Source organism: Numenius arquata, chromosome 6, assembly GCF_964106895.1.
Source record: "Numenius arquata chromosome 6, bNumArq3.hap1.1, whole genome shotgun sequence".
Lineage (NCBI taxonomy): Eukaryota > Metazoa > Chordata > Aves > Charadriiformes > Scolopacidae > Numenius > Numenius arquata.
In genome coordinates, this window is record NC_133581.1 from 59,069,458 (window position 1) to 59,357,815 (window position 288,358).

The window sequence follows — 288,358 nt, forward strand, 5'->3', positions numbered from 1 at the left end:
ACCCGAGAGACATAGCATTCAACGTAGTGTCATCCCTCTCGACCAAAACAAACAGCAATAAATGCTCCAGTCCCAACTGAATGACATCAGCAACACATACATATATAAAGTGCTTTATTGCAGCATCAGAATAAAGAATTCTTCTCTATGAAATTTTGTAGGAATAAAAGACATTTTATATATATTATATATAAAAAACATAATAAACTTAAGGAGTGGAAGCTTAGAGATTCATCACTTAAATAGCAGTGGGCTGGACAGAATCTTTGATGGGATATAAAAATAAACGCTTGCTTAATGTCTACTTTTCTCATGGTGCCCCGCAAAGCCTCCTGGTGTGTAAGGTGCTTGTGTGAGGAACAACGCTGCTTCTTGTTTCTCACGCTCCAGTTCATGCCTGTATCATCTAAACCTCAGAGGCAGCGAGGCAGAACAGCCACTCGGTTTTTAACCAGCTTTTAGAGGGAGGGGGCTTGGTGCAAGAAATTTTTCTATTTCCCCTTGGACGGGAACTCCATTTATTACAGAAATTATAGTTTCTTTTTGGGGGGTTAGACTGGTTGACATACCCAGTTTAAAGAGGAGGAGGGTGCAAATCCTGGGTAACTGTCACTATTATCAGAGCACTTCCTCAGAGAGCAGCCAGTTTAACAAATTGGCAGAGCTATTGAAAATCTCCCCCAAAAAAGGCTGTTTGCAGAGGTCCTGCTTCCATGTGTGGGTCCAATACTGGACACTAGGCACATTTAATGGGAGATTGTTTTAAAGAAGTCTGTGCTCTGATGGTAAATAAGCTCCTCTGAGAGTCTGCTGATGTTAATGATGACATATGATATGGGAGAGGAAATATGAAAAGATGTTCTGCCAAATAGAAGAGAATAAACTCATCCTTCCATGACCTTGGCTGCTCAATCTGTCTGCTTCCAGTACAAATGCTTCCATGTCTGTTGCTGAGTTTCCCCACACATGTTCTGGGCCACCCCCTCTTGACCACCTCTTTATGATCTACCTCTTTACCAGATACTAGTGAGCAAATGACCATTTGGGCTAGGGAACATGTAATCGTCATGAAATTTTACCAGGGTCTGGGTCCCTGGTACCATCCATGCTTATCTGCTTGTGTCTTCCTTCTCACCCTGTACATAACAGTGGTCATCTCAGACTGCATGCCTGTTGGGAAATGGACAGTGTCTGCCTGGGTTTTGATAGCACCCATAACTGGAATCTGGGGATACGAGTGTGGAATAATAGTTAAATAAGAATAATTCAGGGATAACTTCATTAATATTTTTGTTTTACCAGCAATGAAGTCTTAGGTACTGATGACCAAGGATGCAATATTCCATCAGTAACCAAGGCAAAAGGATCAACATACGCTCTACATATATAAGACACTCCCAGAAAGACTTCCCAAAGAGTTATCAGACTGTGGATATTAACTGGACCTGGAGAAAGCTTCCGCAAGAAGGGCAGACCTAGCAAAGGACTATCAACCAAGGATTTCTGCACCCAGACAGATGTTTTTTTGTCCAATGGTGTCCTGCAGAAAAACATGGAGTAGCCAACAGCCTTGGGTGAAACCTCTAGTCTAGAAATGACTCCATTCTTCTTCATGTGTGCTTGACTTGCTCTTTTATTTCCTCTGATGCATAAAATTGGCTAAATAAAAGCTATGAACAGTTTCTGCCAGGTTAAGCAACTGAATGTCCAGGGTTAAAGGTGCTCAGCCTAGTTTCTGTGTGGAAAGCTTGGGAGCTCCCAAAACATGCCGGGAGAAACTGCCACGGACCTGTGAAAAGCTGAATAAAACCCAGGCAAGACCAAAGGGCCAACAGAGAGCATCATGATCCATGAGCTGCAGACACTAGGTATTGACATTATTAGCACGTGTGTGTCTTCCTCCTTTGGAGCCACACTTGCTCACCTGGCCAGGCAGCGAGCCTGAGGAGTGCAGGATGCTCCCACAACTAACTTTCTCTGGGCTGCCTCTCGCTGGGGACCTGGGCAGATGCAGCATGGAGCAGAGCCCAAGGCCAGCAGCAGACCAGACTGGGGCAATGCTGGGTGCTCCCAGCAGCACCTTAACGTCTTCCCATCCCCAGGGGGAACTTGGCTCAGTGTTTTTTGCTCCTCTCCAGCAATGGCATGAGTGGTGGCCTCCTGCCCCCAGCAGGGCTGTGGGTGGGAAACGTAGGACCTTCTGCTGGGCCATGCCACTGGTGCTCCTGAGCACTGAAACCTGCTGGGGAGCTGTTGGGGAGCCGAGGTGTGGAGTTGGGCTGGTGGTGGGACTTGCATGGGTGTTGCCACCGTGCTCCCTCAAGCACTGAGGCAGAGCGGCTGAAATGCACACAGGTGGTGTCCCCCTCTGATGCTGACCTCCTCTGAGGTCCACCCCTGTTTGGCTTTGGCACCCAGTGTTCCCTTTCGCAGCCAAAAAGCATGGTGGCAAGGCAATCTTGCCAGGGGAGCCCAGGGGGCCAGCTTCTTCCTGCCCCATTCTCCCCCTGGACCCCTGCTAAGCCTCTCCTTGCTCCTTCCCAACCACGCATGGAGGAGCGGGAAGGCCCCGATCTGTAGGCATGGCTGGGACAGCCCTGCCCCTCCCTAGGAGGATCACCCCCACTTTCAGAAGAAGACCAGTGTGTGCCAGGGCAGGTGTACAGGCAAGTGCAGGCAGCTCTGCCTGCAGCAAGCCAGCTCCTCAGATGTAGCATGAAGCCAGCAGGAGCTGAGGCCATTTCCACCCTGCAGATGCTCAGCTTTCAAGGTTGCAATAAGCAGATGGGAGCAGCCCCCCATTCCCTTTACACCTCCCATCCCTGGTGGCTCCCTGCACGCCAGCCCAGGCACCCCAGGGTGCGGGACCACCCTGAGTGGCACGGCAGGGATCGCACCGGGATAACCTCCGGCACCCCTGGAACTCTGAGGGGGGCCAACGTACCCCTCTGAGGGGACAAGATGGACGGCGCATCCTCCCAGCTCTGCCCAGCGCCAGCAAAGAGCCCATTAGCAGGGCCGGGGCTTTGCCAGGATGGCCAGGGTGGGAGCCAGCGGTGGCCGTGGCTCCTCTGAGCGTGGCTGCGGCTAGTACTCCTTGGCCTCCTGCAGCTGGGAGAGGTACTCCTCCTCGGTGGGGTTGTCAGCACACCGTCGCCCATTGTTAGGGGGCCTGACAGCGTGGTAGCGGCTCCAGTCACCCTTGCAGAGGATCCAGGGCAGCATGTCCACCTTGTAGTGCAGCTCCGGGGAGAACTCGGTGCTGATAAGGTTGGGGACACCGGCCCCCTTGCCGCGGGTGATGAGGCGGGTGTGCTCGTCGTAGCAGCAGTGCTGGGCGGCCAGGGTGGTGCTGTCGAGGGAGAGCATGGAGCGCAGGCAGAAGCGCGCCGTCGGCTTGTAGATGTCCAGGCGCTCCTTGGGGCCGCTGGCATCCCGCCATCGGAAGCTCTTGCCCTGCCCCTCATCCCGCAGGTTGACAGCGCTGTAGACGGCCTCCAGCGGGTAGGAGCAGGGGCAGCTGGGCAGGTCCGTCAGCACCTTGCTCAGGTACTTGGTGAGGAAGTCGCTCTTGCAGTTCAGCCACTTCTCACAGCTGTCCACCTCTGGTGAGGAGAGCACCAAAAGGGTGAGGGCACACGCACCCCACACCCCACTTTACCCAGCTGCCATTTGCCCATGGCCTCACCAGCACCACCAGCAGAGCCTGCAGGCGCCGGGCAGGAGCAGCCAGGCTCCTGAGATGAGCTAGAGCCAGGCTCCATCCCTGAGGCAGTGACAGAAGGAAGTGGTTTTGTGCTGGGGCAGAGCCCCTGCGAGGGCACCATGGCTACAGGGACTGGGCTGGCAGGAGGAGCGCCCTGCCATGGCAGAGGGCACATGGCAGGCTGGCCTCAGCCACTGCACCATAAAGCAGGACCGTACTGTACCAGGGCTGTGGGAGGAACTGGGATTCCCAGCATGACTGTTGAAGCCTACACGTGGGCAGTGGTTTGAGTCACTTAGGTCTGGACACTAGATGTGGGAGCCTTTGCTAGAGCCCTCCCCACCAGCCAGCTACATCCCCCATGGCGTCTGGCACTGAAGCCCCCAGAGGAAGGCAGAGGCAGAGGCTGACCTGAGTTGAACAGCTCTGTGGTGTTGTCGCTTTTGAAAGGCGTCTCCTCTGTGGGGAAGACCATTTCCCCCTCTGCTCCTTGAGAGGAAAGAAAAAATCCAAAGAGACAGGTTGAACACCACGAGGAATGGTGGGGCTTTTTCCTCCATAAGGGCAACAGACACCATCCATCTTCCACCCCCTCTCCCGCCACTGCTTTGGTGACACAGCCCTGCGCCAGGAAGGGACAGCAGCAAGACAAGCAGGACAGACCTGCCCAAGGCTGTGGGTTATGCAAATTCCAGTGGATGGAGCCAGCTCTCAATACGCCTCAGGAGAGGATTTTGAGCTGCCCAGTGTTAGAGAGGTGCAGGGAGTCACACACCAAGCTGGACACAACCTCTACCACCCTCTTGGACATCACATAACTGCCTGAGAAGCCACGAAGCCCCAGCAGAGCTTCTTCGTGGAAACAAACCCCCACAGTCATTAGCCCAGAACAGATCACATTAAACATAACTACTTCTTGAAGCACAAGCAATGCCCAGCCCGCAGTGGTGGGGGACCAGCCCATGTTGGGGTTGGACAGTGTCCAAGCACTGGTATGTCCAAGGGCTCACCAGGGCAGCGCGGCAGGTCGCAGGTCCTCGACTCCGTTGCTGTGCAGGCATAGCCACAGGACCGGGTCCTCTTCTGGTTGCCACTGCCACAGGTGATGCTGCAAGGGGACCAGAGGCTCCACTCCTCCTCATCTTCATAGTCTGCATGGCAGGGGAGAAGCAGAGAGTGGTGTACCTCAGCAAACCCTCAGCAGGAGGGGAGCCAGCAGCCACCTGGGACCTCCCATCAGCTCTGCCCTGTCCCTGGGATATCCTTTACAGGGATGCAGGGCCAGCACTGACCAGGACATATGGAGGTGCCCAGCCACGTGATGCCATGGGCCAACCCTGTCCTCACTGGCAACCCCAGGGAAGCAACCCCAGCCTGAGCAAAGGCTCTCATTCTCACAGCTTTTCTCACGGCCATACTGACCCGGACAGGCATTGCTGCCCATCCTCATCCTCACCGAACCTGCCTGATGCACTGGCCACGACACTGAAGCATCACGTGTTAGCAGAGGTTGACTGGTTTAGGGCTTGTGGCTGTGAAGCTGCAGGAGGGAGCTGCTGTGGTGCCCTGGCCTGTCTGCCCACCGGCACCTCCCATCTAGCCCCCTGCAGCTCCTCTCCTGGGGGGGGTGCCCAGGTCCGTGGCAAAGGCTTCTGGCACTGGTGTCACCACAAGGACCTGAGTCAATAGCAGCAGCACTTGCCATTAAACAATTACACTGTGATTATTTCAAACATTTTAATAAATATTTTAAAATATTTAGTAAATATTTTAAAATATTTTAAACATTTACAGTGTATTACTCTGCCCTGGTAAGGCCATGTCTGGAGTACTATGTCCAGTTCTGGGCTCCCCGGTTCAAAAAGGTCAGGGAACTACTGGAAAGAGTCCAGCAGAGGGCTACAAAGATGGTCGAGGGAATGAAGCACCTCTCTTATGAGGAGAGGCTGAGAGACCTGGGGCTGTTTAGCCTGGAGAAGAAAAGACTGAGAGGGGACCTCATCAATGCTTATAAATATCTAAAGGGCGAGTGCCAAGAGGATGGGGCCAGAGTCTTTTCAGTGGTGCCCAGTGACAGGACAAGGGACAACAGGCACAAGCTGGAACACAGGAAATCCCATCTCAACATGAGGAAAAACTTCTTTACTTTAAGGGTAACAGCACTGGAACAGGCTGCCCAGAGAGGTTGGGATTCTCCTTCTCTGGAGATATTCAAAACCTGCCTGGATGTGTTCCTGTCCAACCTGCTCTAGCTGAACCTGCTAGATCTAGAGGGTGGACTAGATGACCTCTGAAGGTCCCTTCCAATGCCTACCACTCTGTGATTCTGTGATTTCTCATCTGAGCATGCCTTCCAGCTCCAGCATCCATGCTCCAGTCTGATTACATGCAAGGGCAATTCTTGCTGGGACACTGGCATGTCTGACCACTGGCAGCCCCAGCGAGGTGCTGGCCTTGCTCCTCGGCATGCTTACTTATTTTCTAAGTAGGAGCTGAGCACCACCATGCTGTGATCCCCAGTACAGGGCTGTTCTCCCTGCAGTGAGACAGGGCTGCGGGTGAAGCAGGACAGGGGAAGGCAGTGCTGGTCTGCAGGGCAGCTGCGTGCACCCAAGGACTCACCGTAATTATATTTTTCCTTAAAGATCCAGTTCTTCTGCGCAGGCCACTGCTGATCCCAGTCACCTCCCACTCCACTGAGCGTGGACTCCTCTTCCTCATACTCTGCTGTGTAATCTTCCTCCTCTTCCTCCTCCTCCTCCTCCTCCCTGTCCCCTACATCCAGGTTGTCATCCTCTTCCTCCTCCTCTTCCTCCTCAGCGGGGTCGGTGTACTCCCAGAAAAGGGGCCAGAAGAGGTCCTTGTGGGACAACCATTCAGAGGATGTCAGGGACCAGTCATTGCTTGTTTCCTTCAACAAGTCCATCTCCATCTCAGCCTGAGGATCATCCACCACTTCGATGGTCACCTGAAAGCAAGATATGAGGCAGGGCAGTGAGACGGGGCACAGCCCTGGGACAGACCTACCAGCCCATGCACTGGTTCCCAGCCCGAGAGGCCAGAGATGCTTTGAGCTACAGGACCACGCAAGGAAAGCAAGAGGTCTTGCCTCATCTGGAAGGACTGAGCAGGGGCAGAGCAGGAGGTGCAGAGGGGTTGGTGGTCACCCATGGGGACTAACATCACCTTCAGAAATTGAGAGGTCACCCCCGTAGGACTGTTTGCTCCTGCTCTACGGAGAGGGGTTGGGGCTGGGAAAAGGCCATGAGCAAAATTCCTCTGGCAAGGAATAGCTGTGCGTGCCAGCTATTTGCATCTGGTAGTTACCAAGAAGACAGAATGCAGCGGCCACACAGATCCTGCTCACGAGATCTTTCCTCTTAGGGAACCAAGTAAGACTGGGGAGCACATGAGGCGCTTGCCCATATTCCCCTGCAGCCCGCCCAGACTGGCTCCCCACCTGGATGTTGGGGTTCTGGGCGCTCAGGTCCACGTTGGCCAGCCCTGGCAAGCTCTGCAGGTCCAGCACAAAGGGCAGGCTCTCCTCCCGGCCAGCGCTGCCGGGCTGGGGCACCGCTGGGCTCCTGGCAGCCTGCTGAGCCACCCCACGGCGGCGGTGCCGCCGCGGGCCAGCCTGCCCGCTCCGTCTCAGCCCCCGTGCCTTGCCCGATGGTGGCAGCTCCTCGTCCCTTGCTGAACGGGGGTCAGACGAGGCAGAGACCTGGAGAGGGAAGAGGTGGTTAGGACATCTCTCCAGGGTGGCTGTGCAGGGAGCAAACTGCTGCCCAGCAAAGGGAGGTCTGATCTCCTGCACCAAATGGTTCCTCCACCCCATCTTATTGCAGCAACAGGGCAGCAATTAACATGTTAATTAATTAGGTTAATACCCAGTGGTCTGTACTGTACCAGCGCTCAGTCCCACTGCACCTGAATAACCTACAGGTCTACTCAGGCTGGTGCTTCCCATCTCTGCAACCACGCTCTGTCTCTCCCATTCTGCTTCTCACTCTCACTTTTTGTCCATCGCTTGGTCCCTAAAGATGGGTAATGGCAAGGGCTGCTTCTGATCACAGACTTACCAGAGCTAACATTTAATAATTTTATATATTTATGCAAAAAGTTTATAACAAGGGTTTTATGACAAGTGGAAAAACTTCACCTACATAAATGGTTCTGTGGTGCCGGTATTAGGGTAGACAACTTCAAGCAACACAGGTTTGAGATTTCAGGTGCTGCCCAAAGGCTACCACAAGGACGGAAAGAAAGTGCTGGTAGATATAACCCAGCTACCTCTACCATCTCCTTGGGAAAAGGGAAGATGCCCGGCAGAACAGGACAACAAAACTTACTTGCCAGCGCTGCCGATGGCTCTAACCACTGCTGCCGCTGCGGTGGCACGTGGCGCTTTGTGGCCAGCCCTGCCCAGGAGGTGCAGGGGGAGCAGGCAGGGAGCGGGCAGGGAGCCTCGCTGGGGTGGCAGCGCGGGCCGGCCGGGGGCACGGGGATGCACCCAACGAACCCTGCCAAACGGCCGGGCTCATGCCGAGTTCCCACGTTCCTCGTCCCCGCGCTCGGCGCGCGCCGGCATAAAAGAGCACGAGTCAAAGGGCCAGCAGGCTCCAGTGCGCCCGAGAAACCGGAGATGGGAACAACTGGCAAAGCCCCCCCCCCCCCCCCCGGCGGCACAGGCCGTCCCCGGGAAGGTCCGCAGGGCCCCGCAGCCCTAGGCTGGGAGCGGAGGTGCCCGAACCCCCAGCATCTCCGCCAGCGGCTGCCTATTTCTGGCTGCCCAGCTGAAACCCCCTTTTGTTCCCAAGCTCTCGCCCTTCGCGCCAGCCCAGCCGAGAGCCGCGGGATTAATGAAGAGAGCGGCGTGCCCCCTCCCCACGGCGGGGACGAAGAGAGGCATTTCTACCTGCAATTAGAGCCAGATGGTTTGGGGAAGGACTCCCCTCCCTTTCATCCTGATCACTGGAGCACTTCAAAGGCAGCTGGAGCCTGGCCAGGCTCTCATGAGCACACACAGCCTGTCCCCAGCCCTGTGCCCGCACATCAAAGCCCGCGACCCCCCCATCCCCGGGGGAGGGAAAAGAGCAGCAGGGACACTGCTGGTCCCTTGGCTGCTGCCCAGAACGGGCTGGACGCGGGGAAGGGCCAGTGACAGACTTCACCAGATGGGCCCGGAGGAGAGAGGGCTGCGGGGAGGAGGGAGCCTGTGCTGCCTGGTGAGAGCGTTTGGGGCTCACCCCTCTCCCTGACCAGGAGGGCTCCTGTGGCACAGCTAGTAGCAAACGTGGGTACAGACAGACCCCTCTCTGCCTGCACCTTCCCCTCCCAGCTCCCTTTGCCCCTGTTCGAAACCACAACAGTTTTGGGAAGGACCTGTGGGAAAGACAGACTCTGCCCCGGTCTGTCTCCCGGTGGCTCAGCCTCTCACTTGTGCCCAGGACTCCCTGGCAGGGAGCAAGAAGGAACCCAGGCGGAGCAGAAACAGCGAGGGGGGCCAAGCAAACTTGGCCGTGTCCCGGTGCTGGCCGCACGACACTGCCAGCCGGTGCTGGGTTTGCTGCCAGCTGCTCGTGCCCAACACAACCCCTGCACAAGGGGCTGCCAACAGCCCTGCAAGGCTGGCGCTCCTGCCTAATTTGCAATGAGCTTATCAGGGCTGGGTAAGCTCGTTACACAGACAACCCAAATTTAATACACGTGGAAAGCAAGGTCTCCTCTGGCAACAAGATCCGAGCTCACCCAAGGACATCAGAGCAAGTGAGCCAGGAACAGACTCCAAGTCTCCGAACTTACACTCAGTGCCTAATTCAGATTTTACGCCCAAACAAGCTCAAGAAATTCAGAGTACTGTTCCCACAGGGAAAATGTAAAACTTCCCCAGGGGAACTGTCTGCGAGAATGCCACGGGGTGAACAGAGCTCCCTTGGCTCCCAAATCCTCCGGAGGCACAAAGGCCCTGGGGGTGCCCACCCTGGATGGCCCAGAGTCCTTCAGTGACGGTCTCTGCACCGTACCACCCAATCCTTCCCTCCTGCTAACATCTGCCTCGCTCCAAGGTTTTGCTGGCTTAAAATTTGTCCCTGCATCAGAAGATGGCCCTCCTGAGCAAGGTCCTGCTCAGTGCCCTGCCCCAGCTGATCAAGCCACGAATTTTAGTGAGGTCCTATGAGGTCCAGTATTCCCTCCAGGTCAAAGCATCCATGGCACCACGATCCTGATGGTCAGATGTCTTCTCCGTGTCACCAAGGGGCTCCTGCCAGGCACGCAGCCAGCTGTCCTTGAAGGTTGCATCTTGTGGCATGACACCCACCCTCTCCTCTGCCCTGCCTAGGGAACAGCTGGATAAAGCCGTCCAGCCTGGAGCTAAGCCACGGCAGTGCATCAGCTGAGGGAAGAGAAGAGCTGGCCTGTCCAGAGCAAAAACTCTGCTTTCCACAGAGCATTGGAGAAAGGCTTCAAACTGTCACAGAGCTGTTCATCAGCAGCTCCCTTCTCCTTCTGCTGCTGGGGAAGGACACTTGCCACCACACCACAGAAGCAGCTAGTGCAGTGCCAGGAAGCCATCAATATCTCGCAGCCAAGCCCCAGCCTTCTCCTGCTACCAGTCAGCACCAAGCAAAGGAAAAAGATGAAGGGGGAATTGCTGCAGCTCCTCCTGCATACTCTTTGGATATCCTGCCTGGCTGGGAATAAGGGTTTCCAGGGCAGGAACCTGAGAGAAACTCTGGAGCACTCAGGAGTGAGCATGCACTTTCCATTTGTGAAGACTATGTTTAGACTGAAGGCTCTAAGCAGGATCACACTCACCTTCCTACCAGCACAGGAGCCCTTCCCACATAGTCCAGGCTCTCCTGCGTGTAGGACTGACCACCGAAACACCTCGGGACACAAGCTCAGCAAAGATGTTAGGAAAGGGAAGGAACTCGTCAGCAATTCACCCCAGTGTTGTGCCTGCTTTGTACATAACACGGGCGACAGTACGTATGGAAAAGTTGTGGGGAAAGGCCACACATCATTTGTCTATAGACTAAAGGCTGACCTTTTTCCATTTCTAGTCCATACACCTCTATTCTAACTTGCTCAGAAGTCTGAAGATGGCAAAGAGAGCAGCCACAAAACCATTTCAAGCAATGGAAAGACTTTTCCAGTGGAAGACTTGTACAATTCAATTTGTTTGTCATGTTACACAGAGAAGGCAATGACTTGATTTCCCAGTTCTTTAACGCAATAATCCATCAGAGACCAGAGACTCTCTAATCCAGAACAGAAACACATAATAGGAACCAACGTGCTTGAGTCAGAGCCAGAAAAATTCAACTGAGGAATATGGATCATGCTTTTAACACTGTAGGTGATTAACCACAGAAACAAGCTAACAAGGAAAGTGGCAGTATCTCTTGTGGAGACAGTCAAACCCATGTCACTGGGCTCAATGCATATGTACCGCATCTGTGCTAGGGAAGAAATTCAAGGATCTAATGATTTCTTCCGGTCTTAAAATCTGCGATTTTGCTATAAACTTCTCTAAGACTGAACTAAATCTGGGTTATGAAAGCAAAGGACCGACGTTCATGTGCTGCCGCTCTTTATAAAAACCTGAAAACATCAACAGACTAGTCCCTGTGCTGTAGTGCTCTTTGGCAACCAGGGACACCACTACGCTGCCACCACAACCACAGGTACTTGTCTCTCCAGCGTGTTCCTCAGCACCTCGTAGGCACTGCAAGCCACCAGTGAACCCACTGGCAGTGCTCTTTGTAACTGTATACATTGCTGAGCAGAGCTGCTCTTTGTCACGGGGTTAAACCCAAGCCAATACACTAGAGACGGCTCCCCAGGGCGTGAAGCGCTGCTGGAGCCTCTGCATCAGCCTGCGGATCAGCATCAGCAGCGTGGAGCGAGTCCCGGCACAGGACAAGCTCAGGGGATGCAGCTTCCACCCACACATCTCCCGAGCCAATTAGCAAGAGCATAAATTCAGACTTGTTTAGCTTGAACCAAAGAAACCTGTGCACACGGGAGTGAGATCAGAGGCAACGCTCAGGCTGTGCTTTGGGCTTCTTAACACTGCAGTGAAGAAAATGACATATTTGCTAAAGGCTGGTATTGCACTGGGCTGTAATTATAAGGAATGGGGGGTTTTGTTGCTTAATCATTACTGCTTGTGTTAGATTTCCTTTGAAGAGTTTTACCACACTGTACTGAAACAAGAACCCACCAGAAGAATGCTTGATCTTTTCCTCAATAGAGCTGAGTCTACACAAGCATCTTCTTCTTCCTTCCCCCAAGCTCTCTTCAACATTATTTTAACATCTGCCGTGCAGTTTGTTGCAAACTTGCCCACTTACGAATTAGCTGAGTACAAAACAGAAATCAGAACATTTATTTTCTTTTTACCATAAAACCTTTCCTTCCATATTCACCTAAATGAGCTGCAAAGATCTGGAGAAAGCAACTCCCCAGTGACACAAGGAGGACAAGCAGGAGCCAGGTGGCTTTTCACCTATTGCCATGCCTGGCTGTTGCCCTCCTCAGTGTCACATGCAGGCGTTTCTCTACCATAAATACCTTCTCCCTCTTTAACATTGAGACAAATGCTGTAAACCCCCCATTTTGCAGACAAAGAAAACAACCTGCCCCAGGTCTCTCAGGCAGCCTGCAGCAAGGTCCGGAATAGATGCAGGTCTCCCATGTCATACTTGGAGAAGGCTCTCAGGAAGGTCTACCACAGTTCAGTTTCTCCTCCCCACCTGCCCCCCAGGAGCGACTGCCCTGCCTCCCACATGGATGAACCACACAGGCCTTGCAGTGGAGAAGCTGAGGCATCTGGTTAGCAACACCCAGCAGAGCAGCCGGGGCTGTGCTCGTGCTGTAGGCTCTGCCCAGGCACACAGGTCCAAGGGCTGACCCTTCACAGGTGGTGCCTGATGCGAGGAGCCCAGCCAGTGGCAAGGAGAAAGGTACCCCTGAGACCTCTGCTGCAGCCAGGCCAGCTGGGAGCTGCTCAGAAGGAGCATAGCAGTGGGTATGGGAGCAGGGCCCCCGCAGGGACTGCACGAGAGGTCCCCTGGAGAGGTGAACAGACACAGGTCCATACCCTCTGGTGCTCTCTGGCAAACGCTCCTGCTAGGGCACGTGTTTTCTGTTAGCATAGTTGAGCTGTAATACGCATAAGCTCTTAATGCATCGCCCTGAGTTGCTGTTAACTTGTTCCAGCTCTAAACCCCATGTGCTTCAGTAACCATTAACTTGTTCCAGCTAATGATGCACATTTGTTAGCCTGCACACTGTAACCCTCCGTCTGCTCCAGCTGCTGATTCCTTCCCCGCCGCAGCCCAGGCAAAACTGCAAAAGGAAAAAAAAAAAAAAACAAATACAGCAAAGTAAGTGCAGAAACCAGAGGGACCAGCACAATGCCAGCCTCCCCCTGCCCCCCCAGCCTGCTACAAGAGGTTGCACTGGGGGGGGGACACAGGGCTGGCAGGGAGCACAGGGGGCACCTGCTCCCCTTGTCCCATGCAGGGTGCACAGGCTACCTCCCCCCCCATGCAGGCAATGGGGCAGGGAAGGCAGCCGACCAAACAGATGCAAATTCACCAGGGATCCCTTCAACAACAGACGAAATGGGCACCTGAGCTGGACTTGGAGCATCTCCATGCCCTGCATGGGACGGGATCCAGGCAGGGACGTTGCAACCCAGCTTCCTGAAGGGGCAAAGCCAGGGTGACTCCCAGCCAGCAGCCTCTCTCCCAGGTGCTTGGTGGCAGGTCCCCAGCGCAGGGCTGGCTCAGCCTCCCTCCCCAGCCTGGGGACAGGATTTAATGACTTCCACATGTCAGCACCGGGTGGAGAAAGGGTCTGGGGTAGGGAAACCTTTCGCTCCAGCTCCAGTCCGCATCGTTAGTTACTCACTTGTTCATAAGCTTTTTCAGGACAGCCCCTGCTACTTCTAAGTGCCTCACCAAATGATAATTACTTTTTTTTCCTCCCACCAGATGGGAGCCTGAGGCTTGCAGGGCTGCAGAGGCAAGCCCAAAGTCAGAGGAAATCCAGGGCACATCCAAACTGGGAGCTCCATTTCCCCAGCATCTTAGCCCCAGTTGACCCCTCCTATTCCATTTGGCCAGTCACTTCCCAGCAGGACCTCAGCTGTAACCTCAGAAGCGGTCAGGGCGGGCACGGACTCGCAATAGCCAAGCTGTAATCCTGACTGCAAGGGAAGCCAAGCTGACCCTGAGATGCCCATAGGACCTGTGGGCAGCCCCACATCTCCTCCACTGGATGCGTGAGGGGGGCCACCCTGTGGATGCTCCCCAGGAGAGAACTAGATGCTCCCCTAAGGAGGGATCTTCAATTTCTAAGGAACAGCCAGCTTAACCATGTAATGCAACCGCAGAACCGAAGAGTTCAGGGGGAACAGTGGACCTAAAGACAACTGTACAACACCTTGTCTCGCTGGAGGTGCTGCACGGCATGGCACAGCTGGCCTCCCCTGGGACTTTGGCTGCTGTGGAAGCAATCTATTCCCCGCTTCTTGGTTACAAGCTCTGGTATTTTATACAAAAACTGAGCCTCTGGCTGACAACGCTTGCTTTGGAAGAGCTGGATGGCATGGGCCTTGCTGTTGTGACTGTAGCTCAGACTGTCCTCACGCTTCCCTGTGGGAAGTGTCCGGGCATCTTGTTTTGGGGATTATTCTGAGTGGAAGAATATTTATCAATACTATGAAAAAACAGAAGATCCCTGGTTTACACTCCCTACCCCCTAAGACACTGACAAGAGGAAAGCAGGAATTAATCTTCAGCACACTCCCTCCGTCACTTCCCTGAGCTTGGAGGGACCACGGTTGGAGGCAGGATGAGTTCCTCAGCCTAACTGTCTTTAAGGAGAAGGTCTGTAAGAGCTGGACAGTTTTGGGAACCTGGAGAGAGGGCTGGGCAATGCCCTGTGGAGCGATTTCTGCCTCATCTCTTCCCCTTACATGTGCCTTTTACAGGAACCCCTTTGATTGTGACAATGGGAAGGCAGCAGACCTATTTGTGCAGTGAAAAGGGAAGAAGCCCCCTTGTTGGGCAGCTTCCCTACACCCGGCTCCCCTTTGTTTCTGCTCCTGCCTCAGTCCCAGGGCAGGAGGGTTTTCAACTGTGTTGACTAAGATAATTTGGCACTTCTCAAAAGGAAATTTGCTACAAAGGGCGAAGTACCTCCCTGCACACAAAGAGCCCCTTTCAGAGCGGAAGGATGCTTCAGTGCACGTTTTGTACCCACAAATCCGACCTCCGCCAAGGACAAAGCCAGGGACAAGAACGCTTAATTGCTGAAGAAATGAAAAGGTAAAAAGCACATCCGCAGGCAAAATGACTCTGCTACTGACACAGCCTGCAGTGGCTGCGGGGATCTGGCTGTGCAGGCAGCCAGCACCGACCCGGCTGCCCACTCGTACCCCAGCTGAGCCCTCCCAATGGGGCAGCAGTGTGGTGGGGTGCCCCTACGCAGGGCGGACACGGGTGACAACACAAGCTGGAGGTGCGCAGCAGGGCGAGATGGCTCTGGGGAAAGTGAGATCGTCTTCTCGGCCAGAGAGCCCTAGGGGAGTCAAGAGGGAGTAAGTGCTGGGGGGCCACATGGGAGAGCTGGCTCTGCCAGCCCATCACCCCTGCGGTCCCCCCAGGGAGTGTGTCTGGGCTGCCTTAGGGCTCCCAATTGACAGGGCTACCCCAACTTACAGTCTCCTGACAAACTCCACTCCAGCCCAGCTGACATTTCCCTTTAACGCTTTTTACCTAGTACAGCCCCACCACATCTCCTTGGAGCTCCTTTACCCTCTGCTCGCTGATATCTCCAGCCAGGCATCACAGTGCTATACGCTTAATTCTTAAGCGCTCCTCTGCGCTCAGACTCCTTATGCACAGGGCAGGCTGATTTAAATCAAGACTGCTACCGATGATTTTTAATCAGCAAGCAAAACATCTTGCTGTAGATCTTCAGTTTTAAGTATTGTTTCCCGTTGCTGTTCTCGCCGCCTGGTGTAACCAGTAAATAATATGTACTCTTGTTATTCATTTCCTTATTTCTCAGGGGCCAGCAGCCAGTCATACCAGGTGCTGTACAAACCCACTGATTTGAAGCCAGCTACAGCCCTTATGCTACGCTTGGTATTTCTTTTATTGCCCTCTGTTATCTCTTATCACAGATGTCAGGTTTGCTTTGTTTGCAGCCTCAGACCAGGGAAACTCCAACAGCAAGCTCCAGCCTGGATTCTCACCCTGCCCCTGTCCCAGCCCCGCAGTAACACCCCCGGGTGCCTCGGGGACCTCGCTGCCATGGCCCTCGGCCCCCTCTCAGAGCAGTTCCCTCCTGCGAAAGAGCACCCACCAAGCCCACTGGAGCTGCGTTGTGTGGCTCGGACACTCCATAAAACACCACTGGCTTGCTCTGCTGCACCCTGTCACCGCCGGGACCCTCACCACCAACACCCCCATCACTGTTACCGCCAGTAGTATTATTTCCATGCACAGTTATTGAAGCGGTTGTGTCAGTTCGCACAGATCTAATCACTTCTAGCATTTACATTTCTAGCATGCTAGAACATTAGCTATTTTCTGTTTACTGGGAGAGCACTGGAACCAATTGGTATCGGTCGGAAAGAATCCAGACATCTATTAACAATGCTCAAAGCCAGTATTTTGAAATCCAGTGAGTTTATCAAAACATATTTTGCATTTAAACCCCCTGACTTCATAAATAAACAAAACATTAAGCAATATGATGAGCTGTCCCTTGTCTCCACAAGGGACTCAAGCTTTTCCAAGTATTCAGTTACCCAAATTTGAAGAGCCGCTGGTGCGGGTCGGCGCTTGGACTTGCCCCATTTCTGCCCATGTCAGTGTGATGCATCCAACCTGCAAAAGTGCTTCTAGAAACCCTGCTGTACACCCGCCTGCTGCTTCGGAGCCCATCTGCCTTCCCAAACATCACCAAAAAGCCTCCAAATGAGCAAGTATCTTCTCTCATTAGATTTAAGTCACAGTTTGGAAAGACAGTATTCTGCCTTTTCAACTCACGGCCAAATAGACTGAGGAAACAGAAAATATTCTCGCTATATCTGTTGCTTATGCTGGGCTCACTGTAACTCGGGCAAAGCTTTTCTGCACAGTATCACAGTTCAGAAAATGTAAATGCAAGTACTTGTTCCTTTGGTAATGGCTGGAAGCAACAGATACTGACTGAGGTACAGGACTTTGGGATATATAGGTTGGGCTATTGCCCAAAGATAAATCATGTGTTCCTGCCATCTTTCCTGCAATTAGAAGACTTTCTAACTCAAAAATTTACTGACAACCTTAATGGTTTTAATTTTTCTAAATTATTCTAGTATAGAAGTGCAACTCTGAAGCTCAGCACAGATTATAAAAATTCCCATTCAATTCTAAACAGAGGACAAATGTTGGTTTTAAATAAAGATATTAAATTAAAATAAGTCCAAGTCACGTAATTGCCTAATGGTTTTGATTGCCTATCTGCTCTGCTCCGTCATTTCTATTTTTCTCCTGCTGGCCCCCTTCATTCTACCCACATCTGTAGGGCATTACCCATAGTGTAACCAATACTCCAGCTGTGGCTGCCCTGCTGCCATAGAGACAGGACCTATCAGCGCTGCAACAGGAACCATCTGTCCGTATGACCCAAAATCACTCTGCATTTTCTCTTCTTTTTTTTTTTTTTAACCACCATACTGCTGTGCTCGGGCTCTCCACTTTAGTTCAAACAGCCGGGCACGACTACTCCGAACTCCACGCTGTATGCACCAGAAACAGAGGATTTCCTCCCCAAAATGCAGCTAGAAGACACATGCCAATACCTCCCGCTTTCTCCTTGTCATGCAAACCGTGCAGGCAGTGCCCCGAGGGAGGCAGGCTGTGCACGGGAGCACCCACAGACCCCCAAAGGGACCCAGTCTTCATCTTCCTCCTTGCTCCTAACCTCCACCCTCAAACCTTTGCCTACAAACGTCTTGTATGTTTGTATTTCTGCGAGAAGCAAAGGTCCGGGGGACAGAGGCTGCGCTGTGTAAGTGCCGTATGTGATCTTTGGCTGGCCGCACAATGCTCCCCATTCACAGCCATTCACAAACTGGGACTGACAGCAGCTCGCCCCGCTTCCCGATGTATTTTAGATGTCAGATAAAAAGGAGCCTGAGATTGCGCTGCAGGGTCCTGCGGTGGGGACCTGCACAGCTTCCTAACACGCCCTATCTTATGCCCCCTGCCACAGCGCTGCAATACTTTAATGGATTTCAAGGGTAAATCCCTACTCCCTCTGCCAGCTGGAGCCCAAGCACGCTCCACTTGGCATTTGTTTGGTGAGTGAACCGGCATCTACGTCTATGCTTGAAGTTTCACTGGCAAAGTACAGCACCAACATGGTACTACCAGCGTGACAGCACGTTACATCCCCAGCAGCCCTGTTCGCATCTGCTCCAGTTAAAAGCATTACCAGGCTCAACTGGTGGTACTCGGGTGGACGCAGCCCATGCCCCCTCCTGCCCGTTGGTCAGGCTTTCCATATGGCGTATTCCTCCTTCACGCTTGTTCTCTGGATTCCATGCTGGAATGGGGTTTAGTGCATCCGACAGGAGCTGCCAGCCTGACTCCTCCACAGAGCAGTACTGTGTTTTGGCAATAACCAGCAGTAAGGTATAGTCCCATCACTCGGCACCTCCTCTGCCAGTCTGGCTGACTCTGCGGATCGAACCTGCTGCTGTGTATCACCAGCAAAGGCTGAGCTGCTCTTACCCCCGTCCCGCTCAACCTCCTCCTACCACTTTTCCCATTGATTCTTTTCACTCACTTTTAGCAGTAGGATTCTTCAAAAGAGTATTTTTTAAACACAGTTCTGCTGCCTGAACCACTCTTTCTCCAGAGAAGAGTTTCAAGATGGAAACAGCTTGTTTTAACCGTTCAGTTGTCTGTCTGTCTTAATCAAACCCTGCCCTCCCAGTAGTTTGGAATTTTTACCCGTTCCCTTCCTGTCATCCCCATCAGGTCCCAACAGTTGGTTCCCAGTTTGACCAGTCCCCTCGCTGCCTGCTTCAGTTTCCCTTTCCACGATCCACACTCTGAAGCCAGCGCTGGCTGGAGCCAGGATCCTGCTCGCAGAGGAGGGAGAGGAGCAGCCCCGGGACCTCCCCTCCCGAGCCTGCGGGGGGTCCCAAGGCCGCCTGCCCGGGGGATGCTGCTGGGGCGCAGGGAGCCTGCCCGGGGGACACCGGATGGGGTGAGAACGGAGCATGACCACTCTGGAATCTGCCCCAGGGTCGTCCCAACGGGAAGGAGAGCTGGTGGCTGAAATCCGTCACGTCTTATTTTTGTAGCGGCGGAGTTTTGGAGTTCCTGGCAAGCCATCAACCTTGCTAATTTTACTGCAGGTCGGGTTGTGGCCGGAGTCCTCGCTCCTACGAGGGATGTTGCCCCCTGGAGGCAACGGATCTTCCCGGGCACTGGGTCACGGCACTCGGCCCCAATCTCAAAGCACCTAAACCAGCCCCTTTCCTGCAGCCTCTGCGCGACGCAAAGACCTGAGGCTACCCGAAAATCCCGGAAAAGAGCCGAGAAAGGGCTCTGCCCCTCAGCGAGTGCGGAAACAGCCCAGAAGAAGGGAGGCACGAAACCCTGCTTCTCCCCGCTGCTGCTTTTCCACCCGGGGCTCCAGGCGGCCGGGCCCGGGAACACGTGTTGGATGCTGCTCCCTCGGGACGTTCACAACCGCCTCCGAGGGAGCCCCGCTGACCGCCCAGGTGGCCGCCTGCCCCCCTCAGCCTTCCCGGGCACCGGAGAGGGTGCGGAGGCTGAGGAGGGCTCGCCCCGGCACCCTCCCGCCTCTCCATCCTTCCCCAAAGGCTGCCTCACCTCCGCCAGCTTGGAGCTCCTCTCCTTGGGGCTGTTGCTGCGCTCTTTCCTCACGGGCAGCCCTCGCACCGCAGCCAGGAAAGTTGTCAGAACGACGAAGCCGAGGATGAGCACGACTTGCCCTCTCATCAGAGGCATCTCTCCCTCCCCCTCGCCCCACCTCGCCCGCCCGGGGCAGGCGGCCCGGCAGCACGCCCGCCCGCAAGGCTACAAAACCCGTCCTTCCTCGGGAAAGCGAGAGGAGCAGGGAAAATTAAAAAAAAAAAAAAAAAAAAAAAATTAAAAAATATATATAAAAGATATCGCAGAGGGGAAGCGCAGCCCCCCGCGGGTGCGGGCAGGGGCCGGGGCCGGCAGCTCCGCTCCCTCTGATCTCTCTTGCAGTTTGCCGAGCACGTTTCGGTGTCGCTGCTCCCCCGGGCTCGCCGGCCGGTGCCACTGATGCTGAAGGATAACCCTGAAAAGCTTCACAAGTGTGTGCGGGGGGGGGGGGGGGGGGGAGAGGGCTTCGCCTCCCCACCCCCCTTCCTAATCCTTTCGGCAATCTGATTTCTTTTCCTCCTCTTCTCCTCCTCCCCCCCCCCCCCCCCCCCCCGGCTTCGCCGAGTCACTCCCCGGTGCTGCCGCGGCTCTTCAGGCAACGCCGGGCACCGGAGGGGGGGCGGGCGCTCCCCGCCGCTCGCCGGGGAGAGGCTCCTTCTCGCATGAAGCGCGGTCAAGCCCCTCCCGGGCGAGCGGCGCGGCAGCCGGCCCCGGGCACGGCCCCTGCCCCGCTCGGGGGCTGCCGGCGCTGCCAGACCTCCCCCCCGCTCCCTCCGGGGCGCCGCCGGCCGCTCCTCCCCTCCCGGCAGCTGCATGGCCCGGGCGGCCGCGACACCCCCCCCTCCGCCCCACTCCTCTACCCGGCGCTGCCCCTCCGGCGGGGCCGGCCCGGCCCGGCCCGGGGCTCTTTGTTCCGCTCCCGGGCTTGCGGCTCGCCTCGGCGGCGCCGGCCTTCCACAAGCCCCGCGGCACCGGGCGCTTCCCTCCGGGGGAGCCCCCGCCGCAGCGCCGGGGCAGCGCCCTCCCGGCAAGGCGAGGCGGGGCGGGGCGGCGGCGGGCTCCGGTGGCTCCGGGCCGGCCCGGCCGCATGAGGCGGGGAGGATGGAGCGGCCCTGGATGGAGGGGCGGGAGCCGGGCCGCGGCCGGCGGAGGTGGTGGGGCTCAAAGCCTCCCGCCTCGCCCCCGGGGAGAAAAGCTTTCGGTCGCGGAGCCGGATTCCGCTGGCAAAGGCCGCCCCCTTCCCCTTTTCCGAGCGGGGGCCGCGGGCTGCGGCCACCCCCCTCCGACAGGCAGAAACGGGGCTCTGTGCTCCCCAGTGAAAGCTCCGGCTGTTCCCGAGCCGCGGGAGGAAGTTTCCATCACTCAAAATAAGTCTTTATTCTTTGATCTGCTCCCTCCTGCGCCGGCAGCATCTTTTCTGGCCCCCAAAGGCACGCTGTGGCGGTTGCTCGGGGTCTAGAGAGCATCTTTTACGGGTCCCCGCAGGCATTCATCAGCCTGTGAAGGAAATTATTAGGGAAACGACTGTGAAGGAATTATTATGGAAAGAAAACGGAAAGGTTTTGCAGCCCACTGAGGAAAAGCATCGGCGCTGGCACAGACCTCAGAAGGGGACACCTAAGCAGGGAAAAAAAAAAACAAAGTCCAACGTTTCTACAGCAGCCTTAGCACAACCCCGCAGAGCACCTGGGCCCAGTTGTGCACCCACAGCTGAACACAGGACCCGCACCGCCTTTTCAAACACCGACATCTGGTTTATGCAACCTTAGGGCTGAGATGAATGGAAGGAAATGTTTAAAACAAGGCACAGACCGCAAGACAAGATGTGAAGCCAAGAATCCCACGCGAGAGGGATCAAGAAGCCCTTTCAAACATCTCATGAGCGGCGTGACAGCCGACAGCAGCCTGACACTCCAACAGCACCCAAGGGTAACAGCCCGACTCCCGAGCGGGGCCAGCTTCATGTGGGTCCCACAGAGCTACAGCGGCCACTCACAGGAGTAGCCTCTACAGAGCCACCTCTCCACAACAGAAGCAGCTTCTCTAGTCCGTGCATCAGGGCTGTTGCTGCACGATGGACCCGAGAGCGGAAAGGAACAGCTAGGCATCCATCTGACACACAAGGCTTCCTGGTTCTGGAGTCCCAGGCGAGAGGGGGACACTGATCCATCCAAGCTCTCAAGCAGGCTCTGCTTTTACCCAGCCACGCCAGGATGAAACTCATGTGTTGGGGTTGGTTTTGGGGGGCGTGGTAGAGGGATTTAGGAAGGAAAGGGAAGAGGGTTTGGTCTCCCAAACAGTGGAAAAGCCTCATTAAGAAAAAAAAAAATCACAATATAGCAGGTTTTTTTAAAGTCTTTATTATGCAGAACATAGAATATATTTTAATGGATTTTTCCCAAGCAGTTTTTTTCTCCAGTGTTTTTTTTTTTTTAAACATGCATTGTTACCTTTTTAAAGCCAATGTACCATCCAATTATCTTTTCCCTGCCCACAGAGCATCCAACTTCATGTTAATCCTGAGTGTAAAAAAAATTAGACATCTGGCATAAAATATTTTTGGAGGAGCCCATTTAAAAATTTTATCTAAAATGTCTTATCTACAAAAAAATCCAATATATATGTACATTATAGCAACACAGAGGCATAAGAATACAGTGCAATTTAAGACAAAGTGCTGTGACTTGGTAATTCTGCCCAGGGCTTGTGGAAATGTGGGCCACCATTGGCTTTGGGGCTGCTAGCCTAAAGCCTCAGGCTCCAATGTTCCTCTGATCTCTCTCAAACTGGTCTAAGTTAATCATATTGGAAGGCTGGAGATGCATTGAGCTTAATATACCATTAGGGGGTAGCAGAAACACTGGCTGAACAGGACTGAGATTTGGCAAAAAGTGAATGCTTTACAGTAGCGAGATGGTTTGGTGCATGGGTTGTTTTTTTTTTTACCATGGGTATGTCCGGAACGGCACCAACCCCTGGCATGTTCAAGTGAGACCTGTTCACCTACTGTTGAGGAAATTAATTTGCCAGCTGCCACTGCTGCCAGAGTCTCTGACCCTCTCAATAATCCTCCCGCGTTCAGCAGCCCAGGAACACGTTACTGACGCTTGCTACATAGGAACAGCGGTGCAGAGAACTGAACTATTTTTGGCCCTCACATATAGACACCTCTTCTGCTCCTTAAATTGCTGCTAGACAGGGTCAAACACAAATTGCGTTGAACCTCTCCCTTCCTCCCAAGAAAACAGCAGTGCATATTGCTTAATTAAAGAGCACAAAGCATTCTTCATGGGTTAAAATCCACTGCATTCTTCAAGGTCAGTTTTAATTTCAATTCTTCATACCGAGAGTCACAGTTTAAGGCCTTCAACACACACCACAGTCAACACCTCCTTCACCCAGCCCCTTTTGGGGATGTAAACACAACAGCTCCAACGTCTGCACCAAAGGCTTCTCTTTTTAGTGAAAGATAAAGCACAATACTTCACACAAACACATCATGGTTGTGCTCTAGCTTCACATCCAAATTCTTGAACAGGTGAACAACTGCAAGGCTGGGGATGTTTACAGGAACACAAGCCACCACAATGGCATCCGACTTGAGTGTTGGTTTTTTTTTTTTTTTTTTCTTTCTTTCTTTTAAAACTATGTTCAAGTTACACCGGTCGAATGACTGGTGCTTTTCCCAAAGAGTAGTCCCATGCCACTTGGGTGCCAGGTCCAGCGCCAAAGCCAGTGACAGACCTGTGGAGGGGTCACATTGGGCATTCCCAGAGAGCTGAGACCTTCACCAGTGTCAGAACAGAACAGACGGCAGCTGCCTCCGATCTCTGGGCAGAAGGTGCCACCTACACAGACCCCAGCATGCCTGACACTTTCACAGGCTGAGTATAAATTGTAAAAATAGTACGTATAAACTGTATAAATTTTGAGTGAGCATTGTATCTCGGGATAAATCTCCACAAGTTTCCTTCTCTGCGATGCAGCAAGGGAGCTCACGCACAGCACTCCAGATCCAGTGCCACAAGGTGTTCTCTTAGATGAGCTCACGCTCACGGCATTCCTCCCACCTTTCCTACGATCTGCCTGAATGGATAACATGGCTTCTGGATGAGCCAACAGCTGTAAGCCAAATACTTTCCAGAGGTAAAGAAATTAAAATTTGCACAGAAAGAGAGGAAGTATTTACTCGATGTGGAAAAGTTTTAGAGGAGTGTCCCTTTGGACACTGGAAGTTGCATTCCTGTCCTAGGGATGCTTGTTCAAGTATACATGAAAGATCCCTGTATAGCTGAGAATAAGTGATGATTGACTACCCCTTCTCCATCTCTGCCGTATCGGTCCCTCATCCACACAGCACAGGGCTGGGTCACTGATTTCACGGGCACATTCCCTCTCCTGCTCTGTGAGAAGGTGCAGCTCTGCACTCTTGGAGGAAACGGCAAGAGGAGGATGGATGATGCAATTCCTTCACTGAACGACTTCATCACAGTAAGATGTTCAGTCAATTCACTCCCGAGTCTTTGCCTAAAGCAGAAGCCTGCTACACCAGTAACCCAAGAACCAGAACAGCTCTTTAAGAATGCCACTTAGAAACAAAAAAAATATAGGAACTAAACAAAGAGTTAAATATACCATATAAACAGATAATATACAAAAGTTTGTGTCTTGTGTAAAAAACAAAAACAAAAACACAACAAAGAAAGCCCTGAATATTCTGATGCAAAAAACCCCTTGGTTTCTTCTCTGCCAAAGACTAAAGAAAAATTATGAATCAGGCTCCTTACGACAAAGGTCTACTTGGGAAGGCCAGTTTCTAGCAAGAAGCAGATCTCTCACTCTTCACTGATGCTCGGTAACAGGAGTGTCTCATTTTTCTTAAGAGTAAAGGAATACGACCATCAGCCTTGAAAACTGTAATGGTTCTAATCTCTGCACTCTGCTTAGCAGAGGCAAAATCTTGCTTGCTAAGTTCTTCAGAGAGGTACCGGGAAGGTAACTATTGTATATTTATGAGTAAGTTTAGCCAATGTACAGTACAGGGCAAAATCCTTTGTTCAAAAGCAGCCTTCATTTTCTTTTGAATTTTGCATCTCTTAAGAAATACCAGGAGTCATTTTCAATTAGAATGTCTCAGAAAAGTTGGCAGGGACTGGAGACTATTTCTTAAGCAGCTTTTCTTCCTTTGTGATCTCTCAAGATTGGTTCTTTCATTCACTTCTACTGCCAGGATAAAGAAGAGACAGATTTCTGGTCAGTACATAAATATCAAAGCAGCAATCCATCCCGTAACAGCATACGCGCTGTAGGTTTGCCCAGCACAAACCAGTAGTGGTCTGCTCCTTCGCTTGTGGGAGCCGAGTTTTTTTAGTAGATGTGAAAAGATTTTCCTGGCTTTCACGCTCGGTGAATTACTGACTGAAAAGTGTGAAATCTTGGACTTGTAACTTCTTACTTTTTCAGAAGCGGTTTCAATAGGTACCAGACTTTGGCAAAACAGGTTCCCTTGATTAAAAGGCCTCCCGAGGGATGTGGGGGAGAAAGTTGCTTCCCAAAGAGGATATGGCAGGGCTGAAATGTAATCAAGCAGTTTGCAAATGCTACTAACTGCCTGAATGATTTCTGAAATGTCTTTGCAACCCAGAATTCGAAGTCAGATGCAGGCAGCGTGACGCAGCAGAAAGATACCAAATGGCAGAAGTTTAGCATGGACACAATTTCCTCAACAAGCACAACTGGAATCCCAATAGGGACCAGTAAGTTTAAAACACTGACAACTTCAGAAGTGTTATTCAGGAGTTACCTGAATTATTGAGATTTATCCAGATGTTTTTCTCCCTTCTAAAGAGAAGCTGCCCTAAAACTGAATCCCAGAGACAAGATTGAGACTAGAGACTTGTGGGATCTACAATAACCCACTCCTAACTTAATACATCACAGTTTTCAAACTGACTTAACTACGTGGCAGACACAAGCACACTGTACATCTGGGAATGCTCAAAACAGCTCCCTACTGACCCAGGCAGGCCTGTGCCTTCAAGTTGGTCAGTTTTGTCCAATCTTACATTGTTCCATGATCAAATCAACATAACCAGAGTCAGAGCTTCCTGCACCAACCTCCTCTTGTTCCCTACTACAATCCAGAAAGAAAAAACCCCAATAATTCTTTGAGGTAAAGCTTCTTGAAGTCAGAAAGTAAGTCATCTGCTGGAATGTTAGAACTAGTCCTGGGCAGAACGCAGGAGAGAAAGTAAGCTCATTAAGTGCAGTTTACCCACTCTGTGGCTGAACAAACGAGATTACTCCATAACTATCAGAGTTGCACACATGGGTTACAGACTTCTCTGACTGTGCACACACATTGCTCCAGAAAGTGAGCAAATCAACGTTAGTGGACTAAGACAGAAACAATTACCTGGACCTATTTTGAAACAGTCAATTTTAGTTCTTCTCATCTAATTAAATTTGTGAAATGCAATGGTAAAAAACTGAATCAACATTTTTAAGTTCTCTTACATTAAGATGGAACAAGATCTATAAATGCACAAAGAAAAATTTTCTATAAAATAGAAGCCAAGTCTGCTTTAAATCCCCAGATATATTTGCAGAACTGCTTGGTTCTAGTGACCAAAGCGCTCCTTCCCTGTTAGTTGCAGAATGAACATAAAAGAATTTTAAAAAAAAATTAATATTTTTTTTTGCAGCACCAGGTGAAGAGCTTTGTTTGAGCTGCACTCTGCTTCAGCATTACGATGAAGAATCTGTTTAAAAAACTCCAGTCACCTGCAAAAAGCATCATGCTAACCCAAACTGAAGAGCTGGCCCTATCCAACTGACACTGTTAAAGCTTTACTATCTTTGTAGAAACCCTACATGTCCAAGGTAAAAAATACAGAAACAAACTATTCCGCAACTGACACCTGTTACAAAATTTTGGTACCTCTTCAATGGTTCATTCTGTTCACTGAAAGAATTCAAGACGCAATGCCTAAGTAGCAGACTATCTCTGAGGTGGGCTAGAGCAAAGGTGTCTATTTTAAACCTCGATCAGAGCAAGACAGTATGGAACTTGCAAATAAGGATTCCAAACAGCAACTGGCTCAGTGAACAGTAATTTATCTCACAGTAACAAGAATGCAAAGAATAAAGATCTCAAACTAAATGCAATTGTGAGGACATTCTCTCTTCAGCTGCCAGCTGAGACTGTTGGCTGGCTGAAACGTGATGTATGATACAAGATCCAAGCAGTCTAAACTCTTTGCATAAAAGCCTTGCACAACAAGGCTAATGAAGAACACCTCGTATATGACAAGAAGTGGTGAATTAGTGCTGCAAACAATAGCAATCAGTCTTTCACAGATCTGCACAAAATGAGCGGTTCTCCTAATAGTCATCCATTGTACAGGCCTCCTTTTTGAGGGGTTCTGGTCTTAACAAGAAGCACGAGGCTTGCTATGGTTTACTTAATCCCAAGAGCACCCTTCTAGAACTTAGCAGTGACTTGTGCATCATTTTATGAGCATTCTAAAGAGAGAGAAATTAACCTGAAGATGAGAAAGCAACACATACTAATCCCACCTTTTTCTTTTTTTTAAACAGAAGTATGCCAGAAGGAAGACAAAACACAGCCCATTTAAAAAAAAAAAAAAACAAACAACAAAAAACCCAACAAACCAATAACAAAACCCCTTCCTCTCCACCACTTACCCTATATCAAGAAGACAATTAGTGTCAAAACCAGGAGACAATCTGGTATCCATACTGGGAAGAAAGGAAGCTACAGTCCCAAAAGTCCTCCTGCCTGTGGCTTACAAAACTAAATAATGTTTGGGAACAATGGTCCTGTCAGTGACATGTCAACAACACATTTATTTTAAAAAGGCTAAATTCAAGTTTTAAACACAAGTAACTGTAAAAGAAAAAAAAAAAAAGCAACCACCAACTTTGGTTGATTATCCATCTTGTTAAGTATGTCAAAGTTAGCAATCAACAGTTTCTCTAGGAAGTCTCCAGGAACAGACAGGTCAGCTCACTCCTTACTGGGAAGGTCAGACACCTAGCAGTGACACTGGAAATGCTGCCATGCCAGCATCACACATGCTCACAACATCTCAGCCAGCATTTGGGAAGCTAATGGTGCATACAAAGTCTAAGCTGATCAGCCACAGCCAACTCGGGTTGCTGTGAACTCATTGAGACAAATAAATAAAAAAAGCAACAAGAAAAAATAAAGCCAAGCACCTCTAGGGCCAGACCCCGAAGGCATAGGAATCAAAGCTTTTTTTTTTCCTCCTCTCCCTATTTACAAAATGCCATTTAGAGCTGATGTGGCCACTTCAGTATTGTGAGGAAACGTCTTTTATTCTAAGCAGTCATAAGTGTGTTGTTCGTGGACGCTGTGGCCTGCGTGGCACGGAGTGTCCCATGGGGTGTGTTCCTCCCACCAAGGCACACGGAGGGAGTTCAGTCTTCAGTTTCTTCATATGTTGTCTCGTCAAACGGACGGTCCAAGAGAGGTACCAAACGGTGACGGGAATATTTCAGTTGCAAAAGGTCCCCAACTTCATTGATTTCTTTTAAAGCCTGAGAAAGAGAGCACAGTAGATCAGCAGAGGAGACAGAGGCAAGCAACTTATCAGCACATCTTGCTTTCTGCGTGCCTGCAGACTACTCCGACAGCCATTTTACTGCAGTAAGATTTTCCTGTGTAGAAATCTGTAGCTTCAGAGGTGCAGAGGTGCATAGATGCAAAGATTTGGTTTTGATTCTAGCATTCAGAAGTCTTGAGACCAAGTGAGCAGCACTGGTCACTTAACCAAAAGTGACTCTGCACCCACCTGACTACCCTACTTCCAAGGCAGGATCAAAATATCCAGCAATACTAACTCAAATTTGACAGTCATCCCCCCAAAAAAACATGACTATTCATAGACAGAAAAACCGAGAACAACATTCCTGCCTTCCTGGAGGTAACACAACTGAAGCAGAAAAAAAATGTAGGCAGAGATTTGACCCCTCTTTATCTATCATTCAGTATGAAAACAACATGTGTGTTAATGTACCATCTCTGACCTACTGTATTTTTTTGAATTGCAAGATAGCAAAAGGCAAACTGCAATATTGTGCTAACAAGTTCTATTGATGCATTTGTTGTATCTACATTTGATTAATTTGCATTGTCCACATACAACTAGAGACACAAGCTCTGTATCATAAACAACACTGCATGGGAGATTTTTGCCAGCCAATCCAAGGAATGAAAAGAAGTTATTCTGGTTTGGATCCCAAGCATTTTCTCCCTAGAAAGTACGTCCCACTGACTGAGGTTGCCACAAAGGCAACACTCAGGCAACTGATAGCCCGGAACACTGCTAATGAGCTAACGAAACCTTTCACCATTTTGACCTGAATGCAAATGTTATGAAGTTTACCAGAGATCAAACATCTGCTAGCGTTAGAAATGAGGAAAGTCCCGGCTCAGTTAATCATACTTTCTTTGTGTTGCAATCTCTTTGATAAGACACTGGTTCATAATAGGGTTTGGTAAAAGCCAAACCCGAAACTTCAATACATTTCTCTACAGAACAGGAGCAAGGTACAAAATAAAACAGTTGGTGCAGACAAATCTGCCAGAGTACGTGATGCTAATTATCTTATATAGGCAAGCGACAAAGAAATGAGTTCAGAAGATGAATTCCAAGTCTAATGTGAGTTTTGAACTCAAAGGCTGACATTCTGCACTCCCTTGAATTGTAAATTTATTCAGATAGACACATTCAGCATTTCTTCAGAATGCCATTAATTCAATATTAATGCTCCAATTTTAACATGTTCTGGGTCAAATGCCTGTCTCTTGAGACTAGTTGGCAGACGGGGGTTAATATCCCCTACATGCTTTTCCTTCCTGGATGGATAGTTCAAGTTTTTGTTTCTTTAAACAATGGCCCCTCATGCTTGTTATATCTGGCAGCGAGAACCTCTCCACTGTAAAATCTGGGGGAACGACAAACCCAGAAGTTGGACCTCGGTAAAAACAAAACAAAACAAAAGCGTGGGCACAGTTTGCCAGAGCTTTAAGTAAAGATCCCATATGGAAACAATTTAAGGTTGAATTTCTGTTGAAAGAGTCTGTTAACTGTTATTCTTGAATGCAGATTTAGGATTTTATTAATTTAAAACAAAAAGGACCACGTGACCAGCAAAGACTACAAAGGAAATGGCATTGGTGAACTCTGACTTCAGGAGAGTGTAATATATTTTTCATCACCGAAAAGAAAGCACCAGCCCACAGGGATGCAGGTTATGAGGGACTTCACTCTGATCCTGAGCCAAATATTTTCAGGCAAGGAAGTTTTATTTACATAAAACGGTTAAAATTGTAACTGAGAACTGTTCCCCATCATGTGGGTTTATTTAATAAGAACAAGGAAGCATTACAAATATCAGCATTTACAAGACAAGCTTCTCTTCCCTGTGCCCCAAACCTGGATAAATTTTGTTTAGAAAAATTGCTGTAACAGCCCTAGTTAGCATCCATGTACACATGGATGGGCTACCAAGCTCTCCTCTCTGTCACTGACTTGAAGAAGCTTTCTGCCAGCTCTCTCCAAGTCTATTCATTTCAGTTCTTTTTTTCTCCCGGATATTGTTGCCACAGTTCAGCAGAGGGATCAGATCCGACGGCTGCCTTAATTATTAGCTACCTGAAATCAATCCCCTTTTACTGCATCACAAGAAAACACAACACAAAGTCACTGACACAAAGAGTTGCTCCTTATTAATTCCTCTTGCCAATGTTCTGGGTTCAGAGCATGCAGCGGTTTTGAACCTAAAAGTGGATTACACTAACTTGGAACAAAGCCTCCACATACTGAGCTAAATCAGGATTTCTTCATTCACATCAAAATTCACACCTCATTTTGCCTTGGATTAATTTTCTTAGGCAGACAAGCCCTAATACATTAAACAAGCATCTCCTCCATTTAGAGCATTTAGCGCCTTCAGAGGTACTCTAGAAACGAGTATTTACAGTTAAATGCACAAAACTGGAAACATTTTCTGGAAAGCAGAAAGACTTGTAAGTGAATTGACAGGAAAAGAGCTTTTTTAAGCAGAGTAATAAAAGTTACAGATTGGTTTTGGAAGAGTGCAAGTATAGTACTTATATAGACCCTGCAAAACCAGCTTGTTACGGTAAAGACTCCAGCTAGTCACTAAGAGAGAAGACCACGGATCTAACTGACAGCAAGACTGCATGGTTGCTCAGGTAGTGCAGCACATCACGTTTGCATGATCTCAGTTATAGCTCAGTTTACAGCAATATGATTTCAGAGCCTTCAGTTCTCTTTCTTTTCCTTCCTCCTACCTCCATCCCATTCATCCCCCGCCCCGCCCTGGCCCCAGTGTCCACCTGGCCAGAAGTTACTGCTCCCTCCTCTGTGTCAACACACTCAGTTCTATTGCCATGCTCTGAGCCAGGTCTGGGATACTATTCGTTTTATACAGGGGGAAAGGAAGGGAAGGAGAGGGCCCTCTCCAAACATACTGTTTCAGAATTTTTATTTGGAACAGAAACAACTGAATAGGGATAATTATGAGAAAAGTAGCAGGACAAAAATTGGGAAGGAGCTCCTCAAGCAGGAAATTAAAAATCAACCAGCTGCCCTGGACACCTCCTCTCTTCAGGACTGTAACCTATGGGATTCTTTCAAGCAAGTCTCTGAAAAAAAAAAAAATAATACAATGGAGGACTTCGACAGTCATGTTGACATGCCCAAAGAAGATTATTCAGACAACTCAAAAATAAATGTAGTTACCCCACCAAAATGTAATAAAGATTGTCAGGCTCATTCATATAATCCCCTTTCAACTATGAGTCAGTGAGTAACTTCCATACTTGATTTTGAAGGCAGCATCTCCTGACTGCGACACAGGCACCTCCTCGGGGGGACCTCCGTTCCCGCTGGAAGAGGCTCAGTGTGGGCAGGAGTCAGTAAGGCGTTGCATGTGGCACAGACTCACTTAGGACAGCATCATTTAAGATACAGTGCTCTGAAGCGGAATAGTAATCTTTGAAATAAAAAAGTATCACTGGAAGTCATGTGCTGAAGTTTGCACTTGCTTTTGAGAAGAATATAGATCTTCTGGAGGTTCTTAGGCCTTTCTTTTTTTTCCTTCTGCATCTGGGGTCAGAAGCAGCAGAATTTTTTCCTTCTAAAAGATTCAGTGGAAGGTAAAGCCTCTTAAGAGGAGAATAAGCATTGTCTCAAAGGAATGAAACTGTTTGTCTCACATAATTTAAAATAGGAAAAGAAAGTCCCTGAGATTTACTGTAGGCAGCCATTCTGCATCATTGAAGCAAGGGAAGAGATATGGGGTCACTGCCAACTCTGCTACACGAGGCTTTGAACGTTAGATTCAACTAGTTTGTGTACCAAACATTGAACCAGTCTACAAAAAAAAATAAATAGACAACCATTTTATCTGTTTATAGAAGGCATGAGCAAAAAGAAGACAAGATGAGACACTTACTGTATCAAGCATCTCTTTGGTATGAGCTGCAGACAAGCAGAATCTGGCTCTGGACTCGATGATGGGGGTGGCAGGGAAGCCCACAACCACAACACCGATGTTCCGCTTCAGCATCTCACGCCCAAATGCACTGCCAGAGAGAACAAGAGATGATAGTCAGAATGATACCAGTGGAGGCAAAGCAGCAGCAGCATGAAGGTCTCAGTACGTTAACCCATACAGGCCTTTGTTGAAGCAAGCCTGTAAAATACCACAATTTGGTGCTTCCAGTGCTTTCTTTTAGAGGCAGAACACCTGTTCACAAAAGCTTTTTTTTTTTTAATTCAATCCCAAGGTGGTCCTCCTCAAAAGGCTTCACTGTATTAAGTTCTAACAAAGCTGAAAGTTTGTATGTGGTGGAGGCTGGTCTTTAGCAGGCTGTTTCTAAATGGATTTGTAACTTAAGCTTGGAAAGCTTTCTGATAGGAAACAGGTATTCTGGCTCAGAAGTTTAAATGTACAAGGAATCCCCCATGCTGCAATCCCCCAAAGCAGATGCTTCTGCACTTTCAAGGTGGTTTGTGTTCATTAATTTAATTCAATTAAAGTACATTCTGATGTCAGAGTATGTACCAACTTTTTAAGTGCCTATCATGGGAGTCACTGAATTGCCACAGTAAATTGAGATCATCTAATCTGGTACCAAGTATTTTTAAGGAAGGTGTAAAAACCTCCTACAATTGTCACACAGCATCTTCAACAAAACAAATTCTTACAGGGATTAAAGAAATTAGCGGTTGTGACTTATCAGAGGCATGAAGATTTAGATCCTTTCCATAATGGCAGTGCATCGTGGGTGTCTCCACAGGCCACAGAAAATGGCTAATCCTTTTCGAGCTGACATCGTCTTGACAATTAGCAATGAACTTAAGGGGCTTATAAGGATGTATAAAAATAACATCCTCTTACTAGGTTTTTATATTTTCTGCCTTTTAGTTCTGTTAAAATTATTTCCCTTATAAATAGCTGCATCCTGATTCACTTCATTTTTAGCCACTTAGTAGTCTCAAACTATTTTAAAAACAGACTGCAAGAGACAAAGCAAGGATGAAGTAAACCCAATGTAGATCCTAAGGGCCAAGTCTTATCAGAGCTCTGCGTTCTTGCTTGGTTTTAAGTAAGTTGCTGGCCCAACTACTCAGCTAATAAGTATTTCCATGATCCTTTCCAGGGAGAAGATTGTACTGACTGGTAGGGCAGCTGGGCAGTGGAAACAGACTCTGCAGCACCCATAAAGGTTACAGGCTGTTTAAATTTGGTTATATTCAGAAGGGCAGAGGAAGACCGTGTCTAGCTTCATGCAGAGCGCTAGAAGATGTTTGTTCCCTCACAGAACTGCAGTGCTTCGCCAGACTGAAGCCTCACTGAGCTAGAAGAGCACTAGAGATGTTCAGTATGGCTTAAAATGAAGCTATGCTTTCCAAATTTGAAAGTGTTGGTTGAGCACTGCATTATACACAGACACTGAAAAGCAGCTATCAAAGCCAAGTTGTTCTTGAAATCAGGCTTTTGTTCATGTTGCAAAAGTTTTTAATATAGACTTTTATATCTGTTTTTGTGTCCCATCATGTCCCAGCCCCTTGCTTTTTCTTTTTTTTAATTTTCAGAGTTCATTTGTGGAAATGTTGGCTGCTTCTGATCCAGGAGCTGGTTGAAAGATTCCTCTTGTGACTTTTAATGTTAATTTCCACTCAATTTCAGCCTCTCTTTAGCACATATATACACTTCATACATAAATAAAATTAAAAAAAAACCCAAATTTGAAAACATGGCATGTAGCAGTAAAATTAATCCCCTGAAGTGTTTTCGTGTTGCCCCAAGCTAAAAGCCTCAATTTTCTCAGTCTCTTATAGGAAGTTTCCATGTTTTATAAGACTCAGTAATGATCATAAAAGCAAAAATCAAACCAGTCTTTTCTCACATTTAGAAAAGTCTTAATATTCTTGTACCATTCTAGCTTTAAATAAGGTGGGTGAGAAGTTATCCTGTTAAACCTACCCAATTTTTGCTGGCATGTACAGCATCAGAGGCACAACAGGGGAATCTTCATTTCCATAGATGATAAAGCCCATCTCTTTCAGTCGTCTCCTGAAATATCTCGTGTTCTCTGCTAGCTGCTGCACACGTGCTTTCCCTAGAAAAAAAATTTAGATAAGACCATGAACACCATAGACTTAAGTCCCACGTGTAACTGCAACACAAGACCTCTAGTAAAGTACAAACTATGAATGTACCGCTTGTGCTTATGGAAGTGTTAAAATTAAATGCAAACTAAAATTCGCAGTTTCTTCTCCCTCATGTAATCAAGATTAATCACTCCTTTTCTGACAAGGCTGTAGCTGAATGGACTAAGACAGGCACAACCATCAAGTCCAAGCACTCCCTAGTTTTTCCATACCAGTTTTTTAATAAAGAGGTAGCTGGCAAAACAAGGCAGTTACCTGCTTTTAAGCAAGATTCAAAATCTGCTCAAGGTTCACCAGTAACTGCATCTTGAATAAGAGTCTGCTTACACTTTGAATTATTAACGGAAACCTACTGAATCAGCTGGGGCTGTTCACCGTGTTTTATCCTGCTTGTACGTATTAATGGAAATGACTATTTTCCTCCTTAGATCTACTTGCTGAACTGCTCATGTGGCTGCTCCCTAACCTTTTTCAGTTAAAATGAGCTGGGTTTAAATTAAACCGATTACTTCTGATAATCCAGCTCACTTTGCATAAGCAGCAGCAGCCAATTTATCACGTATTCTGTATGGATTATTTTTTTTATTTTTATTTTTTTTTTTACAATTGTCAAAATTAATACACAGGACATTAGGCAGCTAGTATCTTTTAAAGATTCCAGCTATTCAGATACGCACAGGACAGCCTATTTATCAGTTAATTAAATTCTAGCCTAGCACAGTGTACTATGTTTCTGTATCGCCCAGAAAAAGATCCCCATCATCTCACCTAAGCAGAAGATAATGCATTTCTGATCAACTAATACTCTAATGTGCTTAAGAGATTAAGCACTATGCCATTGATGAGACTATAATAAGTAACATTTATAATTACTTGTCTCCGGTCCGCAGAGCATATTTCTGGATAATTGATTATCCAAACACTGCTTTCACCAGATGGGTGATTCATATACTGAAGCATTAAATCTACAGCAGTGCGGGTCTATGCCACGTAGCGAAATCAGCTGCTAGATATTAATCGTCTTCCTTTAAAGTTATAGATAACACAAGGTGATTAACCAAAAGGAACACCAGGTCTCAAAGAAACATCCAACACCCACATAGCTCTGCTCCAGGCCAAAACAAATGTAATTTTAAGAACCTGTCTAGTTTTTTGTAGCTAAGAGTATCAGACATTCCACCCACAACCATGCAATCAAAGGCAAAATCCCATCAAAGGCAAAGCATGAGAAAAAAGGATGAAACCTGTTACGTTTGCAAAACCTGGCCTATCATTAGTGGGTAGGAGCTGGTATTTTTAACAGCATTCACTGCCATTTAAGACATCTCTTCTCCTCCATTAACAGCATTTCTTAATGTTTTCTCCCCCAGAGCTTCTGCAGAAGTTTAATTCCTCTTCCCCCCAAAACAATAAGATTTCAGTGAAACACAAAGGCATCTCGTGCTTATGAAACTTATTTTTTGAATTGGCTCAGATCAGATCCTCTAGCGGAGACCCAGATTTCTCTGATGTTTTCAGACCAATTATTTGTTTATTTTAAATACCCCAGAGCACAAAGTGAAGTTGAAAAAAAAAACCAACCCAACAAAAAAATAAAAAGAAACTGGCCTACTGCAAGATGCTACAGATAGTGAGCCAAAAGTCCACTTGCATTTCTAACATTGAGACAATCAATGAGACAAAGGTGTCCAGAGCAATCTACATGCAGAAAAAAGCTACTATGGTACCTTCTGAAAAAGCTGCATCCGCATGTCTCATACACAAAAGTGCACAACTTCTGACAACATTTCAAGTCAGTGATGTACAATCAAAATAGACATGAGATTTCACCACTATGAGAACAGTAAGGGAATGTACACAGCTGGATACAACTGCCGTGATCAGCCCTTCTCTCACAACCAGGAATACAGCTTCTCCCATACATACATTCTCTCTGTGCTCCCATAAAGCATGGAGTTTACACCGCTTCAAGCAGAAGGAACTTCAGCACCTTTACTGTTTTCCCCTCTACACATTCGCACCCTTTTCCGAGTTGTTGGGAACCTTCCAGGGTAAAGATTAAAGAGCAACCTTAATTTGTAGTTGGCAACTTCTTCACAGTCTTCCTCGAACTCTTTCCCGTAAAAAGAGTTTATGATTCCAGATTTGTCCTTGTAGATAGAAGAGTGCTTTGAGATGTAACAAGTTTCATGTGCAAGTCTTTCAGTTCTCTACAGAGACGTAATCACCTACTACAGCAACAAGTTTGAAAGACACTTGCCTTCTTCAGATTTGCAGGTCTCAAAAAAGCCTGTCAGCTTCTACTTTGCTCTAGAATCACCAGATAATTTAATGAAATTATTACCTCTAAAAACTTGTCACTGTGCCTACAACCATATTACCAAGAACTTGAAAACATATTCAGTGGTGTCTTCTCACGACCCACCATGTGTCACTACCATCTTCTGAAGAGAACTTTAGTCGTGGCGAAGCGAAGCACCAGAAATCGAACAAGACCTGGCTGCAGGTTCCCCATCCTTTGCTTTCCTTTCTCCCTGCATCCTGTGCAACTACTCTCCTCTGCACTTCAACGTATTTAGTGTCCTATTCCACTATAAAATCCTGCACTTGAAGAGTGATGCCACGTGCAAACTGAATGGGGTCTGGAGTATTACGCAGAAAGCACACACTGAGTGTTCAGCTCTGGTGACGTTTCCTGGTTCAGCCCCACCGGCGCACACTCGTGTGACAGGCTGTGAAATGCTACTACAGTTTTTACCATATTTTCTGGCACCACAACGACAAACCATGCAGTGCCTGGGGAGAGCAGTGACCAGGTACCACTGCAAACCCCACTGGTACCCAAACAGCACTTGAACATCCAGATGGATCTCAAATTCCCTTCCTGTGCCAAACATCTTCTGAAGTTCAGAGCTCTGTCCACATCTGCTCGACTGTAGGCCTAGAAAGACTGCCAGGACTGCAGCAATCCCCCAGCAGCTGGCTTTCTTGGCAGAACGCAGCTTCATTTTCAAGATCATGCAAAAAAGGCCGGCTCAGACACCACCCTGCCAATTGTTCTTGCATCGGAGTTGTGCAACGATTCTGGTAACATCCTTTCATCTAGGAAACTGGAATGTGATGACCTTCAGGGAGGGAAGGAAAGGGGGAAGAAAGGGAGGATTACTGGAACTGAGTTCTTCAAAAGGCTAGAAAACTAGAACCCCTTATCAGAGCAACTGATCTGAAGTCCCTTATGAGTCCTCTAAATGGCTTAAACTAGCTACTGACAGACCTACACTGGAATTAGAGGATTAACTAGTAACTTCCTTGCTTTTATACCCTTTTGCAAGTTTACTGCAGTCATAACAACATTGCTCTTGCAATTTAGTAAAACACTTCCTTGCTTGTAGCAGCCTGGGCATCATTTAGTCTAAAGCCCACGCGTATCCCCTGAAGAACATGCTGCCATTGTATCACAAGTTAAGGTCACATCCCACCTAAAGGGGAGAAACACTCTCCCTTTACCGCCCTCAACTCAGAGCTGCAGCTGTGTGGACTCAGCAGAGGAAGAAAGGAGAACAGAGGAAAAAAAAATAAAATGCAACAATTGCCTCTGTTTGCATAGCTAAGATGGGCTGAATAGTTATAGCTGGCAGTTTGTGAAGAAGAACGTGCTTTTACTTGACATGACCTTATACCAGTCCAAGATTTAAGGCAGTCACTTCAAATTGGTATTGCTCATTTTCATAATGACATTTGTTTTAGTGTATACCTTAGGCGCAGAATACGTGGTACAGAGTTCCAGCCCTCCCATCCCAGGTGCTAATAACCGAGTGTGAACTCCCAGATCAGTGAGAGCTTTGCTGACGAGGTCCCTCAGAGCTCCTCTCAAACCTTTGCTCTAAGGCATTGCCCATAACATGATGATTGTTTATTTATTCTACATGGCCAAGAATGCCAGATATATGCTTTTGCATTTATAAACCCTAAGCAACTTAACTCTAGACTTAACAGAACAGGCACATCAGGCTTTAGAGTTTCTGCAGCAGAAGGGTTCAGTACCACCAGCTGAACCAATACAGTAAATAACATCTGATTGACTGCAGTATTTTGACCATTCCTCCGACACTTAGCACATACCTTCCAATACGAACAGCAAACTTTTGCCAACTTCTAAACAAGCTTCAAAAGTTGGTGTTTCTAGATTTGTACTGAGAGTACTTATCTTTTCTGACATTTTACCGTATGGCTTATCAAATCTTAGAAGTATAAAAGACAAGTAATATTCTTAAAAAAAAATGCAGCTAGCATCTCCCTGAAAAAAATATAGCCTAAAGAAAGCACTCCTTTATGAATCTTGTCCCGGTTTGAAGTAAAACTGAACCAATTTTCTGTTCTGTAACGTTACATCCTAGCTAGGCCTCCTCTAACTCTCTGAAATTAACAGCATATTGTGGAGAAAACTGCTCGTTCTCAGAACGGTAAGACCAATGTTTGTGCTCCATGCCAAGGAATGGTATGCAGGGAGGCCCTTGCTTATACTTATTGCTATAACGACCAAGGTCAGCCCATTTCCTTATTTGCCCCCTTAGAGGGTCGGAAACGGAAAAAACGTAGAGGGGTCACATCGGTGGGGAGGAGTGGACAGGAGAGGTGACCCAAACCTGACCAACTGGGGTATTCCATCCCATCTGCCCCATGCTCAGTATAAAGGCTGAGGGATCAAAGGGTCAGCTCCCTTCCTGCAATGGCCGACGTCCAGAGAGGACTCTGTCTGTCCACCTGCCTTTGATCCCGATCTGTGTGTTCCTGACTCCAGAGCTGAAATCCAGTTCCCATCCGTCACTGAGTCCAGTCTGGGACTTCCCCAGTGCCTGCCAGTGATGTGACTGTCATCCTGGGAGCTTGATACGGTTTTGTATATATTGTATCTATTTCATTACTTTCGTCTTTATTTTTATTTTAATATTAATTCTTCATTAAAGTAGTTTAGTTCATTCTAAACTTCTGAATCTCCTTATCTCTTTCTCCTCCTCTCTCCTCTTTTTAGGGGGGAAAAGGGGGGGGGAAGGGCCATCTGTCGGTCTGGTTTTGGTAAATTAGGCCAAAACCACGACAAATCTGAAGATATATGAGATGCAAACTCCCCACAACCCTAATGAAAAGTATTTAGTATATCTGCCAGGACAAATTCCCACAGACTAAAAGAACGATACCTCATCACTTGTGAAGGTCTCTGCTTTAGAGGTCGTATTGCTCAGAAAGACAGAAGTTATAGTGAAAACACTACTTAGGAGATATTTAAGCAAATTTCTTCTCAAAGCAGAAATTAAGTTGATACTTACCATAGCTATCTGCAGGATAAAAAGGGGGCTGCACATTCCACCACACCAAATCTAAACTCCTCTTGCAAGGGGTTTATTAGTGAGGAACATAAACAGAGAAACTCTCCTGTATTTAGCCTCGCTGTTCTTTACATCATAGAAGTTCACGCTTAAACTAACAGCCCAAATACTGCAAAGATTCTCAGACAACCCTTATTTGCAAAAAGCAGTTTAATAAACACACAACAATTGTTCAGCAATTACAAATTTTTGCAAGGCCAGGATGAACTTAGTCTTTGAAAAAATAAAATAAAATAGAGAGACAGACACTTCTTAGAGCTGAGATCTGTGCAACTTCTCTATTCCATGTTAAAAAAAAAAATCTCTACAAAGAACAAAGAATTTGTGGAAGTCACAAATATTAGATCTTTGTGACATAGTAACATTCCTGTCATCTCTTAAGGCTGATGAATAAGCTCCCATAGATGGTATTGGACTCAAAAGAAAATTTAGTTCAACCAGGATGTATTTGTTTTTTGCCCCCTCTTGTGATCTCTAGGCAGTAATTGGAGAGCAATCACAAATCTGTCCTTCTAAACAATGCAACACTTCATCAGCAAGGCTTATTGAGAAATAAAAGGCATGTTGTATTGTACACAAACAGACTACCGACTGACACTGAGCTCCAGAGGGGCAAACCAACTTCAGATGGGCAAAAAAATACAAGCAGGATTTTATCTGCTTGTCACACTAAGGATCACTGTCACCTGGATCTAAAACCAAGATACTTGACGCAATACGAAGGAAACTATATGTTTATATTTTTAATTACTTCTTATAAAGACTTCAAAGCAACATCTTTAAAAAAGGTTCACGAGCAGTGAAACTGTAAACTGTATGCACAAGCTGCAATACAGCTCTTGTTGGTCAACAAATACCAGTTCATATTAGATAGCTATGGTGAAGTTACTATATATTCTTTCATTAACTAATCTTGTAGCTGTTCAACAACAGTTTTAACCTCGCAGTCTTAATTTAACCTATTTTTTTCTTGTCAACACGTACAGTGAGAACAGAAGTTTCATGCCTTTATGTTGCATACCAGTTCAAAGCCAACATCCATCTTTGGTTTTAATGATTAAATGAAAAATTTAGAATAAAAGAAAACTCCTGATACGAATAGCTTTCTATTCAGTACATGACAAATCATTCCACTTGTGATACATAGTTATTGCCCCAATTACTCAGTCTCTCAACAACGGCTTATGCTGTAACATATATACGTGCACGCATACGTGTGAAAGGACACCAAAGCAGCAGATCTCAACCTACTTCTTCAGGAAACAACGCTGAAAGGCATTTTATAACCTGAGCAGTAATGTTTACTGACTGTTGCTAGTTACTTAAGTAGTAACTGAGCCTCCATGTTCTTGCATGGAATAAAAATAGCTTGTAGAAAGGCTATGTTCTGCAGCATCCACCATCATTCCCAAATAACACTACCAACCTACAAACCAATTTTTATGGAAAACCTTGACTACACAAGCTTACTAAGATTTTTAATCAGATGTGTATGCAATTAAAAGCCAACCATCACTGAAAACAGGAAAAAAAAAAAAATCACTATCTATTACAAAGGCACAGAGAACAAAGTGATGCCATTGTGTTCTGCTCCCCAGAAAGAAGATAAGGTGTCTAAATACACCCCACACAGAAAGGACATGGACCATGCTGCAACATTTCATGGTTGCTTTTCTGAGAGCACCAGCATCAATGATTGTGAAGACAAAATACTATTTCATTAGCATGGATAGAGGTTTTTCTCCATATACCTTGCTATCAATGGGCCAGACAGAAGCAAACAAGTGGTAATTTCTACTTCAAAATGCTTATATTTTGGACATTTGGAAATGTTTAGGTCAAAGTAAACTGGTGATGAAAACTTGATTACATATATCATTCTCTAGAAGTTTGTTTCTTCAAGTCAGTGATGCTATAATACATTCAAGCTTGTAAATTTTTCCACGTTAAACCCCCATTGCTTTTTCAAAGGCTTATACTTCCATTCTGTTTATTATTCCTACATTTCTGTCTTTTGGTTGGCTCTTTCAGTGGAAGACATAATTCAGCATACTCTGTTTTGGAAACAAGCATTTTTCAAATCTCAACCAGAAATTCAATATTCTTCTGCTGATTTAACAGATTCTCCACTAAGCTTTCAGGAGCTAAGCTGTCTCCCAAGGGCTTATGAAGATCTTTTGCAACACTAACATAAGTTGTGTTCTGGACACTGTACTTGTAAATACCTCATCATTAAAAAAACCCACAACAGCTGACTCCTTTTTTTGAGAAGGCATAAAAGCTCTACTCCTCTTTTACTGCCATGAACATGTTTTTCATATAAGATACTGATAATTCCCTCTTTAAGGCTTCTCCTGAAAAGCACAAGTCAAGCATGACTTCTAACAACATTTGCACAATGAAAAAAAAAAAAAAAGGAAAATATTTTTAGATTTGCCAAGAAGCAGAAAGGACAAGCACAACTTCAGAATATCCGACTGGAAGCAAGAGTCAGATTCAAAATAAAGTAGTACCTTCTTAAGGGCTATAGTAAGTAAACTGAAAACTAGAGAAAGCAGAGTGAGATTTTAAACTAAAAAAAGACTGGGAACACTGAACAAAATTCCAGTTCAACATTGATTAAAAAGCAACACTTTTACCTTTTAAGGAAAAGTTGCACTAAAAGAGACAGGGAGAGCACGATGTTGTTAAAAATGCTGTAATAGATATCTAAGGAGGTAGGATGGTAATATCTGCCAGAGCTGATTTAAGAGCTTGTAACATCATCTGTCAGAAAGACAACTCATAACACGAACTCACATCCCAAGGCAGAAAGGGGGATCAAGACCAATTCACACGCACAATTCTGCCAAAGGCAGCGCTCACCTACACAATGATGGAAAGGTCACCTTCTACAGCAAGCTATTCTTTCAGCCTCAAAAAAAAAAAAAAATTATTTACAACAGCTCAAAACCAAGAAGGAGCTTTAAAGCAAAGTTTTCACTGGTTTCTTGTGAGAGACCATACTCTAAAAGCCAATAGGGAAAATTTTATTATACATTACATAGAGATTTCTTATCTTTCAAAATACTTTCCCTATCTCATTGTTTAAGTTCCATGGACAAGGTGGCTCCACATGTACCAATCTGCTTCCTCTAAGTTTGCAGGTGTGAGCACTGCACTGCTGCCAATATTTGCAGTAGGAATTTTACATCCTTCCCTTCAGATGCCGTCTGCAGATTTTCATTACAGGTCTTCGGAAAAGTATTATATACAGTTATACGATGTAACCTGAGATTGCACAGAGACACATTAAAATGCCTGGGTCAGAATACTATACTCCCCCAGATTTACACTATAAAGCACCAGCTCACACGGGCAAATGCCAACAGAACCTGCCAAAACAATGAGAAACTTAAAAAAGCAATGAGAATAATTCCTTAACTCAGTGCTATTGTGTTACTTTTTAATAGCTCAAACTCTAGTAATTAGCAAACCAGTCAGAAGAGAGGCACGACTCATTGGGGTTTTCTGTAGCACTGCTGGGGGGGATCCAGGTTTATAACAAGCGTGGAAATAAGAAGAGTCATTATGGGGTGAATCTTTAGGCTTTATGTCGAGCCTGGGGTGACCAGAAGGACTGAGCATCTTCCACTAGGGGCCACTGCTGCACAGAGGGAGACGGCAGCCATCCTCCACGGTACCCGAAGGCGGATGCGGATTCCCTCTATGCAGCAACGAACTGCTGTCAGGATGCGCTTCCCCCCAAAAAAAGCCTGTACCTCACCACGGTAGAGCCATGCTCAACTCATCCAGGAGACGCTAGAACCGCTAACTGGACAGCTGAGTCAAGTTATTTATTCTTCTGACACACTCACGTGCTTCCCAAGTTCACGGCTCGGGAGATAAACTACAAATAACGTGGGAGGAGAAGCCCGGTTTAAGAGCCAGTGCACTTGAAAGCATGAACGAGGAAATCAAAAGACCGCTGAGAGCTCATGTTCATTGGCCATATGGCAGCAGCATTAGCAACGATTTATTTTAGGAGAAGCGGTGAAGGGCTTGGCTCATGACCATTCCGAGTTAACCCCACGCCTATGGCTTTTTAACAAGACTGTGTGCAGGGGATTTGCCTGGATTACACGGGTACTGCGTATGAAGCCACTGCAGAGGTGATGGTAAAAACCCACAGTGTTTTAAAAGAGAGAGGAAAGCAGTTAAATTTGATTTTTAAAAAATTGGCAATGCTAAAGCCAAAGAGATTCAGAAATGGAAAAAGGAGAAAAGAAAAATTATGGCTGATGTTCTTGGCATTGAAAGGTCTCAGAGAAACAAAATTTATGCTAATATTAAGTATCTGTCACTGCATTTGCTATCAAGCTAAACAGTTCCAGTGGAGTCTAAAGGCATGCCAAAAACCAGCTGGGTGCATGTATTGTGTACTCATGGAGTTTATATATACTGGTGAGATTGAAGCCTTTGGCATATTCCAAAGCCCAGAGGAGCATTTTTATATTTGCACTTTCTGATTTTGTTTGCAACTACCAGCTGCAGTTAGAGAACTCCAAGGCAGCCTGCTCGCACCATGAACTTCAGCATAAAGAGATGCCGCTCTCACCATGAAGAGATCACATCTCTTGATGTGACTGGGAAGATATGATCTGTTAAAGAACTACCATCTAAAATACACTGACTTAAAGAGGTTTTAAAAGAACTTTGGTCAAGTGTGTAATCACAGAATAGTCTGGGTTGAAAGGGACCTTTAAAGATCACCTAGTCCAACCCCCCTGCAGTGAGCAGAGACATCTTCAACTAGACCAGGTTGCTCAGAGCCCTGTCCAACCTGACCTTGAATATTTCTAGGGATGGGGCATCTACCACCTCTCTGGGCAACCTGTGCCAGTGTTTTACCACCCTCATCATAAAAAATTTCTTCCTTATATCTAGTCTGAATCCACCCTCTTTTAGTTTAAAACCATTACCCCTTGTCCTATTGCAACAGGCCCTGCTAAGAAGATTTTCCCCATCTTTCTTATAGCCCCTTTTAAGTACTGAAGGCTGCAATGGAGACACTTTCCCAGAAGATCTTACTAATTGTTCAAAATAACACATGGTCCACAGTTTATTATTCTATCAATAGAAACTCTACGTTGGTGACCACGAAAGACGTGACTGATCAGACTGCATGTGCACTCCAAACATCAGCGGTAGCATTGCCTAGCCTTGTTGTAGCCAATAAAATAGTATCTGTGTTAACAGGATAAGTCTGATTTCTTCATACTGTCCTGATCTGTCATTTAAACTGTAAATTCTATAGAGCAGACACAATCTCTATACAGCAGCAGGCATAACAACCTTAGCTCATGTCAAAGGTTTTCTGTGATGTTACAAAGACGTTACAAAATGACATGGTAATAAAATCAGCTAAAATGGCCACTCACCCGTGCACAGCCATGACAGTATTATAATTATTTGATTAGTCATCTTTTGTCTCAAACAGCAGGCTTCACTATGTGAGCAGACAGACTTTGAAATAAGATACACGTGTAAAGGAGACCAGCATGAATAAACATTTTAAGGAGTTAGTAAAAGCAGTATTAAAACCAATTGATTTAAACTAAGCCAATGTTTACCAAACGACAGGAGACAGCAAAATCCCTTTTATAAGATCCTGAAAAGTCAAGCTTTAAAGAGGTAGAGGCTAAACCAGTACAATGCTACTGATGCCACAGAAAAAAAAAAAGAAGATGGGTCAACAGACCATCTTGCCTCAAATCTGGCCAATGCTGGCTCCTAAAACCAGCGTCAACCAAACATTTAGTAATAGTTGCAAATACATAAAATGAGTAAATTCCATTAGAGATGTTTATAAATGCTGAAATTTAGGAATTACTAACCCTTAGTCATTAAAGGGAGATTACAAATGTTCTCAAAGTTTTGCCTAGACTCGGTGTCACATTTGTACAAATGAACTGCTGACCGGCAATGGCAACGAGCAGAGCTCTGGGAGCAGAGGGGTACCGCACCGCCACACACCTCCAGCTGTAAAACCCTACTGAGCTACCCCCTGGCAGATCAGGATTCACACACGTACCAGCCAGGCAATTCAGAACTTAGGGGCTGTCTACCACCGCCACTTACTCCTTTCTGCATATAGTTGAAGGGTATCTATCTCAGTGGTTAAAAGCGTATCCAAACTACCCTACAGCTCCTATCCACAGTGGGAAGTATCCAATACGCCAGAGCTCAGTCCAGAGCAAGAGTGGCTGAAGAGGTTTTGCATGGTGAAACTTGTTAAGTTTACAAGAAGGAAAATGACTTCTTAGTAACTCAATTCTTTAATTATTTTGTCCGCATGTACATTTAATCTTCTGGGTGCACATACATCATCAATAATCAACTGTTTTACTTTCCGCCTGTGTAGTTGGCACAATTGTATAGCAACCTGCATGTTCCCCAGGGTGACTGGAACAAGGCTCATGTTCAGCCTTACCCGTGTCCTTCACAGTCTCTCAGCTGCAGAATTCTGAAACCTACCGAGGACTCAGAGGGAGGTTACTGTGTATGGGAATAACACATCAAGTATTTACATTCCTTAAGAAGGGTGCATCTACAAATCCACAGGATACAAGATTCCAAGCATTCCCTGTCATTACAATTAGCCAACAGTGTGTCTAATTTTTTAAAAATACCGTGAATAAAGGGTCTCTTTATCAAAGGTAGCATCACTACCAGATACTGTACCAGTAGCAGAGATTTTGATGATTCTTTGACTGAAACATGTGATGACTGACCCGCAGATGTCTGAAAGACATTTTTAAGTTAGCTCAGGCTATGTTAGAATATTTTCTATGCATCTTGCACAGACAATGACTCTGGAAACATCCACTCCGCACCTTTCCCTATGGTCCAACAGCACTGGAAAAGGCGTTTGTGGAATGTAAGAGAAGCTCTATGAGTTTATAATTCTCTGTGTAAAAATATAAAATGTCCCAAGATGCTGAAAATAGGGTGTTACTGCTGTGGGAGGTAGCCCTTTCACTTTTCAAAACATCCTTTACATTGAAGACATGCCTTGAAATCAGCCAGTTCAATCCACCTGCTCAAGCAGGGTCAGCTTGAACAGGTTGTCCAGGTTGCCAGTTGGGTTTTGACTCCACAGATGGAGACTCCACAATCTCTGTGGACAGCCTGTTCCAGTGTTCGACCACCCTCACAGTTTCAGTTTTCAGAAACTCCTTCCCTCTTTGATAAATTCTAAAGTTATCAAAAAGTTATCATTTATTAGATACGGAAGACTGCTAAGTTCACCCACGTTCATTCAGTCCTACCTCATACTTCTAGCTGCCTAGATGATGAAATTATAAATATATCAGTTTGAGAGACTAATAATAATGAGGACTTTGCAACTTCTGCTCATCAACATAATAGATATGAGGCATCTAGCCTAAATGGCTTGAAGCTGCTGAGGTATTTTGCCCACAAAAAGCAAAGGCCCAAGCTGCCAAACCCCAGAATAATACACATCCGCTTCTTATGTACTCTGGCAACCAAAGAGTGAGTCAAACTTGCCAGGGCACTTCACTCATTATACATAAAATACTTGACTGAATTTTAGTAACATTTCAACATGGCTTTAGAGTTATTTTAACCTGTGGCCAATCCCCACATGAACGTCCAAACTGCCTAAGCACAGAAATAACAAGCATAGCAAAGCCAGGTTCAAAGTGTTTTCTCTTTACATCTAAATCTAAGATAAACGTTATTCATGCCACACTGTGCAAATATAACTGCAAGGACTCCAGCTCTAAAAATAGAAGTGGTAGGAAAGTAAGAACTAGTAATGAGTGGTATTACTGCTACCTCTGCCCAAGTAAGAAAGACTAAAAAGCTTCACGGAGTTAGTTGATGACACTTCCCTCTGCAGCAACTACACTAACAAAAGGTATCAAGAGAACTTGGCAAGAATAAGCTTCATCGTGGTGGTGTTCAGCTTATTTTTTTAAAGCAAATAAAAAAAACAAATTGAGGAAATTTCTAAAGGAAAAGCAGTAATGTGTGGCAAGAGAATTTAAAATTGTTTTCCAAAATAAAAGAAAATCTGGACGTGAAGACCAGCCAATATACTCAACAAATCAGACACTACAGTAAATCACATTCAGTATGTTCTACTCGCAAGCATTTAAACCTGTCTTAGACTGGAGTTATAATTTGTAAGAGAGAACCAAAGTATTTGTATGAGAACCAAAGCTGCCTCTCCCCTCCAAGACTCTTGCAAACATTTCTGTTTAACAATCATCATTGGCTCAGATGTGTTGGTTTTTTTTTTTTTGTCAGAGCACAGAACTGAGCCTGAATGTATCATATAATTAGACAGATTAGAAAAAGTAATAATACTTTGGCTGGGACAGCAAGAAAAAGAAGTAGTTGCCAGGAGGACCAATTAGTTAGCAAACTACTTAACATCACTCTGAACTTTTACTTATAGATGCAAACTGACTCCTTGGCAAGTTTTCAGAAAACGGACTTGTCTCCCTGAAGCTACAGAAGTACAACCACTCCTTGAGAAAAATTGTTTAATAACTTACTGGTAGGTGGGAACTACAGTAACAGTCCTTGGGTGGTAAAGCACAATAAATGGTGCCAATACCTGAAATACTCAAGATTTTTATCATCACTTTTTCAAGCTCTCCCTCAACAGATTAGTGGAACTGAACTTGAGGCAAGAATTAGCTCCTGAAAAATCCCATGCCCTATCTTCCTTCCTGAAGTTTTCCTTTAGAGGTACATCTAACAGACATATAAAGAAGCAAAAACTTTGTGACCAATAACAGGGAGGTATGCCATTTCCATAAACAATATATATTTCCTATTTTCTACCAATCTAGATACGAAGCCTTTAAGTCATCCATAGCTACCAGAAAGCTGCAGCCTTGCCAGGGCCATGTAATTTATCACAACCAGATGGTGTGCTGTCAATAAAGGAGGGGCTGCTATCATTCCAGGGCAGAATAATTACCTTCCCTTTGAACCAAGGACAATGTTTTCAATAAAAACCCAACACTGTTTAATGCAACTTCCAGTCTGTCAGACTCCCACTGTGCAGCTCCAGGATTCATTAGACTCATAGAAGTGAAGGAGACCATTTGTTAAAAACATAGCACAAAGCTCTCAGAGGGGACATTGATGATACACAATTTAAAAAAAAAAAACAAAGAGGCATTTTGAATCTTCCTTAAAAGCTTTTTGTATAGACTTTTTACATCACAAGTTTTACAGGGAAAGTAGCTGCTCTGCATTCTAATACCTCAAAAGCAGGAGCAGCAACATTTATTCTGGGAGGAAGACTAATAGGTAAGGTTTGTAAAGCACAAAGAATTAAAGGTTAGCTAGTAAACGAAGCTAAAGAAGAACTGAAAGCTGTCTCTTCCAGACCAAAACACCACTAGGCTGACATTCCTCTGACACCTGGAAACATCCTAATTATACTGGAGTAATTCAGAAAACTGGACCTTGCAGTATAATTAAACAAGTTACAGTACAACCAAATGGTACCTTCACTTTAAGCAACGGAAGAGACTGGATGAATTTCACTACATACTAAATTTCCCCTACAGCTTCAAACTCTGCCAAATCAAAACCAGTAATTATTTGAACACTCAAAGCATTTTTTGAGTCTGCTTCCAAGTCAAATTTTGACTCTCAGCTTCCCCTTCTTTCAACAGTACATATTTAATGAAGTGGTTAAGAAACACATCCTCTATTCACAACAGCAGAACATTTTGTTCATCTTGAAAAGCTAGAATAACTATCAAGCCTGGGAAATTAAAGGTGAGCAGCAAGCCCAAGTATGATCATTTCCAGGAACTACATGTAACAATAAAATGGAAGTGTTCATGTAGTTTTAGTTCCAGGATGGTAACAAACATTATTAAAAGATGGCTTAGTCCAGTTTACTCTTGATTGACCCTCCAAGATCAAATCAGCACATTATTTTCTTCATGCAGAAGTTGCCTAAAGGATGCTACTCAAATTCTATTGTATTTGACATGTGATTTACAGCCTTAGAAGAAAAAGATATTCAACAAAGCATTACAGAAGAGAATAAAAACCCCACAACAATTGAACAGCAGTTAAGATTTTGCACAAATCCCAACTGGCGTACATTTCTGCTAATCACCTCTGATAGCTGGAGCCAGTAGCTGATGGTTTACCACCCAGAAGATCACAACTAATAAAAAAAGGGTAAAAGATAAAGCACAAGATCTCTCAGTCCTCGTAAGAAGCACAGTTATATGCATGAACAAAGAGATTCACAGGGAAGGAAAAAGTTGCCTCCTCTGTATGAACAAGCAAGGGCGGCTCTTACCTTAGGATACTGTAGTTCATCCCCACAAGAACTTCATAAACATGACTGGAAAATTTCTCTTTGTTGTTCTTAATGAGTACATGCAGTGGGGACATAACACAACAGAGACCACCAGTAACAAAATTCCACAGAGACAGAGACACAGATCTATTTTTACTGACACTTAAAACTCTTCTCAAAGTTTGAGCACTTCTTGCACCTATGCAGTAGCCTTCAAAGGAGATTTTGCAGGCTTTTCCAAGGCCCACAGACATAGGTACGTGGCAACACACACTGAGTGTACAAAGGTGCACACAAAAGAAAGTTCAATGTCCTTTAAAAGGTAGAGGCCTTTGTTTTCCAACACAAGCCAATTAGTCTCATCTCCATAATGAAGCATTTCTGCTGTTCTTGTTTTGTACAATGCTGTTCTCGCCAACTCTTCTGTATTGCACACAGAGTATTCTACAAAATCATCGTTTTGGAAATCTCCACCAGCTGTAAAAGCACTAGTGTTGCTACTGCTATTAAAGTTACTTTAATGAGAAAGTAGTGAAAATTGTATACATATTGCATTGTCAGAAACCAGTCAACGCAATCAATCAAGCTAAAGGTAACTGAAGTCATTTGTCCTTACGAGAAGAAAAGCCATTTAGAATTACCAATATTAACTGACGCGCGGTACTTGGAAAAATGAAGCCAAAGAACAGAGCACAAATTATCAGCTGATAATTATGTCAGCACTTACAGCAGGGCAGAACCAGACTGAAGCATGTTCAGATCCTTCCTCTTGATCAACCTCCTTCTCCAGTAAGTGACTGAAGAAGTGATATCAGTTTCTAATTAACACCATATCAAATCATGTAATACAACTCTAAAGACAAGTATGTTTGAACAGTTTTGCTATGTTTTACTAGGACACCTCCAGTTTGCATTTTAGATTTCCTAATTAGCTGAATTTTCTAAAGCCAGCAAGTGAATTAACCTATTTTATTAACTGAAACAACTTAGTCCCTCTTGCCACTCAAATGGCTTGGTATCTGCATTGAGATGTAATTAAATGAAACAAGGGGAGGTGGGGGGGAACCCCACCAAACTACAAAAACCACACAAGGCACCAACAGTCAATTTTGCTGAGTTTTGTAAAGTGAACTTCAGTACAGTTCTAGGAAGTACAGACTTTTAAAGGCTCCACTGGTACACAAAATTGTGGGTACACTAAATAGCATTTAAAAAAAATCAGGTATTTTCAGCATTGTGATAAAAATACAGCCAATAGCTCATCCTTGCAAATAGTTGATGTATTCTTTCAAATCTCTCATTTAAAATACTGTTCCACAATAGGAACAACACGCAACTCTTCAGTACATCCAAAAGACAGGATTATTTGTAATTTAATATGGAAACATTTCAGCTGTCTTAATACCAGAATAATTCCTATGCAAGTCTGGCATTTGAGACATGCCACATATTTGTCACCAAAGCGTGTGCATTTCTGTGCCCTTATGCGCAGTCCATCAGCTGATGCATTGCCCTCTCCCACACATTCGCTCTCAGGCTGAAGAGATTATTGGCCCTCTGAACCTAGAGTTTTTTCATCACACTCTTTGTTCTATAAGGCACCATATAGTCCTCAGGAGTTCACAGCTAAAGGGGTACCAACAGCCTGATCTGGCTGTGAACAATTCAGCAAAATGCATGTGTTTACATTTGTCAGCCTTTAAAAGAGATCTTAAGAATCACTGGGTTTGCAGCAATAACCTTCACAAGGTTTAACACTTAAGCTGCAGTGCTTTCTCCCCCTCTGATTTTAAAAGCTGCCCTTTCCCTCTGTATAGATAAGAAAGTGACACACAACAGGGATACAGAGCCATCAGCATCTCAGACTCCCTGTGTGATAATTAGGGTAAATGATTTGCTGACCTCAAGCAGTCTTTGAAGTCTGCACAAGCTGTATGTAGAGAAGAGGGAAGGATTATTCAGCAGGACATATGTCCCTGTAGGCCTGTCTCTGCAAAAAGTTCTGCTGGACTGATTCTTCTCTCAAAACCTGGAAACATCTGGGCTGCCAAAAAACAGACTTTGTGTATCAGCGTTTTATTTAAGCCTAAGGTAAAAAAAAACTGTTATGAGGCAAGTATTGCTTTGCAGAAGTCTGAATTACTAATAAGTTAGCATTAGGGAAAAGCGAAAAAAACCCCAAACCAACCCGATAACCTGTATAGTTTTTCTATTTAGAAAGCTAACCACAATTCCCATTCACATTTACACAGGCTTTTATCTTATTTAAGACAGCATACAAACTAAAATGAATTGCTCACATTGTTTATTGTCAGCAGCCCCTGATTTAAAAGATATAGAAATTACCAAATAGTAGACCCATATTGCATAAATAATCTGAGTTAACCATGTAAAAGAGAACCACATCCTCAAACATAATGCCAACAACTTGTAATTTATTCCATGAACTCAGTTTCAAGTCTCTTGCCATTTCTCTGCATACTCAAAACGCGCTCAAGATGTGTATTACAGAAACCTTTTTTTTTAAGACTCAGGAAAGTCTTAAAAAAGACTGCTGGTCACTGGTACCATCAGATCCCTTAACGACTACTAGAATCACATTTAGCTGGTAATACACTTCTAAATTTTTTTTTTTCCCCAGTATTAACTACAATGGTATACCAGATGCAAATCAGACACTGCAGAAATAGCAACTGTCTCTAAAGTTTGCACAATGGAGAACAAAAGATCCTACGCTCTCCGATTGTGTTCAGTGTGACTCTTCATTGGAAATCCACCTAGACAGAAGTAGGAGGATTTGATGCCTTTGGTGAAAAATGGATCTTGTCCAAGGTAACGAAAAAACAACAAACACACACAAACCCCCTGTGAATAGTTGTCAGAAACACACAAGCCACTTAAAGTTAAATTCAAGATAATGCCTGGTCTGGCAGAGTTGATACAAAGTTATCCATGAACTCTATTTTACCCTTAGAAAAACTAGCAAGAAATTGAGAGCACGTGTGTGGATACGTAAGAATCAGTAAGACTGACTGAACACACAACTATTTCATATGCAAAGGATTGCTCAGGAGCACCACCTCCATTTCATGGGCACGTTACACTAATCTTCAAGTATACCAAGGCTGCAGTGAGAGACTAGGCTCATGAGGAGACCCAGAAGCACACACTAACTCCAACCTCACAAGCCACCACAGTATTTTTCCACACAGAACTTTTACAGAGGCTGAATTTCTACTAAAAGCAACTTAAGTCCTCTCTAGAGTATTACAGTTAAATAGAACAGCTATGCAGACAGGACCAAGTTACTGTCCTGTGAGGACAAAAGCACACCACCAGCTCAACTTCACTCTGACACCAGCTGGAGGATCTGCTGAGGAACAGCAGCATTGCTTGCAACAAGTAATTTCCCCCTACCCCAAGGCAATCCAGAAAGCAATTTCTGAAATATAAATCTCAAGAGCAATACTTTCTTATGACTGTTTAGGTTTTATGTTTAGCTGTTCATGTTTGTTTATACCTTGTTCACCAGTTACGAGTGGTGTTCCCCAGGGCTCAGTATTGGGGCCTGTTCTGTTTAGTATCTTTTATCAACGATACAGACGAGGGGACTGAGTGCACCCTCAATACGTTTGCAGATGACACCAAGTTGGGCAGGAGTGCTGATCTGCTTGAGGGTAGGAAGGCTCTACAGAGAGATCTGGACAGGCTGGCCGAGGCCAATGGTATGTATGAGGTTCAACAAGGCCAAGTGCCAGGTCCTGCACTTCGGTCACAACAACCCCATGCAGCGCTACAGGCATGGGCTGGAGAGCTGCCCAATGGAAAAGGACCTGGGGATGTTGGTTAACAGCTGGCTGAATGTGAGCCAGCAGTGTGCCTGGGTGGCCAAGGCAGCCACCAACATCCTGGCCTGTATCAGAAATAGAGTGGCCAGCAGGACTAGGGAAGTAATTGTCCCCCTGTACTCGGCACTGGTGAGGCTGCACCTTGAATGCTGTGTTCAGTTTTGGGCCCCTCACTACAAGAAAGACATTGAGGAGCTGGAGTGGGTCCAGAGAAGAGCAATTAAGCTGATGAGGGGTCTGGAGCACAAGTCCTATGAGGAGCAGCTGAAGGAGCTGGGGTTGCTTGGCCTGGAGAAAAGGAAGCCAAGGGGAGACCCTTATCACACTTTACAAGTACCTGAAAGAAGGTTATAGCAAGGTTTAGGAAAAATTTCTTCACTGAAAGGATTGTCAAGCATTGGAAGAGGCTGCCTAATAAGTGGCTGAATCACCATCCCTGGTGATATTTAAAAGATGTGTAGATGTAGTGCTGAGGGTCATGGTTTAGTGATACCTTGGCAGTGGTAGGTTAACAGCTGGATCTTAAAGGTCTCTTCCAACCAAAATGATTTTATGGTTCTGTGTGTCTGGTTACAGTGCTGTCACATGGCTGAAATTCACCGCATCCTAACAATTATGATTTACAGTCATCTTTATTTTGAAGTTGAATGCAAAGAGCATTAGTTCAGATGAATCAATAATTTTAAAGAATGAGATTAGCACTATCCCTCCAGAACAAAGAATTAAGTTTGTGTTGCTTGAGTACCTGTATTATCTAATTCTGCATATTAATTACTGGGAGGATTTTTAGCGTTGGTATTAACACATTAGCTCATACAAATTGTGTATTATCACAAATGGGCAGTCATGATGATAACATTCATAATATTGCTAAGACAGCTGTACATATCCTGTTTGACAGCTATTCTTGTGCTTCGCTGAGAAGAAAGGGAAAAGACATGAGTGCTGGTCAGACTGTTCTTCTGAATTAGATATGGTGCCTCCACTGTGAAGAAGTCAAAAACATGACAACAAATTTTACACAGTTTCAATAAAACTTAACTTGCCAAGTTAATGAAAATTTAGAGAAAAGCAAGCATTTTAAAACTTCTATTTTCCTTGGACATTGGAACTTAAAAAGCACATCTTTGCTCTTAATCTCAAGAATAAGACAAGGCATTAGTGAAGAGAAGACAGAAGGAAACAGACTCAAACCTTTGTATGACACAAATAGGTTGGCAAGTCTTTATGGCAGACTGAAGCCATAGAGAGAAAAAAAACCATCAGGAACACATACAAACAGCACATTTCTTTACAAGCTAAGGAATGTGCAAGGTTTGACAAAGCATATTATGTAAAGGATGTTTATAATCTACTTCCATGGAGACAGTTCAGTAGCTTTACAACATAGTAACAAAGAGTGCGAACTATACTTTCCATCTGTTTTGTGCAGACTGTTTTCCTACAGTGGAAGCCAGTATCAAACCTAATTGTTCTTCAGGATTTTAAACAGCAACACAAAAGGGTATAGAAATGCTCTTTGCCTTTGTAGTACAAGAGAAGATGATCAAGGATATGGCCTCTTCATATGCTTCAACAAATAACTTAGTAGCCACCTAGTTTCAGCTAACATTACTATCTGCCTTTACTAATAGCAAAACATCACACATATAAAATACCTTACAGAACCAGCTATGTTATCACCTCCAGCTGAACAACTGCCGTAAGAACAGCAAATCAGCCCACTTCCACATTTTAAGACAGCTATAGCCAAAAAGGAGAAATATAGTCAATATAAAACACAAATTCAGCTTTAGCTGAAGCATGAGAAGAACAAGAATGCCAGCATTGTAAGAACTCCTTCCATCTCCAAAGTTCATTTACAATGGTAGCATAAAATCTCTTCTGAAGTTGTCTGCCTCAAAAGAGATAAAATAAATAACAAATAGCATCTATTGTACTGTTGTATATCACAAGTTCTGCCAAGCTGCTGCTGTTAGGCTGGAATTCACACTACATTATATGGCGTAAAAGTTCTCTACATATACAGATCACTAGAAATAGTGTAGTGAGCCACATCTCTTCTCCCAGAATACAAAAAAGCTGTAGCGCACACCAGCTTTTCCAACAAAAAGCACAATGCTCAAGTTTAATAGGTCTGATCTATACAGACAACACTTTAAAGAAAAAGGCACTTGAAACACTCCACAAGACGTTACTACTATAGAAAACCATATGTGTACGGATTGTACAGCCCGCATGGCCACATGTTAGACTACCCTCAAATCTGAGAGGGAAGTCACTGAACATTTACAACCTGTATTAGGAAAAATCTCGCTATGAAAAGTCTTCTTAAAGTCCCCCAGACGAGCCTTCAAACAACCCGTCAATCTCACTGAATACATCAAACCCAAAACTTAAGGGATCTTTGTATACCACCACATGGATCTAAGACTGCGTGAGCAGCAGTAGTTTCTCCCACCACTCCAATAAATACCATAAAAACTGACCTATTAAAACCCCTGGATTCTACACACACACTTCCCAGAACACAGTGTAATTCCCCCAGGTGTCTATGGAGCTTCCATGAAGACATTGTTATGCAAATCCTTCTTCCATCACTTCATGATGAATTGTCAGAAAGAATTCTTTCTGAGACAAGACAAACGCTTGTAGGGGTATATTTTTCTACCTACATAGCACTTTGCAAACATTTCCCTTGGTACTAAAATTTTTAACTTAACTATATAACAAAATCCATGGACTCAACCAAGATACACAACCTCCACAATCAACAGGCTACTACCTTTCTCCTGATGGAGACAATCCCAAACCAAAAAAAAAAAAGTTCGTGGGGTTTTTTTTTTGTGTAGCCTTCCTCTACTCCAAACTGGGCTACTTTCTCTCAAAACATGGTGAAGGAAGTGGGTACAAGTTTGAGGTATTATAAAAATTAAAAGGATTAAAATCCAAGAAAAATGACAGCATACATAGCAAAAGCTCAGGGTTAGGAAGAATGAGGAGTCTGACAGCCACACCTGTGTCACTGGATGCCCTGTGTTAACAGATCTGCAGTAAAATAACTAGTTTTCAAGTTGGTGGTTTGTTGTTTTTTGGGTCTGGTTTTTTTTTTGTTTCTTTTTAGACTGACAGCTGCAATTTTCACCTATATTTAAATTAATGTATTTTTCATACTAGATGCAGCACTCTGGAAAAAACCCCACTCTGATGGTTTAAATTAAAAAAAAAATTCACTAAATGTTAACTCCAGGTGTTCCAATAACTTCAGAACTGTGAAAACGAATACTACTTCAGTCCAAGTTAGCAAAGGTAAAAAAAAGTAAAATTTTCCACAGGGAAAGTACATATCCAAATGTACAATAGTACCACTACAGGTGTATTTTTTATCATCTTTAACCAGTTTTCCATGCCTGAATTACAGAAAACCTGTTACATAAAAAAAGTCATCACTAAGGCAATGATAAGCAATAACTAATGCTTAAGGATGATTTTTAATTACACTGAAGTATAGTCATTGCAAAGGCATTCAAAACCAATTTCAAAACTTTAAAAATACTAGTCTTTATTTGCAGCTTGGGGGTTTGTGTGTTTCCGGTTAGTTTTTTTTGTGTTTGTTTTCTTTTTTTAAATAAAGAATTCAATTACCCACTGTAATAGTCTGAAATTTGTTTGGAAATGCACTAGAGGATTTATATTTAAGTGGAAGTATGACTGATTATGATTTGCAAGGTCTTCAGTTTCCTATCTATGTTGATTTACATCTGAAAAAACATTTTTTTTCCCTATACATTTCTTCCTCTGATCTCCTACCTCTCAGCAGCTGCTGATCCGATTCCCCTCTTAGACCCATCCCTCAGAGTGCCTCTGTTGATGCTGGGACAGAAATCAGTTGTTCATCAATTTCTGACCTTTTTAAGATTTGCAGGACAAACTGCAAATGTTGCTTTATCTGTTGCCACCATTCAACACATTAACTTTGCTATTTGGTAATGACAACTTTACACTAGGAAGGACTTACACAGGTAACTGAAGTGGCTCATCTATCTACCCAGTTACAAATCAACCCAAACTGTCCCTTTTGCAAATAATTTCAGTACCTCCCATCTTTCAAACATACTTTTTCCCCTGTAAAAGCAGGGGACCTGTAAGCAGTACGACCTCTGCTGATATTAGGGGCACCTCGGGTGGTTCTGTTGAGCTAAGACTGTGTAATACTTGAGAAAATGAAAAAACAAGAAGAGATGCAGTGACAACGCAAAATGAACAAGTGAATTATTCAAAGACTTTGTTTTGTGTAACAGTGTAGGAGCAAAGGTGCATTGTAAGCATTCCCTGTACCAAGCAGCCATCATTTATTGCTCTGATTTAACAGCAATAGACACACAATCCTGAATGCACTTTTGACTTAAAAAAACCTCCCTCATAACAATCCTATCTGTGGAAACATCTCTAGCTACACACGCATAAGAGTGGAAATCTTTATAAATGAGAGAGGACCCAAGACATTTTTAGTAGTGCAAGAGCTACCTTTGACAACTTAAGGAAACACCTCACAAAAATCAAACTTGGAAAAGAGGAATTAAGCTCTGCTGTGCCCAGAAAAAAGCAAAGCAATTTTTCCAATCTTAAATTCTCAAATACAAGAATAGTCTTCAGGAAAATACTCATAATGGAGTATAGTTTGTACAGTTTTATGGAAAGGTTATTATTTATCAACAGTATTAACATTTAGTCTGTCAGTATATTTATCCTGCCATTAGGCACATCCCTTAGGGACATGCGCTGAAATTCATAGACTAGAAGATACCCAAGTACTGAACTTTGGAGTAGTTATTCTATAATTCTAACTGGTCTTTGAGATACTAGCTTCCCGGTGAAGATCTCATTATCTGGTCATAAAAACTAGATTTTTTTTTTTTTTTTTCAATGCATTGTTTTTCAAATTTCACGTCAAACCAGTACAGAAGTACGAGGTTACACAACATCCACAGGCCTTAATCCATTCTTCTAAAACTCAAAACCAGTTCAGCCAAATAGAGGGATCTGTACGTCACAGAAATCACAGGCAGTGAGGTAGCCGTAAGAAACAGTGCAGATTAACTGCAGATGACTAGCAACAATTTTCTCCCTCATTCCCTACAGTGTATCAGCTACTGAAGTGCTGCTCTGAACTATAAAATCAGCTGTGAAGTATGTAAGTGCAAGAAACACTATTCAGCATTACTTAGTTTGTCACACTCCATGTCAACACCTTAAGTTTCTAATAGCGTTGTTTCTGAAGCAGTTAGACTAATGCTCAAGTTCTAGCACAGCAAGGCTTGATATTCAGCGGAAGAGATATACCAGCCGGGTATAAAGTGTCCACCTATTGTTAGAAACAGCCAGTAATCAGCTTAGGCTAAAAAGAGACAAGTAGAGCTAGGGCATCCATTCTCTTACCTGGACAGTGAGCAAGGCTGAAGGGCAGAACGTGTTTGACTACCCTACTCTTTGGGAGATGGCAGCCATAAACACTGCAGTACTATCTTCTGGCCTAACTGAACAGAAATCAGCTTCATAAAGAAACAACATCAGGAGCACTATGAAACAGGCTCCATGAGCTTGAGATAATTAAATCCTTCACATAAGTAAGCTTTGACCAGTAACTGAAACTGTAAGGTACTACAAGGAGTATTTCACCTTTGTGTTAGCATCTACTCTGAAAATCCAGAAAAAACACCCACCTGGCAGACAGAATACCTCCTACTATCAGCCTCTTGGTAGAAGGATCCCTTAAGGGATAAGGAGGGGGAACAGAGTAGTCCTGAATACCTACTTTTCCTCAGTGGTACTAAATGGGACTTTACAGAATGGAACACAGTGGTTTCCAAAGGTCTTTTTGTCCCTCAGCATGACTTTGATATATCTCCCAATATTGCTAGAGATTTCACCTACGTAACGCAAGGGAGAGACAGGATGCTGCAAGTGTGTACATGCTCTTAACTAATATGTCCTAAAATTAAGAATTTCCTCTCTGAATGAGTTGGTTTGGTTTTGTGTGCTTGCTTTTTGAAATAGGAAACTTATGTATGAAGTCACTGAGAAGGGTAGCACCTGAATCTTTCGCAGAACACAGCCTTCATATACCTATTTGTGAAGATCTTGATCCATTTCCATAAGAAGTCCTGTACAACATCCCAAGTTTTTCGTTTGACAAAGATGCTTATAGCTAAGAAGTTAATCTCATAATAAAGGCTATAGCCTGCAAATTTTCCACCAAGTCAGAGCTGCCCACATCTGCCTGAACATCTGTTATAGCAGCCATACTTGTCCTTCTCTACTGTGCTCCCAGATTTACCCTAAAACTCTGCAATAATTTCAACAGGAAGGGTGTTGAGCTTTCCCATGTTAGTAAGTTGTATTTGGCAAGCAGTTCCTGGTAGCCTGCCACCTGGAACTGCAGTGAGGTGGAAGAGTAGGCTTCGTGCCTGAAAAGGCCCAAACCCTGGAGGCCTTGTCTCTGCTGTGACTTTTATAGACTTGTTTTTCCTGCATGGCTCTATTTTCCAAGGATCCTGGAAAGATCAAAGCTTTGTGCACATAAAACACACAATTGTCTCTACAATGCCAGGTCCTGAACAAAAAGTTACTTGTCAAGAATATAGCAATAACCCTAGAAAAGACAAGCTATTTTCAGTAAAGATTGGAGGTACTAAACGTTCTGCTTCCAGCTCTTGGTACAGACAGCTACTCTGTAAGACACCACATCTGTTTGCACAGAATACTTAGTTTTGGAGCTGCTAGTTGCAGGGCAAATGAGCTCTCCATTGCTCATTTAGGGCCTGAGTTTGGCGACACACTTACACAATACAATAGTGAGGCAAGCTTCAAAGTCATAAGAAGCTTCAGAAGTATTTTACAGACTTTTTTTTTTTTTTTTTTCTTTGAAATCCCAGTGTCCATAGACAAACAGTTAGGAAGTCTTAGGAGCTGCCAGCTAACATGAACGTGAGAAGCATGTATGCTCTGTAATACATTTCCCCCACACAGACAACCTTGTAACCACAACTTTTCCACTGCGCAACAATTAGGCAATAACCTAAGCATTAACAGAAGCTTACCCATGGCATAAAGAAGCTCTACAGGTTGATTTATCCTGTTCTTGACAAGTCAATTTGTCTTGAGCTAAACCCCACTCTTGAAGCTCGACTGCAACAGGACCTGCACAATCTCATTTAAAGTTGCCTCAAATCTCTCCACTGGCCATACGCTCTCAAAACACGTTAACTGGCACTCAGGTTTCTCAGACAGCTTCTTCCTTCAAAGATTAAATCTGTACTGTCTAAGGAAGTTTATTAATTCTGGGACATCAGCAAACATCTGCATACTAGCAGGACTAAAGTACACGTGGTAGATTGTCAAGATTGTGGAATTTTTGGTAGATCAACTTCACTGATGTGAAATGGCATGAGTTGACCTGGTGCCAACAACGTTTTACATCAGAACCCACTAAAGCCAGCCAAGGACCGTAGTTCAACTCGTTTGAGAGTCCCACAGCTTGATACACCTGCACACAGTCCACAGAAAGGGCTTCAGTTACAGACTGTTGCTCGTTTCCAAAGAAGCTTACATTATACGCAGTTCATAGAATGAATTTTTGCTGTGGGTCTGTACACTGCAGAGACTATTGTAATACCAGTATTAATTTTTCTATGTAGAAAATAGCTGCAGTTGCCAGGGCTGATGATATGTAGTGGTGCTTATAGGGGTCATTCAGGTGTTTTCAAAAAACTCTGCTCTAATAAATCACATATCACATGAGGAACCATGAATTCAGTTTCACACTAACCCAAAGACTGAGTGCACATCACCTCATTTGTGATTACTCCTGTTCATATGCTTCACCTTAACATTCATACTGACTTACAAGCATTTTAGTCACACTGCTAACAATATATACTAGTGAACCGCTGCCCCGTATTTTCTCCTTTCCCTGTATAAGCAGCACCTCAGCATTCTGTAGAAGTGTGGCACCTCAAATGCTAGCAAGAGTAAGAAGTGTGTCACACATTTTAAACCTAATGCAGTGTAAGAAATGAAGAAAAATGAAATTACTTCAACGAAGCCACATATCTAGTTGTATTTCTGCTATGACAGATCAGTGTTTAGGCTATGAAGATACAAATGACAGCTCACACCTGAACAGAAATAGCAAGAACCAGAATGTTATAAGAACAAAGTGGGTGTACAGTTATAAAGGTTTATGAGCTCTTGCACAAACACCACAATGTCGATAAAAGTCCAAAAGGAAGAGGCACTGAAAGATTCTCACACTCCAGTGCACAACACAAAGGGTACAGCTCTGCTAATGTCTGTAAACACTCTTCAAAGCACCACAAAGACTGAAAGATTTCTCCTGCCCAGGCCAGGTTAAAGCAATTTTTCTGGAGGTTTGCCATGCTCTGTGGGAGGGAGGTAGGGGTGCAGCAACAAGCTGGATTTAAAAGATCCCTAGCTGGAAGCACAAATACAGAGAGTGATCTTTAAAACTGTCAGTCCCCTGGAGAGAAGCAGGAAACTCTCTTTATGACCCCCAGAGTATTTGTTTTTCCAACAGTTTCCCAGCTCAGCTTGAGATTCTCAAGGGCAGCAACAAAAAAAGTTTTCACTTTGCTCAAATTAGTTTTGACTGGTCCCTGGGTTCCCAAGGTGATAATTTAACACCTCATTAACAAGTGCATTATTGGAAGAAATTCAAATGAACCGATTTTAATGCTAATTGAATGTTTTCAACTTCAGCCGGCACAAGGAGTATTTATTTCCCATTTTTGACTACAACAGCAGCCATGGCTTCCATTTGTGGATCTACTGCTAACAGTGACAAGGTACAAACTTAATTTATAAATATACTCTAAGTGGCTTAAAATTCAATTCCAAGTGATGTAATATGGGCTATTCCTTCATTACTGCTTACACTTTATACTTGTATATACTTCAGACTTATCTTTGGAAAGAAAAAGGGAATTTAAAAATTGTCCAACTTGAAGAAAACTACCGATTAGGCAAGCTGATTGTACTACTGATGTCATATCTTCACTTGAGGGCCTGATTAACTACCTGGAAGTTTAAATACTAATTATAGTCTCTTCTCCCCTAGAATTTAAGCAGACCTGGCCTATTTTTGTTTCCAGCATGCTTCTCCCTGTGCATATTAACAGCATATCTCAACAGCTCAGTTAGTCTCAGTTCTCTGCCAACACAGCTGTACATTCTTATTCCCTGTCCCGGTTTGAAGTAAAACTGAACCAATTTTCTGTTCCGTAACTTTACATCCTAGCTAGGCCTCCTCTAACTCTCTGAAATTAACAGCATATTGTGGAGAAAACTGCTCGTTCTCAGAATGGTAAGACCAATGTTTGTGCTCCATGCCAAGGAATGGTATGCAGGGAGGCCCTTGCTTATACTTATTGCTATAACAACCAAGGGCAGCCCATTTCCTTATTTGCCCCCTTAGAGGGTCGGAAACGGAAAAAACATAGAGGGGTCACATCGGTGGGGAGGAGTGGACAGGAGAGGTGACCCAAACCTGACCAACTGGGGTATTCCATCCCATCTGCCCCATGCTCAGTATAAAGGCTGAGGGATCAAAGGGTCAGCTCCCTTCCTGCAATGGCCGACGTCCAGAGAGGACTCTGTCTGTCCACCTGCCTTTGATCCCGATCTGTGTGTTCCTGACTCCAGAGCTGAAATCCAGTTCCCATTCGTCGCTGAGTCCAGTCTGGGACTTCCCCAGTGCCTGCCAGTGATGTGACTGTCATCCTGGGAGCTTGATACGGTTTTTGTATATATTTCATTATTTTCTGTCGGTCCGGTTTTGGTAAATTCAGCCGAAACCACAACATTCCCTTTGGCTATAATTGTTTTAACTACCTTTTCTGATTTAGCTCACTCAAGTTTGTTGCACACATCAATGGCAAGACTAGAAATCCATTATTTTTTTTACGGTTTCCTCTGAGTAGATGTAATCAGTTACTAACTCATCACAACTGAGGTGCTCAGATGAGACAAATACCAATCAAACTATATGCAGCTACTTGACTAGTCTTCAAAGGTTAGTTATCCATCTCCAATAGCTTGGCAGCTGGGATGGCCTATGCAACTGCTACCTCCATTACTTGCAACATTAGTAGGATAATAATCCTTGATTTCTATACAGTGCTCAACGTTCACTCAGAATTGAAGTGCCATCTTGGGCAAGGTCTATCCACAACTTATTCTACACATGCGATGTATGGTGCTGTGATTGGGTGTGGGATATTTGCCTCCTCAAACTAAGATGGAAGATAATAAACTTGTTATCAACATCAACATGTATCATTACTATTATTGAGTTAATGTCGATGGAAGTTCACCTCTTTTACAAGCCATTAACACTGCAAGCTTTACTTCAAACTTAAAACGTTCCTGGATTTAATTAAGGCTCACCTTCAGTTTTTAATACACAGGAGAGCAAACTGAGTTTCATTTCTGAAGGAGGTTAACTAGTTCCTAGACTGGTTTCAACATGCATGTTTTGATTTGCCCACATCTTGCCCCCAGCAACATCAGGGCAACAAACAGTCTGGGTCCTGAACACCAACAGTGCTAAGAGAACTCCAGTTGCACAGGATGTGTCACTGTCTCTGATGTAAATGGCAGAAAGAAGACAACCGGATTCCCAGTCCTAATGAGAATGTAATGGTGAAAAATCCAGCTTTCAACTCCAACTGAACCACTGACACTGAAAAATGCACCAAGACAGGTTAAGTACTTAATATCATAAATCCCAACAATATCTCATTTACTAGAACACCACCAAACTGTCTCTTTTTCCCTACAGACAATTTAAATGACCTAAATACCACACAGCAAGAATCAAGTGGCTTTACACTACAAGTTTCTAGAACTTCATTCCAGGAATCAATTCGTCATCTCTGTGTATACTATGACCCCAAAAAGTCTGCTTATTGTGTCTCTTCATTATTATTGTTTAAAAAAAAAGCCCCTTTATCTACAAAACTATCATCTGAATTTCATTCATCTTTGTGTGTGGCTGAACAGAGAGAAAGAGCAGCATCCACTGAACTGCTGACAAACATCTGCAACACTTGCTTGTTAATGATTTAAACCATAGTGACTTTGAGTTGGAAAACCAGCTCCAAAAATTTGCTTTAGTGGAAAGAAGCCTTCTCCATCTCTCTTATTCACCTTGCTCTACTATGTATCAAAGCCAAATGTGATGAGAAGATACCCATGTACTTTGTCATTGGAGTTTTTTGAAGACATTCTACATGCTCGAGATGTTCACCACTCTTGAGGATGACTTCTCAAAGCGATGACAAATCAAGTATGTTTTAAGACCACATGATGGTCTTCTAGCCAACTACATGCAAGATTGCAAATGCAAATTAGAACAGAACAGACATACAGCATTGAGCTAATAATGTAGAGTTCCAGAAGCAGTACTGGAAGCATCACTACCAAGAACCCATTACATGGCTCTGCTGTCACTTTGGCTGCTGGAGTGGTTTTTTTGCAGGCTGGATGAAGGAGCAAGTAATATACTTGTATTAATGTAGAATTATATTCCCATAACTGTTTTCAGAAAGACTGAAGCTCATTAATCACTCACATGCATAAACAGTACAGAGAATTAACAGATTAATTTCAACAGAAATCAAGACACAAGAAACTACTGTCCCAATTCAGGCAGCACATCTGCATGCCAACCATCTCATGTTCTCTATAAGCAGCCATTCAGGTTTTCATAGCACGTGTATTTTGTCTGTGCTGCCTCCTACTAATACCCTATGTAGTCACTGGCAGCTTGCTGGAAAGATCTGAAAGGAGATATTTACTTTTTTTTAGTTACGCAAAGTTTTCATAACTACAACGCCTTATATTGTAAGTTTAAAGCCTCCAGATGTTTCATTAGATTTAGAAATAAGCTGAAGTATAGGAGGAGAGAATTAACTTGTTCTTGCAAAAAAATACACAAAAAATCCTTTTGTCCTCAAAAACCAATTGCTTCCTGCTACTTATTCCTCAGCTACAGACCATCCCAACCTGACATCACACTTTCCACAAAGGTTTGATGCCATGGAGGACAGCAGCTTTTTACAAATAGCATGTGGTGAACAGAAGCAGGCAGATGAAGAAGCTGCAAAGGCTCTTTTCAAGAAAGCATTCTTGGAGCCATTAAAAGATTTAGCTGTGGCCCAAAAAATGGGGTTGAGTTAGCCATCTAATTCTGATTCCAGCTCCCACTCCTGCACCCTTGTAAAACCATTGCCCTATCTTAAGTTTTCCTTCATCCATTAGTTCAGCTTGACTAATTTAACAGCAGTGAAATTTTTGAAATACAGAGTTGATTCAGAGGTGCTTACCAGTGACCCAGTTTAACACTATTTCTCTACTTGTCTTCCACAGTTAACTCTTACCAGCACCACTCTACTCCACATTTACTCTTAGTCAAACCAACTGCAGGCTGTGGTCCTCCAGAGCCCCACCTGCAATTCCACAGAGTCCAAAGAGAAGTTTTTCAGTCAAATCCCTTAAACAAGGAAAAAACTTTGTCATGCTATCACTAGGCAGCTACTCAATTCACCCAACTGAACATTTGCCAACTTCATCCACAGAGAATGCCTACAAAGTAATATTATCTCTAAAGCCTTCAGGCAATTAAAAAGAAAATGCATGACTGGGAAACAGGACTGTGCAGAAAATGAGCAGAGAAGCACTTTCATGCGGGGATCATCCTACAAGGTGCTCATCCCAGCTGAAGGCTAACTTAGATGCTTAGAAAGCTAGTGACAGTTTCACAAGACCTGTAGCTGAGAAATCCTGAGTACAAGCAGACAGGACTTTGGCTACCCAGCTGTTATATCCAGCACTTCTGAGAAGCACTACAGTTTGTAGAGAAATCAAACGTACGGAGGCTTCTTTGAAATGACACAGCTTTCAAACAGCAAACCCACTTATTTTCTCAATAGAAAGAACGGCTAGGAATTTTGGTATTCCTTAGCACCAAATTAGCAGGATGTGGCCTGACATGCATTTTAAGCAACACCGCAACAAAAAAAAAGGCCTTTTGGCGTTTAAGATTTTGTTTTTTGCCAAATTGGTTCCTGATCTGGTCCACCTTTCAGCTCTGAGGGATCTTGCTGGCATAACGGCAGGAGAACAGCCTGGAGTGGAAGTTGCTTCCATTCTTCTGGCTTGAATGACTATCGCACTGTAGCCTCAGAAAGGGGCAAAAATGCCTTAGCTTGAATACTGCAAACAGAAATCAGTTACACATTCCTTGCTTCCCACTTCATTAAGCAAAACAGATACTGGAAGAAACCCAAAACAAGCAACGCCTGAGCAGACCACAGACTGCTGGCAAATCATCAGCTAGAAAGAGCTCAAACAGTCACTTTTAAGATGACAGCAAGACCCAGCCCTTTTGCACAACTTTTTGTGTAATTTGAAGCTTGCTTAATATCTGTTCTCAAGAACAGCACTGGGGACAACTCTTGGCTGGTACAGGTATCTCACATGGACCACACGGAAGCACTCAATGCTAGCAGAGATACAGGCTGCTGCCTGGCTGTACTTGCCTCAGTGACGACCTCTCTATTGAGCAGCCACCAACACCAATTGCTGGCATTAACTCTGTTCTCAGATAATGTAAACAAGCTGAATGAAGCCTGTTATAAGAGAAAAACTCTTAAGTCATTTCTCCAGCAAGCTTTTTCACTGTTGGAGTTATCTGTCAGGTTAGTTGGTCAGACGACCCATGTTCGAAAGCAAATACAGTTCTTCAGTGTACACCACCATCTTGTGGCCATATGCCTGAAACTCCCGTAACTGAATATATTCTGCAGTTTGAATTCTAAGAGCCTCTGAACTGAACGCCACTGACAGATCCTCAAATTACACTGTCATCCTGTGTGAGCTGCTCACAATTTTTTTAATTAGCTGTGAAGAGGGAAAAGTATCCTACATGCTAAGTGCTCTACCATTTCAGTTTCAAGGCAGCTTACCCACCACAAGTGCAAGCTATTTAATTCATGCTTTAACCAAAGGAAGCTGCTACCTGCTAGGCAAATGAGACACAAGAATTCATATTTTTGACTTTGAATGCATCAAGAATAATACAGGTTTCCACTTTCTTACTTTCACAATGGAAAAGGAAAACTAAGACAATAAAGACTAATATGTTGAATTTCTTCTCCTGGTGCATTAAGTCTACTGATCTTAAAAACTACCTCTAGCTCCCCAAGTAAAAAGGTATTTACTTTAACTGAGGTGCAAACATCAAATTATACTAGACATGAAAATCAAAAGCATTTTCCCTGCAGTAAACAGCACACAAGACTGCAAAAATACACAGCAAAATACTCTGAAAGCAATCTAAAAAGTAGGCAAATAACAAAGGACAGACAATGGGGAAGAAAAAGGATGCAGCTAGAGAAGCTACATACAGAAAAAAAAATCAATATAAGACAATACTGTGTCTTAGATAGGACTAAGATGACTTACCTCTAGCTGGAAATCGGTTATACTGTCATTAGGCTGACCGGCCAAGTAGGATAGTAAATCTGTTTATTGCTCCAGAAATTTCAAGTCTACATGAACTAACAGGTAATTATGGATGCGTCAATTGAATGAGTTAACTGTCAAAGTGACAAAGAAGCTCTGTTTGGCTTCCCCCTTCCACATGCTTACTGTTATAAAGACTCACCAACAGTTGTACCATCTTCACCCATAATGCACTTCATGGAGGTGATGATTTGCTCCACAACAGGAGGTGACAGTGATGTTGCATACACAGCACTGTGAGAGTATGTCCTGAGGTAATCAATCAGTTCCTAGCAAAACACAAGAGGCATCAGATATTGCATTCCCAGCATTTGGAGAAATGCTTTATTGTCTTGTCTTAATTACAGAGCAGAACTGGCCACCACAAGAACCTTTGTTAGAATATTATGGAAGAGAACAGGTAGCTTGAGGATTGATTTTACAGTACAAGTAATAAACAGTTGAAGAGCGAACAGCAGGGACATGACAACCCATAATTATGTCACAGGGCAAGAACGCGTGTTGATCAAAGACAAATGCCTACGTCAGACTTTTTAGCTCACACCACCAGCACTGGATTGCAACAAGGGGTTTGCATTACTCAAACCGTGCACAGGCCATGTTTCAAGAGTGTTTATTATAACAGTAGGAGCATAAAACAAATGAAATAATGGGGAGTAGGAGCCATAGGTGCTTATGTATCACACTCAATGTAATTGTTTCCCCACAAGAGTCACCAAACAGGGGAATAGTTCATAGAATATTTTCTCCCGTTTATCAGCACAATATAAATAAAGCAGCGGGTGTAATTTAAGAGTGCAAGAACCTCAGCCTACCCCTTCTGCATTTCCCAGTTTAACACACCCGCTACACTTGTTAGAGGGCAAAAGCAGGTCATAGACAAAGGACCAACACACCATAGATCTCGGCTGCTTGTTGTTAGCTGTAACAAAACCACTCTAAAATACCCAGACCATTCCAGCAAAATAGTATAAAGAGCAGCATGAATGCCAGGACGCATTCTGTCTTCTGCTACCATAAAATTAATAATGACGGCACCGTAGATAGCACAAGCCAGGAACATATTATAGAAATATGTGGAAGTGCTCAATTTTATGTTGCGCTCTGCCTGGAGTCAGAGTTGAATTAAAGGAAATTGTAAAGGGACTTTGAAATAAAATAAGTAAGAAGATTTAAGGCCTTTTACCTCTGAAGTAATCCCTTAAACAGTAGCTAAAACACATTTGTGAAGGATTCTTAGCGGCTTCACCTTACACCAAGGAATTTAATCCCACTGGCTCACTACCTTTGGAAAATGACTCACATGAATGAATTTTTTCTGGGGAAGATGTCTGAGTAATTTTAGTTCAACTGTGGTAAACTCCAAAAGAGTAACATCCACAAACCCCACCTTTGTTTGGATGGCCTGAAGTAATTGTCACTACTAGTATCTAAAAAAATTACTGTCCTGGTAGGAAAATGGGAGAATTTTACTCTCAAAAGCTCAGAAGCCTGATCTATGAGATACATCTGAGGATATGAGAAAGGGGAGACACATGCAATTGTCTACACCATCCTTCCCAAAACTGTTTGAGTCAACTCTACCCAACTAACATAAGAAGGTGAATTTCCTCCAAACAGGCTGAAAAACTTCAGCTTTCAGCATTTTGCCTGCAAGTCTCATTAAAAGTAACATTAAGAAAGCCCTGCTTCCTGGCTCCTAGCAGTTCCTAAGAAGATATTACACCACTACCGTACATTCTGCAAACTGAGAACATCGCTGACCACATGTAAACTATACAATTGTGAGGTATTTACTAGACTAGGCTCTTCTGCATTGCAAAACTTCCACTGTACTAGACAGTACGTAAAATTATGAAACAAACGCACAAGTACTTAAATAGATCAACTTTGAAATGCTTAGTGAAGGACTCCACCACCAGCCTGAAACAGCCATGAGATTCTCAGCTTTTTACCTTCTTGCCCCCAATGTATCCTCCAGCAGCTCCAAAGCTCTTGGTGAACGTTCCCATCATAACATCCACATCTTCAGGACTGAGTCCAAAATACTCCACTACACCCCGGCCAGTGGGACCCAGGGCACCTATACTATGAGCCTCATCAAGGTATAGATAGGATTTGTACTTCTTCTTTAGGGCAATCACTTCAGGCAAACGGACTATGGATCCCTCCATACTGTTGAGAAACAGAAATTCAGTGTGAGTTGATTTAATGGTTGGGGCCTCCTTATAGCACCTAAAGTCACTAAGCTTTCTTTTCTTCACTCTTTCAGTAATTATGAAAACATAAAAATTGCTAGACACATTGTGTCCTGCAGAGGCAACTCCCCCTTGCAAATCTACTTTCCCAGATCTCTACTTTCTACATGTTTAACATCTCTGGGATGCTGACATACAGATTAAATAGTAGCAGCAATGGTAAGTGAAGGCAAAGGAATGTGTTCAGTGACAATTTTTTCAATGAATTCTCATTTTTACTTTCACCCTTATGTCAGCATTCTGATCTAACATCTACTTACCTGTTGTTTTTAAGAACTGACTAGGCTCTCATTAGTAGCACTCCAAAACATCCCGTTTTGTGCTGGAAGTCACTATGATTTAAATGCCTAACACAGCTAAGCCTACTACATGCTCCTATTCACTCTCAGCTCAAACATTCAGTTTGTGCAATCTATTCACACTAGCATCATCTAGTGAGCACAGAAAGAATGGAATGGACAAGCAATTTAAGACCTCAGCTCTGATGTAAATAATTGGTTTAGATTAATTAATTTCTACAATCTAATCAGGATGCAGGAAGCATTGTGATAACACCAGGTGCAGCTACAGGACTAGCAACAGAAAGTCCAGGATGTGAGACATACACAGCTCAATTTAATTCGCAGATGAGATTAATGAAATAACTATGAAGTGACAATATTCATAGTTTGACTTGGCAAAGGAACCCAAATACTAAGTAGCTAGATCTCATGTGGAGGGTCTTAGGAATACAAAGAATAGTTTGTACCTGTATATTCCTTCCACCAAGATAAGAATTTTTTTCCAGGGCCTCCGTGTACGAGGTTGCCCATGCACAATAGCATCTTTGAGCAGCTTCTCCAGGCTTTGCATATCTGCACCAGAAATTACTGTTAAATGGTACCAAAACAGCTACTAGCTTGAGCTTTGACATGACTAAAGACAGCAATACTCCAGAAATGCACAAATTGCTCCAGTGTGGAAGACAGACCATACATAAGACAATAAGCATGGGCTTCACCTAGTTGCGGGCCCACAGATGAGATTAAAGGGAACGGGTAACCGTATGAACTCCAAGGAAGAATTTCATCATCCTAAGCTAAAAGCACAAGTTAGAGCATCAGGCATAAACAGCAAACAAGGAAGGAAGGAAAAAAAAAAAGGAGGAAGGTATCTCATTGTGAAGAAAAGAGAAAGCAAGTTAGGTAGTAAGCATGTCCTTACAGATAGAAATAACTAAAAAAAGAACAAGCAAGCTCAAGGATAATCAACTAAAGATAAGTAGAAGATAGACCAGAGTGCAGGACAAGAAGGGGAACAAGTATACTTATTTATTGCTTTGTTTTAAATTGAAGGGACTGGAGGTGTGGAACAGGAAGCTATTAAACCAAAAACAGAAAATGAAGAAAAAAGAACCACCAGTGTAGGAAAAGGACAGCGCTCAGCATATCAGAAACTAGACAGATGAAGTTGTTAGTAGTAATGCATTCTGAAATCTTACTAGCTTTGGCTATGAACACTTGACATGATCCTAGGAGACCTGACTAATGTGAGCAAATAAATACATTAAATCAGTCCTGAAGAAAAAAACTGAGGAAAGGAGCGGAGATGGGAGTAGTCAAACCATAAAAGCTGAAGTGCTGAGCAAGAGATAGATATAAACACTAGGGCATGAAAAAGAGCACGAACGATCATGAAAAGAGGATTGGTAGACTAGGACAGTTGTAGCAGCGACAGAAGCTTGTGAACTAGAACTAGACTAGAAATTATACAGCAAAATAGGTCAGTTAATAGACTGTTAGAAGACAGCTAATGTTCAGAAAAAGACAAAGTCAGCAGCTGAGACCCTGCCTCCAACAAATCTCTCAAGGAAGAAAGGAAAAGTCTAGTGCAGTTAGGGAGAACAATGGAATATAAACTTCTGCTCTGATCTCTCAAGAAAGAGGGAAAGACTGGGAACTAGAGTCTGACCTTAATAAAAAGGACAAACTGCAGAATAGGTAGAAAAAAATGAAAACGTTGAACACTGATTTTAAGGGGGATTTCTCATTTTTTCCCCATTATTTCTAAAAAGAATATGAACAAAGCCATTAACATCTCAGGAAAACGAAGTTAACTGAGGCAGCATAAAGTATAATAAGAACTGGATGGAGAACACAAACATAACTGAGTTGATCGTGATCTTGACAGGTCACGATCATTGCTTGCATTTTGCCTTCTGATTCTAATCTGCAATTCCATTCTCTTTCACAGATCCCCACCATCTATAAGGTTTCTACAATATCCCCCAATCTCACCATTGCTAGTTTGTACCCCATTCCCACAGATCATCTGTTCTTCCTCATCACACCAGACCTTGTCAGTCCTTCTCATACCCGGCACTATGTCAACCAGTGCTCTCTGAAATTCTGGAACTGGATGCAATGTTTAGAAGTATGTCTATACAAATGCAGAAGTTGAATGTAAAGCTTTTGTGATCTTGCCCAGCAATCAAGATTTATGAAGAAGAAAAAAAAAAACAAAAAATAATCACTGAATGTTACAATACACTCTATACTTCTGTAAATAAAATTATTCAAACAAGAGAGAACAAAAAAGAAACAATAAGCACAGCAGAGAATCCACTATAAAGTAGAACAAAAAGGAAAATAATTGCAGCCACCCAAGCTTTGCTGTCACCACCACACACTTCAAAGAGATCAAAAGAGTCATCATGATCTCAGAGACTGATACTATAAAGAGTATTAGGAGTGGCTGAAGAATGAAGGTAGTGGCTTTACAAATCAAGGACAACCAGGTACCTCTTTCACTAAGAATAAAAGAAGAAAACCCTTCAGATTTTTAACCTGAAAATACCTCTAAATATTGGTTCTTTGGAGGAAGCCGCAACTAACAAAGTGAAAATTCTGCATATTTTGGAAACGAATACTTAAAGCAAGTAACTCAGTGAAATTAATCTATGCTTCACATCTCAAAAATTCCTTTTGTACTACATTGTACTAATGCATGGTTGTCTAATTTAGCTAGGATATGTGCATTCCTAAGCTTTTGTTACTGTAAGATCACGTCAGCATCTGGTCCTAAAATTTAACTTTTTTACCCTCCAAATTGTAACCTAGACCACTAGAAGATTGCATTATTATGCAACACAGACTGTTAGAACAGTCTAACCACGCTGAGCTATCCAAGTAACAAGAAACCACGTTAAAACACTAGTGCCCCTACGCTTGCCAAAGGGCAGCGTGTTCCTCTTCATATGCAGAAGATGTAAGCCAGAACAGTTTCAGGATAAAAATGTTATTAGTTGAGACTGAACATATCAAAAAATATCCAATTCAGGATGATTACCTTCTCAGTAGCAGCAGCCTTCTGACCTTTCAGGTAACCAGCAATTGATTTCCTTGCATGAAATTGGATTTCTAACTATTAGAAGATACACAAGATTGTATTTGATCTACAGCATCTGCAGAAAGGCAGAGTCCACCATCTGATACTTACTGTTGTGCTTAAAGATTCGAATAGTTGCGCCTGACAGTCTTGCTCCAAGCACTAGTGACGCATGATTCAGTTCATCACTCAAAATCAGACAGCCCTGAATTAGAAGGGGAAAGAGGAAGATATTGAAAACGTTATGTTTCACAGCTGGGCATATAACACCTTTCCGCTCAGAAATCATTTAAGAAAGAAAAATGAAATATGTATTTCTAACATAAATGCAGCTAGTCCAGGCAAGACTTGCTAAGAAACAATTTGCAGCCTTAGTATGGCAAATAAAAACACACAACTGCTGTTAACTGAAAGAACCACTTAGGTTTCACTTTCCCCAGAAGTCCTACAGCTGAATCTGCCTCAATATCTCATGCTGATGCTTAGTTCTCATCCTCCCATGCAGCCAGGTAAAACAGAGAGCAGAGCAGCTTGCTGCAGTTCACTCAGCAAGTCTACAGTGGTGCTAGGAAACAGGCCAAAGTCCTAGATTAAAGAACTTATCACAAAGTTGCACTATTTCTTATATTAGGAGGTAACCACTGACTAAACCCATGTGTGCTCAGTGGTACCAAAGGGACTAATTCTCTTTTATGAAGCACTATTAAGTACTTTGTAGATGGACGTAACATACAAGCAATTTTATACACTGTAAATATCACAAGTATAAGAATTTACAAAGTGGAAAAATACATAAATGGAATATAGGGAAAATAATTCACTACACAGGGACAAAGAATTCCATTAGGGTAGTAGAATTAGGCTAACAGTGAATCATTTTCACAAAAGAGGAAATAGTTCCAGTACTTGCACTATTTTGGTCTAAGCAGGAGCTAAGAGAACATCTATTTTGCATCAGCAGATGTAAACAAAGAGAGCTCTTCCATTTCATGTTTCAATAAGTAAAATAAACGTAGTTTGAGGAGGAGGACATTGAGGCTCCATTGTGTACTGTTTTATGGGGCACACAGTAGATACCATCAGACTTTACATTTGACCTTCTTTCTCTCAAATAGTTTTTCGACTTCAGCCTTCAGCCAATCAGCCTGTTAATCAGCCACCATTTCATACACTAATGTGTAGCCTGAGGAAGTAAACCTTAACATGCTAGGCACTCTCCCAGAAAGAGGGCAAGATCTGGACTGCTACTGGTCCCACGGATGCCGTTTCTTCAAAAGATTTTGCCAAAGTTAGAGATGCACACTGTGACCTGCAGTTTCCATAGACAATACCTGCAGGGATTGCCACCGCAGAAAACCAAAACCAAACAAGTAGCTTTCAGCAAACCCAACCAGCAGAATCTTTGTTAGATGAGCTTTTGTCAGTGACTTAAGCCATACCTTGCCAACTAAAGCAGGAATGTTCATAGAGTTGGTTGCAAACCCCATTCCATATGCCATTGCAGATTCCACACCTAGGAATCTGGCAACTAGCTTTTCCAGCTCCTCATGTTTGTCCAAGTTTCCTGCAGATAAAACAAATGAGAAATTCTGAGTGGGAAGCTTTCGCTATTGCTGTATTCTACAAAAAGAATTTCTACCAACCAGGCTGCTCTTTATATAAGGCCCATGAGGGAACACTGGGGAAAAAAAAAACAACTCTGAAAACACAAGTGAGCCAACTACTGTGCCATGTAAACGAAACCTAGCAAGTCAATTTGTCTTCACTAAAGTAAAAGCTTCTTTATTGATTAGTCTGAGGTTCAAAAGTAATGGAACAAGTAATGTTTGAGACCTGCAATCAGATTACAGCCTTTAAAACATACATTTGGGGAACATCCTATCTTGCTCGAACTTACCCATCTCCTGCCTAGTGCTGCACACCCCAGCTCCATACTGGGATAAAACTTTAGCTGCTGCTTCTTGGCAAGTCCCAGCCTTCTGTGCAAATCCAAGGTAGTTGTAGGAACCCATATTAATAATGTCCTTTATCACTCTCCCTGTGTACCTGTGTTTTAAAAACACAAGTTAGGACACTCAAAAAATTAACTACACCAGAAGATTCTTATTTCAGTTTCTCAGAGTATACACTGAAATGTTAAAAATCAATAAAACCAACCATTGAAATATTTCAGTACTGCCCCTCATCAAACTGAAGTGATTGGTGAAAAATATGCTTTCCCTATCTTATGGTCTCAAACTAGCTCCCACAGAGTTTACATTAAAAGGCACATTTGCTATCATATCTAACATTGCTCGAGGCTTCTCAAACCAATTGTTTATTCTCTGGCATGTCCCCCCTCCATCCCAGAAACATGTAACTTTCTTTTCAATTACAAAATAAGATCTCTAGATCAATTAACTTGGCAGTCCCTCAAGCAGGATATCCTCCAACCACAGAAAGGAAACACATCTGGCACTGCTGTGCTAACAATACGTGACAGATTAAGGAAGAAGCTCAGTGGAAAAAACCTTTTAATTATTTTGCCCTTGAAAGTCAAGGAGAGACATGACTAGTTTCACCAAGTACTGTGCTGCAAACCTCTTCATATCAAACTTGTCTTATGTCATTTCCAATTTGTAAAAATCCTTGTCCCTGCATTTCTGATTTCGTTTCTACAGACTACTTCAGTTCTGACTCAAAACAATCTTGTTAAATTCAGTTTCAGGCAGCAACGTTTACTTCAAGTGTCAGGACTGATTCTAAATCAACACAAAGCCATAAGTAGCAGTGCAATCCAAAGAATTTGCTCCAGGTTCCGGCCATCACACAGAGAAGTATACATTTTATTACAGGTGTATGCCCATGAAATCTTAACACAGTCATGAGCCTTAGTGAGTAGCCAAAAGATGATACACAAATAATCACCTCAGTGGACTGATGTGTTTCAAAAGAGCAAAACTCATTGATTCAAGCTGCTGGAAAGCTCAAAACAAACAATTCACCACTCCTTTAATCTCACAGCCTGCAACTTGTTCTCATAGACCCTTCTAAAGATAGTTGTTGGCAGCATTTTCTTCAGTTTTGACTCACGTGAAGGTCCAGTTATAGTCATGGGAAACTCTCTCCATCATGTCCACTTTGGCCCCTGGCACACTGCAGATTGGACGGTTCCAGCTGTCCCGAATGCGCATGTAGAGGTTTCTGTTGTAGAAATTTTCAAAGTCCTGGTACAACGGGACAAAATCCTGAAACACATCATAAGCACTCAAAGTAAAAGGAAAATATGTATTACAGCAAGCTAGGAATATGAGGAATTAGTTGTTTCTGTCATTTGGGTGCAATTTATAAATGAAAAAAAATAAAGAAAACTTGAGAAAAAGTTAAGAGTTGTTCATCACAAGCCCTGAAACCAAATCCACCCAAAGGGTTTTTAATCCTTGAAATTTGTGCCAGTGCAAAATTTGAAGGTGTGACAGCAGCAAAACTGAGGAAATTCATCTGCTAGTGCAAAATTAATCTGCAACATGTGATTTCCAAACTTTTTCAACCTGCAAATCTACCATGCCCCCAAGATTTCCTCAACAGTAGGTGCTTATTTGTATATAACTTACGTAGCTTAATCTAAAAGCCACCAACCACAACTAGAAAAAAACCCCCAACAATCGTGGCATTAGGTCATGCTTCAAGTTAGAAAGTCTCAAAGAACTCTAATGTATATGAGAGGAAGCACTGAAAGCAACACAAAATGAATTGGGAGCTCTAATGAGGTCTTGTTTGAACTCAAATGGGACTTGAAATACCTTGGCTCTCTTTCCAGCTCCTGCTGGGTAGCTGAGGAGAGCATCTCTCAAAACATGTAATAACCTCCTTCGTGAAACACTTGGGCATCTAATCCTTGCAAGAGATTTGTATTCAACTGTCAGAGTTGAGCAGAGCAAGGGGACATGCAATTGCTTTTTGGCACCAAACAGTATGCACCGCTCTGCTGAATACACAAAGAATGTGAGAACTGAGGTATTTGCCATATTTTATTCTGTACATAAGAAGTGTATTTAATTTAGCAGCACTAGCATTATTATAGAGGTTACCATTAGAACTTCCCACAATTTTTTGTTCTGAATCCAAGCTAGGAAGCTACATTATGGCACCTCTCTTCTCCACTTATCAGCGCTTAAGTCCCACAGGATTTCTTTCCATGAGCATTTCCTGAATTCTAGCTTCCCTTCCAACGTTTTTCAGGAAAACTAAGTGACTGTCTTGAATGGATAACACAAGAGAACGTCAAACTGTGACAGCAAGGACATCTGAGCACTCAAGAACATCTTTTTTTTTTGCCTACTCAAAAGGCTCCAAAGTCATGACATATCCTTATTACTATTCAATTAAAAGGAAGTTTGACATTCAGTAGTGATAAGAATGCATAATTCATTTCCTACTGTTGAGGAAAAAAAAAAGTGCCTTTTTAATAATCTACAAAGGGAAAAAGTAGAATTTATGACAAAGGTAAGAGCCAGCACAGCGTTTCTTCCTGTTTTTCACAAGAGAAATACAAACATGGCGAGGGGCATTTTATTTTTGGTGACAGGATAAGCAAGACAGAATATCTGTCTGACCAAATATTACAGTGCCTGACATTTGTATCACTGAATCAAAACCTGGGAGCATTTATGCCAGCTTTTTAATGACAACTCAAACAAATGGACACTGACAAGCTTTTATTTACAATGCTCAACTGCAGGAAGAGTACTTTTTTTTTTCCTTCCTATTTTAATGATTTAACAACTTTGTCCTTTCAGTTTGGAGTAAAGGAACCATCTAGGTCCACCCCTTTGCATCCTCCTACCAGAAGCTGCACAATCCAAAAAGTGCCAACTTCTACGCAGACACAGTTGCTCCTAAGCCCCCTTCTGATTTGCCTGTGCATAGTGACACGACAAAAAGGCACAAAGACATTAATTTTCATCATTTGAACTATGAAAAAAACAAACCAAATTTAGCCAGTGATCACTCCTCCAGAGAATCACAAGTATGTCCTTTCTCAGCAAAGACAGACAGAGGAAACAAGATTTCTATGAGCTAAGACGCATGGAAGGGTAATTATTTCTTACATGTTCTCTACTTAAGTATAGTGTTGCATTATTTCACATGTGCCAAGTCTTCTCTGAAGGTCCTTTGTCAAAAGAGGTTAACAGGGGTAGTAGGTCAGCTACTACAAAGCTGTAATCCTCTATAAAATCATTAGTTTTCTGAAGTAGCTATACAGCTCCATCCTTCCTTGACTTCAGTGTCTCATGCTGTTCCTGGCAGAAAGTGGATTTCAAGGCTGAAATGCTGACAAACTGGTCACTTTTACAACACAGAAAAGCATCTTGGTATTGACAAACGCATTCAAGAGCTTCCTCCATCTATGAAAAGTTACATAGCTACAAAGTGGTGATGGGCACAAGAGTACTGGCATGAATTCCTTCTGAATGAACTCCTTCTCTGGAGGAGTGATCACTGGCTAATTTCATGAATTGAGAAGATCCCAATTCATGAAAGACAATCAAAATAATTAAAGTATCTGAATCCCTTTGCTACATCATTTGCAGAGGGGTGGGGAAGTGCAAAGATCAAAAAGAAACTGGCATATTGGAAGATCAATACTTGAGGGACATGTACTTGTTATGTCTAATTATGACCTACTGAGATCCTTTTAAGCATTTTCAACTCCTCTTAACCATCTTTGTATGAGAATTCAGCTCTGCAGTAGTTATCCAAGCACACTGCGAGCCAGGAAACAATTGAGACTTTAGCCAAGGTTCTTGGATAGGAGCGGAGGCTGGAAATGAGTTATTATACCGACTCAAGCAGGTATGCCTGGGCTGATACAGTCCAATCTCACCTCAGATAACTCATCAGTTGAAGCATATTTTGAAACCCAAGCTGACAAAGCAGGAAAAGTAACAAGCTGCACTGGTGAGATAAAGACAATCACCTCAACAGGCTGACACCATCAAGAGTTATAACACAAGTATGATTTTAGACATCAATAGTATAACTAAGTTTAAAGTGATTTAACTGTGAAGTAGGGAAGTTCTCTGAACCTAATGAATTATGATAAGGAAAAACAGTGTCAACAAGACAACAAGAATTCAAGGAACAAGCTATGGATAAGGGAATTAAGGTCTAATAGAGGACACTAGTCTTAGATTTTGGGAGTACCAAGCTGTAACATTATAGCAAAGGGCTCTAAGAGGCATCAGTTTAATGCCAGGCCCTGTGTCGTCCGTCCCCCCAATAAACCACCCTCAGCTAACTCTTATGAGAAAGTTCCTTGAAATAGGACAGGCAGGAAGCATTCTTTTGGCATACATCAAAACTGAATTGTCTATTTCCTCAGTATCCTAACCCCACCAAGAGGTTCTCATGACCCATGCATCTGAGAATACAAAAAAGAGAAGTGGTAGGGATATAGTGCCTTTATGAACTGGTACTGACTTTTGGAGTTTGAGAGCCCTCTTTTGGAGCTGGTGTACAAGACTAGATAGTTTGCCTGGTTGGTTTGGGGATTAGTTTTTTGTTTGTTTGGTGTCGTTGTGTCCATGTCCCCATCCCTCCCTGATCTTTCTACAGTGTAACATTTCAGATGGACAGTGTAGAGGACAGTACACCAAAAAGATCACTTGAATTTCTTGTGGAAATTAAACATTTTGAATCTTTGAACCAAGAAGAAACATTTGAAGAGGGAGGAGGGACCAAAAAAAATATAAATCTATCAATCCATACTATTTCAAATTTTTGGCACATGCAAGCGTAGTGCTGTGCTACAAGCGTCCTACTGCTGGAAGCAATCATTGTCACCTTTAAATGGCCTTCAGAGCTTACTGTTATTTTTCCATCAAGTTCTCATCCTATTTCAGATCCAACACTCTTTTCAGCCGTAACAGACCTTAAGAATATCAGTCCAAGATGGAACAGCTTCATTTGGAGGAAAAATATTCTAGGAGTGAACTGATTCTTTGAGCAATCTTCAGCGTAAGCACAGTCAAACAACTGCAAAGGTTATACAAAGGAGAGAGCAAAAGCAGCACATTCTTTTATTTGAATTCTTACGAACATGGAGCTAAGAAATCTTTAACAGCTTCATTTCTGTTGATTTAAGCCTAGAACACAACCCCTACTAGTGAGGTGATGCCTGATGAAGAAACTTAAGTACCAGTGGTCTCCCAGAAGCCTGAAAGGCAGAGCAATTTCAATAAAGACTGAAACAAGGGAAGAATAAAATTCTCCCTTGAGGTGCAGCACCTTAGGTGATTTGGGAACCCAAGATTTCACCATCCTGTAAATTAATACTACAACAAGTGAAGGTCATAATGAGAGCTTTGTAACCATTAGCTTGGGGCACAGTGACATGCAAAGGCGGCAATTACGCTGCTTTTAGAGCCAAGTTTTCACAGCACTGCACCTAAGCTAACAAATGGTGCCATAAGCACCAGCCAGGCTTATCTGCAATTCACATAATGCATTCCCTGATAATACAAAACTGACTCTGAATGGAAACCAAGTAGACAATTGCAACAAATTTCAGGCTTCTAAAAGGAAGCAGAAAGACTAGTTCCATCTCACTGCTATGTGAGTCAAGAAAAAGTGGAGCAATAACTGGGGGTAGCCTTTATACCATCGAGCTGATGAGCTATACAGACGCTAAGAGAACATCGAGCAAAAGATTTCAGTTTACTGCCCCTGAGATACTCCTACAGCTGGATTCCTATGAACAAGTGTTTGAAAACCCTAGATGATCGAAACATGTTCTAACTGGGCAAGGTACTGAGCATGAAGAGGTATGTTACTGGAGAGAGTCCAGCAGAGGGCTACAAAGATGATCAAGGCAATGGAGCACCCCTCTTATGAGCAAAAGCTGAGACACCTGGGGCAGTTTAGCCTGGAGAAGAGAAGGCTTGGAGGAGGTCTTATCAGTGCTTATAAATATCTAAAGGGCAGGTGTCAAGAGGATGTGGCCAGGTTCTTTTCAGTGGTGCCTGGTGACAGGACAAGGGGCAACGGACACAAGCTGGGACACACAGGAAATTCCATCTCATCATGAGGAAAAATTTCTTTACTTAAGGGTAACAGCACTGGAACAGGCTGCCCAGAGAGGTTGGGAGTCTCCTTTTCTGGAGATATTCAAAACCCGTCTGGATGTGTTACTGTCCAGCCCCTTTTGGGTGAACCTGCTTTGGCAGGGGTGGACTAGATGACCTCTGAAGGTCCCTTCCAACCCCTAACATTCTGTGTTAGAGTTACTGTAGCCATTTGCACAGTTGCTCCCATACACAAAACGTACAAGGTATCAGCAGGCAAAGCAGACCAAAAGAAAGGTAAAAGTGGTGTTTTCATCCTGCCTATAAAATCCTACAAGCCTTCTGCAGATTTACATACGTTGTATGACCAGGCGTTACATTAAATTGCATAAATTGATTCCAGGGTAATTAAGAATTGTTAATCTTGCTGCTCACCCATGCCTAAAACAGACTGATAATGCTTCAGAGAGGATGTGCTACACAACGCTGGTTTCCAGGAAAAGCCCAGTTGGATATATTTTAAACAAAGCCAAGACCCATCCGACTATTTCCTGGAAATGATTACTAGCAAAGCCTGTCCCTTTTGACCCTTTTGTGTTTCAACTATGAGTGAATATTAGGTGTTCCTGGAATCACTAATTTCAATGCAAGGCTTTAATAAATTCCAAGGAATTTACGCACCCTCAGAGACAGTCCCAATATAGACCTGCTGGAAAGCCTGCTCTTTAAATTAGTTTGGTCACTTTTGGTTTCTAGTTCTGATGCACAGACTAAGATTACAATACTAAGTGACAATTTAAGGAAGGATTTGCTCTACTGAAATAAATTGCCCTCCCCTCCAAAATACACAAAAACTAAAGGTGGCTTTTTTTGTGCTTACGCTTTGGACATAAGCTTACACTATGCTTTTGACTGTGATCACCTTCAGAAACAAACCACAGAAAATCCACATACTTAATTCCATGACTTTCAGGGCAAGTTCATTCAGCCCTTTATGAAATACTTCCTCACGGTGCATAATTTTGTTTTGTTCACAAAGGAGGTCATCACACGCTGTTCAGCTACACAGCTAGCCCCACTGCCTTTGCTTTGAGCTTTTCACCTAAGCAATTATTAACTATTTAAAGAAATATTTGATACTTAAGAGAATCATAATCATCTAGCCACCTCTTTAGAATTTAAATCATAAAAATGTTACTGTCCACACAGAGGTCACAAGTCTGCCAGAGCAACCCCAGGGCTCCTGTGATTTGCATGTATTAATAAAAAAAAATAATCATGAGTTTCAAGCCTTTGCTGTGCACTAATATCTGCATTCCCTTACCAAAAGATGATTGGGCTGTCACCAGCAGCTTGAGAGATTCAAATATTTGAAAATCCTGAGAAAACATTTTAAAACAAATCATTGAGCATATCCCCCCGCTCCCCGCACCAAAATAAAGCCTGGCTCCCACACTAGATATGCTGCAATGTGCTCTCATCAATTCATTTGCAGGCAAACAAAGCTTAAAGCGGCAGAGTGTGAGGGTAAGTACTGTATGTTCTAGACCTCACATGATCCCTTTTCTATTTGCCTGATTATCGGAAACAGCTACTCGAACCCAAGCGCTAGGAACGTGATTTGGGGAAGTACACTAGGCTGAGATTTCTTCAACACCAAAACGTTTTTAAACAGGATTTCCTATTTTTCATTCTTATGCAATATTCACTGGCACTTCTTACTAGCTCCATCCACAGACATCCCATGTACAGAGCAAAACCGGAATACACGCATCTCTTCCCTGCAAGCCGCAACCAACACACAAACTCAAAGGGTTTCAAGTCATCTGTCCAGCAGGTATAAGGTTAAGCAAGTGTCTTTCAGGCTAAAATGCAATGTTAAGTTAATTTATAAAAAAAAAAAAAACCCAAAGGCTAAATTTCTTTTAGAAATAGCATAATCAGCTCCTAACAAACACTGTGCTTCAATGTCCTCTGTGACGATCTTCACAGAAAGCCTAGTATCAATAATGTGTTCCCAAATTAGACCTACTGCCAAAGTTCTTCCTTTTGTACACTCTCATGTAAGAGTCACAGCATCTCCCACAGAAAAGGATTCCTGTAAGCAGTTTTGCACCTTACATATTGGTAACAGAACAAGCTTTTCTTAAAACCCGTGTAATAGAAATATAACAACTACAGTATAGAGTAACTGCACCAACACTTCAGTTACCTCTTTATAATCCTCAAGTACCATGAGTACAGACAAATATTTGAACCTTAATTCTGATGACCTGGTAGATTTCTGCAACTGTTTGACTATTCTCTTCTGTATCAACTTCTAAAACACAGGGGTGTCACGTTCTCAGGTGACATAAACCAGAGTATCTCAAATGACAAATGAACACATCAAATTTCAAGTTGAGATTTAGTCACCAATCCTTACTGGGATATTATAACTGTTAAAAGGGATCCAAGATCTTTATTTCCAGATTCCAGAAGTCAGTTTTGGAAGAAGCGTAAACAAACTACTGTACTTTTAACCAATATGAAATACCTTTTCATCATTAAACTCCTATGAGAATGTTTCTGTTTTGGAATTAAGTGCCTTACTATGAATCAGCTTACTTCTACCTCACAATGCTCACACAAAGAAGATACTGTGAAGTAATTTCAGGTATTGGTTAGTTTACTGCTTCTTAGCTAATCTACTGTGAAATGACATGCACTTTACTAAAAAAAAAAGACTCCAAAGAAACCTTCCTTTTTTCTTTTTTTTTCTTCCCCTCTCTCACTCTTCATTATTTGTTTGCATTAGTGAGATGTCCTTACTGCCCCTCCTGTTTCTGCTAGCCAACTGCACAGAGAACCAGAAAACAGCAACAGGAAAACAAACTCTCTTAACATTTTATAAACCAGATTGGCTCCCCAAAGCAGTTGACAAAAACAGAACCCTGATCAGCAAGAATAAGCCAATTTACTCCACCTTTAGAGGAAAGCTCACTGGTGGTCACACTGTGCTAAGAGGGCTCACATTAAGTGTTAGCAGGAAGTGGCTTGCGAACTGCAAGGTTAAACAGTAGCTCTCTTAACAGTAATTAATTCCGGTGGGGAATAAAGGCCTCTAAAAACATTCTAGAACTATTCAAAACTAGGAGGCCAATTGCTGAAGCAGGCAAGACTTTTCACCTGCTAACAGAAGCTTTTGTGAATAGGTCTCATTACGAATTAATTCTTTTTAATTGCGATGAGTGAGTCAGGAGTCAGTACCTCAGATTACTCACCGGCAAACCTGCCAGTGTTCTGGACTCCAGATGAATTTAAAGTCATCCAGCTTGTGCTCTGGTTCTCATCCACAAGCTTTTATTTGCAACTGCTTAGGCTAAAGAGAATTGATAGCTTCCAAATCAAAACACAGCCACCACAGTAGCATCAGAAAGCCTCCTGCTGCTATCAAACTATATCCTTTGATAAGCACTTCTTTAGCTGCTGATGCTGGCATATGCGGCCTCTCTCCCTCAAACCCTTGTTTCTGGGGCTGGGGCACCTCTCAGCATGTTGATTGATGCAGCTTTGCAGTGAACCAGATAAGGGAACTGCTCCGCCAAAAAAAGGAAAAAAAAAAACAACTAAAAGAACTATTATCTTGCTTAACAACACAGAAGTACTAGCATAATATTTGGGACATTCAGAAGACAAGGAAAACAGTAGAAAATTTCAAACAGCACCTATCCCCAAAGAAACGCTCAAGCTATAGCCTCAGCCACGTCATTTCCTAATGACCATTATTTCCCAGTGGTTACCTTTTGTTCTTCTCTTTCTGTTGCATTTTGACACTTCTCAATCTTCCACTGCCGCATGAAATCTCGCAGATATCCAAAGAGAGTGAGAACACCGTAGCCTACGTAGGTCAGCACAGCAACCAGCATTGGTGTTTCTTCAAAATCTTCATTGAAAGGCCTTTTGTATAATCCTCCATTGTGCACAATATGATTTATCTATAATAAAAATTTAAAGAGAGGCAGTTGTGAGACACTGATTCAAGAAATGACCGGCATTTCAGAGTAGCCCGCGGCCCTCTGATCAGCTATAAACTCTGCATCCCCAATGCCTAGCTCAAAGTACCTCCAGCTAGGTTTAGCCATTACCAACAAATACTGGCAAATCTCCATACATGAGGTTGCTAAGTTGTTGATATAACCAAAATTACAGTTACCAATTTAGTGCAGTTTGACATCCCGTTAAAATTCTTTATCTTGTGAAGCTACACAGAGAGCATTGCTTACATCCAGGCCAACCAAAATGAAAAAAACGCCTTCCCTCTTCACCAAAAATGAGGTAGGCACAAATAACAGCACAGTGAGGCTTCCCAGGCTCACTACATGGAAAAACAAAATAGAAATGAATCGTTTTATTTCACTGAACAATGTATTCTCAGGATTGTAAGAACGGAAAAAGTAACAGGAAAATATCAAATCAGACTGAACTCTGGAAGCCTATATTACTGTAACAAAACAAGCATAATCTATGTGCCTCCACAGCCATTAGCCTAAAGATGCTGATGTAAACACTGTACTCATCCATGAGGTGGACATGACACTACAGACAAAAAAGTCATTGTATGCACAGTCTCAACGTTGCATATATGTCAGCACACAGAACAAAGCAAGGCTTTCTGCATAAAATCCACACTAAAAGTCCTCTTGCTACTTACATACCATCTCCAGAAGATAAGAGCTTGACTAGTTGTATAACGCATGTTATATAGCGCGTGTCCATTTCAAGAATGATTACACTCTTGCAATTACATAATATTTGTGACTATTACAGAAAAACTTCACAGTTACAAGGCAAGAGCTCACTCAACACCGGGGGGGGTGGAACATCATGGTTTTAACTAGACTACTTGTTCAAAGAATTAAGTTAAAGATCAGATCTCAAAACATAGAAACCCAGTCATTAGATGCAAATTCCTATCTGTATTCCTAAAAATTACAGAATAGGTACCCAATAATGGAATAGCTACATGTGAAAGAATACTCTCCCAAGATACAAATCCCCTATCTGTAGCATTAAAGGTGGCAAGTCTTACTTCTTGCAGAATAGATTTATTCTGACTTAGGAAAACTATAACCTATTAGGCAATCTAATAGATTAAGACTGGCATACAATTCTGTAACTCTCTGGTATGCAAACATGTTATGAAGGATGTTGCCAGATGTGCACAGGAGCAGCTAGAAGACAAGAAGGAAACCAAGACAGTACATCTCAATAAATGCTTGTATCAATAACACCACCACAGTGAAAAGAGGGCTAGGACAAGGATGTAACTAGGATGTTGCTCAAATTTCTCTGGACTGTATTTAAATTGCAGTTTAGAGTCAGATATAAGGAGAAATTTATTCTTAAAATATTCTAAGCAAAGAAATACCAATACCTAGAAAAGAGGTTGATTCTAAATAAATGAAAAAAGGACAACAGTAAATAATTAATGAGGGGTGGGGGCCAGCAGACAGAGTCAAACCAGCTACTCACCTATGGCACTCATACTATCATATGGGGAAGCCAGAGTTGTGCTAATCTCTGTAACAACTGATGAATCAGTAAAAGCACACATACTTGCTGGCCTCACCAGACACTGCATCATTTGGAGAGCGACACCTGCTCATTTCAGACACTGGAGCAAGTCTGTATTTCAAGCCTGGCATTAATATCTTGAACGTAATTTTTCAGAACCGAGGCTCTGCTCTTAGGGTACAACTATGCTATAGCTAAGCAGTCACTGAGTATAAACTGCACCACCACCTTCCTCCCGATACTCATTTCTACCTCTTCCCTTTTGCCAACACAGACATCCAGCTGCAGAGCAAAATAAAGTTTCAACCAGAGCAATTCCTCGATTTGGTCACCATAGTTGTGGAGACTTTAGAATTGGTCCAAGTGTGGAAACAAAACAGCAAAGACACAGTAGGAACTTACCCTTCAGCAGCAGAGCCTACCCCAGATGCAGGTAACGATCTTGCAGCCCTTTGAGGCCAGGTTTGTAGGCAGTGGCGGCTTAAGCCAGAAAATTACTGTGCTTTGGAACAGGTGTAGGAACACTTGCTTACCCATTGCAGCTCAAATGATGGCAATTTAAAGCTTTAGCAAAGGCCACAGGTTTGTACACTTTTTCTTCAGGAACAGTGCCAGCCAAAGGAACTGCACCTGCCCCACTCCCATTCCCACTCTGCATCGCCCTCTGGCTCGCACAACCAAGGCCAGTCTGATTTTCAGCATAGTGTCCTTCCAGCACCGAACTGATCCAGGTTGGAAATATAATGGCTTGCAGAAGGTTATTTATTAGACCCTAATAGTCTTGACAGCACTGCTCCACAAACTCATTTGATAAACCTCAGCAAACAAGAACCAGCAGCTGTTGGGGACAGAGGAGGGGCACCAGCACCACGACAATCAACAGACTCCGTGAGCCAGTGCTGAAGAGGACAAACCATCAAAGCTTTCTCTTCTCCATTACTCTCAAGATTGCTTAACTGTATCACTATGGCTCCAGTTCATGAAACCATAGAATTTTATTGCATCCAGATCTGAGATAGTTCATGCACTAAAGCTCCAATTACTACAATTTCACAGCCTGATGAATTAAAGTTGAATTTTGTGTCCTCATGCTGACAGACCAGGCTGTGAATAGCAGCTATTCAGGAGCAGGCACATGACACACCTGCTACCTGTGGCTGCCTATTAGTAGCTGATTTCTGGATAAGCAGACGGAAAACTACATGACTATTTCACAAATTACCTAGCACCTAGTAGAGATCACATCAAAGCTTTTAATGTCTTCCCAGCTAACTGGAAGTTCATCTGGAAGAGACAAAAAGCTACATCCTAAAGGTATGGATCAGAGGTTACCTAATACAAAAAGAAATAGCTACTGAAAAAAACCCCAGCCAACAAACTCAAATCTATAGACAATTTTAATTAGAATAAAAGCATACCATTTTTTTCCAGATCTTGAGAGGAGCCTCTGCTTGTGACAAATGAAAAAACCAATCAAGTTATTCCACACGGTCAAAAGCAACATTTCACTGAGAAAGGCCCTTTTGGGAATACATGTATTGATTCAACACATACTCCAATCAATTTCACCTCCCAGTGTTCTACCAATGTGCTTATACATCCTTATACTCTCATTTCAGCTGCCACACAAGCTGAGAAGCTTCTATGCTATCCTATCTGAATTAAACGTTAAAGAAGTACTCCGAATACAATTCCACGGACTTTTCATAAAGCATACTATGACTATAAATGCACTCTAGAATTGCCTATAGAAGAGACATTCATAGCCACATTTTAGATAGAAGCCTACTCGTTTTTCCAAGAGCGCCTTATGAACCCACACATTAGTCCTCGAATGAAGGTCTACATGCTGCGAGCTCCAAGCCTGCTGCCAGAGAGCAGCAATTGAGTTCCATGGACCAATAAAGAAGGTGGGTACAGCTTAGTGATTCATTTCCTTTTCGGGGGGGGGGGAGGGGGGGCAGAAAAAAAAAATGTGTGCAGGATTAAGACTTTTATGGTTTCAACAAGTCTTATCGTAACAATGTGAGCTGTGACCTTTGAACTAGAATAAAGTGCATATATAAGCAGAGAGCACAAAGAGAAGTCAAAGTTCACCAAAATGTGTGGTTCAAAAAAGCAGGTGTATGCTCACCTACATCTCTTCTCTGTACTACCCAGACTGCACACACACAGGAGAGCACCATCACATTAATAAACTCAACTGCAGGAGAAAAATCAGAGACCACCACCCAACTGGTTACAGAAGGCAGCAAAGAGATGGCATTCTCAACCAGCCACAGGTAATGCCTGGTATGGCCAAGCTCCTGGGGAAACAAATCACATCAAGCAGTATTGTACCAGTTACTGAGTAGCATCATATAGCTACAGCGAGAAAGGACTGCGTTGGTCTACGCGGAACACAACAGGGCATCTGACTATAACCATCTCCCCAACCTGGTAACAAACAGTTCCAATTCACAAGACATTACACTACAAAACTGACTTCAGATTTAGTTCATCCTCCAAAGTAGAATCGCTGTAAGTAGCACGACAGCCTGTCTAGTACCAGCAGAAGCTGGGATCGGGGATGTACACACTTGCAGCACAGGCACACCCAACCTGATGTTCTTACCCAACTCCTGCACAGTTACGCTTTAAAGACCGTGTCGGCCTCCAGATAACATCAGATCTTGCAGTGCCTTAAGGTCAGGTACTATCAGAATGAGACATCAGCTCCACAGGCAGAAAAGGTATTGCTGCTTACCCCAAGTTCTTCAAATTCCTTAATGACATATATGGAAAACTTCTCACACAATACCCCTTTTGCAGTTACCTTAGCATGATTACAGCTCATCCGGCATGAGGGACAGAATAGTGTCATCTACACAGAAATAGTCCTCATTTAAGCCATCCACTGGGCATAAATTCACATTAGAATACATCCAATTGCATCCTTTATTGATTACAATCTCCACTATCCTACCAGATGTGAAGGTAATTCCTTTATCAGAACACCAAAAAAAAAATATCGCAATTCATAAACAGCAGTTCGCAGTAAAATTGCTTTTACTAGTCCCTTCACCATTTTCCCTGTTCTAAACTTGGACAGTAAGATCTTCAGAGAAGGACCACCATAGCTCACCTTGTCTTGGATTTACAAAGAAGGTAAGATGAAACTGGCAAACAAATACAGATTTTAGTGTTAAAATGCTTTCACTGCCAGCACCCAAACCAGGTCACATATGAGATTGGCATTATTCTGAACCTGACCTTCTTTTCATTAAAACCTTATTTCTCAAAACCAATAGGAAAAAAGGGTTTTGGTGTATTTATACCTGTGTCAGCAGACAACTTGGATAAGAACTCATCCTAAACAAAGTCAGCATGGCAGAAATTGGTAGATGCCAAGGAACACACAAGAAGCCAAACTCTCCGCTGAAGGGTACCACGCTTAACTTTCAAAAGCATTAGAGAAGGAGAAGTTTTATGAGAAGACAAAAGCCGTGCTGAAACACGTGTGCCGACGCTAGTGTAGACAACCCACAGGATTTATCACAGGAATCCAGGTACACACCTTGCAGGGCAGGAGCAAAGATGCTATAAGTACGACGTGCACAGCAGACAGTAAAAGAGAAGCACACAACAACTGGTTGTGCTCCTACCCCAAGAAAACCTAAACACTCCGTATTACAGAAGCTGTTTCATTTCATGCTGCCAGGAAGAACAGTCAGATGAACCTGGCAGACTTTACTGTGTCAACACCTTAAAAGGATTACTTATGCTGGAACACAACTTTGCTAAATTCTTATTAAAATATAGTAGCTTCTCGTCAACATACCACACATACTACAGAAATTTTACTAGCAGCTTTGCAATCACTCTTTTTTAGAAACAAAGTGGAAGACCCTTCCACGAGCTGCTTGCTTTTTTGTCAGATTCCTACTAACTACAGGGAATGAAAGGGAAAGATCTGGGATGCACCTCTGCTCTAGGATGTGCCTCCACTCTCAAAAGCGGTCACTTTTATTATAAAGGATCAAAGGAATCAGCACTACAGAAACTACAGCAGTCAGTGAGAATTCCACACAGGCAGCCGATTTAAACTATATTCTGAGGTAATTTTACTGTCACCTCCAGACCTTCTCCTTGCACTGCTTTGTTATTAGACTTCAGATCTCAGACTGTTGCATGGGTAAAAAGAACAAGTACTTACTACCAAAAACTAGAATGAACCGATTTGAATCGCATGTTAAGCTTTCAAAAAAAAAAAAAAAAAGTATCACAGGAGAGAAACTTGTTTTACAAAACAGACTTTTATAAACATTCCAGTGTATTCCTAATTAAATATTTGTTCTTGTTGGCAGGTATTATAAACATTTAAGTGTATTCCTAATTAAATATTTGTTCTTGTTGGCAGGTATTATAAAAATATTTTGATTTGCAACTAGTTACTCCCAACAAATTTGGCATTCCTTTGTGTAAATGTGGCAAGTGCATCTTAACAAACAGTATAGATCTTCATCCTGTTTAGCGTTGTTTGGGTTTTTTGGTTTTGGTTTTTTTTTTTTTTTTAGGAAGTGAATGATGCAATTAAGTTTGGTGGTTTTTGCTTGCTGACAATTTGAACCCTACAGAGAATATATTTTTTTCTGACAGTTTTCCTTAAAGTAACGTATTAGGTTTAAGGTAAACTGTCTAGTATCCTCAGTAGATTTTAGGTGTACAGCATTTTGACAGACAATTCCTTAATTGCACACAATTACTCCATGTGTTTTACACTAAAGATTTCCAAAGACAAAGTCTGTAGCAGTTCACCACCAAGCCATCTCTAGGCTCTCAGATACCTCTGAGAGCATTCCTAAATTCACTCTCCCTTATTTCTACAGACATTAAACCCCACTACTTCCTAAACTTTTCAACTCCTGCTTTCTCAACTGCAGGGATTCTTCAAGACCACACGTCTCAGTTAAAAAAGGTTCTTTTTCTAGGAGTGATTCCTTAACGAAGGCAAGAAAAAATTGGAAACCTCGCTGAAGCTGAGCTAATGTTTTATGTTCTTCCCAGAGAAACTGAAGTCAATAGATAATTAAGATAAAGCTTTTTCTCCAACAAATTGAAAGCATGACATTTAGGAAAACAACATTTCTGCCATGTGATTAAGACAGGAAAATATAACATGACATTGCTCAATTAGTTACAACAATAAAAAATGAACCTGCATACATTGATAAGAATTTATTATAGCATTTAAGGCTTATCACCGCCTAAACTTGAAATGGCAGTCCAAATATAATTGAAATATTTTAACACTTTATCCAAACTGACTTCTCAGTAGTACACATTCAAACCTAAGAGAAGCCAGTCACATCAACAGCTACCATGGATGTTTGTTTTCAGACCAGTACAGATACACAAATTCTCAACAAGTACAACATTGGCTCTGCATCTACTAATTTAATATGATGGCCTGAAATATTCATTTAGCCAGATAAAATGTTGTGTAGCTATTCCTTTTGCAAAGGCTTATAATCTTTTATAATTAAATTAGATATTAGAAAAGTAAGCTCATGCACAGGTAGGCTTTTCATAAATTGGGTTTTGTCAATGAAAATGTCTGAAGGAGTCTGCAATCTTTTCTAGGCCGGCCAATTTTCTACTCATTTCATTTTTATGTTAGTCAATCAAAAAGCCAAGCAAGAGGCAGAAAGTAATAATTTATTTCCTCAGGTCTGATGCAAGCCTGAGAGCACATGCTACAAGCCCCAAGGCACACATTTTTACAGGGCTTCAAGGATTATATACTGATGTCTAAGCCCGGACAAGCTCTCCTGCAATCCATGAGTTTATCTCTGCAATCATGGAATAACCAAGGTTGGAAGGGACCTCCAGTGGTCATTGTGTCCAACGCCCATCTCAAAACAGGTCCAATTACAGCAGGTTGCCGAGGGCCACGTCCAATCTAGTCTTGAACACCTCCAAGGATGGAGATTTCACAACCACTCTGGGCAACTACTTCCAGTATTTTACCAACCTCATGGAAAAATTATTTTCCTTATATGTAATCAAAATTTCCCATCCTTCCAAATTACATCCGTTGACTCTCATCCTATTGACACTTCCAAGAGTCTTGCTCCACCTTCTTTATATCCTCCAGCCAGCTAGTTGAGCCTTCTCCTCTGAGGCTGAGCAAACCCAGCTCCCTCAGCCTCTCCTCATGCTTCATGTGCTCCAGCCTCTTCTACTTCTTGGGGGCCCTCAGCTGGATTCGCAGGTTCACATGGCGCTGTCAGCATCTTTCTGGGGAGCTCAAAACTGGACACAGTCCTGAAGATGCAGTCTCACAAATACTGAGTAAGGGGGAACGACCGCTTCCTCGTGAATAAGTTTGTAAGATTTAGGTTTTTTACAAGCATTTTTTTTCTCTTTAACAGAAATACTTGCATTTTAAGTTTGCACACAGATGTGAAAAAAACTCCACAATTCTGTACTCAAATTCCTTTTTACACCAGTGGATAGGGCAGTTATTTAACATCTTTATCTTATCCTAACCTCCACCTGAAACAAGGGTTTATTCACCACCACTAACTCACTGTAACAAAAAAACCTTCCAGTATTTGTTGCACTCATCTTCATAAGCGTGCTCTCCCGGAGAAATTGCACTAACCTGAATTCCAGCAAAAGCATCTATAAAATCAAGATGAAGCCATCATTCCCCTGCATCCTGAAGCACCTCAAGGGATAAGCCTACAAGCAGTATGATTGCTCTCTCTAAAAAACCCAAACACAAATCACAGGACCACACAAGCTGTTTTTAGCATGCACACACCAAAGCTATCAGGAAAAAAAAAAAAGTAAATCTACACTGTCCATTTTAATAGCTGTAAGAATTCAGGACTTGTGACTATTTTAAAGGAATGCAAATACCACAGTCCTCCCACTCTGTCCAACCAAACTATTCCTTATCTTCCTGAGGAAATAGTATGAGAACTTGTTTACAGAACAATGTATGCAATACGCTATCCGGACATTGCCATAGTACGGCATTTGAAGATCTAGAAACATCAGGGAAATTAAAATTTGTTTGTATCATTCCAACTCCTATCTAACTGAACTGGAGATAATTTGCACAACAGAAATTAAGAACGTTGTATCTAAAACCTATATTCCAATTACATTTTTGTTTTGAGATTATTTCTTCTTCAACTTCTAGAAGCATAACAGAACCATTCTAAGGTGAGAAGTTCAACTGAAGAGTCCAAAAAATCACATTACTAAAAATGTGTTCACGATAATAGGTAGATTCCAATAAGTTATCATGGAAAATAAGGGCACCTTGTCCCATTAAATATGTCCAAATCTTCTTATTTTAAGCAAGAATTTTTTTTTTCAGATGCAGTATTAGAGCATTTGCTTCAGAGCAAAACACTCCAATGGAGAAACACATTCCAGTTTAAAATTACATTGCAGAAAGAAAAAGCAATTTTCCTTGCACTCTTTATTATTCCCACAAGTGGCCTGACAGATCCTAAATACCATTTTTCTACTGAAATCACTTAACACTCTCTCCAACCGACCAGAAGGACATAAAAAACAGAATCATGCACAACTTGAAGGGGCAACTTCACTGTTCTTTTATTTCGATTTGCTTTCTTTCTCCTGGCCATGTTCTCTTCCTCACATCATGACAATACGCTTTGAGATGTAAGATGAAAGCCTGACATAGTGCAGTATTACACTGAAGCATTAAATCAGTTTTGAACCCATCCACAGATTACACAGATTCTTGCTAACCATGCATTCCCTTAACTGTACACAGTTAGAAATAAGTTACTTTCCTCCAATATCCCACAATTTTTAATTGCTAGATGGTTCTTCAGCCTCTTTTAATTAAGGAGCTTATAGCAAGATTGTTGCATTCACAGAATTTGAACCTCTACACAGATTAACTGTTTGCAGAATCAAAGTCATTTAACACAGAACTTCCGAGCAAAGCCAAATAAAGAGCTGTTATTTCTCTTAGCATTTCAACAGAATGTTTTTTTAATAAGCTGAAACCCTAACTTCAAATGATTACTTTCCTAGCCACTGAAGATATTGCATTAATCTCCAAGGTAGCCAAAAAGTTACTGCACAGTCTTAGTGGGCAGCAAGTTCCCCTCTCTTCTTACCAAGGGGAAGTATTAGCAGTTCAGATCCCAGCAGGAACAAAGTAATATCACCTTTATAAAAATTAAGGTGAACAATTTCACCCTCTTCTGCTCATGCTGGAATAACAGTAAAGAGCACATACTATGTTAAATACCAATCTCTCTCTGTGGAGAGAGTTGTAAGGAAAGCCTGAAATCTATGTCCTAAGAATAATACCCTTGAATCTAAACTTTTTTATTAGGGTTAAAAAACCCAGCGCCACAACAAAACCAAACAAACCCAAAAATCCCTAAACTTACTCATGTAACCAGAGCAGAGACATCCTAGGTAGGGGCAGACCCCTTTTTTCACATCACTAAAAATGGGTAAAGCTTCCCTGCGCCATCAAGCCCTACAGGAAGACAGAGTGATGTACTATCCCGTGTCTAAGATCCCCTCTCAGAAGCTCCAGGCCTTTCCAGATAAATTGCCAATGCACTTCTGGCAACATTTCTTTATACCAATGGCTTTCCTTCGGCCTCCTGTTCCCATCAATATTATTGATTTTATCTAGATCTCTTCTTGCCTCTTACTTCTCCCAAAGTCCCCATCGTGGGCTTTCTTGCAAAAGCACCTTTCCCCCGCCTCCCATCCTTACTTTTCTGTTGGGTTTTTTTTTTCTACTAAGTAGGAATTCCACTTTCACATGTAAGTTGCCTTCTTTTTGGTACTTGATTACTTTGCATTCCACAGATCCCTTCACTTGCAGATTCTCAAGTGTTGTATGTGGTATGTGTATAGTATAGATAAATACATACACGGAAAAATACATTCAACACATGGTAAGCATTAACATGTTTCCCTTCTCCTGTGTAAAGACCCAACAGCCAAATTTCAAAAGCCAAAAGGCTAATCAAGTAGCCACATCTGTGATACATCAGCAACCATATCTTTGGCAGCTCTAAGCTCCCATCACTGATGCTATTTAAGAAAGCTGTACCCCTAAATAGTCACTTCTTCCAGTCATGTTCTAACACTTAGACCCTCATTTTGAAAGTTAGAAATCTGGTCCACATAAAATTATAGAGTAAGGAATGCATGACTCCTAATTATAAATTTCTGCTTGACCAGCAAGCAGCTGCCAGAAAGATATAAAACTTTCTTATACTCTCGTTGCATCCTCTGACAATGATGCTACACTTGGGCTTTTTGCTAACATTTCTTATTGCCACTTCTCCAGTGCGCCTTGCATTGAAAGGGTTTAGAAAGGGTTCTCTCAAACGCCTCAGGCTTCCAAGACATATTTGAGCATAGTATCACATGCAAGATACTAACTGAATAGAACGTCTCATAAACCAGCAAGGTTTTTAAGCTTCCTCAGTTTGACGTTGATGGTTTTTCCATTCACATGCTGTGTCTCCCATGTTTTCCAGATACACAGCTGAACAAAATCCTTGAGGGAAAAAGCTTCCTTACCCCACTTTTCTGTTCTTCTGAAGCAGAACTGTATTCAGACCGTCTTCTTGTAAAAACGGAGGGGGAAAAATACTCACAGAAGAACACTCACCACCATCATCCTTGGTCTCAGTGCAAAGATTTACACCTACAATTTTACAGTCGGCAGTGCTTGGTATTTGCAAGGCAAGACTACCGGTGCCATAGCTCCCCGAACCAGCACAAGCTGACACTGCTGCCAAACAAAAGTATTGTACCCTCTTCCTCCATTTGTCCACTCCCAACACTGTGCCATCCCCTCCCAAATGCCAGGGCAAGACAGCGAGCATCCATCCAGTGAAAGAAACACAGTAAGTATCCCGGCTTAAAGTTAACTCAGGAAAAAAAAATAACTTAGTTTTATCCCGCATCAGTTCTCAATCTGGTTAACGCAGTGACTGCACAAGCCTACACTGGAAAAACAGAAGGGGCAGCACAGGAGTGCAGCTTTAGATGTCCAAGGAAACACAACCTATTCTGCACAGCTGGGACTGCCCTCATGAGAACCATTAAATGCCTCACGCAATAACACAAAAAAGTTTAGTGTTTTGCAGAGGAACAACTGGAAGACTGAAAGCAAAAATACAGGCTCACATCACAGGGTGTTAATACAGCAAGATGGGAAGTGCTGCATCAACCCGTAACTCTTCTGTAGAGGGAAGGCCCTACTCAAGGCTACTTGTACCCATAACCCTGTGCACCACACCTGGAACAACAGAACAGTGGCAAAGAACTGCTAAAATCTTCTCTTCTAAAGTACAGACCTACTATATTATAGCGAGGTTGAAGTTTAAAGCTGTGCTGCCAACAAAAGCCTTGCAGTGAGACTACAGCAGTGACCTGAGGGGCAGCCGTTTCACACAAAGTTACCAGCCTGGTGAGCAAACATCCCCCCCCGGCACAGCCCTCCCAGGCAGGCCCAGCACCAGGCGCTGCCCTCCCTTCCTCTCTCCTTCTCCGAGGGCGGGGGGAGCACAAACCCCGACCCCCACCGACCAGCCAAGTTTTGCCGAACTCCCTAACTGCCACGCTCCGGGAGCCCTTGGCTCTCCGGAGCCCGCCGGCCGGCCGCGGCCTGGGGGCGGGGCGGCTGCAGGCTCCCCCGGCTCCCCAGCCCACCCGGGGAGGCACCGGCGGCTCTCACAGACGGACGAGGCGGTGGCGCTCGCCTAAAAGAGAGCACAGGGGGCACCCCCCGCGGGCGGCCCCACACGCCCTAACCGCCACCGGAGCGCCCAAGACGGGCGACCACCCTCCCCGCCCCCACGCCCCGGTGTCGGCCCCGCCCGGGCGGCGGAGGGCGCCCGCCACACACACCTGGGTGTCGGGTGCGGGCAGGCCGCGCACGTAGCCGTTGCGGAGGGCGCCATGGGCCGCGCCGCTGCAGCCGTTGGCGCGGGGCTGGGCACCCAGCGCCGCCGCAGCCCGCTCGGGCCGCTCCATCCCGCCGGTGCCGCTCCGGCTCCCCTCCCTGCGCTGCGCCCGCTCCGCCACCGCCACCGCCGCCCCCGCCCGGCCGCGCCGCACCGGAAGCGCGACCCGCCGCTTCCTCCAATCGCCGGCAGAGACGTCACCCTCAGGGACAGCCTCCACGATGACGCGTAGGCGCGCGTGCGAGGCTGGCGGCAGAGGCCAGGGGGAGGGGGCGGGGCCCAGTGGACGGGGCCCAATGAGAGCTCCGCATCCCAATCAGATGGGAGGGGAGCGAGGCGAGGGAAGGGGCTTGCCCAATCGTAAAGCAGAAAGTTCTACGGGAGGTGGAGCCAGAAGGTGAAAGTTGTCCAATCCCTTAGCAAAGATGAAACCGGGAACGAAGAGAAGGACTTGAGCTAGCCAGTCACAGCGCGAGGCGGAGGGAGGGGCACGTGCGAACAGCGGGGTTCCGTCCAATGACGGGAGGGGTGAGCAGGGCGGTGGCTGAGGCGGCAGCCAATGGGCGGGTGCCGGGGCGGGCTCGCGGAGCCGGGTGTGAGGCAGCGGCGGCGGTCTGGTGTCGGGGGCGGGCAGGCCGGCCGGGCCGGGTCGGGCCGGGAGCGGTGGTGCCGGCGCCGGCCGTGGGAGGCCGCCGGGCCCTTCGGGAGGGACTTTCCCTGAGGCGAAGGGGGCAGCGCCGCGGGGTGCGCCGGCTGGTGCCACTTCCGCCCCGCGGCGCACCCCGGTGGCTGGGGCGGGAAGAGGGCCGGGGTTGGTTGAGGCGGCCGGGGAGCTCCTCACCTGCCCTGGCTGCTCCGAATCGAGGGAGCTGATGAGTGAAGCGGTTCCTCCAAGACCCGGGCGGTCGCCCCGGGGCACGCAGACCTTGGGCCGTGTGAAAGATGAAGTAACCCGTGGCAGGTCTCACGGGGGAACCCCTCGGCGAAACTCTCCAACTGTTGGGTTTTTTTTTAGGAGGCCAGACTTAATTACTGTAATGCCCTTCCCTGCCCAGGATCGACCCGGGAGAGGTGTATCTTGGCTCAAGTCCACCTGGGTAAGGAGGGACCTGATAGGAAACCCTGCAGACAAGCTGCAGACAGAGCTTAAGTCATTAGGATTTAAATTTGGTCTTAAAGATAGGCATATGCTTGGCTGCCTTGCTGAGCCGGTATCTCTTACAGCTGCAACTGCCAGGCTGTTAACTCTGCCTGCGGCACTGTTTAAAAATCATCGTGTATTTGGCTAGGAATTTGAGTATTTTCTGACAGGGTCTGGAAGGACATACCTCATTCAAAGACTGGGTAAACTAAACACTGTGTTTAGTTCAGGGGTAGGTATTACCAGCCTTAGTAGAGTTTGGGTTACCAAACATCCCACAGGCAACACCAGGGGAAAAGTGCTCTGCAAGCCACAAAGCACAGGTATTTGTGCACTGTCTATTATACAACTTGTATGTATCTTGGTGAGGGAGTGGGAAGGTGTCGTGGTTTTGGCTGAATTTACCAAAACCGGACCGGCAGATGGCCCTTCCCCCCCTTCCCCCCCCTAAAAGAGGAGAGAGGAGGAGAAAGAGATAAGGAGATTCAGAAGTTTAGAATGAACTAAACTACTTTAATGAAGAATTAATATTAAAATAAAAATAAAGAAGAAAATAATGAAATAGATACAATATATACAAAACCGTATCAAGCTCCCAGGATGACAGTCACATCACTGGCAGGCACTGGGGAAGTCCCAGACTGGACTCAGTGACGGATGGGAACTGGATTCCAGCTCTGGAGTCAGGAACACACAGATCGGGATCAAAGGCAGATGGACAGACAGAGTCCTCTCTGGACGTCGGCCATCGCAGGAAAGGGGGTTGACCCTTTGATCCCTCAGCCTTTATACTGAGCATGGGGCAGATGGGATGGAATACCCCAGTTGGTCAGGTTTGGGTCACCTCTCCTGTCCGCTCCTCCCCACCGATGTGACCCCCCTACGTTTTTTCCATTTCCGACCCTCTAAGGGGGCAAATAAGGAAATTGGCTGACCTTGGTCGTTATAGCAATAAGTATAAGCAAGGGCCTCCCTGCATATCATTCCTTGGCATGGAGCACAAACATTGGTCTGATCATTCTGAGAACGAGCAGTTTTCTCCACAATATGCCGTTAATTTCAGAGAGTTAGAGGAGGCCTAGCTAGGATGTAACGTTACAGAACAGAAAATTGGTTCGGTTTTACTTCAAACCGGGACAGAAGGGGAAGGCATCCAGAGGTTTTCAAGTTGCAGGGTGTTAATTGGTAGGAAGGAAACAGCCTAACATGGTTAATCACCTACTGAAGAGATGGAAGAGCCTGACCTTTGATTTCTCCAGCGTAATTGAGAGGGAAGGGCTGTGGTGTTTCTTAGAATGTAACTTGAAACAAGCAGAACAAATCTCAGTTAACACAATGGGAAGTTAACAGGTTTAAGCAGATGAATTTGAGAGAATGGTTTCATCATTCTTCTTCTGATTTGCTAGTGTTGATAGTTATTTTTCTGTATGATAGTCACATCTTGGAGCCTGTCATGGATCTCATTGCAAATTCAATATGAACATGGAGTTCCTAACAAAACTGAATTAGCTTCTGTGAAAGAGTCATTTTTCTTTCCTCAAGAAAACTTGGGAGAGCTTCACAGCCTGGTTTCAGCCTATTTGTAGGCAGCAGTATGTGCCTAGTACGCTTCAAATTTCTGGGCCATCTTTGGACAAGAGGGCTTTTTTGTAATGAGGGGTACAAACCCAGGCTCAGGGGTGACAAGGACAGGCTGGGTGTGGGACCTGTGGGGTTAGAGCTGTGTAAGACCTTGTTTCTTTTCTTGCTCTCTGCAGGCGCTCCCATATCTCGACTGCCACTAAAGCAGGTACAGACTCGCCTGAGAAGCATTCTTTTCTTCACCTGGTTTCGGTGTGCAGTAAGACAGAGCTGTCAGCTAAGATGGGATGGGCCGTGTCCCCTTTCACGTGTTGCAGGAAGGGATCACGGTGGGGAGACTGGTGTTGCTGGGAAGGAACTAATGATCAAATCGGCAAAAATCCCTGTTCAGCATTTGGGTGCTTGTGCAAGCAGACTTACTTCAGGGCAGGTGCAGTTAGGAGCACTGGTGGGGAAGAGGGATCCCGGATGCTGCTGAGCTTTTTCTGGATAAGGAGGGGAGGGCTTTTGCAGAGTTGAAGTGATCTATGAGGAAATGAACAAATATAATAATGAAAAAGAAAATGAGTGAGCAAGTGAGAGAGAAGTGTACCAGGGGACAAAATACTGTAGAACTTTTTTTGTAAGATTTTTTTCCCCCCATTACCGTAGTTGGCTGTTGGCATTTTCCTCCTGCCTCCTCTCCCTTTGGACAGAATGGATTGAATTGTGCTGTGGGGTGCAGATGGTCCACCGGTCTACACTGACAGGGCATGTGTGGGGCAGCACCCTCTGCTCCTGGCCCCTCAGAGCATGGAGGAGTTTCATCTGCTCCATGCTTGTACTTCCAGAGAGGATAAAGCTGCTTCACCTGCCAGGCATTTGATCTCACTGTTGTGTTATCTGTTCAATTAGAGCCCAAACCCCTTCCACAGCTAGGTACCTGCAGACTGGTTACTTCATCTGTCCTTGAACCCAGCCAGCACAAACCATTACAATGCAGTGTTAGGAAACACAGAAAGAAAAAGCATTAAGGGACCCACTGGTTAACTCTCGCAGGACCAGGCAGTGTCACGCAGCGGCTGCAGTGCTCCCCTGCACATGGGACCTCATCGTGTTGCCAGGACCCACCCTGCCCTTGGTGTGGGGCAGGCGTAACCTGGTGTTTGAGGGGTATCTGTCCCTTCCTGGCACAGTGCAGGGGTCAGGGAAGGCCACACTCACTCTGGGGCTGCAGAGACACAGGAGTTCAGGATGTCCATGGAGACATGTGCCAGCATGGAGGTGCCATCCCAGGGCACAGCACCAAGAACATCCCACAGAGCTCCTGGAATCACACCTGCAGGCAGTTCTGACATGGCTCCATGTGACACATGAGACTCCTGTGCACAGGTGGCTGCAGCTTGTGACTCTGGAATATGCAGTTGCAAAACAGAGGAGCCAAATAGACTCAGAACAACAAATTCCAGTTCTAAGTTTCCTTTTAGGTCTCAAGGATACTATTCCTGTGAGCTGGCAGAGCAAACAGCCTTACTCAGCCAACTGAATGAAGGAAAAGGCTGTATCAAAAAATGTAATGAGTCAAAAGGAAGAGTGGACCATCAGTAACAAGTCCGACGGGCGAAGATTGCTGTGCAGCAGGCTCATATTAACAGAGCGCTTACACCACCGACGTGAGTCAGTGAGTACTGTTTCTAGCTATCCCTAGGTTTGGGGATCACAGAGTAGAGTTGTGAAGTCTGGAAACAGCAGAAGGGCAAATTCAGGAAGGAACAATAGGGTAACCACTGGGACAGAGAAGCATAGCAGAAAAATTTTCCTCTCCAGCATCCCAAACAGAGAGGGTGAGGGCCTTCTGAAGTGGTAAGAGCTAATCAATCAGAACTTGTCACAGAAATGTGACTGAGGGGAAGAATTTCCTTTGAGAAAGAAGAGAGTTGATAACTGAGACAAAACTGGGTATGTGAATGATGCCAGCTATGCAGAGAGTCTTAATGGAAAGTCTCGAGGTGGCTGTAGTCAGAAATAAGCCTTTGACTTCTACGTTCGCAATGTAGAAACAAAATAAGCAGTGGCTCAGCCATTGGACTCAGTTAACTGCAGGCAGGCTACTCCAAGAGGGAACAGTCTACATTCTCCGGGTGCCTTTCCTCTTCCTCATCTGCAGTCTCCAAGTCCAGGCTGAAGTAAGCATGGAATGAGTACTGAAGGTGTAACTGAAAAGGCTGCAGTTTGGGCAGACTGATGCAATGCTGTGGGGTGAGTATTGTTTCTGTTTCCTGGGGTTTTTTTTCAGTTACGGCAACCTAGCACTGAAACTGCAGGGACTGTGCTGGGAAATGATTCCCAGGGCACTCTGAACCTTTGTTTTTAGTTTGGGTCTGAATGGCAGAATGCCTGTCTGAAGCATAGGAGAAGAAATAACAGAAGTGTGGAAGGCTTTTTGGGGAACTTATAGCTAATCAAATAGCCCTTCAAGAAAGCCGATAGCTATGAGAGTGCCCTAGGAGAATTTGTCAAGCTAGACTTTATGGAAAGCTGGAGAGGCCTTGGCGTAGCTCCTAAGAGGGAGTGATGCTTAGAAGCTTGGCTAGCCTGGTATAGGAATGACCATCATCTCTCCTCAGCATATTTTGATAAGTAGGTAAACTGTGAATGCCCACAACAGATTGCTTCCTTCTGGTGGAGGCAAGGGGTGGCAGGTACACCTTCCTAAACAATGGAGTTGGTTGGTTTAAATTTAGTTGAGAATTGTGTTTCTGCTCCAGGAGAGACCTTCCCTATCCTTAACATCTTCTGCTGTGAAATCTCCATAGTTTCTGTTTCACTGGCTCAGAGAATAATATTATTCTGGAAATAACCTTTAAAGCTATACAGTGCTAAAAAGACTGTTCGGACTATTTCCCCCTCTTTTTTTTCCAATTGAAGCCTTGACTGAACCTATCTCTGGGCACTGATTTGGACCAGAATTTGTAAGCGTGATGAACTGTTTGCTGTTCAGTGTGTTTGCTTGGAGAAACCAGCCAGGCTTGCATAACGCTTTTGTGGTGAAATGAGAAGGGAGTCAGGATGTGAGACTTGTGATCAGAGACGCAAGAGGCCTGAGAAGATATACCAGAGACTGAAAGATGTGTATTAATACGGGTCTGATGAGCCACAAGAAAACAGATGTAAGAGGGGGTGGGATGACGTGTAGGATCAGGGTGTTGGCCAGCAGATCAGGGCATGGGAGGGAATCCAGTGTGGCAGAGGGGATTAATGACAGACTGACTGACTGTCACTGACAGACTGATCCTGTAGTTGTTATTCCTTTTGATACATACAGCTAGCTAAAAGTTTAATCCTTCAGTTATGAGAGAAGTAGATAACTTTAAAAAAAAAAAAAAGGTAAATACAGTTACAAAATGTGGATAACGTTATGTTTCCAACAGTGTGAGGGAATCAAGCAGCAGGACACTCTTTCATTGCTCACGTCTCCATTCTTCTTTCAGCCAGTACCGATGAGCTGTTTTTCCCTAGGTTTCAGTCAGGGCTGACTGCCAAGATTGTCCTAGCTTTGTTTAGAGCCTTCTTCTCTATGCTTTATCTGCTTTTTCTCGTATTCCCTATCCCCAAGACTCCTGTGCAAAACAGTACTCGGAAAGTCATGTCCCTGTCTGTCCCCATCCCCCCCCAGTTCAAATTTCTGGAGGTTTGCCTCTTTTGGGCAGTGACTTGTGCAGTGTTTTGGAATGCTGTCTCTCTGCAATGGAGCTAGACTGTGTCTTATAGCTTAAGGCCAGCAATAACATCCACCCACTGTCGCTATGTTTCACCCAACCCATGGCAACACCTACTTTTTCTGGAGCCTGAGTTCTGGATCTTTCTCTATGCCATCACAGTGGAACTGTGTGGTGATGTGCCTTCTCAGGTCACTTACTGGCGCTGTGGGACCAACAAGGGCTGTAGCTCCAGGAACCCTTGCATTTGCCACTGAGATAAGCTGATCTGGGTTAAAACTTTCCTAGCAAAAATGATGAGTTTGGTCCTACCACACAATTCACCTTGTCTCTGTGTCAGATATGTGGTTTAGTAGAGCAGGAGAGGCAGGTTTGGGAATGAATGGCTGAGATAGGATCAATTATTTTATCATTCTTGGCTTATGTTGGCTTTCGTAAATGAAAATGTGGTCTGGAAGAATCTGTGATCAAGATACTGGAGTATCAGCAGAATGGTGGTGCATTGGGTGCATGTTTACTTGGGCAGCAGTGGTTGGTTGGAAGCAAGGTAATCTCGGTAGCTTCTGTGATATGTTGTTAGTTGCCCGTACTGCTTCAGCTCTCAGGTCCATCCTCCATGGACATTCATTGCCGCTCAGGTTGGCGAGTGGTGAAGCAGCGTAGTAGAAATTTTCTTTAGGTCTCAGGTTCAGTTACTTTCTGATAGTGCTTCATGCATCTAAACATGCCTCGGTTCCCCAGGTTCAGGGCTCTGTAGTCCGTTCCTTACTAGCCCCTCCATCTCAGGCACACTGGGTGTTGCTTAGTGGACGCGATGAGGCTCCTATTTTATGACTCATTTGTCTCCCTGCCTCTAGCAGTGAAGAAAGTCCTGTGGCTGTAACCTGTGACCAGAGTCTCTGCCTTTTCTGCCACCCATGTTGGGTGATATTGAGCCAATTAGTTCATTTTGTTTGTGCCTTGCTTTCTTAGTCCATAAAATGAGAGTAGTGAGACCATTACCCTCCCCATCCGGGATGAAGTGAAAGGCTGCATCTGTGCGGTATAAACAAAGTCCTAATTTACATGTAAATGCCTGTGATATCGCTGTAGCAGCAGAGTTGTACCAGTGAAGCCCTCCTTGTGTGCAGGCAGCTTATGTCAGCAGAATAGGGCTCTTTTTTGAGCAGAACTTTTCCAAGCACTATCAGCTGTATCAGCAAAAACATTGAATACCAATATAACTGCATTCTCATTAGGACCCAGAGCCCCATATTTTAATTCCTAACTTCTTTTTAGGTGCTTAAATACTTTTGAGGATCTGGGCCTATAACTTTTGGCACTATGGAAGTGATCCCAAACCCTCCTCCCATCAGTACCCTGGCAAAGAAGTTCAGAGCAGATGTGGTCTCACTTTATCAACGGCTGCAGAGTGCTCTGAGAAACTCTGATAAAGGGCACTGAGCCTGGCAGAACACCATTGGGCTGCTGTGGTGGACTTCAAGGAGGACCACAAATGCTTCTGCTGCTTCTGACAATGTTGTTGGTACTGCAGGAGACTGGACAGGTTCCTCCTTATTCACCTGGCCCTGTGTGAAGAACAGAACTAAAACAAAGGTAGCATGTGAGAAGGCAGCATACTGTAGAGAAGAGAGGTGGTGAGGACAGTACTCTAGCACCTGAGCAGTGACCAAATCTTAGCTTGGAGAAGGAAGGAGCAGTTTTTCCCTTTTCAGGTTCCAAGCACAGTTTTGCAGGTTCTCATTCTCCTGTCCCTCCTCTTCAGGAAAACTGGATGAAGGGACAGGAAAACTGGATGAAGGGAGATAGACAAGATTTTTTTGTGGGTTTTTTTTTTTTTTTTTAATGCTCAGCTTTCTACCTGCAGAGTGAGTCAGTTCAACTCACTGATCCACGAGATGATTATCCTGTGGAAAATTGACTAGTTTTCCTTCTGGTTGGTCAAATGAACTGACTTGGTGGCTGGGGGAAAGTGGCCATAGCTTGGATGTAAGGGGAAGTTACCCCTTATGTGCAGTGAATCGCTCTTGAATTGCCAGTCTGGTATTAGGGGTGATGGGAGCACAGAAAAAGCCAGCTACCTGAAGCTCAGTCCAGAGAAAAACGTCAGTACAGGAAAACAGGAGGCTGTTGCCTTTCCTTTTGGCAAGGATATTATTATTTGGATAGAATAGAGGGAGGCTTTGCCATACAGTGCCATAGGGTGAGGGAGAAATTGAACGGAATCTTTAACTACACATAACTAGGTAGTTAAAAACTTTCCCTTTGAAATCAAAGTAAGTAAAAGCCAAGCTTAACTTGAGGAAAGGAAAGATGTTAGAGGCTGTGCCCTACCATGGGGGAAATCTGCCGCAGGAGCAGGGGTGGATGCTTGGGCTTCCCTCAGAGAGACAGCACGATGCAGCAGGCAGGACATGTACTGAGCACTCACGTTGTCTTTCCCACTCACACTGCTGATCAGAATCAGCCAAACAAGGCAGGCTCTGTGCTTGCCCCCACAAGTGCAGGGGATAGACCTCCGTGCGTGGCAAGTGTAAGGGACAACTATGGGAAATGTCAATATTCACAGGAAAATCACATCTCCCGTGAAGATGCTGCAGGCCTGAGGAGCTGCTGTATCGGGCATGGCCATAAGAGGGAAGTGTGTGCTCAGGCATTCGGTGTCTTTCTCCAGGCTGGAGCAACCCCAGCTGGGTTGGCTGTGGGCTCTGCAAGCAGTGTGGACTCCACCTGGGTCCCACCTCCTGTGCAGGCCTGAAAACAGGGCCTCTGCCTCTGGAGGCATCTGGGCTCGGCCACAGCCAGGCATGCAGGTAGCGATGATGGGGATGGGGAGAGAGGGAAGCAGGGGTGGGAAGGTGAATTGCCATGTGCCGGTGCTCTGTCACTTCTGGAGATGGGGGAGGATGAGATGCACAACCCTGACCAGTCCTGGGAGAACTGGGACTGCCTTGTCCAGAGGTCCTGGGCAGTCAGGTGGGGAAATCTCATTTCAGTTATATCCTCACAGATGTACATCAAATGACTGTTGTATTATCTGGATCATACTCAGAGTAGGGCGTTCAGGCTTGAGGATGGTGATGTAGAGGTGCTTTCTAGGAGGGGTAGGGGACTTCAAGAGAAAGAGAGCTAAAGTCAGCAGGGTGACCTTGAAAGGTTTACAAAGAGGAGGGTGGCTCTAAAAGGATATGGGCAGGCATCCCTGCCAGCTTTCATTTTGCCTGAAGCACTTCTCGGAGCATTTTGTAGGCCACATGTATAGATCATGCAAGTAACAAGTGTGACTTAGTTGTTAGCAACCCCATTAGAGTCAGGTGACTGTCACCCTCACAATATGGTCATCCCTAACTGTCTGCTTTTGCTACGTGCTTGTTAAAACTCACCACAGCACAAGGCAGAAAAGGACACTTGTACCATGCAGTATGGGAACTTGAGGCTCCACCAAGTCTATAGTTGCTGGCTCCTGTGGGCTAGAGCTGTCATGTACGTATGGCTGAGGACTTTCTACTTGCAACCTAGCCTGGCTGAGGACAGGTCTGTGCCCACCCTAGTAACACTGCCCAAGCTCTAATCACACCAACACCTTCTGAAAGAGCTGAGGGAACCTGATGTGACAGTGGTAGCTTGGGAGAGGTTCCCAGGCTGTGTCTGGTGGTGTAAGGGGGAGCTGAGTTTCATCTTTTGATATGGGGTGATACCTGGCTGTTGTGCAGCAGGGGAGTTATGGACTCAGCTCATGGCTCCTATCTACCGTGCTCCTGCTGTGCTATAAAATCAGTCACTGCTGTTCTGGACTTCTGTTTCCCTGCTGTCAGCAGGGAACTGAGCCCTCCTGCAGGGGCCCACAAGGTGCTTTGAGGAGAAATGGAATTGAGATTGATTTCCTATAGTTACCTGCCAAGAAATGTGAGCAGCAGGGTCCAGTCAGGAGCACCAAATGACCTGACCACCAGGTTTCCATGAGTTGGCACTGCAGAGAGGCACGCAGCCTTCTCCTTATAGATCTGTTTCTCGGGGACATTTTTTCCACAGAGGAAAATGAATGAGACAGAGCTGAATTTATTCCTCATTCATGCCACAGCCTGAAAACAAAATGCATCCAAGAGTAAACTGTACAAGAGCTGTGGGCAGGTGTCGTGGCAAGGCTGGGGGAGACAGGGTGGATGTGTGTTTTGGCGGCTGGGTGAGCGTGCACTGATCTTGTGCTCCTAAAGCATCTTATGCCTGTGCAGCAGAGGGACCTATAGCTGTACGAGCAGGGACCGTGAGCCTGGCTGGTTATTTAGAGGCATAGGAGACACGAGGAAAGACCTGAGGGAATGTGTATTTGCTCAGCACATACATGTTGTGTATCATGTATGGGCAAGGGTGTTGCCCAGCAGGGGCTGTTGAGTGTGTGTGGGCTGCGGACAGGGGTTGCTGTGTATGTGGATACAGGGGCCGCTTGCTGCCCGTGCTGTGCGCCCGGCAGATGCGTTGGGAATGGCTGCATGTAACGACACCAGAGGTTACTTTGCAGTTAAATGAGGTGAAGAATTACCATGGCGACAGCGATCTCCTCTCCCTGCCAGATGCCAGACTCCCAGGCAATAATGTTTGTGTGCTGTTCTAAAAGCCCCAAACTCACTCTCCCTCTTTTGAGAATGGGTGAGGACCATGCTTCCCACTCTCCAGACTGGGAGACTGGTAGCCACTGGGATATGGGGGTGGTTTCTGTCCACTCCATCAGCAGAAAGGGGCCACTGTCTTAGTACCTTCTACACTGGTGGCTGCTGCAGTGCAAAGACAGAAGGGCTGTGGTTTGCATTACTATGATAAATTATGGTTCTTTCACTGTATGTCCCCACAGTGTCCTCAGGAGCAGTGTGGTCTGAACCAGTTGCCAGTTCTTAGGTACCTACTGTGCATGTGCAGAGAGCAGTCTTTTGGAGGACCTTGCACCCACGCTGCAAGAGAGGTGCTCTAAGGGAGCATCACAGTGAACAACCCTAGCAGCACCAGGAACTTGGAGCTCACCAGTGACAGGTACTGCAAGGATAGACAGAAGGCAAATGGTGCACTAGAACATAAAGCCTCCTTGCACCTAATGTATTCACGCTTGCTGTTAGTGCCCACACGGAGTATGTTTTTGGTTCTTGCTCAGTTGGATCAGATCATGTCTTGTGCTATAGCCCCTTGCAAAGAAGGTACAGCTACATCTTTCAGGTATCACAGGTGTGTTCCTCAGAGACTTTACTCTTTTCATCTTCAGAGGTTTTATTTCTTTCATCAGGTTTCTAGGTTTAGTGCTCAGGGGTCTGTGAAGCCATATAAATTGTATCTCTTCTGTGCTCTCAGTTAAGGTTTGGGGAGATGGTTGCTTTGTGGTCTATGGGGAAAACTTGGAGAGGGAAAGGCTTTGTGGCCTAAAATGTTTGGAAATGCACGGTTTGGGGAGGAACACGGATGCATCCTGCACAGACCCATACGCAAAAGCCAGAAAGAACAAACCAAGTAGATGGTCTCGCTGCTCCTATAGGCTAAAGTGCTACAAGAGACCCGACAGGTGCTGTAGGCAGGTGCAGATAGGTCACATGTCACTTCTGCTGTGCTGGAACATTGCGGACATGCAGAACACAGCTCGAGGCAAAAGTCTGGTGCTCCTCCTCAGCGATGTGCCCATTGCAGCATCCTCCCTTAAGTAATCATCTTTTCCCTTTTAGGCTTTTTGTTTAAAGCACAGAAAAGCATGCTAGACACTGACAAACAGGTATTGTCATCTTGCAGAAGGCTGGCAAAAGAACAAATGGCTGCACTTCAGAGGAGGTGAAGCAATCTCTCCACATGGCAGAGACTTGCTAATTTGCGCGGTCATGAGGTCTCAATGGAAAGATATTTTTAAATGAAAAAGCAAGGAAATGATGCAAAATAGATTTGAGCATATTCCAGGAGATAGTTAAATTTTTCATAGTGAAAACCGGTAATAGATCAGTCTGTGCGCTATGAACATCTCATCACAAAAATACATCACAGGAGGCTTCAGCTATCTATTCTTGGCTGAGCACTGACCTTGGCTATTAGATCTCAATTAAGCAAGTATGTGACTAATGTTTCTCTCTCTCCCACTTTTCTGTTGCAGAAAATAATATTCAATGAGTTAAAAACTGAGTACCTGCACACTTACTCTCCAGATGGGACCCATGGCTTCTCGGCAAGTTCCATGCCACCTGAAAAAACAGCATTTCTTGTGGGAATTCCAGGGAAAGGAAGTATTAAAGATCTGTGGAGGCAGGGACTGCAGCCTTCAGCATTGAGCTGCCTCTGCTGTTCCAGAAGGGTGTGCAGTGATGCCTGCTGTGATGCAGCTACAGGGCGAGTAGGCCACAGGGATCAGAAAGAGCATGCCGTATCTTCACTTCTTTATGCTTGGTCACCTGGGATCCTTCTTTTCCTTTAAGTTGTGACAAAGTGCTACTGGAGTAGAAAAGGGTACTAATAGGACTATGCAAGACTTGCCTTGCTGCATAACATCCCTATGCAAGCCAGATGTCTGCAGGCTGGTTTCACTTTCAGCCCAGGTAAATGCTAAAGCATCAAAACAGTGTGCCAAACTCGCATCTCTCCTGGACCACAATCACAGCAATGGGCCAGGAAGGGCTCGGAGGAGATCATTCCCTACACTTGTGTTTGACATCCAGCAGCTGCTGTCAATGTCAGGAGCAGCTGCAGAAGCGGTTGTTGGAGAGGTGTGCTCCTGCTGCTGACAAGTGAGGATGGGATGTTAGGGGGGGATGAAGAGTTTCCTCTGCCAGCTAATTACGTTTGTTGCCTACAGTTGGGATTCAGGCAGGGAACAGGTGACATGGCAGCACCTCAGCTACAAAGGTGGAGGAGGTGGCAAGGAAAGGACAGATTTTTGTTGCACTTGTTCGAGCACTGCTTGGAGGCAAGAGGAAAAGCGAGAGGGGAAAAATGGTCTGTGGACAAGGACACGCTATCTCCTACAAACTGCCAGCCCTATGGGGAACAAAAGAGATGCCATTTTGTCACCAGCATTGTGATAAGGACTTGATGGAGCAATGTCAGTGTGGAGAAGAGAAGGCAGGTCTCCTACGTGGTGGAACAAACCCCTTGCTTTAAAAGGACCTGTGGCATATTTTTATCAGTCTGGGCTGAAAAGAGGCTTATTTGTGCACAGCATTCAGCTGGGTTTAGAATGGCTGCAGATTATTTGCAGTAGTGTGGCTAAGATCTTCCCGACTCCTTGTCATAGACACCTGAAAATCAACACTTTCGCAAAGTCATGTTTCATCATAGCAATGAGAACAAGCCAACAAACTCAAGCCAGTCATTACAAGCCTGGTGCTGTTCTCTGACAGTCTTTCCAAGTGCTGGCTGTATTTGACAGGAGGTCAGACTAACATCTGACTTCAATCTTGGAGGAATGCTTTCTGAAAAGCCAAGGGGGAAAGGGCCAGTGTTATGTACAAATGTGCTGACTGGGGTGGCAGAACGCTGTACCTGAGCTTCATCTCGGCCACTGGGACAAAGTAAGACAAGGCCAGATCAGTTTTCTTTGTTCTAGAAAAGATGGAACATGCTACGCAACAACTGAGAGTGAGAAGGGTTTTAGATCCTGGTGCTTGTCCCATGTTCAGCTTGGGTTTGTTCCTTTTTCTCTGCCTGCCTTGGCTGTGAGCAGCAACACTTTTTCTTCATCCTTGGAAGAAGCTATTTCCAAACATTTTTTTGTTCCAAAATTCTTGATGCTCCACTCAGGTTTACTTTTGCTCAGCTCCATCCCATGATTCCTAGCTCCACAGTCTCGAGATTTGTCTGAAGAACCATCCCCTTATGAACCAGCCAGTCTTTCCAAAATTTAAATTCTGTCTGGAGACAAAGCTAACTCCGAAGCTTCAGCAACAACGAACACCTCTGCCTGGACTGATTGTTTTTAAGCAAGAACAGTGCTTTGAAAGATGAGTCTCTTTTCCAGGCTGTGTGCTCTCCTTTGGCTCCTCCATCATTTCAAAATCAATAGCTGTCTCTGATTGCCCCCCTCCCCTCCAGACCCTGCTCTTTGCTACCTCATTTTGGTTTTAATTTGCCACAGCAAAATTGCAGTCATTTTTCCCCCATCCTAATTAAGAAACCTATCCATTAAGGAGAAAGAAAACAAAAACGAAACCTTCTTATCTAAGCCCTTAGCGCAGAACAGAGACAGAAATGATTGGTGAGATGATCACCTCTAGAAAGCCAAGGCCTTTATTGATTCTTCTGGCCTTCCGCAGTAAATACAGAATGAGTTTTAAATTCACCTAGAAGGAAGCTTAAAGCTAATGTAAAGTGCTGACTTCCCAACATCAGAGACAAAAGAGGCAGTGTGTCTTCCAGGCTGACTCACTTTTTATTCTCTATACATAGATTCAACAAGAATATTTGGAGAATGTTTTGTTGTACCTCATAGAATCATAGCATTGTTTATTTTGGAAAAGACCTTTAAGATCATCAGGTCCGACTGTAAACCTAACACAGCCAAGTCCACCACTAAAACCATGTTCTGAAGTGCCACATCTACGTGTAAATGCGAGTTCCACCTCACCTTATTTCTCTTTCAGTTTCCCCACATTTTCAGTATAAATTGGCCTTGTTGATGACCTTCCATGGTCCTGACCTACCTTTTAGAAGAGCTTTGAGATCATGACACAGATTAGAAAAGTGGTCCCCTTCAGCCCAGCCAGCAGCACTGAGTGCTCGAGTTCAGGAAATAAGCATGGAGTGGTGGTGGAGGAGGGCACAACCTCCGAGCAAAGATGTGTGATTACAGACACAAAAAGGGAAAGGCTACACAGAGAAGCTCAGGGGAGAATCCACTATGCACGGGGACTTTGTGGAAGAGGACATTCAACAGCACCACAGGAAAAGGGCAGAGACAGAATAGTCCCTACTGACTTGGGAAAAACAAGATAGGAAGTTCCTCCACAAGGTTAAAACTTGCACTGTCCAAAGGAATAAACATCTCCTCTGTTCTGCAGAGAGGGAAAGCTACTGCTGGCTTTTCCAGACTTTGTCCCTTCCCTCCTCCCCCAGTGTAGTGGAAGTGGTAGATATCTCCCGTGATGCCTATCTGAATACAAGCCCTAGCTGTGAATAAAAATCAGCTCTGGCTCCCTGTTGTACTCCAGACACTTATTTACCATCTTGGGGAGATAAGCATTTAGCTGATTAACCTCTTCAGAGTCTCGGTGCATAGTCAGCTCCCCCTAAGAGGGGTCATACACTTAAAATAGCAGGAATCGGATGGGGATGATGCTCGCTGGACTAAAATTATTCTGATAGCCCAGATTGTTCTTTTCTTGACCGAGACTCCAAAAGCAAAACCCCTCAGAGCAGGACCTGCTATAAAAGTCCAGACAAGTCTGCATTAAGAGCATAGAAGTAGGCTTTTGAGCCTGGCCTCCTAAGGGAAGAAAGCTTATGTTCTCATGGTTAGTGCATGTGTTAAATTCTGTGTGTCCTCACATTCCTGTCCAGTAACTGTGGAACCTGTTGGTTTATTTCAATTAGATTTGATAAATGACACAAATTTTACAGCTAATTAAGTTCCTGCAGGTTTAGTAAATAGCCAGCTAGAGGAGAGGGACCCTATAAATACCCTGATGCAGGAAAAGGGTGCACTGTGCATGTATTAAACACCGGAGAGATCACATGGGGAAAAATGCTCAGCGGGAAGAAAAGCTCCAGTGAGAGCTCACGATTTTTCAGGAACATAAATCCATAGGGAACCACAGTACATTCCTTCTGCACCCCACAAAACTACTGCTTTTGTTTTATTGTGATGTAGATGGGAGGAAAAAAATTAATTAATTGTAAAAAAACCCCAAAGCCTAAGAGCCAGTGGGTTTAAGTGGATTCGGTGGATCTAGCGGACTTAGGAACTAGGATTCAGTAGTCCATTTGCTGTTGGCATCCTGTTTGTAACAGAAAGCAGTGCTAGCAGAGAGAGTGGGGTACCACCTGACATAGGCAAAGGTGCTGAAGAGGGCTAGTGAGGAAAGTCAGGGGCCCAGGGCACATCATCTCTGGGGAAATGTGGGTCCTGGGGTCCTTTCCTGTGGCACAGAGGAGAGTGGGCAGGGGGAGCAGGAGGGGCGAGTCTCACTGTAGACTTCAATTATTTGAAGGAGAGTTACAAAGACAGTAGAACCAAACTCTTGGTAGTAACAGATGGGAAGAAAAAGGTAGAGGGAATGGTTACAAGTGTTTTGGGAAACTCAGGCGGGACCTAAGGTGAAATGTCTTCATAAGGTGAGCAGGGCAGCACTGGCACAGGTTACGGAAAGCAAATGGTAGAGTCGCCATTATGGAAGGTTTCTAAGTCTCGCATGGGTAGCCCGTTGGCAACAGCACTACTCCTAGGGGGAGGCTGGGCTAGACACCTCTGGAGGTCCCTTCAGCCGCCATTTCTCTGGTCCTTTGACTACAGCTATCAGAAGATGATGTAAGGAAACAGCTTGTATGAGCCAAGTTGTAACTTGCACAACGGCAACTTTCATCTCACCTCAACTTTACCAGAGCGTATGTGAACATATTCTTAGTCCGTGTTCAATTCTTTGTATAGAAAAATGGTTTTATTAAGGTATTTGTGATTATCATTTGCTAAATATAAATGGCTGAACTTATTTTGTATTGTGCTAAACTTGTGTCAGCTGCATCTTGTGCCTCTTGTACCAGATCTGTAGCGTTATGCTACAGATTGTCTTCAACCAGCTTTGGTTATTAGGGTTTACAGAGGCATCAGCAGATTGTCGATGACTCCCACTGCTTTTCTCTCCAAGTCTCTTCTCACATAGAGATTATCCAAAAAAAGGCCTTTTATATATGGGTCTTTTGAGGCCTCCAGCAACTTATTTTTCTGGATCGTTAATTTCTGCAGTCCATGTACTTCTGTTAACTTGTTGAGGTAATGTGTTCAGACCCAGGCAAGTTTTATGATTTCATCAGAACTAGAATATGCTTAGAGCACGCTGTATTATAGCTCAATTAATTTCACATCCCAATTAAGCGGAAGACAGGTTTTGTCACCAACAAGTCTCTTTTCCACGTTAAATTTATCCTGCTTCAGGTGTGATGCAGAGAATGAGAATGACTTATACGAATAGACGAAGGCAGATCCCAGCTCCTGTCTGCGCTCCGTAAGATGCCAGCCAGCTTCAGCCTGGGCCTGTAGCCATGGCAGTGAGACACTGTGCTGCCATCTGGGTATTCCCTACCTGCTAGCCCAGCGGAGCACGTAGCATAAATCGAGGAGCTAAGGTGCACCTTACTACTATCTATAGAAACACATGATGTGGAACAGCGAGGAAAAAAATGTCAACAAGCTCTCTAAGAAAGGAAAAATACCTCAGATCATTCCAGCAGCAGGCAGAGCTCTAGGGACTGCCTTGCCCATGAGTTCCTGCCCGGCTGGCATGCAGAGGGCATGCAGTAAATCTGCTTTGGGCACCTGCCAGCAGCCCGGTTTGGAACAGTGAACTTCTCTAGCACAGTACTCTCAAGAGGACCGAAAATTATAAGTTTGTACAGGAAGTTTCCTCTTCTGCTTCCAGTGTTCATCCCACTCTGCTTTGATTCTGATTTAACTGGAGGTTTTATTTTCCCCTTACTCTTGATTATATAAAAAATAGGAATTGTTTAAATTAGATTTTAGCTTTATCTATAGATCACACGATGAACAGAGTACGTGTGGTAAACACGCTTCATTTCCAGGTGGCCTTGAATTAAACATGATTATCTTCCTGTAATCAGCTCATTACATTAATTTTCTTGCAGAATTGGTCCAGATGACCTCTTCTTTCCCTTCCCTCAGCTGTGCACAGCAGGACATCCTAGAAGACTGCTGCCTGTGCCACTGATGCAATTTTGTGCTTATGGCCTTGGACACAATTTTAATTCCTTCAGAGGAATTAAAAGCTACAGAGATTATCTCAGCATGCACCTATATGAACACCAAAAGTGTATTTGTCATACCTTTAGATAGAAAGATTTGATCAGTGCTACGAAAAATCCTGTTGTGTCATCCCAAACCTAAACAGATGAGGTGCAATGGCACAGCCTGAGAGCTGCGTAGAGCAGGGCAATGGTTCCAAATCATTCTGTCCTAGAAGGAAAATTAGCAGAGCGCATCACTGGATGCAGCCCTATTCCCTGCCTTTCTTCCCAGGGCCATTGCTGCCTCTTCAAAATCTGGAAGCAGATTTTTCAGGGTTCACAGAAGTCCTGTGGTTTGCTCATTTGTACTCTTCTGTGGTGACAGAACCAATGCTCCCAGGAGGCTGGCAGCTCAGGAAATTCTCCCCTCTTACAGTTGTTTCTCTTTGTACGTGGGTGACTTTTTTTCTTTTCCCTGGGTCATTTCCCATATGCCCATTTCTGGGTCATGGACTTTTCATTTTCTGGGTGTCTGATACAGAATTGGATGAGGGCTGTCTCTCACCCCCAACGGCATTAGATAACAAGCTTGACTGCAAGTCAGTAACTCAGCAAACTCTCCACTCAGTCACATATAAACATAAGGCTTCAACGGACTAGATGCTTCCCATGACCAGTGGTTTGCAGCATCTACTACAATTTTAAACTGCAGAAGACAAACCGCATGTTTTTTTGTCCTTGAACCGCAGGAACAATTGAATCCTGGAATAAATGACTGATTGTCATTTGTTAAATATTTGTAGGGAACTGAAGACCTAAGAAATGAGAACCGTGGACTTTAAACCTCAGCCTGCGACATGAAGAAACCAGCTCCCGTTCATGACCAGCTAGCTCCATGACTGTCTTCTCTTGTCTTTGGTGCTGAGTGAGTTGGCAGATTTTTGCTTCCCTCTCAAGAGTGAAGAAGTGAGCGAGTCTGCCTTCTCGGGGGCAGGGGAACAAATACTGCTCTCCCCTTCCTCACCTTCAGGTGCCACTAAGGGTGCTTTGCTGGTTTCTGAAACTTAGTCAACTTTCCTTTCTGGTCATGTTGTAACCTCTCTGCATAATAGTATTCACTCTCCCAGGGCTCAGCTGTAAATACATCAGGCCTAGGATACAGAAAGGACACATTTCTGGCACAGAATAAGATATTAAAACCCACATCCAATTGTTTTAGAAATTAAATTACTGGAGTTCTTTACAGTATTGTATAAGGAATTAAACACACATTCACCTGCTATGAAATAAGAAGAGCAGACACACTTTCCCCGTGAGGAAAAACTGCCACGTACATATTAAATTGGACTTTGATACTGCAGACAACACCTCTCTGAAACTGCCCAACAAACCCCAAGCTGCCCATAAGCAAAGCAGCCCTGCAGACATACGCAGGGCTCCTCCACCAGAGCTGGCAGATGGCAGAGGCAGCAGAGTCAAAAGAAGCCTGGAGGGAACAGCACAAGGGATGCGGCAGCACTAACAATACACTGAAGGGAGAAAAAGAACAGAAGAAAAAAAGCCAGCTCAAAACTGATAGAGATCTTTAATTTAAAAACTGAGTAAGTTTATTCATTGGGAAAGTGCAACAAAATACCCCAGGGACAGTGCATTCCACTCCAACAATTAAAATTGCATTACAAAGCAGATAGGAAGGTCTGAGTCTTAAAGAGAACTGGCACAAAAGCTAGTGCTTTTCTTTGTTTCAATACATTTATCTTTGGGTGACAGAGATAGTCGCTGATTAATTTTTTAGGTACTTAATTTACAACTTCATTGGTTCTACTTGCAAGTCATTCTGCTCCTTAAAGATGGTTGCTTGGGACTGGAGGACCATAATCTGCAGGCACTTAAGGGGGGGCAGTTTTGAAAGAATGGGGTTATAGGGCTCAGTCACACACTTACTGTTGGGAGGAGACCCAGCTGGGAGCTACCAGATATTCTCAGTAGATATTGCCCCCGATTGTTTCTTTCTAAAATCTGAGGTGTGCAAAAATAAAAAAGAGCCCAGTTCCACTCATAAGAGCAGTTTCTGCTGCAGCTGAGGGGGTTCAAGCAGGCAAAAGGAGAGCACAGGACTACAGCAGGATTACAGCAGGTTTTGCTTGAGGGAGCTGCTGGTTTCTGATCAATGAACCAACTTTTGCTGTAGAGGTAACTCTCCTGGAAACACTGCAGGAAGGTCTCACCCACAGCAGCCTATTCTCATACTTGTTACAAGCCCCAGAGGATTCTTTAACACACAGCGATTATGTATCTTTTGCTAGCACTTTCTGCCCAATGATTGCAAAACACTTTATGAGCGTCACTGAACCAAGCTTGAAATTCTCTGACATACAGGTACTTTAAAGGGAACCAAGTCCAGAAAACATCTGCAACAGAACAGCAATAGAGTTCATCTCCTGAGTCCCAGAACCAAATTTATCTTCCTTTTCCACTGAAATTCTTTTTCTCCCCCAACCTATTTCTTACAGCAAGAAGGACGACATTTATTCTGCAGAAGTTTATTAGTCCCAATACGGACAAGTGACTTCTAGCATGATTACATTAGTTCCCAATTCCATATGGAGGTTGCCTGTCCAGTCCACGTCAGCGTGATCTCCTGGTCTCAGCTGTCTGTACTTGGTTTATGTCTCTTGGCTCTCCTGTTTTCCTGATGGTGACTGTCTTCAGAGGGTGCTTGGCCCCCTCCGTTTGTCCCAGATTCCTCTGGAAATTTCTGACCCTCAGCCAACACCTGCCGAATAGTCATGTTAATGCGAGAAGACTGCAAGTACTTGGCACAGACCTGCCAGTCCTCATCAGAGCTCTGCTCAATGACCGAGCCAACAGGGAGGGCTGAAGAAGGTGCTTGGTCCAGGCAGGAAGGCAAAGCTGTCCCTTCAAGGTTGGGGAGGACCCGGGGGACAGCATGGTACAGCAGACGGCTGAAGCCAGACATCACCATGATATCTCCACTGTGCATGAACATCGCTGTTGGGGCCTCCTCCCGCTTCAGGCCTCCAAGCAAAAATATCGAGGATTGCCCAAAACTAGAGATGGTATGAAGATGGAGAGAGAAGAGAAAATAGATTCAGGTAGAGTACAATTATACGTACAGTAAGAAAATATTAGCAGCTAAATCCCTTTATAAAAAAAAACCAAACCAACAAACAAACAAGAAAACCAGATGGACGCCTAGTAACAACTTTACGATGAGAACACGGAAAATGGACTAAGAGGCCTGGTTCAAGGTAAGCACAGTGTGAGCAGTCGCCTTGCCAGGTCTGAAGCTCTGCTGAGGTATTTCATCCTTGCCTACTAGTACCCAATTGCCACTCTGCCGCTTCTTTTTTTGATGCAAAGAGCTCTTCCACTCCAGCTGCCACATCGATGCTATTCAAGCAGTCTTCAAAGAAAACCCATGCCCTTGAGCTACAGCTTCCTACTATTCAGGACTTCAGAGGGTGAAGATTATATAGCCAATTAGCAAACTACATCATACCCACTTCCTACCAAAAAAAAGCCACCAATCCCTCCACAACACTCATGTGCTTGCCTTGACTCACCTGAATGATAAAAGGGGCCGAGAATGGTCTAGTTCAGACTCATCCACATGAATTCCCAGTGAAGAGTCAAAATGATAGTAGTTCAAGATCCCTGCTTGGGCTTGGAAACCCCGGAACCCACAGGCTGCGGCCACTTGTTCTGACAGAAATGCAAGGTCTGAGGGGAAAGGAGTGTGGTGATTTGCTGAGTACTTCTGGAGGAAGGAGAGTGGAAAAAAAAAACAAACAACACACCCAGAACATCAGAGCAGCAAACACAATCGGAGACATGGAATGAGAATTCAAAAGTTTGGCTGATAGTCATGGAGAAGGACATCGTGTTTGCCTGGAAAATGACTACAACATAACCTCTTATCATTTAATTCTGGGCCTATGCTGAGACTGCCAGAGACTAATTAATCATGGACTTAATCATTACATCTGGATGACAAACTTGAAGTCAGTAAGATTAGTATCTAACGTTAGTACCAACATCCTGAGGATCTACTTGGTCACTACGTAAAGCTGCCAATAGAAAGATAGTTCTGTATCTCATCAACAGAGCTCTGAAACAAGCATCTTTGTTCCTTCTTTGAAGACAAACAGGAATCAATTGCAAACCTACTTTTTCTCTCTCCCATGAGTGATTCTGAGAGGACTGGAAGGGAATAACCAAGCTTTTATTAAGGCCACCCAATAATAGGCTGACCTGGTAAATATAAGGCTGCAAGCAGATTTCGTTAAGTATTTGCAGTATACTGGTAAGACTGCATATTCACTCTGCCATCCTTTCTCAGCCTCCAGCTGACTCGGTCTTATGAAAAAGTTGATTTTGGTCAGGAGCCCCAGAACAGTTATTAGTTGGTGAGGCTGTACTATACTGGTTCAGACTCTTAAGTTCAGAGTTCCATCAGCAGCAGTCTCTTCCTGCTCTCCCTCACCTCTTGAAACAGTAGTATCTTAGAAGTAGCTGTCTTCAAGCACCAAGGTCATTCTCACCCTAAGTAGTTAATGATGCTTTTGTAACCATCCATGTGGCAGGGTAAAAATACTCACTTACCCTGGAACAGAGTCACAGGTCTAGAGCTGAGTATACGCTACCATGTTAACTTTCAAAGGAAAGAATGCAGCAATGGACTTTGGCCCTTAAATCCTTCACAGTAAACTAATACAGATTAAAATGGTCTTACAAGCATGGTTTGTTAGAGCCTTTCCTCAGGACTATTTTGTAGGATCATAAGCATTTTATTCCATGATATACTCCTCAGTCTGCCATTCTGAGTGCTTACAGCTACGAAAAATGGAGAAGAATTTAATTTCAATACCTTAGTGTCCCAATTATAATGGTAACCAAGGGTCACCCAGCGCAGCTTCTCCAATAAGCTTCTGGGCTCCCGTTTACTGGAACCTTTCCTTCTGCGAAGGCAAAATGGAAAGAAATAGGATATGTGTTAATTTCTGAGAGGGTTTCTGGTAGTGCAGCATGCAGTAATGAAATTCACTCATCCATGTAACAGCCTATTAAAACCATCAATGCTAAACTTTTATTTTCAGTGTCATTATTTTTTTTTCCTCCAAAGACCTTGCAAATTCAGTTCATGCAACCTGTGCAAGCTATAGGATCTACTGCCAACTGCTGTCAGTTTGAAAGCTTGTATTTTCAACATGGTACATAATACGTTATCAGATGGAGACAACACAATGAAGTGGTGCAGATTTAGAAGTCAGAATTAAGCACGTACTATTTGAGCACCTGAAAGAACAGAATCTGTGAAGATCTAAAAGCTGCAAACAGAAGGAAAAAATATTCTAGGGACTTAGTGGAAAACAACAAGAAAGGAAAAGGCTTTGCCTGACAGTGAAGCACATCAAACTGCATAGCACTGCAAAAGACCGTTAGTTCTACTGCTTGGTACTTTCACAAGAAGTCCTTAGGATGGTTCAGCAAGAAGCAAGACTGCTCTAGCTATGACCATATGCTTCTTGTGATGTCAGGAAGTTCTAGATGGCAGATATCTCCTATCCACACTGCTACCCAGGACAAAAAACTGTTCTTCTCAAGTTACAACCCTAATGCAGAGGGACTCAGGGATCTGAGGCCACATACCAATTTAACGTTCTTACTTGAAGGTGCTGAAGGCAGGAAGAAACGTCAGGGATGGGTTTTTACTATGGCCTATGGAAAAGTCCTTAAAAATTTACAAAGAGTATTGCTATAGTAAATCAGACAGAAACATGCTATTGACAAATACAAAAAGGAAGGTACACATCTATCTTCTAGTCCACTTATTCCAGCAAATTTCAGCTTATTTCGTCAAGCTACATCATGCATTACAGTAAAGAAAGAAAGAAAAGGGAAAGGCACTCAGAACAACATGATGATAAGCAGTAACACCAGATGGTTGGCTCTCATTTATAGTCTCATTAGTTCAGTAAGACATGCTGTCTGTTACAAAGCAGGATTCATATTTGTGCTGCCATGGTCAAGTCTCAGCAAAGCACCTGCATTTAATGTGCATTTCTACCTGGATACACAGCCTGTTTCTGCCCTTCACCTCAACCCTACTGATAGCTCCTCAGCTAAACCAGAAACAGGACAGAAAGGCCAGTTTCTGTACCTTTAGTAATTTTTCATAGACACTGATTATTGGAAAAAAGTAATCTTTCCAGTTTTCGTCTTTGTCATAGGTTAATAGCAACTGCAATTACCATAATGCAGCGACACAGTAACTGTCAAATACACGCTGCTTGGTACAATTATGGAGCCTACAGGCAGGTAACACAGCATTTTGAAAATAAAGCCCCAAACTCGTTTTTCTACATCTTTCAGTCACCAAATTTAATGTCCATGATAAAACATTTTTAGCATGTGCTTTTTAAAAGTACCGTTCTTCTTTCACTACAGTGCTGGAGCGTTTACACAACAGCAGGAACCCCAATATGCTTGGTAGGTCCCTACTCCCAGAACTGAGTGTTTTGCATGTGATTTCACATGTGATTGCTAAGGAGAGGAAAGGCTGAGTGTTACGTATCTGGAAGCAATTAGTTCCTAGAGCTGTAGCAGCAGGTGCTCCTACAAGAAAGGACAGAAAACTTTTGGTGTAACTATGTTTGAAAGAGAACAAGATTGAACAGCAGGAGGGCTTTGGTCTGAAGCTCCCTTTATTCACTGGTAAATGATTGCATCTGTAAATTCCCCCCAACCTTTTCCTTATATGCAAGGATACGTATCTCTCCCTTGTCGGGATGCTCTACTCCCTTTTATGCTTTTAATTGTCCACAACATTAAACAAAGTACCCCAACTCCACTCTGTGAGGAGAGCATAGCACACATTTCTAGGAACTGTATAGAATCTCCCTACCTTGTGATTCCTGCATCCTGAAAAGAGCAGATAAACCACGACCTAAGCATATTTATGCATCTTCCTAATGGCTTTAAAAAACATTAAAGTTGTGTCCAATCTTAGCAGCAGAGGTATTTTTAGTTAAGCACTCTGTTTCTCCCCTCCCTGAAAGGCTCTTACTTCAGACACTAGACAAGTTGGCTAGTTTGATCCGCTGTCTCCAAGGTAAAAGCACAAATACAGCAGTTTGCTCACTTGAAGACTCGGGCAAGTACTTAATAAACTGCCAGTGTTTCTGCCAGCCATCACTCTTCCAAACGCTATTTTCAACTGAACTGGATTCAGCTGCAAATTAACCTCTGTTCTGATCATTCTCTGTGCGCGCAGGAGGTGCTGCTGGGAAAGGCCTGTCAAGCTGGAACAGCACCCCACTTTATTCAGCTGTAGGGCACAATGCACAACACTTTCAAAGAACATTTTTTCATTCTTGATGAAACACAAAAAAGGTGTCTGAATTTCTGTAACTAATTCTGACTGAGCCTGGAAAACACAAGTGGGGCCATAACCTCTCTCCTGGGTGTAAATACTTAGAAGTCCAAATCTTGCTTTTGCCATTCTGTATCTTGTAGATGATATCATGAAAAATGAGCAGTGAAATCAACAAGGTAATGATAAATACCCAAACAACTAAAGGATTGTGCACTACAAACAGCATCCATCTTGTATGTATTTTTACAGGGGACTTTAAAAAAAAAAAAAAGCCTTTAAAACTTTGACTTTAAAAGTTTCTACTTGACTTCCAAAATTGGACAAATTCTCCATTAACTTCCAAATCAGGTAGAGGAAAGGCAGCTGCATCAGCCACAGAACTCTGAACCTGTCGGGAATATTTCAGACTAACCAGGATTGCCGTGAAAATGGTACATTTAATCACTATCTCAGATTGAATGAAAAAAAAATAAAAAAAGACAACAAACCAAAACAAAGAAATACTTTGGAAAATAAAACCACAGAAACTAGCTGACTTGAGAAGTTAAAAAAACCCCTGCAGATAACAGCCTTTCAATTACAGTATACTAGGTCTGACAGCTGACTGGGAAGAAGAGCTCACATGAGAGGGGTGTTTGGAAAGGATCCCTTTTGCCTCAGGCAAACCGAGGCCTAGAGGGACCTCATGGTTCCACTTGTAGCTAAGCTTAGCAAGCTTCCAAGCACCATGATATCAGCCAGGGTCACTACTTTACATTTGACTGATAGCTTTGGAATAATTTGCTACTAGAAAATCCCATTGTGAGTGTTAAAGCAGAGAATTGACAAGGATGCACATCAAGCCATGAAAAATGCATCTTTAACTTGGCGTGTCTGATGCCATCTGTATACTGCCAGCATGGACACAATCTTTCCAGCTTCCCTTCCCTGCTCATTTTTCTTAGACTTTCTCAGAGCTGAGACTTTCTGGCTCCTTTAGTTTTAGCCACCAAAGGCTATTGTTGACTTACCTCAGCTGCTCCTTGCTCTGTCCCCACAAGTCAATGGTCTTCTCAGGAGCCATGTGCAGGTCCAGGTTGCAGACGTTGGGTTTCTGGGGGTATAGCTTGAGACACTGTTTCACCCAGTGACGCTGGCAGCCCGGAAGGAAAGGGTTTGGTATGAAAATAAACCCTGAGCACAGAGAAAAAGGGAGGGGGTGGGGAGAAAACATGATCAGGCATTTCCCTGTTTTTTCTAAAACTAGAGCAAAGGACAGGTGTTGGTGGTACTGAAAAAACACCTTAGACATACAACCACTGACTTTTCATGTAAGCTGATTAAGTCTATTAACAGGTCTGAACAGTTAAAACCTATTGGTTTTTTCAGTACAAACAAATGGTGGCCATAAGGTAGAAGGCAAAGAGAGCAACCAACGCTGGCCCAAGTAAAAAGTGACAATAAAGGACGTATCTGTGTAAGGCAAATGCCTTACACAGATACAGTGATTACAGTTAGATAAAGGAGTAAGAACTTGGAAAGCCAATTGCTTTGGAGTAAATTTGATTTTGAAATGACTCAGCAAGTTAAAGTAATTCTGGCCTAGTTTTACTAGATTTCAAACCACCCTTTTTGCTGCCTCTGAACTCATATTTGTCTTCTTATTGCTGCTTCAGGTGTCATGAACTACAGAGAGCAGTCCACGGTCTGAGCAAGTCTCCAGTAACATAAACTGTCCACTCCTTTGCTTCATGCTTCTTTCCAGGTAAGTTTGGTTGTATCCACCTTTCTATTTTGGTACGGTAATACTCATCAAAGGGGATGCAAGTCCCAAATATTATATCCCAAATTATATCCCAAACTGCTTGCTGTTGACTGCAAATACTTTCCAGTCATTGTTAATTAACAAAACAAAATAAACATGTAGCTAGTCTGCACATTCATTTAGCCAGGCACCTCAGGCCGAGTTCAGCAGCAGCCCAAATAAGAGGGTTAGCAGAGATGTAATGAATTGATTTGGTCTATATCTTAACAGCAAGAGTCCTTGACATAAGATCTGCCATCACCAGGAGTGCTAACAGGATTCTTCACTGGAATTTTCTCCCCAGCGTCCCAGGGGTGTTTCTTTCCAGGCCAGGGTTGACGGTATTGATGAATGAGTGTCTGACAGGAAGACGCTATTAATCTGTATCGTACCTACTCTGAGAATCACGGTACTCTCTCAAAGACAGACAATTCAGTAAGACTCACCAACACAAAATTCACACACAAAGAGAGATAAGGTTATATGAGGAACAAAGGAAAAGGAGGTTTCAAGCTTTTTGAACTGTGTCTTTTTGAACTTCTCAGTCATATCAAGTTAAACAGAGACAAAAATAGATGAAAAAGGAAGAAGCAAGGCTAGGAGTCTCAGTAGGATACAAACTTGCCTTGTGGCCTTAAGAAAGTGGTAATAAAAGCACAGAAAAAGCTTCCTGCCAGCATATCTCTCAGACCTCACAAGATTAAATTAACTTTTAGAAAAAGAGCCTTCAGTGTATTAATAATATACTGTCATTCATTTCGCTCCATTCCCTGCACCTTCAGACTACAGCAGCCGTCTCATAGGTCTGGTTACAAGAAGTTTCCTTGCCAGAAGCACTAAATTTACTTTCTGTTAGCCTCTGCATAGAGCAGAATAATAATATTGCCCTTCCCATCTACAGCTTTTGATGTGGGGTTCTCGAAGCACTTTACTACATTCATGAAATTATGCTCTACTATACATGTATTATCTCCAGGTATTAATGAAGGAATTGAAGCCAGGAGGGCTAGTTACACATATAGCTGAAAACAAGAATCCAAATTTTTGGACTCTCATCAGAAGCTTAGAACATGCTCACATCTCTCCAAACCTCTCATTGCTTACTCCTAAGAAACCAGATTAATCTAGATTTACAGAAGCGAGAACAACTAAAATGTGGGTTACTGCCATGCTTCCGATGTCAAGAAAGGCAGAAAACTCTGCATTTCTAACAGTTGCAGAGTTTTACTATAAAATTCTACACTAAGTTCAACCATTAACCTAACAATGCAAAAACCACCACTGAACCTGTCCCTAAGCACCACATCTACCCATCTTTATAATAACTCCTGGGATGGTGACTCAACCATTTCCCTGGGCAGCCTCTTCCAATGTTTGATAACCCTTTCAGTGAAGAAATTTTTCCTAATATCCAATCTAAACCTTCCCTGGTGCAACTTGCACCCATTTCCTCTTGTCCTATCACTTGTACCTGGGAGAAAAGACCGACCCCCACCTCACTACAGCCTCCTTTCAGGTAGTTGTACAGCAAAAAAGTCTCCCCTCAGCCTCCTTGTTCAAGAGTAATAGTTCCTGGTAGGGCAAATAGTGCTAGAAATCAGTGACTTATCACACATGGGAGGAAGAAGAGTAAGAAACATATTTCTGTAGCAATCTTTCTGAGCCAACTAAAGAACACCACAGACAAGCTCTGAAGGGAACACAATTGAACCTCGTGGCCTTGAAAGAGCTGGTCTGAGTGGAATGGGCTAAAGACAAATTCTTTGGGGATCTGTATAATAAAGGAATCTGCCTTGAGGAAGCAGATGCAATTCTCTCACTGCAGGAAAATCTTGCAGCACACTAGGAATTAACTGACACCTCGTGAAAGTGGTATCCAGCCTCAATTAAAAGAAGGATAAGATATGTAGATGTCTAGCAAAAGTAAAATTGGTTTTAGGAGGGGATGTGTGTCAGCAAGACCCAAAGACAGCATCATCCACGTCTCGCAGAACTCAGAACACCGCAACAGAAATTCATCCAGCTTCTTTAGCCTTATATTCCATTGCTCACTGTGAGGACAAAACTGAGTGACTTCCGTTCCAATTGTCCACAGACAAACTAAAGAAATTCTAACCTATTTTAGAGGGCTATTGGGGCAGTTGGCTAAATATCTTTAGGGTACCTTTAGGATATCCAGTTAAAAGTAGCTGGAAAAGGATAAAATGTTATTCTTGTCCACACATGACTTGATTCTAAACAGGGCTGAGAATTTGTTAAGGTATTTGCATTTCATTTTAGTGAGAGGTTTTCTCTGACAAAGCAGAAGAATGATATAGTGACCTGGGGACCAGGGAGCAGTTCTGTATCAAGGTCTTGGAGGACACATTGAGCGTGTGCCAGTCGTGCACCTCACAGCAATAAAGGCTGATTGCACATTGGCCTGTATTAGTACGAGCTACCTAAAGGGGCATTACAGAGAAGGCAGAGCCAGATTCTTCTCAGAGGTGAATAGCAAGATTAAGAGAGGCAACAGTCACAAATTACAGCAAGGCAAATTTGATTAGATAAAAGGTGAAAAAAAAAAACCACAAGAGTGGCTGAACACTGAAACAGGTGCCCAGAGAGGGTGTGTAATCTCTATCCTTGGAGATTTCCAAAACTCACCCATACAAAGCTCCGAGCAACCCGATTAACTTTCAACTTGACCCCGCTTTAAGCAGGAAGGTGGACGAAACCTCTGGAGGTCCCTTCCAACTTAACCTCTTTCTGTGGTTCTACCAGGAGACCTGCAAACCTAAGATCCTTTTCAGTTTTTGGAATAACCTGCCTAATGAAATTACTCTGTACCTTGAACAGGACAAGAGGCTCTTATTCACTTATTGTGCCCTGTGTTCTACATCAGCAAGTAGATGCATTGAAATGACTGTATTTCAGTCACTTATCTAATTTTCATGATTTATGTTGAGGAAAAGTAGATGATAGATATCTTATATTTCTATAGCAAAGGCAACAGCAATCTGTTCTCACGAGGGATGGTCTGGCTGATCAGAGACTGTGAAACAACTGGCCCTTCTGTTCTCACCTTCATATCCCACCCTTTAGCTGACTCGTTCGTCCTCCTGGACTTTACATTAAGTTACACTTAGGCAAACCAAAGTAGCTTTTTCAGGCAAGGCAAGGAATGTAAGATGGAAGATGCCTGAATCCAAAGCAACAAGGTTGTATTTAAATTTTCTTGAAACCAGAAGTACCTACCCGGATACCCATTGAGGCCATAGGCTTTCCACTGGCTAACTGGCTGCAGTCCTGCTCTGTAAGCATCTTGATCACTGACTGAAGAAATGCTGAGCTGTGATCTGAACACCTGGCAAAAGAAAACAGATCTGGTAAAAAAAAAAAAAAAAAAAAGAAAAGGAAGAAATATGAAACGCATCCAAAACCAGCACCTGTAAGAAAGAGTGTTACCATATTCCAAGGTAAGTGAAAATGCCAACTGTACCACGGAACTATTGTCTAAGCAACTGTGACCAGAACAGGGCATACTGCTGTACTCAACACAAGAATCAAAAGGTACCTACAGTTTTTACAATACTTCGGGATTAGGAGAGATGCCCTCCATTCATAAAAAAACCCCAAACAATTATGCCAATGAGAAAAAATTCGGCACTATCTGTCCATATCCATAGTACAGCCTCATCTGATAATTATCAATCTCCATTAGAGAGCAGTATTTAGTACCCATAACACCTTACATCTTCAAAGAATGTTCCAAATACAAGTTGCTCATGATCCCATAGGGCCAATGACTATTCTCATCTGTAATTTACAGAATGAGTAGTAGTACAATGATGAAGTGGCCAAGGTTGTCTGATGTAAAAGACTGCAGAAACCCTGTAAATTCTGACTACCACACTGCCACTTTTGTTTCCAACAGCAGGGTCAAAAGCCCAAGGCTTAACAAGACGTATTTTCTTGATGTATTCTCTTGGGTCACAATAACACGTGCATTTAAGCTGCAATAAGCCAACACTTGCTGAAAAAACCAAACTCATCCACTGTGTTCCCACTCCCTTCTTCCATTGAGACTGAGAACTGTCTTAGGGAAGGACAGGGCAAAGGCAGGTTTGGTTTGTTCTGGCTTAGCTCCCCAGTCCAGCTCTCCACATGGCCGTGCAGAAGTACAGGCTCGTTTTAGGAAAAAGAAAGCAAGCAGAGACAGGCAAGACTTTATTTATGACAATTTAAAGTGTATATGAAATTAAGCCTTTGCATGCAGACTCTGCAGTGGTGAATGTGTAAACCAGTCTCTCTGTGGGCTGACAGCTCTGGTTAACGTCTTCTGAGCAACAGCTCTAAATTAGGTAAGTAGAATTTGTAAGAAAACTCTAAATTAGTGCTGGGCAGCAGCTTCTGGCAACATGCTCAGTTTTACCAATTTTTCAGCTCTCTGCCAAAAGCAGCTTTGCTGCTGGAACAGCTTAGTTCAGAGTCCTGTCTGCAGAACGTCCCCAGAGAGGCTCTTCCTTTGACTACAACTCGGCTACCTCTCTGCCTTCTCAAACTGCTTACATACCATCTGCTTCCAGGGCTTCTGGAGAACAGGAGCTGTTTCTATGCTGAATAGAACAGGAGCTGTTTCTATTACATTTGCTGAATCAGTTAAATAAGCCTGGCAGCAGGGCAGCTGGGGTACTTCACACTTCACTGAAGAGCTCAATCACTTGAAGCAGTTTTCTGAGAGAAAGGGAACAATAATATCCGGGCCAGCCTGCCTGGCCTGTAGCTCTTCTTAAAAAGAAAAAGCTAGATGTTTTTAACCTGAGGGAAAGACGAACAGAAGATGCTTTCACTAGTAAGCTATCAACTCATCTTAGAGGGTAACAGCCACAAAAAGAATGACATGGAGATAGGACAGATGCTTGTGATGCTTTCAAGTACTTTGAATTTCCCAGAAGGGCTGCAATGCTGGAATCCTTTATTCGATAAAGGATTGCTGCAAGCTCAGGAAAGGCTGAAATGTTAACAAATCCCTTGTTTCATGCTAGCACTTTGAACAATTTCATATGGGTCAGGTTTTATGTCCTGTTAACAATATCAAAATTATAGTCTGGAAAGATAGAAAAATAAATATTTTAACAGAACAGTAAAAAGAAAAGGCTAAGCATTTGAACTGTGCAAACTTAGGCAAAGTTTCATTTTAAGTGTGTTCCCTACTCCCTTTTTACCTATAGACTCGTACAGAGAAAATCCCTGGTTAACAATACTTCAGCAGGTATCCATTACCCTTATGTGAAGTGACAAAACAGAAGATGAGTTTAAAGGATCACTTCTCCATCACTTAAGACATGGTTAACTACTCACCACGACAGCTGCTGCTTTCAGCTGTGTGCCTGACTGTGTGCCCCTAATCCACTGCAATGGCTGGACTTGCCCTGATGGCTAAGCCAAATGCTTATTACACAGGTGTAAGAAAGTAGAAGACTCTTTACCAAGGGGAAGACAGCCAGAACCCTGGCACACACTGCGCAGCGGGGGAAGCTGATCCCAGCTCCCTCTCCAGCTGCCTCGGATATTTCAGGGCCGAGACAAGAACCAGTAGGCCCAGAGAACCGTGCCAGCTCCGAGAGCAAAACTTGCTTTTTTCCATCCACGCGTTCCTCTGCTTCCCTGACGTAACATGTGGTTCTATTAGAGGCTTTGGAGACCACTTACTGCAGTGTGCAGAGCTAGTTAGACACGAGGGGAATAAATAAACGTAAGCGAAAGCGGTAAATCTGTGACCGGGCGGTGTGCTGGTTGGAATGGCACCGTGTACCCTAAGACAGGGTCCCGTAACCCCGGGGGCAGCCGGCCCCCGGGGACCCTGGGGGAACTACCGCGGGGTCCGTGGGACAGAGGGGCCCAGGGCCCTCAGAGCCGCACTCCCCCCCGCCAGCTGCTCCTCTTTAGTAACACAACTCGATTTTGAAGGTTATAATGACCCGTAGGAGGCTCAGCACTGGAGGGCACCGTCTTACAGCCCATAACGGGACGGCATAAGAGATGTGGCGTCGACCACGAAGGGAAGCAGCAGGTGGGGAGCAGAGGCTGCAGCAACGCCACCACAGCTCCGCGCCGGAACGCCGCCACGCCGCTCGGCGGACGGGACCAGCTCACAGCACAGCCCCACCATAGAACGAGGGCAGGAGGAACCCGGCGTTACCTGGCCCCCCGGCACGGAGAAATCCACCACACCCCGCAAGTCCGACGCATCACGTTGCCGGTAGAAGCGAAAAAGCCGGCGGAAGGCGTCCTCCCCGCCCTCCCGGGTCAGGGCCGCCGCCGCCATTTTGGCAGGGCGGCGCTGCGCGTTTGCCGGGGCGGGGCCCGGGGTGACCACCTCCCTTCCCGTCGCAGCTCCCAAGATGGCGGCGGCCAGTGCGGTGCGGGCGGCGGGGCGCCGCTCCAGGAGGATCTTCGATATCTTCGTGGCTGAGGTTCCCTGGACGGTGTCGAGCAGTGAGTCTGCGCCGCTCCCCTCATCCCCCGCTGGGGCTGGTGTGGGAGGGGGCGGTCCCGCCGCGTGTGCCGGTCACAGGCCGTGGGGGCCGCGGCTGCACCGGGCCCGTGTAACCAGGTGTACGTTTCCCCTACAGAGGAGCTGAAGGAGTACTTCTCCCAGTTTGGGTCGGTACAGAGGTGCCAGCTGCCGTTTGTGAGTACCCGCCCCTTCTCCAGGCTGCTCTTCGTGTCTTCTCGGTCAAACGGGGAAGAGCCGCTGGCTGGTGCCCGCCGGGCCCGGGCCGGGGCTGGTCCTGCCCCTGCCCCTGGGGCCATGCCCCGAGGCCGGTTACCCCCCTCCCTCGGAGTTGCTTTCTGGAAGCCTCTTTCTGTGCTCCGGTCAGCTTTCTCTCCACCTTTAGTCCCTTTTCCTAGGGGGTGCCGCCGCCTGTCTGCGAGCTGTAGGCCTCTTGGAAGCTTAGTGGTTTCCACTGGCTTTGAAAGAGCTATAGAGAGCACGTCCTTCAGCTCCTGTTCATGCTGCCGTTTCCGAATAATTACCCTAAACGCGTTTTGGGTTCCTCTATCATCGTGTTATCTTTGTTCTGACAAAGAATAAAGCGTTTATGTGCCTGGTCTCATTAACCTAAAAAAATCTAAAGGTGTGGGTATGAACCTACCATCTCTTTAAAGCTGTGGGTTCATACCTCATCCAGGGTGTGGGGGAACACAAAACCTGCACCCTCTTGAGGATGCTCCCAAGCTGTCAGCTGCTCGGGCCTCTGTTGTTTAGGTTATTTATCTTCTGAGCATGTAGGTCAGGGATATTATGTAGTAATATCTAGTGCAGTTTGTAAGAGGTGAACAGTGGAAAAAAAAGTCTTCCTTTCTGACTGTTGTGGAGAAGTTGAAGGTCATTGCTGAAGGAGCTGAGGTTCTCCTGCGTGCTTTTGTTTCTCCATGTGAAGTAATGATCTGTTATATTAATCTCAGTGTGTAGTGAACTTCAGTTAGAGAGGTGAGGACTAGTTTGGAAATGGAGAAATGTAGTTTGAAAGAATTTGGTTCTTTCTGAACACCGAAGCCTAGGTGTCTGCCTGCCATGCTCTGTTCCTCAGGCCCAGGACAGAAGGCCTTGCTTCACTGTGAAGGCTGGCAGCTTACTGTAAACCTGCCGCCATCAGTGATTAAAGCAGAACTGATGTTATGTGTGTATGTTTTGATTCAGTGATTACTTGAGGAGCGTTCATTAACGCTTAAAACTGCCAGAGGTATAAAAATCTGCCAGCAGCATAAGACACCCTAATTAAGACATCACTAGGATACTGGTACCTGGCAGAGTGACTACACATAGTACCTTGTGGGTGAAAACATCACCGCTGTTTGGAATGGTTGGAAGTGCTGCCAGTTGCACCTGATGATGGGTGAACTCGATGGCAGATCTGTTGTCAGCTGTGATGGGGATCACAGTTGGGATCCTGGCTTTTCTGCATTTTCTCCTCTTTATTGAGAACTGTCTTTTCTGACTGGCAAATTATTTGTAAAAGTAATTTTTTTTTTTTTTTTTCTTTTTAGTGCAGTTAGTGGTTGTCATCTCGAATTGCAGCCTGCTTTCTTAGTGTCTTAAGCAGCAGCTTTACCTTGCTGAATGCTTTTCAAGGACTGTGGCAGGCTTATTTTCAAATCTGGCAGTCATTTAAATGTCAGTTCTGTTGTGACTGGCTTAATAGCAGATAACTACTGCAGTTTGAAACAACTGGCTATGCATTATTCCAGTCTTCAACTGTAATTTAAAATCTTAATTTTTTTAATGATTGCAGGACTCAAATTGAGAGAAAGGGATGCAGAACAGCCTCTGGTAGGCCCCCGCATGCTGTCAGTGAGAGTAAATGTCTTGAAGCGTGAAAAAAAGCTTCTGAAACAGCAAGCATCCTGATTTCTCTGATAACTTCTGAATTGCTAAATTGAATACCCACAGCAAGTTTTAACAGCCTCTGTGAATATTTTCTACAGTAATTGCATTTTATTTTTTTTAAACTGTTAACTAGGACAAAGATACAGGCTTTCACAGACGTTATTGCTGGATTAAATTCTCAACTCCACAAGAAGTTCAGAATGTGTTTCAGAAGGACTCCCACATACTTGAAGGTGCCAAGGTAATGTGCTAATTCTTTTAATGGAAGTAATGTAATGAGTTGAGCTCTTTAATTCTGCCTTTGGTTGGACACAGTAACACCAAAATATTGTCATACGTGTTCCAAATGCTGTTAAGCATTTTGTCACTTAGTATGCTTTTAATGTTTTTTAAATCATTAACATTTTTGTTTATTTCCCTGCTCAACTTGAATAGTTCGGGTCTGAGATCATATAGATACCACAGAGATCACAGATCAAAGATGAAAACCACTTGCTGTGCTAAGCTAAAGGAATACGAATGCAGTAAAACTGTTCAGGAACTGCCACACAACTAGTTATTGTTTGTAATACAGGTTTCTGCAGGTGGATTCCAACATTGAATTTGGCTGTTGGGTGGCAGGGGGAAGATGACAACATAAAGCTAAACTTTGAACTTTAGTGAAAACTTTTTTTTTTTTTTTCTTCAGCTCGTTTTGTACAGGGAAAATCAGCTGTCTGCTTTCATGTGGTCAAGATTAAAAAAAAAGCTATGCTAATTTAAAGTTATGTAACAGCTCTAACATTTTAAATGTTAGTAAAGGAAAAAAATAGGACACCAGCAATCTCAGTGCATTAGTGTATGGTATCGAGAGACAGTGTACACCATTAGTTAAAAACTTTTGGTCTAGTACCCATACAAAGGTGTCTGTCACTGACCAGTCAGTGCCAGGCAACTGTAACTTCACTCCAGCAAAGAAATGACCACCCCACAGCTTTCAAAACATTTAGTGTGCAGTGGTATTGAGAAGTAAGGATAAAAGGACAGTGAGTCAAGGGCAGCCCAAAGCTCTTAATAAATTAACAGGTCTCATGTCAAAATCATTACAAACTTGTACCTGGTACTGTCCCTGAATTGGGCAGATTACTAGGGGGATTTTATTGTGGACTTGTGTGTGCTTCAGCTGACCTGGTTACTCAGACCTAGTAGGACAGAGTGAAACCATGAGCCACAAGCAAGTTGGTAAAACAGACGTGATAATTCATGTCTTTGAAAGTATCAAAACAAGAAACTAGTCATCAGAAGGATAGTGAAGATTTCTTATTAGTTACTCAATGCTAGGAGATGGTAAGAGTGAAATGAATTAGCAAGAGACTTCAGGGATGCAGTGTGGTGACTGTGATCCAAGTATTTTGCTTGACACAGTTCATACCACTGCAGAAGTCTTTACTGGTTGTGGTTACTTCAGTACCTATTCCTAAGGAGAGCATGGCCTGCAAGTTACAGTTGTGGTGCAAAAATGGAAGCAGAAATTAAGGAGCAGTTTGCTGACTTCAGTCTTAAACTGTGACAAGCCAGGCCATAGGCCGATCCCTCATAAATTGGGCTGAAAATAACCAGAATGTTATCTGTCTGCAGTCATCAAGTACTAAGAATAGCACAGATGAGTATTTAGTGTCAATTTGTTGGAAATTATTGTGCTGCTTTTTATTCTTGAAGCTGTAAGATCGCCACATTCACTTCAGTGCCTAGGCTTCAAGGACTACACTCTCACAAGAGGTGCCGTAGCTAAGAGGCTTCTTTATAGTGAAATAAAAAGCAGGAGGCAGGCAGTCGTTAGCTTTCTTCATGTCTTAAAAAATGCAGTCTTCTCTAAAAGCAAAATACACGAGCACTTCTCCCACTTTGTTCTAGGCTCAGTTTAGACAGTTACCTTCTATTAGTTCCACTTGAAAGCGCAAGCTTTTAAGATGCATTTTGCCTCATAGGACTAGCACTTGCTGTGCAAATTATATTCAGCTTTCCCGTTAGGAGCTTAAGCAGTTGTGGTTATGGCTTGTGAAACTGAACCGGTTATAAACCCATCTTCTGCTTTCCATGTGAATGTTTTAGAAGATCTGAAATGAAAAATACCAAACCTTCTTGCCTATCTAATTTGAATAATTTCCATTGTTTTCAGCTCGCTCTCAAACAGCAGCCCCGTAGAAGACGCAGTCAAAGAAGGAATCAAAGTGAGTGAGCAGTGGAAGGAGGCTTTATTTCACTAAATGTAAGGAAACTAAAATAAAGATTACGGAGAAACTAAGAATGAGTATTTGTTTTAAAACAGAATCCAGCTGTTTCCCCTCCTTGTTCAAATAAACTGTATAGCCACACTAAAGAAACACTGAATCATAAACTCCCCAGCATCCATTACAGCGTAAGACAATAATTACATACAGCAGGAAAGCTTTTAACAGAGGGAGTAAAAGCTTCAGCTACCTACAAAAACTAAAGCTGTAGGAAGGGGCTACATTCTTACCCTGAGGTGCTGGGCAACAGGGAATCAGTCAAGTCAGAGCACTTGCTAAAGTGCTCAACTCCCTTCTGAAATGTTTCAAAGTGGTCTCCATTCCTCCACTCTCCAGGGGCAGCTGTCCTATGTAGAAGAATTAATGCGTGTATATATATCCACACGACAAGAGTTGTGAACTGCTGCATTAGCACGCCATCCCCCTCTGATATTAAAAATGCTTTCTGCGTGAAGTCCAAGCTTGTAGTCCATTTCTCTACCTTTGAAGGAGCAGAGGCATTCAGTCCTTCCTCCTCTTTTTGCTCTCATGCTCGTGTTCCTTAGGGCGGCTGCTATCCGATGGCCGTTTAGAACCACCGTGCTGCTTGGCTTCTTCCAGAAACTTGTCCAAACCGAATGGATCCTCCTCAAATTGAACTGGTCCGTCTCTGCCCCTCCCTCTGGTGTTACGATCAGAGTTAGAAAACTCTTTGTCAGGAACAAACCTGCAGAAGAAGAGGTGATACTCAGTTGATTGTAACTTCAGAGTACTAATTAAGAATATTTCTTAGGTTTATTTTCTTACCTATTGGTCTTTATTCGAGCCTCTAGATCATCACCATACATGTCCTTATCCACATTTTTACTTGGCCTGTAGATGTTCTGGGCCATATCCTTGCCACTTCTCCAAGGTTGGTCATAAACATTATAAATTTCATCTTCTCCTCCAGCAAAGCCACTGTCCATACCCTGTGAAGAACAACAGCAGCGTAACACAACTGAGTCTGTAAAACTTCAGCTAATTTATTTTAACCTCAAGATCTACTGATGGTGTCACACAGATACATAGAGATGGTACTGTGTGATTTACTATTGATTTCAGATGAGTTCAAGCACTTCATTAGGATATGAGTGGTTTTGGGTCTGGGATTAAGGCCAGAGAACATGACACAATCATTATTACAAGCCTCGGTCAGGGCCAATTCTGCTCTTCCAGAAAGCAACAGAAAGAATTACCGGCCATTCATGTTTAAGAGTAATGGATCGTTTCAGTCTGCCCTGCAAGTACAGCTGTCTGTAACAGCCAAGTACAACCACACAGAAGTGTGTATTATTTAGAATTTTTGCAAAACATGATTTAAACTGACTGATCCAAATCACACAGAGGTTTATATAAACTCTGAAAGTAGAAGTGCCTGCCCATTCTTCACTTTTCATTCATCAGCTTTCCCTCCTGCCTGCAAGCCCTCCACTGGAGACGTGAAAAAGAATTACTGACAAACTGCAGGTCTATTCAGGGACTTTCTGAAGCCTAATATACTTTTTCATCTCTGAATAGAATAAAGTTCAGGGAAAATAAATATTGCTGTTAACTATTTATATCTTCAGAAGGATTTTTAACATAAGCAATATTGGGAATAGGAAATATTTACTTGCTTCACCCTTGGAGCAAGTTTTCCTTATTCAGATTGTACATTTGTACAGAAGAAGAAAATGGGGTCACTGCAGCCTGATGGCAGAACAGCTTCTTTCTCCCCACTCCCCAGTGAGAAAAAACACAATAAAAACACTTAGATCCAGTTATGCATTCAGAATATGCTATTTTTGTCACATCAGCTATGGATAAAGGAGATCTCCCAACCAGTTACGTAGAGCCTTCTTTCAGAGTGTACCCATACCAGCCAGGAGACCAGTGTCCCGTGGGTATTCTGGCCATACCCACTAAGGAGGGACAAGCATGTTCTCACAGAAACCTACACACCTAGGAAAAGGTATTTTTACCTTGCTCTGGTTGAACAGCCTCTGGTCGTACTGGAGTTCATTGGATGGCCTGGGGTTGGGTACCCCTAGGGCAATAACTTCACTAATATCTCTGTTCTCATTTCTCTGCAGCTTTGACCTGAATTAAAAATTTCAAGTTTTATTAGGTCAGTAAACCAAATTTGTTGACATGCTCAACTGCAACCTGATCCTGTAGCAGTTGCTAACAGTTTGCCTGTTCTGGAGCCAGGTTCTGACTGTTGCCCTTCCTTACTAGGTAGCATTTAAAATTTATCTCTTGGCACAGGAAACATTTGGGAAAGTTATGTTCAGCTGGGCATTACGTTTAAATTTGCCTTCCACTATCTGCAATTTACATCAAGCTGACTCGGTCTAAAATGTCATATTTTTTGCAAGAACCAGTGTAATTATATTCTGGGAAGGCCGAGCAATCTGTTTTTTAGATATTGGAGATTTTAAGCCTCCACAAACCATTTGTGCTCAGAAATCTCACTGGCTTGGGCAAAGAAGATACTTCAGCCTATACTCATAAACCTAAGCTTACTTCAAATGAACAGCTTCAAGAAACAAAGCCACTACTGATACTCTGGTCTCACTGAAGTTATAGGATCCAGGTTTCAACCTTTGCTGTCAACATGTTATTTAAATCTGAATATACTGAAGTTCTGCTAAAGAAGAACCCACGCAAAACTCAACAGACACCCTCTCCTCCATTCATCTGGAAAATGCCAAATTTAGAAGAGAGTACCGCAGTACGCTAACCCAGTAATGCCATTTCAGACAATGAATGAACAGTGCTTCGTACCAGTGAATATCTCCACAAGGTAGTACTGAGGCATTCACATCAAGCAAAAGGAAGCCCAGTGTAACGGTTTCCCCAGTGGGGCACTGGGCCACTACAGGAATAAAGCTGCTTTCTTTGGTGACTCACCTTTTGTCAGGGGCTGCCCTGGAAAGATTTCTGTCGTGCTGTCTCTCTTTGCGCCGGTCATGTCTGATTTCATCTCTTTCTCTAGCTTCTCCATCCTCTGAACAAACGCAAGATTGTTGATTATAGATAAATATTGGAAGTTTGAATTAACTATGCCCCAGACATTGGCACAGTGATTCAATTCAGTATTCTTCTAAAGAAGAAAAGTGACCTGTAGCACTATTTAAAACGTTACGCTTTAAACAAGCTGAACACATGGGAAACCACAGCTTTCTTATGCCACAACCTCAAACTTTACCATCAAGTAAAGAAGTGAAGAACAGAAGTCATGCTTAGAAATGACAGTTGATATTTAGGTATTGTAATTTCTCAGGTTATTTCTCCAAATGCACTTCAGAGAGTGGTAAGAAAAACCACAGCATCTTAATAACAAAGTAATGTACCTTTTTCAACATGAGTTTTGATCCCTGCTCTTCTCTCCCTGGCTTTCTGAGCCATTTCTCGGAGCTTTTCCTCATGTTTCTCCTTTTCTTTCTGAGCCATCTTCCTCTCCACCTGGGCACGCATCTCTACTGCCTCACGAGCCTGCACACATAAGACATCATGAAAAAGACAGAAAGTTAGTGCCTGGGATGCAAGCAGATCTTCTGTCATGGAGCTCTCCAGTAAAACAGGGCAGGAATTAAGCCACAGAAGATATTCAAGGCCAGGCAGCCACGGCTGTCAGAGCTGAGAAACATGACCCACCACCTCCAATAATTTAACCCACACTGAGCCACCGATGTCTTATGTTAGCCAAGAAGCAGGACAAATCAAAAAGCCGTAGCCCATTCACAGTTGATTTTCCCAAGGAAATTAAACATACAAAGAAGGTAAAACCACACGTAGCGAAACAGTTTAACAACCACCTGACCTTTCTGTCAGCGATATAGAGCGCCTCAGCAAGCTTGGCAAAGTTTTCATTGATATGAACAGTCTGCAGTCCTCGGCCGTCTGCAGCCAGACGCTTGTCTAAGGGAATGGTGTAACCCTAGAGGGGAAACAGAGAGGCAGTTAATCACACAAACTAACTCAATTTGGAATAACAAACATTTATTGTGTAAGAAAGCAAAACACACACACAAAACTCACAGCCCATCATTAATACACCTCGATGGACCTCCTTTATATGTACTTCAAATTCATTCCAGGTAATCCTAAGGTTTGCTCCAATTCCACACTCCCCCCAAATCTGAATCACAATTTCCCTTCAAGTTACATCTTAGTACAAATAATAAGTTTTCATCTCCAGAAGTCCACTCTTTGCTTTGTGTTAAGAACTACAGATAATAGCTTTCCCAGTCTCTAAGCTGTTTTACCATTTGTGCTTCAAAATTGTTTTCCCTAAACTGTTTTAATACCTGTTAAGATGTTACCTGATTCCAAATGCTAAAGTAAGGGGCAAGGCTGCCAGCAAAATAAAGACACTAAATGCCAATTCTTGCTTTCAAAAGCTGAAGCCTAAAATTATTTATAGATGATATTTTAAGATTCTTTAGTGAGCTCTACAAAATTTTTGCTTTGGTTTTAGCATCTGTAACCTAAAATTTGATCTACTAATTAGCATCAGTCCCAGTTATACAGCTGTGTTGGGGGTAGAAAAAAAAAAAAATAACATCCAAACGTGCAGCTTTTCCTTCCTCCATTTGAAGAGGCTGCCTCACGACAAGAGCTTGGTAAGTTTGAGAATGATTAGACCAGTTACTGCAGCAAATTATAAATTCTCCCATCTCCCTGAACATAAACTCACTGGCTGATAAAAATCAGAAGGGACAGGAAATACCTACTTAAACAAGGAACAGAAAAAAATAACTAAGTTAACCAGTGATGAAAATTAATTAGTGAAAGAATACAAAGAGAACTTTCCAGAAATTTGGACTGCAGCATTGAAAAGAAACGTGCTTGGTTCTTTATAAATCACCCTTCCCTTTTTCAGTTTAGATGGCTTTACTTTGGGAGCTCCAGAGACATTGGTTTCTGATTCCACACGCTGCACTATTACAGGGATTTTACCTAATGCCAATTTTCCTCTCAAAATGCATAATCTCTGCCATGAAGTAATATATTCTCTCTCAGTTCTATACTCCTGTCAATCTGACAACCCCTATATGCCAAAGAGAAAAACAGAGTTGTAGAATCATTTGTTCTCCGTGCTGGAAGCAGCCCGTTTACCTAACTCTAGAGGTTTAAAACCAGTATTATTCAAGCTTAAATCATTCACAGAAGTCTCCCAGCACAGCACAACATTAGATAGGTGAATTTATGACAACTTAATTACCTTTGCATTTTTCCAGTTTGAAATGCACGGAGGAATTTTCCACTCTTGCTGTTCTTTCACAGTCATCTGATTTAAGAGAAGCAGCAAAGTCATCTTTAGATTTACAGCAAAAGAAAATACTGTTTTCTTTCTCAAAGGCAGCTACAAAACTATTGAAATAGCGTACAAAGATCAGGGCACTGCTACAAAAAAACCCGACTCTTCTTTAGCGGCAATAAGATGTGCGTTTCTGCACAGTACCTTTGCCAACATTGAATAAAGTCAGGACAGCTTTTCAGCTGTCTTCTTAAACTCCCATCCCACAGGCCAGAACTCCCAGCCGGCTGGTTAACACCTGCACATTTAATGGCAGTTCAGGTTGGAGGAAACTGATGAACCACCACTAGACTGATCTCTCAGGAGCTAATCCAAGTTAGTGTTACCAAGGCTTAGCTTAATAGTGTTGACTAAAAGCAGCATCAGTGTGCCAAGGCTAAAGCCTCAGTCAACAAAGCCCTGCCGTGAACAACTCCAGCAACGCAGCCCTGCATAAAATATATGGGAAATCTACTCAACCTTTGACAAGGTACATAAAAAAAGAGAGCTACTTTCAGAACTGCCCAAAAAACCAAAAAAACTGCACTGGGCACCAAGTTTTTCACTTAATATCACATCAAAAGAACGTGAAGGTGCACAGACATAAACTAGATCAAATTAGAATTTGTGAACTCATCTAGAATTCAAAACTGAGAACAGCTCTGGCATTTCATACCTTTCTACTAGGAGAGTGCATTACAGGTGCTGGAGGAGAAGGTGGTCCACGAGGAATCTTCTTGTTAATCCTGAACAATTAAGAAAACAATTACAATCAGCATATTGTATGGAAATACACTTCACACACTTCTATTTTCCATGAACAACTTTTTGTTACTTGAATCTTGGAGGCTCCATAGGGTCCTTCTGCATTTCCACCATCCGAATAACTCTCTGTTTCGCTCCAGAGTTGAAGGCAACGCCTTGCTGAGACGGTGTGTACCTGAATAAAACAAAGTGCTCAGTTCTCTGCACACAGCTATTCCTTGCCCACTCCATTTTTACTCAGTTCACTGCTCTAACTGAATTTTCGTTTTATCCACACCAACTTAAGATTTTTCCACTGAGAACACCAGGAGCAGGTGGCTGCACAGAGGATAGTGGACCAAATGCAGAGAATCAATGACACCAGACAGAATGTCATCTTCCCAGGGCTATATTCTCCTCTTTCAACCCAGATTCTGAAGTAGAAGAAAGAAACTAACAGAGTACACAGAGCCCGTCACAATACTCTTTACCCGTATCTGTGAATCCTTGGTGACTACTTACTGGTTATTAAGAACCTCTTCACATACTTTTTTCAGAATTCACCTCAGGCCAAGTCTAACCCTGCCATGAAATTTTTCTGTGTTTGCAGCAGAAAATCATCATAAATGAGGATCATCCTCCTAGGAATTCCAATTCTTTCTGATTGCTCGTTTTATATGAGGGAAGAACTTTATTACATGCCTTGTCTTACCTTGAAACTCCCAGTAAAGACACTGTTTTCAGGGCAACACCATTAATAGTGCTCCCTGACAAACCTACATTTTGCTGCTAAAACAGTAATTTCTCCACAAAGTGCCACAACTCATGACATGTTAAGACGTATTTCAACACATTTCAAACCAGGTTATCATTAGTGGGTTAATTCAAAACACATAAGCCCATTTTGCATTACTTCCAGAAGAATGGAATTCAAGAGGAATTTCTGCTCTCAGAAATTCAAGTAATATCCCAATTTTAATCAATTTTATGTATAACAACATCTTACGCACACACCAACACTACATACCGAATGTACTGTGCAGGAGCCAGTTTGTCAGCTGCTCTAACCGGCATGGCTGCTGCAACTTTTTGGGAGACCGATTTCTCCAAGGCTGCTCTTGTCTTCTCTGTTATCTGAAGACAAAAATAGCACAGGATGCATCTCATCACACAAACAAGACATACAATATGCCACTCACAACTGTGCACATCAGCATGCGTAATACCTCTCTAATTGCCTCCTCATCTGGTCTTTGCAGTTCAGGATCATCCACATTCATGACCTCTTTTGGCACAAGATCTGTGTATTTGCTGTAAATAACCTGGAAGACATTATGTTTTATCAGGCTGTTGAACACGAATAAATGTACATATATCTAAGGAAATGTTTCAGGCCTAGTTTATACTTGTTTACTAATGAGTATACTAATGAGAACTTGCATCCAGCTCTAAATGCATTACAATTACATATTCTTCAATGACTCCCATAGAATAAGAATTTACTCAAACCCATTTTACACATGGAAAACTTGAAGAAAAGAAGCAATTTGATTAAATATAATTACGTAAATCACTCTCAGATCTGAGGTTAGACACCAGTTTCCTGCTTCACCTTTCTACTCTCTTCCTTTTTCAGGGTCCCTAAGACAGGAAAAAAAAAAAACCAAACCCCACATTTGTACTTCTTTTTTCAAGGATTACTTAAGAATTTGATACAAGTGGTTTTCAGCATCTGGATTTTTTTCATTTCATTGTATTTCCTATTTTGTTGACAAAAATAAATGCTTGAGAAATGAGTTCTTGACGCTTTCCCTTCTATAGGTACTTCAGTCTTCATACAACACCGCTAGCTCTCAGTAGCTTTAAGCCCCAATTTTAAATAGAAGAACACCACTATTAGATGGCTACAGGGAAAAATTTATTGCATTGCATTAATGCTTCACATTTGTCCAACAAAATAACATCAGAAAGTCTTAGATCAAAGGATTAGAAGCCATTACAACTATTATTTCAAGTTTATTGTAAAATGCATGTCTAACTATGAAACTGACCTTTAGCCTCAGCATTAATTTGTCACACAAGAGCCATTTACTGCTTCTCAGACTTCGCTCCTAAAATTTTCATCCTCTGAATTAGTATAAGTAATATCCTTGTTCCTCACATGCCGAATGAAGGACATCTGAAGAGCAGTGCTCCTCTAAGGTAATTAACTCTGTCCAAGTGTCTTGCTGCATGAAGAACAAAGTATGCTGCAAGAGCTCAGAGTATCTCAGAAGTCAAAAACTACAGTACACTGAGGTACAAATGAGCTCCATGAACTATTTAAACCCTAAAGTACTGCATGCAAATGGAAAGCTGCATTAATATGGAAGAAATTCATAACATAGATTAAACAAGGCTGAACCTATAAAAAAATTTTGTCTCCATCAAAAACTTGACACATTTCCATGTTCTAACTGGAGTCCTTATTGAGGTGATACAGACAGGCAGAGAAAGATGTTGCACTGTGTTGTTCTTCTAGATATATACCTTATTTTAACAGTAATGTTGAGACATTTTACTAATCTAAGACAAAGAGGAGACTGGAATTGTTTGATATTGTTGTATCCCCATTCACTACCGTTTTTCATCTATGAAATTTAAAAGGAAGCACATGTTTCAGATATTCTGCCTTCTAGGCAGAAATGAAATGCTCAATTTTTGGTAAAGCTACATGATGCCCTCTCTGGCTGGCGCAGCAAATAGAAATCTGCACACCACTGCCATGAGAAAGAGAACAATCTTGCCTAACTCACTGTGTAAGATCCTGTAGCTCATGGTGGGACTTAGACATCAATCACACTCAAGAGTTTCACAAGACACCCAATAGACTCAAGTGTCTTGACAGAAATATCTTTATTTGTAACACACAAATCTCTCCCCTCAACATATTTTATTCTACATATCCAGAGCAGCCCTGTAGCGTGCTCATCAATCCTATGTGTAAATCAAGAAGCTTCCATCAAGCACTGCAGAATGAATTGCTTCTTTGTCAAAGAATGGTTTTTCCATATGAAGCATATAACATTTTAGAAGTTACTACAATTACCTGGTATTAAGCCTGGCACACACACTAGAGAAAAAGTTGGCAATAAGCTCTCAAAGCAAGCTCTACCACAAAGGTAAATACATGATGAGTAAAGAATACTTTTGATTATTTTAGTTATATTCATGTTCTCTTGGTCTGTTCCATTGCTATAACTGGGGTTCCTTCAACATTGGAACTACTCTCTCTTGTGTTTCAATTGAATTCACAATCTTGAGGAAAAAAAAAGTAGGTAAGATTTGTGGTTCTTTTTTTCTCCCTTACCATCTAAGCTGCAGCCTTGTGCCACCAAGAAATCCAACTCCTGCACAGAAAAATCATCCTTCCCAGAAGATAAGTAATGGACCTAAATAGTTCCACTCCTTGATTACACTCTCTCTTCTGTCTTAAGCACTTATATGTTCTTATTTTCCTAATAAGGGGACATAGCATCAGTCTCACCAAAATATATCAATTATTGATGCATTATTTTAGCCCGGCTTTCAGTCATGTGAGTAGAGAAAATATTGGAAGAATCTACAGCAGCACAAGACCTAACCACATGGCTAATGCTGGAAATACTTCATCTGGACAACCCAACGGAACTCCATCCTCGGATCCATAAGGTCATGCATCCGGGTTCGTCAATGTTATCCAGCATTTAGTGTCTAGCAGACTTTCTGCCAGCAGCTTCTACTTTTGCAGTGCTGACAAGCCATCTAGATACAGGGTCTGGGTAATAGAACAGCTGCCTCTACAAGGCGACAGAATACTAAATTCAACTGAAAAAAATCCATAAGCTGTAGCAAAAGCAAAATTTGCTTCCTAACTCAGACCAAACAAATAGCTCATAGAATAGGTTCAGAACCTCCATCTCATTTCTGGCAGGCTGCTAAGTATCTGTTTCTCTTAGTTCTAAGTATTAAGATTGAAGACAAATTTGAATTATGACTGCAGCTTTCAGGATAATGAAAGTTCTGCATGTGATCCTACTGACACTGTACTATTGTACTATTAGAAGTTCTCTCTTACAGAAAATATTCCACGTTATTCAACCCAACACAGATCACTGAAGAACTTCTCCCTAGGACATCTCTGCCAATACTTTCTATCTCATACCAAAAAAAAAAAAGAAAAAAAAAAAAGCAAGCAATAATAGCTCTGCTACTTCCAGTGAAGTTGTTCCAAATATTTAATTTTCCTCCAGTTTTACTCCCCCTTGAATCACAATACTTCATCTTTAGTCTCAGCATTTACATCCAGCTGGATGCAATCAGAATCAAGTTGAGTCAGAGGGCAGAGCTTATGGTTAGGAAACCCTAACTCCAGTTCTACATAGACGAGTTTTGGAAAAGCCACACATCTCTTCCATCCTGGTAAATACGGCTACAAAATGCGAGCAGTTAACTCCCTCTTTAGATTTCCTTTGCATTACCCTATTCTTTACAGGAGATGCTATAACAAGCAGCTGGTCATACACTTGGTCATGTCAGTTTTCTGGCCTCCAACTTCAAGAGAATTAAAGTTTTAATGTAGTCCACTTTGTTACATCAGAAAAGGCAGACGTAAATACTCCTCAAAGTGGACTTAGGAAACCCAAGTACCTGGTCTCCTCAATACTCGTTAGGACTTCAAGATAAAGTGTCATCTGCTTGTTTCTAGAAAGGCTACCATATATGGAAAATTGAATGATGGTTCCCATTAAACTCAATGAGAATCTTGCTATCAATGAACTTTGCACAAAAATTCTGGAGTATAACCACTGGCAATAATTTCTGCCACAATTAAAAAAAAGGGAAAAAAAAAAACAGAGCCCCCAACAATATTAATAATATTGAAAGCAGCCAGAAACTTCCAATGTTAAATTAGCAAGACACAAGGTGTAGTACTGTGAAAACTGAACTGTGTTTTCTGTCTTTGCCCTCTTGCCATACAATGAAATGAGGCTGCCGGTGCTCAGGCCTGTTTTCAGTTTCTTGCCTTCACTGGGGAGCTCTCTAACGACAGTGGCTAAGCTACGGAGTAAGCTTTGGGTAGAGACTCGCACCATTTTTGCCTTACCTTTCAATTACATAAACAGTGAGAATCACACAGTGATCCCTGTCAAAATGCTTATGTCTAACATTATCCCAGTTCTTAAACTGTAAGAAAACAGGATGTAATCCATTTGGCTAATGCCAGACCAATGAGCTGAAGGGCATGCAGTGTGTACATATAACTTCTCCAGGTATACATGCCAGTCTACGTATTTGAAGAAAAAATACCTTGTCCTTTGATTGTCCTTGTCGAGCAATTGCATCGTATTTTATTTTTCCTTCTGCATCCACCTGAACAGCCAAAGCATTGGACATTTTCTTCTTTCGGCCCATATCCAATGGATACTGGGCCACATGAATTTCTGGGAAGGCGCCCCCATCTCCAAAATCCTACACAAAAGAAGAAGTAGTGAATGACTGAAAGACAAAAACACGATATAACATTTGCACACGTGGGAAATGGAATGAAGGAGTGGATTGAGTTTAACAAAATGAATCATTGCCAGAATGTGCTAGTAACTGATTATTTTAGCTGGTAAGAGAACAACAGACTATACAACTTACAGTTTCTAAAAATGAAAGACACAGAAACGCATAGACATCTTCAGTAATTATTCCCCGCACAAAGCAAGAGCCCATATCACTGACTAGAATGCGCAGGCACTACCATGCTACAGACAATACATGATTAAGTATTTAATTCACATGTGAGTTACTAATCAGAACTTCAAAAATTTACCTTCTGCAATAAAGCAACTGTGGCAATACTAAAATTACATGAGCAGCAATTTTTTAATGAAAATTTCTACTCATTTTTTGTTGCTTTTCACATCATAACGAAGTGAATAAGTTAAAAGCTTTCCATTCCTTTCAAAGCCTGTAGCTCATAGCTTTACAATGATACGAATGCCAAGCTATCCCATTTCCTTTCTCTGATGTATGAATACATTGAAAATTGGGCCAGCGCCCAACAGCCCAATATTCTTAAAGTTTATTTCCTCTCTTGTTCAATGTGTTGCTGTAAAAGCACTTAATGGACAGATAACCAAAAGACCTCTTAAAGCAGACTATCCTGACTCAGTAACACTGAGGATGCACACAGAATTGGTACTATTCATAAAACAACTTCAGGCTACAGTTTCAAATGCAATTCTTCAGAGGAAACATTTGCTGAAAGCAGCACGAGCATCTCCCCCTCCCTCTATTGCAGTGGCACTGCTTATGTGGAGTCTGATTAAGAAATACATTCCTCTTCTTCTCTGATTTGGTTAATTAGGTAGGCTGACCTCCCTCCATGTTCACCATGTGACCACATAGTTAACACCACTGCAACAGAGAGCACGGACTGAGGCTGGAATAAATGAGGAAAACACTTCCTTCCAAAGAAAAACATGCTTATGTCAGCTTAAAGCGCTCATTAAATCCTCATACAGATTCAGTTATTTAAAGTCTTCCACTGGATGTCCCACATTCAACAATTAGTTACAGAATCAATGTTAAAATATTAGCCAGAACAAAAGTAAGTCACTCTTCAAAATTTTTTGCATAACTCTTGATCTATTAAGAACAGATTTTGTCTCTTCCAATGATGGCATTGCAGGACCACTGGACAAACATTATGCTTTGGAAACACTTACAGCCCTTGAATAATTTGCATTTGTTTATGAGGCAGAAAGGAATCCTTAACAGTCTTTTTGAGGCGTGCATCACTTTGTGGCCCAGTGATGCTGGAAACAAAACCTTAACAAAACCTTAACAAAACCTTCATCACCTGACTTCTTAAGTTCTTTTGCTAACATTTAGAAATAAGCACTAAAATACTAAATTTAGTAATCCAAGATTGGATGCTTTATTAAATGCTAAACCTAGATAAAGATGTTTTATTTTAGGGAACCACTGGATCTACTATTTAAAGTCACCTTATCTAGCACTAATGGATCACCATGGTACACAGTTGGATCCATCTTTACAGAAATGGGACTCAAATATAAACAAGAATAAGGCTGTTACTAGCTCAGGAAAGGATGGCATTTGGGGACAATGCAGGATCACACATGAAATACTGTATCAAAACCTTAACAGCATGCCTTGTCCCAAAAGCGCTGGTGTCCGATGCATAACAACACGTCTCAGATGTTATGTGAAGTATCATTTCAAAATCTGCAAGGTTTTGTGGCTCACAGTGAGAAACTCTGCTAAAATAGTTTTGTAATGAGAGCTATACACCTGTATTTTCCCTTCTGCCTTTCAAGATTTCCAGCTGAAATTATGTTAAACTGACAAGGACTACAGCCAAATACACACAACATTGTCCAAAACCCTTTTGCCAGTAACATACTTTGAAAATTAATACCTGACAAATTTAAGTCTCCTTCCAACTCTTAACAATTTTCTCCCCACTAGTAGCTATCTTTTGTTACGCTAAGAACAGAATACACATGACCACTCTGTTCTCTAATATACACATGTTGACTTATTCCAACTATAATCTGGAATGCGTACTTAACAAATAATGACACAGAAACAATACAGACGTCTTTGTTGGAGGATCCTTGCCCTTCACAGACTGTAAGATGAAAGGACCATAGATCTACCTCCGTATTACAATACAACAATCTCTGAAGGGAATAATCCTTATAACGTTCTGATTAAACACTTTAAGTAATCTGGCGAATAGAACAATTTGCCCCAACCCAAAAATACACCCAGCAGTCTGGATGGAAATTCTGCATGTGGTAAGGCTTTGCACAACTCTGTGCTACATTCAAGATGTTCAGAGTTTACTTCTGCTCACTAATACAATGTGAATTTAAATATCTACCTCTAGCACTCGTGGTATCCATCCTTTCCGGTAACCGTATGGGGGAGGTTCCCGTCGTGATGAGACTAGAGCAGTCTGCCTAGATCTTTGGGCTCTTGCTCTTTCTTCTAGTTCTAGTTGGTCTTGAGACAGTTGGGTTGGAGCTGGTAAAAAACTGCACATCCACAGACAGCCACCAAAAAGAGAAAGACATAAAAAGTTAATTCTGATTATTTGATTCAGTTACACTGAAATACTCTTGAGCCTACTACTAAGTTATTACATTCTCTGCAATCACTCTATACACATTAAAAAACAATTTGTGAGATTTAAGTTTTGCGACCATAAACCTGATTGCAGTAACTTCTGAGATTATATAGGTACAAAAGCAACATGTGCTGTCTCAGCATTCTGGAAGCTCCCTATAAAATCTGATGCTAAATACATCCACATTAACATCTTGTTTGAACGGGACTATGTGACAATGCCAGTTCTCTAACGGGAATGTCACAAACGACTGTGTATTCTTTCCACCACTACAACGCAAGAGAAGAAAATATACCCTAGTGCCAACGACTCCCCCTTCCTTTCAATGCAAATGCCCACAACGAGATCTGTCAACAAGCCCCCCCTTAGCACCAGATACCTCCGGGCCAAAACCAATTAGTCGCAACACAATTTCTTGACTTCCCATTTTTCAGCTGGTCTAAACTAAGGGGCCCTTTTCCGCGTTTTTTAAGGAAGCCTGCACCCCCGAGAAAGCCGGCATTCAGGGGCGGCCACTGAAGCCGCGCTCCTCAGTCTTGCGAGGGACGCAGCAGCTCGTAACAAAGACTTCTCAACCCCGCTCCCGGTAAGGAAACCCCGACAAAACCCCACGGACCCGACCAGGGACCCAGCCGAGGAAGGAGGAGGTCCTTCTTCCCGCGGAAAACACGCGAGACAGGCAGAACCCCGCACCAGCGGCAGTACCAAACACCCCCTCCCACCAGGGCAGGGCAGCTCCCCCAGCCCCGACCCGGCCCAGGCCGCGGCCCGGCCTCCTCACCGCCCAGCGGGCCCACTGCCTAGGAGAGGCCGCAGCCCCGCAGGGCGCTCCCTGAGTGCGGCCTCTCTTGTCGGCCGGAGCCTCGTACAGCAGCTGGGAAGCCGCGAGCAGGCCGGGGGGAGACGAGACACCCGAACTGGGCCGGACGAGGCCAGCCAGACCCACCTGGTGAGCGCCATCTTGCCGCCTCCGTCGTCTTCTGGGGAGCCAGGCCGCGGGGGCGGTCGGGCGGGGGGGGGAAAGGGCGGTGGCAGAAACTGCGCATGCGCCACGCGGCCCAGCGGCTTGCTGGGAGATGTAGTCTGGTTGACGTCGCAGTCACCGTGATTGCGCGCGCAGAGCGCAATGCGTCATGGGAGGCGTCGCTTTTCCACTCCGGCGGCGCCCGGGCGGAGGCGGTGGGAGGCTGAACGGGCGGGAACGGCCTTTCGGCGGAGGGGGCGGCCCTAAGGGCCATGGCTCGGGCGGGATTACTCTTCGCTGGGTGAAAAAACCGGCTGGAGGGCCGGGCCCAGAGAGTGGTGGCGAATGGAGTTAAATCCAGTTGGCGGCCGGTCACGAGCGGTGTCCCCCAGGGCTCGGTGTTGGGGCCGGTTCTCTTTAACATCTTTATTAGTGACCTGCATGAGGGGATGGATTGCACCCTCAGTAAGTTTGCAGATGGCGCCAAGCTGGGCGAGAGCGTCCACCTGCTTGAGGGTGAGAAGGCTCCCTGGAGGGATCTGGACAGGCTGGATGGATGGGCCGAGGCCAACGGTACGATTCGGTCTCTTCTCCCAAGTCACAGGCGATAGGAAAAGAAGAAACGGCCTCAAGTTGTGCCAGGGGAGGTTTAGATTAGATATTAGGGAAAATTTTTACATTGAGAGGGTTAATTAAGCATTGGAACAGGCTGCCCAGGAAGTGGTTGAGTCACCAACCCTGGAGGTATTTAGAAGACGGGTAGACTAGTGCTTAGGGATGTGTTTTTTTCCAGTGTTATGTTAATGGTTAGACTTGGTCTTAAAAGTCCTTTCCAACCTAGACAATTCTATGATACTATGGTTGGGACATGAGAGAGAAGGGAAGAAGAGAGATTGAAAGTGCTGTAAAAATATATTGATTTAAAATAAAAAAAACTTCTGTATTAAATGCCAAGAGTTGTACTGTATATGTGTAATGGGGATCCATATGTTACATAGAAGTTTTTTTAAATCAAGCCGGAGATGCATGCTTTAAGAGTATAGTTGAAATGTGGAAAAGGGGAAAAAATAACTTCCCAGAGAATTGTAGTGGGAACTAGGTGGAGCTTTACATGGATAAATTGCTATTCGTTTTGAAGTGGTGGTATATGGCACCATATATATAAAAAAGAAATGTAGTTATTAAATAGTAACTCCTATTGTTAGAATCGTAGAATGGCTTAGCTTGGAAGGGACCTTAAAGATCATCTTGTTCCAACCCCCTGCCATGGGCAGGGACACCTCCCACTAGACCTGGTTGCTCAAAGCCCCATCCAACCTCATCTTGAACACTTCCAGGGATTAGGCCTCCACAACTTCCCTGGGCAACCTGTTCCAGCGTCTCACCGTCCTCGTAGTGAAAAATTTCTTCCCGATACCTAACCTAAATCTACCTGCTTCCGGTTTGAAGCCATCATCCCTCACCCTATCACTACATGCCCTTGTAAAAAGTCCCTCTCCAGCTTTCTTGTAGGCCTCTTTTAGGTACTGGGAAGCTGCTGTACAGTCTCCCCAGAGTTATGTTATATTAGCATCTAGTGAATCAAAGGGTGAAGAGTCCCACTGTGCTAGGCATGGTTCATGTAGAAGAGAAACAGAAGCTGGCTAGAGAAGAAAATGGTAGAACGTGTAAGAAACAAACACAGTTTTTATTAGAATTAAATCATACTGTGTGAGGCAGGAAGGCTATGAGGCAGACTAAATGTCTGTCTTGCAGTCTTCTAGTCATTTTGTCTGTTTTATCATCTTCTAATTTGCAGGACAGCCTACTCCTGCAGACTAAATTAATCTGCTACTGTTTGTAAGATGCAGGAGATTTGGAGGGGGGTAAGGACAGGCCTGTTTGGAGTCCTTCTGTGCCAAAACATTCGTTGTCTCCAGTGGGAATCAGAGTTTGGCTTTGCATTGTGTGACAGCAGCTCTGTTATCACCCCTATGAATGACAGATACTTCCCCTTCTCTCTGAGACAGCTGGCCTCTATTGAGTACTTTAGACAAAGCTAAAGATACAAGACTCTGACATATATCCTTTATCAATAATTTTCCTGAGCAAAACTCATCTGTCATCTCTCCTACCCATTTCTGTCAGTCATTTAGCAACGGAATTGCTGTTGTCGCATCTGGCAATATTGCCTCCTGATTCAGGAGCCTCCTCTTGCCGTTAGAAGTTGCCATGGTCTGTGTCTCCAGCTGTTGTACTAGCCTCAGCTGAAAAATTATCTTTTCTCCCTCCTGCTTTTATGTTTCTCCTTTGTTTGCTGTGATGCATTATTTAACGCTGTATGGTAAATATACAACTTTGTGAGCTGTTTCGTGACACAGTTTACATGACAGTGACAATACAAAATTGTTGTTTAGAAGGTGAAATTGTAGGTGAGCAATGTGTTATCTCCTGCTCTAGGGAGACAGATGCTCCTTTGGTTTCCTCAGTCTCGTGGCTTGTTCTTAGAACTGCACACTCACTCGTGTGAGCCGATGCAGGCAGGACGCAGGAACAACCACAAAACCATGGATGAAGAGCAAAGAACAAATTTAATCTCAATACCTCATGGATCAGGGAACCTCTGAAGCAGCACCTGGGCAGAGGCAGGCAAGCAGGGGACGCAGACACCACGCAGTGAGAGTCCTTATTAGCAAGAGAGTCCTTGTTAGCAAAGGAGTGCGAGAGCGAGAGAGCTCCCACTTGCTGTTTGGGCCTGTATTTCAAGGATTCTGGCAGGCAGAGTTTTCCGCTGGGCTTTGATCTCTTCAACAGCAGGGCAGGAATCTAAGGTGTGTTTGATAAGGTGCCCCTGAGTCCATCCCAGGCCTGTGTTATCTAAGTGCAGATGTCCTACTTTTTGAGCACACAAAACTAAGCAACAATTAGTGTGATATATGTGTTTTGCAGCCCCCCACATGCGAGTCACTTGAGCGTATTTACAGTCCTCCTCGCCAATCTTCCGTTACTTTCCTACACTCGTGCTCTCTTTGCAGACTGTGAGCTATTGCTGCTTGCTTTAATACTTAATTTTCATCCCCTCGAACCTCTATCTTTTTAATTTCTTTTTCGTTTAATTTTGCTGTCTGAGTTGGCTCATTTTGTGAGTGTGTAAGGCTCTTAGCACTGGATAGAGGGGACCATATGGTATGAAGGGTCTGTATAAGCTTGTTCAAAACCATATGGCTCTGTAGACATACCAAAGTCTTTTATGCACGTGCTGCTAATCCAGTGAATAACTTCTTGTCCCTGCCTTCAATTACCTATCACACCTAGAAAATGCTTACATACATGGTTTAACTGGTCAAAAATGTTTACTGGGATTAAAAAAAAAAAAAATTGTTTTGAGGTTCTGAACTCGAAAACTGTGGAAACTTTGAAACTTTCGACATTTTCAAATTGGACCATTTGAGCTTTGGTGTAAAGCAATGTTTGTTGGCCAAGTATAGGCTGAATGTGCTTACTGTTTTTGAAAGTGAGAAAATTCTTTAAACCAGAATGTGTTTAATTTCTAACCTAATACTTCTGTTGTTGTTGTTGGTCCATGCAGAATGGTGTTTTGGTTTGTTTTTATTGTTTCTTTTCCCCCAATTTTCTTCTTGAAGTGAGAAAATTTAGGTTTTGTGTTAGGCTGGCCACCACACCAAAGAAAATACACTATTCACATAGTTGTCCTCAAACCTGACATGGTACACTGTGGGAGAATGGCTAGCTGAGAAGGGTCACGTAGACATGATCCAGCTGGCCGAGCAAAAGCTTGAGAAACATCGGATTCAGCCCCCGTAACTACTGGGCTGGTAAAGACACCTTGTCCTTGACTATAATTGTTGTAAGATAACAGAGAGGTTGCAGCTGCTCAGGCATGGGAAAAGAGGATGAAAGTAACTGTAAAGAAGGAACCAAGGGCGGAGTTGATCTTTCTAAGAACTAACCAATCATGAGCTTAACTTTTGTAATATGTATGAGCTAATTATGTTAGAACATAAAAGGCCACTGTGTGAATCAATAAACGAAGCTTGCTGATCACTCATATTGAGTGGCCCTGTCTTCCCTCCGTCGCGACAAATGGCGCCCGAAACAGGGACCCTACAGAGGGCTGAACCTGCGAGCCACGGTCAACGGAGTCTCAGTGCTGGTCCTGTAAGCAGCGCAGGAGGCGAAAGGGATTAAAGGAAAAGGTCCCCGCGCCCGAGAGCAAAAGGGATTAAAGGAAAAGGTCCCCGCGCCCTGGAGCACCTATAGAGAGTGTCCTGCCGGCTACGCGCCGCCGAAGTCTGAAAGGCTGCAACAGCGCGCTGACAAAGGTATGAATAGACAAGCGGCGTATGATTTGCTCAAATGCTTTTTAGAAAAGCGGAGCATTTAGGGTATAGATAACGAAGGTATGAATAGACAAGCGGCGTACGATTTGCTCAAATGCTTTTTAGAAAAGCGGAGCGTTCAGGGTATAGATTGTAAAAGGGAGTTGCCTGGGTTATCAGCGTATGGAGTAGCGAGAGGTTGCTTTGATAATCCAGATACGGTTTTTGAACACGAGGAATGGCGTAAATATGAGGATAAATTGTTTGACGAAGTTATATGCGATAATAAATCAGCCAAAAAGTTGATAAAGCCATGGCGGGCAGTCGTTAACGCCCCGTTGCAAACCGAGCTGGAAAAAAAAAAAAAAAAAAAAAAAAAAAGAGAGAAAAAAGCCGTTCACTCAAAAAAAAAAAAAAAAGGAATCCCTTCATATATGGGTATTAAGCAAGGAAGAGAGGAACCATTTGGTCTATTTATAGATCAAGTAGCAGACGCCATACAGGCGGCCGGGGTGCCCGATTATCTCAGAGGCACTATACTAAAGCAATGTGCTATACAAAATAGTAATCCGGCCACACGCAACATCTTGGCTACATTGCCAGGGACATGGACTATCGAGGAAGGACTAGAAAGGATGGCTCAGGTACCGGTAGGGCCACAGGCAATGTTAGTTGAGGCAGTAAAGGAACTAGGGAATAGTTTAAAGGAACATGCGCAGGCTACGCAGAGTCAAGTTCTTGCAGCCCTTGCTCCTTTGCAAGCCTCCGTTCATCGATTAAGTGCTAGTGAATCATCTCGCCCACGATGCTACCGTTGCGGCGCTGCTGGACACATCAGACGGAACTGCGACGCCGGCTCAGTATGGTGCAGAAACTGCTAGTCGGACAACCACAATGAGACTGCATGTCGCGCTTCTAAACCGGGAAACGGACGATTCAGCGGGAAAAGCCACCCCGCGCCGACACAAAAAGCGGCTGCATATCCGGCAGCACTCAATCCCTTCAGCTCAGACCAGCCACAAGCGGAAGCCTCGGCTTGGACCTGGCAACAGCAGTAGATTGTACCCTGTTGGACTCAAAGCCTGTCAGCATTGCTACCGGCACACAGGGACCAATCTGTATCAATGGACAAGCTGTCGGAGCACTACTTATAGGCCGTTCATCAGCCACCATGCTGGGACTTAATGTGTTGGTGGGACTGATTGATAAAGATTACCACGGTGAGATCCAGATCATGGCCCACACGTTATTCCCACCGCTCTTCATCGCTAAAGGCACCAAGGTGGCGCAATTAATTCCCCTACCACATCTTGCGGGAGCCCTTCCACCACTGCAAGAGCAGCCACGAGGGCAAGGAGCCTTTGGATCTACAGGACAAATGGCCTTACTAACTGTCGGCTTGCGCCAAAGGCCACAACGCCCGGTTGCTGTGCAATACGCCAACCTAACTATATCACTTGTTGCTCTTCTAGACACTGGTGCTGACATTTCCATAATCAGCACGCATAAGTGGCCGGCTCAATGGCCGACCTACGCGAGCAATGCCACGGTCGCGGGAGTAGGAGGATTGACCCTTGCTCGCAAATCACCCCTTCTACGATGGACCATAGGGGACAAGGTACCATCTGGGTTCCCAGCCGTTGGGTAAGGCCCGCCATCGACCACCCTGAAGTCGCCGCTGAAGGTGACCCGACTAATCACCGTAAACCAACGGACTGAGACCGCTGCGCCTGAGTGTGAACTACGAGGTCGCAAAGACAGAAATTAATTGTACAGTCTGTGGGGTCTGTAACCCCTAGGTATTATGTGCATGCTATTTGCTTAGAAGTTGAAACAGAGAAAATGGTTAATTTAGGTATAGAAAGCTTTATAGTTGTTGCCTTAGTTGTAAGCATAAGAGCCATCCCATATAGCGAGATGTTTGACCCACGAGAAAATGTGTGGATAACTTTAGCTCGGTCACTCAACACGACCAGCTTTTGTGCAAGCCTAGCAACACCCCGCTCCCCATTTACTACGTGCCTTATAGGGGTGCTCTTGGAGACTGGTTGGGTCTGTCCAGATGGCTGAGAAACCTTTTACAGACAGGATTGCTAGTCTTAATCATTGTACTAATAGCGTTGCTTTGTGTGAGTTGTATGTTGTCTTGTATGAAAACCCTTGTGTTACGGATGTTTAACCAAGCCTATGTCATTCAAAATAAAAACGGGGGAATTGTGGGAGAATGGCTAGCTGAGAAGGGTCACGTAGACATGATCCAGCTGGCCGAGCAAAAGCTTGAGAAACATCGGATTCAGCCCCCGTAACTACTGGGCTGGTAAAGACACCTTGTCCTTGACTATAATTGTTGTAAGATAACAGAGAGGTTGCAGCTGCTCAGGCATGGGAAAAGAGGATGAAAGTAACTGTAAAGAAGGAACCAAGGGCGGAGTTGATCTTTCTAAGAACTAACCAATCATGAGCTTAACTTTTGTAATATGTATGAGCTAATTATGTTAGAACATAAAAGGCCACTGTGTGAATCAATAAACGAAGCTTGCTGATCACTCATATTGAGTGGCCCTGTCTTCCCTCCGTCGCGACAGTACACCTCCCATTACTTCTGTCTTCTGCTTCTCATGATGTTTTAATTAAAGAAATGATCTTCTGTTTGGTGAGAAAGGCGTTCAGGCTCTGCAGAGGAGTTAGTCCTCGGCATGGCTGCCAGCAGGGACATCTTTAGTTTGCTGCAAATGCCGTAACTGGTTTTGAGAACATATTTCTGATTTATTCCAAGGAGTCTTTTGGGGTAGATTTAGGCTGTTAAATTCTCTGCACCTTTTTTTTATCTACTTCAGCACTTTACAAATTTGCAAATGCAGAATTAAATGGTTCATGAAATATCTTGTAACAAATGAAGATGACAATACAAAGTAATGGAATAAGCTATTGTTAATATCGGATATCTGTATGCCTAACAGTCACTGCACATTGTGGGATAAAAATGATCAAAATAAATGACACTTCTTAACTCTAGGGATAAATTATGCCACAGGTAAGACGCTAAGCAGTGAAAAAGAAGAGATTTACCTTGATGGAAAGGTTCAGCCACATCAGCAACCCCTGCATTTCACTTTCCCTGAGGGGTCACAGGCAGCATTCAGAAGGAATAATTATAGCTGGGGGGAAAAGATCAGAAAGTCTATTAGTGCTTTTGTGAAAATCTTTAAATTCTTCAAGCCATGTCTGTGTTACCTGGAATGACTGAAAGGGAGGCTGGTTTAATTTCTCTTATTTGTTATACTTTGTAGAAAAGTAAACTTTCTCTGATAGGCAAAAAGGATCTCATGTACTTCTGCAACACCTTCCAGACTCCAGGGTGTTTTGCAAACGTTGTTCTGGAAGCATTCCGCTGCTGGCTGATAAACATCTTCTTTTAACACAGGACATGGTGGCCCACTGGCACTTCCTAATGACCTGCAAGAATGAGCGGAGTATCCTTTAGCCACCAACAGTTTAGCAAACAAAGCGAAGAGGAATTTTTTTTTGCCAACAGAAATTACAGGAGAGAGGTATGGAGGTGGCGTGTGATTGTCTAAACTGATATTGGGCAACAAGGTTGAGCGAAGGCCTTGAAGGAACAAAATACTAGTAGAAGTGGATTTTGCAGCTCACCTAAAGCCCAGCAGTCCAAGCAGCACATCGCTTTCTGTTGTCACATTCAGCCATTGGTCACTACTGACTCGAGGACATTGACTTGCCTGGGGCAATGGGCATGGTTTTTTTGAGATGTGTCTTATCCAAATACTGGCTCTGTACGATATGATCGGTAAGAAGATCCTATTCTAAAATTGGATGGCTCCTGGAGTCAGCTCTGAGCTTTCTGTTGCTGAAGAAAGACAGAATCTGCCAATCTTCATTTTCAGTTGGACCAAGAACGTGGGTGGGTTTGGCCTAGGAGGAGACCTGTGGGGTACATTAAGCTCTCTTCTGGAATTAGCTCCAGGGAGGTTGTTCTGCTTCCTGTCTTCCATGTTGATTTGCACATCTGTCAACCCTTATACAGAGGTATTTGTAATATTTCTTCTGACAACCTGAGCTAACCAGAAGAGAACCAGAAAATATTTCATGAATATGGATCTCTAGCAGCAGAGATACCACCAGCCAGATCTTGAACTTGTATAAATTGGCATCGCTACGGTGTCTTTTAGACAGAACTTAGAGCTGCAGAAGATGAATCTGCCTCAGTATTTTTGTTGCTGGCCATCCACAAAGTAGCAGCACAGATCAGAAGAGCGAAGAAGGATCTGCTGTTCTTCCCACTGCATTGGTAGCAATTTCTCCCCATACCTTTTCACGTCTCCTTGTTAAGCTAATTCTTTGGGTTCACAAAACCATAGGATCACCTGCTTTCCGGGACTGTTTCGATCTCTTTTCCCATGCCTCCTTCTGTGCATGAGGAATGTCTGGTATCAGTGAGACTTTCCAGATCTCTTTCCATGGTTTTCATCTAAGGGAATCTAAACAAGAGGTTGATTCCCACTAGGAAGAGCTGGTACTGACCTTCTGTCCTCTGGTCGGGAGGTCTGACTGCTCTTCCCGCTCTGGTGCTTGGGACAGAGAGGCCTGAGCCTTTGCGTTTGTTTCTGCATTTCATGAGATTCACACCTGGGACGTGAATGTCTTCAACAGGAATGAAAAGGAAACGCTTTTCGCTTTTCATCTTTCACAGTGATTTGGGGTAATCTGAGATTTAATTTATTCACCAGTTGAAAGGGAAAGGGAAATCAAGCCAGCATCTTTCTTTTGAGCCAAGTTCTTTCTTGCGTACCCCGGCACAGGCTCACACAAAAGAGCTCTGATCACTCTAACTAGGTGCTTGTTCTAATTATGGAAAGATTTAGCGTTGGTTACATAATTGCCCGCTGCACATCGGCACACGCCATTGTTATACTACAAAAGCTGCTTTTTTTCTTCTCCCCTCCCTGCAGCAGGCCCAGCGTCAGCCTGTTTAACTGAGAGCTCCAAGGAACAGAATTAATCTGAAGCAACCTCCCGTAGCTTTTCCTGGAGAGGCCAACAAAAATCAGATACTGACCCGCTCCCTTTGCCGGGAGCTTTGCCAACACGTGTGATCCAGCATTTGAAGCAGGAGGTTGATAGCCTGGGCCGCAGTCTTAAGCATCCCGGGTGGAAGCAGCAAGCTGTGATCAGGAATCAGTGGCTGTGCTGAGGTTACACTCTCTATTCTGGATTTTTATATGCAGTAGCACAGTAGCTTTAAATGGATAACCCACTACTTACGCCCAGTATCAGCCTGAGCCATGGAGGTCATGAATTTGCAAACACAAAAATCTATAGCAAAACCTCCACAGGCTGTGGTAGATAGAAAAGTAGATCTTTTTCCCATGTTTCTAAGCTTATTTTATTGTGTGAATCAAAGTGGTTACTTCATGTTCAACCTGCACTCATTTCTTTCTCATTTTCTCAGTAGTACATCCCATGCACATCTCTCTCACTTTTTATTTTCTTCCTCTTTTAATATCATCCTCTTAACTGTAAAGCTTCCTTCCAACAAATAGTCTTTCCTACACAATTTGTAATGGTCCAAGACTGAGCTGGGATGCTTCACTGCGCTCCATCAGTTCAAAAACTCCCATCTGTCCAAGAAGGGAAAGAAACTCAGGGGACTGTAGCCAGTTTTGCCATCATATGGCTGATGCAACTGGCCGTGTGGGCCCTGTATCCTCTGTGTGCTGGCAGGGAAACCGCCCTTAACTCTGCCCTTCGTAACTTGTAGCTGCTTCGTCAGGAAGCCCACCTTGTGCAGGCATTTATGTTAATGTCTGCCCCAGGGGACAAGTAGGGAAAACAAAACTGAAGTGAAGCCAGATGGAAACAAAAGGGGTGCCCAGCAAATATTTCCAATATTCTTTTCATCTTTTAGGAAAATCTTTAACATTCCGCTGTCCCGCAGCCAGGGGGAAGGTGGAGAGGTTACCTTTACAGCACTTTCCGCAGGGGCTTGGATGAAAAACCTGGCCATCCTGGAAGAGAGGCTGGTCATCAGGATCTTTCCTTGAGCACAATGTCCTGGTTTATTACTACACCTTCTAGAAGTCGAGACGTTTTGCTTCATAAAGAGTGGTCGGGCATTGGGGTGGGCTGCCCAGGGAGGTGGTTGGGTCGCCATCCCTGGATGTGTTTAAGAGACGTTTAGATGTGGTGTTGGGGAATATGGTATAGGGGAGAACTTTGTAGTGTAGGGTAGATGGTTGGACTCGATGATCCCAAGGGTCTCTTCCAACCTAGACGATTCTATGATTCTATGATTCTATAATCTGAGTGTTTCTAGGGCCCTTTTTGCCCTGCCTCTACCTTTTTGGGTGCAACTGTATCCCTGCAAATATGAATGGATACACAGGGTGGTGATGCTTTCCTGGATTTGTTTCAGTGTTTCCTGAATCCCGTTGGAAACTTTTAACTGTTAAAGAATTATTAAGATCTTTTTGGTCACATTCTGGTTTTGGTCTCTGACATCCTCTAATTAAAGATTAATTGTGTTAGCTGTGTCCTTAACTGTCCCAAATACTTAGAATTTTCCTCTATGGGTTCCCTGGTGTTGTTGAATTGCAGGTTCTCTTTATCTGAAAGATGCTGACTCAAAACCAACATGGAGCTTCCTTCTTTTCACACTAGGAGAAAAGTTCAACCAGAAATGCTAAGTTTCAAGTGGGTGACTATCAAACAGGGTATTTGCTCCAGGGAATATGAATCTCTTACAATATTTATGATGATTCAGCAACATATTTTCATTCTCTGCTTAGTTCTTTCTCTCTTTTATCGTAATCTTTATTGCAAGAAGACTTTGGTGAAGAGATTGGTTTTGCATTGAACCTTGAATATGATAAAATTTATTATAATTTTCGTTTCTTATAGTAAGGAGCTAAAGGTTAGCTGCAGAGGCTGCAGAGAAAGCTTTTTCTTTTTTCATTCTGCAATTATTTTTCTTGTTGCCAACAGCTTTTTTATTCTTGATGAACACAGTTATTGTACTGGATCATTCTCTTGGACAGAGGACTGCAGTTTCTGAGATATTTATGATACACATCTCTTTGGCCTTTGGAATTATACCCTTAATTATAAGCTGATATTAGGCAGCCACTTATGCATTTCACTGAATGATAATAGCTAAGTATAGCTGGATACCTTATGCTATCAATTTTACGCTGCCTGATGATCTGACTACAGGATGGACAACATTATTTCATGTTCAACAGGAGCAGCACAAATACAGGTTGGGCGGAGAATGGCTTGAGAGCAGCCCTGAGGAGAAGGCCTTGGGGGTGTTGGTGGATGAGAAGCTCAACATGAGCCAGCAATGTGCGCTGGCAGCCCAGAAAGCCAACTGCATCCTGGGCTTCATCAAAAGAAGCGTGGCCAGCAGGTCAAGGGAGGTGATTCTACCCCTCTGCTCCGCTCTGGTGAGACTCCACTTGGTGTACTGCGTCCAGCTCTGGAGTTCTCAGCACAGGAAGGACCTGGACTTGTTGGAATGGGTCCAGAGGAGGGCCACGAAGATGATCAGAGGGATGGAGCAGCTCTGCTATAAAGACAGGCTGAGAGAGCTGGGGTTGTTCAGCCTGGAGAAGAGAAGGCTCTGGGAAGACCCTATAGCAGCCTACAGGAAAGATGGGGAGGGACTTTTTACAAGGGCATGTAGTGATAGAATGAGGGATAATGGCTTCAAACTGGAAAAGGGTAGATTTAGATTAGGTATCAGGAAGAAATTTTTCACTACGAGGGTGGTTGAAGCACTGGAACAGGTTGCCCAGGGAAGTTATGGAGGCCTAATCCCTGGAAGTGTTCAAGATGAGGTTGGGTGGGGCTCTGAGCAACCAGGTCTAGTGGGAGGTGTCCCTGCCCATGGCAGGGGGGTTGGAACCAGATGATCTTTAAAGTCCCTTCCAACCCAAACCGTTCTATGATTCTATGATTCCATCAAGTGTTCAACACTATTGCCAGAAGCCCTCTGGTGAGAGCACTGCCTTCACACTGGGAAGGAATGTGGTGTTGCCAGCTCACGAGCTACAGCTGTGCTCGCACCTAGTCCCCGTGTGTCGCAGTAATCACGAGGTGCCATGTTGAGAGGGTCCTGGCCAAACCCACACCCTTCATGGAGGCGCAGGTGTGATTTCTCGCAGGTAAAAGCATCAGTAACCCTCCGGCACCTCTGGAAGGTACAGAAAGGGAACCCTCTGGGATCTGAGTTTGGTGTTTCTACCCTCCCTCGTGATTTCTGAGATACATATATATATAAATCTGGGACATGCTGGGACAGGCTTTTCCGGGCACCTGGGCCAGGCTGGGGCTGACAAAGAAAGGCGAGACTGTGTTGCCCTGTTGTACGCTGAGCTGCAGGGTGCTGCCCGTCCACCGCCTCTTTTGTCACTAGAAGGGGGAGCCGCCCGCGCCCCCGCAGCTGGGGCAGAGCCGCTAGAGCAGTCCGCCCGGTTGCCCCCTCCGTCCCTCGCCCGGGGGCCGCCCCTCGCAGTCCCGCCGCGCCCCCGCCGCTCCGAGGGGCGGCGGCCGGAGACTACAAGTCCCAGCGTGCCGCGCGGCGGCAGGGCCGTACCATGTGCGGCGCGGAGGGGGAGCGGGCGTCTGGGAGCGCGGGAGTTGAAGTGCCGCGGGGCCGGCGAGGCGGTAAGTGCCGGCTTCCGTGCGGCGGCGGAGGGGCTGCCGCGGCGCTGGAGGCTGCGGAGGGGCCGGCGGGGAGGGACTTGGACCTCGCTGCCCTCTCGCCTCCCCGCTGCGGCCTCGGGCGCCTTGGACCTGTTGGGCTCCTCCGCGTCCCGGCTGGTGCCGCCGGGCAGGGGGGTCCCGCCGCGGGCGTGGGCCTTGTGGGGCGCAGGACGAGTTGCCGCAGGGCTCGGCGGGTCCGGAGTTGTTTCTGAAGGCGGGAGCGGGGAGGGTGGGGGGGATGACGACGCGGGCGCTGCTCCGGGAGGCACGGCACGGCTGAAGGAGAATCGAAAGCACCCGGAGCCGGCCCCTCGCGTCCTTCACGGGGAGACCTCGGGCCGCGTCGCTGGGGCGGCGGGCGCGGGGGGCTTTGCGGCGGCCCTGGGGGGCGCTCAGCGCTCCCTGGGCCTCGTGGGGGGGCAGGCCCGGGGCAGGTGGCGGGGCTGGGCCTCCGGGGAGTCACCTCCCGGGCTGCGGGAGAAATGCGGTCACCTCCCGTCCCCTCCGTGCCGGCTCCCCCGGGCGGCGTGAGGAGCGGCTGCCGGGAAAGGGGCACCCGGGGGTGCCCAGTCGTGCGACCGCGGGGGAAGGCAGCGCCCCTGGGGGAAAGATGAGGGGGAGGCGGTTCATCAACGCCGGCCTTAACGGGGAGAGGCCGCGACATCTCACCGCTGACGGGGTCTCTGGGGCGGCCCTGGGGCTGCGGTGACGGCCCCTTTACGTGGAAAACTCCTCGACACCCGATGCAAAACTTTGAAATACGGTTTATTTCTGACAATTCCATTTCTGTGCCTTACATTGGAGGGGTCTTAATTCTTTCCCTTTTTATTGGGTACGTAAAAGCAGGAACTTTGTTGCTGAAGAGCTCGGCTGCTCTGCCTTTTTTATTTGCCCCCTCAAGTTCCCATCTTCTGTTCGTGACGTACAGCTGGCGGGTATGGCAATAGATGTGGCGTCGCCAACTGCAGGTTATAGCTTCAGGTAGGAATAAGACGCAAGAACAGATGGATTTGCATCCTGCTTGGAAGCAAATGTTCTCTTAGTAATAAAGAAGGTGAAGGAAAAAATAATGAAAAGGGGAAGCGTATTTTCTGTGTTAAAAAAAGTCACTGTTTGCACTTTTCACTTTCCAATAAAAGAAATTTTACAAAAACATACAAGGAGCAGAAGTGATTTAATTAAAACACTTTGCAGGAAATGTTTTTTTTTTGAAGGTGACAGGTGATACAAGAAATTTCTGTACAAAAGAGATCAGTCCTCCTGAAAGAAGCCCCTAAATTTCTAGAACTTCAGTGAGGAATGGGGAGGAGGGCAGGTAGGTTTTTTGTTTGGTTGGTTTTTTTTGTTTGTTTGTCTTGGGTTTTTTGTTGTTTTCTTTTTTTTTTTTTTTTGAAAGTATGTGTTCATTTGGCTGAAGTCAAGGCGCCAGGTTTATTTTCTCTTGAGTTTGATTGTAGGTTGGGAGGAGTCCAGATCAGCCAGCTACCCCTCTGAGAGGAGAAAGAGCTGGGGTGCTTCAGGCAGCTCTGACTGGTGCTGGCAGAATATAAAGTTACCTAGGGCTTGTAAGGAAATAAAAGGAAATAAAGTTTAGCTAAGGTTCATGTACGGGGGTCTCGTGTTATTTTAGCCTATTTCACAGTGTTCTGTGTTCTTGTGAACTGTTTTTGAAAGGCTTGACCCGTGTCACTGCATGTGTTTTTTGGTTACAAGGCTCCTAAGAGAAAAGGCGTGAGCCAGACTGACCCCGCTAAAGGTTCACAGAGAGAAGTAGTAAAGTTTCTCGATCAAGTCTCAGAGTTGGAGGATTAGTGGACTCCATCTTGATGGGGTAAAAGCCCATGTTCTGTCGAGGGTGCCCTTGAGCGCTTGCAGAGTAGGTGAACCATGCCTCTTGATTTGGGAGGTAAGCAGAAAGAATGGTCAATTGTATTTTCTAATACCAGCCAAAGGGAAAGGAAAGAAAAATACATTTGTATTTTTTTTTAACACAATATATTGTATACATATACAGTATACAGATATATATGTATACATGTACAATACAGTATATTGTAATTTTTTTTTCAGGTCTGAGTCCTCTAAAGTGACATAAATAATCATAGTATGTTTATCACATGTAATGAATTACATGTTTACACTACTTTATATGATGTAAGCAATTAATTCAGTGCTGTGGAACACTTAGTGTGGGAGACACATTCATTCCCCACCCTCGTCTTCCAGAGGAAAAGTGAGCGAGGAGAGAAGTGTCTCACCCCGGGCCTGGCCTGGGCCTGTGACAGAGCCAGGAATAGGCTGTTGATTCTTGCAGATATCCGTTCTGCCACTGCAGTCCCTGCCTGGCACTTGAAGGAGATGGTAATGATGAGAAAACAAGTCTCTCTCGGTCACTCTGATCGGGACCCCCATTGCCCTGTCTGCCTCTGGCCGCTGGAGTTGCGTGCAGCCTCCAGGGATGCATCGCCTCTTCTCCCACCACGCAGCAGCAGTCAGGCACTTTCACAACTACCCTGTCAGAGTTCCCAACAAGTTTCGGGTGTTCTTGGTGTTGCAAGAGCTCTTTTAAAATCCTGGTTGTTTATATCTTCTATTATCCCCTTGCAATCTGCCTACGCTGTGGTATCTTCACAAGGCTTGCAGTGAAGAGGCGGCCTGTTGCTGTGATGAGAATTGACTTTTGATGAGCACGTGCTCCCTTGTCTCTGTCCACCTGTTGTTTCTCCTCATAAAGCCTTTGGGACCATGAACAAATGTTTTGTTGTAGGTGCCCAAGGTCCAGCATAGTGAGTTAATTGTGGCTTTATGGCCTGTAGACGATGTTGAGTTGGAAATAGTGAGGGAGTCGGAGATTACCTGTGGTTGCTGCATGATCGCTTGAGCTCTTGGCTGGGAGCAGTGCTAGCAATGCATCATTAGAAAAGGAGCAATTAAAACTTGGGTTGTCAGGTTCCTTGGGGCTACAGGCATCAGATCGTCACGTCTTTCTCGGATGTTATGGTTGCTGTTTTGTGTCTTGGCAGGGTTTATCAGTCATGGCACGAAGGGCCTTGAAACTTGCCTCATTGGCGGCAGCCACTTCTGGAATCTACCTGTATGGCAACAAGTTCCTGGATCCCAATGATTTTGGAGTTGTTCGTGTGGGCCGAGCCGTTGCCACAGTAAGTTTCATCCTAGTAATGTGTAGGAAGATTCCTAGGTGGGTAAGGGAATTGGAGTTCACAAGAACTTGGGATTTCCCGCATTCCCTCTCTGCATTTCCAGTTAGCAGCTGGTTCCAACAGTCAGAAGGTCAATAGGGAGCTCTTCAAGCTGTTGACATAATGGGGAGAAAAGATGTGAAAGCAGACAAAGAACAGAGCTGTCTGCACATTTTTGAAAGAAACAGAGATACTGGGCTGCAGAGAACTGTCTCTGCGGCTGTGGGTAGGGTGGGACCTTCAGGGCAAGGGCTCACTTTGGGTCCACATCTTCATCAGCCACCCTTCAAGGTCAGTCACCCAGGTACAGTATCCTGCTGCCGTTAATAGTGACTTAGTTCAAACTATCTTGTCTGCATATGCCACTTTTTATATTGGAACTTTTTGTTTTAAGGATCGTGGCTGCTGTGTTGACATGCTACTGTAGCCATTGCCCTGTGACCCTTAGTATGAGAGATTTGGGGAGAGAAGGGCAGGTGTTTTGAGGATCATTCTCAGAGAGCTCGGAGCAAGGGTAAAGTGAGGATGGGAGATGATGTACTTCTGAGATTGAATTGGTTTCCAGATTCGTGCGATAAACGCTGCATCTGCCTAGCATCACTGCTATTTCACCCTTGTGTTGATCACCGCTCCACAAAACCTGAGAATGGAGACTGCCAGCCAAACAGGTTGCTGCCTTCTCCTTGAGGATATTCACTGACGAATCCATGAGCAGCCAGGAACAAGGACAGCAGAGACTCTGGAGGGGGTATCAGTCTCCCTGTACCTCACTTGCATTGTACATGTGTCACTTCAGGCCACAATCTCCATTTTTTACAGACCCCCAGTGGTAAGCAGCTGTCTGTCTGCATATTCGATGACTTTTAAGCACTTCATTAATGAGTTTTACAGGGAGTCAGTTCCTGAGGGCAGATGCAATAAGAAACAAGCTTTGTGGGTTGGCTTAGGTGCTGTGGCATTTATATGTGCAAGCTGCACCACGAACTATTGTAAGAAATTAGTGTTTATTTTGAAAGAGTGAGGGCAGAAATACGAACTGTAATCTTTCCTTCTTAGCTCCTATTTAGCACTTATTACCTAAGCTTTGTGCTCTGTCCCCGGCCATGAGGCTGTGCTGCCTTGGGGGAGGGAGCAGCTCTCTCCCTTCTGGAAACTGAGGCATGGAGAAGGAACACAGCTTATTGTGGCTGGAGAGGGATCTGCTCTCCAGGCTTTTGGGCTCTCCAGTCTGCCCTTGAGTTCTGCCAGCTTGACCAGTGTTTCTCAGTCTTACTTGAAGCAGTGTTTTTTGTGGCTATCTTCTGTTTAAGACAAAAATAAGTGAGAACTGTGTAGTGATGAAGCTGTGCAGTTAGTCTGTGTTCTAAGTAACAGTGCGAGATTACTTTCCTGATTAATAGGAAGTAGGGGAAAGGAGATTTTCTTTGCTTTAGATGCTGACGAATCTAAAGACATGCTTGACTTTCACATCCTCTGCCTTCAGTGAAGTCACAAGTCATGGGCTATAAAGCACTTCACTGGCCCTTGCTGTCAAATGCATTAGAAGGTTCTGCACCCATAGCTGCAAGCAGTGACCCCCAGAAACATGCTGCCAATGTTCTGTGTTCTGTAGGTGACAACAGCATGTGTTTATATCTAAGTCTGTATACTTTTCAAACACAAATTTTCTGTCTCTGAATTCTCTCTTCCCTCTGCTATATAGGACTGCATATGGTTAGGTTGCTGCTTTAGTCCCGCACCGGTGACCTCTGCCTTCCCAGCTTGGGGTCGCTCCTTGTTGGAAAGGCAGAGGTCAGCTCTCATCTGAGCACGGGGCCCAGACTGCTCTCATTCCTTATGAGCAATTAGACACGTTCATGTCTAAGAAGCTCACCTTCTTGGGTTTGCTTTTTTTTTGTAAATGAAAGCTGAGACTCTGTAGTCAAACAAGTGACTTTGGATATTGGTGGCATGTATATGGGCCTAAAGCATCTGTCCTTCAATCTAGTCTTGCCCAGGCTTCTTATCTGGATGCTTGATTCAATCATTGGACCATACCCAGGCAAAAGTAATTAAGAGGCTGGAATGCTTAAGAGCTAAGTTCAGCAGCAGCAGACAAAAAAATTGAAGACAAGTTATGGTGTGGCGAACAAAACAAAACAGAAGCCTGGAGAAAAGAACATATGGAGGTCAAGAAACCTGACCTAGAACTATAGGACTCTGGACAGATTTTATCTGATTTTGATTAGAAAGATCTGAGTCCGCTTGTATTTTAAACATAGCGGTTCAGTAGTCCTTTGCAGACTTTCCTAAGAAGCTTGAAGTGCACCAGCACTGAATTTCTTCTTAAGCCTCAGTTTAGGGAACTGGCTCTTGCTGATGTGTGGGTAGACAGCTATTCAGAGGGAACATTGTGCCATGACCTGGTGAGATATGACGATAGTTTAGGAGTGGTGGAAGAGTGTCAGGTGTTGAGAATTCGTTGATACAAAGTGGAAGCCAAGTCTTTGGGACATTTAACGCTGGTCTGGATACAAGATCAGTTAAAAAGTAATCTGGAATTTGTAGGGGAAGGCACTGGTTGATCTTGTAGGAGTTTTTATGTCTCTGAGAATTGGTCTCACGCTGTAATATGAATGGCATCACTTGAATGAGAACAAAGTCAGTGGCCTGGACACATCATATTTCAGACAGTTTGTATGTCCTGATAAAATTTGAAACCTGACAAAGCAGTTGTGCATTTGCTGTACTTCTTTGAGAGTATCCCAGTTGTTTCGGGTGTGTGGAAGGAACGTTTTGTGCCGTAGCTGGAATACGTCTCAGACACTAGCAGGGATCTGGGAATGTCAGAGTTGCCTATCAGGATCATCATAATACTAATTTAGTGTTTAAGATTACGATGTAATTAGCAACTGCTTAATTAATTCCCTCTTCCTCTGTAATACAGGCCAATCTGTTAGCTGCTGCTTTTCAAGTTGAAGGTAATAATTACCCTTGTGGACCAGAGATAAAATAAGAACCAACTCAAGCCTTCATGCAAGGCTGATTTGAACCTCCCTCCACTTCAAAGTTGTTCTTTGAGGTTGGGAAGATGCTTTGAAAATATTTCTTCTGAATGTGACTCTGTGTAGCTGTGCAGCTCCTGAGTTCACTAGGAGTGAGAGATTGAAAAGCTCAATTTCCAATCTGGAAGACAGGAAATATGAGTAACCTAACCTCCACAAGGAAGGAGTGTGTCTGTCTGTAACCGATTCCCAGATTGATCCCCTCTTTGATGCATCTCTGAGCTTTTAACTGTTTCTCTATTGTCAGTTCCAGGAACTTTGTCTCAAACCAGATTTCATCCCCTTGCCTTCTTGGCTTTCACATGAGATTGACTGTGTTTTATACCCTTACTAGGGTGCAGTAAGGGCATAATGAATCTCATGTGAGAATGAGGTTTGCGGTGAAAGGTGGGGCAGATAGTATCCTGTCCCAGAATGGGAGGCTACCCCTTCAGTAGGGAGGTTTGAGGAAATCTACTTTAGATCTGAGTTATGCACATGGTTCTTTATGGCAAGGATCTTGAAATTCAAATGACAGGCTAGCGGACAGGTTCATCCAGGTATACAGTTCCTTCTCTCCCCTCAAGTAAACTTTATGAATGTGGCCTGTATGTTTCTATTCTGTTTGCTAACTGTGGAAAGAGAACTTTAATTGTAGGATAAAATTGTGAAATACCCTAGATCCATTCTCAGAAATCATTAAGGCTCTTGGGAATCTAATTCCATTGTCCATGGCTATGTATAGCTAATAAGCTTTACATGGATCCCCATATTGTTGTTTTGTAATTGGGTATCTGATCCTTTGGCCCTCTAGTCCTTTGTGCAGTTGAATATCCCCAAAAGTACCACTGCTTGTGCTGATTGGTGAGCTTGTCTTCAGCCACTCTGCTCCCTGCTGAACCATCTACCCAGACTGAGCTCACTGTGCACCAGTGTGGTTGGGCAGGTTGGAGGTGTGAAGATGAAGCATGGGATAACTGGTGGGGCACAAACAGGATCTTCATGGCCTCTATTACTAGCAGCAGAGTTTACTGTGGAAGCCGACAAAGAGTGGGAGTCTGCTGTGCAAGGTGCTGTACAGAGATTATGAAAATGCTTTGAGCTTCTTGAATGGAAGGTAGCATAGGAGTGCCAAGTGTTAGTTATTTTTAATAGCTATACATCAATGAGGTCCCCGCATGGCTTTCTATAAATGTTCATTGAAATTTAAATATTTTCATTTAATTTCTTACGGCTCTGTTACTGTAAACAGACTTAGGAGTCTGTTACCAAAACTTTGGAACCTAAACTGCATACATTCTCCCTAAGAGAAGGTTTGTTGTGATCTCAGATAACTGCAGAGCTTGCTCAACATTTCTGATTTCATTTGCAGACAGCAGTTATCACCTATGACTACCTCACCTCCCTTCGGAGTGTCCCGTATGGATCAGAGGAGTATGAGTTCCTCAAATCACAGGTAGGTGATAGCACTGACTGCGTTCCTTGGAAACTGCAGGGCATGGGTGTGTTGCCAAAACCATTGCTGTAGGGCAAACCATCAAGCTGTCAGCTTAATAATTCATTATTCCTTCTACTGAATTGGTAACAGCAGAGACAAACTGTGCTGCATATTACGTGAGACTCTTGCAGGACCTTCATCACCCAATGGAGAAGATCCCTCATCAAGGGTAGCCTCATGCAACCAGTGCTTACTTATGTCCATTAGAGATTCAGGTTCCCAGTGGATGGGATAAGATGCATTTGGGCTCTGACACTGGTTCTCTGCTGTCCAGACTGGTTGTGTGGAGGTCAGCTGCTGGGAGGGGACTGGCAGCGGTTTCTTAACCTTCTTATTGGTTGGTAATGGCCATAACGGGAAGGCTGAGGGATTTAAGTAAAAGGAGTGTGTCGGAGGGGAAACAATAGGGATGAATCAGGCTTGCAGATTTCTGAAGAAATCAGAATTGGGCAAAGAAAGGTACATCTCATTGCAAAACATATAACTGTGTTTTGATATTGCTAATAAACATGAATAGAAAAAAGCATTTCTAGTGAGGAGTAAGATAAGCACCCCTATTGCTCCTGTCAGTCTTGTGCTGCACCTTTCATTCCAGCCTACGGCACCTTGAGCTGTGAGTGACACTGAGTTTTACTTGTGTGCACGTGGTCTCTCTGCTCTTCCAGCTCAAGTCCTCTTTGGAGTGGGAAATACAGCTTGTGCCGAATTAGGCCAGTCTGCATAGTATGTTTGAAGTAAGGTCTTTAACCTCATTTTTCTTCTTAGTGCATGTAGGCCACTGGTGTGGTTGTAATGTATGGGGTAGTGCTCTCCAGGGACTCTCAGACTGGAGCGACTCTAAAGCTGGAAACAGCAGTGGGCCAGGTAGAAATCAGTGCCATTGGACTCCAGCATGCTTTAGTATTCCTCTGGCAGAAAATGCACATCATCATCAGTACGGTCTTAAAGTACTTGTGATAGTTGCAGAGAGTTTGCAGAGTTTCCTTGGGCTTATTCTCATCCTCTCCTGTCTAGAGATGCTAAGCTGTTCTGCTGTAGCTCCTCATCCCAGGTGAATGCCACTGATGCCCTGGCATAAACTTGGAGATAGATGTGTTGGAGTCTGGAGCTTCACTTTCCATCTGCCCATGTCTCTGCCACGTGCCTTTGAAACCTGCTTTGCAGAAAGGCTGCTTGTAGCTTTCTTGAGCGACACCCAAGTTATGGAGTTATCAGTGCTGTGGACAGCTTGTCATTTGGCAGCAGTTTGCAGCGGCCCCTGCAAATTCCTGACCTTTTGCAGTCTCTCTCCATGGCTTCATTAACCTCTGTCATGCAGGTTTTGATGGTTTGTCAATTCATGCCCCAGGCAGGCAGAAAGGGCCCTGTTTGCTGGCGCTGGCCAGAGCTGTGCTCTCCTGCTTGGCAGCCAGGACTCGCCGAGTCAGCCTCGGCACATGGCAGAGCCAGTGGCAAGCGCAGCATGTCAGCAAAACACGAGAGGACTGTCTGGCATGGCCAGCACTAGCCTTTGGCTGCATGAAGAGGAATGGGCTGAGAGATGGAGAGGAGAAAGTAGGTGCAGGCATAGCATGAGTTAGCAAAACTCGTTGGCCTCTGGAGGCCTGGCCTGCTTTTTTGGCACGTGCTATGGAGAGCCACCACTAAGCCTGACAGTGACAACCCTTGTGGATTCCTCAGCAACAGCCCTGTAGTGCTTGTCCTAGCAAAGCATCAGCTTGGCAGGGGAGAATTTTTTGGGTCGGGACAATTGCACGCCAAAGCCTTTATCTCAGTGCAGCTTGAAGTGGGTGGCAACCAAGTCTTTACCATCTCGCAGCTCTTTTAATACTGTGGGAGCTGATTTTGTTGGTCTCAGACTAGCTCAGAATTACTTTTAAGAAGTTCCTCTGTTGGAGTTTAGTACTAAAGGTTAGTCACTGGACGGTGCCGAGAGGATGTGAATGGCCCTCCCAAGTAAGTGTTGTGTGTGAAGGATACTTATCCAGATGCTGCTTCTGCTTGCCTGTGTCCTGGATAGATCTCTGGTACTCTCAGCTATTAATTGTACTCTCTTGGCTCTCAGTCCTTCAAGTGAGGCCAGCTTAACTATTTCTTCATATGCAGAGAGTTTGGAATTTTCTTTTCAGCATGCACACAAATTGATTACTGGTTTCTAGCCTCACGTTTGGTGCTGTGCTTGGAACAGAGATTCGGTGAGGCAGGGATGTGGTGACCCTGAGACTGCAGATAGTGCCAGCAGAAAGTAGTAGCTGAAAATTCACTGTATGTCCCTGGGGTTGGTTTGCATCTTTCTGGTTCTCCTGTCAGCCTGGAGATACAAGAATCAACCTTCCTGGTGGCACTCGCAGACTTCCTCAGCAACAGTCAAGAGAAAAAAATCCTTTTCCCTTCCTGCCCTTGCCTGTAGCAGGGATAAACTTGCTTAAGTGGTCAGGCTTTATGTCCATCCCAGTGGTTGCTTTATGTCACCACTGGTGGATGGATCACATAGATGTCTTCATCTTTTTCCTGAATTAAGAATCCTTTCCTGGGGTGTCTGCCCTTTTCCTGTATATGATGATAATTCCAGTGTACTGATGTCGAGGCCAGTGGTAGCCGTGGTTAGCCCCAGGACATTGGATGTCTGTAGGTCTAGTGTCAGGAGCATTGGGGGAGATATGAGCTTTCTTCATGTCCATTTCATTAAAAGATTCTAGCCATCTTTGCACGTGTAATCCTGGGCACTTCTTCCCATTTCTGCCCCCGCTTGTACTGGGTCAGAGGAGGAAGGAGAGCAGCCTGCTCAGTGCCATTTCCTTACCTATTGCTTTCTCAACAAACCATTTTATTCTGTAGAGGGCTGCATTTCTCTGATACTCTTCTTCCTCCTTGGGTGTTTGCCTCCTCGAGCATTTGTCTCCTCAGTCTCAAGTCAGCCTACCTTGAGATAGTTCCAGTGTGCCTCTCATCGTGGGACCTGGATGTCTTGGTTGACACTTCTTATATTACTGGCATCAATTTCTGTTGATCCTGCTGTCAGTCAGGAGGTGTCTCACAACATGTTTAAGGGCTGGCATCAATGGGAGTCTGAGTTGTTGTCAGTGAAGTAAGAAGATTGCAATGGGTCGATCATCTTGCAGGTTTTGGCACTAGTGGCCACAGTTGAAAATCTTGAGCAGAGTTTGTTTTTTTTTTTTTTACTGTTTTCCTATGTAAGACAAAAGATTACTGCTGTGAATGTGGGTACAGGTAGTTTTTTTTAAGGAGAGAAGATAGCAAGGAGAGAAAGGATCTGTGGTCAAGGTGTCTCGGGAGACAGCGGGAATCCATTCTTGAATTAACTTTGTTGGCCACAGAATTGCTTTGTCAGGGAAAAGCCCTTTGGGGAAGTTAATTAACTTTCCTCCTTTTGAGAGCAGAATGAGGATGGTTCTCCTCGCTCAAACTCTGGCTATTGGGCTGTCAGTATCTGGGCAAATATTTGGAAGTTGTAACCTTGTGCCATCATTACAGAGAATACAACTTCATGCTCCTTGGAGGCTATTCCTGGCATTTGTTGTGTTTGCTTCTCACGGTGAGGTGGGTGTTTTCAAAATGAGTTATGAAGTAGCTCAGTGAAGTTGCTCGTCTAAAGAATCCTGGAAAGAAAATGAGTGGGTGTACGTGTGTGTGTTTTTCAGAAATAATCTGTAGTTTCTGGATAGTTCAGACCAACAAAATAGCCTATGTCTTTGGACTTCCCTCATGATTTAGTAGCACTGTGTGCCTTAAATAATAGGAAGTGATGTCATAAAACAGTTTCTTCATGATGGAGGTGGACTGCATCTGCAGAGAGAAATCCCCAGGAGCTCTCCATGGCATTCCTTCAAAAAGGCAACTGTGAATGGGGACTGTGTGCTGTTCTACATCACAGCCAGCGTGCGTGGTGGTGGCTCTCCTTGCTTGTGCTTCAACCTGTGGTGAACTGGGATAAGAAGCAGCAAATGAACTTCCCTATGAGAGACGGAATAGCCATTAGGTGGCAGTGACTTTCTGTCACCAAGCTAAATGGGAACCAGTAATAGAGAGGTGAAGAGCTTCACAGCCCATCCACAGTCCCTGAGCTGATCATGTTTAGTTGCCCTATTATGTACTCCCCAGGATATCTCTTCATCTAAAAGGCATGGTTGACGCTAATGTAGTCTAAAAAAGCTACTAGCAGGGCCAGCTGGTGGCTTGATGACTCTACATTTGAGCACTGCTGTCTAGCAAACTTCCTGCCAACACATAAAGCATGAAAGCTTTGCACTGAAAACACATACCAAACTGTAAAATAAATCTTATAATTTAAGATACTTCCTTTTCCTTCTTCTGCTTTCTAGAGTGGTGTCAGCTGAACATTATGGCCACAGCATTGCTAGGTTTTAATTTTGTAACACTAGGAAGGTCCATTTTTTGGGGATGTGTGCCTATGAAACAAGATGTTCTTCAGTCCTCTGCAGTGATTTATTCAGAGAAATGGGCCATCTCACTGACATTTTTGGAGTAGGAAGAAGGAGAGAGGTGAGGGTAGAGAGGCAGTGCCTCATTTATTGCACATTTTTTCCTGTCTGTGCACCCTCATCCCTGAAGTGCTTCACCCCAGGAGCATGAGTGAGGTTCAGGCACACAACTTACCTAAGTGGTCCTGCATCTTTCTTGCACCTCCCCAGCAGGCGTGAAACTCTGCCTTGGGAGCATTTAGCCTTCTCTCCTGCAGGTGGGGCTATCCCTTTTCATTTGAATCCCCGAAGACCTAATTACTTTGCTTCCTTATAGCTGCTGAAGAGATTCATAATACCAGAGGAATATTTGAAGAACATCTCAACTGGTAAAGTGAGGAAACCATTAGGAAGCCATTGAAGGATGTAGGCTGAAAGAAGCCTGCACCATGAGGAGTGCTATAAAAAGAGCAAATGAAAGGTGAAAAAATAATCTTTATTTAGTGCTTGGGCTATGCCTTGAGTCCCAATATGAAATGAACACTCAGCAGTGCAAAGTCAAGAGATATGGCAAGAGATGGTGTCTTCTCTGAAGAGCTCATGCTTGAGATGTATTTATTTGCCCGATGGTGCAAATAGACAGGCACGTAGGATTTCTCAGAGGGTTGGATCAGGCCCTAATTAAGCATATCTCTTAATAAAGGACTGTGTAGCCTTGAACTGCTGGCCAGTTTATATGACTTGGTTGTTGAAGGCCACTTGTAAAACCCTTAGATTTGGCAGGTAGTCAGTTCTTTACCTATTTTAAGAATAGGAAGACATCTGGCTTGAGAATTGAAATAATCTTATCTGAGACTAGGAAAAATAGACACGTAAAGGATTCATTTGAGGATAGAGACACATCAGTACTTGCAATGGCAAACTGGGCTTTTTAAATGTTGGTTTTTTTGTCCTTTGAGTTCTTAACAAGACCCATATTGTGGATTCTGTTCCCCTTTCTAAGGTTACTGCAGTAGCTTGCAATGAAACAGCGGCTTGAAGGACCCCAGATTAGAAGTACAGAGATGTAAAAACAAGAGTGAAAAGACTTGTTTGGCATGTAGAGAGTATTTTGCGTATCAGGCCAGGTTGGAATTTCAGAGCAGGACTGAATACTGTAGACTTGCTCTGCTAAACCAGTGACCTTATCACATTGTCCCCAAAGTGTATCTGATAAAAGAATGTGCTGGAGGGTAGCACACAATTATCTTACCTGTCAAGCTGGTGTCTTCATTTAGTCTGTTAAGTTAACGTTGAGGGAATTGCTGTAGTGGGTGGTGTCTTGAAAACACTTCTCTGGGGTTGGCAACCTTGAAGGTGTCTTAGTGAGTTCCAGGCAAACCCTTTTACCTATGTGGAGGCCATCCTGTTTGCATACTTGAGGGAAAGGTGTCTCTGAAAGGAACTCTGCTGTCTTTCTCCATCTGGTGCCCCAGGACCAGGCAGGACTCTGCCAGGCTGAGGAAGCCCTGAGGACTAAGAAAAAAGGAAGCTATGCTTCTCTTGAGTTGGAACAGTTGCTGATTTAGTCTAGGAACAAAACAAAATGTAAAGTTCAGTGCCAGGTTTGGAAGCTACCCCTTACCTTATTTGCCAGGGTGTTCAGGTGCCTTGCCTAGATGTGAGCATGTGTCTGTATTTTTGTTTTGTATTTTTGCACATCTGTCTGCCTGTAGACATGTGCCTGTGTGTTGGGGTGTGAGTGCTTCTGTTGAAGTAGCCACTTCTGAGACAGCGTCAAAGGTTCAAAGATGGCTTCGGAGGGGTGAATTCATAGAACTGGTTTGGGGTTTCTTTTTTTTTTTTTTTGGCTTGTTTTCTTGTCTTGTTTTTGATTGGAGAGTCCAGTCTCTGTGGCTGCAAATTCTGCTGATGGTGCACCACTCAGAACAGCTTGCTGCTCCTGCCTCTGCAGCAGCATCATCTTGGCAGGACTGACACCAGTAACAACTTGTATTTGTCAGTGTACTGAGCTGATGTGACTTGGAAGGGGCCCACAGGGAGCAGATGAACATAGTGACAAGGGTCAACTTTATGCAGCCTCCACTCTGTTCCTAAGCTGCATGTTAACAGTGAATCTGCATGTGAGCCTGCACATATACACACATGCACAGTGCTTTATGAAATGCCTCCCGCCAAGCCTGGATCCATTTACTGTCTCGCCAGCTTTGCTGAATTTAGAGGTAAATTCACTGAAAAGGTCACTAGTAGAATTGCTTTTCAGAAAAACCCAACTCTTAAAATGTCTTTACTGCCCCTGCAGTCTCTGTTTGAAAATGTACTCATTTTGAGTTGCCTGTGAACTCTGTAACTGTGCAGCCTGTTTGTTATTGTAGGGTTCCTCTGAACACAAGTTGTTTTTTGCAGGATTGCTGAAGGGCAGCAGGCTTTGCACTCCCATTTGTTTATCCTAGAACTGTTGTGTGAAGAGAAGTAGGGAAGATACGCTTTCCTCCCTCGGGCCCTTTCCTTTTTGTTCACAGTCAGGCAGCACAGCTGGGCATTTCCAGAGCCCAGCAGGAGCTGTTTCATCTCTGCAGTGCCCTGGTATCACCTGTTCTGTCTCTCCTCTTCCTCTCCAGGACAGCTTCCCTGCTTCTATTTCTTGCAGTAAGCTGAGGTTTTGCTGGGGCACTCTGAATTGGGAGTTACTCACTGCCAATATAGAGTGGTGGTCCTTGACTGGGGAACATTGTTATAATGAAATGATGGCTCCTGGGCAATGGGCAGTGAGAAACAGCAAGGCTGTTAACTGGAACTGTGCTTTCCTCACTCTGAGCCGGTGCTTGTACTGGGCTGTGAGCTTGAAGACAAGAGGTGTCTGCAACCTGAGGGATGTGAAGGGCTCCCAAGAGCTCTACCAGCTCCTGTCTCCCTGACCTGCAGGGTTGGATCTGCTGCAACTTCCCTTGACTTCCACTGGCCCCAATGGCCACAGGCTGCGGACTGGGTCCCTACCAGGAGTGAGGGCGATGTTTGATTCTTTGAAACCTGTGTTTTGATTTTTAGGGTAGCGAGTGCTTGGTAATGTGGCTGAGGACTGAGCAAAATGAAGCAGCTTCAAGCATACACCTCTCCTGGTGTATCCCGGTCTGAATACATGCAGCTTCCCACGTGAGCCCTGCACAGCGGAGCTCTCTGGTCACTGGTGCTGCCATCCCATACCAGGCCTGAACCAGCTCCCTGCTCTCCTGATTCTCCCGTGGCCTGCCCCGGCTCTGCCCTTACCTCTCCCCACTGATCCTCAGCCCTGGCTGCCGCCTCCCTGGCCCCTGCTGTGCTGCCGGCAGATTGGGTGCAGAGTTACCCCACCCGGCTTTGTGTTTATTCATAACTCCCCTGGCAAAGATTTGCCACAATTTTAATTTTCTGAGAAAACCGAGACCCAGGCGCTGGGTGGATTCATTGCCAACCCCAGGCAGGACAGCTCGCCCAGGCTGCGGCTTTACACCTGTGTCAATGGCAGTCCAGCCAGCAGGTTTCCCCTTCCCAGTCCCTTTTTGGAGTAGGATTCCCAGCTCTGGCAGAGCTTGGTCATCACCTGGAGAGATGAGCTCCACACTGTAGGTGTCTTAGCTTCATTCCTGGAAATCTCATTCTAGAAACAGTCAGATATCAGGTTCTGTAACAGATTTCCACTGAAATGCAATGAACTCACAGCCCAAGGAACTCTTCCATTTACAAGCAGCCTAGAAACCCATTGTATTTCATATTATTTTTGAAAGACTAATGCAGGCATGTGATTTTTATTTGAAGGATTCTAAATTTAAATAAAGCAACAACAAAGAAGTCAAACTCTGTCCTTTTGCAAAATCTTTGAAATAGTTGGATGTACGCGTAGCTGATGAAGGAAAGTCCCTTTAAATAATGTTCACTGCTTATAATTGCTCATAATTGCTTATAAATGTGTAGTAAATTAAAGAAGCAGCAATGTATAGATAAGACCACTTCCCCACACAACCCCCATCCCAGTGGCAGATGCCCCTCCTACCACCTGCATTCTCAACAAATTTCATCTCAAGAGGGGAAATGAATTCTCAGTTGCAACATGCCTAGTAATTAACCGCACTGTAATTCTGATGTGCAGTGCTGTCACCCACCATCGGGTGGGAGTGGGAAAGGCACTGCATTTTGTTGATGGTTGAACATTTGTTTTCCTCATCCTTTTGACACTGGAGGTAATTGCCATTCCTGAAATATTCTCTCACTACCATTACAAAGCAACTGTTGGGGACAAATTAATTATGAAGAATCTCGTTATGACAGATTAATAGGCCAACAGAGGAGATTTCTTTTTCTTCTTTCAGGCAACTGAGTAGTAAAATCTAACAGCTCCCGTATAACTGCTAGAAACATGTGCTTCTCTGTAAGCCAACACATATTTTGTTGGAGATGGGGAATTTCCAGAACTCAGACTAGAGTATAGACTGGGTTTCCAAGCTTGCTTTTATTGAGCCTTTGGTTTCCTAATATTGTGTGCCAAAATGAGCTTGAGTCTGGGCATTGCCATATGGAGGGGTGGTCTTCATGATTGGTATTGGACCAATGTCTTCTGTCTGGGTCATGGTTGAGCAACATCATGAAGGCTTGGAAGTGTGGAATGCTGGACTTGTGGATTTGATGGATTTTAGAACAAGACATAAAGTCATTATCTGGACTACTTTATTGCCACTGAGGATTCCCTGTGTCAGGGAGGTCAGATCTGATGTGCTGGTTGAGTTCCAAGTGGTCAACAATGTTTTGTCTGCCTGTATCCCCCTGAAAGTTGCAGATTACCTGCCCCAAATTATTCTTGTGGGGTGCTCTCTGGGGACTGTTGTGGTGTGGCCCATAGACAGCTGCCTTCCTGTAGCAGAGGTGATTGAGGCACCTTGCCTCCCTGTGACCAAACCCTTCTGTCAAAGCCCAGGGCAGAAGGAGTTTGAAATATCTGGATTGCTCATGGCTGTGTTTAGAAGCTTGCCCAATTTATGTGTAGTCAGGACAGCAATTCATGTAGACTTGGTAATTGTGCTTTCAAAGAGGCAGTGAGATCTGTATCTCATACCTGACTGGCTACTATGGGATGCTAGTGAATCCCAGGTGCTGATGAGCATGTGATTAAAAAGGAGCCAATTTTAGGCTTCGGAATAGTAATGTAGATTTAAAGAGGCTCCTGGAGGAGGCCTATTCACTTTCTCAGCTTTGCCTTCTTTGATGTCTCACTCAAGTTGTCAGGTAGTAGTGACGTGGCAAAGGATCTCTCTAGTTGGGACCAGAGTCCCCTCTTACCACCTCCAGGCAAATGCTTGTACCTGCAGCACTCTGTTCCTGCTCAGGAAAGGAACAAATCTTCAGTGGTAATCAAGGTACAGCCCCTCTTCATGTCATGATCTCCTTAACGAGAGAACAGCGATGCTCCACTTTTTTTTCCGGAGACCATGGAATGAAGACCATATTTATCCCATTTTCCATCTTCTCTTGCTTGTTGATGTCAACTCCCAGTTTCACTGTTACTTAACCCTTTTTCATGGGATCTCTGTATCTCTGTGTGGAGATAGTAAATGCTTTAATATTAAATATTTGAGGCTAGAAGTCATAGACAACCTTACTTTTGGATCACTAGCATTTGATTGCTTTGCTTTGCTTCACGTCCATCTTGTGTAGTGCTAATTCTCTGTGGTCCTTTTGGCATACAAGTTTTGTTTTGGGACTATCTATAGTGATTGTATTTTGCCAGCAATATCTGATTCTTTGAAGGATCTTAATCAGTATTATTTTTCTTTCAGGTTTTGCACTGATTGCCTTTGTGATAGGCCTTTTGTCTTGAGTTTACTGTTTACCTTCTAGCCAAGGTTAGAAAGTCTTTGACTAGCCTGTTGATGAAGATTGCCTCTTGTCTATTACCTCCACTGCAGCGTCATCTTTGTTTCTTCTTGTCCAGTGTTAGCCTCTTATACTGGATTTTTCCCCTTTTGACAAAGAAACCTTGACTTTTGCTTATGTGAGATTCAGATGGAAACTTCTGGGTGCTTTCTTTTTTAAATTGTGGCAAGTGCTGCCCGATTTGCAGTTTTTTCCACAGAGAAGTTGTAACTGGGTACAACTGGGTTGTGATGGGCCAGGCTTCCCTTACCCCACCCCTTGGGGAACTTGCACAGGTGATCTGTGGTAAAAAGCATCTTTTAAATCAAGAAAAAAATCCCCCCTAGATTTCCACTTGATAAAGCCCATTTCTTCCTATTTGTAGTTGCTTCTCTGGAAGGTTGGGGGATAAGGGTAGGGATATTTCTTCACAGGTAGTTGTGCAGAAATCTATTTCATAATGTCCTAGGTTGAACCACTCTTAAGTACTGACTAGTCACTTTGATCCTGGATGGGATAGGTAACCTGGAGGTGGAGGCTTTCTGCTCCTTTTCTTCTTGGCTGTGTGCCCAGCTCCCCAGACACTGATAATGTTTCCTGTTGCACCCAATTCCTCATAAATAAAATAATGGCTGACAGTGAGCCTGCAGGTGGAGGGACACTCCGTTTTCTTAAAATTAGAATGAGACAAGGCATCCAACAGCTTTACTGACTATTTTAGTCTAGGTTCTTATAATATGTTTGACATTTACGAATGCAGCATCCCTGCCTCGTGGATGCTCATTCATCTCTCTTAGATGAGAGAGAAAACTCAACAACTGGCAATGGAAAGGGCAAAATGTTGAATATGTAATCGTATATAAAGATGATCTCAGTTTTATTCCCTTCACAACCTTGGTGAGCCTCAGCCAAGTGCAGGGCAGACACGTACAATATTGTTCATTGTGATACCAGCTGCAATAAAGGCAATTGCCTCTGGTACTGCTGGGGGTAATTCCTTCTGCTTACTGTGGGAGCAAAAGTAATCTACTCTGGATAATGAATAACCAACATGCGGCCTCACCTGGGCTCTCCTTTTGTTCATCTCGGTGAGGTGCCATGTCAAATATTCATATGTTTTACTTTATTACACTGCTATATCATGCTATTTTAAACTGGCATTCTCAAAGCCAATACTGGTTCTCTCTGTTGCTTGTGTTCCTAGCAGCTGTAAGGATTCAGTAGACCAAATGCTACCTTCACTGGCATCCACATAAGCTCATTTTTTCCAAATTCTGCTGCCACTGTCACCTGCACAAGCCTATTGTTTTCAGTGAGAAAGCACAGGAGTGGCTGCAAGGAAGAATCTGACCTTCTAATTGCAGTTTAACAAGTCTATTGATTGTGCATGAATCAGAAGAGACACCAGCTCAGTCTCCCATAGTAGTGACGTTGCTGGGATGCTAACAGACACCGACTGCCTTTCTTGGTGGGGAACTGTGTGTCGTTAACTGGATGAAAAAGCTGGGATAATTTATATAGATATATTTTTCACTGAAGTCAGCAGCTCTGACTGATGCCCAGAAGGGAACAGACCTGCTGAGTAAAAAGGATACATTCCTTGGGTTTTGGGTTTCTTTTTTTTTTTTTTTTTTTTCCTCCAACATAGTCACTTTTAAAAGCAGAACTGCACTTTGCCATTGATGACTTACTGGCACCACAGCCACTCTCTATCTGTTGGATGTGCTGCTATGACAGTCACTGCAGTTTTTTGGAATTGACAGCGTAATCCCATGGTTGTTATCTTTCCTGACTTCCTCGTCAATCCAATTTAATCACTTCTAGGTGTTTCATGTATTACTGTCTCTCTCCTCTTCAGGCATCCTGGAAGATGGTCTGTACTTTAAAGGTCAGAGCTTCTCAGATTAAAGAAGGGGAAAGGAGTCTGCCTCTGTCAGTTTGGTAAGGGGCTGCACTGAGACATCTAGAGAGACTGCAATGGAAACCCTTCTTTCTGGTTTCTGTGACCAAGCTGAATGCTGGTGCCCATCTGTGTGTCTGTAAGAGAGGGGACCCGCGTGCTCTGCTCCCCTGGCCGCTGGAGTGACCTGCCAGGAGAGAAGTTGCATATGCGCGAGGGGGAGAAGCTGCTGTTGTGCGGTTTAATCGCCTGACATTGACTCAGATAGGTCCTGACTGGAGGTCAGCTGTGACGTGCAGCTGGTAGGGTGGGATTCGACTGTTGGGTAGAGAAAAATGTCAGCTCAGATTCTTCGGCATTGACAAAGTGGATGTGACGATTTCTCCCCTCCAGCTGCAATGGCTGCCTCTGCGCTTCCTTCTTCCCTGCACACCCACACTAGGAGAGCAGACTGTGTGAAGCTACCCTGTCTTGACCCCCAGCTGCTGAACTAGATGAGACTTAGCTGAGCTTTCTCCATCTTTCCTTCGGTGCTTGGGCCATCCGTCCTGATAAACCTCACCTTTCAGCGTGTCTTTCAGTGTATTGTCTGTCTGTTGGTGCTTCCTGTGGAGTCCATGGCTTTTCCAGCACCATTGTATTGCAGGATGGGGTGTGGGACTAAGGGAAGAGACTGTCAGATGTTCATCCTCATCCCTGCTGCAGGATCCTTCACTTTGCCCTGAAAGCCAGGAATATTCAGCATTGAACAGATTCCCTTGATACTCATTTCATTTCATCTCATCTTCCACCTCTTCATTAACCTTTGTAACACCCTGTATGTTTCTCCCCCTGTTTACAGTGTCTGACCTCTTGAGTAGTTGGAAAATGTTACCAGGTCAGCCTTCTTTGCACTGTCTCATTTTATTATTGAGGACAAATCATGAAGCTCTTTCTCTTTTATACGATACCTGTTCATCTGACTTGCAGTGGCTCCTGATGGTACTCTTCCTTGTTTGTTTTGCTCTTTTTAATCTGTCTGGGACTTCAGACCTTTTTTTTAGTGAAGAGACCGTCTCCACACCCCTCTCCCCAGTGCGAAAGCTCCCTGTGCATAGCCGTAACTGTATGTGCTTCAGTGAGAGCTAATTCCTACTGTGGCCTTGTTTGACCTCTTTCTCCCACCCTGTCCATGGCCCAGGACCAACCCTCACTTCCCACGCTACAGCCTTCCCAGGGTCTCCTTACGTGCACACAGCTGTCTGGGGAGTGTTCCCCCTTCAGGTCATTTTTGCTGCACGACATCATCTCTTGCTGCTCAGTCAGTAATCTACGGTTTTTGTAGTCTATGTCAGCAGCTCCTGTTTAGGGAACACTCCTGAATGTAGCACGCATCTCGGCTGATCTTGTTCCTGATAGCAACTGAAAATAGCAAATAAAACAGGGCTTAATAGGACTGATGGCTGGGAGCCCCCTACTACAGCTAAACAGAAGGCCATATAAGATGGTGTCTTTACAGCCCTTAGCTTGTTTTCACTGCCATCCCACAGGGTCTGATCCAAGCTGAGCTGAATTAATTCTGTTAGCAAGATTTTGAGAGAAGCTGTGTCAAATTTGTTATCATTTCACCTGCCTCCATAACAGGAGCTGCAGGCACTGTGATCAATGGATCGAGACACGTGCCTAATTTCACTGCGGCTTCTGTAAATGCTTCTGTGCCTTCTGCAGCCGTGCTGTTCAGTTACTTCCTATTCTCCATGGGTGCTCTGCAATGAAACACGGGACAGATCTCTCTGTATACCAACCCTATCAGGACAACAAGGCACTGTGGGCACTTTTGGGAACCTGCTGACTTTGCAAGTACCCTACATCTGTGTCTACGTAGGCCTGGTCCTTCCTTCTCGTGCGAATCTGATCTTATCCTCATGTGTAAGTACCATTGACATAAATGTACATGCCCCAAAAGAGAGCTTGTGTGAAGGACCTGTTGTATAGTTGCAGTGTAAAACAGCTTCACGAGCAGAGCCTTGTTCACTGGAGGTGATGTCTGTAGGTGTAAAGGACTCAGCTTGACTCTCAGATTCCTGTATTCAACAGTTCGACCTGGAACTGTTAGTGGGAGAGAATAGATGGGTACTGCTGTAGCAGTAGAAGTTCTACATCCCAGTTACTTTAGCATGTTATTTTCCCCTGGTCTCTGACCATCCCTTCCCTGTGCTCCTTGTTCTCCCTGCTCAGGAGACTTGGACAGAATAGTGCATTATATCACAGAGGTGTCTAGAGGGGAAACAGCTGCTCCCTTCTGATTTTCCTCCTGAACTGCCCCACAGATAACTAATTGCAGCTCAGTTGCTTCTATTAGCTATTTACCTAAAATTGAGCTGGCTAATGAAAATGTTTCTAATTAATACGAGGCAGATTAAAACTCATTACAGCAAGGTCGTCGGTAATGAGAGATAATCAGAGCACAAATGACCGAGCTTGGAGCAAAATGAAGATGGAACAGGAGCAGGCGATGGGCGCTGGTTGTGTGTGCACCAGCCAGCAAGGGCAGGGTTCAGCAAGGTGACTGCTGGTGCCCTGCGCTGTGGCCGAGCAGCAGCGTTTCCTCCTCTCCAGAGCAGCCTGGGCAGGGACTGGCTGAAGAGATGGACCTCAGCCCGGCGTAAATGTTTCCTGAACCAAGTGGCAACTCAAAGAAAGGGTTTGTTGCTAGGCCACCCCTTAGTCACCTGTGCGGATTGTTAGGAACCATGTTGTGAAGCAGGGTATTAGCAGGGAAGAGCGTGGGAGTGTGTGTAGCGTGGGTGGGAGGTCAATGTCGGTGTGTGCTTGTGTGTGGAAATTCAGAGCCCTGATGGCTCAGAGGGTGGGAGATCGCACATCTGTTCAGCGTGAAATGGGCTGGCCTAGGTTTGGAAAATGGGCTACGGAGGTGGGATAACATCCTCTCTTCCCTCTGTATGGAGTCCATGGGACAGCCTGGCTCTTCCAGTCCAGTCTCCTGCTACTGCAGGCATTCCTGGAAGAGCTGTCTCATCCAGGATGACTGACAGTATATATGCCTGGGATGCTCCCACTCACTGTGTGCCACGAGATACTTCCCAACATCCCACAGGCTTAATATCTAATATGAAAGACCGTAAGCAGCAGTTCTACTGTGCCATGAGAAGAACGAGTCCGTCACCAATGTTCCAATTCCTTGCAATGGCTGGTAATTTAGTAAATACAGAAGATCCTTGGAAGCAGGTTGAACGCCAGCAGAAGGGGTGACCAATTTAACTGGAATATGGAAGCTGGATATACCAAATAGGTTCTCTAAAGATTTTAATGATGCTGGGAGCATCAGTGCCCCGTGTTTGCATTCTGTTTCTCTGTGGCCGATCAATAGGGTAATTTTTGTCTTGATGCCTTGAGCAAGAGTGTTTAAAGCCCTTTAGACATTTTATTACACGTAATGTTCTTATGAGTCTGTAAAATGGGGGATAGCGATCCTGAGTTTTGTAAAGAGCTTTGTAAAAGCACTTTTAGAGATGAAAAGCTCCATATAAAATCAGGTATGGTTGTTTTATCATAAATGTCTAAAGCCTTTCTGAATTCCATTAAGCTCTTGGATTCTCTATCCTCTGACAGTGAGTGCCACTGGTTAATGCTGCACTGTGCAAAATGGGATGTATTAAAAAAACTTTAAAAAGGTTGTTGCTTTGTGGAATGCCCTATTATTTGCTGTTTTGTGAGAGCTGGAAATAGGAATGGGAGATTTTATTTTTATTATTTCATATAACTCTTCTCTCTTATGTATCAACTGTCTCTAAACAGTCCCCTAATATTTCAGATCTCTTTTTACAGACTCTTTTCAAGTCCATGATCATTTTTCCCCTGTTATTCTCTGTCCTGTTCTTTTTATTCTGTACCTCTTTTTGTGATGGGATGTCCAGAATCCAAGGTGAGGTTGTGCTTTCAATTTATACAATGGCATTTTGATATTTTTAATGTTTTCCTCTTTTCCTTTCTTAACACAGCCAAACAGCTTGTTTGGGTTTTCCTGACCCCCACTGTGCATTGAGCAGGTGCCTTCACTGAGCCGTCCACAACAACGTGATGCAAGTGTTGAGTGGTTACAGTTAATTTAGAGCCCATCAGTGTGTGCGGGCAGGATAAATTGCACCTTCCAATATGTGTAACTTTGCAGCCATCTATGCTGAGGGTGATCTGCCAGTCTATTGATTGTCCACCTGTCTTTGGTACGAATTTGGCAGGGTTTGTTTTTCCATGGTGATGAATAATTCCTGTTGCATCTGATGGAATTTTTGTCACTGCACTGTTCTCTCCTTTGGCAGATCTCTGGCAGGGAAACTAAACCTTGATGTAGGAATGGGTGTAACGGGACACTCGTTTGTTGTTGAGGGTGATGTGGGTCAACCCATTTAGAGTAGAGAGCTCCTTCTGCCTTGTGGGTGCTACCTGGACCTGTTTCCCTTTTCATCACATTTCTCAGTGATTCCAGTAATAGTTCAGCCTCACTGGAAGTAATAACATTGCAGGTGCTAATGTAGACAGGGCTCCTGCAGTATCACCTTGTCTAAAAGAGCTCAGAGCAGGTTGAAATGAAGCTGTGGTAAAAACATCAGTAAATGTTGCAGCCTTGTCCTAACTAGAGAGTCGCCCACTGCTGCCGTCTGTAGTGCTGGGCTTGATGTTGCAGAGAGGGAATTCTGAGCTGGGAATGGGATAAAATGAGCAAGTGATTTTCTTGCATCTTCTCCGATAATTGCTCAGTTTTCTTTTCACTCTTTGTGAGGGAGTTTGTCGAAAGCCACTTGAAAATCCCAATAAATCTCTCCCTTTTCTCTTCTATTGACCATTGTATTAACATGCTCAGAGTATTTTAGTGGACTGGTGAAGAATCATTTTTTTCTCTCAAAATCCCTGTTGGCTTTTTTCAGTCATATCACATTTAGCTAGATGATTTTTAGTACTCTTTATAATTATTGTCTCAGCTAATTTAGCTGATACAGAATAAAAGCTTGCAGGACTATAATTTCCCAGATTACTCTGGATTTTTCTTAAAAACAGGGCAACGTTTGTTCCCCTTCAGTCCTCTGGAAGCTAATGGTTTTAATGTGCGATCCCCTTTTTATTATGATTATCAGCATCTCAGCTACTTTTTGAATTACTCTTTATGTGTTTGAAGTTTTCACGGTATTTTCTGGAGACATCTTTCTTGAAATACTGTCTTGGAGAGTCTATCTCCATTGAAAGCAGTGATGGGCAGGCGTCTCCCCAGCATTCTGCCCCATTGCCTGCAGAAGGAGAAGGGAAGGAGAACCTTTCCCTTGCTGAGGTTGGGAGTAGGTGGGATGTGAGCAGGCACCACCTGGCCTGGGGCTGTTTCTGCTCAATTGTACAGGACTGCTCTCCATTGGGGAGGTGAGAGGAGGAGCAGCCCATCTAGCCCCCCTCCTCAGGGCGAAATCCAGCCTGACGTCCTTTGTGATATGTCTGTGTTCACAGTGTTCCTGGAGGCAGCGCTCATCACCAGGAATTTCTGGTGACTAGTTTGTTATGTCTTTGACTAATTGCATTTCAAATTTTCTCTCTGCATTCCTAATCCTCATTTCACGTTTTGCCAGCTATGAGTATGCCCTTCAGGGTTGGAATGACTTTTCTGAAGGATTTTTCATATGAGGAGTAGCTTCTACCACTTACTTTACTGTCTTTAGACACCCTTCTGAACCCCTCTGTCACCAGATACCAGATACTCAGGTTTTCACCAGTATATTTTCACTTTGGTATTTATTTTCTTCTAAATTAATTACTTTATTTTTAAGACCAGATTAGCATCTGCCCATTTGTGACACCTGCGTGTCTGATGCTCTGAAGAGCAGTTCTTTGGCAAGGTCTCTGAGTAAAGGCTCCTTCAAAAGCATCAAAATGACTTGAGAAGCCAGGTCTGCTTGTGCCTCAAGGGGAAGTTAAAAAATGTCCCTCTGCAGCTCTGCTTGCTGAGTATGTGCTTCATCCCAGAGGTTCCTCCTTTTCATACCTGAGAGTCGTTGCTTTCACTATGGCCCATATGGAACAATTTTACTAATCAGTGTTAATCCCAATCTACCCAGGATTTAGGTAAACCACACGAGTCTGATAGCCGTGCTGTGGGCCAATGGAGAATTTGTTCTGCTGAAATTCAGGGAAAGGGTTTGAGACAGAAAGAGATGCTCATGTGGACTGAGGAAGGAACCATATACACACTCAGACAGTGTTTGTGGTCTGAAGTGCTTCCCGAGGGAGGCTTATTCTTGGTAATCCTTGGTACATGAAATGCTTCCTTTCTCTGCTGTATGCTCCCAGGCATGATGCATACAAGCGGGTCCATGTCTAACTAACTGTTGTTCCAAGCTCTTTTCCCTGATAAGAAGAGTCTTCAAGATATTGCTTGTGCAACAAAGATCAATATCTTACGAGATTTCTTGGAGAAAAGCTCTGATCCATTCTGGGGGTTTCCATCTACCCTCCAGTTTCTTCAAGGTAGGACAGAAACGTGGGTCAGCAGTATCGGGTACAGTAGTAGGAATGTGGCATTCTTACTTCACTTGTGATTCAGAGAAGGTCACCTCTCAGAGAAACAAGTGCTGCAACTGGACTGTGACCTAGCTTGGGGAGATCCAGGCAATTAATAGATAACATTATGAACATTTTTCTGATAAAAATCCTGACCTGCTTGGTAAGAAAAGAGATGTTAGAAGCTGCATTCACAGTCCCGCTTTGTTCTCACTGTACTTCTGCCTCTAATGTGGACTGGAGTTTTGTAAACTGTAGTGCTACGGATAGATTTTCTTCTTCTGAGACAAGTTGCCTGGTCATCTTCTGTCTCTCTATCAGGGGCAGGAGCTGGCATTCCCTGGTCTGGACAGCCAACCAAGGCAGCTATATCTTAGAAGTTTTAGCCATGCCAGTTGTGAGAGCATGGCGGAAGATGCTGTGCATGGGCCTTTTGTTCAGTTTTGTTCCTGGAGCCCTCTGTAAGGATGGTGTTGTCTCTCTTGGCCAGGATTGCTTTGTCCATGAGGCCAACCAGGTTCTCTACAGGGTGGATAAGTTTAGGAGGGCCAAAATTTCTTCTCTCCTTGTGCTACAGGAGAGAGAGGCTATTTCTGCCACCTTCTCAGCAGTAGCTGACATGAAGATACACCCTGCATCCAAGTGTGGCTACAACCAGTTGCATTCCCAGCCATGTGAGTTTTCCATCCTGTTTTTTCTGTCTCCCTTGGTGATCTCTGTGGAGTGGGTAGGTGCACTGGAGCCAGCACCTCTACCCTGAGCTGGCTGCCCGGCCTCGTGTCCAGCACTGCGCTACAGCCCCAGGGTTGCTGCTGGTCTGCCCCGAGCCGTGCTGCAGCCTAGAATCATTTGATGGGCTCCTGTTGTGCCTGTAGGAGGTTGCAGGGCTCTGTGCTGGCCTGTGCTCAGTGCTGGGGTATTTGGAGCATGTCTGCAAGGAGCCTTGCCACTGTCTCCCATCAGTGCCCCGGGCCGTGGCTGCCCAACGCCTCGGGGGGCAACTGGCCACCACTCCCCTTCCCCTTTGCTACTGGTGGGGGGTTCCTTCCATGGCTGGAGGCAGCGGGCAGAGGGCGATTATCGGAGCTGCATAAAAGCTGTTTCCCTGTAATGGGCTGCACTCACGGTGCTGTGACAAACTACCCAGCTGCTCTGGCTCCTTCCCTCCCACTGCCTTTCTCTTTCATCCTATTACTCTCTCCCTGCTTTTCTTGCTCTCCCGTCCTCTCTCACAGCTTCCTTTCCTTGTCCCCTTTTGGCTTGCTTTTGCCCCCGCCGCACAAAGGGGAGGAGGGCAGGGAAGCAGCCAGGGCAGAGGCTTGCTTGTTACAGCAGGAGCTTTAAAGCAGGTGTGCAAAATGCAGCCCAATAATGTGGGGGAATTCAGGCGTGCTCATGGATGTTATTTTCTGCCTAGGTATCACGAGTGCTTTTGAGCAGGCCATTTGCTGGGGGAAGCTCACTCTTCTAGCGCGAGTTACGCTTGCCTGTGTGCTCCCACCTAGGAGAGTGTGTGTGTGCATGCATCTATGTTTGCACATGAGGCTTTCTCTTCACACTCCCGTAGGCCTGTGTTTTGTGCACTTGCAGCTCAGCACCCGGTCTGTCCCCTGACACGTTCCTGTCCCGTGATGTGACACGGCACTGCTTTGCAGGGAGAGCAAAGATAGCCACTAAATGGGGTGTGGGTGGTGTTCATGCATGTTTGTGGTGCTGGTTCTTTCTGCCACCATGTATTTTGAGGCTTTTGATGGAGTCCCTCACCACAGGATCTTGGACAGATGGGGTCTGCAGACACAGGATTTGACCTTCAATGACTTCTGACACAGAAGCCAGAGGAATTGGGAGCCTCCATGCAGATAGGTGTCCGGCATTAAAAGGAGATGGGTGCAGAGTCATATTTTGTCATTGATTTGCTTAGATTTTATTAATGTATGAGGGTAAACTTATCTGAAGTTTATTAAAGAATATCGAATATAGCTGTGTCCTTGGCAGGAGGCTTTTCTAGTGAGAGTAATAAAAGCAGAATAAATCATTGTCACTGAAGGATGTGGTGGCTCGTCTGTTCTTGATAGGCGGAATGAACCTCAGGAGCTGAAATCCAAAGCAGGCAATTGGTTGGTGATGGGTTTTGTCATTTGGTGGCTGCGTTTTGGCCAATGTGAGCAAAGCTGGCAAGTCTTCTAATTCTTAGTTTCTAAGACCACTGTCACTTCAGACTTTGTTGACAGTGTAAGCAGTAAGACCAAGACCTGGCTGGACTGGAGGGATGCAATTTCCCCTTGTGGTGTGTCAGAGTGAGCTGAGAAGAATGAAGGACTGCCTACGTACTGTCCTCCTCACTGCCAGTTAGACATCTATAGTTCTGATTTGTAACAGATTCTTCTTCCAAGTTCCTGTAAGTTTCTCGGATGGTTTCTGTGGTTTTCGTCTCACTTGAATTCATCACACTCACATACATGGTTGTGGCCCTGACTTTTGTCTTTTGACAAGGGGTTCCCAAACTCTGCATTGTAGCGGTGGATCACAGGGACGTACCAATGCTGCCCTATGGCTAGACATCTGATTCTGTGCGAGGATGTAGCCCTGGACAGAGCCAAAAACTAATCATAGAATCATAGAATGGTTAGAGTTGGAAGGGACCTTAAAGATCATCAAGTTCCAAGCCCCCTGCCATGGGCCGGGACACCTCCACTAGAGCAGGTTGCTCAAAGCCCCATCCAGCCTGGCCTTAAACACTTCCAGGGATAATGTGCTGTCACTTATCATGGTGCCTGTGCAAGCATGTGTGGAAGCCCCTTACACTCTGGACCATCTTGTCCTGGTCTGGTTCAGCCCCTCTAAATCAAGTCATAGTCCTAATACTTAGCTGACACATTAGATGATGATGCTCAAAATCAAGAAAGGAAATCCCTGGTCTGTTTAAATCCTGGACGAATAAAAGGTACATATGTGGGCATGTGCATGTAACTGACATCAAAAAGGCTTGGCTGATGTTCTGGTCTCTCTGCAGGTGCACCTGCGCTCTGCTGAGCGCCTCCGGGAGTTGTGCTGCGCCAACCGAGGCACTTTCATCAAGGTGGGACAGCACCTGGGAGCACTTGACTACCTGCTGCCTGAGGAGTACACCCGCACCCTCAAAGTGCTGCACAGCCAGGCCCCGCAGAGCACCAGACAGGAGATTGAGCAAGTTATCCGTGAGGATCTGGGCAAAGAGGTAGGGGCAGCCGGAGTTCTGTGTTGGCTTCTCAGGCCTCAGCAAGCCCTGGGCAACTAGAGGAAAGAAAACAGGAGCAAGGAGGTCCTTGGTGGTTCTCAGTTGCAAGAGATACCAAGGGGAGATATCTCCTCCTTGCCCCTGGGAGAAGGCCATGCAAATTTTCCCTGTACATTGATGGGCATTATTGGCAAGCTTAGGAAAAGAGAAGATAACAGAGGATTAAGAGTGTGAAAGCTGCCCAATGGAAATGGCAGGACTCGGCAGAGCTGGGTACTCCAGAGGTTATGCTAAGACTAACAGGGTGGCTGGAGGTCAGGGTGGAGGGCTGTCTGCCACACTAAGGAGTGGGAGCTGGAGGTATTGATATTCAGGACAGAGATCTATTAACAGAGATCTGTGAGGGACGACTGTTCTCCCCTGGCTGCTCTACACCAATTCCAGCCAGCACTGACAGCCCTTTACTTTCTTGAGCCCCTAATTAACCCTCAAAGAAAATAATAACATAAATCACTTCTGGTGCTTGCACTCAGGTAATGCAGTAGCCCAGGAGCCCGTGTCACCATTAACCCTCAGCAGCCCACAGCACTGAGATCAGAGGTAGGTGCCTGTGTTCATTAGATATAAGGGAAGTAACTGCAGTATTTAGAGAGGGTGTTCTGCTACTTTGCATCTTGTCCCTGATAAGAAGAGGTCCCCCCACACTCCAGCCCAGGTTGAGGAGAGGCATTTCAAGGATCACAACTGACATGGTGAGAGGGAGGCAGGAGGCAACAATGTGCAAAGGCAATGGTAGAGAAGGTGCATGCAAGGAGGAGGAAGAAAGGAGGCTGAAGAAGGGAAGCAATGTGTATGTCTCTTATTGCTCATATATTAGAGGTTTGGGGGGCTGTTTTAGGTTGTTCTGGCCTGTCTGGGTGGTAAGGAGGTATAGGGGGAACATGAGGGTCTAAGTGAAATATTTGCACCTAGTGGGTATATTATGGGCAGATTTGGATGGGGTGAGTCTGCCTATGTGTAGTTTAAGGGTCTAGGTATTGTCTAGTCAGGAATGACAATTAATATTTCCCTACAGTTTAATGGCAGGGTTATGTCAGCCCCTGACCCGCAAGATGCTCCCTCTCTCAGCACTGCATCCTTGTAGCATGGCTGGTACCAGCTGCGTTTCATAGCTCCGTGGACAGATGGAGCAGGGCAGGCTGGCTGCTCCCTCAGACCCCTGCTGCTCCACAGGCTTCTGCCCAGCAATCTCCCCTCTGCAGGAGCCGCAGAAAGCCACCCCGAGGTTAGCCCCCATTAAATTATCACAGCAGCCACCTCTGTGGTTCAGTTTGTGTGGTGTCTCTCAGAGGCTGGGGCAGGTGCTCGAAGGTGGGCCCTTGTTTCTCAAGTGTGTGTTCAGCTGCCACTGATATGCCCTGGTTTCTTTCAGCTTTTTGGGAACTAGACGAGCCCTCCCTGCCTCATTGATTTCCAGTGAGGCAGCTCGAACCCAGTCTCCCCAGCAGCCTTCCCCCTTAGCATTCACTTCACCCACATGGGCAGTGCTGGGCAATAATTAAAGAGACAGAGAAAGGGAGGAAAAAAAAAGGTAGAAATGGGGAAAAAATGGATAGAGAGGAAATGCTAATGAGAAAAAGAAAGTGATGATAAAAGAAAGAAATGAAGAGAACGACATATAAAAATAAAGGAGCTGGTGAAGGTGGGCAGTATTAAAAGCTGAGGTAAATGCCCATTTCCATTAGTTACAAAGTACCCAATCAAGGTATTTAAAAGCAAGAAGGATTTGGGGAACCTAATGCAACCAAAGTTGTCTTTGCTGACACCCAAAGGTTTTAATGGGGTTACTTCAGGAACAAATTTAATTCCAGTGTAGCTACATCCTCAGTACATTCTAAATACAATATACTTAGCTGAAGTGTAGATGGCAGAACGGCAAAGTGGAGTGTCAGAGCAGAGGGGAGTGCAAAGGGAGATCCTGAAACCTTCCCCTTGGGTCCAGTGTCACACCTGGGAACTTGCAATGAATTCAAATAGAAGAGAAAATGACAATGAGGGAACCTTCCCGGGGGGCCTACACCTAACCCTTCTGCTCTCAAATTCAGTGATAAGAGTTCCAGTTCCCCCATCAGGTTCCAGAGCAGGCTTCTCTGATGAATCTCAAGTGTGTAGGCAAGAAGTAATTACATACAGTTTGGATCAGTGCAGAACAAATGGGGGAAATAGCAACAGGAAATACAGAGATACCTAGGGAGGAGTGTGACAGGCTGACAAATTAGGCCAAAGCTTGTAAAAGGGCATGAAGATCAAAAAAAGCCAATTTCGTTTATAGAAGCATTGTATCTTTAGTCAATTAGAAATAATCTGTCTTCTGATGTGACCTACTCCTGAGAATCTTATCAGAGGCTTGGATGTTTGACAAATGGAGTGGTTTTGTGGAAAAACTGGCATAACCGCAGAGCATGCCAATGGGACTGACCTTTGAGCAAAGGCAGGGGGCTTGTGAGGTGGGTTAACAGCAGTTCAACATGACTGTATTGTCACCACGCAGACTTGCGTGACACCCTGCTGATGGGAGAGCTCCCATTCTAGGCCAGCATCATGGCTGGAGACTGGGAGCTGCAGCATGTAGCTGATTTAAAGGCAAATAGCATGTGTGCTGGTCTGACACAGAAGGAGAACCATCATATGCACTGACTAGTGGGTTGCCCTGTCAAACCCTGTTTTAACTTAGGGTGAACCTGTGTACCCATCAGGGATCATCGGGATAGAAATAATCAGTAGTGAGCAGATGTTGGCTTTCTAATCTCAGCCATAGTGGTTTGGCTAAGTGACAGTGGGAGACCGTTGTTCTCTTGAGTGTTGTATGCAAGAGGTTGGGGTGGGGGTGGGATTCTCAGGACAGCACAAGTAGTAGCAGTGGGAGAGGCTGCACAAAGAAATCTTTACAATGACTCCTGGAAATGCTCACCAGCAAGATCATAGAGTAAGAGTCTTTTAGAGAGACAGTGGAGATACCATAGGAAGGGCTTGTTCTGGGTGGATTCCTTGAATCAGTTGGGAAAAACAGTGTGCGTAAGAATGGCGATGAAAGATGAATGAAAGAGTCTCTCCTATCTCTGTTCACATTTTTCCTGCTTGAGCAAGGTTCTGAAAGTGAAAAGGTGTCAGGGGTGGAAAAGGAATGCGAAATGGGTATGTTCACTACTCCACAATTGTCATTTTCTCTGCAGGACTATTAATGACACAGGGAAAGATAGCTGGTTCAGCTAAGCTCTCTAACTCAATAAGGTGCATGCAGAGCAGAGCCCGGCAACTTCTGGTGAAATTTGGAAACCAGACCGTTAGGGAGAAAGACTGATGAGAGGCTCTGGAAGATGAATCTTTTGGAGTGGCTGCACCTTAAAAGTGCAAAACCATTATGCTTAGAAACTAGAAATGATGGAAGAAATGTTTTTCTAGCACTGGGATTAGGGGCATTTGTTCCCTCTGGAAGGTCAGTTGGAAGACTGGCTTGTGGCCCTGGTGTATAGGGATACTGGGAAGGTGATGCCAGTTTGGTCTCAGAGCAGAGGTGCAGAACCCAGGACATCTCTGAGTTCGGCCAAGCCAGTTCCACCTGACAGCCCTTTGGTGTCTGTCGGAAAGGCTTCCTGTAGGTCTTTCTGTGTGTGATTTCCATGGACAAGGTACTCAGAGGAGCTTATTGCTCGTTGCTAATACTGATAGAGCTATTGTGAAACTCTCCCCTTTCAAAAGTACATCATCATCTCTCTGCTCTGACCAAGGCCATTCCAGGGCATCCCTCCTCATAGGACTAAGTGGCTGCAGAAGGACTTGGCAACTCTTATAAGACTGCTCTTCCAAATATCCTTGGTGTCTTTCTGTTGTCTGGCTCCAGTACTATGCAGTGTAGTCCTGATATGGCTCTGTGGGTCTTGCTTCTCTGCCACTGTGCAATGATAATAAGCTTAGATCCTGTGACATCTCCTGACTTCACTGTGTACCCCTATCTATGCCAACACACTCTTTTACCTCTTTCTAGTCCTAAAATACATCCCATCTGATCTGCACATTCCAGTAGGCCACAGCATAGCTCTACTCACTCAGTACCACTGTAATCCCTCTCCTGTAGATCTCACTTTCCAGAGCCCATTGCTCATCAGCTTCCAGCCCATCCTAACTCACTGGCATTTTATAATCAACTTTCTGACCTTTTCCCCAAGACTCCTTATTCTCCCCCTTGGTGTGTTTGTGTTCTCAATACTCTACCCAGGCTTTTACTCATGTTGGAGGTAATTTTTTTTGGTGGGAGACATTCCCTCCCCACTCATCGCTCGCCACTCTCCCTTCAGAAATGTCCCAGTTCCTCCACCTGTTCTAATTTCTGGCAGGTTCCCATCAGTCCCTGCTCTCACATCTGATCTGAGGTTGTGCACTTGCAAGTTAGGGCAAGGATAAAATTAGCATCCCCATGAGGCCAGCACGCTCTCAGTTAGGGTCTGTCCCCCAGGTGCTCTGTGTCCTTGCCTGGGGGCCGAGGGGCTGGTATAGGGCACAGGGCCAGCCTCGCCTGCCATGGGAGTGAGGATCTCTCCTTCCTCCTTGCCCCTTGACTTATCCTCACATCTCTGGCCTCTTGCTAACAGTTGTTGAAGCTGTCACAGAGATGCATGGAAATTGCTGAAGCTGAGCAGTCTCAGATGCTATTAATTGGGGGATCCCAAGAAATCCTGACCAGCTCTCTGCCTGGACCCCAGGTATCCACATCTGCACACACACACACACTTATACCATTGCTGGTGAGTTTGCTGTGCTCCAGGAAGGCTGAGAGGCAAAACAGGCTCCATAGGGAGAACACACCAGTGATTGAATGTGTTGTTTCCAGTGCTTACTTTGTTCAAAGCTGGGAGAAAGGTCTGGGGTGAGCCCAGAGGTCAAGACTTGTCTCTGCTGAAGCCAAATTTTATGAAGGGCTTAAATTGATGGAAAGACAATCATTTGGAAGGATGTCAGTCCAGCTCTGCTTTGTGGGAGTGCAGGTAATGGCAAGTAGTTTCTAATTACTTGATTAGCCAGCACCTCCAAGGAGACCATGCTTTTCATCCACAGTTAATTGCGGCTTTTACCTGTTGTTCAAGGACTATTTTGCTGTTTGCAAGAAGCCTCCTGCAGCCATACAATAATGGAGCTCGATGATTGAGCAGGGCAGGGTACGTCAGTGAGTTGACTGTGATTTGTAAGCAAAACACGTGTGGTAGAGGAACCTCCAGTGCTGTGGTTTGTGAAGCAGGATGCGTTTTTACGGACAGTGATGCTTGGTGGACCCAGCTTACTGTTAAAGTGCTTTGCTTTCCTTGGATTCCTACCCTTTTGCCTGGCGTGACACCAATGCTCTGCTGTAAGAAACAGATACTCCTCATCTGAGAAGTCATTGTCCCTGCAGCAAAATGGCGGCTAAGTAGGATACCGCCCTTTGTCCCTCTACCTTAAATTGCTCCAAAGGTTCCCCAAGTGTTTTCTAGGTCGGGTACATGAGCTTTATTCATCCGCTGTTGAAATGTACCCATACACACCCGGGAGCATGCTCACTGCAATGATGTGCAGCAATGCCACACAGCCATTTGGCAGGGAGGAACAAAAATCGTATGCTCGTGGAACTTGCCATGGGAAAGATTTAGAATGAGACCACAGCAAGGTGCTGATCCTCACAGCAAGAGACTTCTCTGCCCTTGAACTGTTGGAGTCTGAGAAAAGACAGAGGGTATAGAAGAGACTCCTATTTTTACTCCCATTTCTGTACACACTCTTGGTACAGCATGGCGGTCTTTGCTGTGCCAGTGAAAGGGAGAAGGACGAACTGATTCCCTTCCTTCTGGAACTCTTGATTAGCATTTTAAGCTCTGGCGAGACATATGCTTACTTCTGATTTGCAGAACTATTGAAGCATTGCTCAGCCCTGTGGGAGAGCAGCTAGGCCTTCAATAGGCTGTTGGGTATTACACTGCATGTCCTACAGCATCCAAGTTGTTCCCAAGGGAATATGAGCCGCTTTCTGTAGCTGGCACCATATGTTGCCCTAGAGAAGGTTCGTTTACCCTGCCAGATCACAAGGTCTTCAGGTTACAATGCTGCAGGTCCTGCTATGACCCTAGAAAGCCTCTTCCCAGGCTGGCAGAGTTGTCTAACCCATCCAGGATGCCAGGACATGTGCCTGCTTCCTCCGGTGTTGCACAGCCTTGTGGTCCGCCCAAAAGCACTGATGTGTGGGACAATCAGTGTATGGTTGCTCTCATGGTTGCTTGGGGCTGTGGTACTGATGCTGAATGGCTCTGCTTAACACCAGGGTCTCCTGTAGCTTGTGACCCTGGTTCTGTCCTTATGTACCCGGCTCTAGCAATGCTGTGCCAGGGTGCTCTGTGAAGTTGGCCCTCACATACATCACTAACAGACATGGGGAAACTAGATTTTAGGTCAGCAAGGGCCTCTTCTGCCTGCCATGGGTGTTATATCCATCACGGGAAATCACCTCTTCCTGCATGACGTTACCCACCCTCCATTACCCCCCAGAGTGGAGGCTGGGCTGTGGTGTTACTCCCATTACTCCGATGGTGTGAGGGGCTGGGAAGTGGGACGGGAGGATTTGCCCCTTCTCCCACCCCTCTGAGCCTCCCTCACTAGGCCCATCAGGGCTTCCAAGCAGGCGTCAATAAAAAACACATTTGTATTAAAACTATAATGAGGAATAAAAAAACTTCACATTTTTTTCAATAACTCGGGATATAAAAAAGAGATTTTTATCAATTATGAAAAGGGTTTTGGCCATAAAAAGGTAATTTAAAGAGTCTGAGATGGATGGCAAATAGCATTAATGTCACCCAGAACAAATGGGCCCACATTACTCAACTGAAAGGCAGGAGCGGCTGCCTGTGCAGGTCCTGCTGCTGCAGCCTCCGCCGTGCTCTCCCTGCCCCGTCTCTGGTAAGAGGCCCCAGTCGCTGGTGGATCTCAGTGTGGCTGCCTCTACACCGAGCCCTCGTGAGGTCAGTATCTGCTGCTCCACTGCCAAAGGAAAGCAAACAGGGAGCTTTGTGTGCCTCAGATGGTCCACCTTGCTTTGTCCCTTGTGTTCCTGCTCCCTCCATTTGCAAGCTGCAGTATAACTGACCTTTAGTGTCACACCAAGGAGAATCTGGTGTTGTTATTGCCAGGGGAGCTTTGGGGCAGGGTACTCCCTCCTTCCATGGGTTTTCTCTCCGCTCACCGCTCCTGGGAGAAGATCTGGCTGAGACCTGCTCTTGGCAACCTCTTCCTGGGTGCTCTAAGCCCCATTGCCTAATAGAGAGAAGGTTTTGTGGGTAGATTAGAGGATAATCTCCCCTGGCTTCCTTTGAGTTAATGAGGTTTACAATACAGGAGGTTGGACAGTGGATTTTCTGAGGAATTTTTTGGAGGGCCTTCTGCAAAGAAGAGAAAGATTTGAGATCAGAAAATACAATGGGGAGCGGCCTGGTAAGGAGTATTTCTGATCTACATGCCTAGTGATATTTTTTTTCTTTAATTTACAAATTCTTTAGGTGCCTGGAGGTTAATGTATGACATACCTGCACGGAATTTGTTGGCTCGCAGTGTCTTGTGTGCAGATGGTAAACTCTATTCAGTACAGTTTTCTCGGAGTTTTGATGACACCTGAAGTGTTGCTGCGATGCAAATCAGTCTTGGCTGGCAATGCCCACCACTGCTGTCTTGGGCTGTGTTCAGTGGCCACATCCTGCGGAGGTGGTGGAAGTGCCGCACAGCAGCGCTCTAGCCATCAGCAGAAACCACCTCTCAGCACATTGGGTAACCCTTCCAGTTCCAAGCAATCATGGGAAATCTCTCTCTGTAACTGGGATTAGTAGTCCTTATGTGGCCTTCTTGTGTATGAAGACTTTTTTTTTTCAAGCATGGTGTGGTTGCTCAGCAATCTCTATGCATTTATGACACAATGGGATCTGGGTAGGGGCAGAAACTGAGCTGTTATTGTGGAGGGACTGACTTCTGTTTCAAAGCCTGCTGCTGATATACTCGGGAATATTCTTACTTGATGTTCTCATCTAGACACGGGCTGGGTTTGGTATGCCTGATTTTTCTCTAAGGGAGCAGGGAATCCTGTCATCTGCCTGCCCACTGATCTTTTAATACCCTATTTGATTCTGCCTGGTTAGCATCTCCTGTTTTCTTTCAGAATTTTGTATCTGCCCAGTTACTTGGCTCTTGACCCATTGAGAACATGAAAGCATGATGCAGTGAGTCTGGCCGCTTTTGGCAATAGGTTATTTGTAGATGAAGCAAATGACTTAAGATGAAATAAGGAGTTATAGGGCCTGACCTTGACATATCTGCATTTTCCTAACACACAGAATAGACGCATAGCATTTTTATGAATTTTTAAGATGAAGAGTGATCTAATAAGCTCTGTTTTATGGCACTTCTGGGATCTGTCTGAGGGACAGCTCCTGATTTTATGGAAGGATGCTGAACTATAGAAAGCACTTCAACCCTGCTTGCTTTTGTGTTCTGAGAATTGAAGCAAAAATTGGGATCTAAGGGGTCTCAAAGGTCCTTCCACCATTAGTGAGCAAAGTGTGTCAGTCCGTACTACGCAGACCAGCCTGAGAGAGAGGAGGTTTTCTCATGTTCCCTTTGGAAAGCAAATTATGTTTGTGAACATTAAGAACGTTTTGCACATATTTTCTGTAAGCTTTGCAGTGCTTTGGTTTTACAGAATGCATGGTTCGGAGCCAAACCTGTGAAGCTGTCTGTGAGAACTGAAGCAATAAACTCACATGACCTATTGCTTATGCCAGGAGAGCTCAGCTGAAGCAAACCCATGAGTTTATCCCTTACAAAGCTCACATAACCACTACATCTCAAATTGGCAAGTTCTTGGAAGAGGCTGTTCAGCACCAACCCTTCCAAATTTCAAATGATTAGTAGAAAATATACATTAGTTGGCTCATTTCAGATAATGAATGAAACTGAGGTAGTATAAGTTGTGAGTGGAGAACAAAGCTAATTTTGCCAAACACCTTATTGGATGTAACTGATTGGTTCAGGTCTATTAACTGTTATTCCCATTTATCAAGAAAGGCTAGAAGGAGGCTATAGCAATTAAAATTACCAGGGCACATTATATTAAGGGTTATACTAAGGAACTCTCTCAGTGTAACTTTTGCTGCCTTGTCCTTTGTGAACTGCTAGTGTCTTTGCCCTGACTGCCAAGAAAACCTCTAAGCCCACGCTTCCTGCCCCAGGTTGTCTTTTGTCCTTTGGACTATAACCTAACTTCTTCCTCTTCTTTTATTTTTTCCTTCTTTTTGTTTGAAAGAGCTGTGTTCTTAATGGGTTATCCTGTCAAAGGCCTTTGCAATCCCTTGCAATCCTCAGGACCAGCTCAGGGATTAAAGGTTGGCTGCTCCAAGCTAAACATTTGAGACACTGTGGTTCTCAGTGAGCGAGCAGGGATGAAAGGAAGGGTATGGACTGCACTGGTTCTGTGGGCCTTATGTCTCTGTTGACTACACAACCATAGGATGCTGATGACAGTGTGTTGGGTTGAGCATCTCCAGTGACAGTGTCCTGCACCAAATGAAGGAGGAGGGGCAACCTGACCAGTAGCAGGCTGTGGGCTAATCTCTCCTGGCTTTGCTATCCACCAGGCGTGTCTGGAGTGGATCTCAGTCCTCAGCCCTTCTTTGGTGAGGTGGCTTCCTGAGTTATGAGGAGGTGTTTTTTGAGATAGGTGCCCCTGCTTACATTAGGTAGAATCCACCAAATTGCCTTACCTCCTCCACAGGAGCCCAGTGATTTCAAACTATAGCAAAGGGAGCTAGATACCAGTCAGTGTTTAGAGGCTCCCTGTCCTGTTCCTATTCCAGAGGCTGACTCTGTGGCTCCATCTGCTTTTGAGCTGCATCAGCCCTAGGGAGGGAAGTAGAGCAATTGGATTCTGGCTCTAGAATAGTGAGTTGCTGGATTGCTCAGAAATGCATGTGAATTAATCAAAATTAACCCCCTACCTTTGTTTCCTTAGCCCAATTTTCTCCTTGTAACAACCTCTAGCAGTGCACCCTGAGGGTGCCAGAGGAGAACTTACGTTCAAGGTGGAAGACAAACGAGCTCTTTCCCACTGCACCCCAGACTGGCAGCCTGTCCCTTTGCGACACTTGTCACCCTGCAGTGGCAGCAGCAATGCTAGGCCTGTAAGTGTAGTTGATTTATGTTAACTGTTGAAACGATAATGTTTAATCTGTAAAGTGCTAATCTATTTTTTATGTTGATTATGAATAGGCCAGCTGTGCCTACTTTCCTATTCATAGAGTTTAGTGAACAAGCCCATTTCACAGGCTGGGTTTGGAGGGTGATTTACATGAGAGGAGACACTGCTTTAAGGAGAGTAAATCAGCTGAGTTACCCCACTGAACCACGGACCTGGCAGCCCAACAAGAAGATCTGGGGGCAAGGGGAAGAAACATTGGGAGGAAGAGGAGGAAGAGACAGATAACGCATACACTGTAGAAGAAGCAGATGGATCAGAGCAGAGACATGAAAAGTAGGGCAAATATGGGCAGGAGAAGAAAGGAGGGGCTAATATTCAGAGGAGAGATTGACAAGAGGAAAGCAGGAAATGATGTGGCTGACTTAAAATAGGACTTTACTCTTTGGAGAGGAGAGAGACCTCTGGGATCCAGAGTTTGTATGACTGGTCATTAGGGGATGCATGGAACCCATTCCCCAGCATGGTGCCAGTGATGCTCTTGGCAGAGTTGGTCGTGGATTTCATTTGCTGTGCAGTTGTCTCTCTCAAACAACTTTTCTGGATCTCTGTACATTTTCTCTGAGAGTAGGCTAGAAAGTATACATATTCCAGGGTTCCATCCAGATCTCTTTGTAAGTTATTCTACATCAACATCTCTTCAGTCCCTGTACATTGTTCTCCATGGTGTGAACTTCTGTACAGCTGTGCCTGTTGCATTGACTGGCCTGCCAGGTGTGCCAGTGTTTTGGTGTCCCATCAAGGTACACGACTGGCTTGTGAGCTTTACATCTTCAGCAGGGCTTTACTACCTTTTTAACATCCTTCTTCTAATGTAGTGATCTCATTATTTCCCTTTCTTGATATGAATTCAAGAAAGGGAATTCAGGCAGAGCTGCCAACATATGCCAGGCTATACGTACTTCCATGTCCACCTCAGATCCTCACTCCTACTTCCCTGTCCTGTTACTCAGAGGCAGTGCTGTGCTTCAATAAAACTTTATCATGCTTGTATCGACGTAATTATGACCAAAGCCTGAGGAAGGGACGTAGCTGGGCAGAATCTGCTGGGACCAGCCTTTGCCCTCTGCATGTTTTCATTGTCCACCCTGGTGACAGGCTGCTGGATTGTGCGATGCTGCTTCTGTCACTTGTGCTCTTTGTCCCAGGCCTAGAAACCCTTTTCCCTCATCCCTTTCTGAGGAGACACTTAAAAGCATTCCACGTAGTACTCACAGGAGTATGCCTCTCTCCGTTTTAGGAGCTGGAGTAGAAAGGTTTGTCAGTGTGGCATATACTCAAATATATATAGTGCTGTCCTGCCAGATACCTCCACTCCCCCTGCACACCCTGCCTCTGCACACACACACACACACACACACACTTCTCCTGACCCTCTTCTTCACTTGCCTCTCAGTGGATGGAGAATTTTGCCTATCATTCTCCTCACAAGCTGTGCACACAAATGCACTGCCCCTGCCTCCTCCTTGACTCTGTGCGCAAGCTCTGGCACAGCTTTGCTTGCTTATCAGGTGCTTGTAGCCCACCTCTTCCAATCATACACCCCCAGACATCCCCTAACCACTCTCTGTATAGTCACATAAACATGCCCATAGATATTTCTCCCCCACCGCTCCTTCTCTCATATGCTTCTCAAAGCCCCCTGGCTTTCAGAGCTGAATCACAGAGGCATTTGAGATGAGGCACAGGTGATGTGTGTTCCCGAAGGTCCCCATATATCCTCAGGCTTTGGCAGCTGGTTATTTCTCACAGGACTGCTGCTCTTGTGCAGGCTTACAGCTGACAGGGCCCTTGGGGCATCTCTGCAGCCTCCCTGGCTGTGACTAATATAGAGCCTGTTTGTTGTGGGTCCATTGACCCTTGGGTTTCAGCCAGTGTGGCAGGGATGTGTTTATGCCTGGTGTCAAAATGGTCTTGGAAATTCATTTGCTTCTGGGTACTTTCTTAAATCTTACCTTCTTGCTTAATGTGCCAACTAGCCCCGTCTCTGTGGCATTTCTTCTTCTCTGTGGCATTTTGGGAGAGGTTTCATCTTGATATAAAAAAGAATGTGTTTTTTTACGTTGAGAAATATAAATCACAGGAACAACTTCCCCAGGGATGTAGTCCCCCATCACTGGAGGTTTTCAAGATGTGATAATCTTATCTAGGCTCCCTTTCCCATGAAAAGTTAGACCAGATGGGCGCTCTTGAGGTCCCTTCCAACCTGGGCTGTTCTGTGACCTGATGATTCTTTCCAAATGTGCTGTCTTTGCAGCAGGCTGCTGGCATCTGTAGGGGTGATATGTCATTTGGGACCACGTCTGCAGGAATTTGATCAAGGGGTTCTGGGTGTGTTGGGGAACCCCATGTGTCTTAGTACTTGTGTGGCTCAAGAGAAATGGGAACTTTGGGGGGGACAGGGAGAGAACAGTTGGATTGTTGTCACCTGTCACTTGTGAGCATTAGTACTTGATGTCTAGTACTAGATTCAGACCTGGCCTGGAAATGAGATCTGGAAGGAGGTCAATGTTGATCACAAGGGCAAGGCTGCAGCGATGCTTGATGTAAAGTTGGTGACATTGTCCATTGTGATGAGAAAAGAGACAGGAGGAATGGTTTGAATGAGAAGGTTAGGAACCATGCTTTAGCTTTGTTGAATGTGAACAGAGATGACCATCTGAAAGAAGATGTCTGAGAGACAGACTGAAATTGTAGTTTGGCTGTAGAAGCAGGCTCATCTAGAGTACAGAGGTAGATGTTGTGCTGCTAGCCCTGCAGGTAATATCTGGACTGTGCCTTCTTGCTATCCAGCTTGATGTCCGCCATGTCAGAAGTCTAATGTGCAGCCTCTCTGCTTTCAGAGTGCTTTGTGAAACCAGCACATGGACAAAGAACAGAATGCAGCTAAGCATGGAAGAGGCTGTAGTGATGCTAATAGAAAATCTGTAGAACTCCAACTGTTGAAAGCATTGGCTCTTGGGGTGCTGAGCTAGTCTGTTAATCTTAGCATCCTATGTCTTTGGAAGGTAGTAGGACACCCAATAGCTTAATTGATGAAAAACATTTATCTCCTTGTGCCAGTCAGGATGATGTTCCTGAGCCAGTTATGTTCCAGTCTGGCCATGACAATCCTTGCTTTTCTTGGACTGAATAATGTTTGTTTGTTGGAGCCATGGGTAAGTGGCTCACCTTTCAGACGGGTGGGAGATGAGGTTCACCTCACAGGTAGGGTCTCAGAAGATAGATATCAGCTCTGTCTGCTCCTTGCTGTTGCTGCCTGTTGTAGCCGTCACCACTGAGCTTGGTTTCGATCCAGGATGAGTGATATTCTCAGACAGTTCTGCCTTGTCTTAAGGATTTGACTTTACTCAGGAAAATAAATGAAGCTGCGGTGTGTTTGTCTGAGCACAGACTATTAAGCAGGAGTCATCAGGGATGGAATAAAAGGTGCTTTTCCTCAAAGTATGGCTCTGTAACAATTAAAAGTACTATAGCAAGTAGACTGATGCTGTTTCTGTACAGCTTAGTGGATGGATGAGATGAAAGCAAGGGTGGCTTCATGTAGGCTTTCCCACTGCTTTTCTAGCCAGAAGAGACTACAGTAAGAGGATGGTAGGTGAGCAGAACAGGGAATAGCCAGGACCCTAAGTATCAGGCAGGGAATGAGTGAACCACCTTTGGTATCCAGATGATGGGATCAAGGACTCTTCCTTTAGCAGAGTTCATTTTCTGTAACAGTCATGGCTTTGTGACTGGGAAATGCTGTTGGTAGGATCCCAAAGAAGATTCTCAGTGGCTGCAGAGAATGAAAGTGGTACTGGGTAGAAATAACAGGAAAAGATGAACTTCATACCCCAGCTGGGTCACAGCCCTTTCCCAGAAGGAAGGCTGATGGTTAATGGAAAGCCCTGGTTTTGTGCTGTTGCGGCACAATGTTAACGGTGATTAACAAGGTAGCAGTGATCGGCATGCCAGGAGCAAATGTAAACCACTGGTAGATGAAGTTACAGGTCTTTGGCTGTGTGTGTAACAACTGCTGTATATGTATTATACAGATAGGTTTTTAAAAATATATTAAAGTTACAAATCTGGTCCTGAGAAATTAAATAAGGGCAGATTTATAGCTAACTGTATGGTCCTAATTCTGCTCATCGATGCATGAGCTCTCTGACATGGTGTGGCCCAGCACCATATGGGATATCAGGGAGAGCCAATGTTAGACCTCAGCTCTTCCAAATTCTAGGCAGGAAACTTAATGCACATCTCCCCACATTGCTTTGCCATCCTGTGCACAGACAGATGCACGGATTTTGTGTAATAAGCCCTATATAATTGTTTGAGTGCATCAGAATACACGCATACCTTTAACCTGCATTCATTTGGGTGCAGTGTTTACCTCTATATACATTCACATTTACATGCATATGTAATATGAACACCAGGGAATCCATTCAGAAGAACACTACTATTCTGTATGTATCTACAATATTATTAAAAATATGGAGTTAATAAATACATGTTTGTGACAGATGCATTTAGGAACCATCAATTAGGCTTGGAATTCATTAGGTGGGGAGAAGTCCAATCAGATTTCACTGACTCAACAAAGCCGCCTATAAATTGTGGGCTGTTTGTTCTGACGTTTGATGAATTATTCTTCATAATCCACTGTCTGCTGTGATAAATCTAATCTTTCAGTTTTTGCTGTCTTAATAATTCTCAGAGCAACACTGTGACATTTTGTTTTTGTAGAGGGGAGAAAAAGGCTGGGACAATGGAAAAAACCCTCATTTGTTGTCTGGGAAGTAGATCACTCTACTCCAAGGTAACATGACCAGCCTAGGATGAGGTTCATATCCCCTAAACCTAGTCCAGCAAAGGCATTCAGACTTTTGGGAGCAATAGGGTCCTAGGGTCAATAAAGTGAATTCCAAAAGTGCTGGGAGCCACGAGGCTTAGAAATGCTGTATCAGACATAAAACTCTTCAGCTATTCTGCCACATGAAGCAGAGGGGACATTGTACTTGGCAGCGTTAAGATGGCAGCTGTAGCCCCTAAAACCTCTCTGGGAAATTGCTCTCTTCCCAGAGTGGTATTGTGTTGGTCTGTTTTCCAGCAAGCTCACGAATCCCGTTGTCACAGTGTCCCTCACTGCCTCGGCTGCAGACAGCATGATCCCTGTGTACATCTCAGTAAGCTCTTGCACACTGAGCTCACCTCAGCAAATTGCCATCCACAGAGCCATGATTAAGAGGGGACTGTTCAGTGCCGCCTCTACCAGGAATGGAAAAACACATGAATGAAGTCACGTCGTCAAGGGAATTCCAGCTTGGAGAATCACAGCACAAGGAGATGTGCAAAATTTACCTACCCTAATCACTTTCTCGCTGTCAGCTTCTGCCATGGACCCGTCTCCCAACTGTATGATTCCCTTTGTCTTGAAAGAATTTATACCAACTTCCTCATGTGCATCTTCCTGTGCTGCTGCATGGCATCAAACTGCTAGGAGACTGCGAGCTGTTCTTGGCCATCACAATAAAATACTCTTGTCAATGGAGCTCTGTTGTATCATGGCCTGTGATGAGTATCCTGGAGGCAAGAAGTTTAAGTTAATCCTGTGTTGCCTAGTCAGCCCCTTCTGAAATAGCAGGACATCTCATAGATTCCTATCTCCAAATACAAAAAGACTCGGGAACAATTACAGTATGCTGTGATCAGAAGAGGAGATCTGCTGTAAAATTTTGGTCAAGGTTTTAAATGTTTCGGTTTGCATGGCTTTTTGGTGATAAGAGAGTAAAATTATCCCTATTGGGCCCCTTCTTGTGAATTATTTTGAGCGTCTGCTATTGGTGAAGCTGTGGAGCACAGTGAAGTGTCTGGAGATACTTACTTCCAGTAATCTGAAGGTTAGAGGTTTCCTGGGCCAGAGATTCTATCTTGGTTCTTAATAACTTGTGATGGATTTTCTTTATTGTCTTATGTACCCACCTGGACTTCTGATATTAATAACATCCTGTGGCAATGAGTACCACAGCTTAATTGGTGGCGGGGGGGGGGGAAGACTTCTTTTTGCTTGTTTTAATCATGCCATCTGGTAATCTTGTGTGCTAATTGACAATTTGCTGCTCCTGAGTTCTTCTACAGAGTGAATGAGCATTCCTAATCCCATTCGCCGTGACAGAAGTGATTTTTATAGAGGTCTGTGGCATTCCCTCCCCATTGTCTCTCTTTCCAGGCTGAAGAATCCTTTGAAGTCCTGGGAAATATTTGAAGGCAGTTTTGAAATGCTTTGGTGAAGGACTCTCTTGCCTTGTGAAATGCTGAGCATTTGAAAGTCTCCTCACTGACACCACCTGTGCTGGACTGGTTCAGCTCTGGCAGAGTTGAGGAAAGGTTCTTTGTAAGTGGTTGTGGAAAAGGAGAATTGTCAAAATTGTCCTGGACTCTGCTTAAAACCTCCTGGATAGGACTTTTAATGCAAAATATTCTTACTTGGACCCCATAGTGGCCTCGTTCTGGCTGCGCCACATACAGGGGTCTGGAGCATCATGCTGGAAGGGGTTCAGCCTGCCAGCTAAACAGGGGTGGGCTGTTGAGACACCTTCTGTTAGTGATCCTGCATCCCACTGCACCCTAAATTTGTCCTGAACAGACTGCTGACACATGGCCACCCTTCATCTGCTGTGGTCACTGTGGCAGAGCAGAGCCACCACATCCCACGTGGGATGATGTCACGTAGTGCTGGGCTAGGAAGAGTCTCCATGATTTAGGCTCCTGCTCCAGGGTACCTTGTTAGAAGCCTTTCTGGAAAGGGAAGGCAACATACCTCTCTGTGGAGTGGGCAGGTTGAAACCAGGCAGTAGTTTTTGATCATTTGCTGCAGCACATGGATATAAAAAGGTTGGGATTAAGAGGCAGTGTATTTCAAAAGAAATTAGCTGGCAAGACACGCACACTTAACATTTATGGTTGGAGATTAAGACATCAGGCTGGAACTTCTGGGCTATCTGGGTTAAATCCCAGCTCTGTCAAAGATTTCTCAGAACATGCTGGGCAGGTCGTGTAAGGTAATACTTTCTGAAAGGACTCAGGATTTGGGACTTTAAATCCAATTGACTTCCAGTAACTTCCTAAGTGTTTAAGGACAGGATTTGCAAAAAATACTGAGGCATTCTGATGCTCAGCATTGCGGCATCGGCTGATGTGCGCCACAGACCTTGGGCAGAACAGTGTGTGCTTTGGGAAGGCACTTCAGTGTGTGAGGAGGCCTGTAGGTGACAACTGAGGACTCCTGGAAAGCATGAATTTGTGTGGGGCCTGTGATTGCTGTGCGCCTTCTCCAATGGCACTCTGGCCTTAATGATGGTCTCTAGGTGCCACCTCAGCACAAATACATACTAATAAGTGTCTAAGTAGTTAGATCCTGTAAGAGCTTTTATATCAGCTCCCTGAGGTGTGAATACTAATACCAACAATCGTGAAAAGATTTTGCATATTTAAAATGAAACGAGCTGCATTCTTTAGAATAAAGCAGTCAGGGCTGTGTTTCCAGCCGGTGTCCAAACAGTGATACACTCATTTGCTGGTTGAGCACGTGCCTGATGGGGAGCTGGCTGTGCAGAGGGCTAGTGGGGGGAACCACTGTGGCCAGGGACCCCGCTCACCTGTACAGCTGTAAACCTGCAGCTGGCTGTCCTGCTCCTTTGAAAGAACAGCCCTAAAGTTCCTTTTCTCACTTTTAAACCTGTATTAATCCTGGCTGGAAACTATGCTTGTATCGTCTCCTGCCAGGATTACAGATGGTAACAGCTGGTTTGATAAAGCCCTTTGAGACCTGCTGTGGCCTGAAAGAAGCTTGAGAGTTCCTTAAATACCATGTCAGGTGGGCTCTGAGACTGTCCCAGACCTTTGCTTGCTAATTATCCATCCTGGAAGTGGTGGTTAGAGTTTTTTGTTAAGGGTGCTTGTGAGCAGTGAGAGCCTGCTCCAAGAACTCCCTGCCTGAGTGAAATAGGTGCAGGCTCCTTCCCTTGGGAAGGACCCTGTTCCCTGCTCTCGTGTGGGAGCCTGGCTCACCTCTTCTCTGCTTGCATGGCATATGGTCTCTCGCTCGCTTTTGCCTGTCTGGGACACACAGCCTGCATCAGAGCCACTAGCTGCCCCCAGCGAGCTGTGAAAGGACAATTTCATAATGAATGAGGGTGATTTGCTAAGTGGGGGGTCCTGGAGCCCAGCCGTAATTGTGTTGCTGCTTTATCTCAGCCTCACACCTGCTCATGTAATGGCCTGGCTGTGATCCGCTCCCTCCCCTGTGTGCACACTCTACCCTTCTGCTCCTGGAGGAGCCATCAATTCTCTGGCCTTGCTGCAGTCCCTCGCCTTCCTGCCCTCGCCTGCAGCCTGTGGGTGCACACAAATTCCCCTCTGAATTGCAGCGGGGCCGCTGGGCTGGCTCAAACTGACACAACCACTAACCTGGCTTTCGTACCTTAAATAGTGAGTTTTTAAATTAAATCCTTCTGCCCAAAAGAACTCCTAGAGGCAGCTTTCTTCAAATGATGTTTCCTTAGAAAACTTAGTCACACAAGAATATTGTATGTATTATTCCTGCCAGAGGGAATGTGTGCAGCTTTTTCTTTTTCCCCTGCATGCATTCAGTACTGGTGAAAATGGTTGGATTGACAGTGTAGGCAATTAGAAGCTTTTGAAATTCAGAGCAGGTGGAATTTTATCCAATTTATATGTGGTCTTACTATAAATGTACCTTACTGGATTCGAGCCAGTGAACTCCCAATTCTGTGCTTTAACCTTTGGAGGGTGTTACCACCCTCATGACAGTTTGACTGGTAAGACTGGCTGCTACTCTGTAAAGGGTGCATCCCTTTAATATGAACATGTAGGGTAGTGAGTTGAAGAAAGCCCCAGCTCGACCTCATGTGGCAAGTTCTCTGTTTGCATTTTTTCTTTCCTTATGGGATCTCGTAGTCCAACATGCTCCTGGCCACCTTAAGTCTCTTCCCCTTAACAGGTCCTCTCTTCAGCTGATTGACAAACTTCACATAAAGGTAGAAGCCCCTGTGTCTTGAACACATGTCCCCTGAGCATTCTGTCATCCTGTAGATGCTTCTTTCTTTATACTAATCTGAAATGAAAATCTCAATCCAGAAGTGAGAGAGAAAAGAAAGGGCAGGAGGGAAAGAGAGAAAAACCTTTTTTTTGTCTTGAGACACAAATGTCAATAGGTTTGAATTATGGACCTGCTGTAATTAAAAAACACGTAACTAGTTGTTTTTAAATGCAGTTGTTTTACTTAATTGATTTTGCCGCCAGGACCAAAGGGAATTTAATAAATAAATAAAATGCACCTTCCTAGTGAATTACTGGAGGCAGCTGAGTCTCTGTTGGAATTTAATTGCTGCAAATGCTCCAGTTTTTTTGCTAGCAATAGTGTTCTGTGGAAGGGGCTGGGCGAGAAGGGGTAGGGTGGTGTGGGAGGGGGCTCATTCCCTGGCAGCTGCAGGAGGGAACAGGCTGCTCCTTGTATAGTATTTTTCTTCCTTGTCAGCAAAAAGAATACTCGTTTAACGCTTTGCATGAAGACTTTGCTTAGAAGGTCTTTATTCATATTTAATTACTAGCTCACTGCAGCTTCCATCTTTAATTACCTTTTAAAAAGCAGGTTATAAAAATGCACTGACATTATTTCTGTTACTGCATAAATTACAGGCTTCTCAACTGCTCACCTGAAATCAGTCCAGCCCGTGGGAAGGGTGGGACAGGTTCCTTTTCCTTCTGGATACCTCAGAGCTTGCCTGCACCTTGCTCGACAGAGCAGGACAGAAACCCTCAACTAGCATTAGATGAACTAGCTCCATGCCTGAAGCCACACAACCGTGTTGACGCTCCCTCTCAGCTAATTAACTGTGCAGAGGGGCCTGGCTAATCACCCGGGCTGGTGTTACGCTACCATGGTAATAGTGTTTCCAGGGCCCGGGCTGCCTGGTGCTGCACTGAGGGTCTCTAGCAGGGTGCTGTATTATGCAGGGCAGATGGGCCTTTGCCCATCTCCCATTGCCTCACCCATGTCTGTCTAGGTTTTTGCTTCCTGGATGTCGCTCTGGTAAATCTACTTCTTCACCTGCAACTTTCCTTATAGTCTAGTCCTGCGTTTCACAGCCAGAGCCGCTGATAATTTCCTGCCCACAGAGTGCTTTGCTGTCCCCACCTGGTGCTTTTTCTGAGCTGAGAGCCCTGGTTACATTCATTGGAGGTGTGAGAAAGTCCATCGCATAAAACATGTTTTCAGGCCAAGTCATCAGAGCTACAAACTTGCAATTGTTGTCCCCTGCCCTGAATCCAGCCCTTCCCACTGCTCCTGGTCACGCGCTGGCTTTCACCGAGTAAGCTGCTGATGCTGCTGTACGGCATGGGAATACGCACTGTCAGGTTTTGGCGGGTGATGGTGGGTGGCATTAAAAATCTGCAAAAGAAATACATGCAAAGGGACAGCTGTTGGCTTCTACACCCAGTAGCAATGAAGGTTGCTGACCATAATTGCTCCAACCCATTCTTAGGACAGCCTGGAGGGGCCCCTCACGTGCTTCTGGCCACTCCATGCCCTAGATGAAATGTGCTGCTGGGGCTCTGCCACAGGTTTCCATAAGCAGAGTGTCTCCAGGGCACTTCTGTGCCTGGCACTGGCAAGCAGTGACAAGGCTCAGACAGGGGACAGAGGAAGGATGAAAGGGCTGAGCCTGCCCAACTTTGGCATGTGCTGTCTCTGGCCTGTGGACTGGGCTTTCCTTAGGATAGTCTTTGGCAGGCCAAGCTGATGCCTCTTTCTCTTCTCCCAACAGATCAAAGAGCTCTTTGTGAGTTTTGAGGACACTCCCTTGGGAGCAGCATCACTAGCCCAGGTGCACAAGGCAGTGCTGCAGGATGGGAGAACGGTGGCAGTGAAAATCCAGCACCCAAAGGTCCAAGCTCAGAGCTCCAAGGATATTTTACTCATGGAGGTAAAACTACCTGTTGACTTTGACTTACAGAGCAATTGCCATTGAAACATGTGGGGGCCACAATCACACTTGGTGTAAGCAGGAATAGCAACACCATCCCGTGGCTCTGAAACCTCCACAGAGATAAATGCTGTCTTAGGGGAATAATACAGCAAGTTGGTGAGGAGTGCAGTGTGAGCGATTGTGTGGACAGAGAGACTCAACAAGAGGATAAGAGCAAAGGAGGGCAGAAGGAGAAGACAGGTCAACATGGATGACATCAGAGTAAGATTTAAAAGCTAGAGCCTGTGTGCCCATTAACTGGTCGATTAAACTGGTCTCAGTTCCCCTTGCAGTTAGGGCTGTGGCCAAAGAAAAATAATTCTCCATGATTAGCATGGTTTTTTTTCAGTTAAATTCCAGCGTGGATTCAACAGTGGCTGAGGTTGCTGTGATTTAGTTTTGTTTCTTGGTCAGCTCCTTAATGCTGAGCTGATTCATGCTGGAAACAAAACCACTGAAATATGGAGAGGGTCACCTAACAGGGGCAGACACGCAAGCGAGGGATTCAGCTAGGAAAAAAGTGTCAGTGCTTGTCTCCCGTTCCTCTCCTGAATGGTGGGTATCACTCACATTCCCAGTGCAATGCTGTAGCTTCTCCCAGACTTCTAAGTCTAGCCCATTGAAGGGAGGAGCTGGAGAAAAGCTGTGGCACCGCACTGCATTGGAATAGTCAAAGATGCCAGCAGCATGGTGGGGAACAGAAAATGGAGATGGGGCTGACCTCAAGGAGAGGGAAAGGGTTAGGTCTGTAAATGGTAGCGCTAAATTTTTAGCTCTCCTAATAAGCATATATCTGTATGTATAGTACAGTAATGTGCACATCCATTGGCAGTTGTATCCATGCGACTGAAGAGAGGAAGATTAAGCTGAGATGGTCTGATAAGTATTTAGAGGGTACTGCTGATGCAATGACACACAGTTCTCCATCACAGGAGATCAAGAATCAAAGTTCCTGCCAGCACCCTCTCAGAGGAGCACATAACTAAAGCTTCTTTAGGCAGCTAAAACACCCTGCTTTGAGCAATCCTGGCTAGTCTGCAAAGAAGCACAGCTGGTTCCAGCTGAAGTACATCAGTTTGCAGCTGAATGTTTATTTTGAACTTGTAGTGAAAGAAATTTTTGGGTTCAATACAGATATCCCAGTAAGATGGCATATGTCTGTTTCAGTGCTGGTTTGAGAATAGAGAACTGTTTGAACTGGGTTTGGGTCCAGCTTTAGATACGGATTTGATTCAGGTCCTTTTCAGGACTGACTGCAGTGGTCTGCCCAGTGAGTCTGCTTTTGCGAGTTATCACACAGATAGCAGTTCTCAGGGATCTTATGGCATCCTTCACTCCTGCCCAGGACAGGTTGGCAGAAACTAAGCAGTCAAGGAAGAAGGATGAGCAGGTGATGAAAGTCTGAGACCAGGGCAATAAGAGGATTGTGTATGAATGAGCCAAGACCTAGATCCACCTCGGGACATTTGCACTTTTAACAGTAGGTATTACAGAAAAAATCCCCCCTCACACTATAGTGCTGTGATTGCTGGTTATACTTCTAAGAGAAATTTAAACAAATAATTTGAAAATTATTCCTGTATTTTCTGTTTTTAGACTAATCCTCCTGGGAAACTTGAAAGTGAAACAGTGTATTTCCTCTTGGCAATTTAGTATTGTCCTTCTTCTACAGGCAGTCTAGTTTGTCCTCCCCGAGATCTGCTGTGTACACCCAGCTATGTACTGAAGTAGCTCACAACATGACATGTGCAGTCTTGTTTTTAAAGGGTCTCTTGTGGAGTTTTGGTTTACATGCACCATCATATCCTTGTGTGGGACTATTTTTGTGTAGGCTGCACTGAAAGCCAGATTGCATGCGCTGAGGTTCTGGTTCTTTAAGAATCAGACAGACATTGCAGCTAGGTAGGAGGTTGATTTAAATATTGATGGAGATGGTCTTAGTTAGAGACTGATGGGAAGGAATCTGAATGGGAAAAGCTAGATGGAAAATTCCTAAATTCACTTGAGGTCTCATAACATCAGTGCCGACTCTTTAAAAATCAGTACAGCATCTGATAAATCCAGAGAGAGATACCTCACTGCTCTTATATCAATACTTATTTCAAGACAATATGTTAGACAGATGTCAGAAAAAGGACAGCCCAAATACTTGTTAAGTATGTCCCTGATGATGGTCAAGTTGGCAAATTGATTCAAAAGAGCATATAAAGAAAGCAAAAAACAATGCATGAATTTTCTCACATCAGGCACCAATGGAATAATCCTGCAGCCCCTATAAAGTTTATGTATACGTTTATGAAGATCGCTGGTTATATTTCATTTGGGTGACATAAATTTGAAAGGATTTATGCCTCTAGATATAACCGTAGAAAAATCATTCAATAGTGTCTGGAACCTGGTGATTACATTTTTAAAGGAACATTGAGTTTGGAACTGACATTTAGATAAGAGAAGGAGAGAGAGGGGTGGAGAACAAACGTTTTCACACAGCCGAACAGGAGCAGTGATGGTTCATAAATTTATTTTTTGTCATACGTTTCAGTGATAGCAGCTTTCTGTGCATGCTTTAAATTTTCCTCCCGCAGTGCAGGAATTCCCACCTCAATGGTGGAGATCTAGAAAGGGAAACTGTCCAGGAACACACACTGACAAGTCTGTTTTCATTTTCAGATGGATGTACAGAACAAGTAAGATAAAGACAGCAAAGTGGATTGCATTTTTATGTTTTATTCTTGTTTTATGACTCAGGTAGTTTAAAAAAGGCAAACAATTTGTTTTCCTTAAGATGTGGTCCAAATTGTCAGCTTGTGTAAATTTGTGACACTGGTTGAGAAACTGGCCCTTCACTTGAACAGAAAGCATGTTTGGCTGCTGTGCAGCTTTGATTATGCCATCCAGTCACACAATCTTGATTTTCTTCAGGAAGGACTGCCCATCACTTGCCCCTTAAATGCTGCTTTAAGCATTTAAAGATTTCCACAAACTTTTTGGCTGGGCTTTTCAAGTCCTTGTGCAGCTGAATATCTCACCCCTTTAAGGAGAGGATGCTAGGTGGTGGATATATGATACTTAGAAAACACCATCTCAGCATTGCTGAGGATGGCTGTGACTGACACTGAGGAGCAACTCACCCTCTGACCCCTACCAGAAGTGTCCTTTAAAGATCTGTAACCTACTACCTGTATACAAACTCTGCTGTCTTCTCTGAACTGCCTGGTGGATTTTCTGTACGAGCAAAATTCTTGCTCAGCAGGGGAAGAAGTAACATGGAGGTGACAAGTCCTACTTTAAATCTTCCTCTTCTGCATTATCCGAGGGCTGTCTGAATGAAGCCAAACAGTGACTTGTAGAATTATGGGACTCAGAAGAGAGTCGCTCTTGGGCCATGCCCTTGGTGAGATCTGGCCATGTGATCTGTTCTCCAGGGCTTTGTTCTCTTACTTCTAGGCAGCAGGCATCTGGGCTCCTTTTAGTGTCTGTGCCATCATTTAAATCCTAGGTGTGCCTGTGTGGAAGGGCAAGCCAAAATTTCTCTTGCATGACCAAGGCACGACACCATGTGTTTTGTTATGATTCTGCAGGAACCCTATAAGCACTTGGGGTGCAGATTGGTATTTTTTGTCTGTAAGTTACATGGAATGATCATATCAAAACAGCACTGTGTGTAGCTGCATGGCTTTGGGGCCAGGATGCAGGTGATTGTCTCTGTCCTTGTTCTCAGGTTCTCCTCTTGGTTGTGAAGCAGATCTTTCCAGATTTTGAGTTCATGTGGCTGGTGGAAGAAGCTAAGAAGAATCTGCCCTTGGAGCTGGATTTCCTCAATGAAGGCAGAAATGCTGAGAAGGTTGCTCATATGCTCAAGAACTTTGACTTCCTGAAGGTGAGGGAACACATATTTCTGTGTACGTATGTGCGTTGACAGTCTCACTTCATGTGTCTTGTGCACCTCATTCACCATCTGGAGGAACCATACAGAGGGAGAATGGAGTTCAGTCCCTCTGTGTTGCTCATCCTAGACTGCTTTGCTGATACGGACCAGAAACTGCTCTGAGACATGCTTCCTCCTTGTCTGTTTCCTACTGTAGGCACCGTATATTAGATGAGGAGTGATGGCTTGGGGCCAGCAGTCTCTGGAGCCTGCTACTCATTTTCCCAAACACTGTTTCTGAACTTGTCCAGAGACCTGTGAATTTGCCATTCTTTCTGAGCCATCTGAATGTACCTTTTCCTGGGCTTTATCTCAACTGAGGGCGAGAAATGGCCATAAAACAGAAAAGCTAGACTGAAGGCGATGATGTCAAGTAGGATTAGGGACTCTGTGTATCTCAGGAGGAAGCATGTTTGCATGAATCCTTCCTCCTGCAGAAAAAGCACATTCTCACTCTTGAGTTGAGCATACATCCTTCATACACATCCATGGCTAATGCGTTCATGTTACAGTCATACACAGACTCAACTGCACCTATACTGTGCTTTTCCCCACTGACACTTAGGTCACTGACGAGTGTCCCCAGTACAACCACACATGTACACATCTCATTCTTGGAAAGAGATAAGCTCACGTCTTCAAACTCGCACGTGCACAAATCTTTTGCTGACGTAGAAGAGGCACAAGCCTCCACTGTGTGCACTCTGGAAATACACAATATTGTCAAGCACACATAGTGCTGTGGGCACGGTCACTGATGTAACTGCATGTGCATATACACAAAGGCAGCAAAAAACGCATCCTCCTTTGGACCCTCCTGCATACACACGTGAAAGTGAGGTTTTCACCTCCTGTTTATTCAGAAGCCCCAAGATGGAAGAGACAGATGTGAGTTTTTGTTAGACTTTACAGGCTGATGCATCCATTTTTAACTTGCTTCCTCCATGCAAGGGCTAGAATTCCTTGTCACCTGACTCCGGGTTTGGTGCAGTCCTTTTGGAGCCCAGTGGCAGCAGTGGCCTTCGCATAGACACAGATAAACTAAAAGCCACCAGGCTACAGAAGGCCGAAGGCCAATGATTTTGCTGAGTGGGCGCTTATCAGAAGTGATGCACCTTGGAGAGCTGTATCCGTTGCAGCTGTAACTAGGATACTGTGAAGTAAATCCCCATGGAGACGGCCAATCACCTCCTCACTGGGTTAAGGAGCTATCATGATATCAATATGTGTAACAATAACAAATGGCTTGAGATGGCTAAATAATGGATCCTCCCGTCTGACCTGCCAATTCAGAGACGTGTTCATCACCCAAAGGCAACGGAAGAATTGGGCTCCTGTATCATTAATTTTCCTAAACATGCTAGGAAGCTGAGAAGTAGATTTTGTGCTGTGAACCTGTTTGAGCTTTTAAAGCCAGAGATAAATTGTTTCCATACACTAGCATTACAGCCAAACATCTGTGAGTAACTAAAAAAAACACTGAAGAATTTGGCTGTGAGTGAGAGGGAGGCATCTCTGAGAGCGTGGATAGTGCTTTACAAGCCCACTGACTTGCCCCTGTAAATCTTGAGACAAGAATGTCATCTGAAATGATCTAAGGCAGCAGGGATCAGGGAGCTAGATGGGCTGGGGAACTATTTGTTTTGGAGCTGGTTGGCTTTCTCAGCAATCTAACTGCAAAGAACAGACATCCAGATAAGCTGGGAAGGCTGCGAGTAATTGAACCCCCCCTTGCTCATAGTGGATCTCTGGCATCAAAACCTACGCAAGGTTAACATACAAAGTAGGCCAGGAGTATTGAACAGGAGGACTGAGGGACACTGGAATTGCTCAGCAAAGGTATCTTTGGTCTGAAGTGGTAAGGTAGAAGTGGGTGACATTGGGAAAATGGTCTCTCTAGAACAGGAACAGTGGGAGAGGAGGATAGTTTGTGAGGGACTGAGACACTGTCAGTAGTTACATGCAGAGGATAAACCAAATGCGGCTTGTTCAGGAGTTACGATGAGCTACAGTGGTCTGGCTGGTTCCCCCGGCTTTGGTTGTACTTGATGGACGCCACCTCTTACCTCTTCCTGTCCTGCCCCGGGGTGCTGGACCCTTGCAGTGTGTGGGTCCTGAGCCCCCGGCCGTGTCAGGCGGGTGAGGGGAGGGGGCTGCACGGCTGGGTCTGTCCTTGCAAGTTCAAAAATGTGTATCTCTGTACTGGGGTGCAGTCATGGGAATGGGTGGAGCTCCCTTATATCTTTGGTAAAATGTACCCATGTGGCTTCACCCACGTGCAAAGGCAAATATGGACAGTTTAGGAGATCGATCGGCACAGTGATGTGAGGAATATCCAAAGGGGGAACTCCAGCAAAAGGCCTCTTGACAGTAGGAACGTCAGCATGGAGAGAATTTGGCTGGAGAGGGAGGCTGGAAAAGGGGGAGCCAGCCTGAGTGATGCCTGCGTCACTGCCTCCCTGGGTGACACCGGGCCTCTTACTGGTACCTCACTCAGCGTGATTTACTGCAGATTGAATGAAAAGTGCTTTGACGTTTTACACTCGTTACTGTGTCATGTTGGCAATAAGATAGTTAAGGGTCTCTCAGGGTTTCTGTGACAAGCCCCTTATTTGTGACACTTGATTTTTCTCCCAGTTCAATTGCAGATGGCCTAAGTATTGCAGGGTTTGTCAGCTCAAAGGCGTTTGTGTTCCAAGGGGCACTGCAGAGATACAGTTTATGACGATGGCTTATGATTTTTAGAGCTGCATAAGTGGGCCCTGTGCGTAGCAAACGCGATGCAGTTCCCGTCTAAAGGAGCTGAGTGGATGATTCAGAAACTTGCAATAGGCACTGGTTAAACAGCCCAGCGAGAGGAGCTGCAGAGCAGATAAGAAAACTTTCAGACATCAGTGGGAGTGGGAGGTGGTCAAAATCTTGTAGAGCGTGGCCAGAAATGTTGCATGAGGAGAGATCCTGCTGCCATTGAATTGGTGTGTCATCCTTGCACACATTGCTGCTGTCCTGGGGAAGAGGTCGGTAGATGGATTTACCTCCCCTGTGCTCAGGAAAAGAAACAAGTCCTCACATCAGCCTCTTACAATTTTACGCCTTTTCTGGGTTGTATATGATATATTCTCCTTGCTTTCCCAGCCTGTTGTTTTCTTAACTCATCTGTTCCTGTTTCAGGTCCCTAGGATCTACTGGGAGCTCTCGACGAGGCGTGTCCTTCTCATGGAATTTATGGAAGGGGGACAGGTGAACGACAGGGCCTACATGGAGAAGAATGGCATTAATGTCAATGAGGTAGTTTCTCAGCCATCTCTGAACTGTGTGTGGTGGGCAATGCAAAACTGATGTTGACAGCAACTGAGGTTGATGCAAAACAGAGGCTGACAGGACAGGAGGGGGCAGAAAAGGGAGCGCGTACAGATGTGAAGAGAGCCATCAATCTGAGAGATCTCAGTTCTTGTGCTCTTGGGAAAAGTATGTAACCCCTTTTGGGGAACACACTCCTGTAGGCTGCACAGCTAGAGAGATCTTCAAGGAGACAGATAGTGAAAGATGACTATGCTCTTCTATTATGTACATCCATGGTTTGTTCCAAGATGGCAGTTCCTGTTATCCTAAAGGAACAACTTCAGCTTCTGACATTTTTTGTCTCTCTTCTTTCCCTCTCCTCTTTCTATGATATAAATTGTAGGTCTTATATGATCACAGTTATGGGAGTTCTGGAGCCTCAGCCATACGGCTTTCCATAATATTCTGACATGGGTGGTTTTCTTCTGCTTTCCAAAATCTCCTTTTTTCTTCTGGATGCAACAGTTTTAATCTTTGCTTCCTGGTTCTTCATTACTGTGTAGTTTTACAGTCCTTCATTAAACAGCCGCCAGATTTCATCCCTACAGAGAGGCTACGTTTCCCCAGTGAGTGAAATAGTTTCTATGTGTGGCATGAAGTCAGGAGAGCACTTTGCATTCTCTGCGGCTGAGAGATTCTTGAAGAAAAAAAGGTATTACTTCCCAGAAGGGTCGAGAAGATGCCAGGGGAAAGGGTTTTGAGCCATTGGACAGTGTGCCAAGCCACCTCTCCCAGTCAGTGAGTGCTGATTGAGGCACTGCTGCTTGCCTTTCCCCCTATGCCCTGTTGATGAGCCTCAAAGCTGCACTTGGTTGACTGGCTATCAAAGAGGTATGGCATAAAATCAATTGTACTTAATCTTTCCATCCACTTACTTCCAAAATCTGAACACTTCCTCTCTCTCTGCTCTTCCTCCTCTCTGCTCCCTTTTTGTCCATGGCAAAGTTCACGTAGCACCAGTTAGAGACAAGTCAAAGACTTCTCAAGGGAGGGAAAATGTGAGTTTGGTATGCCCCACAAGGCAAGAACGTTGAGTGTGTCTTCTCGGCTGCCTCCCTAATGCAGTTCTTCCTCTGCCTAAAGAGCTCAGCCAAATTACAGGTGGAGGACTGAGTAACCTGCCGGTTTCTCTTTGCCTCTTCATCTTCTCTTGCACTCTGCAGAAGTCAATGAGATATTTCTGCAGCCAGAAAGACAGGCACCTTTTCATGTGTTTCTCCACAGAAAAAGGAAAAGAAGGTCTGAGGTTAAAGTAGTTTTTTAGACTGTCTGTCCATTGCAATAGTGACAAACAAGCCAAGCGCAATGGGTAATAGTGAGTGATGCTCTCTTCCCTGCAAGGTATCTGGTCCTTTTTCATTCAAGAGACTTCTTAAATGAATACAATCTCACCTGTAGATAGTGCAGTCTTTCTCCTTTCATATCTCCATCAGGAAGAATTTGGAGCATTTGGGTCACTGCTTTTCCTCCTCCTTCTCATCATGGCATCACAGAGGTCATTGTCAGCTGATCAGAGGTATACACAGTTCCTTCTCTGTGTCTATTTTGTGCTGGTGATCTTTGATTTACCAAGGTAGTGCCTCGATGCACCTGGTCTGCAAAGGCTTGAGAACATGGTAGCTCAGGGACTTTGCTATAACGAGAGATTTAAAAAGCCTTGTTCATGGCAGAACACACAGTCAGCTCCATTCACCCGGACAAGTCAGCTGGTCAAAAGCAAGAAAGTAGTTTCTTTGAGTGAGTTTATCCTACCCTTTTCTTCTGCTGTAAAGGCAGAAGTCAAACCTAGCCAACAGTGCTCAGATACAACTGTGACTATTCCTCAAGTCTTGAAATAGTCAGAAAGGCTTGTTTTGATGCAAGATCAGGAGGACTCTTGAGCAACATGTACATACAGATTTTGAGCTGGGCTTCCTCGCAGCTCTTGAACAGCAGATCCATTCTGAGATAGAGGTAGCTCCCTCATAGTGTAGCTCCCTGGGACTTGGGTTGCTTCTTTGAATTTTCTCAAACTGCTGGAGATAGCAAAGTTTTCTGGAGAAGCCCAAGGAAAAACATTCTTTGCAATCTTCCATAGCTTTCTCCAGCCAGTCAAGGTGGAAAATTCAATGATTTCAGCCTTTCAGTGGGATATTTTGCTGCCTCTATGTGCCAATATAAAGTAGAGAAGCAGCTAATTTCAAGTTTTCTAACTTGCAGAGGCTTTAGCTTGTGATATGAAAGATTTAGGGTGAAAATTCAGCTCATTTTTTTGTTGATCTGTGCCTTTGGAAAGATTGTTTTGTGACGTCTTGGCACAGTAGGCTCCATGCAGCAATGAAGCCACATGCTTTGCTGGTTCTGAGCTGGTCTCTAAATGATGGCTAAGATGTAATTTTAAAGAAGTTGTCAACAGACTTCTACTACTACAAAGTCTAAGCCTCAGAGGCTTCTGGCAACCTGTCAGGCATGGAATGTTACTCAGCTCAGTGGCAGGACTGAGTTTCTGCAAACTCTCTCAGTGTCTGCACTGAGCTGTTCTTTCTTCCTTTTCTCTCCCCACCCCCAAAATTAATGACTAACTTCTACTGATTGCCACTAAAGCAGCAGTAGAAAGGAGGGAATACCAACCTGTCAGAATCATGTGATGGGGAACGAGATCTGTTATTATGGCTGCAGTAAGATGAGGTTGGAGCAGTGCACACCCCAGACTTCTCCTCTGGCAAGGTGCAGCAGATGGGGACAAATACGACCAAGGTCCATGATCAGCTGCTGCTGTTGATGCCCTGGGTAAAGAACTGCATAGCCTGGTGGGGAAGTGAGCAAAAGGCAGCAGATCCTGAAAGGAGCATGAGGAGCGGGTGGCAACCCAGGTTTCAAAACCGTGACATGGCTTATAATATACGGCAGTTCTGGCTTTCAGGAGATGCATTAGCTTCCTATAAATCACCTCAATCTATTTATCTATCAACCCCTCTATCATCTTACTCCATTTTGTTTTACTGGGTGGAGGAAGAGGAGTCTTCACTAAGCAGGATTTCTCGTGTAACAATGCAGCCTTGAAAAGCAAGCTGAACCTCTCTCCTCTAAATGGAAAGGATCCCTGAGGTGAAAGCTCCCTTCAAACCAGGTTACTGACATTTACTTAATACCATCTGTAGCAGGATTATCATTAAAGCTGCCCAAAAGCACATTAATCTCTCTGGATCCGTCCAAGCGCTGGATTGTAATGGCATTTAATCAGAGAAGGCTTTGATTTCTAAAGACAAGTGCAAACACTGAAATATCTGCCTGTGGAACAGTTACTTATTCATGTGCAAGTGTAGCTGAGGATGAGCACGCAGCTGGGATATTGACAGTGGGAGGGAAGCCTGGAGAGGGGAGTTATCAAGAAATGAGGTGGCATGAATTTTGAGGGAAGACCAAGCTGTGTCAGGGTTAACAAGGGGGCCACCTGGAAAATGGGATATTCCTGTTTCAAGAGACAAGAGCGTTTACAGTCTTGGTTGGGAAGATGCATTTGGAAGAGGTGGGTAGAGCAGGGAAGGGAGGAACAAAAGACTGAGGGGCTCTCAAGATGTTTGTAGCATACTGTAAGCACGAGAGAAGGAAGGATAGCATGACTACTTTGAGCATGGACTATTAAAGAAGATTCCAAATGGCACAAATGCTCCTTTTGCATCCATTCTGATTTTACCTGATTCATTTAGGGAGACCTTGTCTGTATACAAATCTTAACATTATCTCTGATCCTGCTGCGTGGGTTCTCCCTGTCCCTCCTAGTGGATGCTCTGCCTGTCTCTGCAGGCTGCTGGATCAGCAGGCTGTGGGAGCTGTGAAGCTTACAGATGTGCCTGTGGCATGTGCTGTATTGCCTCCAACTAACCAGCCAGCTCAGGTAGCCAAGTGGAGAGTCCCCCATGATTGCCTCGGCTTGGACTTGAGTCAGGGAAAGGAAATGACGCCATGTACTTCAGCTCGCTAAGAGCCTGGTCATAAGCCGTGGATGATTCAGTAGTCAGGAAAGTGTTTTGTCCAGCTGAGAAGGGAAATCAAACAGCTAAGGTACTTAAGATGAACTACTGTGTGCAATTATTGCCATCTGTCACCCCATCCTACTGTGGCTTTTTGCTTCCTTCTGTTACTAAATGGGTTCTGCACTGGAATAGTATCTCTTAGCTCGATAAAGAGCCCAGCTACCTTCTCATGGATGACAGCTTTGCAACTTGAAATATGCTTTCAGTGTGGGATTTACCCTTCTGCCAAAAGTCAGGAGCTGCTGCCTTGTAGCTGCTAAAATTTAAGTGGGATTTCCCAGGGTAGGATCCCTTTGTCAGTGCAAGTGTGGAAACCTCTCATATCTCAAGTATTTGTGCTTATAACACTCAAGTGTTAGATGAAATGGAGCATGGAGAAGAACAGTGTTTCTGGGGAAAATGGCTATTCTTGCTCTTTGCACCTACTGATTTAGTCTGGGGAAAGGTTTCCTTGCAGGTTCTCCTACACTTCCTCTTGTCTGAAACTTAATAAAAATTCACAAGGCACTGGTAAGCAAGAATAGTGACCTCCAGCATTTCCAGCTTCTGAACTGTGCAAAGACACCAGGTGAAAGAGTTGAATTACACACAAACCTGTTTCTTACTGAAAGTCAGTTTCAAGCATCAGTGTCAATCAATTGCTTAAGTCTTATCAAGGTGCTTTATGTTAAATCCAAGGAAACACAACTCCAGTTAAAGCCAAGGGAAAATGATCCCCATAGCCATTTTGGGTCTGACAGGGATGCAAGAAACAATTAAATAAACAATGACTGGTCTTCTCTATCTATGTCCTTTTGATAATCTGTAGAAACGTATCAAGTTAGTCCCTCAGTTCCCTGGGCAGATGAGTCAGAATATTTCTCCCCACTTAAATGCCATGGAAGATGGGGCACTGAGCAGGAAAATAATTTCCTCAGTCCCCAACAGAGAGTATGGGGCACTCTAGGAGTACACTCCAGGAGTCCTAAAAACTATTCCCGTGTCTTAATAACATCGTGTGTTTCTAGACATCACCTTGCTGATCAGTGCCAGATCAGTGCATAGTGAGAGTACTGCATTACAGAGCACTGTGTTTTGATCCTCACAAGTGGATCACAGAGAGCAGAGTGTGAAATCGGATCTCTTGTGTGTGACCATCTTAATCCGCTATGGACCAGAGCCATTTCAGAGCAGAGCCGCAGAGCCACAGAGCAGGCTCCAAATTGTGGCTATTCTCCATCCACACCCTTTGCTAATTTGATACCAGTTTAATTGGGCAGGATTGCCCTAGCAGGATTAAGCAAACCCATAGATGACGGCTGTAATGACAACAACGACAGAAAGCAAAAACCCAATACGCTCTTCAATCCAATTAACCTTCGATTAAGGTTCCAAAATCAATGCTATTATTTTGGCCTGAGGAGGTAATATTGAGCCCTGAGAAATGAGCTGCACAACGACCTTTACTTTTAATGAGATCAATAGAAGTTAGTGTCGCCATCTCTTAAAATAATTGGCAAATATTACAGCCAAATTAAGGCAAGAGACTAGTATCTGCTCCTGATCTAAAGGGACAGTCACGGATGGAGGTGGGACAGAAAGGGATGATGCCCTATCAGGCAGTTTCATCTGGGACTTATCAGGGGCTGGCGGTGAGATCAGCTCTACAGGGCTATGTCACAGGAGTTTTTTCTTTGACTTTCTTCTTCATGCCAGTTGGAGGCATGGAGCCAGGACCACTCCAGCTTGCTCGCAAGGCCAGGAAAGTATCAGTGACTTTCCCTTAACCCAGGCTGGTTTGTTACGTTGCAGCTACCCATGAACATGATGTATGTGCCATCTTTTTACTGTAGGAGCACTCATAGGCTCAAATTTGCATGCGTTCTTTCCCCTCTGAGAGTTTTCTTGCTAACTATTGAGGATTCGTGCTTGTAAAGATACTAATTTGTGATGGACTTCCCAGTGTTTTGTTATTGTCAGGTCACTCTGGCAGCTGGATGTGCTGATGTGTTAAGAGGAGAGTTGCATAGAGGGGCTGGTATGTGCCCAGGAGTTCGCTGCTATGGGGCTGTATGCAAGAGAGTATAATTATGGGTTCATCAAAAGTAGCTCTTAGAGGATCACGCGAGGGTAACAGATTGTATCGGCTTCCAAAACTGATGGCAGCAACAGTTTGCAGCTGTGTATGTATACAGGAAAAAATACATCACTGCTGCTACCTATGCTACAGCTTGGGATCCTTGGATAGTTTGGAGAAGAGGAGGCTGAGGGGGGACCTCATTGCCCTCTACAACTACCTGGAAGGAGGGTGTAGAGAGGCGGGGGTTGGCCTCTTCTCCCAAGTGAGTAATGACAGGACCAGAGGAAATGGTGTAAAGTTGCGGCAGGGGAGGTTTAGATTAATATTAGGAAGAATTACTTTACTGAGAGAGTGGCTGGGCACTGGAACAGCCTGCCCAGGGAGGTGGTGGAGTCGCCATCCCTGGAGGTATTTAAGAAACGTGTAGACATGGCACTTCAGGGCATGCTCTAGTGCCCAAGATTGTTGGTTTGTGTCTGTTTGTGGGTGGGTGTGGTGGGTGGTTGTGGGTGTTTGTTTTGTGTGGCTTTTGTTTTGGTTTTGGTGTTTGAGGTTTTTTTGGGTTTTTTTGTTGTTGTTGGGTTTGGTTTTTTTTTTTTTGTGCTTGCACTCGATGATCTCAAAGGTCCCTTCCAACCAAGAAGATTCTGTGATCCTCTGAATTAGATGACAGAAATGCAGTAGGTGCACTTGGTAAAATACTTGGTACACTGGATATGAGTTGGTTAACTAAAAAACTTGGGGATTAGTCAGGAAATTGCAAAGTAGGTAAGAAACTGATAGAGGCAATGGTGGAGAGAAATTACCGTAGTGGAGTTTTGCGAGGTTTGCTTTAGAAACTGATCTTACTTAATAAATTCAGCGATGACCTCGACAGAAACAGAACTGTGTGAAGGAGGTTGTTGATGACACTGAGTTGGGAGGTTCTGTCATTGTAGAGGAGGACCAGAGCAGCAATAGCACTTGGTGGCCTTGAGGACTGAAGTGATAGAAAGGGATAAAAATGAGCAATATCAAGTAAAAAGCCATGCACTTAAGAACTAATAAGAAGAGTTTCTTAAATATGCTGGGAGTTTATCAGAGGGAAGTGACATATTAGAATTAACTTTAGGATATCAGTCAATCGCAGGGTAAGTGTGTGTTTCCAATGCCGTGTGACTATGTAAAAGGCCGGTTGACTCTTAGGACACATCAGATAAAGGAGCATCCTGTAGAAATGGGGCCATATTTATGCTGATAATTATCTTACTGGTGAACACATGGAAGCAGTAAATACTGGAGAGGGAAGGAACTAGTTAAACTCCAGGATTATGTTAACTAATAAAATTATTTAAACTGGACATCATTAAAGTTAGTCTGGGATTTAGAGGAAAGGTTCTGACCATCTAAAGAGTGAATTTTTGGAACAGCCTACAAAGTCAAGCTTTCTACTTATTTCCAGTGAACTTAACCAGTTTATAGAGAGACTAAGTGATACTGTACAGTAACAATCCTTAATGTCTGCACTGCATTATTTTCTTCTGTATTGGCTTGCAACACGCAGGATAGTTTGTGACACGTAGCATCCTTGCCATGTTGAGTACATAAAATGAACTTCATGTGCTTAGTTTGGTGAAGAGTTACTCCAAATCTGGCTGTTCTACATGTACCTGTCACTCCACTGTTTTTGCCCAGGCTGCTAACTCTCCATTTTGTTGTCTGCAATCTGCTTATTCCTCAGCTATGTTTTTTCCAAAATGAAAACACTGGGCTGAAAATGTGCAGTTTGCCTGACACGGTGTCATGGTCATGTCACGTAATGTGGCAATGGCAGGTAGCTATTTGCATTGACTGGTGAGGCCACAGGCTCACTTGGTGACTGCAGTCAGACAGACAAATTGAACTGCTTTTGGGCAATAATGCACCTTCTGGCAATAGGCAAGACATGCCTCTGACCAGAGCCAGAGTCTGGTGTCATCGTGACATAACAAGCTCAGCTCTGCTTGCTGACTAGCATAGGTTTTTTTTCTTATGCGTTGTGCCTAAATGATGCCATTCTTGACTGTACCCCCTTCTGCCTAGTTGTATTTGTTATAGCACATCCAGTGCTATGAGTGCTTCTGTTCCCTTGCTATTCAAACCTTCTAATGTTGGTAGACTGCCCCTCCTCTGCCATTGCTTAGCCAACTTTGGAATCTTCAGCTCTTTTAATCTTTTTCCCAAGTAAATTCCTCCTGCAATCCTGCTCATTTATTTTCTTTCTCTGAACGCACTCTGTGTAGTCTGCATCTCTCTTTTAATGAGGTGTCTGGAAGTGAATGCAGGATTCCAAGGGTGATTATTATTTTTTTACGATGTGCAGTAGAACAATGCTGGGGGACCCTGGTAATGATAAGGACCTTGTTTTGTTGGATGATAAACAGGGAGAGGAATGATGACCTCTCCATGTCATAACAAAATGCCTGTGTGCTTACTTTGGTCTTTGCCTCTGTAAATCACTGCAACCTTTTGTCTAATTTGTGATGCACCTTCACCCTGAGGTCTTACACAGCCTAAATACATGCTGAATTCCTCCCTTCTCCGGAGTGAAGGTTTTCACATGTTTGTTTTCTCATTTTACCTAACTGCATTCTTCCAAAGTGAATTCTGTATATGTTATTTATCCAATGGCCTTCTCAATAAGGATGGAATAAAGGCCCATAGTGATGGGGCACAGTACTGCAGAATTAATGTGTATAGAGGTTTAATGTCTTTTTCCTAAATTTTTTGTCTAGAAACGTGAACTACTTTTGTCGGAATTATAATGATAGGTCGCTATTCACATATTACTTTTCAAGCCCTAGAAATATAACCTTCCTTTTTTGTTTAGAATTCAACAGTATTGGTGCTTTCTATCTTAATTTAATTTTTATCCTATTTTAGAGGTATGTCAACAGACAAAAATATGTGAAAATACTTTAGTGTGCAGCACAGCTCCATCTCTTACACTGGGTCATTTTTTTTTTCCAAAAGTAAAGACTGTTTATATGCTTATATCATAAATCCCTGTAACGTATCTTCTGCATGCTAACTAAATTATACAGAATGCATTCCTCTTTCTTAAAGAAGCCGTAAAATCTAGCTTCAATGAATTAACTAATGCAGATACTCAAGGTTGCGTGCTGGGGAAGACATAAATATAAGTACATCAGGGAGGGGAGAGAGGATGGGGATCTTGCAGTGAAGATTGTCCTGTACTTATGACCCAGCCTGTGGGTCTGAACAGGGCTGTGACCCCTCTGTCTTCATGGTAAGATGGGAAAATGAATCCTCAGCTTCTTTTATGTTGCATCGTGGGCTGCAAAATGACCACAGATCTGTTCAGTAACCTGTCTGCTGACAGTGACTCAGGATGGGAGACCTTCCCTGCACCTGGAGCCTACAACCATACCATAAGATGCTGTTATGAGGGTAGCGTGGATAACTTGGTGAGAGGTGTTTTTGTAGGATCCTAGGGATACTTGAGGTTGGAAGTGACCTCAGGAGGTCGCCTATCAAACCTCATGCTAAGGGTCAGCTATGAGGTCACACCAGCTTGCTTAAGGTGTTACCCAGTCAGGTCTTTAAAACCTCCAAGGATGGAGTTTGCACAACCTTTCTGGGCAACTTGTTCCACTGCTTGACTTTCCCAACCTATGCCATTACCGCAGCACAGAAGGAGAACCTGCTGTCTTTGGAATAGCCCATACTCCAGTTCCCCACATTAGTAGCTTTTCAGGATTTAGCCATGACCAACCAACTGGTTTTCAGAACTGCCATCCCTTGTCTGGACTTGCACTTAATGGGTATGAGGCATCATGTTGTGCTCCAGATTGTCCCCAAGATCCTCATCTTCAGTAATTCTGTGTTCTTCCAGGTCCCCGGAGGACAAACAGCTGAGGCAGAGAGGGCAAAATGTGTTTTGCACAGGTGTTGTGGTTCATGATCAGATATGTGGCTATGATCAGATATGATGTCCAAGTCTGTTTCTCTTTGTGTCCAGGTCCCTGGGAGGCTGTGGGAATGAGTGACTGGCTTAAAGCAGACTATCTATCACGTTCTTGGACTGTCAGGAAGTGCTACTCAGCTCTTCTAGGAGGTCACAGCTCCTGGTACTTTTGGTCCTATCCAATTTTAGAGTTTGTTGATCTGGGAGACCTATAAGGGTGACTTCATTGCTCCAGTGGTCTCTGCTGGTGATTCAGAAGAGAAACATCTTTTCCCTCAGTCAGTACTTACAGTAACACCAGTGTGGCGTTAGGGGAGTTGCACTACAGGAGATGGCAGGGCTGTGCTGTGCCACCTGCGTGGGTGGTTCTACATGAGGGCAGCATTCTCCATGATTCAGCGGTGGCTCCAGGTCCCACCAGAGGGACAGAGGGTTGTTCTGCCTGGTCCTACAGCTGTTCCTGTTGGTGTGCTGCAGGAAGGATTCCCATTCTTTCTCTTCATTTGTAGTTACTTGGGCACTATTCATACGTCCTTCTCAGAGGTGGATATAGCAAGCCCTTCCCTGGCTGTCTGGTTTTCTGCAGGACAAGCTGTCGTTAGTACCCTGTTACCTCTTCTACCACCTCTGCTTATGGAGACAGCTGTCTGTTTGTTGCTTACACTGTGTGTCTGGGGACATGCTTGGAATCATTTCTAACGATTGTCTTTTAATTGCTTGTTCAGCACTCTGCCGTGGAGTACCGTGCTTTGCTCTGATGGCAGGGAGGGACAGCAGTGGGATGTGGTGTGTTAGTGCGTGGCGAGGGGCTGATTCTGGTTCCTGGGGACGTTTGCTTGCTCCTAGGAGGTTTTTAACTTTAATAACATCTCTTGGTGATAAGGAGCAGTGGCATGGGGGGACACAGCAGTGACAGGATGATTTAAACAGCCTTTCTGTGCTGCTTCATCTTCACAGACATTGCAAATCAGATTAGCACGGGTCTGAGAAAAGGAAGGGGGAAAGTGGGGGACAGTGTGATGGAGGCAGGGGAGAGGGAACCTGTCTTCATTCTGGTAAGCAGATGGGCAGGCTGAGTCTCCTCCTACCCCTTCTCTGCTGGGTTCTGCTGCCATCCATGGATGGAAACACCTGATTCGTCCTCCAAGAGGTCTCTCACCCACCCCAGCAGCTCTTTCCGTGCCTTTCCTGTCTGCCCCTGTCTGCTGTCTCACTTTCCTCCTAATGACCAGAAAACCCATTCCTACCGACAGGTATTTTCTCTTTTTTATGCCAGTCAGGTGTCCTTAAATAACGCCTGACCCCACAAACACCTTCATGGTGCCCCCTGCATGGATCCTTCCCTGAATTCCCTGGGTCATCCCGTGGTAGATGTCTGCAGTGACCCTGTGCATTTCATATAATGGTTTAGGTTTGAAGGGACCTTAAAGATCATCAAGTTCCAACCCCCCTGCCGTGGGCAGGGACACCTCCCACTAGACCTGGTTGCTCAAAGCCCCATCCAGCCTGGCCTTGAACACTTCCAGGGATGGGGCATCCACAACTCAGGGCAACCTCTTCCAGTGTCTCACCACCCTCATAGTGAAAAATTTCTTCCTGATATCTAATCTAAATCTACCCTTTTCCAGTTTGAAGCCATTACCCCTCGTCCTATCACTACATGCCCTTTTAAAAAGTCCCTCCCCAGCTTTCTTGTAGACCCTCTTTAGGTACTGGAAAGCTGCTATATTTGTCAGTGTGAGGAGCTGCCAGAGCTCTGCGTAGGGACATCAGCATGTACCAGACCCTTGCTCCCTGCAGTGTTGGCACACGGGCACTGCCTCCCCTCCCCAGCAGGCACCCTGCTCTGGGTGGCAGTGTGTGGCCATCTTCTGTCTCCTCACAGATCTCTCGCAACCTGGGGAAGCTCTACAGCGAAATGATCTTTGTGAACGGCTTTGTGCACTGTGACCCGCACCCAGGCAACGTGCTAGTGAAGAAGTGCCCAGCCTCTGGCAAGGCCCATATTATTCTCCTGGACCATGGGCTCTACCAGGTATGTAGCTACGGGGAGCTTCCAGGGCCTTGTGAGGCTGCCTGTGGGCATCAGGCTAAAAGAGCATACCCCGCTGCAGCCTTGCCCCCCATAGCCTGTATGAATACATTTTTCCTATTACTCCTGTAACCCTACAAGGATATTTCCTGGCTCTAAAATGGGGGATAGGGCACTGCTAGGGGGTCAAGGCTTTCCTCCTGCCCCAGTTCCCTGTCCTCCATGGACTTTTGGGGGCCACGTCTCCTTCCCCAGGTGCTGAGCGAGTCATTCCGCATGGACTACTGCCGCCTTTGGCAGGCCCTCATCAAGGCCGATATGAAGAGAGTGCAGAAGTACAGCCGGCGGCTTGGGGCAGGGGATCTGTACCCGCTCTTTGCCTGCATGCTGACTGCCAGATCCTGGGAGTCCGTCAACAGGGGCATCGACCGGTCACCAGTCTCGGCCAGCGAGGTAGGTCCTGCATGCTCTTCCCTATCATGTGCCCTTCCTTCTCCTCGAGTACCTTCCTTTGTTGTAACCGCTTGCACCACTGATACCACAGCGATGCTGGGCGACCCCTGGCAGCTCTGTAGCAAATTCTGCATTGATAGCTGAGCTAGAAAAAGCCAGGACTCCTTCGGCGATGTGTTTTATAGTGGATGAACTTAATTTCCCAGTTTCACCTGTCACGGGCTGCTTAAATTTTGTATAATATTTTAATGGCTAAGTATTCACCAGTTCTGACTGGGAAACATTTGTAGATCAGCCTTTTCTTAAAAAAGTGTTGAATGCAGCTGTGCAGGGAGCCATCAAGGAGGATAGGTTAAGGTAGAGGAGACATAAAGGCTTAGTGGGAAGACATGAGAAGGATAATGCATTATCACTATTCATGTAAATGACTATCAGCACTGATACAAACTCCTAAAAACCCTTGGAAATTACCTCCCAATCAGAAACCCTATTAACTTGGAGTCAAGGTTGCTTAACTGCGGATCCTGTCAACTCAATCACTACAAATCTAGGAAATTGCCACTTATATTCTCCACCCTTTCCTATCCACACATGCTGGGATCTTTCTCACGCCTCCTTGCACTCCTGACACGCACACGCTGCCTTAAGAACAGTGGCAGCCCCTGCCAACTGCTGTTAGAGATGAGCATATAGTGATATATTCGGCCAATGGACTAGCCTCTATAAGTAGAAACACGTTGTATCCTATGGTTTGTAGTGGAGAGGATGAAATTTATTTAAGTAGCATTATAATCTTGTCCTGCAATATTCTCTTCTGGAAATTTCTTCGGGTTGATGTTTCATTTTGATGGATGTGGCAGAATTTGCTGCACTGGCTTGCCATTATCCATAGCAATGAGTCGGTCAGATACCTTGGGTAATGGACCCCCCCTCCCTGTAATTTGATTGCTTCCTACCTGAGTTAATTTTCTGGATATCAGAAATAATATAGTGACTATCTAGCAGATCTGTGCTTGATCTGGTGAGTTCTGGAGCTGGTAGCTCCAGAAAAAACTTCAGAGGCACCAAAGTGAATCAACGCAGAGCTGACTCTAATACTACGAGGCCAGTGTTGAATCTGAGCTAATAAGCAATGTTTATGCTAAACTGGCTTGTGAAGGTTATGCCAAAGGTGGAACTGCGGCCGCACAGTGCCTTGTGTGAGCTAATGAACTTTGTCACTGAGTTGAATTGCGTGTATGGAGCCAGCTCTGCTTTGTCTACATGACACAATTAACGCTGAAACTGGATAATCCTGCAGCAGATAATGGCGAGCTGAGCAGATTTGCTGTGGCACTAGGAAATGAGCTGCTGCTTGCCCTTAGTTTAGAGGTGAATTTGAAAGATTGTATCAGCAGCAAGAGCCAAGGCCTGGGTAGAATCATAGAATCATAGAATGGTCCGGGCCGGAAGGGACCTCCAAAAGTCATCTAGTCTGACCTCCCCGCAGTCAGCAGGGACACCCCCAACTAGACCAGGTTGCCCAGGGCCTCGTCGAGCCTCACCTTGAATATCTCCGGGGAAGGGGCCTCAATCACCTCCCTGGGCAACCTGTTCCAGTGTTCCACCACCCTCATAGTAAAGAACTTGTTCCTAATATCTAATCTAAATCTGCTCTTCTCCAGCTTAAAGCCATTGCCCCTCGTCCTGTCACTGCAGGCCTTTGTAAACAGACTCTCCCCAGCCTTCCTGTAGGCCCCCCTCAGGTACTGGAAGGCCGCTATTAGGTCTCCCCGGAGCCTCCTCTTCTCCAGGCTGAACAACCCCAGCTCCCTCAGCCTGTCCTTGTAGCAGAGGTGCTCCAACCCCCCCTGATCATTTTCGTGGCCCTCCTCTGGACCCTCTCTATCAGGTCCATGTCCTTATACTGAGGGCTCCAGACCTGCACACAGTGCTCCAGGTGAGGTCTCACCAGAGCAGTGTAAAGTGGCAGAATCACCTCTCTGGATCTGCTAGCAATGCATCTTTTGATGCGGCCCAGGATGTGATCGGCCTTCTGGGCTGCAAGTGCACACTGCCTGCTCATGTCCAGCTTCTCATCCATCAGCACCCCCAAGTCCCTTTCCTCAGGGCTGCTTTCTAATACTTCATCCCCCCGTCTGTATTGATAGCGAGGATTGTTCCGGCCCAGGTGCAGAACCCTACACTTGCTCTTGTTGAACCTCATGAGTGTAGGCAGGTACCATCAGCACAGAGCTCCAGAGAGCCTGCTTGAGGATGTATGGACATGAGAGTAGCCTGTGACACAAGGAAGCAACCCTTCTGAAACAAAATCTTACCTGTTGTGCTGTGTCCAGCCTGGGGCACTGCATCTTGAGAAAGGTTTGGTGAAACTGGGGCGAGTCCAGTAGGAAGCTACAAGGATTACTGGTCAAGCAGATGCAACCCATGAGGTAAGTCTGAGCAAGTTAGGGCAGAAAAAGTCCAGAAAAGTGCGGGTTGAGAAGAGTTGTAGTAGTGATTTTCAAATCTGTTAAAGACTGCTGCAAACAGGACAACAAGTAATGGGTTTAAATTCAGCTAAGGCGTTTGGGGTTAAACATGGGAAAAGCCAGATATAATAAGTGCTGGTGCAGGTGGTCTGGGAAGGCTTTGAGTCGCACCACTGGAGAGTTTTAGGAGCCGACCAGACAAATGTGTGAGGATCGCCATAGGTGTAGTTGTCCCTGCCTTAAGCCAAGGCCAGGCACTGACCGCTCAGGGTGGTTGCTGGCCTCATCTCATCTGATCTCATTTTATGATGGTGTTTTGCTGCATCCTGCAGCAGCCTCAGTGACTGCAGCCAAAGGGTTTTTCTCAGGTCCTGTGGCATAGCTCATTTCTTCCTCTGTGCACAGGCTTCGCCCTTGACAGAAAATGACAGCTCTGATGACAGATCATGTGGTTGTTTTGTGATGTGGACAAGCAGCTGGAGCTAAAAATAAAAAGAAAAGAAATAGAAAAGAAAACCTATGTATGGAAAATAAAGTAGGCTGTGCAGTGATGTTGGCTAGGATAAGGGATAAGAGATAATAAGGGCATTTTCTGCCAACAAATAATGGAACAAAACATTAAACATTTAGGAGAGCTAAGCATCTTCTTGCTGAAGCTTTGTGCATTTGGTCAGTGATGGAGGCAGAGGGGCACAAAGATTTATTTGTCAGCAGCAAAGTAACCATGGTGGTGTGAGTTGTACACATCTCTGACCACCACAACCTGCACGCTTGATTTGTGCGGGTCTGTTCCTTTGTAATAAGTCTGAAGTTCACAGAGTGAGCGTGAGATCCCATATCGTGAAATATAGGCCTGCTGGCCCTCATTCCAGAGGAGAGAAGGTTTTAGAGCTGTCTTTTCCACAAAGGAGCCTCCCTCCTGTCAGAAGTCATTTACTGCCCTCTGCATGTATCCCACTGGATTCTGGAGACTTCAGATGTTTCAAGGACTTCTATTTGTATTCGCTGATTCGTGTCATGGCCTCTGTAGGAAGAGGTAGGGACATGGTATGCGTATGGGATCAACTCCACACCACACTATGCTACATTTATTGGAATGGCGGGGGAACTCTCAGACCTAAAAAGAGGCAGAAGAGTGGAGGCTGGCTGGCTTGCATGCTATGGTGGCTCACGTTTGGAGGGAAGCCCATCTTAAGTGGCTCAGGCTGTAGCCCATCAGTTATTGCTGAGATCTGACTGTGGGCAGTGTATTTGTTGGAAGCTGGGGAACCCAAGGAACAAGAAGGATCACCCTGTGTCGGCCTTGGTCTTACACTCTTTCCTTAAGTGTCTGCTATTGGCTGCTGCCAGACAGGATATGCATCTAGATAGACCCTTAATCTGACAGATGGCAGTTTTTGATCTTTTGGGTTAGTATGATGCTTAACTGCATAATGCTTTCTCGCCTCTGCTGAGTTGTGTTGAGGACAGAGGACTAAACTAGGCCTTGGAAACAGCTTTATCAGTATAATGAAAAGCCATCAGTCACATGGGACAGCAAGACAAGGAGCAGCCTGGTTGTCCTTGCAGGATGCTTCTACCTTCCTGAGCAGTCCTGTGCTACCTGCAGCTCTGCCAGCTTTGGGGCTGGAGAGGTGAGACTCAGAAGGATGCAAGGGCAATAATGAGACACGGCTGCTGTGGGCTACCTGGGGCCAAGAACTGAGATAGCAGCAAGTGCCCTGTTCTCCTGAGAGAAGGGGACAGGGCCTTATCTCAGTGAGGGGCAGGTGGGATATGGCAAGAGTGATCTGTGACTGTGCTATGAGTTCTTGGTAAAGCCAAGTGTCTGCAGGAAAGCAAGACAAAGAGCTCTTTAGCTTCTGGCCTAGAGTCGTGGTCTGGAAAAACACCATCTCCTCCTGCCATATCTCAGCTGCATCTGGACCTAGGTTTCCGATGCACTCTCAGCTTCTCTCTTCTTTCTCCCTGACATGACCTGGCTGGCTGCAGGACGTGGAGATCCGATCCAATGCTGCTGCTTACCTACCCCAGATCACCCAGCTCCTCAACAACGTCCCCCGCCAGATGCTGCTGCTGCTGAAAACCAATGACTTATTAAGGGGGATTGAGTCTGCCCTGCACACGCGGGCCAGTGCCAGCTCCTTCCTCAACATGTCTCGCTGCTGCATCAGAGCCGTGTCCACGTGAGTCTCTTCTCCAAGCACCAGAGGTCAGACATGCAGCAGCAGGGGCTGGCTGTCCCTGGGGGCCAGGACCTTGGAGGGGGGAACGCAGCACCAGCAGGCCAGCCAAGGCCCAGTCCTGCAGTAGCTGAACAAGGCGAGCAGGAAAGACCCTGAGATGGTGGTCAGGTCCAATCAAAAGTCCATATCATAATGCAATATCATGCAACATAATGCAACATGGACAGGGCCAGTCCAAGGTCAAACAAGAAGGTCAATCTGTAGATCAGGTCCAGTGGTTGTCAGGCAGGTCTGTGGTGACAAGACAAGGCTGAGGTCAAGCCAAGAGGTCAGTATGTGAGTTGAGGTCCCAATCAAAGGGCTTCATAGCAGGGCATGAGCTGGGGACCATTACTCCACCAGTCTAGCTCAGGCAGGGACTGAAGGTGCAGCCCTGAGATTAACTGGAGCTCCTGGGCCTATGAGCAGAAGGTTAGGGGAGGTCCCAGGCTAGTCAGGGCCATTAAGGCTTATTAGACCCCCCCAGGCAGGACCCTGACAAGGTCTAACTTGACCTCTTGACCTCTTATTCTTAGCTGTGGACCTCTCCTCCTCATTAGCACATCTGCTGGTCCTACCCCTGCTCAGTTACACATCTCAGCCTATGACTATGCTGTTCACATGCCCATCAGCCTCTTCAGAGGACAGGTCTGTCACCCTGAGGCTGGGGACAGGGAGGGAGTTGGAGGCCTTAGGGTAAGGGTTTAGGGTTCGGCCCCTCCAGAGGAGGAAAAGGGGCTTCCAGCCCATTGCAGGCATCAGCACTGGGAAGTACTTGTGGGTAGAGAAGACCTGCAAGTTCATTGCTGCCAGTTTCTGCAGCCTGATTGAGGGGCTAATCTGACTGTGATCAGGCTGATGTTTAAAAGCCAGGAACAGAAGTCATGCAAGTGATTTCCATCTGTGAGTCTTATGAGTCAATGCACTTCAGCCTCTTTGCAGAAGAAAAAACAGTTATATCTCTGGCTGATGAGGGACCTACGAAGCCCAGTTAACCTCTGCTTCTAAAGAAAGGTGAATTACTTTTACTGGAATCAATGTATCAGGATTGCTCGACTCTTATGAGTGTGCTACCAGGAAAGGCTATAGGGTTGTGCACCTACCCCTGTTAGCTGAAGTGAAGCTGGGCATAGAAGCAGAGGATGCCATGGCCCAGTGTCACTATGCACAGTGGGGAGAGAACGGGGCTCACAAGGGAGCAGGCTGTCTCTTCTACCAGATTCATGCTAGGAAGGCAGTCCCCAGCTCCTCGGAAACATTACTTGGAGAAAATCCCTACTGCCAAGGGTCCCCACTGCTGGTGATTCTCCAAATGTGGGATGTTCCCCTCCTCTGGGGAGGGTTAGTTGTACTGAAATGCAGGACAGGCCTCCTTACCGCCAGGCTGCATCCTGCTGGATCTAACGCGGCTGTTTCTCTCATTCCAGGTACCAGAGGAACAAGAGTCACTCACTTTACAGGAGGGCCCAGATCTCATTCACAGAAGCCCTGAGCCTGTGGCAGATCAACTTATATGAACTCTTCCTGTGGCTGAAGGGGTCCCGGCTGGGGAACTGGGTCATTGTTCTCCTGAGCCGGATGCATCATTCCACATACTGACATGAACTGGTGGGAAAGACCCGGGTGTTCCCTCCCTCCCTTCTGCTCTCCACGGCACATTTGCCTTCCTGACTGTTTCCATCTATTCTGTGGGCTATTTTTGGGTCTTGTTCCATGTTACACTCTGCACTGTCCTTGCCTGTTACAGCATTAGCTTTTTCTGTGGCACTGAGAGGTGGAGTCGGTACCGGAGCTCTGCCGTTTCATGGGTTAGGAAAAGGAGGTCTGGGATACCATGTGTCAGGAAGGACAGGGTACTTTCTTTCCCCATCTGAGCAGCGGAAATTCCACTCAGATTCCAGTGGGACTGCACTGGAAGCAAAAGACTCTCTTTGGCTCATTCTTTAAAAATCTTACAGAATTTAAGAGAATCCCAACCCTGCCTAGAATGCCCCAAAACATTTCTCAGACCCTCAGAGAGAGGTGGTAAGTCCCTTTAAAATCCAATAGGGTTTATATTAGTGTTTGCAATCTCCATAGTCTGATTTCTGTTCAGGTGTGCAGAGAGTTTCTCAGAGGAATGAGACCTTTTGGAGGCCTGGCCCTAGGGCTTCCTCTCCCAGCACCAGGGAAAGCGGCCCCAATGATAAAGTGTTGGACTGGGAATCCAGCTTTCTGAGGTTCATCTCCAGTCCTGTCAGCAAGTGCCTCTGTGTTTTTGGACTTTTCCTGGCCTGTTTCCTTGCAGGTGAAATGGGGGAAGGGGACAATGGTCTTGCCTCTTTTGTGAAATCCAGGGAAGGCAGGAGGAATGACAACTCAGGGCTCTGAAACTGCTGGTAATGTATGTGTACTGTACAGCACTGCCACACAGCAAAATAAATGTGTTGCATCAAAGACCTTTTGGGGGAGGGATGCCTGGCTGTGTACTCAGGGTGATGATTTTGCCTCTAAACTCATTCCTGTTTCCGTTTCTCCACTGAGTGAGTGATAGCAGGCAGTACCGGTAACTCATTGCAAGCCAAATGAAATGGCCTCTTGTTTTTTCCTCTTCCCAAGAAGTTTCTACCAGGAAGTCTCACCCAGAGGCCTCTCTTATGTGAGACATATTTGGGATCCTGGGAGATGTCTCTGCTGCTTGTGAGGATTCCTGTAGCCAGGAAGGGTGGATGGAGGTGACTGCTCAGATCCTTTCAGCTTTCTCATAAACCGTCTCCATGAAAAGGGACACAAAGGACAGGATGGGAACGTTCCTTAACTGCCAGCAAGCTTGCTAAGCTGAGGGTCGTTACTCAGGCACCAGGCTGTGCCTGAGACCAAGGCGCAAGAAGACCATGCACTCTCTCAGTTTGCATGTGGTTTCCCAGCTTGCACGGGTGCGAGACTCTACCTTGCAGTGAGTCCATTTCCATGGGAAGGGAAGCAGGGAACGGAGTGTAGGTGAGCATGTGTGTCAGTCCCTGAGGAACCGATTCTCTTGCTGTCTGTATGGGAGAGGAAAGACATGTAATCCAGAAAAGGTACCTGACTGCAAGTGTGCTTGGGCATGATAAGTTAATGACTGCAGATATGTGGCTTATGATGGCGATTGTGTATGTGCACAAGAATGTAGGTAGAGCTGGCTGGCTCAGGACTCTCAAGAAGTGGTGTGTGATTGGCAGAGTTGTGGATGAGAAATTGCTGATCTTAGGTTTTTGGTCCCCTGTTCGGTCAGTAGCCTGACCCTGAGGTTAGCTCTATGAGACCTTCCTACCATGGGGGAAACAGCAGGAGTGATGTGCTCTTGCATCTTTGCTCGGAGCAAAAAAAAGAAGCCCCAGTAAGACTAAATGTTGTCACGAAGCTTGTCCCCAAGCTGTGCAATGACAGGTCAGAGATTCCCCTGACTGCCGAGTTGTGTGATGACGTCAGGGAACGGACTGGTAGTAATTGCAGTGACGAGACTCCTGAGTCGACGCAGAGTCATAGGGGCCCTGGAGTATTGGTCCTGCAGCCTGTGCATGAGTAATCTTTGCTCATGTGAGCAGCCTGGCTGAATCAGTGCCTTCCTTCGGCACTTACGGCTTGTAGGCTGGACAGTGTAGGTGGACCTTGTCTTGTTCATCTCACAAGCAGAGCCCCGCTCAGAAAATTGCCCTGGTGCATTCAGTAAAGTCCAGGAGACCCTCTGGCAATGGTCACTGACTGCAAATCCTCATCTTGTAGCTGCCCTTGCAAATGCCTTTGCCTGTCCACGCCTGGATGTACCGACCAGAGTCTGGGTCTCACTAACCATCTGCACGTGAAAGCTCACCCCACAGTGGTCATGTCCCTCATTTCCAGAGGATCCCCTGTTGTGAAGAGGCTCCCCGCAACTGGCATTTGCATTGACTGCCAAGCCCCCAGCCCACTATTGGCCACGCCTGTTCTTTCACCCCCCAAAAAAATCCCACCACATGACTGCTAGTCCTGCTGCCCGAGGGAGGTTCTGGCTCTAAAAGTGGTAGGGAACCAGCAGCCCCTCAGACTGTTGTTTTTGGCAGCGGGCAGAGCGCAGAGTGTATTTGGGAGAGCTTTGCCTATTGACATTGGTCTCTGCCGGGAGGCTGCGTGCTTCAGTATTAGCAGTGGGACTCCTCCGTCAGTTGAGCTCAGCTCTCACCTTCCCACAGTCAATCAATGAGTGTTTGCCTGAGGAAAGAACAAGAAAACACCCGGAGTTTGACCCCTTAATATTCTTGCCTTGCCTTTTTGCTGAAAGCTCTCAAAGGTGAATGTGTTAAAAGGGTTTTGAAAAGACACTTTCTCATCCCAATTTCTGGTTGTCAAACATGGGTAACCTGGATTAGCTCCATGCACTTGGCCTCTCCTTCCAACCTGCATTTATTGGTGTTTTCACCATCAGCAAACACAGCCTCTGCCGCTCTGCTTGCAGGTGGCACAGGGGTTGCCATCTGCCCGGCTTCGTCTGTGAGCGAACTGAAGTTTGGCGCAGGCACCAAACGTTGGCCTTGCAGCAGACTCCTGAGCCCACCGGCTCTTCCTCGGGACTGACAAGTTGGGGGTAAGAGCAGGGGCCAGAGGTGCAGAACTGATGGGCAACTTTCAGCTCCTGTAGTATGAAATACTACCTTGTAGCCTCGTAGCAGCTCCCATCCCAAAGGGTGCTCTCAGAAGTGTTGAGGAGCCAACATCTAGCGTTTAAATATGCCATCATTAGGTCGGGTGGAGGTGGAAAAAGGGGCAGCGAGGGTAAATGATGTTGTGCAAAACTGCAAGAATTCAGGGTATGAAGTGAACATGCTTTTTCATATCCAGCTGAAGAAAAAGCCAAAGAGCACATTAGTCCAGGCTAAACATCATAGCCTTTACCTAGCACATCCAGTAAGCTTTAATGATGACAAGTGGGTGGCACGTAGATTTGCAAATCAAGGCTGCACGGTGCCCTCTGCCATCTCAGGGGCGTATGAACCTCGTGCAGTTGCAGTGTAGAAGCTTTCCAAATGAATCACTCCCTGCTTCCCATAGCAATGAACTGTGACTGGCACACAGCCTGGCCAGTCCCAAAGTCATTCCCCCCGCAAATGACTCCCCCGGGTCACTGGGGCTACCTCCCAACGCATCACTTGGCAGGATTGCCCCCCTGCCCCATGTATCTCTCTATCCCCCCGGCACCATTCTTCCCCCCTGTATCCCGACTCTAGAGGGGTGCGGGCAGGCTGCTGGGTCCTGGAGCATACAAGGAGCCATCCCACATGGCGGGCTGTGCCAGGACACCCGGCATTCAGCTGGGTAAGGGATATCTGGAGGGATGCAGCCCTCAGGGCAGCCAATGCCTTCACCTCAAGGTGACCTTGCCAAAGGGTAATGGCCTTTCCGAGTCGGCTTGTGCAGCCCAGGGAGCGTGACTCTGCTTCCCATCTTCCATGGGGTTCCAGATCAGCCATCGCGTCAGATCACTGGCTGCTCTTTGCACGGCTTACTTCCTGAGCTGCTTGCTGTAACCCAGGTACTTCGGTTTCTGGTGGTCTGGTAAAAACTGTTTAAACAGACTGCATGAGTAGTGTGGAGTAGGGAGGAGCTTTGGTATTTTACTATTCTATTTACTTTATTTTCATTGGATTCAGATTCTTTTTTTTTTTTTTGCTGAGGCTACTTTTCCCTACTCTGATACGTATGAGCAATAAATAACATACATAAAGCCCCTTCCTATAGCTGGAGCACCGCAAAGAAGGGAGCAAGACTTAGGTTTGACCTAGCAGGACGTGTCTGCGTGTGAAATGCACGTGAGCTGCTGGTGGTTTGCAGGTCTGCAGCCCTGGGCTCAGCGTGGATGCAAGCGAGTGTCTTCCCGGGGTGGCTGTCCCTTGAGCCCCTGCTCTCCCCTCAGCCCGCAGCCTAACAGCGCCTCTAACTTTAATAAAGCAAAGATGGAAGAGATTACTAAATGGTAGCTAATAAACAATGTGACATGCACGAAGCCTGGTAATATCATATTGCTCTTAAAGAAAATATGAAAAATAGTAATCATGGCCATTGTTATTACTATCTTGTACTGCACCATGGCTAAACTATCCATCATGCCGATAAGGCTGAAAGGAAAACTCGGCAATAGAAGATGCATATATCACAGGGCAGCCAGTCCCACGGATGCCTGCGCTGCACCCAGTCTGCGCTGGGACTGCTGTTGCTCCTCTGCGTCGTGAGACCATCAGGTAAATCGGAGCAGGGTGAGCCCGTCGGCGTAGCCAGCGGGAGCGGAAGGTCAGCGTGGTAACAGCTGTTCTGCAACAGGCGATGTGGAGACCTGAGCAATGAGGTGATGTGGGCTGGGGATTTACTGTAGGGTATTAACACACTTAAAATACTTTGGTGTGAGCCGGACAGAGCCCCAGAGGAAGGCAGAGGGAAGAAAGATGATTGATGTGGTATGGGAAGTCAGCTAAAAGTGTGGTGCCACTGCTAACCTTGCACAGCAGGCTCAACAGTCGGTTATGGGAGAAGAGTCTTGCCCTGGAGAAATGATACTTGACTGTTCAGAGAATGTCAAGAATGAGAGTTACTGAAGCCAGGGAACGGGACGGAGAGCTGTGCAGGCTGTGGAGGTCGCCCTCACAAGGGCTGTTCCCTGCAGTTTGCTCTTCAGTCCGCATCCTGCCCGGGTTATGCGGTTCAGGCAACTCCTTTATTTTGGAGACTGCTCCACACTCCATCCCCCAGGTCTTCTCCCCATGGTTTCTTTTGGCCGCTGTGTTCACACTCTTCTCCAAGCAATGGCCAGACGAAAGGGACCCTAGAGGAGCCTCTGCAGGAACGTACAAGGCTGCAAAGCAGCTCGGGTGCTCCTGTGCCATGTGCAGGTCCCTGGCAGCACCTGGATTTTGCTATCCGAGCGAGTGCTCCTACGGCACCTCTTCTGGAGCCTCCTGCTGAGGCTGGGCTGGGGACTCCCACCTCGATGACACGGGTGGCTCTGGGTGCACTGCATAAGCTCTCTCCACAGCCTGTCCACAGCTGGGAGTGGGGAAGGATCATTTATTTGCCATGTTGTGCTACCAGGGGAAAAAAATCACAACTACACGTGCAGCGAGCAGGCGGCAGAGCACAGCGCTGGCTGTTATTATTGGCAGTTGCCCCCTTCGCTTGCTCAGGGGCCTATGGACATCGGAGCATGGCTGCTGAAATGAAATGTTGTTAAACCTGGGACATAAATCATGGTCAGGGGCCACAGAGCACTGGACAAAGGTTGCCCCTGGGGTTTAGCTTGGCCTTGTCACGCTGGCACTGGAGCAGGGACAGTCTAGGTGGGAGTATTGATCTGCTTGAGGGTCGGCAGGCTCTGCAGAGGGACCTGGACAGGTTGGATCGATGGGCCAAGGCCAGTGGGATGAGGTTTAATAAGGCCAAGTGCCGGGTCCTGCATTTCGGTCACAACAACCCCAGGCAATGCTACAGGCTTGGGGAAGAGTGGCTGGAAAGCTGCCCAGCAGAAAAGGACCTGGGGGTATTGGTGGACAGCCGTCTTAACATGACCAGCAGTGTGCCCAGGTGGCCAAGAAAGCCAATGGCATCCTGGCCTGTATCAGGAATAGCGTGGCCAGCAGGAGTAGGGAAGTGATGGTGCCTCTGTACTCAGCCCTGGTGAGGCCTCACCTCGAGTGCTGTGTTCAGTTCTGGGCCCCTCACTACAGGAAGGACATGGAGCTGCTGGAGCACGTTCAGAGGAGAGCCACCAAGCTGGTGAGGGGTCTGGAGAACAAGTCATATGAGGAGAGGCTGAGGGAACTGGGCATGTTTAGTTTGGAGAAGAGGAGGCTGAGAGGGGACCTCATTGCCCTCTACAACTACCTGAAAGGAGGGTGTAGAGAGGCGGGGGTTGGCCTCTTCTCCCAAGTGAATAATGACAGGACCAGAGGAAATGGTCTGAAGTTGCAGCAGGGGAGGCTTAGATTAGGTATTAGGAAGAATTACTTTACTGAAAGAGTGGTTGGGCACTGGAACAGCCTGCCCAGGGAGGTGGTAGAGTCACCATCCCTGGAGGTATTTAAGAAACGTGTAGACATGGCACTTCAGGGCATGCTCTAGTGCCCGAGATTGTTGGTTTGTGTCTGGTTTTTTTGTGGTTGGACTCGATGACCTCAAAGGTCCCTTCCAACCATGAAGATTCTGTGATTCTGTCTTCTGCCCGGGGACCCTGCTAGGCTGGGTCATGCTCTGTGTCCTGGGTGACCCCATGCAAACGTGTCCTGTGGCAGAGGCAGCTGAGCAGAGCCCACAAAATGGCTCTTCTGCCTCTTTTCCTTCCCTGTCTTTCCCTTTGGGCTGGGCCCTCGTGCTGCCCTGCCATAGCTGCGGCCAGCCCCATCTCTGGCCGTTGGGGGCGGTTTAGGAGGAGATGGGGCACCTCCTGGGAGAGAGGTGTTTTGGGCTGCAGTGGCACGTGTTGATAAAACACAAGGAAAATGTAAAGAAAGGCCTCGGGAATGGCCCAAAGCAAACTGCTGTGTTGCGGTGCCCCTCAGACAGTGGCACAGTGGCGCTGTGTGATGCCAGGGTCATCACCGGCTTACACCAGGATGATGCCCGTCCCATGGCTCGGTCAGGGCACAGGGGTCAGTCGGGAGCACAATGTGAATGAGCTGCCTTCCGACCTCTGAACCGGGGCGTGGGATGGGGTGGCATGGGTGGGGGGAGAGGGACTTGCCAGGCTGCCCAGCTCTGGAAATCACCAGCACCGGTCTCTCTGGGGCTGCTGGTCATGAAAGGTAACCGTACAGGACAAACGCCAAAGGCTGGGGCTGTCCCTGGACAGATCAGGCCGGGTTGTTTGCTCACTCCCCAGCCCTCGCACGTTCCTACATCCCCCTTTCTTGTCTTGCTCCCCTACTTACATAGTCCCAGGGGGCCAGCGGAGCTGTGGCTGCAGCAGACACAGGGACCCCGCTGCCATCTGTGCGGCCCCAGGCCCTTTGCAGATACCTGCTGGGATGGGGAGCACCGTGACCCACTGGAGCGAACCCCAGGGTGGGGGACATCCCCATCAGCTGCCGCCAGCCAGCTCAGGCCGTGCCTTTCTCCCCCATACAGCAGGTTTTCGGCACCGGCCACCCCCCGGGGACATCCAGCCGGTCCCCCTCAGGCAGTGACAAAGGCAATTAGTGTGCTGCCAAGCTCCCCCGGCCGGCCGCCGAGACACTTACCTGAAATTAGCTGCGGCCAGCACGTCGCAGAGGTGAACGCGGTTGCGATTATGAATGCACTTCTTGTTTGTCTTTTCAGTGCCGAAATCCTGTCAGCGAGGAGAAGCGATAATAACATGCTATTAAGTTCTTTCTGGATAATGTAATTCAGGAGTCAGGAGGCAGTTTGGTCATTTATGCCTTTGAAAAGCTCAGAATAATTTTCAGTGTCATTATCTTCCATTTTAAAGAGCCCGTTTCAAACATCAATAGCCCCTCTCCTCACCGCCTCCCCCTTGCTTGTGTGGTTTTCTCCCACCCTTTGTTCCTGTTTTCTGCGAGTTTTCAGGGATTTGGGGTTTGTTTCCAGTCAGTCATACACCCTGAAGCACACGGCGCATCCAGCCCTTTCTTCCTCCCTTTCTCTTTTTATAGTGGGTTTGGGAACTCGCTGCTATTTTATTCAGCATCCCGAAGTTGTGGTTGGTCAAACAGCCACTTGTGAAGCTGGGAAGCACCTCTCGGGCCTTGGTGGTGGTGGGAGGAGGGCTGAATGTGATGTGGCTTTGGGTCCACAGGGCAGGAGCAGGATCTCGGGGGTTTGCAGCAGTGTATGTCCCCTCGGGAGCTGCCAGCAGGCGGGGAGAGCCACCTTGAAAGCCCAGCCGCCTTTGGGAAGAGGGGCTGCGTGGGGCCACTGCGCACGCTGGAGATTCCAGTTGTATTGTGATGCCCCAGTAGCGAGCTGTGCCACCAGACCATAGCACAGGCGTGGGGCTGGGGAACCCCTGCAGCCCAGCCACTGTGGCACAACCAGCCACCCTGCTCCGGACCACCGCTCCCTCTCCGGGCACGGCAGCAATCGACGAGTTATCTGCGGAGCCTGATGCATCATTATGTTCTTTGCTCATGCTTTTGTTAAGTGTGTGCTTCAGTGTAAGCGGTTAATGGATATTTTTGCCCTGAAATAGCCCCCAGGATAGGGAGCAGAGCGGTTCCTCTGCAGATGCAACTTCAACACCAGCTTACACTGCAGGCACGAAAACAAACAGATGTCTCTGAGTGAATGCAGCAAAAACTATTGTCTAGAACTGGGGCGGGAAAACAATCAGGCTCTTCTCCTGCACGCTCACAGGCACGGCCGAAGAGGAGAATTTTATTCACTAAGTTAATTGGCGACGATCCCTTAAATGTCAGCCTTGGCCTTAAGTTCATTTCTAGGCTTGGAGAGCATTCTACCACTTCTGTTTTTAAAAGAGGAAGGTATGTGGCTCCTTCCATTTTCTTATGTGCTCGTACTGCCCATGTTTCAGTGCAAACAGGAGGGTTAATGCCCTTCCATTTGCTGCTTGCTTTCTTCAGAGGGGAAATGGGATCTCCCAAGCAGCATACAGAAAATCCGCAGGGAGCAGGCGAGAGTCGCATCCATCATTAAGCCTGGTTCATATTGTTCAGCAGCTTCTGAAGGAACTGGCGGGCACTCACGGGCCAGCAAAGTCAGCGGTGGAGTCAGGCTATGACCTGGCATGAGCTTATTTGTGGAGAGGGTGTGGGAGGACGTGCACGGAGAGCAGGCTCATTGGCCTCGCTCTGCCTAGAGGATGCAGCAGCATTAGCGGCACGTTATGGAGCCAGCCCAGCATCGTTAGCATAGAGGATACAGTCTCCTTGGGACAGGTGTAAAGAGGGATGAGGATGCTCTTTCCTTCGTGAGAGATGGAGAGGCCTTTTAAACACTTTTGGCAGTCCCGGACATTAATGCACAGTTTAGCACTGGCCAACGATGCCAGGAAGGGAATCCACACCATAGCAGACAGGGTGCAATGGATGCATCTGCTCCCAGACAGCCATGCCCTTCATGAACAGAGACCTGTCGCTGATCCAGCCATGATGGGCTGTGCCTTCCTCCATTGCCTGCTGGAGTCCTGCTCCGTGTCCAGCTGCAAGTGCCCTTCTGAGTGTAGAGGAGGATTAAATGTGTTTCCTGTGGCCTGGGTATTTACAGGGTTTCTCCCATGAAGGTTTTCTGGGGCTTGATATTTTAGCTCATGCTGCAATCTCTCCCACAGTGGGGACACTCAGAGAGTCCTCTCTCCTCTATCCACCTACCTATTTTCATTAAATCTAAAGGACTTTTATTATCCCTTGGATCTCTACGCCTCTCTCTTAGTTGAAACTGGAGAAGGATTTGAATAAATGCCTGTCAGTAGGAAACTGGTAGAGGGTCAGACAGCCCAGTCCCTCCTCTCAGGGCACCTTGATGGGATAAGCTGTCTGCCCTTAAAAAACTGACTAACAAGGGAAACCTAAAGGAAAGAAGGGAAAGAAAAGATAGTGAAGAGCAGAAGAAACTGGACTTCTTAAATGGCTTGTTATATTCAGCCAGATCTCCATTTGCTCTGCCAGCAGCCTGGTCATCTTAGCTCCCAGCAAGGAGCCTGCATCTCGCTGTTCGGCCTCTCTTCTTGCATATTTTTCCCACTTGCAACTGTTTTTCTCAGTGTGATTTTTCCCCAGTTTCTGCCACACTGACAGCCCATGTGCTATCACCTCATGGCACGGCAAACGGGGCAGAGGGAGGGACCACCAAGTGGGACGGGGCACGCAGCTCACTTCGGTCTGTGCTTCAGCCAGGAGGCAGATGTTGCCCCATCTCAGCTGCATGAGGCTGGTAGGGCCGTGCCCAGCTGCCCAGAGCAGACTGCATGGTGCAACCATGTGCTGAGACATTTCCCTCTTGCTTTTCTTGCTGGACCCTGTCTTTGAAACCCACCCTGCAGTGATGTTTCTGTCACTCTTGGTTTGCCTCTCCAAGACATCTTGGCGGGCTAAAGGAGGCCTGGCTGTGGTTTGGGCCATATCACAGAGATGCTGATGTTGCTTGTCGATGGTCCTTACTGCAGAGGGATGTGGAGTACATTTTAGATCACTCCAAAGATCAATAGTTTGGTCTTAAATAGTGGCATAACTCAGTCCTCAGCTCAGCCTGGGCGGTGGCTGGGACAGACACAGTAGTCGGGCTGAGGCGTTTTGGCAGGGCTATGTTGAGAGCCAGGTCTGCAGTGGCATCACTGGGCCAGGAGGTGCTATCCCACACTTCCTGAGAGGATGGCCCGGCTTACAGCCTGCAGAAGGGCTGTAAGCCGGGATAAGGAGATGCTGTCTAACCACGGCAGGCTGCAGCTCTGGCAGGGAGGTCCGGCAGCACCACGAGAACAGGGTTCAAGGCACCCTGTGTGCTCACAGCCCACGGGCTCCGCATGGGCACGGTGTTCAGCTTCAGTTCACTTTCTCATTTGCTTCAGATAATAACCCTGTGCAGGGTCCATAAGTCATCTGAAAACCCCACCTGGCTCTTGGTAAGGAGAGTTCCCCCTTCTGATTTAAAGGAAGGTCTCTGCAGTGTGAGAGCAGGCAAGATGTCTCCTGACAGCTAATTCATTCCTGGGCTCTTCTTCTGGCCATCTCCTGAGATCTGAAGCTGTGGAGCTGCTCGTATGAGCATGCACACGTGTGCTCATGTCGATGTGTGCCCGTGCTGGCTGGAATGCTAAATTCCAGCCCGTGCTGGTTTTGCTCCTGGTGCGCTGCATTCTCCACGCTCCACTGCCCATGCAGCCAGAGAGACCTTCCAGCATGAGTGCCAAAGGTCTGCGTCAGACCCTGGGTGGCAGCTGGCCATTTGGCTGATGGATTATCCACTCCGAACACGAGACAGTAATCTTCAGAGGAACAGACCCAGAGAAAGTGGCAGAGTTAATTGCTTTGAGCATGGACGGCCCTCAGAGAAGGAGATGGTGGGCAACTCTAAGAGAGAGCAGTGTGGTTTGGAGGGGAAGAAAAGCGAAAGGGAAAATAAAAACATAGAGCAAAAAGCCAAGGGCTCTTGCTTGGCTAGGGACAGAAGGGGACTGGATGTTTCACAGCAAGACGGGACTCAGCTTCCACCAGCACCCTCATTTTGTCATTGATTTCTCATGTATTCAGTGGAAAACAGCTGCCCAGGATCTCTCCACAGTGGGACAGTGCAGCCTCTGCCCAGAAATAAATGCCACAAATGGGAGAAGCGGAGAGCAGAGAGTGCTGTTTAATCTCTGCCCCCATTGCCTCTATTGGGATAGCAATGAGAAGTGCTCAGGCAGGTATTTTATGCCTTACAGATTCAAACAACAGATTCTGCTGGACGCTACACTTAGAAACAGGAGAATTTAACTTACAAAGGCAGCTCTGTGATACTACAGCATTCACAGAAAAACGTTTTTGAACTCCACACTACATTACTCCAGGGAAGTCATTCTGGGCTTCACACCAAACCAAGTACATGTTGGGCAGAGGGTTTTGTCAGTTTTCTGTATATCTTCAACTGGGTCAATGAGTTTATTAGCCACTATTACCAAATTTTACAGGTTATCTCTAGGCTCCTACCAGCCTACACAGTATCTCTCTTTCCACAGAAGTGCTTTGATATATCTGGATTAAAAGTGTTACAAGTGCTGAGTATTAATGCCTCAGTTAAAAACTCTATAACTAGTGTCAAGAGACGGGGGGTGTTTATATTGTTAAGGCATGTGTCAATGGGTGATCCCACTACACATAGTCTTTTAAATTATTTTTCTTATGTTTGGCCATGGAAGGATGTGATGTGGCACAGGGGTTTTGCAAGTTTTGGGGAAGAGCCTGGAGCCCTAAAGAGAGAGCCTTGTAAGTACCACTGTTTGGTCTTCTGTTGATGTCATTTCAAGGAGAAATCCACACCGGTCCTGGGCTGAGGTCCCCAACAGAGCCCGTGAGGGCTTTTCACCACCTCTGCTCCAGGGCTGCACATATAGAGAAAACGTGTAGAATATTTCCAGACACAAATATCCTAGTTCAGCTTTGCTGGAAGGATAAACCACATGCCCTGAGCATCTGGCATTACACAGACTGAGGGGCAATGGTGATATCTGAATGGGAAAAGTTATTAAAATATTAACACTAGTCATAATTCAAAGCTGCCATTTCTAACATTAAATTGGAATCTTAATGGCCACATTAGATCAATGCTCCATCTAATCCAGACTGCAGCCTCCAAAAGCAGTTCATCCTGGCTGGCCCACAGAGAGGTGGAAAAGCCACATAAATGGACAATGCTTAAGACTTGCCAGATGGAGAAGTTTCTTCCTACTCCATACTTCTGTTTATAGCAGGTCTAAACTTTTGACAAGAAAGTTTTTGTCTCTTCTGTTAACATATATAAATATATATATCTATGTATTTACATATAAAGCAACTGTGCCCGTTTTCAGTAATTACTTAGTATCTTGTACAGGGCACAGTGACTAACCAATTGACTGTGTCTATCTGGGCCCAGCCATTCCTTGTGACACAACAGTGGCAAAGACTGAGTCACAGTGGTTACTGGGGTGTCCTGTCCAAGCCCTCCTGGTCGTATGAGTCACCTGGCTCCATCACATCACCAGATCATCTTGGGCACTTGAGTTATGTGGGCTGGAGTTGAATCACCAAGAACACATGAGGCATCTCAGTTCCTAAGATCAGTTCCGTTGCTCCAATAAACTGCAGGTAAACTCCAAAGATGGCCTTTAAAAATAAATTAAAGGTATGGTCTATCTTTAATATTTAATCAATCAGAGCAATTAGTGTTTGGGTTTGTTTTCTTCCACTCAAACTGATGCTGCCTGTGACCATTGCATCAGTTGTGTTATAAGGTAAGCTGGGCTTGGAGAACCTCTCCTGTCCACTCCCACACATTGGCCTGGGTTTTGGGCTGTGGAAAGGACTGTTGGGAAGCCAGAGAAAAGACATTGCTAGTCACTATGGAAGAAGGAGTAGCTTGATGAAAGGAACTTCTGGCTGTCATGGCTTTTGGAGAAGGAGTCAAGAACGAAGGCTGCAAGGGTTTTGGCTGAAGAATTTGGAGGAGGCAGAGTGGAGGGCCTTCAGGTGGAGACAAATGGATAGGAGATGAAGGTGGAGGACTCTTCCATGGTATAAAGTCTCAGACTTTATATGTGGGGTGGAGAGGGGCTGGATCCTCCTGTTGATCGCCACTGCCTGGTGGGCCTGCAGTGCTGGGGGAATGTGGAGGCTGCCAAGGGGCAGTGTCTTGCGGGGATGTCTGTGGTCCCAAACTGAAAAAAGACAAGAAAACTCTCAGTGTGATTCAGAGAGCAGCCTCGCATATACACCACAAGCCTGCCCTGCAGGGATCCCCCTTGGGATGACAAGATATTCCCTATTCCAACCTCTCTGCCCTCCTCCTGAAGCTGCCAGCAGGGAGGACACCTGGGGGAAGCGTGACAGCACCTGATCTGCGTTTCCACCTTGGGAAACCCCAGCCCTGTGCTTACTGTGCCATATTGACTGCATGCTCTTTTCTGAATACGTGTTTTGCAGTTTTCCTCTGCATGAGATCACCTGACAGCATGCGTTGCTTGAGGGGGACAATTTTTTTAATAGGTAAAATACAACGGAAAAAGAGCACCCTGGTTTCAAGCACTTGTTAAAGGGTCTTAAAGCCCCCAACCACAGCAGTCTCTGGGGCGCAACATGACTCAGAGCCTTTGGCTGGCGTCTTTGGTGACATCGCTGGTGACTAAAGAAAGGTTTTTCCCAAGCAGCAGAAAAGCTTAACCCTTGATTTACAGCAAGAGCTGGTATGTTAATGCCAGCAGTATTTCTCTTTTGTTGTTGCCAGGGTGCAGTACAGATTGGGGATGTAACAGAGCAACTATACCTCTCCCTGCTGGGCTGAGGGGAAGAGATATGTGGGGTACTTTAGAAGCTGTCCTGCCATTACAGATGGGACCAAATAGGAGGCCAGCCAGCTTCCACTCATAATAATCAGGAGCTCGTTAAGGATTCTAATCAGGCAGAAATATTTTCCCGTCAGTTCATTAGAAACTGTAATGGGGTTGTAGCTCTGGGTTGTGGCTGCTTTTTCTCTTGCTGGAGGTAACGAGTGCATCTGCTGAAGGCTTTGGTAGCTTGTTTGGTGTGACGCATGGGGAATGTGGAGAAGGAAGGGGAGAAAGGGGCAGAGCCAGGAGCAGTGAGATTGCCCCAGGGAGGGGGGTGTTCTGCCTGGTTACCTGGAGAAAGGCAAGTATTTCCCTGTTTTTCTGTTTGGGAAAATGCCAAGGGAAGGGTGGCTGGGGAAAGTCTTGCTCCTGGAGATGGTGGTGGTTTTTGAATGCATGATAGTGTATCTCTCCTTGGACTTCTTTGCAAGCCTGACAATGAGTAAAGGAGGGGACCTTCATCCTGTCTTGCATGTAGGTTGTGGGCCTGGGATGGTGTGTGATGGCAGCTGAGGACAGGTGGGAGAACGTGTGAGCAAAGCAAAGTGATGCCGGGGCTTTTGGAGGGTGCTGTGTTCTGTGGAGGTCTCTACCTGCCTGTTTTCCTCCTCACCCCATGTCAGTGAGGGGAGTTTTGCCTTTGTGTCCGAATGCGTTGCTCGCACAGGCTCAAAACACTGCTGCCTGCTGGCTCACCAGCACCTCTGTTTTGCTCCCAGGACTTTGAAGCGATTTAGCCACGTGAGGAGAAGCTTGCATTAGAAAAGTCTCTGGGAGGCTCAAAGCATAAACCATGTTTTATTACACAGGAATTGACACTTTTCCTGAGGCTAATACTAGGTCTTATTGGCTGACCAAAGCTACCAAGCCTATTGACCCTGAGAGGCTGCTCTTAAATATGGAGATCTGTGGCAGGCTGTATTTATTACAAAGATATCCCATGGTCTTGTTAATCCCCCGCCCTGTGTCAGCTACTCAATAACCTCCCAGATTCCTCTGCACCTGCAAAGCCATCTATCTGCTGAGGCAAACATCCGCCTTTCCTCCCATCAGCGGCAAAGGTTGTCCTCAAGGTAGAAGCAAAGAGCTTTTGCGAAGTGACAGAAATTTGTGGCAAAACTGTTTTGGGAGGGAGACGTAGTTCTGTAAATTTACCGCCTGCTTTGCTGACAAGAAGCTAAATAACAGCTTTTGCTTGTGCAGACCCTTCAAAGCAGTCTTGACTTTTTCAGGTTCTGTAGAAAACCCATGCTCCTTCCTCCTGTCCTTCCTTCCCTGGGCTCCTCGGTGCCTGATGCTGTGTGGCCACTGGGGCTGGAGATGCTGCAACAAACGGGGCGGATGTTTCTTTTAGCTGCAAGGACCCTCTAGAAACTTGAGGAACAAACAGTGCAAGAGGGGCAATATCCAAGGTGGGAGAAGTATAAGCAAGGCTAAGTGGCTGCTATTCAAGAAGAGTGTGTAAATAGAAAGGAATTGTTGAAGATAAGCCAGAAAAGCACCCTTGGGCTCTATGGCTAGCTCTCCCTTCCTGCAGAGTCAGGAAATGAACCTGAGAAGCATCTGCTGGATGCTGTTAACATATCGCGGTGCATCTTTCTGGGCTGCATAACCCTCCCAGTAGCCTTTCTTGAAGCTGGATAGTTATAGCCATAGACAGACAGGATTGAGGTGCATTCTCTACCTCTTGCGCTATTTTTCTGTCTGTCTTCCCAGTTCACAACAGGTAAGACAAAAGCCATTTAGGAGTTAAAATAACGCTATTCTGATTCGGTACCTAGGCAGTGACTAGCAGGAGAAGCATTCAAGGGAAAAGACACTTGGAGTCTGTTTGTGTTGGGGCATTAAATTAGATTTACTTTAATTTGGACAGAAGAACGTTAAGTACAAAAATTAAAACACACAAGTAATTAGCATCTGAGGTTTCAGGAAGCAATTCATTTAGTAATTCCAGAGTGAGCTTGCTGGTTTAAGGTTCTTGGGTGTGTTCTTAGTTTTTGTGTTTCTGGCAATCTTCCAACTGCTATCTCTATGCTACATTGCTTCACACCTGGATTGACCTGCCTTTATAACGTGTCCTTGACATCCAGTCAAGGTGGTTTTGAAGCAGAAATGCTTCTATTAAAAATGCTGGTGGGAAAACTGAGGCTCTCTTTCTCGTGCTAATAACAGTGAGTTTGTACCCTTCGCTAATGTGGCTGTGCCTTTGTGCTCCTGTCGGAGTCCCCCGATGTGCATGCCCTCTGTGGAGATGCTGGTTTGCAATACTGAGGGTGTGTGACGGAGCAGAGGCAGAGGAGAAGCGCTAACAAGGCTGGGGTCCGATCTGAGTCTGGTGGAGGGTCTGAAGACTAGGAACTAAAGCAGACTTTCTGGTAGCACTCCTGCTGCTTGCCCTTATTCCCAGGCTACATTTCCCTGTGAACGGTGCCATTTCTCCACCCAAGTGTAAGGAAGTAGAGAGCTCAGTGTGGTGATGATGGAAGCCTTGTGAGTGTGACGGGATTTATCCAGGAAGCTCTCCGGTACTTGTATGCAATCCCCTCTGCCTGATCTGGAGAGTACCCGAGGAGTCTCGCAGCCAAGCCCTGCTGAGATGGCTGGTGCAGCTCTTCCAGCAGGCAGCCTGTGCAGGCTGTGGAAAGGAGCATGATGAGTAATTATGTGCTGTGTTACAACACAGCTACGCAGGGAGGTTTAAATGGCTCTTTCCAGCTATTGCCTGGTTGCTGCTGTGTTAACAGGAGCAAAGATCCTCTCTCTTGGCATTCAAACTCCCTTCCCCCACATGCACGCTACAGTGTTTGTAGCAGAGACTTAAGCTTTGAGCTAATTTTACTGCTATTTTTGCAGTCTTCTACCTTCAGTGTCATCTCCAACCTTCCTTTCCAAAACTGTCTTGCCTGCTATCCACCCATCTATTGCAGCCCCTCACCTCCTGCTCAGGATGTTGGCACTGGGGCATTAAAAGACAAGTGTATTACTTGGACGCACAGTTTTTGCAGCAGCAGACAGAAGGGAAAGCCATAGAAAAGGCACATTGGCTGAGTTTCACTAATGCCAATTAGGATAGATGAGTCTTTTCTTGAAGCAAAGAGTTTAAATCAGGCTACAGAGATGCTTTGAATGCACAGAGATTTTCGAGCTTTTAACTTTGAAACAGCTACTACTGCAGATTTTTTTTTGTCTTTGGTTGGTTCCCCCCCCGCCCCCCCCCCCCCCAGCATGCTTTAGGAAGGTCCCCAAAAGGTGTTTGAAGGAAGAACTAGGACTTCACTTTGGACTATAACCATTGCCCATCGGTATACCCAGGGTTTCCTTTCACTTCTGTATCAGCTGGGAAAAGGGAGGGTAAAATGGAGTAAGTTGGTAAGATAGCCTGGCCTGGTTTCTACACCGAGCTCCTCTGTTTCCTGACACTTCATAGTCGCCATTTCCACCCTAAGTCACTCACTGCAGGTAGTGCATGTCCACTTAATAACCTGTGAGTGGCTGCCCATCTCGGTGTCCTCGCCCATCAGCTGAGCCACGTAGCCAGCCTTTGCTTCAGATGTATATCCTGTGGTGGGGGCGAGCAACCTGGAGTTGACCTGCTTATATGGGACTATGGTCCAGATCAGGAGGGAAAGACAGGGTTAATGTTATAAGTGAAAGAAAAGCCACGGAATGGTTAGCATAGAGCTTGGGGTTGGGCACTGGGTTGGGAAGATGGAGGCAGGGAAGAATTGGTGTGGTTTTGGACATGGTAAATCCATCTTAACACAGGTCTAAGAAAGTGAAGTTAGGTTGGGACTTTTTTTCTGGAGGACTAACCGAGAATGCACAGCCTTGGAGAGAGCCAAGATCATACCGTGTGGAAGTAAACACCTATTTTTGTTACAAAAAGGTTGAACAGTTCATCCCAGCCTTCTAGTCTCCTGGCAACAGTGAAGAACAGACCATACTGGGACCACTATTTTAATCAACCTAATTGCAGGTCCTTTCTCTCCTCCCCCAGCAATCAGCCTCCTGGGAGATGGAAAATCCTTTCGAGCACGTCATCTAAAGGACTCGGAGACTCTCTTGTTTGCTACACTGCAGTTACACATTGCTCAGATCTGTGCAGTACTCCTGTTTTGTATTTCTTGCCTGGAAACAAGGCATTACTTTTGGAGGTTTGAATTTTTTTTCCCCAGTTATATTAAAATTCACTAAAATAATTCCAGTTGGATATTACCTCAAAATAGGAATGCTTTAGAGTTCTGACCTATTTCCTTGACTGCTTCTCTGCCTGCCCATGATGTTCGGAAGGTCTCTCTACCTCTGGCTCCTGTCTGTTCTCTAGAAGTGCTTTCTTGCCTAAGCAGATATGCAAAACAATAAATGTTTTATGTACAAACATACAATGATGAGAGACCTCTACCCTGATTGTGAAAAACAGCACCTATTTTCAGCCTTCTTTAAAAAGAATAAAAGTCTATTCTTCTAATACTTTATAAGGGGAGTTAGATCCTCATCTTCTCAAAATCCTGCACTTTCGCAGCCACCTGGGCTGCCCTTCCAGCATGGGCAATGAGAGAAGTCATCCCTAGCAGCATAACTTGTACAGTGGGAAATTCTGGCATCTGGGATGATAACATAAACAAGCTCAGAAGTGTGTGGCTACGCTGACAAACTGGTGTAAGGGCTGGTGTGGAGGTCCTTCAGTTCAGTGTAATATAATTGCTGTGCTTAGTGCAAAGGAACCAGGGTGTTTCTTTGCCCCTTGCACTGTTTCACTGTCTCTATCTATGGCCTTAAAAGACAAAAAATCACACTGTTTTGTACTTTTCTCTTTGAAACTGTGTACGTAGCATTGGGTGAACAAAACCCACTGCTCTACCTTGCTGCCCTGTGACAGTGATATAAGACAGGTCTCATTGTCAGCTGGCAGGACGCATCAGAGTCTTCCTCCTCTTCAGAGCACCTGAAAACAGTTAGGAAGCCATTTCCACCCATTTTTTTTTCTGGTTACACTGTTTTTCCACTTTGTTCAAAGGATCAACCTCAAATCTGTCCTTATCAGACAGGTGATCTGACCTGCACGCTCATCCCTAGCAGTGGCTCTTCCATGGTCACTGCTGGGAAGCCTCTGCTCTCAGGCATGAGAAGAGGCTTCTGTTTCCGCAGCTGATACCGCAGCACCCACAGGAAGCCTGCCCAAGAAAGGGAGCCAGCACTGAGAAGAGCAGTTGCAGGAGGTCCATGGTGCTTGTGGCCATGAGGGCATCCTGCCATGCCAGATGTGCTGGGAGCACTGGGTACCCTGGGAAGCTCTCCTGCCCCTCTGCAAGTGTGCTCTGAAGCACTGGAGAGTGTCTCGAGCTCTGCTGTGAACCTTGATAAAGGCACTGTGGCAGGCACTGGGGGAGGCTGATGCAGTTTGGTTTTTTTTTTCCCCCACTCAGGTCTAGTGCTGTAGCTCAGCAAAGGTCTGTCTGTCGGAGCCGGGAGCTGCACACAGTCCTCACAGGGGCACTAAATAAAACACCTGGTGCTGCTCAATGGCTTCTCAATTCCCGTTGTATTGTTGTTACAGGAATCGTACTTTCTTTCCTCATTTGTATCTTTGCCCTCCCTACCCTTTTTCTTTTTAAAAAATCCACTGAGCGATTAGATTTGCAAATGAACGGGCAGGGAAGTGACAACAAAAGGGAGCTGGAGCTGAGGAGCGCAGGTATAATTACTGTAATTAACTGAAGCAGCAGGGGCACAGCCAGCGACGGGAGCATCGCTCAGAGATGCCGTGGGCGAGAGATGGTAGAGGAAGGATGGCCAGCCACAGAGATCGTCCTCCGCCCCACGGGTCCCCGCTGCCCGCCTGAGCGTGTCGATAAGAAAAACACAGTTGTGCCCTGCCCCTGCAGCAGAGCTGCTTGGACAGCCTGCAGGGACCCACATCTCCATGGATGAGGTGCAGTGGGAACTCCTCTGTCTCAGACCAAAATTGCTCTGACCCTAAGGGGTCACCCTGGGTTTCCGGTTGATCCCCAGGAGCAGCGGTGTTCAGTGTGGGGCAGGATTAGACCTTTGCCAGGCAGACAGAGCCCGAGCACTGGGAGGAAAACCTGAGGCCTTGAAGGAGGATCTGGGACAACCAGGGCCCAGCTGACAGCCTCTCTCAAAAGCTCTTTAGCATCAAAATACATTACTCGTTGACTTTGCTAGGTCCTGGTCTGGGACTTTATGGTTGATCTAAGAAATGGCATTAATTATCCTCATCACTGGCAGATTGAATGGGGAGCATGACCTTCTCAATTTGGAGAGTTGCCATGGGTCCACGTGGACACACATCTATGGCACGGGAGGGGGTGTTTCACGCATTCCTGATCATCTTAACACCAGAAAAGTTTTACAATCACTTAAGAAGGAAGGAATATGTCTTTGGTTGTCCTGCTTCTGCTAATTATAGTCCTGTGGTCACTTTTTCTTCTCATGTTATTATCCATATCCATGACCCATGTCCTGTTCAGCTTGGGAGCACTGCAGGGCATGGTGTTCCCAGCACATGGTCCCTCCCCATTTCCGAGGATGTGCTTTGCCCTTCAGCAGGACAGCCTGGCATCTGCTGGTGCCACAGGTCTTGCAACAGCTCTGGCTCTTGGAAGAAGGGCTTCTCTTCCTCTCATAAAGAGGCATAAAGAGGGGGTGATTTCAAACACAGGTGTTGCAAACGATTAGTTGCTGTTGGTCCTATGCTTGGAGTCTGAGACTGATACTGGTTTTAGGGTTTTATCATCTTTTTAGACATGGCCTTAGTTTATTGGATGAGTGCGTAAGATTTAATGTATGAGAAGGTTCCACAGGAAAATGCTAAAACAAAAACACCAACCCCCCAAAACCTCTTTATTTTTGGGATTGCACAGACCAGTGAGCCTGGGATGTAAACACTTTTCTTAGATGGGGCTGCTGAGTGAGGAAGGCATGTGCAGCGAGCCGCGGGGCACTGTGGCTCCATTGTCACCCCTAGGAACAGTTATGCAGGCTTCTTAGAAGAGGAATGCGTTTTTGTTGCTGAAAGATTAATGTCTCAAGCTCTGTTCCACATAGGGCTGAGAGTACCTAAGTGTGTGTCTGGCGTATTTAGAAAATGGATTTGCTGAAGCTGGGCAGGGACTGGTGTGCGTGTGTTTTGCTGCACTCTAAAAACTTCAAAACTCTCCCTTTTCCTTGTGAAAAATATTTGATACAAGGGAGGGGGAATGGAGAGTTCTCGCTTTAAACTTGCTACTACTGATCAAAAAAGCTATAGGAAATAGGATTGGAAGGGACTTTGAGAGATCATCTATTCCATCTCCTTGCCCCAGGCATGTTCAGCTGCACCTCCTTTGCCCTTGACAATATTTTGTCTGAGCTCTGGGCAATCTATTCCAGTGCTTCCCTATTCTTAACAGATTAACCCAAATCTTCCATGCTGAAGTTAAACTTATTGCCTCTTATTCACCATGGGCATGGAAAATAGATTATTCTTTTCCTTGTAGCAGCTGTTCAGATATTTGAAAACTGTTACAGTGTCCTCCCCCAGTCATCTTTTCTTTAGCTAGATGTCATCTGTCCTCTATGCTCTTGTTGGCCACAGTTTCTAAACATTTGACCATTCTTCTCTCCTGGACTCTCTCCAATTGGCCTCTGTCTCAGAGTGGGACACCCAACACTGGATATAATCCTCCAGGAAAAAACCTACATCACAGGTCTGTCAGGCTAACCTTAGTGCCCAATATGATACTTGCTTGTCCTGTGGTGGTGAGACATGCTTTTTACTGCTTTTCATCGTGATGTACATTAACTTCCAGACCCCTTTCTGCAGAATTGCCACCTAGCCGGCTGTTCCTTTTTCTGTATTTATGAAGTTGATTATTCCTGCTCAAGTCTAATTATATGAATATGTCCTGGTTGAATTCCATCTTGTGTTCTCAGATCATTTGTCCAATTTGCTGTGATTGTCTTGTATTCTATTTCTGTCCTCCAGCGTATTCAGAACCTCCCAGCTTGATGTCATCTGCAGATTTAATAAGTATACTCTTTATTCCATTATCCAAGTCATTAATGGAAACTGACTAGTGCTGGACCCTCCAACGAACACCTGTAGGATCCACTCAATACATCTTTCATCTGGCAACGAAATAATGATAACTATTTTCAAGAAATGTTTTTCTAACCAAATGTTATTATGCCACAGCAGGTTCACCTAGACAATCTTTTCTTGAATATCGTGAGTCACATGTCAAAATGTCAAAAGCTTCGCTAGAGTCGAGACATAGCACCCGCTGCCTCCCAAGCCCTGTTACTCTGTTGGAAAAGGAAACTAGATCACTGTGGCTAGAGCTGCTCTTGCACATCTATATTGGCTGTTATGCTTCTTTTAAGATTAACTTCTACTTTAGGTTCAGGGCCTGTCGTGTTGAAAGGATATGGCTCAGCACTTTAAACCAATAGCTCTCAGCAGCTTCAGTGTACTCATAAAATCCGCTTCATGCTTGGAGGGAGTTACTAATTATATTATTTATACTGAAGGGAAGGCTGAGTCCCAGGAAGCTGGGTTGACCTGACCAGCTGCACGCAAAGAACCTAAGAACCAACCCAAGGAAACTTGTCTGTAGATTCTGGTCTAAAAACGTAATGCAGGTGAGCCAGGATGCATGCCCTAATAATGCATGTGGGCAGCACAAGCCTGCAGCACATCAGCAGCTTTATTCAGAGAAGCATCCAGCAAATGGGACTGGTTGTGGTAAATAACCCTACCTGTGCTGGCCACTGGGCCACCTAACAGACACCATGTAGGGGCAGTGCTTAAAAGAAACATTAAGCATAGCCCCATATTCCCTAAAGAAATAAATTACATCCTAATCCAGGGATGGGGATCGGGTTGTGCATCCCAGTTTCTCAGAAGTGTCCTGGGCTGAGAGCCTGGGCAGGCACCTTGCTCCAGGTATGTCCTTCCTCCCTGTGCATGCCCTGCTGCTGGCTTTGGTGGCCTGTGGCCCCATCCCTTCTGCCTTGCCTGAGGGAGATGTGGGCACCATCTCTCTGCCTCAGGTTGAGGAGTGGTACTTCAGAACACGGGCTCTTTGGGCTGAGCACTGGCACACCCACGGGTGCCGCTGAGCACCTCGGCTACGTGCTGACCCCTGCGCCAGCCTGCTGGATTGGGTTCCTCGCTGCCTTCTGCAAACACGGGCATTTAAATGCTGTACGTTCAGCAGACAACTGTCAGGGAATCTCAAATTGCAATTGTCTACCTCTCTTGTTGCTGGGATAATTGGATGGTAAAAGGCAGAAATGCTGATTTCCCCCACCCCACCAATAAGTGCATTTAGGTATTTTTAGCAAGCAAATGTGCCAAAATGCAGAAGCTACTAAATATAGAAAATCTCAGTTTGTGGTTTTTCTTTTTTCTTTTCTTGAAATCTTATTGATGAGAACTCTGCCTCATGTACTTAGGAAAGAAATGAAGCAATTCAACAGCAATACATAATTTTTTCCGGTTTGGGGAAAATCTTTTGTTCTGACCCATTAATTCCCAGCTGTATTCCAACCTCACACTGGGCAGTGTTAGAGTGACTGAAGGGACTCTTTCATTTTAAAGTTGAGATTCTCAGTTTCTCAGCTCTGCCAGGGAAAGACTCACCTGTCACTGCACCATGTTGTGAGTGGGTGAGAGCTGGATGGAAAATTCAGGAGAAAGGGAAGAAAAAAAAAATCATAACAACCAACACATAGAATGCTCTCTTAGTCATCCTGGGGTTTGTCCGCTTCGTGCGTGTCCCTTGTTCATTTTTATATCTGAAGCCCTGATGCTGAAGTCAAGCCTTCATGTATATGTGTAGGATCAAGGGACTCAGACTGGAGCTTTTCAGGGCAACAATTCCCTAATTAGATGCTGGAAAAACTCACAGCACACTTTTAGAAATAATTAGAAAAATAAGGGCTGATGCAAATTTGTGACAAAATGGTGTGACTCATCAAAATGTCATCAAATTACATGCAAAAATGTTATCCTGCTGCTTCTTAAATTGACTTTGAGTCCAGTAAATATCCTGTAAGTCATGGGTGCTACTGGAGCATATACTAGTGCCAGCAGAATTGGGATGCGTGTTTGCTGCTACAATAGATCAGGTGGGCACAACAGATCTAGTTTTCTTGTGGTTTATACTATTAGAAATTGAGAGTACTTGAGAAGTAGAAAACAGGTGCTCTGTTATAAAAAGGAGAGCATCTGATGATGGATACCAAAGAGCTGCTTCCTTATGACTTACACTTTTTTTCCTCAGATGTTTCTGACGTGCATGTTGTTTACTTTAGCCAGAGCCCTTAAGGCAAGGCTGGGGATCGGTATTTGAAAAGCGTGAAGTGTCACCCTTTTTGGAGCTACCTGAATGTAGAAGGAACTTCTAGAAGTGCTTTTAGAAGAACAGGCTTTCCCAGCATACTAGGGAAGTGGGAGCTGGGTGTAGGTGTGAGCAATTGAACCTTATTTCCCTACTGTGCTGAAAACATCTTCCTTGGATGGGCATAGACCTAGCAGCAGACTATAAAATATTAACTGGGAAACAGGGAAAGCAGTAGAGCCCCTCTCTTCACTCACTGGTGTACAACACCCTGGCCACATGCAACCTCTCATGCCATACCTCTGTCAGAGCTGCACTGACTCTCAGTGCAATGCAAGACACTGCAGTAAAGGCCCTGCTGCTTGGGAAGCTCTGCACAGATCTCTGTAGAGATCCTCCGTAGGATGCAGCCATCTTCTGGCTGTGTGCGTGTGGGCTCAGTGGTTGCAGGGCAAGGAGCGCTTCAAAAAAAATGACTGATGAGCACTTGGGTTTACACTTGTTCCCAGGTGGGTTCAACTTGCTGCCTTCTCTGATGTACGCCTCAGAGGGGACATCCCTGGGGAATAGACTCAAACAAAATCAGAGGGAGAGCAGCTATCAGCATGGAATGGAATCTGGGGGTCCAGCTTATTCAAATCATAGTGGTTTTGCACAATTGCTGGCCAAAAAACTACTGTTCAGAGAGTTAGAGTTTGAACTTTGCTGTGATGCTTACTCATAGCACCACTCTCCTGTTTGGGTTCTCTGCTGGGTGATAATTCACTGTTGAATTCACATTTCAGCATGTCCCTTCATAGCAACTTGGCTTTTCTCTGCTATCCATTTGTCTGTTTTCATGAAACTTGTAAAAACTTAATACCAGATGGAGATGTAGCCATGTCAAAGATTTAGCTGAAATTTGCCCACAAATGTAAAAGCTGTGGGGAGGTGGGGGAGGCAGGAGGAATGGCAGGCTGCTGTTGTTGCAAACAGTATGTGTGAGCCAGGCTTGCCCAGGAAGCAGGCTCTGCAAAACCTTAGTGCCCTTAGGAAGTCTCCAGCAGGCTCTTCCTTGCTCTCGCTGTTAGTTCCCAGAGGGAAAGGTGTTAATTCACCCTGTCTGCTCAGGAGAACTTGGGCATGGAATCTTCCCGTTTTCATGCTGTAAACTCTTGCAGGGACTCCTGTCTCGACATACCTCCATGGCCTGCATGCTCCCCTTTCCCTAGCCATCACGTCCTCTTCCCTTCCCTGCATTGCTCTTTCTTCTCTCCTTCCAACAGCCCCTTGTTCTCTCTCTCTCTGCCCCCTCTTGCCATCTCTTCCTCCCCTCTTACAAAAAGCTGGCTTGGGGAGCAGCAGAAGAGGGTTAAGCCTGTGACATCTCACGGCTGCAAAAGTGTTGGTGGCCTCGTGCGTGGTAAAGTGCCTTTTTGGCATGCAGAGCTGTGAGCAGCCTCCCTCTCCCCCTTCTCCTCCTCAGGCTCTGCGCCAGTGGGCAAGCATTTGCGAAGCAAAATTACAGAGCTCTCTGGGTAATGATCTGCCCGTTCTGTACAGCAGGTGGCTGGAGGCTGAATCCACACCACTCCCTCTCAGCTCTATTCCCATGCACATCAGGAAGAGCCGGCTATTCCTCCCTTACAGCTGCTTCCAGCCGAGTGAGGCCAGGGGAGTCACCCTCCCAACGGGAGGACGCCACGGGGGTGATCCTCTCTCTGCAAACAGCTGCAGTGGGCTCTGACCACAAAGGCCAGATTGGAATGCCGGCCACGTGCATGGGCAGAAAGGAGGTGGCATCTTCACTCTGACTTGTACAACATGGCTGCAAACTCTGCTAGTTTCACTGCTGGGGAGGTGTTTGGAGGCTGTCTTGACTTTCCTGCAAAGCTTCAGGATAGCCTACAGGGCTCGCTTCTAATCGTAACTGCTTGACCTGTTGCATTTAGCTGTATTTCCTCTGCCTTTTGCTTACCTGAAGAATAGCTCAGCAGGTGTGTACACAGCCCACAGGCTCACCAGTGAACAGGCTAATCCTAGCTGGGCTCCATCCGTGTGATTCCCTCTCTCCCCTTCCCTTCTCGTGTTGCCGCTTAACGCTTCCTATCCCGGTGCCATCCTGCTTTCCCCTCCCGCCCTGCCAAACCCTTCCTGTAGCAGCAGCCTCAATACAGCAACCTGCAGGATTCCCTTTCACTGTTTTACACCAGGAGGAGGGAAGGAGTGTCAGACCCCAGGGAAAGAAGAGCACAAGACCCCTAAACATGTCAGATCCACTTTCTTTTGGCTGCTGGGGATAAACTGAGAAACTGAGCATTAGGAAGATGAAACTGTTTATCTTTTACACTGTTAGGAAGGGTGGGTGCTGTTCTGGGTAACAACCCAACCTGGATCTCTACACCCATTTTATCTTCGAGACTCTTAAGAGCCTCTTCTCCCAGAAGGAATCCTGATAGGAATCTCTTATCCACATTTATCTTGCAACATAAATATTTAATAAACAAAGCCAAATACTGTTAAAGGGCATCCTGAGACATGAAGTTATTCCCCTAAGCAATAGAACAAACACAGCAACTTCATTAGCAGTAATAAATAACATAGTGCCTGAGTGTCTGCCTTCGGGCAAAAGAACCAGGCTTGCTCAGGTACACCGGGGTTGCTGGAGACTGGGATGGACCCAATTGCACTCTCAAGGATGGAGGCTTTCCTGTGGTACGAAGGTAAAGCTCTCCTTGAGGAGGACTTCAGCCTGGTCCCTGCAGAAAACCTTGGTGGCCACCGAAGTGCACATAAATCTGGAGTCCCAGATTCATAGCCCTGTCGCTACTCCCAAAGGCAGTCGGTGCTTCCCAGAGGAAAAGACACAAATGTTGCCGTCCTGGTGTGGCTGCCCCTGGGGCTCCAGGTTACTTCTCACCCTTTTTGGCTTCTGCATGAAATTAAAACCCAGTGAGCAGTAACTTCTCAACAGCAGACAGAGGAAGACAGGGTGAAATGGGGGATAACAGAAGTGTGGATTGTAGTGAAAGAGAGAAGTGAGAGGAAAAAAAGACCATGGGGAGGGGATGAGTCTGGGACAGAAATCTGTGAGTTACAAACTCTTGCTACTTTCCCTCCAGAAGTTTAGTTCTTTTTAATACAGTGTGAGTCCTGTAAGAAATCACATATGATAGAGCACATCTTTATATAAGATTGCTGCAAGAAATACTTTAAAATTTGTTATAATCTGATAAAATGTTACACGTATTGCAATATTTTGCCTGTCTCTTGTATCTTCTCCCTGGTGATCTTAAAGCAAATTGCAAGCTTTCCATTCAGTAAGTTTCCCAGAATCTTTGTAGGTCAGGCTTATCTCTGGTTTACAGATAGCAAAATTTAAACTAAAAGTTCAAATGGCTAAGCTGAGAAAATGACCCAGTATCCCAGGCCCCAGCAGTGCTGGTTCACTTGAAGCCTGTCCATCGAGGCAGTCACCTGCGCAGTGGTACAGGAAGGGCAGTGACTTGTGCAGAGCCCAGGGAAGAGCTGAGAAAGAGGAGGCTCATGATGCTCCCTGCTTGTGCACCACTACCTTGTATTTGTGCTGGCACCTCATGGGAGAGCTTCATTCACTGGCGTGGGGCTGACTCCAGTGCAGATCCAGCCTTGTGAGCAGTCCCCAGAGGGAGCTGTTAAGTGTTTAGGACGCGGCCACTTTGGGCTTTGAAGTCTGTGGTTGTGCTCACGGCAGGTCCCTCATCACTGGGGCTGCCCAAACTGGCTCTAGCTCCTCCAGCCCTTCTCCAGTCCATTTGTTCCTGTCATCTCTGCAATGCTCAGCCCAGAAATGCTGCTGCCAGGTTGTTGCTGTTGTCAGTGGCAGCAAGGCAAGGGGGCCTTGGCCAGTGCTCTTTTTGCTCTTAGCACTGTCACCCCAAGGAGAAAATATTGCGGCGTTGGTGTAGACAGGTCTGTCTCCCTTGAGACATGATGTACCTCCGGCAGATGAAAATTTGGTGCTTTCAACACACGAAAAGGCGAAGCTGGGGATGGGTAATTCAGTCCCTTTGGACGCCTCCTCTATCTCTATTTCTTTTCTGAGAGCGGTGGCTTCTCTGCCTCTCTTTGCTGCTGGACAGCCCTGTCACAGCCTGTTAAGTCAGCAGCATCTCGAAGCGTTGCCCTGGCGCTCCCCGTGCTCCCTCGTGCCAGTGGACTCTGTGTGTGTGCACGCTGGAAAAGGACTGAGAGTACTGGGGCCAGATGCCTGTCCTGGGAGACTATTCCTGACTAGCTTGGCCATGCTGGGCCAACATCGGTGGCTTGGTGGTGACCCCTGAGGGCAGCGAGTGGGTTGTTTGCAGGCCTGTTCCTGGGTCACCTCATCTCAGAGATTGCCACTGACAGCGCCCCTCACCCCTTGCCTGAACTGCTCCCCTCATTGCTAGGGTGCTAGTAGAGAGCAGCAATGCTGGGCTTGCTGCAACATCGCTCTTGTGGTCCGAGATCAGGCAGGCTTCCTGCACCCAGGGAGCTCCAACTGCTGACTTGGGGCTCTGATCTTTTCTGTGCCCAAAGAGAGAAGGCAGGATCAGATTTTAATCTCAGATACAGCTGCGCTGAGCCAGACCCATTGGTCTCTGGTAAACCAGAGCTGGCGCTGGTCCTTAGGGCTATCAAAGCAATACAATTTCACCAGTCTCAAATTCTCCTCAAAACTAAAGATGTTCCCACCCCCTGGGAGGATGCACTGCAGAGCCAAGTCAGTCTGGCTTGGAAATGTGTACTCGTTCTGGATCCTGGTCCTCTCCTCCGACTGCTCTGCAGCACGCTCTCCCAAAAGTGATTCTTCTCAATCCCCAGCACATGTGCCACTGAATAAGGAACAGGAGATGCTGCCAGAGTTCATGCCGAGTGCCACAGGGATCTAGAATAAATACTGCCATGTAATAGATTTTTATCCACTGCCTTGCCGTAATCCCCATCTGAATCCCTTCCAAATTGCAGTCAGGCGGCTGTTTGTACAAGTCAAACATTGATTCAGCTGCTCTCGAAAGGGACTCAGGGAGCACAGGCTGAAGGGACTGCTAGCCAGGGAGCTGGAACAATGGGATTTATTTGTTACGTGCCGAAGGGTTAAAATCTTTTCACAGTGCCCGGCACCAGAGTATCTCCCCTTTCTGCACACAAGGAGGAGGTATTCACAGAAAGGATAATTGGTTAAGCAGTGAGCCCGGCACTTCCAGGAGCTCTTGTGTCCCTGCTCAGCAGGGCTGCGAAGGGCAGGATTGCAGCTGCCCATGGCTGGCTTGCAGGGGCTGCAGGCTAGGAGACCTCCTTGCAGTGCTGGGTAATCACCTGCTCCTCTGGGGTCAGAGCAAACCGTGGTTTCCTCAGTATCCCAGATAGCATGTGTGGGACTTTTCTTCCTGGGTTGTACCTGGAGCTTCAAATATTCCTTGTCAAAACCCTTTGCTAGGATTGCTCTTCCTCATCGGAGTGCTGGGTGGCAGGGGCATGGCCTGGTACCCAGCACATGGGGCCTCTCCCAGGTTTCCTTAGCCTATCTCAGAGCAGCTGTGGGAAGGGAAGAAGTCAAGAAAAAGTTCTGGAGTCCTGGACAGTGGCTACCAGCACCGCTCTGCTCGCACTATCTGGCTTTCTTAGCGTCTGCAAGGATTTTTCTCAAGGACAGACCTTTCAACCTCTCACCATGTTTTCTTTCTACTTCATTTCCTGCCTCCTCAATAGGCTTCAGCATCATGCTCTTCTCTTTGTCTAGCACTTCCCTGTCATGGGCAGGGTCAAAGCACAGGGCTGTCACAGACATGGGAGGCCTTGGCCCTTAGGATTGAGACAGTTTGGGGCAGCTCTTACAGGGGTACACGTGCTCTGGTTCAGGCCAGCTCGTTGCACCAGCCTCCCAGTGGCCACAATGATGGAGAGCCACAGTGGATGCCGAGCAGCCAGGACCAGGTCTGTTTTGCTCTATCAGTGGTGACTTCTGCAGGGCTGAGCCTCCCACAGATTGATTCCATCCCCATGCCAGAGCAAGGGAGGAAATCCAGCAGAGCCAGTTGCAGGATAAGTAAGCGTATCTCACTTCCATAAACTGGGACAGGCTGGAAAGAAATGTTGTGGTGGATCAGTGGGGTACAGACCAGTTCTTGGCCTGTGCTTCGTACAGCACTGAGCCCAGAATTTAGTCATTAGTGAGTCATTTTAAAAATCCCCTTTCCTTTCTGCATGCTGCAGATGGCCATGGTTGCCACTTACAAGGGTCCTGCTGGTGCTGGATGAGCTATGCAGCATCTCCAGCAGCTTCAGAGTTTGGTGGAGGTGCTCTCCATGGTCCCCATGGTTCATGCACGATGTGTGAGCACAATGATCTTGGGGCCCATGCTGTATGGTCATAGGCACTAGTCCTAGGCACTGCAGCCTCAGGTCAGCAGCCACTGCAGCTGCCTGCAGCAAAGCAACATGAACAAGAGAGAGGTAAGCAATAAGGAAGGATGCAAAGTCCCTGAATAACTGCTGAACTGATGGTCTGCTGGAGCAGGGGAAAGAAATTTCCCTGGCAGTTGATCACGCATAGACAAATTAGAGATGTTCAGTCTAACCAAAGCCAGATCTGAGCAAAATCTCGAGTTTAGCCTAGGAGGAGTGCTGAGCTATCAGTAAAATGGCTAAAGAGTTTCTATGTGGGGTATTTAGGCTCATTTCCACACCTGCAGCAAACAGGTGGGATTATGGTGCCAGCCAGAGTGGCTGCAGTTCAGGGGCTGGGGCAGCCATGTGTAAGGGAGCAAGGGGGTTGCTGGCAGCGTTCAGCTCCTACTTGGCTTGATCTTCGCAGATCAAGTTGAAATTCGTTGAAGGAGAGGAAACAAATTAATCACCTGATTAATAGAGAATGCTGCTGCAACCAGACTGGCCAGAGACTCGGGGTCATCTCAGGTTGGGGAGGGAGAGGAACGGGGCTGCCCACTCTCCAGGAGAGTGAGAGCAAGAGGCTTAAGGCTCCTCAATGCTAGAGAAAGTAACGGAGTGCCCTGGAGCTCACAGCCCTGCTTGAAAATGATGGAGGCTGACAGATCTGGGATTAATCTAAAGGTTTCGGCTCTCTGAGCACCGAGTGGAAATTCGCCTGGAAACCACAGCGCAGGAGCTCATCATGACGAAAGCACTAACTGGGAGGGGGGAGGCGGAGGCACGTGTGGGTCAGATACTGCCTGATTATGCACGAAGGCTAGAGCCCTTGTCTCTTGCTCTCCCAGCCATGTGTCTGGGTCGGGAGGGAAGGCATTCAGTGCTAATAACAGCATTAAAAAATAGGCCACTTCTTTAGGCAGACTCTGCTGCGGGTGCAACTTTGCATTGCTAATTAGATGTAAAGGCAAAGCTACACTCTCAATGCTCAGCACTCCCAATTGTACCTGGTCACACTCTTGGAGCAGGTGGGTGTTGGACTGGGTCGGGCTGTCTGCACAAATGCTACAAGCTGTAGTTTTGCCTGTGCAGGTATTTGTAGGTGCTAGACTGTGCGTGCGGGATGGGAAGGCGGAGCGGGAGGCTGGCTAAGAGCTGGAGCCAAGGTGTGCTCTGCGAATGCAGACTTGGACTTCTCTTGTTCAGCTTGTCTAGCTGCGTAAGGAAAAGGCTACCTCCTGCTGTGTCCATAGCTTTCCTGTGAGGCTAGGATACCGATCTGTTGCTCAGTCCTGAACGTAGAAGACCAGGGCGTTCCTTTTCATCTCACTCGGCATCCATTAAAACTGCTGCTTTAGCCCATAGAGTTATGGGGACATACCAACATTAATACTATATAGAGGTGCAGTCTGAAAGGAAGGATGTTATATGGACGGGCATATGCCCCGCCTTGCCCTCAGACACCAATTGCCTTCAGCTGAGGCTGATTAAAGTCTTTTCTCAGTGCAAGAAAACCTCAAATTGTCACACATCCTGCACTATGCGAGCCTCCAAGTATTAGCACAGCTGTTGTGATGCTTCCGCACGTTCCACACTTCCACATCTGCACATTCATGCCTTCATATCTGATTCCAATAAAACAATGCCGTCACCCCTGTTGCTCACATCAAAGGACTGAATGCATCACAGTGCACAGTCTCAACTCCTTTCAGTTAGCTTGCTCTATAAATACATAACCCACAGTGAGTGGGCACGTGTAATATATACCTGTCTACAGTTCTGCTAACTGCTGTGGATGGGATTGCTGATCTAATTATTTTAAAGTCACTGGGCTACATCTTCTGCAGTAGGTACAAATTGGTGCAGCACGGTGGTGTTACCAGGTTATGCTAGGTGAAAATCCAGCCCATAATGCTGATCTATGATAGAAACTTGTTTGTGTTTCTGAAAAGTGGATGTATTTTGAGTGTGCAATCAAATTGGCATTCTTATTCAGGCTTCTACGTGGTATAATTGTAATTTTGAGATTATAATTGATATTAAATTATTAAATAATGTACAGTGGAAGGTTAGTTTAAGGTTGTGGTGTAACTTTTATCTCTTAGATGTGATACTGTTGAACTGAAATCAGCATGGTAATATGTCCCAGTGCACAAACTGGGTAGGTAGCAGACATGAATGAACACAGGCACGGTTTCAGACAAACCAGCCAAATCTGAACACGTCCTCTTCTAAGAAAGGAGTTTAGGAGAAATAATTTTCAGCTCCATGATCCACACACCCAGTCATTATCACAGACATTATGATGGTCTCTCCCTGCTTGTATTTTAGAAAAGCTCAAAGGCTGAATTGCAATACAGTCGTTGCTAATTCAGAGTAAGTGGGCGACACAGCAGCTGCTGTCTGTTTGCCCATCTGATACATGAATAGCAATCGATTTGGATTTTTCCTCTAAACATGATGTGACATTGAGTATGAGATCATTGCCAAGTCTCCATGAAGAATTATGCTTGGTTTCACTAGAAGACTGATGCGGCTTGGTCACCCTATTAATGGGTGAAGCATGTAGTCCCCTCCAGCCTGGGGAGTTGTTTTGCCACGGGCATCTTCCTCGGTATTTAGCTTCAGAAACTATAACAACTTGTAGCAAAAAAAGGAAATAAGTGCTCCAGTTCGGATTTCTGTACTAGATGGATTTCCAATAAATGTATGCTAATATTCATCCTACGTTTATTTTATGACCTTCTTTTTGTTCTTTTCCATTTAGATTTAACCTCCTATAACACCTTATCTCTTCTTCAGCGAGTCTGCCAAGATTTGGAGGTGATTGTCTTTTTATTCTGCTATCATATGGTTATTATGTGTAATGTATGGTTAGTTAATGGTAATATTATTAATTGCTATCACAAACATCTTTTAGCACAGGTACACCAACTGAGCTTTACAACTATTTCAAGCTCGTTTTATTTTAAGTTATAAATCAGCTCCTTCAGTCCCATCATCATTGATTGCTCTTTTCTGAAGTCTGTTCTAAGCTGTTAATCTCATTCTGGGACTGAGGTGTGGGGAGAAGCCCTTTTCACAATCAAGTTGACAGCAAGTCTGCTGCTTTGAGATCTTAGGAGACAAAGCACCACGTGAGCGCTGCATACTGTTGGGAACATCAGAGAAGTAACTGTGAAACAGCACTGCGGTTTGTGTTTATTCTCTCTCGGTGGTGTCTGCATTAAAGCACTTCGTTTACAAGTGATGACAAATTCGTTCTCTGCTGCAAGCTCAGCCTGAAGGCAGGAGGCCAGTGTGTGATGGAAAACACAGAGTTTCTCAGAGCGATACACTGCCTTTGCTTTCTCACAGCACACAGTTTTGAGGAGGAAATTCTTTGGCTTGATGTAGAAGTACCGGAGACAGAGTCAGTGATGCTGGGAAGAACGCAGGGGTGGGAGGGAGGTAAAAGGGCTTGGACGAATCAATAACAAACTTGAATCTTTGATCAAAACACGAAGTGACATGCATGCCTCCTTCCCCTCCCTGCTGCTGTCTGTGCCAGACTTGGATGAAGCTTGGGGAAGTCGGGGAGTTAAATCTTTTTTAACAAGTGACTTTGCATCTCTACACTATCTCCACATATGGAGATACAGTGTGTCAGTCCCTAGGACAATGTGACGTGACAAGTGAAGAGACAAAAGGCCTCTAAGCCTCATGTAAGAGACCATGTGCAATTTCTTTCTTTCTTTTCCAACATGTGTGGAGCAAACTGTACTGCAGACAGGCTCTCCAGCAGGGGAATGGCAGAGCTGGGGTTTGGCTGGGTCCTATTTTCTTCTGCACTTGCTGCACATTAGTGTGGAAAAAAGACGGACTACCAAGACCTGAGTTTTGGTGCGTTCCTTCAGCCCACTGCTGCTGTTTCAATACTGGCCTTCCTTGCTTAGCTGCTTCTGTGTCTCCCACCATGGGCAGTCAGAGCCCAACACTGCCCTCTGCCAAGCCTGATGCTCTGTGGCAGGACTTCTGGTGTTGCCTCTTCCAGGTGGAGCTGGAGATAACAGCAATGTGTTAGCTCTTTCCCATCCAGTCCCTTCCAGGGTGACAAAGGCAGCACTTAGAGAAAATGTTGGCTCTTGTAATATGTGCAGCTCTGAAAAGTTGGGCTGGTACTCATGAGAAAAGCAGTAATGTGCATTGGAAGCAAAAAGGGCTGTCACCTCAGGCCCTTGGCCGGCTGGATGTCTGCTCACTGGTGTGAGGTCACTGTTGAATTTTGAAGACATGTTTTTCTGTACAGATTTGAGAGCCGCTATAATGCTCTAGCCCCAGAGTTTTCACAATGTGCTACTAATATGATTTTGCATCATCAATCTGGTAGAAATTAATTTGTGACATGGTAATGGAATTAAAAATAGAGAAGAAAGTGGGTGTGACTTAGCCTCAGTGTACCCGACTTTTGGAAGCAGGCTTTGACTCCTGCAAGGCCCGGCTTCCAGAAGAAGCTCCCCTGGGCTTACACCTATTTCTGAGGCAAAGTACTGAAAATATTCCGCTGAGGCACTGAACACAGCAGCAGTTCATACAGAGCTTGGGATAGGTTTTCCAGCTATGGAAATGCCCTGGTGGTTGCAGTCAAAAATCTGGTGACTGTAAGTGCTGACAAAACAGGCCGAGTTTTGCGTCCCCAAATCTAACCCTATACTCAAAGAAGTTTGAATCTAGCTTTATTCCGACCCCAGGAGAGACCTAACCAGCAGGATGCCTCTCAGTCCATGCTGTGGCCCCCAATCACTCCTCACTGTGGGAGTACACCAAGAGAAGAAGTCATTTTCACAGTCCTGCTTGTACCTCCGTGCCCTGTTCTGCCACCACCATCGCTCCTGTCTGGGCATCACTGGTGTGAGCCTGTAGTGGAGGCTTTTGTTGATTGATTGGAGGTGAGAAAAAATACTTCACCCCTGGCTGTGTAAGTGCATGAGAGCACCCAGCTGTCACCAGGTGTTCAGACAATAAATCACTTGCATTTACTCCCTGGATGAGTTTGTAAAGCTGGAAGTGCAACAGCAGGCCATGACAGTGATGGAGGGTCACCCACAAATATGGATGCAATGGGACCACCACATCAAAGTTTCTCCTTGAGCTGTACTACCATCTAAGCCAATGTGTGGAAAGGTCCTAAATGGGGAGGAGAAGCTACCATACTCATGGCTGACGCAGCTGGGGTCTCTGACGTAGGGGATGTGCTGGAGTTGGCTGTAGCTAAGTTTCTCCAGAGTTTGACAAGTTTGGCACATCTGAGTTTATATCTGTGTTTGGGAAGATCAGCAGAGGTGGCAGTGGTGCACAGTGCAGGAATCACTGCTTGCAGCTACTGCCTTCTCAAAAGCCTTTGAAATTGAAGACAATGAGCCAAGCATCATATGAAAAAGGATAACATCTAGGACTTTTCATCTTCATAGCCGTTCAGAAATATTACCCAAATAAACCTCCCTACATTGTTGGAGTCCATGCTTGCCTCTGCTGTCAAATGGATATTTTCTCTCTGTGCATGCCTTAGTTTCCCTCTGTCCGGTGGTGAGAATACGACACCGTCTATTAGCATGAAGGACTTTGAGAGCCCTGTATTAAATGCTTAGCATTATTGTTATTTATTGAGTGAGACTTGTCTGATGATAAGCAGGGATGAAAATTAAGAGGATAAATATGACAATAAATGAGAAAAATTAAAACCCAGCCAACATTTTCACTTAATTAGCTCATGATACCTACTAGGCAAGGAAAAACAGTCTTTTCCAAAGGCCATTCACTTCATCTTGAGTAGAACTTCTTCTGATATGTTGTAATACAGCCATACCCAGCTCCTTCTTTGGCTGACATCTCATCTCAGACCTTTCTGGAAAAATTTGTTGTCATTTACATTAATTTGGATAGTAAAATCAGCCTTTTGAGTTTATTAGAACTTCACCAATTTGGGCATCTCTATTTAATCAATGAGCACTGTTTTTCTTATTTATTTGGTGGGGAAACTGAGGTACAATGTGGAGAAATTATGTCACCAATATTACGCACTGAGTCACCGTCAATGCTCTGATCAGCACTGTCGATTCTTGACCTTCCAAATAACCAGAAAATTAATCCTTATTTTATACACCAGGACAGTTTTGAGTTCCTGACATTCAGCTGTTTAGCTATCAAAGATCTGAGCAAGAATTTAGCAGAACACTGAAAGGCATTAGTTGCCTGTCTGGAAAATGGAAATATTTGCAGTCACAGTATATTAAAAATATGCATCACTTAGCTCTTTTTTGGTGTTAAGAAAGCATTTCCTGATAGGAAACTTGTCAAACAGTTATTCTTTACATCTGGTACTTATGAATGTGGAAGATATGAATAAGATGGATCAATGGACCTATTAGATATGAAGATTCCTGTGTTTTCTTTAATGCAGAGGTGCTGCCTATAAAATGGACCTCTCCAATATGTAATATGTTGTCATGATTTTGGTCACTCTGCATGTTACAGCCTTTGAAGCTTACAGTCTTGTAGTAAAGATAAGAATGCTGGTTTTATACCATTATGTGCAGTCCTAAGCCAGTGGCGCAGCCTTGCAGTGGCGTAAGTATAGTCGGTTGTGCCTTGGGGCGGGGGTGTGGATTATACAACCCTTGAAGTCTCCCTTCCAGACCTATTTTCTGTGATTGCAATGCACATGCACCTTGGAGAAGTAACTGACCTGCAGCTCCATGGCACTGTTTCCACCAGCCCTTCCCTTGGTACCTTCTTTCTAGATGCAAAGCCCTCATCCATTCTCTACCTTTGTCTGCAGCTCTCTGCTTCTCCACAAGCATCTGCAAAATCACCGCTGCGGGAATAACCGCTGACTGTTCCCCTGGCATAGCTGTGTCCCCCGCCCTGTGGTAGGGCACCCTACAGCCAGAAGGAAGATGCTCCAAAAGCAGCGTCAGCTTTTTTCTGCCGCTGAGCTGTACTCCAGCCCCCCTTCCCTGGTTGCTGCTGGCGAGGTAGCAATTATGCTCCCATCGATTCCTTCTCTCCAGGAATCACCTCGTGCACACCGGCACACTGTCACAATCAATAGCCCAGCCCTCGTGTGGAGATGGTGAGAAGGCCAAAGAGGCAATTTGCTCACTGGACAGGTTACGATGAAATAATATTGTGTCAGGAGGTGAAGCGGCAGAGTGGCTGGCACTAAAGATTTCCCTCTGTGGCCACAGGGAAAGGTAGGGCTGGATGAGATTTAAAGTCAGGCTCGATAACTGCTGCTTAGATGCTGCTGGAGATAAAGTGTAACTGAAAGAATGTTGGGAAATGATTGTTTAGGGAACAAAAAGTGATGTGGGCCTGTAAAGCCATTTCAAAATCGTTCTGACGGGAAAGGAAAGGAGGAGATAAAATACCTTTAATTTTTGACCTATAGCTGATAGGTATTAAAAACATACAGGTTCATTGTGGACAAAACTCAACTTCCAACAGCCAAGCTCAATCAATTAGTTTATAATTAAAAGACAAATATTGCATTTTAAAAAAGGAGGCACTTGCCTTAACAGTCCCTGCTGTCATCTTGTGTTAGAGGCATATTACAAACTAGGCAATCAAAGGTACCACTTAGATTTTCTGCCAATTTTTGACAGATGAGGCAAGGGGAGTTTCAAGACTTCTCTGAAATGTTTTTATCTTGTTTTGAGTAGCCCCTTGACTTCGTATCTCAAATGAAATGAGTAAATAGCTTTATGCCTGTTACTCCCTGATGCTAAGCTCGTGTTTGATACATAATAGTAATCTCTCCCCTGTAAAGTATATTACAGTCTTCAGCTTTGCTGAGCATAAGCAGAGGGCACTGTGGATGCTGCTTAGCTCAAGGGCCTTGGTGCCCGTAGTGCCCATTTGCACCCGCTGCCCTCTTCCCAACATATATCAAAGACTTAGAAATACATACAATTACTTAGAAACATAATACCGATCTCTGTCATGGAATCTATGTTAAAATAATTTTACAGAACTAAAACAGAGGTTAGTGTAAGCATCAAAGCCACTGGTAACAAGGTCTTCAGTCAAAGGTGGTTTCACCAGAAAAGAAGGCTTAGTGGTTAGACCTGGGAAACTGCCCGAAGACTGCGGCTGCTCACGGCTACATCTTGCACACATTTTTACCACCCCAGGCACATTATTTGGGCCAGATTTTTCAAAAGTGCCCAGTTATTTGGAGTGCCTCATTAGTGGTAAGCCAAGTGTGGAGCACCTGCAGATGCCCCTCCATCAGCAGGGCCTAGCAAGGCTCTGCACATCTGCTCATCAAGTCAGCTTGCAGTTAAGCATCTCACAGTTATAATGGAGGCTTTCTGCTTTCAGCGCCTCTCAGTTTCTACCTCTGTGAAATGGAGGCAACGCTGCAGGAGATGAACAGGTTAGTGGGAAGCCTCCAGGCCAGAGTGGGCTATTCACACTACATGGCAGCAGGGAAACCTTGGGTGACTTGGTACTCCTAAGGAAACCTGGGTCTTAGGTGCTGCCACAGGCTGGTCACGCCAGCTGTCTGGCTAAGCCCGTGTGGTTTCCTGCAGCCTCCACCCACCCCATGGTTTCTCTAGGGCAGTGCTCTCAGGCCCAGCACAACACAGGGATGGACCCTGATGCTCCCATCAAGAAGGTCCCTGGGTGTTGGAAAGCAGTCTGTGGCCGGCCCAAACGCAGGCTGCCCACAGGGCCCCTGGATGCCTTCTGCTGGCCGCACGGCTTCCAGATTAACAGTGCTCCACTGTCATCCTGAGCAAATGCAACCCAGGGCTGCTTGCCCCTTTGTGAATAAATGGGGGCAGCATGTTTGAGCTGGGCCCGGCAACGCAGGGAGCGATTCCCTGGCAAGCGGAGAGCACCTGGCTCTGCAGAGGGAGAGGGCGAAGCGTGATCCACCTTCTCTGTGCTGTACAGCTCCCATCTCCGCCAGTCTGATGCTGCTTATTTGTCATCACGGAGAGGAAAACCCAGCCGTGTGCAAGCCCGACATCTGCTCGGCAAGCTGCCTCTGCTCGGCACTCGCCAGCATGTGCAGGACCCCGCGCCACTCGCCCTGGGCGCTTTGTGGCTGCACTGGCCGCTGTGGAAAAGGGTGAGGGGCGCGGGTGCCTCCCGCCAGCGGGCTCGGAACTGCCGCATCCCAGCCCAGAGCAAAGCCTCTGGGAGGCCGTGCAGGGATGTGAGCAGGGACCGGCAAGCTGAGGCCAGCGGGCTCTGCCAGGGCACGTCTGCTCCCTGTCCATAGGGGATAGGAGGGGTTGGGCAGAGGTAGGCTGGTGGCTGACGGACGTTTGGCTGCGTTTCCAAGGGTGTGCTACGAGAACTTGGATGATGCCTGTTTCTGTCCGTGGGGTAGCTCCTACCTGGAAATGCATTTAACAAGGCATTTGAAGATTTCTTAATTATTGTCCTTCTTCGCAGTGCAAATCGATCCGACTCAAGTCCCTAAATGCCAACAGTTTTTGGGTACTGATTTAGCTCTGGGTGTGACACTAATGTCTCCTCCTGTCCAAAATACTGTGGTTATGTTAAGCCGTAGCATAGCCCTGCCTGGGGGCAAGGGGCAAAAGGAATGGTTCCTGTGCAAGACGGGAAAGCTCTGCCCCAACCATAGGGCAGCATCAGCCCCCGAGATGCAGGGCATCAGTGGGGAGCAGGTCTCCCCTGCTTGAACTGAAGATCCCACGCCTATCTGTTTTTGTGCAGTGATGAGGGCTTTCCACTAGAGAGAGACATGAGTACACACAGAAAACCTGTTTGCTATTTGTATCACACAGTCCACCTGGGCAACATGGTGCAAAAGGGAATGGCTGGAGCTGATCATGAAATGAACTTTTTCCCACACTAAAATTTTTATTACTCTTTTCTGACTGACACTTGTCTTCAAGACTTTTGGGTTTTGACAAGGAAAATCCTCATATTTTTTTTTTCATTCTTGCTTAAAAAAAATATTGTTTTTAGTTCTTTCAGTAGAAGTCAAAATATATTCAAATATTGTAGTCTTACAGAAAATCAAGAAACTTGCTAAAATATTTTTATTAGAAACATATTTATAGAGAAAATTTTCATCTAGTTGCTGTTTGTCTGACAGGGAAGTGGATATTACCCAGGCAAAAATTGGTAATTCTTGTGTACCATTTTGTCTCTATAGACAAAAACCCCATTCAGTGACCTCTGAAATACGAAAAGCTGTGGGAGGATCATGGCAGCTATTGAACACAATGTGTTTTAAGAGCAGAAGTAAAGAATAGCTTTCTTAGTTGAGACTCCCAGTGAAACAGAAATGTGGCCAAGGACAGTGGTGTCAATATTTCTCTATTTATGTGTCATGTCTTAATCCTTGCAGGCATCCAGGCCTGGGCTCTGCACACTGGAGGGAGCTGGTCCTCTCCAGTGGTTCTTACCAGAACATCGGTGCAGTCAACAGAACTAAACTTTCTTAGCGTGGTGTTGGATCAGTGCCCATTTGGAGGTAGGAGCACTGTTGAGTGAGATGCCTTTAGCACGTGATGTATTGTTATATGTATATAGTGCAGGTTTTCCTTTGGGGTCACTTGCAGCCATGAGTGTGGAGGGTGTGTAGCACCTAACGCTGCTTTGCCTGGGATTTCTGGTGAGCTTACAACTCAGGGTGGCAGGGCTGTGAGTCACACAATTTCATCTATTTTTGGGTCCTGTTTTTGAATGCTTTCCCCTGTGGTATATGGGTGGTTGGAGGAAACACACACATGCACGCTTCACATACTGCAAATAGAAAGTCTGCATTTAAAGGCCTCCTGTTGCTTTCTTGCAGACCCTGCCGAGCTTCAATCTGCTAGTCTTAATAAACACACTCTCCTGGGGTGATGCTCACTGGGAACAGATGGTCCCATGGGGGACAGATGGTCCCAGAGCTGGGAACTTCCAACGGCTTTTGGTGGGAGATGGGATCCCACCATTTACCTCAAAGACCTGTCCTAAAGGCACAGTGAGAGCATTCTACTCTGATACATTTCTAATTCCATAAAAAATCCCTCTTCGCTGCCATCAGGTGTGAGTGAGTAGGTCACCATCACAGCCCACGCTGAAGCAGGGGGTTCCAACATAGAGGCAGAGTCCTCCTTTCTGCTGGACATAGAAGAAATCTGAGGAGTGAAGAGGGAAATAGGTAAAGCACATAGACTCAAAGACCATGAAATAAGGGCCTTATTCTTGGTACCTCCCAAATGGCTTCTTGCCCCCAAATACGCCTCCTGCACTACCCAGGGTAAGACCATTGCAGATCTCCATCATGACTGGAGACTGGGGTGTAAATTCATGGCTTTAAGAGTGTGTTTTGAGTCAACATGGAACTCAACAACAAGTTTCTTTTCAATATTCACTCTTTAATTACAGTCCCAGCTTTGCTCTCTCATCATCTTAGGGAACAGAGGTGCAGGACCCCTTCACCATCAGCAGCCATTCCTGGAAATGAATCACTGCCTCCCAAGATCATTTCCTGGATGCTTTCCATGGAATGCCTGGTATGTCAAAGAGATGTCTTTTCCTTTTTTGCCCTGGAGCTGTTGTGATCATAGTAGCTGCTGGATTCATAACACCAGGGGCAGAAAGCCTGGCAGCACCCTGCCCAAGGCATCCCCTCTCCTCCTCTGCAAAAGGAGGAGCCTTTTCTGTAGCCTGTAGCCTTTCCTCGAGGCATATGGCCTAGACCCAACAAGACTGTTAAGCTCCCAGTTCCTATTTGTTCATAATTTTCCCTTTGAAAACTAACCCTCGGCTAGTGCGGTTTTCTGAAAACCCGCAATCCTTTGTTATACCAAGTTTTTGTTTGCTCCAGCTTGAAGCCCAGCCTTCCCATGGGGAGAAAATGCCACACATAGGGGACTGGCTGTTGAGACGTAATATAATTGGGAATTTTTACCTCAGTCATGTTTTATTGCAGATCACTTTCTCCCTTTGTAATACCCCTCTGGGCCTCCTAATAAACCCCTCTCTCCACTTGTTTATGGACCCTCATTCTGTTTCAGAAATCTGGTAAATGCAGAAGCCTTTAGACAGAAAATGTAGACTAAAAGCTGCTCTAAACCAATGTTTCTTCCCTTTTCTTTGTAAGCCCAGTGCACATTAAATGAAACTTATATGCTTCTTGAAGCTGCCTGTGTTATTATTGGAACTGATGCACATTCACTCCAACCAATCTATTTTTATTTGAACCACTTACGCTGTATGAAACCAAGCATAATAACTACAGTCAATATAGATATATTTGTTTTTATTTAAACTCCTAAGTGTGCTAAAAGCAATAAATGCTTTCCCCCCTGAAAACCAATACATACCTATAATAGGCAGAAAATGTATGTATCAGTCAGAGCAGGAGTGACCGGTGGCCCAGGGGCCGCTCCTGGAATCCACTGCGCTGTCACCCACGCAGGCGGCTGCGGGGGGCTACTGAGGCCCGAGGGGAGCGGGTCTGCGGGGGCCGGCAGCTGCCCGCAGGGACGCCTGGTTCGGCGAGAAGGGACCGAGCTGGGTGGCCGGTCGCCAAGGTGTCAGGAAAGGGACCCGCGGCACGGCCACCTCAGCCCTGCGGCCTGCGGGCCTCCGCCGGCGCGGCTGGGCCTGGAGGAGCAGGCCGCCCCCCGGGGGGTGGTAGCGGTGCAGGGCGCCCCCTGTGGGTGGAGGCCGGCGCCGCCCCCTACCGGTCCCGGCCGGTTCCAGCGGGCTCTGAGGCAGCCGCAGGGCAGGATGGGGCTGGGCCCTGAGGGGAGGCTCTGAGCCAGGCTGAGGGGACTTTGCGGCACCTTTGTGAGAGCATATTTTAGAAAGGGCGGTGAGAGTCCTGCTGAGGGAAGAAGGAGGGCAAAGCAGGAGGGGAGAGGACGCTGGAGACAAAGACCGCGCTAGAGCAAGCGGGGAGAGGAGAGCCGCATCCGAGGCAGCCAGCCGGGCTGGGAGGTACGGCTCTGAAGGGGCTGCTGCTGCTGGGGAGGGCACAAGGCGCTGACCCCGCTTTCCTGCATTGGCTCTGGGCTCAGGGGCAGTCCCCGTCAGAGGGACAGAGTATAATGTGTGGGCAGGGGATTGGGGAGCAGAAAGTAGGGAAGAAAGGTTTGGCAGAAGAAAGGAGTGTCTTCCCTGTGTGCCTGTTTGTTTCTTTCAGTACCAGAGTCAATAATTAGAGCGTTGTTCAGTGTCAGTAAATTACATTGGTTGAAATCCCGCCCCCCTCCCCAATCAGTAAACTATTACCGCCCACAACACCAAAATGGCTCTACAGCAGATAGAAATCACACGCTTTGAGGGTGGGGTTTTACCCTCAGACATGGGAAATGGGCAGTTAACAGGCATCTTCCTTCTGCTCTTTTGCTTTTGTTTGTCAGGCAGCTTGTCACTTTTCATCATCAAGACATTAATAAGTAGGAGAAAAAGAACTTCAAGAATGATCAAAATGGCTTATCAAGGTTGGAAGGACTACTTAAGGTAAAATCCAAGCTGGTCTGTGTCTATCCTGGTTCCTCTTGAAATGCAAGATCACATCTTCTAGCCTGACCACACACCTCATCTATTACTACTTGTGCAAAGTACAAGCAACTGCTTTTTGTATCCTTCCTCCACAACTGTATAATATGTCAAAGCTGGGAAATGATATGGTCTAATGAGTAACCGTGGCTGGATCTTCTGTGTTCTGCTGCTCCTCCTAGAGCTCAAAGACCATGTTTTTCTACACTCACACGTGTCTCATCTATTAGAGTAGTCCCCTCTTCTTGTAACAGCTTTGTTGTGCTTACTCTTATACAAAAAAGATTCAAAATCTCCAGTTTAGTTATTCTGTTCCCATGCCCCTAGGCAGCATTGATGCTCATTACCAGGCCCTCATTAAACACATTGAATTGTGAATGGCATGTTTCCAGTTGTGTGGCCTTTGTTGGGCTTTTAAATAGCTGTTGTAGCAAGAAAGCTTTTGGGGCAATTCGGTTGGTCAACAGCTGTGGTGTGTCTATATCCTGAATGCCACATGGTTTTGGTTTGTTATGTGACTTCTGTATTGCCTGGAGCTGCTTTCCTTATGTCCAGTGGCCCAGTCCAGGCGGGTGTGTGTGGATGGTTCACAGTAGTTAGTGTGTGGCATCAAGTGATGCACCAACAATTTTCACTCAGTGCAGTTTCTAGCTTTTTAGCATGTACCAATCTTTCTGAGACAGATGTGCATACTCAGCTGGTGGAAGAAAGAAAGCAAGTTCAGTTTTGCTGGGTGAGCCTGCAGATAGAACTTATCAGCTATGTTACTGTAAGCACTAAATTTACACTTTGCCTGCTTCACACGTGCTTTAGAAAACAATATGCAGTGGACTGTCACTCCTGTCGGTCTGGGTTCCTGGTGTGAGTGGCTTGTGCCATGTTCTGGCTTACAGAAAATTGTTTATTAGCTTTAAAAAGTGAAAGAGACTCACATGCATGCTAGACAGGTTGATGCATAATTAGTATATGGTAGTAATCAAAGACCTAGAGAGCATCAATATTAATGTGGGTTTGGTTTGGATAAAGTCTTTTGTTCAGACTTTAGGTACTGTTCAGATAGCAGTAGCTATGCTGGCCAGGTACTTAATCTTTGAACCTTTATATAGCTGTTAAGTAGCATAAGTACAAGTATACTTCCTTGCGGCAGGCTGTTTTATTCTCTGTCATTAACCACCTCCTTTTGTGTAGTTTGAGGCAAAATTGTTTTCTACTAGAGCTGATACCATCATACATGGGCACATGGAGTGTGGAATATAAATACACCTATAAATGCTTAAAAATATAAATGCCTATAAATACTTAAAGGGTGGGTGTCAAGAGGATGGGGCCAGTCTTTTTCCAGTGGTGCCCAGTGACAGGACAAGAGTTAACAGGCACA

The 288,358-nt window shown here is 45.3% G+C and overlaps 5 protein-coding genes across 11 annotated transcripts; 1 reads left to right on the top strand and 4 right to left on the bottom strand.

The window, feature by feature from the left end:
* Positions 1–3,087: 3,087 nt before the first annotated feature.
* ISM2 (isthmin 2) lies at positions 3,088–19,761 on the bottom strand. The gene is made up of 6 exons (XM_074149744.1): positions 19,624–19,761; positions 7,167–7,427; positions 6,329–6,674; positions 4,717–4,857; positions 4,118–4,195; positions 3,088–3,605 (listed from the first exon to the last, which is right to left on the bottom strand). Exons 1-6 carry the CDS (start codon positions 19,759–19,761, stop codon positions 3,088–3,090), a joined length of 1,482 nt encoding a protein of 493 aa, XP_074005845.1.
* Positions 19,762–27,953: 8,192 nt separating this feature from the next.
* On the bottom strand, positions 27,954–98,879 carry SPTLC2 (serine palmitoyltransferase long chain base subunit 2). The gene is made up of 12 exons (XM_074149497.1): positions 98,754–98,879; positions 86,060–86,254; positions 77,305–77,459; positions 76,130–76,278; positions 75,672–75,796; positions 74,344–74,437; positions 71,615–71,720; positions 70,564–70,783; positions 68,751–68,877; positions 34,234–34,369; positions 32,197–32,326; positions 27,954–28,248 (listed from the first exon to the last, which is right to left on the bottom strand). Exons 1-12 carry the CDS (start codon positions 98,877–98,879, stop codon positions 28,129–28,131), a joined length of 1,683 nt encoding a protein of 560 aa, XP_074005598.1. The 3' UTR covers positions 27,954–28,128.
* Positions 98,880–118,706: 19,827 nt separating this feature from the next.
* ALKBH1 (alkB homolog 1, histone H2A dioxygenase) lies at positions 118,707–132,825 on the bottom strand. The gene is given in 7 exon segments (XM_074148414.1): positions 118,707–120,210; positions 120,727–120,920; positions 122,031–122,121; positions 125,549–125,711; positions 129,559–129,667; positions 132,506–132,657; positions 132,660–132,825. Coding segments are annotated over 7 exon segments (1,299 nt in total). The 3' UTR covers positions 118,707–119,786.
* A 4,085-nt stretch (positions 132,826–136,910) lies between these two features.
* SNW1 (SNW domain containing 1) lies at positions 136,911–152,173 on the bottom strand. Its single transcript, XM_074148413.1, has 14 exons — positions 152,131–152,173; positions 150,939–151,092; positions 148,346–148,507; positions 144,244–144,339; positions 144,045–144,151; positions 143,109–143,213; positions 142,950–143,019; positions 142,199–142,264; positions 140,795–140,911; positions 140,325–140,466; positions 139,882–139,978; positions 138,951–139,068; positions 137,755–137,918; positions 136,911–137,674 (listed from the first exon to the last, which is right to left on the bottom strand). The coding sequence occupies exons 1-14, from the start codon at positions 152,142–152,144 to the stop codon at positions 137,470–137,472; spliced, it is 1,617 nt and encodes a 538-aa protein (XP_074004514.1). The 5' UTR covers positions 152,145–152,173; the 3' UTR covers positions 136,911–137,469.
* Positions 152,174–168,226: 16,053 nt separating this feature from the next.
* ADCK1 (aarF domain containing kinase 1) lies at positions 168,227–243,156 on the top strand. 7 transcript variants are annotated; one of them, XM_074149152.1, is made up of 12 exons: positions 168,227–168,352; positions 172,787–172,874; positions 185,406–185,418; positions 187,552–187,562; positions 194,662–194,894; positions 216,051–216,209; positions 219,973–220,131; positions 223,351–223,467; positions 235,428–235,577; positions 235,830–236,027; positions 240,491–240,684; positions 242,151–243,156. In XM_074149152.1, the coding sequence occupies exons 1-12, from the start codon at positions 168,227–168,229 to the stop codon at positions 242,320–242,322; spliced, it is 1,620 nt and encodes a 539-aa protein (XP_074005253.1). In that variant the 3' UTR covers positions 242,323–243,156. The 7 variants fall into 7 exon arrangements, with proteins under 7 accessions (XP_074005253.1, XP_074005254.1, XP_074005257.1 ...); XM_074149153.1 differs by lacking the exons at positions 185,406–185,418; positions 187,552–187,562 and having other exon boundaries at positions 172,787–172,870; positions 194,691–194,894; XM_074149156.1 differs by lacking the exons at positions 185,406–185,418; positions 187,552–187,562; positions 235,830–236,027 and having other exon boundaries at positions 172,787–172,870; positions 194,691–194,894.
* The last annotated feature ends 45,202 nt before the right edge of the window (positions 243,157–288,358 follow it).

Coding starts and splice junctions, on each gene's coding strand:
- ISM2 (XM_074149744.1), bottom strand. CDS start 19,761: ATGCCTCTGATGAGAGGGCAAGTCGTGCTCATCCTCGGCTTCGTCGTT. Junction 7,428..19,623: donor GGAGCTCCAAGCTGGCGGAG/GTGAGGCAGCCT, acceptor TTCCCTCTCCAG/GTCTCTGCCTCGTCTGACCC. Junction 4,858..6,328: donor TAAGGAAAAATATAATTACG/GTGAGTCCTTGG, acceptor CCTGCCATGCAG/ACTATGAAGATGAGGAGGAG.
- SPTLC2 (XM_074149497.1), bottom strand. CDS start 98,879: ATGGAGCGGCCCGAGCGGGCTGCGGCGGCGCTGGGTGCCCAGCCCCGC. Junction 86,255..98,753: donor TGCCCGCACCCGACACCCAG/GTGTGTGTGGCG, acceptor TTTTTATTATAG/ATAAATCATATTGTGCACAA. Junction 68,878..70,563: donor GATACATTGGGGGCAAGAAG/GTAAAAAGCTGA, acceptor GTGTTTTGCTAG/GAACTGATTGATTACCTCAG.
- SNW1 (XM_074148413.1), bottom strand. Junction 139,979..140,324: donor CAAAACTCATGTTGAAAAAG/GTACATTACTTT, acceptor GCGTTTGTTCAG/AGGATGGAGAAGCTAGAGAA. Junction 137,919..138,950: donor GGCTGTTCAACCAGAGCAAG/GTAAAAATACCT, acceptor TGTTCTTCACAG/GGTATGGACAGTGGCTTTGC.
- ADCK1 (XM_074149152.1), top strand. CDS start 168,227: ATGGCACGAAGGGCCTTGAAACTTGCCTCATTGGCGGCAGCCACTTCT. Junction 216,210..219,972: donor AGGATATTTTACTCATGGAG/GTAAAACTACCT, acceptor CCTTGTTCTCAG/GTTCTCCTCTTGGTTGTGAA. Junction 223,468..235,427: donor ATGGCATTAATGTCAATGAG/GTAGTTTCTCAG, acceptor GTCTCCTCACAG/ATCTCTCGCAACCTGGGGAA.